Source organism: Peromyscus maniculatus, chromosome 7 (assembly GCF_049852395.1).
Source record: "Peromyscus maniculatus bairdii isolate BWxNUB_F1_BW_parent chromosome 7, HU_Pman_BW_mat_3.1, whole genome shotgun sequence".
Lineage (NCBI taxonomy): Eukaryota > Metazoa > Chordata > Mammalia > Rodentia > Cricetidae > Peromyscus > Peromyscus maniculatus.
This window is the reverse complement of record NC_134858.1, coordinates 37,633,901-37,922,258: the sequence shown is the minus strand read 5'-3', so window position 1 is coordinate 37,922,258 and position 288,358 is coordinate 37,633,901. Positions and strand designations below refer to the sequence as shown.

At 46.9% G+C, this 288,358-nt stretch overlaps 2 protein-coding genes, 3 long non-coding RNA genes and 2 pseudogenes across 6 annotated transcripts; 3 read left to right on the top strand and 4 right to left on the bottom strand.

The window, feature by feature from the left end:
• The first annotated feature begins 11,900 nt into the window (after nt 1-11,900).
• LOC102918791 (prefoldin subunit 2 pseudogene) lies at nt 11,901-12,505 on the top strand (annotated as a pseudogene).
• Nucleotides 12,506-28,968: 16,463 nt separating this feature from the next.
• LOC143274395 (TGF-beta receptor type-1 pseudogene) lies at nt 28,969-30,092 on the bottom strand (annotated as a pseudogene).
• A 13,024-nt stretch (nt 30,093-43,116) lies between these two features.
• LOC143274125 (uncharacterized) lies at nt 43,117-44,511 on the bottom strand. Its single transcript, XR_013052550.1, has 2 exons — nt 44,275-44,511; nt 43,117-43,305 (listed from the first exon to the last, which is right to left on the bottom strand). It is a non-coding gene; the product is annotated as an uncharacterized LOC143274125 (long non-coding RNA).
• Nucleotides 44,512-89,725: 45,214 nt separating this feature from the next.
• Ubash3b (ubiquitin associated and SH3 domain containing B) lies at nt 89,726-239,901 on the top strand. 2 transcript variants are annotated; one of them, XM_006981234.4, is made up of 14 exons: nt 89,726-90,212; nt 198,962-199,015; nt 199,773-199,959; nt 203,098-203,296; nt 206,166-206,335; nt 213,037-213,245; nt 219,568-219,700; nt 221,147-221,267; nt 222,814-222,936; nt 224,838-224,930; nt 227,613-227,757; nt 232,275-232,381; nt 233,786-233,895; nt 235,608-239,901. In XM_006981234.4, the coding sequence occupies exons 1-14, from the start codon at nt 90,085-90,087 to the stop codon at nt 235,743-235,745; spliced, it is 1,917 nt and encodes a 638-aa protein (XP_006981296.1). In that variant the 5' UTR covers nt 89,726-90,084; the 3' UTR covers nt 235,746-239,901. The 2 variants fall into 2 exon arrangements, with proteins under 2 accessions (XP_006981296.1, XP_042136651.1); XM_042280717.2 differs by lacking the exon at nt 89,726-90,212 and adding an exon at nt 185,201-185,607.
• LOC143274233 (uncharacterized) lies at nt 168,501-169,393 on the bottom strand. Its single transcript, XR_013052707.1, has 2 exons — nt 169,045-169,393; nt 168,501-168,682 (listed from the first exon to the last, which is right to left on the bottom strand). It is a non-coding gene; the product is annotated as an uncharacterized LOC143274233 (long non-coding RNA).
• Nucleotides 239,902-250,381: 10,480 nt separating the features above from the next.
• Nucleotides 250,382-280,334, top strand: Crtam (cytotoxic and regulatory T cell molecule). The gene is made up of 10 exons (XM_015999718.3): nt 250,382-250,459; nt 259,148-259,288; nt 261,238-261,393; nt 263,555-263,698; nt 265,112-265,273; nt 267,982-268,062; nt 271,363-271,446; nt 274,954-275,100; nt 277,376-277,462; nt 279,478-280,334. Exons 1-10 carry the CDS (start codon nt 250,414-250,416, stop codon nt 279,606-279,608), a joined length of 1,179 nt encoding a protein of 392 aa, XP_015855204.3. The 5' UTR covers nt 250,382-250,413; the 3' UTR covers nt 279,609-280,334.
• On the bottom strand, nt 274,992-283,819 carry LOC121830799 (uncharacterized). Its single transcript, XR_013052708.1, has 3 exons — nt 283,581-283,819; nt 278,510-278,715; nt 274,992-275,089 (listed from the first exon to the last, which is right to left on the bottom strand). It is a non-coding gene; the product is annotated as an uncharacterized LOC121830799 (long non-coding RNA).
• Nucleotides 283,820-288,358: the final 4,539 nt, after the last annotated feature.

Below are 288,358 nucleotides of genomic sequence, written 5' to 3'. Positions count from 1 at the left end.
TTGGGCTGGGGTGATCAACCCAACATGTAAAGAAGTAGTTACAAATGTGTTAACTACAACCTGTAAACTAGCACCCCCTGAAACCAAACACACGGAAGGTGTTTTCCACGAGCCCGGCACAGCCAGTGTGCTCCTCTCTTCTAGTCACTGCAAATCTTCCCTTTGTATCTTCTTCCCGGTTCACTTTGCTTTTTATCACTATGAGCCCAAATCTCATGTGCTAACCAGTACTGAGACTATCGTCTCCATTTTGATTGTCACAGAGGCAGAGACGGCAGCAAGTCATCGGTAGAGGTGTCCCAACTTCGTGAGACAGATCTGTCACTAGCTGCCGATCTAGTCTCCCTTCCGATGAAGGTGATAGAAAGTGATACATAAGATTTCTGGGCCATAGTTTTCTTGAACACTAGTCCCTTCTTTACTCCATCTACAACAGTGAGGCCAATGCTGACCCACTAGGTAGAAGAAAACTTGGACCTGAATCTTCACACAAGTCAATGAACACCTCACTAGATACGAGAGTCAGAAATAAAACCCAATTATGCCATGCTACTGAAATATAGAGTTCTACATTTTTATACCAAGCTATACACTGATTTCCCTCATTCTCCAATTATGCATTTTTATCAAACTACAGAACTTTATTTTATGCTTACTACATTTTATCTGTAGATGTTTATGATCATTGTAATATTTTCTATATCTGTTTGGAATTTAGTTTTGTCATTCAATGTAGTATCTATTTCTTTCAATTCTCTGGCATCTACAAATTTGAACAAGGGTTCTGTCCTTGAATGATTATTACATGTAAGCTAAAGGTTGGGCTTCGACTACCATTACCAGACATCATTCCCGATTGCACTCTGTATAAGCTCTCTATGGAGCTGTCCCAGCCATCATAATAAATACTTCTACTAATTGAAGCATGCTTACACGACTAGATTCAACTTCAGCTTTGAGTTCTGTAGGATGCAAGGATGCAAAGAGGCAAGAATAAAGGTGGAATGTGAACAAAGAAGACATGCCTTCCCACCTTCCTTCCCTCAGCCCAAACTTTCCCCCAGAATGTACTAATATGCTAACTGCCATCAATGCCTCTAGTCTGTCCCCTTGACCTGCCATACTGTCCTCAGACATCTTTCTCTTCAAATCCTATTGGCTGCTAAAGATTTCCAGTGACTTTTCATTAAATCCAAATTCCTTCACCTGCCATACAGAGACCACTTTCAGATGGACTCTAGCTGGCTACTTACCCTGTGGCATTTCCTCCACCAGCAGCATAGGCTTCTGCCCTTCACCAATGTGTCACAGGCCCCTGCTGGGCAAACATTGTTTCTTCTGCCTGATCTAGCATCCCTCATCTCCTCCAGGCAGAATGGATCGCTTTCTTGTCCGTGCTTTTACACTTACACTGCTGCCGCTTCCCTGTTTATGTGTGTACCTCTCCCGGACTCCAGCTGCGAACACGCTTGAGGACAGGGCTGTGGCTTTCACCTTTGCACATGTGTGACTGTATAGAACAGAGGTCAGTCACCTGTTGTTGTTCCTCAGGTGACATCCACCTTGTTTGAGAGGACAAGGTTCCTTCATTGGCCTGGAGGCCAAGTCGGCTGGGCTTACTGGCCCAGAGAGCCCAGGAACCTACCTGTCTCCTTCTCCCCAGTGCTGGGATTATAAATGCACACCACCACACTGGGCTCTTTTTTAACATTTTAGTCTTTAATTCATTGAATAATTGTCTGTCTGTCTGTCTGTCTGTCTGTGTATGTGCATGTATGTCTGTGGACATGCACCATACCACATCACACATGGAGAGGTCAGAGGACAATTAGTGGGAGTCAGTTCTCCCTCCGCCAGATAGGTTCTGGGGATCAAACCCATGGCAAGCCTGGCAGCAAACACCATTGCCAACTGAGACATGTGGTTGACTCCAGACTCTTTCTACACAGTTTCTAGGGATCAAACTCAGTTCCTCACATTTGCATGGCAAATACTGTTACTTGTATTTACTGACAGTGCTATCTGTCCAGTTGTCTGTGTGACAGTCTCTACACAGTGGCAAGGAATACAGAAACTCCTTATTTTCCTCTTTATTGAAGTGTGTATATTCTTTTCAAGATTTTTTTTATTTTTAGACAAGATCTCATTTACCCCAGCCTTGCCTCAAACTTACTATGTAGCTGAGGACAATACTGAACTTCCAATCCTCCTACCTTCATCTCAGACTTGCTGGGATTCCAGGTATTCACTATCACATCTGATTTGTGCTATGCTGAAGAGCAGAGCCAGGGTCTTGTTCATGCTAAGCAACAGACTACCATCTGAAATAGAACACCAGCCCTATTGAAGTATGTTTGACAGATGGAAATTGTATGCATTTAATATGTATACTATGAAGTTTGAGGTATGTATACATTGTGAAATTCTTTCCAAAATAGATTTAATTAGTGTGTTTATTGCTTCAGTTAACTCTTTATATATCCAATGAAAATTCCTGTGGCTAATTCTCTTAACAAATTCCAAGTGTGCATTATATTACTATTAATGTTGTCACCATGCTGTGTATTAGATTTACAGACTGATTAATCTTGCATAACTGTTCTTCGACCAACATCTTCCCCTTTCTTCCAATCCCAGCCCCTGGAAGCCATTGTTATACTCTGTACTTCTCTGCAAGTTCAAGATTTCTCAACTCTGTGTGTAAATGGGATCATGCAGGATTTGACTTTCTGTCTGACATTTCACATAAAGTTCTCCAGGCTCATTCATGGTGTGACATCTCATGGTGACAGGAATCCCCCATTCTTTGAAAGCTGAATAATAGTCCATCTTTATATGAATATGTGTATGCACATATGTACGCATCACATTTTATTTGTTTATTCACCTTTTGATTCTCTATTGGATCTTCTATGAATGCTGCTACCACAAACACTGGGGTGCAAACACCTCTTTAAAATACTCATTTCATTTCCTTTGGCTGATTAGTCAGATGAGGGATTGTTGGAGCACATAAAAGTTCTATTTTTTAGGAACCTACATGCTATTTTTCATAATAACATTGGTGATGGACATTCGCATTAGCCATGCACAGAGTCTGCTCCCCACATCCTCACCAACACTTCTATGATACATGCTTAGTTATACCCATCCTAACAGGTACTAGGTGATGTTCATTAATGTGTATACATGTATTACCTGCTTTTTCGGTGTTTGGCTTTAAGACTTCAAGACCCAACCATTCAAGCTGGATGTAGTAAGTCAGACCTGCAATCATAGCACTTAGGAAGCCGAGGCAGATGGATCACTGCAAAATCAAGACTAGTCAAGGCTATATAGTGAGTCCCAGGCTAGCCTAAGGTACAAAGTAAGTAAGACCTTGTCTCAAAAGAGCCATGGGTCTTGTTTTTCCAGAATACACTTATCTTTCTTTATGAGACCTGAGTCTACTTTGATGTATGCTAGATTAAGAAACCCTCTCTATATGCAATAATGGATTCTATTTCAGAAATGTGACAATTCCTTGATATGCAAATTCTGAATGCTAGTTCTAAAATTAGCATGTGTACACCTAGTCAGGAAAATTAACATTATTTGTGGTTGCTGTTTGTATTAGAGAAGTAATAAAGAATGGCATTTTTTTAGTCCAAATACCTGGAAATAGATTGAGTAGGAAGAATAAATCCAGTAATTAGTTTGGGAGTAGAAAGCAGGATTGACTTCATTACATAATGGCTTCCAAAGGGAATGAGCTGCCTTCCTTTTGAAGTTTGATTAAAGGTGTGCCTAGGAAGGAGATTCCACTCGGCCCTCCTCCGGGATTCCTTCCATGGTGCAGTTTCCCTGGGGCAGTTGCTCCAGTGAACTGTTCTGCTTTCTTTCACAATCGTCTTGCAGCCCCTTTGGGTTTTCAAACTGCTTTGCCATTGTTTTGTTCCTTAGGACACACTTAAAAAACGATTCCATTAGGGGGTGCCGGGCAGGAAGCACAGATCCGCGGGTTGCTGGCAACAATAAAGAATATGAAAATTCCCTGTACACTGGGAGGATGTTTCCAAATTGTCCTTTTAAAAAAAAATATATATTGCCATGTCCAAAATTCAAGTGTGCTCAAAAGCATCAAACCTAGATTTCTCTTTTTGGATGTAGAATACAGTTGACAGATAAAACACAGAGTGGTCAGTTAAATTTGCATTTCAGATAAATAGTTGACTTTTTTTTTAAGTATCAATGTCTCAATAAATCCTAAGAAATCTAATTCTAGGAGTTCTGGGTTCTTATCTGCTAAATCTGGCCACTCTGCTATAGGAAGATGATGGACTCCCCAGAGCTGTATGAACTTCAGCAAAAATAAATAAATTAAATTGTAATCTTTGTCTCTTTGAAAATTCTTTAAAAAGTTCATTTATGAATCCAGTTACACGGCTCAAGAGGTAAAGGTGTCTGCTGCCAAGTCTGATGACCTGGGACCCACGGGGTCGAAGGAGAGAACAGCCTCTTGCAAGCTGTCCTGTCCCTCTGACCTCCACATCCCATCTGTGACATGTGAGCACTCATACACATATACGCACAATAAATGTGTGTGTGTGTGTGTGTGTGTGTGTGTGTGTGTGTGTGTGTGTGTAGTGGGTGGGTGGGTGTGGGTACGTGTGTGTGTGTGTGTGTGTGTGTGTGTGTGTGTAGTGGGTCGGTGGGTGGGTGGGTGTGGGTATGTGTGTGTGTGTCGTGGGTGGGTGGGTGGGTGGGTGTGGGTACGTGTGTGTGTGTGCGTGCACATGCATGTGCGCACTCATGTGGAAGTCGGAGGACAACTTTCCGCGAGGCAGGGTCTCCAGTGTAATCCTGGGTGGAAGGCTCGTCTCCAGAGGTAAAATGCTACACTACCAAAACAGTAAGTACAGTTTATTGCCAACTACTTCATGCTTTAGCATTACTCCATCATCCAAGGTTTACCCAGAGACTAACTGGTGTCGAGCAATGGGTGCTGTATTTAGAGCAAGATCTGAGGTTGAATTTCATCATTGACTGCACCACCTTAGGCAAATTAATTCCCCGGCATCTCAGATTCTTTGTCTACAGCTATGGGGATAAGACAGTTATTGTAAGAGCCAAATTAGCTAATGTGTGCAGAAGCACTTTGCTTTTATGAATGGCTATAAACAGATTATGACTTATTAGAAAGCCACTCTGATCTAGGAGTAGCCCAACCCTGAGATCCCAGCACTTGCGGGATGGGGGGGGGGGGGGGATTGAGTGTTTGAGGTCAGCCTGAGTTACGCAGTGAAACCCCGGGGAAGAGATGTGGAGAAAGAGAAGGAAAAGAAGAGGGGGGGGGGGAGTTATTCTGCTCTTCCAGAAGCTGCTCCCATCTCAGCCAGCTTTGGAATGACTTGTGAGGCTGCACAGTAAGGGGCTGGCTCTTTCCCCCAAGCTTTCAAGAGCAGAAGTCTTAGCCAGTAACCACAAGTGGTCATTTTTACCATCATTCTCTTTATATTTCAAGAGACTTGGGTTCGAATGTCAGTTCCAAGGCTCGGTTTCTTCGCAAAACAAATGAACCAAATGATATTCACTCCACATTTATGTGATCAGGAAGAGTGAGTGACAAAAACGGGCAGCGTTTCCTCTTTGGGGGTGTATGAGCTCTTTTCGGTGCTCCTCCTGGAGCCTCTGCCGGAACACCCCAGGAGTAGGTGTGCTTAAGGAGCAGGCCTCAGTTTCCCTTGTCTTTCTCTGCCTAGCAGCTCTATGGTCAAAGCCCAGCAGGGGAGGCGTGGGAGAGGCCTCTTCCAGTCTCCACACATCCCTCTAAAATGGGGTCTGAAACGTTCAAAGCAGCGTTGCCCTGGATCTCTGTGGACTTCCAAAACAATAACCTTCTCTAATCACTACCAGATTCGCGCCAAAAAGCAGCGGGGGAGCCGTTGCCTTGACCCACCGGGGCCTCCAGCCCCTCCCCGCCAGACGCAGGCTAATGCGATACAGACGTCTCCCTTCCCGCTCCGCTCTCCCACCCGCGGCCCCTCTCCAGACGGACATCGCTCTTCCGAAGTCACTTTTTTGCAGGTCACCAGGCCACTAAGGAGAGGCCTGCGTCTCGGGACTTCCTAGCTACCCAGGGGGCATTGTATTCTCCACTGGCAGAAGCCAACTTCAAAAGGGCATCAGGCGGGGCTTTGCGCTCATATCGATGGTACAACAGTGACCTCCAGTGGCTGAGCCAGAAGACAAAAAAAAAAATCTGCAACGTCTCAGAACAATCCAGTCCTCCTATGAAGACAAGTCTACCGGTGTGACAGGATTTCTGAGAAATCCTGTATACAGCATCTAAAGAATCAACGACGACAAAGATGGTGGACCCCAGAGTTGCTGAATCTTAACAACCCAGCGGATGTGGCCAGTGGAAAGTCTCCAGTCCACAGTGCACATGGGGCTCTAAGGAACTGAGCACCGCTGCCTATCCTTTGGTACAACTTCCTCACCTCTTAATCTGCTCCAGATTCCCTCTAGTCCCCAAGTGGCTTGTATTAATTCCTCTGTTAGAAATGACCTCTTCATTTCTCTGCCTGATAAAATCCTTGTGAGGATGTCAGATGAGCGCGTGCCATTGGGGAACACGTTCAAAATCATCCCTCTTCGCCGAATTAATTTTGCCTTCAAAACATATAGTATCAAGGGCGTCAGTATTGCTGCACGTGTTTGGCTTTAGAAGCAACACCATGTGGCACCGTTATAGGGACCTACTGCGCTCTGAGTTCTAGGTAAAGGATGAAAGAGGTGCGGAATGTTGGTCACATTTCCAGCACTGTGACAAAATGCCTGAGGGAAACAACCTAAGAAAGGAAGGATTTTTTTTTTTAAGATCTATTCAAATCTAAGACCACAGATTTAGATCTTTCAGTCCACTGTCATTGGTATCTGTTGTTTCTGAGCTGATGTATGGTGAGGCAGAATATTGGAGCAAAGAGCAAAGGGACCTCCTCATGGCAGACCCCAATAGGTACAAGACACATCCTCCTAATGCATGTCCTCAGTGACCTCCTTCCTCCAGAAAGGCACTACTTCTTAATTTCTACCAACTCCAAATAATATCATCAAATTATGAGTTCATGGACGGACTGACCTACAAATTAGGTCGGAGCCCTCACAGGCCAATCGTTTCCCCAAAGCTCGACTGTTGCTTGTTGTGTTGAGGACAGAGTCCTTTATACATAATCCTTGATGAGGGGTGCACTTCACATGCAAATGACACCAATTACTGAGCTCAGAATGCTGCAGACTAGTGGGGTGTGCACAGGGAACCAAGTGCCACCACGTGTAGTGAGGAATTCTATATTTGTCTCCAGTGGGAGTCATCACTCTGGTCTTCAAAAAAACTTGATCAGAGAGACTCTGTCTGAATAAATGGAGGGGCTTTGTTTGGGGCTTTGGGGGTTGAGCAGGAGTTTATGAGGTAGGTAGAATGATTTAAGATGGGAAAGAAGAAATGATGCACATTTGGGGTGTGAAATAACTACCTAGAAGTGAGTGTGTTGAGACAAGGAACCATCCACACTGGCCAGATTATTTATTGTTGGATGATAGAGATATAAGGCCGGAACACAACTGAGACCAGGAGAGGGAATCTTCCAAACTCTTGCCTATGGAAATCAGAGTCTTCAATGATTGCTGAACTGAAGCCATATTTAGGGAGAATAAGCTCACGCATAAACTAGAGCGGTATACAGCACAAGCTAAAAAAATCAAAATCAGGTTTCTGCCCATTAGTGGTCCTCCTCAGATGCACAGGGGTATGGGTTAGTTAAATCTCACCCATGGGGGCGGGGGGGTAAAGCTATGTTGTTGAGCCAGTGAATAAGCAGGTCAGGTACAGAGCCTCAAAGTAGAAGACAAAAACATAGGAGGGCAGTCCCCATTGTGAATAGAGACCAATGTCAGCATTACAGGAAATGAGATAGCCTGACAGCAGAGAGATGTCAGGCCGCAGCTTTGTGAACTGCATCTTACTGAGTCATGACTGAATTTTTAATGTCCTCGCTGTTGAGAGGAGATCCAGTGAAGATGTTCAGGTGATCCAGCTCTGAGATCCAGGAAGCCTCAGAGCAGCCAGTGAGGCCCCACTCTCCACTCAAACACGTGTTCTGGGCAGCTGGGAGATGACAACCTGTTTGTTCTTCAGCCTCAGATAATAAGTACTGACTGGGTTTGCTGGAATCTGGCCCTCTGGATAACTTATCATGAATGAAGAGATGTTTGCCCCTTGAGGGGACTCACTGATGGCTGAGATGGACAGTAGCTTAAGCCATGAGGTTCTGCATCAATACATGTTTTTCCTGCCTCCCAGGAATGCAGGGGATTCCTCTACAACAGGTCATGCATAGTGTGTGGAAAGCAGGCAACCTGCTGTAGAGGGTACAAGGATCTCCATCCAGGCCCCCAGCGAGAGTTGCTGGTCTGCACTGTGATAGTTAAACACAGCACGGGGGACCTGTCCGCTTACTGATACAGTCACCCCATTAGAAAGTGATCTCTCTGAGGAGCCTCACCCAGCACCATGCCTGGACTCAGCACTCAAATAGCCCTGGCTAAATCAGAGAACAGTAAGCTCCTCCGGGACGAGGAACTAGGAAGCCCCTGGAGGTGCTGAAGGTTGGATAGGAGTACCAGAACATTCCATGTTTCTCAGACATACCTTTTTATCTTTGTATTAATATTGTTAACATGGGTATTAGAAAGAATGTGGATTTGGAAAATGGATAAAAATGATTTTGAATTCTGGCTTTGCTGCTACATTAGCTTGAGCAATTTACTAGAGTTGTCTAAGGTGTTCCTTAGCTCTAGAAGGTGTCCAGAAGCTCTGTGTCTAAAGGGGTCCCTTGCTGATTACTATAGTATAGTGAGCCTCTATGTTAGTTTGCTCTCTGCTACTGTGATAAATACCATGACTAAATGCAACTTGAACAGAAAAGGATTTATTTAGCTTATATTGCCTGATCACAGTCCTTCTTGTAGAGAAGCCAAAACAGAAACTCAAGGCAGGAACCTAGAAGCAGTAACTGAAGCAGAGGCCATAGGGGAACGTTGCTTGCTGGTTTTCTCCCCAGGACTTGCTCAACTTGTTTTTTTTTTATACAACCTGGGACCACCTGCCTTAGGGTGGTGCCACCCACAGTGGGCTGGACCCTCCTACATCAATCATTAATCAAGAAAATGCCCTCATAGACTTGCATACAGATCAATTTGATCAGTTGCATTTTCTCAGTTGAGGTTATCTCTTTCCAGATGACTCTACCCTGTGTCAAGTTAACAAAAACAAAAACAAAAACAGCCTCTGCCAAGCATCAGCTGTTGCAATGACAGCCACAAGCACATACCTTCTTTCGGCGAGCAGGCTTTGAACTACCTCTCACCCCAACAGTTGCCGCTGATGATCTTTACCCATGGAGCTGCTCACCAGTGCCATAGATGGTCATATCCAACAAATGCAAGAATCAGAACTGGGCGACCTGTGGCCTGGCTGGAGAGCTTGTATGCTGTGGTGAGACAGATGAAGGCTTAGACCTGGTTCAGCAGTACAGGGCCTTTCTGGGTATGAAATGGCATCCATGGAGAGGAATGGGCTGTCCCCATTCAACAATGTGCTGTTGCTGGAGTCAGGGACAAAGAAACCCATGTGGGGACTACCACCTATTCCGGAAGCTCCAGGGGTGTAGGTGGGGCAAATCTGTTTCCATGCTTTTTCCTAAAGGAAACTCACATCCCTTGGCTCATGGTCTCCTCCTTCACCTCCAAAGCCATCAATATAATACCTGTCATTTATTCCACAGTGTAAGTATTGCAGATGTTCTGATGCCACATCTTTGTTTGGCTATAGCCAGGCGAGGTTCTCAAAGGATTATGTCCTACTCAGAACTTGCATAGTTAGATTGGTCCACCTGAATAATCAGAGACAATCTCTCTGATCTTTGATTCACCTTGTTCACAACAGCAAAATCTCTTTTGTCCCTAAGATAGCATCTATTCAGATGTTCTGAAGAGTAGGGTGTGGCTACACTTGGGCAGGCCAGGAATCTGACTCCCACAGCACACATTATCTCCTCATTCATGCCAGACTTCTGGGAGATGGTTACTGCTGTTCGCTCCATTTTGTAGATGAGGATACTATTAGCAACCGGCTTTAGATGCCTAGGGGATCACACTCTGAGAAGTGGCCAGGGACACTCAGCTCAGGGTCTACTGTCTTATTCTTTTGTATTTCTGCCTCTGCCTGACGCCTCTAAAATCTATGCTCCCACCTCTTGGTTTCAGTCCCCCTTGTGATTGACTTCAATTATTGAAATATCCTAGCTGGCCTCACTCCCTCATTCTCCACTGTGCAGCCCGAGTTATCTACAAAGCCCACATCTGACAGGTCACAAGCCTATGGCATTCCACCACTGTTGGGGGAAAGCCCAGACATGTGGAGTTGGTATACAGGACCGTTAAGACCCAGCGTCTGCTCGACCCTCCCCCTTCACTCTTCTCCCGACTCTCTCCCATGCCCCCACATTAAGTCCAGCCCTCTCTGGTTTCCAAATGCTTTCATGCCTTAATAATTTTTCACAGATTTGTTGTGTACATTAAGATGCAAAATCATAGTATCGTACTTTGAGTGTGTGTTTAATAAAAAATGGTCTAAAGAGAAGGGCAGCATGAACAGCTGTGAATAGCATGCTCGAGACCTCACCACCATCGATCTGAAAGAAACAGGAAGCTTCACAGAAATTTGTCAGATCTGCTTCCTTTTATTCTAATTTGTTTTTCATGCCCTGTTCTAAAGACTGACTTAAGGAAAGGTGGGAAGAACAAAAGCATGCTTCAGAAACAAGTCAGCCAAGAACGACTCGATAGCTCATCTTCTCTGTTCTGTTATCTAAAACGGCGAGCACGAAAACAGAACAAAAGCAATAGAAATCAAAGACTAGAGGAGGTCTCTCCTGTTATAAACCATAAGCACGGAGAACGGGGAGAATCGTGAGAAGGCTGCTTTGCCGGCGCAGCCCTCTGTCACAGGAAACAGACAAAGGTCTAGGTGGTTTGAAGTACTGGATGAGTGATTTTATATTTGCAATTCTATGTCAAGTGAAATGTTTATAGTGTGATTTAAAGAAAGTATTCAAGACTGGGTCATATGTCATCCCAGACCGGCATATGGAGTAAGCTACACTATTAATTCATTTGACAAAGGCAGCCTGCACATCTCCCTGCCTTGGGCATGACACAGACATTAGAAGCCCATTGGCTGGTTTGTAAGGAGCTCGGGCCAAGCAAATCACTGTGGACCTACAGAGAGTCCCAAGCTCAGGGAGCTGGAGGAGTTGGCTGGGGTGGGGGATAGAGGGCTGATCAAGAAATCTTTATTTTAAAAGATAAAGCTTGAGCTGAGTCTTGAGGAATGTTCAAGAACAAGCCTGGAACAGAAAACTAGGAAGAAACCACATGTACACAGAGACAGAAAGAACATAGCAAGGATGGAGACCCAGCCTAGAGAGGTTGGGCAAGGGCAGGACCTCCAGGCATCTTGATTAGAAGCTGTCCGCACTGCTGAGAGGTGATTGGGCGGGGACCACGACAGCACTAACTACCACGCCTTCCTCCACTGCTGGGCTCCGGGGAGGAGGTGTGAACCGTGAAGGTGAAGCCTGATTAGAGGGTGGGAGTTGCTGGGGTGTGTCTTCTCTGTCTTTCTCTGATCCCCAGCTCTCCCACTGCATGCTTCCTGCCATCTCAGGGCCACAACAACAACAACCAGCTGGTGTGAACTTAAATTTCTGAATTGTCTTTCTTCCTGTAAGTTGTTTACCTCATGAAAAGTGACTAGAATGGGATGTCAAGAGTTTGAACTTCGGCAGGTGGCGAAGATGGCGGACAGCGGCGGTGGTGTGAGCAAGAGCAGCAGCCGGAGCAGCACGGGGAAGGGGGCGGTGTTGGCCGAACAGGTAACTGCTGGCTTTAACCGCCTTTGGCAGGAACAGAGAGGCTTGGCATCCAAAGTAGCTGGGCGGGAGATGGAATTGAATGAGCACAGCCTAGTGATTGATACACTGAAGGAAGTGGATGAAACCCGCAAGGGCTACCGCATGGTTGGAGGTGTGCTGGTAGAGCGGACCGTCAAAGAAGTGCCGCCTGCCTTGGAGGGTGACAAAGAGCAGATACAGAAGATCATCGAGACACTGTCACAGCAGCTTCAGGCAAAGGGGAAAGAACTCAATGAATTTCTGGAAGAGCACAACACTTGTCTTATGGGGGAAGATGAGAAGCCAGCAGCCAAGGAAAGCTCAGAAGGAGCTGGGGCTAAGTCCAGCTCAGCAGGAGTGCTGATCTCTTAGGAACTAAGGCCTCTGCACTTTCTTTTTCACCCTGACTCCCACTTCTAATTTCTTTTTATTGTTGTTGTTATTATTATTATTTTCTCTGCTATTGTAATTTTTTTGTTAATTAAATGTTTTGGTCAGGGAAAAAAAAAGAGTTTGAACTTCACTTGAACCTAATAGGTGTTCATGAATGATCCTCAACATCCATCAACCCAGGCAAATTTGAATGTTTGCACTACTGTTTGAATGGCCATGTACAGGAGGCTTCACAAAAGCACCAGGAGATGATCAGAGACCTCTGTGCTAACCCGGGTGAGGGTTCCATAGGCTCTAAACACGATCAGCAATCATAGTGTAGATGAGGGGACAGAATGAGGAAGGAGCACAGTACGTTAATGACTAACTCGATCGGGGAGATGCCACACTGTGACATCAGGGATTTAAGATGAAGACCAATTGTAAGAAAAGGAGGAAGGTGGGTTTGGAGGAGTCTTGAGACTTCACAGACCTTCACTTGGCTACATACTACCCTTTTTCTAACTCTCTCTCTCTCTCTCTCTCTCTCTCTCTCTCTGCCTCCTTCCTTCCCTCCATATCTTCTTCCTTTCCTCCCTTAGTGATTAATCTGTGTTAAAAAACCTTTTCTTTACTTGGGGCTGGAGAAATGGTTCAGCAGCTTAGAATACTTACTGATTTTCCACAGGACCCAAGTTCCCTTCCCTACCCCACATCAGGCAGCTCATAAACACCTATAACTCCAGCTCTAAGAGACTGAGGCCTCTGCAGGCCCCTGTACACGTGGAGCATTCACTAACACAGACACATGCCTACAGAGCCATAAATTTTAAAAACACTTTTTTTTCCTCCTCAGAAGTTTTATTCAGAAATTGGTAGTTCAGGATTTTTTTTCCATAGCTGTTTGGGTTCTTTTTTAGAATCTCGTATATGTTTACAGTGAAATATGACCATATTTATTTCTCTTTCCCAACTTTGAACTCCCCACTCCCTCCTAATATGCCCCCCTCCCAACTTCATGTCTTTTTTTTTCTTTTTTACTCTTTTTTTGTTTTTAATGAGTCATTAAGTCCAGTTATTAAAGTCACAGATGCATAGGTGTGGGACCATCCACTGGAAGATGGGAAACCTTCCATGATGGCCCCTCCTTGCCCAGAAAACACCTCAGTGCAGAAGTTCTTCAGTAAGAGGGGCCTGAAGACCACCTGCTCCATCTAGGCTGGGGTTTGGCTGGCTTGATCATGCAAAGGTCTTGTGCGGGTAACCACAGCTGCTGTGGGTTCCTGGGTGTGGTAACCATGTCACATCCTGAAGTCAGCATTTCCCAGAACCCCTCCTCATCCTCCAATTCTTCTAGTCTTTTCCCCTCCCTTTCTGCCATGTTCCCTCTGCCTCGGTTGGGGGGCGGGGGTAATACAAGTGTCCCATGTAAGCCTGAGCACTCACTCACTCATTCTCAGGACTCTGACCAGTCAAGAATCTCAGCACTGATGGTTGCCCACCAAAAAGAAAAAGAAAGAAAAAAGAAAAGAAATGTTTCTGACCAAGGTTGGGAACAGCCAGGCCTATGGATAGAAACATAAATATTCATAAGGCAATTTGATGGCATAACCATTAAAACCTTTGTTTTTTTGTTTTTGTTAGTTATTTGTTGAGATAGGGCCTCCATGTAGACCTGGCTGTCCCGGACTTACTAAGTTAACCAGGCTAGACTGGAACTCACAAAGACTCCCCGTTGCCTCTGCCTGCCAAGTACTGCGATTAAAGGCATGCACCACTACACTCGACCTAAAAATCTTTTCTTAACAAAATACCACTCTGTTTCACACTGATTCATTCTTTTCTGCTTCTAAGTTAAGAGCCCTGGCTTCACTTGAGCAGAAATCCCTATGAAGAACTCCTTGGGATGCTACGGGCAACTTGGAGCTGTGTCTCCCACTTACGAATTCACTGATATCTTCTTTGGGGGCTCCTCAGGGAATATTCTAAAGTGCTGTTAACTCCAAAGGAAGGGAGGGAGGAAGAGATTGAAGAAGGTGGGAGAGAGTGTCAGAGGGAAGGGCCACAGTCTACTCCACCGGCCCTTTGAGCTCTGTGCTCTGTTTTCATGAATTCTCCCCACTGTGTTCTCTCACTCTCTCGACATCACCTGGACTATTTCCTTTACCATGAAATACTACATGAAGCCCTCTTAAACCCCCTTCCAAACAGTCTATGTTCCCGGCTTCTATTCCATCCCAGTCCACTGTCTCCCTTCCTTTGACACCACCATGTTTGAGAACGCCCAGTATAGACTTACTACATAGCAAGCTTTCAATGTGCACCGATCTATTACTAAGTGATTAAGGGGAGAGTTAGAAGACAGGCATTAGGTGGAAAAGCCAAGGTCTGAAATAACAGCTGAAAGGACAAAAGGGAGTTGTTGACCAGAGTCACACAGAAAGGTTATAAGCAGCACTGTAGACCCACAGAAATTAGAGGTACTCATTCACTATGGCACTCCTCCCAGTGTTCTTTGTTTTCCCCCCAAACTATACACTGAAGACCGGAAGTGAGTTCTTAGACAGCAGATGCTCGCGCTAAATCAGCATTGTGAGATTTTTCAGGGCTGATATCAAACAAAACCAATGGAGCAGAGGTGGTGGAGTAACCAAACAAGTGACCAAAGAGATGCCCAGGAGGCCTCGGTGAGGGTCTAGGGGAAACATTGGGCCAGGATGGCACTGGATGTGGCATGCAATGGGTAAAGGAGGAAATGATTCTTGGCAGAAGACAAAGGTGTTAAGAGGGGATGGCACAGAGAAGAGATGCTAGAAGGCACAATTCAGTGATGGCTGGGTGCAGAGATGTGAGTGATCAGGATGGGGGGGGTTGATTCTGTACAGTCACAATGGGACCAAGCTTGCGTGTAGCCATGTAGTGTGTTTGTGGACTATGGATCAGTGAGGTCTCTTGTCAATCACTGAAGAAAGACCTAGTCTACCTGTTTGTCACCGTCATTAGAACAGTGCAGAAGTACAGTGAATCTGTGTGCAATGAATGCATAAGTAGATGAACTGACATCTGGTTCAGGCAAGCAGAAAAGGGTATTGGATGAAATCACAAGGGAAGGCCTCTTTCAAACATTACTGGGTCAAAGGTCAAATAAAGTAACCAGGACTATCCAGATCTGGATTCCTCCTTACATCGTTTTGACCTAAGTTCTGGGCTTGCCTTGGTACAAGATCTAGTTAAGAGTCATTTTCCAAAATATCCCTATGAAACTTTCATAGGCCTTTTTGGCTAACCTGTATATTCCTAAACCTGTCACTGTGGCCAAGACAGTGATGGTATTATTTGGCTTAGCCTGGATAACATGGACCCTGAAGGCTAGAACTTTGTCTGCGTCTCAGAGTCAAAGACTAAGAGGGAATGAAAACGCAGTTTGACAACAAGTTGAATAAGTGAATACTGTGTGGAAAAAGCAACAGAGGGTTGTGACAAAGAGCATAGTCCACATTCTCTCAAATAGCGGGGAGCTGCTAAAAGATTTATTGGGAGCAGTATAGATTCATTTGCATTTCAGAAAGATCACCCTGGAGCAGTATGGAAGACAAGTTAAAGTAGGCTGAGTCTTAGGGGAGGAAAATCTACAAGATGAGTCGATTCAAATTTAAACTCACCAACCCCCCCTCTGCCTTCTCTGGAAACACAGTAATGAGCAAGCCACTATCCCATCCATGTGAAAGATAGACAAGTAACAGGTACTTACATTGCATAATAAGGCTTCCTAACATAGCTCAAGATATAGTCTACGTTTAAGGTTTGAAAGATGAGTCTGTATTGGATGTATCTGCCCTCAGCTGCAAGTAGAAACAATACACAAGAAAAAATGAACTCCAAAAAGCCAGAGCATAGTAGCTAGAGCTGGGATCATATTATTGCAAAGCCCAAGGCTGAAGTTGGAAGTTAGATATTATCCCTCAGCTTTTCAGAGCCATGAATGTCTTAAGATTTAAGAGTGTCAATGACCACTCTAAAAGTCCCCTCCCCCTTGAAAGATCAATCTGGCCATGAATTAGAAAACTCACAAACAGGATTTGGGGATGGTATAGCTTAGTAGACATTTGGCATGGGCTCCTTTCCCATCAACCCCCTCCAAAATAATAATTACAAAACGGTGTGCAAGATCGCCACAAAAAAAAAAGTGGTTTTTGAAATAATTCAGAAAAGTTACTAGTCCCCTCTATTAAGACAGTAATAACAATGGGGGTAGAGGGAAGCAGGTTTTGATGGAGTTTCTACATTGGAGAATAAGAATAACAGAAAGCGTAGGGAAGTCAACGAGAATCCGAAGTGAATACCCGGGCTTGGATCTCTGGCTTAGAAGCTGGGCTTTTCCACTGCTATGACAGGACACCTGATAGATACTTTTTTATTGGAGGAATGGTTTGCTGTAGCTCACAGTTGTCTCAGAGGTTTCAGTCAATGGTCAAATGTCTCTGATTCTGGGACTGCAAGGAGGCTGGGCATCATGGCAGACAGGAGCCAAGGAAGAAAAGAGCTTGCTCACAGCAGCCAGGAAACAGAGAGCACAAGCCTGTTCTGGCTTCTTTCTCTTTTGTTCCACCTAGTCCCCAAGTCAGAGTGGGTCTTCCCTCTCAGTGAGTCCTCCCTCTGAGTGAGTCCTCTCTAGAGGCATCCTCACAGCCACAGACCTGGTGCACATCAGTAATCTCCTAGGTGTCTACCCATCCAATCATGCCATGTCAGTACGTGTAAAATGCAAGTGTGGTATCCAGGACAAGAACTGTGAACAGCTGGGACTCAAGGTGGAATTTGTGTGGTCTTGACAGGGAAGTGATCAAGGTTGGACATGATATCAGAGAAGATGAGAGGCCACGGAGGAGCCGTTAGTTGAGATCGGAGCCCCGGGAATAGGAACCCGGGTAAAGAAAAAGGCAGAGGCAGAGCTATCAGCAAGGAGTCTGCAGAAACCTGCCAGAGTGAGCTTGTCCTGCAGCGGACTAGTGGGATACTGTCCTTGTTTCAATGTTGACTTTTCTCCATCTGAATACTGGCCCTTGTGTGATTTTCAGCCATCAATTTTTTCAACTCTTGATGGCCTTAACAGATGAAACGACTCGATTCTAAGCCCATCTATCTCAATGCTTGTCAAAGAACCGAGAAGTTCCAAGCCCCATGCTTTGCCTCTGAATTAAGGACTTTCATGGGTTAAAAGAAGTAAACCACTTGCCCCAGCAACTGCTTGAATTTACTCCCATGCTTGGAAGTACTTCAATCATTAGGGTTCAGCAGAAGCTCGAAGCATCCTACAAAGGCTGTTCCTCACCGGCTGTTGTGAATGGCTCAGCAAGTGGGCCCATCATTTTCTTGCTAATTAATTTAGGTCTAATTGGTTTCTGCCCACACAACAGTGCAGGTTGCGAAAGAGGGCAATAGCAGTCGGATTCTACTAAAAGTACCTGCCTGCATCAAAGCCTCCACCATTAAGCAATTCACTGCGCAGGGAAGAGCTCTTAAGAACTCAACAAAGTGAATTAATACCCCACCCCCTTCCCAATTAGCTTCAGAAAAATCTCCAAGTGACGAGAACTCTGTCAGCGTCCCAGGAAACATTTCATCTTACTATCACTATTCTAGCATGACACATCCTTGCAAGAAGTTACCAAACATTGACCAGCCCACATGCTGTGCATTATTTAGAAGGATTTCAAGTTCTCCAAAGGACTGTTACCTACACAGATGCCACAGCCAGGAAGTTTTACTTATTATTTTATCCCTCGTGGATAATAGCATGCATATAGATGGTGTTCAATTATTCCTTGCTACGTGAATGAGTAAATGAGGAGAGAGGGAAGGAGAGAGGCAGAAAGGAAGGAGGAAGGGAAGGATGAACTGACTTGTGAATTTGTTCTCATTCAAAAAGCCCCAATAGAAAAGTACTATCTTGGGGCTTGGAGACGTCTCGGTTAGTTGGTAAAGTGCTTGTGGCTCAAGCATGAAGATCTAAGTTCAAATCCCTAGCATGCATGTAAAAATTCAGGCTTGGTGGTGAGCATCTGTAACCCTAACACTGGATAGGCGTAGAGGGATGAAGGGAGTTAGGAGGAGTCTCGAAAGTCATTGGCCAGCCAGCCTAGCCAAATTAATGAGCTCCAGGTTCAGTGAAAAAAAGCCATGTCCTCAAAAAATTAAATGGAAAATACTTAAGGAAAAAACTCAGTGTTGACCTCTGGCTTCTGCATGCACTTGTGTACATGTTCATTTGACCTGGGATATGTACATAAAAAGATGCACATACACATGTACATGTAGCACACATGTGCACACACATGCACACACATACATACATGTACACATGAAGTACTGTCTTGGAAGTCAACCCTGTGACCTATAAGATCATAAACAAGTAATTTAATCTCTCTAAATCATGTGTTCTTCCATTTAATGTCTGCTCTCTGCATAACATATTTCAAACTACTGTAAGGATGACAGGGGTGGTGATTCACGCCTTTAATCCAGGACAGGCAGGGCTCTATAAAGAGACTCTATCTAAAAAGCAAACACCTACAAAATTATTATAAGGAAGCAGGAGGTGGTGGTTTGGCTCAGAAGAAGAGCATTTGCCCAGCATGTGCAGGTCCCTGTATTCAGTCTCCAGATCTCCAGCCCTGACAGGGGATGGGTGATAATGATAATGAAGCAAAATATTGAATTGATATATTAGAAGACAAAAAGTTTAACTTTCTAAAAAGTTAAGAGCTAGTTACTATCGTATTCATTATTGTAGTTAGACCAAGTTAGTGTCTTTTAATGACATTTTACTCTAAGCATTCATGAAACTCTTGTGACTTCTTGTCCCTACTGCACAAAGCTAAATGTAACTCAGTTGCTGCCCTTAAGGGCTCAGGACTCAGTGAGGGAAGCAGACTAAAACCGGAAATTGTCACCCTGGAAGCGGCCGCGTCAGAAAGTAGCCAGAAGTCGTTGAGAGGAGCCATTACTCTGTTCAGCCAGTCAGGGACTGGGGTGGGGAGGGATGTAATTGAATGGGCTACAATGTGTAATAGACACCTGTGAGATGGAGACAAAATGGGCTGTGGGTGTTTTAAGTTAGGTGAGTCATATCTCACCATACTTATTTTTCAGCTTTCTTTTCATACTGATTATATTTCCTAGACTAACCAGACTGATATAGAGTCGTGAGAATAGGGTCACAAGTTATAGGATCACAAGTATCTAGCTCTTCCCAGGATTGCAAATATTCCATGACTTAAATTAGTTGTTAAGCTATAGAGAGTCTTTTTCTATACCCCCAGCTCACAAGAAAACAACACGGAGACTTATTATTAACTATAAAAGCTAGGCCTATAGCTTAGGCTTTAACCCATTTATATTAATCTACATTTTACCTGTTGGCTTTTTAACCTGTCTTCCATCTCGCATCTCCTGTTTTCTCTTCATGTCCCCTAGCATCTCTCCAGTGTCTAGAGTCATATCCTCTTCCTCTCTCTCTGCCCGGAAGTCCTGCCTAACCTCCTCCTGAGTAGCTATTGGCCATTCAGCTCTGTATTAAACCAATCAGAGGGCATCTTGCAAAGACACATCTTTACAGTGTACAAAAAGACTATTCCACAACATTAAGCCCGTCATGGTATAGCATGTTTGCAATCCCAGCACTAAAGGTAGGGGGCAGGAGGATCAGGAGTTCAAAGTCAGTCTCTACTACTTTGCCAGTTCAAGGCTAGCCTGGGCTACATGAGAACCTGTCTCAAGAAAAGGGGAAGAGGGTTGGGGCTGGGGAGATGGTTGATAAGGTAAAAGTGCTTCCTGCACAACCATGGGGACCTGAGTTCAAATCCCTAGAACAAAGCATGGTCCCATATGTACCAGTAACCACAGCACTTCAAGTGCCAGAGACAGAAGGATGTCTGGGGCTTGCTGGCTGTCAGACTAGCTGTGGATTGAGTGTAAGACACTGTCTCAAGAGAACTCAGTGGAGGGTGATAGAGCTGGACACCCAGTGTCTTCCTCTGGCCTCTAAGAACCACACTTGTCCCAGGCGCGCACACACACACACACACACACACACACACACACACACATACCGTGCACACTCATCACACAAACACAAGATAGATAGATAGATAGATAGATAGATAGATAGATAGATAGATAGATAGATAGATAGATAGATAGATACTCCTTTTTTAAGGAAGTGAAGGGTGCCTGACTGGGACAAAGCATCCAAGGTGGCTGAGAGGTAGACCTTGGTAGATAAGGGCCAGCTTCGGAATGAAAGGTGTTACATGCTGCAATGAGTAGAGTAGTCTGTATTTTCTTATTTCATCAGAGGAACGCACAGTTGATGCTCAGTTCCAGGGCTCAGAAAGCTATTGTTGGATGAGGGCAGAAAATGAAGCGTTGCACCAGCCAAGTGAGACTTGACTCTGCTCTCACCTTCGGCCCCCTGTTTCTGTGAGCAATGCTTTCTGGATTCAGGGAAGGGGTGATGATCGTTAGGGTCTGGGAGCCTTCAGACATCCTTGTGGAACTGAAACTCGTACTTTGAAATCCCGTATACACAGCCCAGGCCACACATCAGTGAGGCCTCTGCTTCCACCGGGCCGAGGGGAGCAGGGAGCCAAGCCAGACGGCAACATTTTTCTTGTTGCTATTTCCCTCTTGCTCTCCGCAGACACCCCCTGCACCACCCTGTACCCGACATGAGGTCCCAGCTCAGTCCCAGGATTGAAGGCCGATTGTGCCGTGCTGTGACAGGAACTCTTTAAAAGGAAAATAAAGACCCGACAAGCGGCGACACGCTATCATTAAGTAATCATAATTTCCTCCCCATATTACGACAATAGATGTCACTCTCTCATCTGGAAGGCAGGCCACGTACAGAAACACCATGTCAAAAACCCTTTCAGACAAAGACGGGGTGCCAGGGAGTGAGCCGGCTGGGTGCTCTGCGGAATATTTTGATGGGCTGCATCCATCCCACTTGCCAACCCCCAACTCCTCCGTTCTCTAATAAAAGTCAGATCTATAAAGAACTTCAAAGGCTCCCCAGTCTGACAAACAGTAATAAAACAAGAATCTTTTTTTTTTTTTTTTAACCTGCCAACACGCATGGAGGAAGCAGAGCTGACAAGAGCTGCCTTGGTTCTGTTTTAGTCATCAACAGGCTAACGGCAGGGCACTTCCTCCTAGCGGGAAGCTGGGTCTGGGCTGTCAACTGTGAAGGAATACAGAAGGGTCAGGCAGCACAGGGCCCCTTTCTATTCTTTTTTTTTTTTCTTCTAGTCTCCATCCCACCCCAGGTCACAGGCCACTCCAGCCCAGATACAGTCTCAACTGCTCTCTATAAAAAAAAAGACACAAGAAGCAAAATAGGTCTGGTCTCACCTCCCCTTCCTCCTCCTCCGTTGAACGGAGGACTGGGGGTTGGGAGAGCGAGAACAAATATGTAAGGAAATAATTCTGGGATCCAGAACATCTGGCTTCTATTCAGACCCAGTCACCAACCTTGGGAGCATATTGAAAGCATTTGGCTGTCTCGAAAGTCTAAAAGGAGCTCTTTATCTGAGACTCAACAGCCAGCCGCAACACATGCTTCTATTTGGACACAATTGGAGCTAAGACCGGCCGCTTTTTTTAAAAAAGGAAAAAGGTGGAGGATTTAGACCGGCTCTCCAACCATGGATCTGCCACTTGTCTGAGACAACTGTGTGACTTCGTTTGACTTCCTCAGTATCTCTGCAACTTGAGTTTCTCAACTGGAAAGCCTTGATTGAACCGCCCTCGTGTGGGGTTATCGGGAGTATTAATAGCACGGTACCTCCTAAGGACCTGGTGCAGAGCCTGGTATACAGTCTCTGCTTCCCTCAGACAAACCGCTGAGCCACATTTTAGCCAATGGGCATAAAAGGGCCTGTCTTGCCAGATCTAGTGCTACATGCCCATAATCTGAATATTCAGAAAGCTGAAGCAGGATTGTGAGTTCTAGGCTAAACTGGTGTGTGTAGTAAAAGCTTGTCTCTAAAAAACTAAGTGCTACCTTGCCTGTCTCACCCATACCTTCGTGATTACAGTAGAGCTGATGTTGAGTGCTTTGCAGGTAAGAGCGACTGTGGTTGAGAACATTATTACAGAAATAATATAAAGTAGCATGCCAGAGGCAATTGTTTGTAGTATTCCTAAAACCAACTGGGTTTGGGGAGGCTGGACATGAGAAATTTCTAGATCACTGCTGGACATGTATTTTACTGCATTGGTGATGAAAAGTTCCTTAGCTGCCCACTGCAGCCACATCTTGCTCTGCTCCTGGACCTTTCTGAGACACTGAATTCCACACAATCCCTGGATCCTCAGATTTTCTGAACAGCTAGAAGCCAGGCGGCTGGCATGTCAAGAAACCGCCCTGCGGAAGCACAAAGGATATGGGGGGGGGGGGGCGGGGGGGTGCTCCAGAGCACAGTGAGGATTGTCTCTGCTTCTGTGTGGCTCTGTTTTAGTCCAGTCCCTAAAAGATTAGATAAAGTGAGCCTGAAGCTGCTTGGCCTTAGGTAGTTAGTGAGCCAGAGTGCACCCCCAGAATATTACTGGGTCATCAGGTCTCACTCCTCTGATGCCCAAGATTGAAGACTAGAAAGCATGCGCTTTCTACACAGTCACAAGACACTTGTACCTGTGTGAGTTCACACTGACTATGTCTAATGCTCCAGACGAGAAAACTGGGTCCCAACCAAAGGGTTAAAAGGGCCCAGGCTTCCCTAGTTCAAAGCCTCCACATCATACCACGGCTACCAACTGAGTTGATGCTCTGGGAATCACAGGAATCCTCACTAGGCCTCAGAATTCCTGGGGCAGCTCTGGGAAATCCAGGAAACATCACTAGACCCTAAGAATCTCTGGGGCAGCTCTGGGAAATCCAGGAAACATCACTAGACCCTCAGAATCTCTGGGGCAGCGCTGGGAAACAGATCTACGCAGGATCAGAGCAAATTCTCAGGTCTGGCTTGGTGAAACTTCTCCTCATTTCAGTCTCTACTTAAATTTCTCCTTAAAACAAGAAAAGGGCTGTGGAGGACGAAGCCGACTTGCAGGAGAAGTGTTCGGTATGCAGGGTTGGGCCACCACACCCTCCTTTCCCCACACTTCTCCACAGCTCTGGCCATGCCTTCCAGCTCAATCCTCCATTTCCCACGACATTACATAGAGCTTCTGTCTGACTTCCGGACACCGAGCCTGGCTGGGCTGTGCTAGACACCTCCCAGGTCTCTGCCAACCTCCCAACTAAGTCTTCCGACAGGACGAAAGAGCACCAAGGTGCCCTTGGAGTACATTGCGACTTTTAGCTGAGTAGACTTGACTTAAGAGTGTGCTGACTCCTCCAGGAAGCCTTTCATTCCCCCCTCTCCCACCTGTTCTATCCATTCAGAAAAAAAGCCACCCCTGTGTACCTTGATGGGATCACACTCTTTCATCCGTGACAGCATCCATTCCACTGTGTTATAAAGGTGTATGGATTTGTCACTATCTCATGAAATACATACTCTGTCTTTTGCTACTGAGCCACAGTTCCTGGTACCATGTCTCTGACATGATTGACATTCAGGAGTACATGAAAGCAGTTTTTGAAGAGCCTTTGCACAGACAAGAACTTCAACAGATTTTGTTTTTTAATAAAGCCAAAGAAGCTTATATCTCTGAGTTCCTCACTGGCCAATGACTCTTTCCAAAGCCTTGGTTTAAAAAACTATGTAGTTTTATTTTCTTTTCCTTAGAGTACTTCTCAAGTGATGCAAATGCCAGGCTGCTTGAAACCTAACTGTATTCCTTGTGAATCAAAGTTCAGATGCCAAGCCTGATGATCTGAATTTGATTCCCAGAATACGCAAGTGGAAGGAGAAAACTGACTCCTACAAGTTGTTATCTAATCTCTACACATGCACACACACACACACACACACACACACACACACACACACACACACACACACTAGGTAGGTAGGTAGGTAGATAGATAGATAGATAGATAGATAGATAGATAGATAGATAGATAGATAGATAGATAGATAAGCAGACAGACAGATATTAAAGAGCAAAACAATTAAAAACTACAACAGGATTACAAACACCAGTGTTCACAATCCTAAGTAAAGTGTTTTCAAACAACACCTACTGAGTATAACAGAACTCATAAGTTTCCTTCCTAGGGTGGTGAAGTGGCTGGGCAGGTAAAGGTGATGGCTGCTATGCCTGATTACCTGAGTTCTGTCCAAAACTTCGTGACTAACAGGAGTCCTTCTCAATTTATGTCACACATGACTCTCCAGAAAACTCAACATTTTATTTCTCTGTTGCTGCATAACAAACCATTAAGAAGCAGTGACTTTAAAACAATAATAATTATTCACTTTGCCTCCAACCTAGAACGTACCTGAGCCTCAGTAGATAGGCCTCCGTCAGTCAGCAGTGGCTGGGACTGGGGGCATTTGCCAAGACTTTTTCATCACAGTGTATAGCTACCAATATTGTGGCTATTGAAACACCTGTGACTGCACCAACTGGGACCCCCAGGCATCTCTTCCGATGTGAAGTCTCCATGGAAAGACCTCAGAATCCTGTTCTCTAAAGCCAGACAAAGGCATCTAAAGTGAGTGTCCCAGCAGAGAGTAACAGATATGCCATTTCCTAAGCTGGCTAAGAACAACAAGAGAATTTACTTTCTCACAGTATCTTTCTTGAGGTGGCCATTAAAGGTCTATTGAAATACAAAAGGATGCTGCATAGACTGTACCTCTTACAGGGACAGTGTCACTTTGCAAATATGGTTTTTGGGGTTTTTGTTGTTGTTGTTGTTGTTGTTGTTGTTGTTGTTGTTTTTGTTTTTTTTTTGTTTGTTTTTTTTGTTTGTTTGTTTTTTTGGTTTTTTTTTTTTTTTTTTTTGGTTTTTTGAGACAGTGTTTCTCTGTGTAGTTTTGGTGCCTATCCTGGATCTCACTCTGTAGACCAGGCTGGCCTCAAACTCACAAAGATCCACCTGCCTCTGCCTCCCAAGTGCTAGGATCAAAGGCGTGTGCTACCACCACCCGGCCAAATATGTCTTAAATAACCCCATGACATCATATACTTAGTGAGCAGGAACCCACAGTAATATGAATATACATTAAAGTCAGAAACAAAGCAAGGATGGTCACTGTTAGTTATGATTTTATTCTTGCATACAAAATGTATGTGATCTTATTTTGGCACAGAAAATGGAATATTGGACAACGTCCTAATATAGTTAAGGCTTTATAAGCTTCGATGCCTCTGTATTGCACAATCACAAATAATCCCAAACCACACATGGCTGTGGTTTTGATCTCCTGGCACTCCATAAATATAGATGGTAAGCTAGGTGTACCTCATGTGCTTCAGTTTGTTTACCTCTAATTCAGAGTGTCTGGTTAATACTAATTAGGATAGAGAAAATAAGAAATAGAAATATGGGGAAGGAGGTGATGACTTTGCTTTCTGCAGATAATATGATATGCATCTATAGAGGTCAAAAGAATCATCTAAGAAGTGTAACAAACATACCTTAGAAAGATGTGTGATATCTTTTGGAATACAGAACTTAACAACACACACACACACACACACACACACACACACACACACACACTTATGTGCTAGCATTCAGGGGCTATAGCTTAGTGATGGGGCGTTTGCCTGGCATGTCCAAGGCATTGGACGTATTCCTCAGTATTGAAAAAACAATGAATATAATGAAAGATGAGGATAGAAAAAATATACTTCAGAGCATAATTTTAACACTCAAAGAGCAAATTCTGTACAATCTCTGCAGAAAACTTCAAAATACTCCTGAAGACCATCACTTATTCCTTATGTGTGACCATGCACAATGACAAAAACTACGAAGCTGTGTTTGAGGTAGCAAAATGTTGCACACAACAAGTCTAGCAAAAATACTGGTTTAATTAATGCATATGTAGCTAATGTAACATGCAGCATCCATCATTGAAGAACAAAGAAGCCCGATCCATGTGAGTATGGAATGGGGCTCCAGACAAGTTATTAATCAAACACTCATGCAAGAAAGGTTCTACTCTTACACTATTTGTCTGAAAAATCTTGGAGGAAGGAGCATATCAAAACCTCCAGGCAGGCACTTCATACGGTGTCTACAGAGCAATAAGAGATTGGCATAGTGACAATGGTATTTGCTTCCAAACACAGGAGCTAGGGAACAGAAGTGGAGAAAGACTTTGCACCAAATGTTCATTACTTTGTTTTGATTCTTGACATGAATGGCTGCATTAATTATATAAAATTTAAATAATGGGGCTAAAAGGAACCTCCTAGTTAGAGTAACGGGCAGTGCCTCCATCTCCTAACTTCTGGGGCTGAGGTTTAGCCCAGTGTCAGATTGTGTATTCACCATGTGTAAGTCTGGGTTCAATCCCCATCAGCAAAAGGAAAAAAAAAAAAAAAAAAGAGGAGGAGGAAGAAAAATCAAATACCACTCTTAAAAAAGAAAAAAAAAAATGCTTTGAAATATTTAAACTTGTATTAGCAAGTATTAATTGTACTTATTAGTTGGGTGTTGTTTAACAGTTCCATCAAACCTTTTAAAACATGTTTGTGGTTGTTCATACGTTTTTCACATGTCACAGGTCATGGAGGCACAGAGTTCTGAACAAGCTCACAGCGTAGAGGCTGGAAATACACCCATATGACTTTGGACCCCGGTACATGGTGGTAATAACCTCTGTGGTCTTGATCTAGTTAATTCACCTCCCTGTGCCCCCCCCCAAAAAAACCTACCTGAAACAGGGTGGGTTAGCTCTTTCAAAGACAAATGAGATTCTCACTGTTTGTGGTTTTATCTGGTTCCTCGGTGGGGTAACTACATAGTAAAGACACTGTAGGGGAAGACAGAGGTTGCAGGATGATTCGGAAGCATGAGCATGTTTCTGAGGAAACTGACAAGGCTTAGACTTGAAACCAACCTTAACTTGAGACACACTCCTCCTCCAGTTGCCTTCTCTCATACCCTCGCAGTGCAGGACAAGACACCTGTCTGACTTGGCCTAAACCTACTTGTCATAACCCAAGTGTCCCCAAGCTTGTCAGACAGGGCTGCCTTCCATCCACAGAGAACGTAGTACTACCACTCGGGGAAGGTTCACTTAGAGCAGAAAGTCCAAAACTTGAATTTTAAAAAGAATCATGCTAGCGTTTTTCTTTTGCCTTTTTTTTTTTTTCTTATTGCTTTTGTTTGGAGGGTGTGTATTTTTAAGATTCAATGCAGGGCCTCATACATGCTCAGCACTTAAGTCTAACACACACACACACACACACACACACACACACACACACACACACACACACACACACACAGTACTAGAGCTATTCTTTTTAGTTCATTTTATTTTTAAGACAGTCTCATAGGAAGGCCAAGCCACCTGAAACTTGCTGTGTAGCCCAGGCTGGCTGCATGACTCCTCCAGAACATCATAATCCAAAGATGCTGAAATGAGCAAAGTCCCAGAGAAAAAACTCAAAATACCACTTGCCAAAATGACCTCAGAGAAGACACAAGCAAGGAGATGAGCAGTGTAAGAGACTGAGAACTCCTGCGTGAAAACTTTAAAATACTGCAGAAGATGCTAACAGTCCTTACACACTCATAGATGGGCAAAACTAACATGGTGAAATGGTTAAATTACTGAAACTGGTTTACAGAGTCAATGCAATGTCCATCAAAATGCAGAGGTAGTATGCAATGAACCCTTCCCCATCCACAGTTGGATGTTTACGTGCCCTATCTTACACAGGCTCAGTACCTGCAACCAAAGCTACTGTAAGACAAATCATGCTTGCTATGGCTGCATCATGCCTTAAAGACAGCATTTCTTTTTTTTTTTTTTTTAAGATTTATTTATTCATTATGTATACAGTGATCTGTCTGCATGTATACATGCAGACCAGAAGAGGGCGCCAGATCTCATTACAGATGGTTGTGAGCTACCATGTGGTTGCTGGGAATTGAACTCAGGACCTCTGGAAGAACAGGCAGTGCTCTTAACCTCTGAGCCATCTCTCCAGCCCCAAGACAGCATTTCTAAGTCCTTCTTCCTGTCTCTGAATCTTAAATTCTTTCCACTCTGTCTTGATTAATGTCCAATTAGTACCTTAGTGAAGGCTGTATAAACATCCTGTTTAGGGCTGAATACTTAACCATCACATACTCTCAGTACTTGGACCAGCCATGAGTCTCTGCATTTGCCATAGATTTTTAGTTTAACAATGCGCACAGAAATAGCCATTGACTTGTCCAAGATCATGTAGTTAGCAAATGGTTGGGATGGGCTTCAAAGAAAGAAATTTTATCAAATCATTCTGTAATCCAAAGCCAATCTTTGGGTGATATTAATCAGCTTAATGGCTTTATCATAGTCCATGTGGAATTGTCATTGTGGGATCCTGTCATTTTTTTGAAGATTTCAAAGTCGCTGTTAGGCGTGGTCATGGTTCCCTGCAGATATTTATTTATTTATTTATTTATTTATTTATTTATTTATTTATTTATTTTTGTGCCTCCTCTGTGGTTTGGAGCAATCTTAACTGTAACTGTGGCAGAATCTTTTTTTTTTTTTTAGGGAAACATTTTATAATTTATATATAAAATTTCAGTAAGAAACAATGTAAAATGACAAGAATATCCACCTTACATTAAGAGTCAAAACAATAAAATAAAACCCAAATTAAAAAAAAAAGAAAAAAAACCCAAAACAATGAAAAACCCACACAACAATGAATGTAAATTTTAATTATAAAACAAGACTATGAACAGAGCCTTTAAAATGATCTCAATCATTTGGCAACTCATCATATCATTGCAAGAAACAGATCTGATCTTAAGAAAACGTTATTTTATGAAAAACTTAAGTTGGACATTTTGTTCATTATGGGAGTTAAAACATGTTTAAAAAAGAACCTGGTGATAAAACCAGTTTCTATCCTGAAATAACTGTATAAAACAACATGACATCTTGAAGCTGAGTAGACTAGAGCAATCTCATCTTCACAGACAGGATGGAGACTGTTCCAGAATCTTGTCTCACAGCCAGTCCCAAGTCTGCAATGCAACAGGTTCCATTCATCTTCACCAAGGTATTCTTTGATTTCAAATCTCTGTGAGATTTGGGTGCCAATCTTTCCTTGGGTACCAATAATCTCCATGTGAAGATGGGCAAGACTGTTTGCTGTGGACAGTGAGTGTGATCATCCTTCCACTGTAACAGCGTATCTATTCAAGTAATCAGAAAGGCATCCATGATTATGATAATCTGACCCCAGCCACAGCTGAGTCCATGTGCCATTGTCTTTGTTGTCTGCTGCTATAAATCCTAGGATGTTTTCATGCCATAACATCACAGTCTGATAAATCTCTGCCTCTCGGAACCACGAACGTTCTTCCCTAGAAGAGAATATCTTTACAGCAACTTCTCCTCCCTGCCACTTGCCTGGTCAAACTTCTCCAAACTGACCTTTGCCAATGCTTTCTTGTAACACGATGGTCCTGGCGATTGTTCTCTGAACAAGCAGCAGTAAACCCTTCGTCCCTGGTAGCAGTGTCGCCATTGCCACCAACATAATGAGAAGCAGCTGGCAACATGGAGCAGCAGCTGCCACCTCCATGGTCCTGCTGACACCATTTGTGGCCTGGCCCAGCCCTGGCTACAGCTTCTCCTCAGCATGCCGCCCAGGCTGGCCTGGAACTTGTGATCCTCCTGCCTCTGCCTCCTTCAGCAAATCCTACCAGCATGCGCCACCACAACTGACTGCATGCAGCTTGGGCCTGATCCAGGATCTGCAAGGCCACAGGCAAGTGGCTTTTTCAAGAACTCATGTTTGTAGTTGGACTACAAACGTAAGCCGCTGTGTGTTTATTTGGGTCCGAGCGGCTTCAGGACCAGCAGGTGAGAGAGATTTGTCCTGATCGCCAACCAGGCAGGACACAGGAAAACTTTCAATTACAGGAAGTTAAGACAAAACAGTCATAAACTCAAGACTATCCTCAGCTGCATATCATAACCATGCCTCAAAAATATGTAACCAAATTGGGTGTGGTGGTGCACACCTGTAATCCCAACACTCAGAAGGCAGAGGCAGGTGGGTCTCTATGTGGTCAAGGCCAGTTTGGCTGCAAACATGTAACAGGCACTCAAGCTGGGTTTGAACAATCAACATCTAGAGATAACTTCCAAAAAAAGCACCCCAGGAAAATGCTGTGACTATGCCCATATGAGACAATTCATTCCTAAATGGAGTAAAAGGGAACAAAAGGAACAAGCCCATAGGAGCCCTCAAGACTCAGAAAGAAATGGAACTATGAGCCGGGCGGTGGTGGCGCACGCCTTTAATCCCAGCACTCGGGAGGCAGAGCCAGGTGGATCTCTGTGAGTTCGAGGCCAGCCTGGGCTACCAAGTGAGTTCCAGGAAAGGCGCAAAGCTACACAGAGAAACCCTGTCTCGAAAAACAAAAAAAAAAAAAAAAGAAATGGAACTATGACAATTTTTAAGAATGTATTTGGGGCCTGGAGAGATGGCTCAACAGTTAAGAGCAGTGGCTGCTCTTCCAGAGGACCTATGTTTGATTCCTAGCACACACATAGTAGCTCACAACTAACTATAATTCCAGTCCCAAAGGTTTTAATCTTGCCTTCTGGCCTCAGTGGGCATCATGCCCATACATGGAGCACAAACATACAAGCTGGCAAAACACTCATACACATAAAAATGACAAACGAATAAATAAAACATATTTGGTCGGAAGTGGATATGAAAAACAACTTTGAATGATATTTTAGATCCCAGACTCCATGATGAACCATTTAAAAGTCCCCAGATATGTATGAAATATGAAGAGTTTTAGACCAATGTATCTCAAATATCAATCCCAAGGGCCATAATCAAACCTTGGCAAATTGTTTACCCCTTTGTAGCAAAACTATAAAAATAAGAAAAAATTTAGTGATTCCTCCACAAAGCTCAATACTCCATTTTAAATGGCCATCCATCTTTTTTTTTTCATGAGGAAACATTTTCTCATTAAGAGTTACTATCCAGCCGGGCGGTGGTGGCGCACGCCTTTAATCCCAGCACTTGGGAGGCAGAGGCAGGCGGATCTCTGTGAGTTCGAGTCCAGCCTGGTCTACAGAGTGAGTTCCAGGAAAGGCGCAAAACTACACAGAGAAACCCTGTCTCGAAAAAACCAAAAAAATAAAAAAAAAAAAAAAAGAGTTACTATCCTCCTCATCCCCAGCCCTATAGCAGACTACCTGAAAGGAACTGTCTTCCCTCTCTGCCTCTGTTCCCTGGACACTCTGCAGACCCAGCCTTCCTCCTTTACCCCATCTCTTTGTGTCAGCCACCAAGACCTGGAGGCACTCTTTACCTGAGAACCTAGGTGCACAGAGATACTTATTCAGCCACGTTCACTGCTGCTCTATTCATAATAGCCTGAAGTTGCAAACAGCCTAGCTGTTCAGCCACATATGAATGGATAGTGAAGTGTGGTGCATTCACACAACGGAATATTACGCAGCTCTTGAAAAAATGATGGAGTGTGCTGCTAAGTGGATGGAGCTAGAGAAAAAAATAATCCTGAGTGGGGTAACCCGGACCCCAAAGGACAAATATTGTATGCTTTCTCTTACATGTGGATGTCAGCTTTTAAGCACTTGGTAGGCATGTTACAGTCCTTATAACCACAAAGGTTAGGTATAGAGTAAGGGACTGGGGGTGGGGACCTTCCAAGGAAGGGGAACTAGAATATATAGTTAAGGAGAGACAGTGGGGAGGGGAGCTGGAGCTGGAGGATTATACAAAGAGGAGGATGGAAGAGAGGAAAGAGCCGTTAAAGGGTCATATGGAAACCTACCACCGTATAAGCTTCTTAAAATATATACACGGAGTCACCAATCTAAAGTCTAAATAGAATTACCAAACAATGGGAGAGACAATGCCCCAAGTAGATATCTTTTGCCCCCAAGTGAAACCTCCACTACCAAGCAAGAATGGGTTATATCTAGATTAGCCAAAGGAGGCCCATGGAAACCCCCAAACCTTTCAGGCTAGCGGTTGCTCTCCACGGGGCCTGCACAGGTTCAGATCCTGTGGGGTCCTGCAGATGGGGTCCCAGCCCTGAGACAGGGAAGTGGACACAGACTCCCATCCCTAACCAAGAAACTATCTCCAATTGACATCTGCTTGCAAAGGAAAAATTAGTTCTCTCCAATGGAATCTCACTGGGTGTATTAACCACACTTAAGGACAAGCCCCTACCCAGCAGTAGATGGCCAAGACAATGCAAACTCAAAAGTATTTTTGTGAACATTTTTTTCTCATATTGCTTTGTCTGGTGTTTTTTGTGGTTTTTTTGTTTGTTTGGTTGGTTGGTTTTGGTTTTTTGTTTTGTTTTGTTTTGTTTTGTTTGTCTTACTGGCCTTTTGATGGTATGTTATGGTTTCTGATGTGTTTTTTATGGATTTGGGGGTAGCTGTGTGTTTCTTGTATTCTGCTTTTTAATTATTGTTTTTGTTGTTGTTATTATTATCAGTTTGTTTTTAAGAGAGAGAAAGAAAGTTCATATGGGTTGTGTAGGTGGGAAGATGTCAGGATCTGAGAACATCGGGAGGGGAAACCGTGATCAGAATATATAGCTCGAAAAAATCGCAACAAAAAATGAAGTTGGCGGCCACACATTGACTTCCTGTATTTATTTGGGATAGTTGTGGAGTTTTCTTGTTTGTCTGCTTGCTTATCTATCCTCTTATTTTCTAACTCATAACATAGAAAGCTGTTTTAAACTGCAGGTACCACTTTGCCCACCAGATGGCAGAGCAGCGCTACCGTAACTTCTACCTTTACTGTCTCTGCATTTGCCTTACGTAATTCTCTCAGGTCTTTCAAAAAAAAAAAATCTTCTTTGATTCTCCCCAAGAATATTTTGAGCCAAAGTATTTTACATTTCATCTTAAAAATGACTTTCTACAGTAGCTGTTCGGATGGCTTTTTAAATGATTATCATATATATCTTAATAGCCCAAAGCCCAGCTATTTAGAGGGACAGAAAGAAGAAAGAAGACATCTTGCCCTCTTTGTAAGTCGTCACCACCGCCAGACCGAGACACAGGCATGCGCACACATGGCTCAGACAGTGTGGAGAGACTCACAGGAGTGACGAGACTTAAGACATACAACTATAGGCTCCGCACTGCCACCCAGTGGCGCCTGCTCTTCATCTCTGGTGTGTGAAACTGCCCAGTCCCTGTGTGCCACCAGCACTGACACTGAGTGTCCTTTGTGCCACAGGAGTCCATTCCCCCAACCCCCAGATGCAGGCATCCTCTCCTCCCTGACAATGAAGCTTTCCTGAAGCAATCCGGGGCAGCCTCGGGTGTTCTCACTAGAGCGCTTACCAGTCACTGGTCCTCCAGCAGGAGAGTTCAAGTCGGAAAGTTTGAAGACGAAAGCTCCCATGGTCCCGCTAGGCAAGGGCGGCACAGGTTTCTAGAGGAGGGCGCAGTCGCAGTCAAGCAGACTGGATGCTTAAAACTGGGTTTATGTGACAATAAAAGGATAAATTGTCCCTAGCGTAGGAATCCCATCTGGCAGACCAGCAGAAAGGGTTCCCCTCTCTTAGCTATGTACAAAGAATGGGCTTCCAGTACAGAAATACCCCCTAGGAGATCCCTGCAATGTGGCAGCTATTTTCGCCTCTTCCCACCCTCAGCAAAATGTCCAAGAGTGCTGATCTCATTCTAACGCTCTGCTGTCTTCTAGGGCATCCCAACTTCTGCTCAGAAGGGGAAGTATTCCCTAGCAAAATACACCTTTAGAGTTCTCCCCGCCTCTGTTCCCCCTTCCCATATCCTGCTCACGCCCTCCTGCGTTGTACATTGCCGACTACCAGCCATGTTCTCCCTTCTGCTTTCTCCAATGTGTAGCTTGCATAGCTTTCTCACTCTTTATCCTCAATAATTAAACAGAAGCAAAAGGAAAGGCCAGCAACCACCACTCTACTACGCCTTTTTCTACATGGGTTTTTCTCCCATTTCAGTGACTCACGAATCTGCTCTGTATTGAAATCACCAGGATGCCTTGGGAGGCTGGGACTGGAAGATCAAGTGTGAGGGCAGCGTGGGCTAAAACTGAGATTCACCATCTCAGAAAAGAGAGAACAGCAGAGCTAAAGGGTCTAAAATAAAAACAAACAAACAAACCAAAAAGGATGAGGTCAAAGCTGGAACACAGCTCCTCTGCCCAGCTCGCCCAGCAGTTTATCCAAATCATTTTCCCACAGGACTCTTGGGATAGCCCCACCTCTAGAGACAGGCATTAGCCAAAGGTCCATCATCCTGTCAGCTTCTTCCATCTATGCATAAAATGATTTTTTAACCTCTAACCTAAGCTCACTTTCGATCAAAACACTGTCCAAGCTCTTCAAACACTGGCCTCATGTAGAAACATGGTTTCTCCTCTGAAAGCCCAGGCCAGTGTTCTGCTCTGTTTTCTACTGCTGTGGCAAACACCAAGACCACAAACAACTTGGGGAGGAAAGGGTTTATTTTTAACTTCCGGGTTACTGTCCATCATCAAGCAAAGCCAGGGCAGAAGCTGCAGGTAGAATGGAAGCAGAAACCAGGGAAGGAACGCTGTCCTGGCTGGACTCCAGGCTCAGCTTCAACTCTCTTTCCTACACAGTCCATTCTTCTCACCCAGCCTCCTAAAAGCACCCAGTGACGGCACAGAGTTAGTGCAAGAGGTTTATTGGGGGAGCGAGAGGGGCCATCTCGGAGCAGGGACATGAGAGAGGCAGACAGACAGATGGAGAGACAGACAAGGAAGCAAGAAGAGCAGAAGAGAAGAAAGGCAAGACAGAGAAGTGCGCCTGGCTGACACTATTAAGGGGTGCACGTGGCGACAGGTGATGATGTAACTGCTGCTTCCCCGGGTGGGAACTAACACTCACAATCTCAAAAACAATCAGCCCCTGCAGAAGACCACTGGCTCTGCTTACCCTTAACTCTTAACTGGTCTGGCGGCACTTACCCAGCCACACTGTTCAAACGGACTCAATTCACAATCTCCACCCATTGCCATTCCCATTGGGACCCTTGTCTAGCTGGAATTAGGATCACTTCCAACACTCTCATGGCCAAATATAAACATGACTTTCTCTTATTCACATCTCCTTGGCATCCTCTTAGGCCACTGGCCACTGAGAAAAGGCTACTACTGTGGGCACCCTTTCATCATACGATTTCAGCCACCTGTTAGATAAAAATGCTGTCTCAAAAGACACCAATTCCAAGGCAACATATGAGCTCCACCAGAGGTGCTCTTAGAATGTCTGATGAACATCTAAATAAAAATTCAATTCAATAAACCAGACTTTACAAGTCCTGACTTGTCTCCTTGATGAAACTGTACCTCTTCTTGGAAATTCCTTCAAATCCCCCCTCTATAATGGCGACAGAGGATCCTAACAACACCTAAATGCTCTGCCTGGACTAGGAAAATAAAAGTCCCTCTCCACTCCAAATCGAGTTCTCCAGCTTCACCCTTTCCTTTGAATAGTCTTTGCTTTTTTTTTTTTTTAAAAACGGATTCACTTTTTTTTTTTTTAAAGATTTATTTATTATGTACACAGAAGAAGGCGCCAGATCTCATTACAGATGGTTGTGAGCCACCGTGTGGTTGCTGGGAATTGAACTCAGGACCTCTGGAAGAGCAGTCGGTGCTCTTAACCTCTGAGCCATCTCTCCAGCCCATCTCCCCAGAAGTCTTTGCTTCTTATTAACATCCCAATAACATCTTTCTCTAATATGACCAACTACCAAGACTGGAAAGATGGATCAGTGGTTAAGAGCATTGGCTGTCTTTCCAGAGGACTTGGGTTCAATTCCCAACATTCACATGGCAGCTCACAACCATCTTCTGGCCTCTATGGGCACCAGGCATGCATGTAGTACACAGACATTAAAGCAAAACACCATGCACATAAAATAAAATTGAAAATAATTCAATAACTACCTGCTTTTCTGCTTAGATATCACCACATGCCATAAGTCCTCAGGGCCCCTCCTTCTGTGTGGGGCTAAAGCAGTGTTTCTCAACTTGTGGGTCACAACCCCTTTGGGGGTTGAAGGACCCTTTCACAGGAGTCATATATCAGATATCCTGAATGTCAGATATTTACATTACGATTCATAACAGTAGCAAAATTGCCGTTAGGAAGTAGCAATGAAATAATTTTATGGCTGGGGGTCACTGTGAGGAGCTGTATGAAGGGGCGAAGCATAAGGAAGGTTGAGAACCACTGCACTAAAGGTCTCCGTGTCTTCCAAAAAACTGGGCTGACACCTGCACCATTGCCTTCGTTACTGCCCGTATCCAAACTGTCCCTAACAGCCAACTGCACTCAGTAGCCCTTTGGGGCTATTTCTACCTAAGAGAGCCTTTTGGCTGATACTCCTGCTAATGGGACAAGAAATCACAGCAGGGGTGGGTACCAGAGTAAAACTGACTTCTTTTGCTTACAACTTGTCAGCCAAACTAGCTGAGACGAGGTAACAGCTCAGTGGCCCTCAAGGTCCTACAAGACCAGTTGATTCTCTTGCTTCAGTAATACTCCCAAACTACTGTGCCCACATCGTGCTTGCGACCAACCCAAGGGGTACCTGCCTGCCCCTGGAAGAAGAATGCTGTATCCATGCAAAGATACTGTGAGATACATCTGAAAGACTAAGAAAGCCGCATACCTGGTTAACTACCTCGGAGGGGTAGCTTAGGCATGTGGCCTGGTTTTCCTGGTTACTAATGCTCCTGAGTCCACTCACCAGCATAATTCTTCTCCCTTTTATTCCTTACTTAACCTTCTGGCATAACTGGCATCTTCCAGATTGCAGACCACTTAATTCCAAGTGGCACTGTCTCAGGCTACCGACAAATGCCATCAGCATCAGCACCAGCACCAAAGACCTCTTGACCTCTGTAGTTGTTTGAATGAGAAATGTTTCTGCAAGTTCACGTGTTTGAACACTTGGTCCCCAGATGGCGGTGCTGTTTGGGAAGACTATGGAGGCAGAGCCTTGTTTGGGGGAGTATGTCACTAAGGGCAGGCTTTGAGGGTTAATAGCTTTATCCCACTTCCTGCTCTCTCTCTCTCTCTCTCTCTCTCTCTCTCTCTCTCTCTCTCTCTCTCTCTCTCTCTCTCTCTCCTTCCTATTGTGGATGAAATGTGATCATTGCTTTCTGGCAGGCTGGCCTCAAGCTCCTGCTGCTACACCATCCACCCCACTCTATCCCTCTGGAACTATAAGCTAAAATAAACTTTCCCGTAAATGTTTTTTGTCACAGTATTTTATCACAGCAACAGAAAAGTAGCCACCCTGTTATGATAACCACTCAATCCAGTGCTATCCACATTGCTTTTTGAGTCATGACCACAGATCTACCTAGAACCCACCAGTTGAGTTAGATTTGCTGACCAGTGAGTTCTAGGGATCCACTGTCTCCATCTCTCCAGTCCTGGGATTAAAAGTACCATCATGCCTGGCTTTTTGACTTGGGCTCTCAGAACTGAACTCAGGTATTTCTGTTCACAAGGCAAACACTTTACCCACGGAGCTATCTCCCCAGCCCTATACCTAATTCCTAGTAATCCACAGGCTTTATTCAAATGGCCAGACTTTATAAAGGCCACCAGTACTAGGCAGTGGTGACATAGACCTTTAATTCCAGCACTCACTCTGGAGGCAGAGGCAGGCAGAGTGAGGCCAGCCTGATCTACAGAGTGAGTTCCAGGCCAGCCAAGGTGTCTTAGCTAGGGTTTCTATTGCTGTGACACCATGACCAAGGCAACTCTTATAAAGGAAAACATTTCATTGGGGCTGGCTTACATTTTCAGAGGTTTAGTCCATTTTTGTCTTGGTGGGAAACATGGCGGCATGCAGGCAGACATAGTACTGGAGAAGGAGCTGAGACTTTCTACATCTTAATCTACAGAAAGCAGAAGCAACTATGTCACTGGGCATAGCTTGAGCATAGAAGACCTCAAAGCCCACCCCCACAGTGATACACTTCCTCTAACAAGACCACATCTATTCCAACAAGGCCACACCTCCTAATAGTGCCACTCCCTTTAGGGGCCATTTTCTTTCAAATTACTGCGTTCCACTCCCTGGCCCCCATAGACTTGCAGCCATATCATAATGCAAAAATGCACTCAGTCCAACTTTAAAAGGCCCCATAGTCTCTAACAGTCTCAAATTTATTTAAAAGTCTAAAGTTCAAAGTCTCTTCTGAGATTCATGCAATCTCTTCACTGTAATCCCTAATAAAATCAAAATCAAAAAGCAGATCACGTACTTCCAACATAAAATGGAGTAAAGGGAGAATAGTGAGGAAATACTGAACCAAAGCAAAACCAAAACCAGCTGGGCAAACTCCAAACTCTGCATCTCCATGTCTGATGTCAAAACACTCTTCAGATCTCCAACTCTTCTCAGCTTTGTTGACTGCAGCACACTTCTTTCTCTTGGGCTGGTTCTACTCCCTGTTAGCAGCTCTCCTCGTCAGGTATCCCATGGCTCTGGCATCTCCAACATCTTGGGTTCTCCAAGGCAACCCAGGCCTCACCTGCACAGCTTCATACAATGGTCTCTCTAGGCCTCCATTCAAGGACACTCTTGACACATTCATGGCCTCAGCAGCTTTCCTTAGTCTCAGAGGAAGATTCCATAGCCCATTTCTTCTATCCCTAAAGCTAGAACCACGTGGCTGAAGCTGCCAAGTTCTGCTGCTTGCTGAGACTAGAACGGGGCCCCCTTGTTCAATTGCATCTTCACTAGTGTTCTGTTTTCCATGGTTTCCTTTACTGCCTAAGCTTGGCTCTCCTGAAACTGAATCTGTAGACCAGGCTGACCTCAGACTAAGAGATCTGCTTCCCTCTGCCTCTGGAGTGCTAGCATTAAAGGCGTGTAACAACCACACACCTGACTCGAAGCTTTTCTTTAACTCCTTTTCACAATTTGGAAACTTAGCTGGATGGGATCTTACCCTGGGGTCACCACATCCTTTATTCCATTTCTTAATATGTTTATCTCCTTGAACACAGAACTTAGCTCCATTCCACTTCCTGTTGCTCCTTTTCTCCTCAAATTGTACACTTTGTATTTTACCTTACTCAGCATGCTCCTTTTCATTATAAATCTTCTTTAGAGTTAACACTAATAGCCACATGACAGAATCTATACTAGACTGTTTTGAAATTTTCTCTGCCAATGGAATTAATCCAAATCTCTTCACTTTAGCCTCAGGCAGTTTCTTCAGACAAGGGCAAAATGCAGCCACATTCTTCACCAAAATATCACAAGAATGATCTCTAGACCACATATTAAAATTCTTCTCTAAAATCTCTTGAGCCAGGCCCCCACCATTCAAATCACTCTCAGCACCATTGTCTTCCATGCTCCTACTAGTATGGCCCATTATGCAGCACTTAAAGCATTCAGCTGCTTTTCTAATCCATAGTTCCAAGGTCCACAGTCCTCTAAAAAGAAAAATGGTCAGGCCTATCACAACAATATCCCAGTCCCTGGTACAGGGCTACATAGAGAAACCCTGTCTGGGGAGGGGGGAGGAAGACCACTGATACTACAAAATTTCTATTTAACAAGATGGGGGGATGCCTGTCTATCTATCTAGATATGAACCACACATAAAGGGTTCATGAGACAAGATCAAGTAACTTCTTTTGACTGTTATAAAAGAGCTACCATTTCTGGAAGTTGGGGAGTCCTCTAAGAATTCACCTACCACGTTTTTGTCTTTGTTGCATACTTTCTTTAGTCAAATTTTTATAGCAGTCCTGATCTGCTAAATGCTTCACACACACACACACACACACACACACACACACACACACACACAGATACACACACCTTAAGCTTGCTAAGTCATTCCTGGCAGGGAGCTAACATAATTATTACTACTCCGTGAATACTAATTTTTTCCAGCAGTACTTTTAACAATGATTTATGTTGCTGCCCACAAACAACAACAACAAAAAATAGTGCTGAATTGTGGATCCCCACTCCTCTGCTTCACTGTCCTTATCTCTACTACCCTCCTGGAGTATGTGACTGGATTTCCTGATGATGATACCTCCAGCTTTTTTCTGGGAAGTAGTGCAGTAGCTTGATGACTAGGTGGTCCTAAGAATGGCCACTGAAGTCATAATCTTTGTTTTCAAGCACCAGTCAACTGCCTAGAAGGAAGAATCCTCCCCAGGAGTTGCCCCTACGTTCCAAAAGCCTGATGTAAAGGAAGATGCTGGATCATAGGCCAGAGGTGGGACACCCAGCCCTGGCTCTCCACTGACAGGCAGTGTGGTCTTGGCTAGCCACACCAGCATCTCATCTATTAAAAAGAGAGAGATCTCGGACTGGAACATCTCAGAGGACCCTTCTGGCTTTCAGATTCATGGATATCATGGTCTGACTCAGAGAACAGCTGTGTAGCTAGCTCCAGAGCCAGGCCAACTCAGAAATGTACAACTCCCTGGAGTTCCATAACCTTAAGCCAATCAGCAGAGAGGTAGCGCAATTACAGAAAAAACAAATGTTCCAATTTTCCAAGACACTTCCATTTTCAACCATCCAGTTTCATCGACTTCAGAAATACTTGTCAACTGTAAACTCTGATAATCAGACAAGAAAAAGCAGACTACCACCAAACCTCTTCAAAGCTGTCTGGGCCTCCCCGACTCCCCAACTCATCTTGGACTTCTGTGGAGCAAGGTGCACACGTCTCCTTTGGTTGGATTCTGCTGGAGTGAAAGTTCATGCCTCTAGTCTCAAAATACTATAGCTTCGTAGAGCCCTGTCACATACGTTATCTTCATGTCTAGACTGGGGTGGGGAGTGTTTTCTTACTCCTTCAAAAGAGACAGTATGGACAAATGGTAAAATTGAGGCTCATCCAGGTTAAATATTTTATTAATAAATATTTAATACATAAGTAAATAAATCATCCCCTGACTGATTCAATTCTAGTCTTCCAGCTTAATTTCTTGTTCATTTTTAGTTCAGAACAAGGTCAGGTTCTGTCCTGAGAAAAATAAGTTGCCATTTGGTTTCTGATCTCTGAGTGATGGGGCAAGTATGAAATAGGCTCACTAGGATGAGATAATGATCAAATACTGGCTCATAGCTGGCATCAGTACTTGCAGGTGACAGCGAAAAGTTCAGAGTCTCACTTGGATGCAGGGAGCAGGCTCAGGGCACCAGTGAGCCCTGGGTCCATGGACAGCTCTAACACTTTATTACTCAACATTAGCTATGGGTAAGAAAAGTCTGGCAGCATGTGAGAAGCAGTCGTCCTTCAGACTGACTCAAAGTAGAAATGGTTTGCATGCGTGTGTGTGTCTGTCTGTCTGTGTCTGTGTGTGTGTGTGTGTGTGTCTGTCTGTCTGTCTGTCTGTGTCTGTGTGTCTGTGTCTGTATGTCTGTGTGTTTGCTGGTGACCGCATGTGGCTGTGGTTGCTAGAGGCTGACACTGAGTGTCTTTCTCAATCAGTCTTCATTTTTTTCCCCAGTATGACTAGACTGGCTGGCCAGGAAGCCCTGGGATCCTTCTGTTTCCCTCCTCCTCTTTGGCACGGAGACTGCACCCCCATACCTCTCCACACCTGCCTTTTTTACACGTGTTCCTGGGGACCAAACTGAGTTCTCCATGTTTGTGGGGCAAGCACTTGGCCATCTGAGCCGTCTCCCGAGCCCAGCCATATTCTGTCTATAACTGTGTGGTCCAGCAGCACAGATCATGTGGGAGCTGGTTCAAATGCAAGGTCTCCTCCAGATGTACTGAGCATCACGTCTTAACCTCGTGGTTGGTGTCCACGCAAAGCCAAGCTTGAGAAGCACTTCTCTAAATTCCCCTTCACTCTCGAGGGTTCAACTGCCTGTTCATACTCGTGGATGAGAAGTTCATGCAAGTGGGGGAGGTAGCACAAGCCCATTCTCAGCTTCCTAGACACCCAATGTACACATCAGCAAAATCTACAGTAACGGCCACGGTGCATCCTGGGAGCTGCATGAAACCACTTAGAAAGTCACCTGTTCTCACTCTGCAGGCAGGATCCTGCGGTCCCCAGGCTTCCTCACTTTCCTGAACCTAAATATTAAGGTGAGAAGCACCTTCTCTCTCACCTCCCTGTGTTTCTCTTCCTTCTCAATTTGTTCTTTGGTCCCTATCTGTTTGTCTCTGCCTCTCTGTCTCTGTCTCTCCTCTCTCACTCAACAAAATTGTTTTCAAAGTTAAAAGAAAGGCAAAAGAGGATCCTCTTCAGACCCAGGCCCAGGAGAGAGGCTTCTGGCAAAGTTTAGATTCGCATTAATTACCACTCTAATCCCCCATCCCAGGGAAAGCTCAGCAAACCTGAAAGACTTCCTGCAAGCAAACACCTGCGCGGCCTGGCAGTGGCCTGGGGGCCCTGAGTTAGGGAGGCAGCGGGAGAGCTTGGAAAGGAGCCCACTCAAGGCTTCCGTGCAGGTGTCTGGGATGGCGGGGAGTTAATTGGGTAACAGGTGGGAGCTCAAAGGGTGCAGGGAACAGAGAGCCAACAGGGCAGAAGCTGCTTGTCCAAACCCAATTTTAAGCAGAGTGGAATTTTCCTTTTTATTACTCCATTGGGCTCAGGAAGTTCGGTCACATTCGAACGGAATGGAATATCATCATTTGAAGCAGCAACTTTTCCAGCTTCTCAATGCCCGGCCCTGGGCCGGAGTACATCCATCTTCATCTTCAGAATGGCTCTGGAGGGTTCTCAGGAGTGTGTTGGCTGTAAGAAGGCAGAAGCCAAGCTCACCTTACCCCGAGCCACCGCTAAAGGACACACAGATGGTACTCGGCTAAGCCAGGATTCTCTGGCATCAAACCGTCTGTGTATTAACCCACTCCGTTTGTTGTGCTACCGTCTATATCTGGCTGCCGCTTCTGTGAGCAAGGGGCCTGTTTCCCAGCATGTTGGTCACCCACATCTGCAGGGTCATCCTCCAGCCCAAGCCAAATGAGGAAAATCTAGAACCGTGTAGGGGCGGGAACCGGCTAAGTTAGGGATCAATAAACAATCGCCTTTTAAAACCCAAGCCTATCCCTGTTCATAAATAAAGGTCCACAGGCTCACAGCTACCTGTGTACACGTCAGCTATCGCTCCTTTGTGCTAAAATAGTAGAATGGAGTATGGTGGAGCCCCCCCCCCACTGCCCCCACCACGTTATTGGTAAGGCATTTGTTTCAAGACCTCAGCTGAGGCCTAACCCTGAGAATACTATATATGCTATGGTTTGCTTTTTCTTTCAATATACACCTATAATGCATAACTCATTTATACATTAGTCACCTTAAGAAGTCAAAATTCGTTACTAATAATAAAATAGAATAACAGTAACAATATATATCTATACAAGGAAAACAGTCGTAACTGTAATAAGGGTTATGAAGATATGGGCTTCCTTGTGAAGAAGCTGAGTAAACATTAACAAGTTTGGACCACAGTTAACTGTAGGTGATTAACTGAAGGAAGTGGGAACAGGCAGAGCAACTACTGTAGCCACAGCCGAGAGTGCCCACCATGCACGGGATCAAGCACTGATGGTCTGGCCCTGTGCTAAAGACATTTGCTGAATACTGGCCAGATAAATAACTGCACGGTGTTCTCTGGATCACCGTTGCATGCTGCTCAAGAAACTGGGGTGTGTGGGGGGCAGTATTCTGCATGGAACAGAAAATGCAAGAGCATGACCTCACCTCAAAAGGGGGAGTTGTTTTCATGCTACTGGGTGGAAATTTGGGGGAGTTGATTTTTGGCCTGGGAGTAGTAAGCTTTCCGTCCTTCAGATAGCCAGGTGACTCCCCATCAATCCAGTGGCAGGGGTTCCTGTGTGGTATCTGTGTTTGCTTACAACTCCTGTGATTATGACTTGGTGACTCATTATGACTCATGAGATACAGGAACTTCACCTTTCTCAAGTCCTGTATCCTAAGCTACTAGGTTAAGTTTGAGTTCCTCCCCTGCCCTCCCCATTCCACCCCACCCTGCCGTAAGTTCAGTGACGGGTACGTCATCAGGAAAGGTTTGGGGGAAATGGCGCTCGGCGGCTGACAAGTACCTGCCACTCTTTCAAAGGACAAGAGTTTGGTAGTCCAGCACCTCTGTCAGGTGACATGGCCACCTGTAACCCCAGCTCCAGGGAATCCGATGACCTTTCCTGACCTCTGCAGGTACCCATGTACACATGCATGTACACAGACACACATGCTCATGAATAAAAATAAAATAAGTCTTTTTTTTTTTATTTTTGGTTTTTCGAGACAGGGTTTCTCTGTGTAGCCCTGGCTGTCCTGGATCTCACTCTGTAGCCCAGGCTGGCCTTCAACTCACAGAGATCCACCTGCCTCTGCCTCCCAAGTGTTGAGATTAAAAGCATGCACCACCACTGCCCAGCTGTAAGTCTTTTTTAAAGTCAGTAAAGAAGAAACGATCACATTTAGGCAAAGTCCCAGGACACTGAGGTCCAGCCTTTCGTAAAGAGACATTCATACTCTTTGTTTTCCAAATTCAGAAATAAAAATGTACTGGGCAGCTGAGCAGTGATGGCACACACCTCCTCTTATCCCAACACTCAGAGGCAGAGGCAGGCGGATCTCTGAGTTCCAGGCCAGCCTGATCTATAAGAGAGAGCTCCCTAGATACATAGTAAGTTTGAGGCTAGCCTGAGCTACATGAGACTCTTTCTCAAAAAAACTAACTAAAAAGAAGAATTATTATTTTTAAAGCCAAAAGGATGTAGCTACTATCAAAAATAAGATTAATTTATTTGTTCAACATATATTCATTGAGCATCATTCTGTACAGGACCAGAAGAATAGGGCCTGAAGCCACGGACTTCTGACTCCAGGTCTAGAAAGAGAGACGTGGCAGGAATCCCAGGCGTGTGGGGTAATGAGGGGTTAAGAGCACCTGCTACTCTTACAAAGGACAGGAGTAAGGTTCTCAGCACCAATATCAGTCAACAGGACCGCCTTTTCTGGCCTCTGCAGGCACCCACAAATGTGTGCACATACACAGATACACATGCATGCACCAAAGTCAGGCCCAGCAGGCCAAGGGGGGCAGAAAAGCTGGAAATGCCACCTGGGGCTACAGCTAACAGAATGCACCTGAAGAAAAGTTAGAGAGGCAAAAAGAGAGGCTAAGGGGCTGGAGAGATGACTCAGAGGTTAAGAGCATTGACTGCTCTTCCAGAGGTCCTGAGTTCAATTCCCAGCAACCACATGGTGGCTCACAACCATCTGTAATGAGATCTGGTGCCCTCTTCTGGCCTGCAGGGGCACATGCAGGCAGAATACTGTATACATAATAAATAAATAAATCTTAGAGAGAGAGAGAGAGAGAGAGAGAGAGAGAGAGAGAGAGAGAGAGAGAGAGAGAGAGAGGCTAAGAGAGATACACCACATGTAGAGAGAGGGCCAACACATTGCCGGTTCTGAGCGAATTCGCCATTCTCAGCGGCATAAGACCTGCCATCTAGGCTGGGGTCCAGGGAAGCTTCCGGTCACAGAAGGAGGAGCACCAGCGGAGGAGGAGAGAGTCCTATCTGGATACCTGCCCCGTCAAGCCATGGTGTGAGCCTCCTTCAGTCACACTGTGAAGTCAGTCTCCAAACGCTGGGTTTTGTTGACTAATTTCCAAAGAATGTGAGGAAACTCAATGCCTAGGAATGAGGAGCCAAGAAAGTCAATTCCAATAAAATGTAAAAGATGGAACAATCCCAGTGTAATTGGGGGTTGGGGGTGGGGGTCAGGAACTGAATTTAGGGTCTTAGGCGTGCTAGGCAAACACTCTACCACTGAGCTGTACCCCCAGATCAACACTATTTATAGAATACTTGTGGGAGCCTGTTTTCGGGTTCCTTGTGACTTTACCCAGCAGGTCCACATAGAAGATGATTAGGACCACGGGCCTGAGTGCAGGTGTCTGAGATGGTCTGCACTTGGCTGTGCTGGGGGAGGAGGTCTTTTGCTCCACCCCTTGGCATCAGAAGCAGAGAGGAGAAAGGTCACTTCAAATACGGAACCAGGGAAGTCTCACAGAGATGGTGGCACTAGAAGAGAGGTGGTGACCCAGAAAGGCAAGCTTGAGCATGGAACGGTGTGGGGCACCTCCACGCCGAGGACCTGAGGCCTCCAGCATCTGCTGTACAAAAGGCTGTCAGGGACACAGAGCATGCCACTGACCTTGGCTTCACAAGATCCCCAAAGTGACCTCCAGGCCTCTGCAATTACTCTCCACGCCATGTGTCTAAGTTAGAGCTTCTGTTGCTGTGAAGAGACACCATGGCTGTGGCAACTCTTATACAGGAAACATTTAATTGAGGATAGCTTACAGTTTCAGAGGTTTGGTCCATTATCATCACAGTGGGAAGTACAGTGGCATGCAGGCAGACATGGTGCTGGAGAGGTAGCTGAGGGTTCTACCTCTTGATCCACAGGCAACAGGAAGTGAACTACATGCCACACTGAGGTTATCTTGAGCAAAGCCTGCCCTCACCGTGACACGCTTCCTCCAACAAAGCCACACCTCCTAATAGTGCCCCTCCCTTTGGGGGCCACTTTCTTCCAAACCACCACACCATGGAACTCTCAGGCAGCCTTTAAGGGAACCTTTAAGGTGAGAGACGCGTCATCTGAACTGAGGGCCCAGCTGTGGACACAGTAGAGGAGCAAGAACAGGACAAGGACTACTGTACAGACAGGTAAGGAGGTCATGGGCAATGCTGGAGCCCTCCCCTGGTCTCTTTTGTTAGAGTGAAGGAGTGCAAGGGTGTGGTACTTGGAGCCACAGCATCTTGCCAAGGCAGGGGCTGCCCAAGGCCTGCTTGGCTGTGTTGGACCATCACAGACCGGAAGGGAATTGAGTCTACTCCATTCCACCCCACTCTTTTAGATTCGGGTGGTCACCTCCACATATATACAGCGTTTACCATAGGGCCTGGCTCTGTGACTACGCACATATGTGGCAGTTCATTCCTAAGTGGAGAAAGAGGGAACGAAACTGCAAACCCACAGGATTCCTCCAGGCTCAGAGAGAAATAAAATGAGGACAGTTTTTTAAGAACATTTTTGGGGCCGGGTGGCAGTGGCGCACGTCTTTAATCCCAGCACTCAGGAGGCAGAGCCAGGCAGATCTCTGTGAGTTCGAGGCCAGCCTGGGCTGCAGAGTAAGTCCTAGGACAGGCTCCAAAGCTACACAGAGAAACCCTGTCTCAAACAAACAAACAAACGAACAAAAAAGAACATTTTGGGGGGCTGGAGAGATGGCTCAGCAGTCAAGAGAACTGACTGCTCTTCCAGAGGACCCAGGTCCAATGCCCAGCAGCTATATGGCTGTGCTCAGTCATCTATAACTCTAGTCCCAAGGGAAATGACACCCTCTTTCGGCATGGCACGTAAAATTTAGACTTACCTCTCTATACACTCATCTTTATATATGAAAAAAATTCTGAAAGTGTCTCAGACATTCTGTTGTATCCATGGCAGTGTTTAGTATAGGTTCCCCAGAAAACGAAACCAAGAATTCCATTTGTGAAGGGCAAATGTAAGGCATGAAAAAGAAAGAAAAGTGAAGATGTGATGAGGAGAGATTGGACAGACTACTCCGGCTGTTGTTAATAGCCAAACAGAAGACAAGGGGCTTTTGCTAATATGTTTATTCTCTATGTGCAGGGAAAATGATGGGGGGGGGGATTTACTTTCCTGGTTCCATGCCACCTCCTGGTAGAAGTTCCATCAATGAGCAGCTCATGGTCTCTGAAAGAGAAGAACTACATCCAGCTTTACTCACTCTCTCCCAATTCTTCTTCTTCTTCTTTTTTTTTAAAGATTTATTTATTTATTTATTTATTTATTATGTATACAGCATGTATGACTGCAAGCCAGAAGAGGGCACCAGATCTCATTATAGATGGTTGTGAGCCACCATGTGGTTGCTGGGAATTGAATTCAGGACCTCTGGAAGAGCAGCCAGTGCTGTTAACCTCTGAGCCATCTCTCCAGATCCCCAACTCTTCTTAAACTCTGCATCCGATGTGGCACCCTAAAATCCCAGCACTTATGAGGCTAAGGGAGGGGTATCACATGATCCTCTGAGGGCCTCCAAGTTTCCCATCCCCATATCCTGAGGGTGAGTGTTTCTTCCAAGTCTGGAAACATAGACAAGAGCAGGACATTGGAAGTGAGCAGAGGGAACATCCCAAGAGAGCATCTGTAGTCATGCCCACCTGTGGGAGCCGGACAGCCCCTCCCTGGACTCAGATGGGGCTAAAGGAATCAGAAAGGAAAAATGTGTGTGATAGTTTCTTGAGTCTTGTTGGTCTCAGAGGTCAGAGGTCAGAACTGTCTCTGATGGGATAAAATCAAGACATTTGCAGAAACTAGCAGAAGGCTAGTTTCCTGTTTCCTAGCATCTTTCAGAACTCCTCTGCATTCCTTGGCTCGTGACCACGCCCTCTTCAGCTCCAGAAATCTCATGGGATTCCCCTCATCACATTTCCCACTGGATGCTCCAACTCCTCCTCTCTACGGAGCCACCTGAAACTTCCCCTGCCTCAGCTTCCCAGCTTTGCACTTGCAATATCTCTATTGCCAGACAGGGCACACCACGAGTTCTGGAGTTTAGGGTGTAGACATGGGAGGGGCCCTGTTCTGTTTCCCCCAATGGAGTGTTTCCAGGAGCAGGAGAAGGGACCCTGAGATGATGCTATTTGAATAGACTTTATGCAGAAGAACAACTCCAATTCGAACATTTCCCGTCTTGTGCATTCTTCTAGCCTTGGGCTATGCCTATGAATGCTCATTCACAGCCCTATTCATGTGAAGAAATGAGCCCCCACTTGGCAGATTTGGGTAAAGAAAAACACAAATTAGGCAGTGCTCATTCCTATAATGAAGCCGCGTAAAACTGTACGTTAGGAAATTGGAGGCCGAAGAGAGAGCATTCACTGTTCTTACAAGCCCGGTTCAGTACCCAGAACCTATGTCACGTGGCTCATAGCTGCTTATAAGTCCAGTTCCAGGGAGATCTAGTGCCATCTTCTGGTCTCTGAGGACCCTGCACTCATGTGATGTATACACATATGCATGTACACACATACCCACACACTGCATGCACAGACATATAAGTGTATATGAAGAAGAAATTAATCTATAAAAAGAAAAAAATCAGCAGGGCAGAGTGCCAGACACCTTTAATCCCAGCACTTGGGAGGCAGAGGCAGGCAAATCTCTAAGTTCAAGACCAGCCTGGTCTACAGAATAAATCCCAGGACAGCTAGTGCTACACAGAGAAACACTGTCCTGAAATAAATAGACAGACAGACAGACAGACAGACAGACAGACAGACAGATAGATAGATAGATAGATAGATAGATAGATAGATAGATAAGTGTCAATAAATAAATAAATGAGAAAGAAGGAACCAGGTGCTACAGAGCTGGCTAGGCCTCCGATCAGAAAAGCCTGTTGCTAGACTCTGCACCTTGCCTGTTGTCTTAAGATTTCTACTGCTGTGGTGAATACCATAAACAAAATCAACTTGGGGATGAGAGGGTTTATTTTGCTTACACTTTCATATCACAATCCATCATCCAGAGAAGTTAGGGCAGGAACTCAAGGCAGGAACCTGGAAGCAGGAACTAAGGCAGAGACCATGGAGGAGTGCTGCTTACTAGCTTGTTCCTATGGCTTGCACAGCCTGTTGTCTTACATCACCCAGGACCACCAGCCCAGGGATGTGGCCCCACCCATAATGGGCTGAGCCCACCCTCATCAATCACTAAGAAAATCCCTTACAGCCTTACCTACAGCTCAACCTCGGGGGGGGGGGGGGTTATTTTCTCAATTGAGGTTCCTTCCTTTCCGATGACTCTAGCTTGTGTCAAGCTGACATAAAGTAGCCCGCACAGCTGGAAACTGCCCTAAGTCCATTTGCTTTTGTTTCCGCCATTCTCTTCCAATGTGCAGTTCTGAGAAAAGTCCTGACACTGTCTCTTTGCCACCTTTCCTGTCCCTGGGCTCAAACTGCAGCTGGTGTCCCTCATCCTGTGCCAGCTGAGCCTTCTCTTCCGCCAGCTCTGCCAACAACAGTGAACAGGGCTTCTCGGATCCCACTGAGCTCTGTGCAGGGGTGGGTCCTGGTGAAAAACACTAGTGGGTGCTTGCTCCGTTGGGTGGGACCTGGATAGAGAAAATCCCAGGTCTCTCCCATCGTCTGCTCTTGCTGGGAGTGCATGAGCTTTAGCTGCTGCCGTGGGTGGAACAGTTGAACTTCCTAATTTTTAAAATTGTGTTTAGGCAGAGATTTGACAATGAAGCTTTGATTTTAAAATGGCCGATGCACTAATTTCATTGTGCTAATGTATTCTTCCTTTTCTTGCTTAGCATTTACAATAAAATGATTTTAAAAAGAGAAAAATGTGTGTCATATATGTTTACATGATATCTCAAAGTTCAATGGATCAGGGTTCTTCCAGCTATCCAGGAAAATGACCATTTTTTTTCCCCAATGTACCATACGCGAATGTTTTTGTACCATCAAATAAAAAATGAATTACTTGAAAAATAAAAATGTTTTTAAACTTAACAGAATACACTCTGGCTAGTATTGCCACAGAACATATGAGTCACTGTGGGTGGGAGTGGAGGGGTGTCCATGGCTCTGTGAAACTGAAAAACATGATGCATAGCTGTCTGTTCCTTCCCCGAGAGTCTCTCTGTGCACATCCTGGGCTCTGGGCTAGGCTTCAGGAAAAACACCTGGGCCTCTCTGCGAGCCGGCTGATGGAAATTGGAGATGTGGCTCAGTTGGCAGAGCGCTTGCCTAGTCCTCGTGAAGCCCCGGGTTCAATCGCCAGCACTGAATAAACCAGGTGTGGTGTCACCCACCCCAGCGCTTTGGGGAGGTGAAGGAAGGCAGGGATCAAGAGTTCAGGTCACCCTTGACTACCAAGACGGGTGGAGGCCAGACTGGGTTCCGAGAGAACCTGTCCCCAAAAAAAAATCAATGATAGACACTATTAAAAATTCTCCCCATGTTTCTGACACCCTGAGGTCCATAGGGACAGGATTTTTCATCTGCTGCTCAAGCGAACGTCAGATCTTAGATCAGCAAACTATGTCTGCAGGTTTAAACTTCCCTTTTCCAAAAGAAAACGCCTTTAACTGTGGTTGGAGCAGGCACAGCGGCTGGTGTTGGAAGGGAGAAGGGAGGGGATGCCAGGGAAGCTGTGAGGAGCTTTGTGAGCTGGCAGATGCCAGGATTTTCCTCTCTGTGCAGCGTGTTGAGCTATATGTTTTGCACAGACACATTCCTCTGGCAAACAGACTGTTCTTTTTGGTATAGCCCTCCAACACACTGGTGACGTCATGCACAGGGTGTGCTCCAAGAACCCAAGGCTGAGCTCCTCAAGATGCAGTGCCTACAGCTAGCCACAAGGAGGCGCTCGAAGCACAGGTGTGATCCAATTTAAGACAAACTACACCCTTGTTCCTGGCTAGAAGGCGGCTGGAGATTGTTCCTGCAGGTGTTAAGATGAGAAGCTGTTTACTGTAAACCGATCGGGTAGGTTTAGACATCTTACAGCAGCTACTGGGGAAGTCTGAGGAAGATTGGTTGTGGGGTGGAGACAGAGCTGCCTTCCAGTTAGCCACCCTGCTGTGACTTTGCTACCAGATGGAAAGTGCCTGGAATCTCTCTCTCTCTCTGTCTCTGTCTCTCTCTCTCTCTCTCTCTCTCTCTCTCTCTGTCTCTCTCTCTCTCTCTCTGTCTCTCTCTCTCTCTCTGTCTCTCTCTGTGTGTGTGTCTCTCTCTCTCACACACACACACATACACACTCTCTCTCTCACACACACACACACTCACACACACACTCTCTCTCTCACACACACACACACATACACTCTCTCACACACACACACTCTCACACACACACTCTCTCTCTCTCACACACACACACATACACATACACACACACAGCATTAAACAAGCTGATAATGGTGGCTTACATCTGTAATCCCAGTGTTTAGGAGGCTGAGGCCACACTACCACAAGGCCAAGGACCAACCTAGGCTACATAGCGACAAAATAGCCTGAGGCTGGCATAGAGTAAGACCCTATCTCAAAATACATACATACTTACATACATATGTACACAGATACATGTACATGTACACATATACATATATACATACATACACACATATACATACTCACACATACATATATACATGCATACACATATATACATGCATACATATATGCATACATGCATATACACATATACATACTCATGCACACACATATATATACATATATATATACACATACATACATATTAATAACTAGTCATCATAAACAAACCGGCAGAGAACAGACCTGTTTGGTTTTGGCTTATTTTTGTGCCTGAATTCAATTCTACAAGGAGACACACACAACATTCCAAAGATGGGCTCTGTCACACTGAGAGTTAATACTGCGTAACCAGGCGCTGTCCTCAAGTGACACAGAAGTGTCGTCCCTTACATCCCCTTCCCAAAGAAGCAGGTTCCGGAGCTCAGGAATTGATCAGACTCTGCTCAAAGCTCATGTCCGACTCCCTTTGTGGCCGGCCGATTAACTCTTTCAAGAAAGAAACCTCACCCTATCCTTTTCCCTGCTGCAGGACCCAGAACAGAGGCCACAGCCATGCCCTGCTAACCCACAAAGGCACAGAGTGTGTTCTCATTCCCTTTCATCTGCGCTGGTCGTGTGACCTGCTGTGCCCAGTAGAAAGTATCCCAATGACACCACTACCACACTTGGCCCCAGACCTCCCCAAGACAGACGGTCTCCACTTTCATCTTCTTGGATGACCGCCACCCTGGTGCAGGAGACTAAACAAAGAGGCTATGTGCGGAGAGCAGCGTCCTGGAGGATGAAAGGGGAGAGGAGGCCCGGAAGGCTCCTGCATCTTTTAGCAGGACCAGCTGAGGCCCCAGTCATGTGAGGGGGGCTGCCTTGGACCCTGGAGTCTCAGGTGAGCTGCGGCAGCAGATAGCATAGGAACAAATGACCCACCCCCACCAAAGCACAGTGCAAACTCCAGAATCCTGAACAAATAGTTGTTTCCACCCACTGGTTTTTGTTGGTTTGGTTTGGATTGGTTTTTTTTGTTTTGTTTTTTTTTGTTTTTTTTTGTTTTGTTTTGTTTTGTTTTGTTTTTGAGATAGAATCTTGTGTTGTTCACCTGGCCAGCCTCAAACCTGCTGTGTAGCCAAGTATGGCCTTGAACTCTTGACCTCCTCCTTCCTCTATCTGCAAGCTCTGGGGTTACAGGCCATTGCTATCATGCCCAGCTTTGAGTGGTGCCAGAGTTCAAACCCAGGGCTTCGTGTATACGAAGCCATCACTCTATCAACCAAGCTACACCTCCAATCTACCTGCTGCATTTTGAAGAGTTTATTGGTTAGCAATTAAGAACTGGACACAGAGCCGGGCGGTAGTGGCGCACCCCTTTAATGCCAGCACTCGGGAGGCAGAGGCAGGCGGATCTCTGTGAGTTTGAGGCCAGCCTGGTCTACAGATCGAGATCCAGGACAGGCACCAAAACTACAGAGAAACCCTGTCTCAAAAAGAACTGGACACAGCCCTTCCTAGCTGCCCCAGCATGATGATCTGGCTCATACAAGGTAACTGCAGAGTGAACTGAGCTCAGATAGTACCTCTGAGAGGCCCCCTCGGCATCCGCAGACCTCAGTGCCCTTCTTCACAATATGCTAAGAGCCTGTGTTCTCTCTTTCATGATTCCTACGTTGTCCTATACTAGATGTGATCTGTGTGTGTTTGTGTCTCCCCTCCTCCGTCAGACTGGGGACAGGAAGCAGGTTACATTCATCACTGTATGCAGCAGGCCTGAAATGTTTACTCAGGGAATCATTTGATAAAGAAATGGAAAGTGAGATGTAGGTCAGAGATGTGAGTCACACATCCCTCAGATGGGACTTTCACACAAAGCTTCTTAGGAACCAACAACAAGCACTATCGGAAGCAGAAAGAAATGTAGCATGAATCTTAACAGGCCTTATTAATAAAAACAAACCTGGAGCCAGGTATTGGGGTCAACACTGGAAGATCAGAGAAGCAGAACAAGCCACAGCTTCATCACCTCACCAATTCCTCAGCTGATCCTGTTTCCTCAGACTGGAAGCCTCTGTCCTTATCCAAATGGATCTCAGCTGAACTGCTGCTTCTCAAAAGCCTAAAAGCTTAACCAGCCCCTAGTTTCTGGTCTTCATGCCTTATATAACTTTCTGCTTCCTGCCATCACTTCCTGGGATTAAAAGGCATGTGTCTTTCCCAAGCAAAGACATCAGATCTCAAGTGCTGGGATTAAAGGTGTGTGTCAACACACCTGACTCTGTTCCTGCTGTGGCCTTGAAGATTCTTTTGGTGATTAACATGGGGTGGGGACACTTACTAAGAAAAAAAAAAGCAGAGAGGGGCAATGAGATGACTCAGCAGGTAAAGTCACCAGCTACCAAGTCTGAAGACCTGAGTTCGATCCCTGGACTGACATGGTGAAAAGAGAGAGACTCCTGCAAAGCATTCTTGGGTTTCCACACACACCTCCTGGCACATGAGTGCATAAACACACAAATAAAATTTAAAAAAAAAAGAGAAACAGAAACTTGTTACCAACTAATGCAAGCCCAGCATGATAGCACATGCCTACAATTCCAGCAATCAAGTGTTGGAGACTTAGTTGCTCAGCAAGGTAGAGATGTAATTACTTACCGAATTCAAGGGCGGCTCGGAGACCCTGTCTCAAACAGTAATAAGAAGCTCCGACTGGCTTGGAACTTACTATATAGTCCAGGCTGGCCTCGAACTCACAGAGGTCCACCTGCTCTGCCTTCTCAGTGCTGGACTTAAATATATGTCCCACCACATCTGGCTCTGTGATTTATATATTGGAGTTGAGGCAACTGGTCTGAGCTGAGGACCGAACCCAGGGCCTTGCGCTTGCTAGGCAAGCGCTCTACCACTGAGCTAAATCCCCAACCCCTGTGTTATATTTTTGAGAAAGGACATTGTTAGTTATTTAGCTGCGTTGTGTTCTTACCCTGCAAGGAAGTGTCACGAAACACGACAGAATCCGCTTATAAGAGTTTATTAGAGATACAGGGATAGAGAGTGCAGGCCTGTGGGAGAGACATGTGCGTGGAGAAGAGGAAGAGGAGAAGAGAGAGGGCCGGGAATATGGCGCTCCGCTTTAAAAACCGGCTGGGGGCGTGGCCAGGTCACGTCACTACTCCACGCATGTGCGTAGATCACATGGTCACGTTGCACGCTTACGTAGCCATGTAATGTCACGGATTCTGGTCACGCGAGATGCCTTGGCCGGAACTTGCTAGGCGGAGATGTCCGGGTCCGCCGGGTATCCTGGCTACAAGAGACGCTTTGACCCGGAAATGGCTAGGCGGAAGTGTCCGCCTGGTAAATGGGACCGTGGGGGGCGTGTTGTAAACCCTTCAGACATCATATAACTCAAGATAGCCTCAAACTGGCTGGAGAGCCAAAGATAACCTTGAATTCCTGATCTTCCAGCCTCTGCCTCAAATTCTGGGATTACAGATATAAGCTTCCACTCCCAGACTGGAACACATCTAGATTACTCTTTCCAAGCCTTCATGATAGACCTGATCTGTAGTTCATTGTTATGTTGAGACAGCCTTGGATGGCCTTCCAATCTACCGTGTAGACTAATCCAGCCTAAAACGTGAGGCACTTGTGTCCCTGCCTGTAAGTGCTGGGGTTAGAATGTAAGTCACCTCACTTGACTTCATTGTACACGCTTCCTCCTCCAGTCTCTTTGAATACTATCTCCACAGCGGGATCCTCTTCCGCTGAAAGTTGTCTTCATCGGTCTCCTTCCCGCTTCCCCAAGACGGGGCATTCTCCCCCCTTACTAACCTTCCTTAAGTCACATAATAATGTCATTTTCTCTCATTAGAAAAGGAGCGTGGTGAGGGCATGTCTTGATTATTACACATTTCTGATGCCCACTCCTTAATAGAGCCCCTGGGAAAGGAGGGGAGAACCCTGATAGAGTGACAGCTAAGGAACTGTCAGAGGTAAGAAGGTGTCTGCAAAGCTGTGGGCTGGGAGCTCCGCGGCTCAACCTCAAGGACCAAGCTGCAGTGACCAAAGACTGGGAAAAATTAAGTTGTGGTCAAAGAGGTAAAAAACCAAAGCAAACCAAAGTGATGCCAGAGCCATAGAGGCAATGCCAACGTCAATAGCCACCGGGTTGGTGACATGTGAGGGTGAAATCCACATTCAGGAAGGCTGAAACTGTCAGCATGGGGTGTGTGGCAGGTCAGAGGGAGAGGCTTGGGAGATGGACTGTGAACAAGAAAGGCAACCATTCTCAGGGTAGGGGAGGCTCAGATCTTGTTATCTAAAGGCACAGGGTAAGTCAAGCCAAAGATGGGAGCGGGCGTTTTCTTCTTATTTATTTTTTTATGATGTGGGATATTGAAGCTAGAGCCTCACACTTGCTGGGCAACTGGTCTACCACTGAGCTATATCCCCTGCCCTCATTTTTATTTTTATCCCAAATTTCTGTCCCTCCAGAGCTAGTCTGAGATGCTCACACACATAATTAATGTTCTCAATACAACCGCCTCAGCTGGCAGAGCAGTGCGCCCCTGGGCCGGTATGTGGGCTGACATCACACTCCTCCAGGAGATGGACGCCGCAGAGTTTGCCACTGGGCTGCAGCTTCACCCATGCTGGGGCCCAGGAGGCATCTCCTTTTTTCTGGCTTTCATTCTAGTGATGTCTTTAACTAAATCTAGTGGCCAAGGAGGCAAAGACAGGAAATAGAGCCCAGGGCCTTAAACATGCCAGGCAAAGCCTCCATGACTAAGGCACACCAAGAGCTCCGGATGTCAGATTTAATGGAGAATTTCAGGTGAGGAGGGGGGAGGGACAGGGAGGGAGGGAGGGAGGGAGGGAGGGAGGGAGGGAGAGAGAGAGAGAGAGAGAGAGAGAGAGAGAGAGAGAGAGAGAGAGAGAGAGAGATTTTTAAGTGCCAAGGTGAAGCGGCATACATTTGTAATCCCAGTACTTTGGAGGCAGAGTCAGGAGGATCAGAAGTTCAAGGTTACATGAGACACCCTGTCTCAAAAACCTAAACCAGACCCAAATAAAAAGCCCCCCAAAGTTTCAAACAAGTGTCACATTCTGAAATATTAGTAAAATATATGTAACACAACAGTTCCCATTTGAACCATTTCTTTCATGTGTGCATGTGTGTACTGTATCCGTGTGTTTTGGTGTGTGTGTGTGTGTGTGTGTGTGTGTGTGTGTAGGTATTCCTGCCCATGTGCACTTGTGAGGAAGACAGAGGAGATTGCTGGCTGTCCTGCTCTCTCAGTCTCTATTCTCTTGGGAGGACTTCCCCCTGGACCTGGAGCTCCCCGCATTTTCATCCAGCCCAGGGATGCTCCTCATCCAGCCCAGGGATGCTCCTCATCCAGGCCAGGGATACTCCTCATCCAGCCCAGGGATGCTCCTCATCCAGCCCAGGGATGCTCCTGTCTCCATACTCTCCAGCGCTTGGGTTATAGCAGCATGTGGCCATATCCCGCCTTTTAAAGAAACATGTGCTGCGTGGTGGTAGCACACATCTTTTATCCCAGCACTCAGGAGGCAGAAGGAAGTGGATATCTGTGAGTTCAAGGCCAGCCTGGTCTACAGAGAATTCCAGGTCAGCCAGGACTACACAGAGAGACTTTCTATAACACCCTGGCCCCGGAAAAAAAAGAAAAATGTAATATTCTAATGATAATTTCATAGATGCATTCTTTATATTTTAATCATATTCATTCCACCCACTCCTCACCCCCTCCCAAATTTATGACCCTTTTGAAAATAACCAACTAGGTCCAATCTGTGTTGTCTTGTCTTTAACCTCCAACGGTGGGCCATCTAGTGGAGTGTGGTCCACGTGCCCGGAGCCACACCCTTAGAGAGAACTGACCCTTCGGCAGAGATCATCAACCACAATAGCTCTCGGCTAGGGGTGGGGACTCCGGAGCCCCTCCCCCACCATGCTGGACTGTTCACTTGCTTGCTCTTGTGCAGACAACCACAGCTGCTGAGGTCATGAATGTGGCTGTCCTGTCATGTCCAGGAGACATTGCTTCTCTCCAGTCCTTGACCTCTGGCTCTTCCAACCTTTCTGCACCCTTTTTCTGGATGCCCATGGGCTGTGTGTGCAAGCGGTGTGATGGATGTCTGTGGCCAAGCACTCCACCGACGCTTACTCTCTGCACTTGGATCACTCATGAGACCGCTCAGAGGTTAAGAGAGTGTGCCAATCTTGCAGGGGACCCACGTTCTGTTCCCAGCACCCACACTTAGTGTCCTGCAGCCACCTCTAACTTCAGCTCCAGGGGATCCAACACCTCTGATCTCTGTGGACACTTGCACTCACATGTACATCCATACACAAACACACACATAGTTAAAAGAAAATAAATCTGAGCCAGGTGTGGTGACACATGCTTTTATTCTCAGTACTTAGAAGATGGAGGCTGGTAGATCTCTATGAGTTGGAGGCCAGCCTGGTCTACATAAGAGGATCTGTCTCAAAAAAAGAAGGAAAGAAAAACTAAAATCTTAAGAAAGCATTTTTTTTTCTCCTTCTTTCTTCCCTCCTTTTCTCTTTTTCTCTCTTTTGAGACAGGGTCTTCCTATGTATCCTAGACTGGCCTCAAATTATGTAGCCCACAGGCTGGCCTCGAACTTCTGACCTCTGTGCCTCTGTCTCATAAGTGTAGAAACCAAATGTGCCACTGGCCTGTCTTTAGTTCTTACTTTATTTTTTGTACCACTGTAGGTCAAACCTGGGCTTTGTATGTTGTAGGCAAGTGCAGAACACTAGATCTGAATCTCCAGCCTCTATTTTCTCTGTAATTTTTTCTTAAATCTAACTTACATTGTACCTAAGCTCAGAGCTAGGTACTACAGGCGACAACCTTTGGGAGGATCTGTGGAACGATGGGACAGTTAAGAAGCAAGGAAGTCATATCCGTTTCTTCCTGTTCTTGCCTCAGTTTCCTTAAGGTGTTGTTTTTCAGCCTACACAGGGCACAGTGAGGATAATTTCCTGACAAAATTTTGAAACTGGCTTTTTCTTCCCATGGAAATATTATGCTCTGTGGTCGCTGTAAGCAGATGAAAACTGGCTAAAACAGTTTTCAACAAGTTTCACTGGAAGGTTTAATTCAAGAGAATAAAATGATAGTAGCAAACAGAATTTTTCTATTGCTTCTAGGAGAGTATTTCTGAGAACACAGTTTATTTTCCTTGTTGCCAAGGTAACGGCACAGCAGCCCAACCAACTGTAGGTTCACACTGCATGGATGTGAATTTATCATTGTGTATGGACTCGCTTTCTAACTGGTAGATCTTGTGGCAAGGGCAGTAGCCCAAAATGTGTCTGGAGGCAACTGACCATGGAGACATGGCACCATGCCATCCTAAAAACAGAAATTTTTTTTAAAGCTAAAGAACACAGTGAGTAGCCAGGCAGCGGTGGCACACGCCTTTAATCCCAGCACTTGGGAGGAAGAGCCGGGCGGATCTCTGTGAGTTCGAGGTCAGCCTGGTCTACAGAGCAAGATCCAGGACAGGCACCAAAACTACACAGAGAAACCCTGTCTCAAAAAAAAAAAAAAAAAAAACAACCACAGTGAGGCTGGAGGTGGACCTCAGTTGGTAGAGCATTTGCCTAGCCTTCACAAGGCTCTGGGTTCGATTACCCTAACTGCAAAAAAAGGGGGGAGGGGTGCATAGTGCTGCACATATGTGGTCCCAGATGCACACATGTGGTCCCAGATGCACACATGTAATCGCAGAAATGGAAAAGATCAGGGTTATCCTTGGAACATAGCAAGTTAGGGGCCAGCCTTAGCTACAGAAAACCCTGACACAGAAAAAAACGCAGAGGAATTGGAAACCAGATATGATGGCACAGCTTGTCATCTCTGTAATATTCGAGGCAGAGGCAGGAGGACCTCAAGTCAAGCCCAGCCGGGTGTACGCAGAGTTTGGGGCCAGCCAGGGCCACAGAGTGAGACCACTATGTCAGACAAAATGGGAGAGAATGGTCTTGCACCAGAAGAACAAAGAATCTCTACAAAATTAGTCAGTGTGAGATAGGAAATGTTATTGGAGGTGATGGGCAAGTGTCCAGCCCAGACAGTAAACACACTCAGGGGACGGACTGATCCCGTGTAGCTGGGGGAGGAGGCATGCCATAGAGGATGTAAACACAACCCGGGACACTGGACAGTCCTGGATTCCAGTCCCAGTGCCGCTGTTTACTGCTCAGACCAATTATCGATCCTTGCTTGGCTGGCCTGTGGCAATGACACCCGCCTCATAAGTTTTGGGGAATGAAGAGACAACACATGAAAGTCACTCTTCCCAGCACCCAGCACACAGCCTTTTCCTAAGCAGTGGGAATCATGTTAAGGTCCAAGTAAGGAACCTGTGTTAGAGAGACCAGGAACACGAGATGCTAGTCATGTCACGGTGAAATAAATTTCATTACAGACAAAAGGTACCTGAGAGCGCTCTTCAAATATGACAAGCTGCCAAGCAGAAAGTGTGTTTCAAAGTTTTAGCTGGCTATGATGGGGTATGCATGTAATTCCAGCTCTCTGAAGGCTGAAATAAAAATAAAAAATAAAAGAACCACAAAATCCAGGCTAGCCTGCGGGCTATACAGCAAAACTTTATCTTAAAAAAAAAAAAAAAAAAGTTTTGTATTTCAAATCTATTTTAAATCTATCTCCAATGGATAGATTTTTTTACAAAAAGCATTTCTTCATTATATTTTTATCTATTTATTGGAGGGGACAGTGTGTACAACTGTGACAGGGTGGAGGTCAGAGGACAAATTGCTGGAACAGAGCCGGGCGGTGGCGGCGCACGCCTTTAATCTCAACACTTGGGAGGCAGAGCCAGGCAGATTTCTGTGAGTTTGAGGCCAGCCTGGGATACAGAGTGAGTTCCAGGAAAGAAGCAAAGCTACACTGAGAAACCCTGTCTCGAAAAGCGCCCCCCCCCAAAAAAAAAATTGCTGGAACAGATTCTCTCCTTCTGCTACGTGGGTCCTGCAGACCGAACTCGGACTATCTGGCTTGGTGCTCTTTCGCCAGCCCTGCGTAGATTTGTTTTGTTTTGTGTTTTGTAACAGATGAAGGCTTACAGGGACACAGTCAGAATGCTAAGGACTTCCTGTCCAAATGTCTGCCTTGGTAAACAATGTTTTCCAGGGTGGGAACTGCTCACCCTGGTGGGGGAGGCTTGACCACCTTTGGCAGGGCTGTCGTTAGGAAATTTGGACGCAGCCTGGGTACTTGCAGAGGTCTCTTGTGGCACTGAAAGCCTCGCCTGCTTTATTCATCGGCTTGCTGTGAGTATTACATACCCTGGACCATCTTCTGAACACAGTAGTGGGGTCAAGAACAGGCTGGGTACAAAGACACACAGAACAGTATTCTCTCTGAAACATCTCCAGTATCCTCAAGAAAAACAAGGCACACATTGAACTTGCTCCGTAGCTATTTATTAGAGCTCACTTTGTGATAAATCCTCTGCACGTCTGTAGGAATTCTGAGACAAATCGGGCCAACTCCAAGAACCCTGTGGTGCATGTATTATAGCAGGAAGATAAAGCATAAAGTGGTACAGTCCAATGCCAAATGAAGTGTCCTGTACACAGAATGCACATTTTTATGTGAATTCAGAGAAAGAGATCTTTTCTTTTGGGTCAGGATAATTGTGTATCATTCAGAATGCTTTGGGCTCACCTCTCCTGAAGAACATCAATCACGTGTTTGCCTTCCGACTTGAAGATTTGCTGCAGTCAGGCTTCAGGAGCTGAGGAAGCCGGTTCCTCCTAGGTTTCAGCATGCAGGGAAGGACTAGGGGCTTGGGCTTCAGAAGATGAGGAAATGGGCAGGTAGCTAAATAGAGTGTTGCACTTAGAGAATCTGAAGTCCAGATCAGTGGGGCTACTCAACAAGACACTGCCACAAAATGAGGATGCACAAAGACAACAACCAAAATAAAAGAGAGGCAAGCATGATTTCGCTCGGGACACAATTCCAAGCTAAAACATATTATTGACATGTGTTTCATTTTGTAGTTGGTTGCTTCATTACATGCACAGCCTGCAGACTGCTCAACCCTTACATCCATTCCCGGCACATCCAATTTGCCTGAATTGCATCTTCTTCACTCTGTAGAAATCTCTGAAGAAGAAATGAAGCTGTGAAGAATAGCTTTGAGTTGGGGGTAGTGGTGCACACCTTTGACTTTGGCAGTCAAGGGACAGGATGATCACAGAAAGGTCCATGCCATTGGGATCCACATTGTGTGTTCCAAGCCAGTTGAGGCTCCATAGAAACATCCTGCCTCAAAAAATTTTTTCAGTTAATCAGCAAGCAATATATATAAAAGCTGGCATACAACTGGGAGGTGGGGGTGGCGCACACCTTTAATCCCAGCATTCAGGAGGCAGAGGCAGGCGGATCTCTGTGAATTCGTGGCCAGCCTGGTCTACAGAGTGAGTTCCAGGAGAGGTACCAAAACTACACAGAGAAACCCTGTCTAGGGAAAAAAAATAAAAACAAAACAAAACCCTGGCATACAAAGGAGTAAGTTGTCTGAGGAATGCAGTGATGAAACCAAAGTCACATCTGTCTGGACAAATGGTTTGTTTTTGAAACAGGGTCTCCAGCTAAGTAGGTAGCTCAGGCTGACATGAACTTCTGACCTCCCTGCCTCCACACCAGTGTCCATGCTTGGGAGACTGAGCCAGGGCCTGGGGCATGCTAGGCAGGCACTCTTCACCTGAGCTAGCCCGGCACATGGTTAAAATATGGTTTTCCATTCTGACTCTCTACAGTCACCTTAGATGCTCACACTATCCAGATGGCAAGATTATAGTGGTGGTGGTGGACATGGTGATGATGGTGGTAGTGGAGGAGATGGTGATGGTGGTGGTGGAGGAGATGGTGATGATGGTGGTGATGGAGATGGTGACGATGGTGGTGATGGAGATGTCAATGATGGTGGTAGTGGTGGAGATGGTGACGATGGTGGTGATGGAGATGGCAATGATGGTGGTAGTGGTAGAGATGGTGATGATGGTGGTGGAGGAGATGGTGGTGGTAGAGGAGAAGGTGATAGTGATGGTAGTGGTAGAGAAGGTGGTGGTGGTGGTGTTAGTGGTGGAGGACATGGTGATGATGGTGGGGATGGTGGAGATGGTGACGATGGTATGAAGGAAAAGCAGAACACTGGCTGCAATGCTGATGAATTCACAGAATTGGTTTTCATGCTTCCAGGAGCAGAAGCAAGACAATCTTTATAACCAACACAAGAGGGACCTGTAACACAAAGGAAAACGGAGCTGGTTTCTAGAGGCCGCTCCCTACTCACAGGAAAGAAGCTGGTGGCCCCACTCAGCCTCCAAGGTGCCTGCTTAGTGCCACAGCTCCCCCTCAGCTGACCTGGAAGCCAGCTGTTACCTTCTGTTCTGCAAAGGACTGTTGAAACATGAGGATCCAGATGTCTATCTATTGCCTCCCACTAAAATCAGACACAGTCTGATGCACTCTTTTACTTATATTTACTTGGCTGGGGGGATTAAATACAGAAACTTAAATTTCATGAAAAACTTTTAAGTCAGATACCTGTACTGCACCGAAACAAGGAATTTCCCATGTAATCCCCACAACACACATCATTCTCACTTGGACAAAGGTAGGCAAATACGGTCACTTTGTTTCCAGCTGGCGGATGTTCTTAAGGTGGGAGGAAAGAAAGCAGATGAGGAATCCAGTCTTCGGAGACCTGGGATAAAATGAGAAACAGATGGGCTCGGATTCCAAACCGGAAACAGTGTTTTTCTTTGGGAAGCTGGTTGATCACTGATTGTAATCTGAACCAAAACCAGAAGACACAGATAACTAACTGGAAGTAACAACTGGCAAAGCACAGCTGGAAGTCAAGCCGGCAACAGCCTCTGGTCTGGAGCAGGGGGTGGAGCCCCTCAACTACCTCACTGCCCAGCGGTGGAGGACTTGGTTCCAGGCTGATTTGGAAAGTCTCTGGTCCCCAGTGACTCCAACTTGATTGGAACTCCATGTGTGACTGTCACACTCAACCCTGTCTGCAGAGTGACAAGCACACAGAGCCACAGGTCCTGCGTCGAGTAAGAAGATGGTCAGGTTGTGAGGGCAGAGTTTCACTGTGTAGCTTTGTGCCTGTCCTGGAACTCACTCTGTAGCCCAGGCTGGCCTCGAACTCACAGAGATCCACCTGCCTCTTCCCCTCAAGTACTGGGATTAAAAGCTCGGGCCACCACTGCCTGGCTTAAAATAAATCTTTAAGAAAAGAAGAGAAAGGAAAAGAAGAAGAAAGCCAGGCATAGTGGTCCATAATTTTAATCAGGAAGCAGAGGCAGGAGGATATTTGTGAGCTCAGAGTCAGCCAGAGATACGTAGGAAACTTTCCTGAAAAATTACGTATACATTAGTAGTTTTATTTAATAAATGAGTGAAAACAATTTAAAGAGGAAAAGAATCTTCTGGGCTGGCAGGGTTGATAGACTTGACTTCCACTATGATTGTAATATATGTGAACAATATTGTTACAAATGTTTTAAATGTTTCATGTTAATAAAAAACATGAAAAAGGATATTAAATAGTAATATTAACTGAGGATTATGCTTGTAATCCAAGCCCTTGGGGAGCTAAAACAGATGAGTGATTCAAATTTAAGTCCAGCCTGGGATGAGTGTCAGGCTAGCCAAGGCTATACAGCAAGATCCTATCTCAAAAACAAACAAACAAAAGCCACACATACATACATACATACTCAAACACACACACACACACACACACACACACACACACACACACACACACACACACACGAAACCAGTAATAAATTATGCTAAAGTTCCATTTTGAGCAGGCATGGCAGGACATGCCTATAATCCCTGCTCTCACAAGGCAAGAGTTCTTGGCAAAGTTCAAATAAGGTCAACCTGGGCTAGATAATGAGACCTTGTCTCAAAAACTCAAAACAAAACAAGAAAGATGGTAAAATGATAGGTTTTCTGTTATATATGCTTTCCCACTTTAAAAGCTTTGAAAGAAAAAGTGTAATTTAGCCAGGTGGTGATGGCCCATGCCTTTAATCTTAGCGCTTGGGAGGCAGAGGTAGGTGGATCTCAGTGAGTTTGAGGCCAGCCTGGTCTATACAGTGAGTTCCGGGACAGCCAGAACTGTTACTCAGAGAAAGCCTGTCTTGGGGAAAAAAAAAGTGTAATTTACAAATTAGCAAAGCCAAGAGTCATGACTCAACCTATATTCCCAGAACTTGAGAGGAAGAGGAAGTAAAATCAGGAGTTCAAGGTCATTCTTGGCTACACGCTGAGGCAGGAGGATTGCCTCAAGTCTGAGGTCTTGTTTCCAAAAACAATAGTAGACTAGGGAAATGACTTAATGCAGTGGTTCTCAACCTTCCTAACGCTGCGACCCTGTAATACAGTTCCTCACGCTGTGGTGACCCCCTAACCGTAACCCCAGAACCATGTGCTGGGCAGTGGTGGCTCATGCCTTTAATCCCAGCACCCGGGAGACAGAGGCAGGTGGATTTCTGTGAGTTCAAGGCTAGGCTGGTCTACAGAACAAGTTCCAGGACAGGCTCCAAACCTACACAGAGAAACCCTGTCTCAGAGAAAAAAAAACAAAAAAACAAAAAAACAAAAAATATTTTTGTTGCTACTTCATAACTATAACTTTCCAAGTTATGAATCATAATGTAAATATCTGATATGCAAACATTACCATGGTATTTTCAGATCACCAAGAATGTTTATAAACCCCAGTTTAAGTAATGTTGAGATACACACACACACATACACACACACACATACACACACACACACACACACACACACACACACACACACACACACACACACACGCATGCTCCATGACCAAGTTAATCTTCCATTCTTTTTGTTGTTGTTGTTGAGACGGGCTCATAGTAGAGACAGGATCTTGATAGGTAGCCCAGGCTGACCTTGAACATGCAAAGACCCTCCCACCTGCCCCTGGAGCACTGAGGCTGCAGGGTGTGCCACTATCCCCAACGATGGTCAAGGTCGCATCATGCCCACCATTATTTGCTCAATTAAATCTGAATTCCTTAATTAACCTCTGGGGCTTGCTGTAGTCCCTATACATGGCTGCTCTAATGTTGTACCAAAACTTGAGCTTTTTGTTGGTTTTGGGGTGTGTGTGTGTGTGTGTGTGTGTGTGTGTGTGTGTGTGTGTGTCTGTGTGTTGGGGTGTGTGTGGTTGTTCGGGTTTCTTCTGAAATGAGGTTTCACTGGGAAGCCCAGGCTACCCTTGCAGGGTCTCTGCACTGCCATACCTGGCCAACCTGGACGTTTCCAAAGAACAAAATGTTTATCTTATAGCAATGGAAGCCTTGAACTCGTGATCCTCCTGTCTCAGACTCCTGGGAAGCTGATGATATTCCAGGCTTGAGCAACCAGGCCCAGCACAGGTCTGATTTATAAAATGTCTTTTATCAAGGCCAGTGAGACTGCTTAGTAGGTAAAGGCACTTGCAGACAAACTTCCATATGCATGCTCTGGCGTGTCTGCACAGGCACACAAAGTAAATTAAGTAAAAGAATAAAAAAAAGTTTTTTTTAATGTGTTCTACCTGCAGAGGATGAACAAGGAAGGCCAAGACTAGCTTGCTCTCTGGCCCCCTAGTTACGGTCTTCACTGGTCTCTTAGGGTCACTACACAGTCTCGATCTCGTCTGATCCTTGACCTATTGCCAAACAGGACAGCTTTGGGTCCTTGGGTCCTTGTGGTAATGGTTACACAACTGATGTGCTCAAGGCCCACAGACTGTAAATTAGTTCTTCCAAGAAAGGAAGGAGAAGCAAAGGTCATGGTCTGGGACCAGGACCCCAGACTTAGTTTTCATTTCAGTTACAGACAGCCACTCCAGCTTGGCAGGTGTGGACCTCCACGCGGGGCTCCGTGCAGCACTAAAGAAAGGACCCTGGGGCTCAGAGAAGAGTTTTCTCAGCGAGGAGATGGGGGACATTAGATGAGTATCCAAAGGTTCTCTCTGTCTCTCTGTCTCTCTCTCCTCCCTCTCCCTCTCTCTCTCTCCTTTTCTGTCTTCCTCTCTCTCACATTCCCTCTCCCTCCTTCTTTCTCCCTAGCTTCCTCTCCCTCACTCTTCTTTTCTGTCTTTCTCCCTTTCCCTTTTGGTCTCCCTCTCTCACTATGTAGCTCACCTAGGCTGGCCTCACAATTCTGCCTCAGCCTCCTGGATGTTGAGATCTCAGACATGTGCCGCTGTGCATGCCTTCAAGGTTTCCTCCTTAGACAAGAGAAAATAAGAGTTATCTCTATGCCAAGCTTAGAGGTCTGGGTGAGCCCACTTGGATCTGAGGGCCCTTGTCTTGTGGATCAAGATGTCATCACCTGTGGTGGTTTGAAAGAAAATTGTCTCCCAAGGGATTGGCACTATTGGGAGGTGTGGCTTTGTTGGAGTGGGTGTGGCCTTGTTGAAGGAAGTGTGTCACTATTAAGGCAGACTTTGAGATCTCATATATGCTCAAGCCATGCCCAGTGTCTCAGACCACTTTCTGTTGCCTGTGAGTCAAGATGTAAGAACTCTCAGCTCCTTCTCCAGCACCATGTCTGCCTGCATGCTGTCTTGCTTCCTGCCGTGACCATAATGGACTAAACCTCTGAACTGTAAGCCAGCCACCTTAACAGCCTTTTAACACTAATGCCATGGGCCCTAGACTCTTAAAATGAAAATGGTTCTCATAGGCCCACAGGAAGTGGCACTATTAGGAGTTATGGCCTTGTTGGAATAGGTGTGGCCTTGTTAGAGGAAGTGCGTCACCGATCAGTGGGGTTTGAGGTTTCAGAAGCTCAAGCCAGTAGCTCATTCTCTCTTCCCGCTGCCTGCCAATCCAGATGTAGAACTCTCAGCTCCTTTTCCAGCACCATGTCTGCCTGCACACTGCCATGCTTCCTGCCATGACAATAATGGACTAAATCTCTGAACTGTAAGCCAGCCTTGGTTAAATGTTTTCCTTTTATAAGAGTTGCCATGGTCATGGTGCCTCTTCACAGAAATAGAAACCCTAACTAAGACAGTCTGATTACCTTTAGGACAGAAGCAATAAAACAGTTTTAAAAATGGACTGCCCTGGGGCTGGAGAGATGGATCAGCAGTTAAGAGCACTGGCTGTTTTACCAGAGGTCCTGAGTTCAATTCCCAGCAACCACATTGTGGCTGACATCTGTTCTCTTGAGTTCAAGTCACATGGTGACATTTCTCAATTCTGTCCTCACATCTGCAAGAAGGGAAGCCACTATAATAGCAGAGACCTAAGTCCCTTTACACACTTGCATTTAACTGCATGAGTGATTGTCTAAGTGTCAACTTCCGTTCCCCAAGCACTGAGGGAAGCTGATTTTTTTTTCCATCAGGGTGATTGTCAATTCCCTTGAGAAACAAAAGGCAATGGCTGGGTTGGGTTGGGTTGGAGTTGATAGAAAGAATCAATTTTCTTTCCATAGAAACTCTCACTATTTCATAGATGGTTCTTTCTCTAGTTCTGTTAAAGTACAGATTTTCTCAGAGAACTATTTGCATTGGTCCTGAATGACCTCACCATGTCTACTCTGAAGCAGACACAGAAGAAGAGAGCAAGAGCACCCAAGCTTTGGACCCCAATTTTAATGGGGTTGCTCCCCGCCACCCCGTGTGTGTGTGTGTGTGTGTGTGTGTGTGTGTGTGTGTGTGTGTGTGTGTAGACCACAATGCACAGCCATTCCTACCTACAAGATGGAATGCCCGTAGTAGGAACTCTTCTGGAAGGATCATTATGGCCATGAGACAAATCTGTGATCAGCAATACAGCACCCAAAGGCTTAGGAAGTTATTGTTTCTTCCTGTTCTCTTCTCTGTGTTTGCACAGCTCATGTATACCAGAGCTGAGTGGAAAGGGGCTGACGTCAATAAGAAGATTCTGAGCCTCTCAGGACTGGAGAATATAACGAGGAAGGCGCTAAGCTGAGTAGCTGATCCCAGCACCCTGGAGGCTAAGACAGGAAGATAGGAAGCTCCAGGGTGACCTGAATTGCATAGTGATATCCTGTCTCAACACAAAAGAGCTGGGAGTGTCGCTCAGTGGCAGAGTGCTTGTCTACCATGGGAAAAAGCCTGGGTTTGCACCCATCACCTGAAAGCAGAGTAGAGGCTGACTCCCAGGTGAGGAGACACCAGCCCTTCTGTTCCGGATAGCGCCACCTCTATTTCACAAGTGATGAAGCTGAGGACCACTTGGTAAGAGACTTGCCCAGGGTCACACTATATGGGAGCAATAAACCTGAACCAGACACATAACGCAGTGGCTATTGCCAAACACCAAACCATGAGCGCTGATAGGGCTTGGGATTCAGAAAAGCGGCCCGATGGGAAGGGAAGGTGGTCTACCTTCTTCGTCTTCCCACCCCCTCAGCTCCTTCACTGCCTCCTCCCAACCCCTGCAGTCTCTCTCCAGAGTATCCCTGGACCCACACCATCACGCCACGCCCCCATCAGCTGCAGTCCACATGACCACAGCACACTTCCCGCTTCACATCCTGTCCTTGACCTATAAGCTCAAACCCACTGCAGCAAAGGGAAACTGTTGGAGGAGCCCAGGCCTCTGGCCCTCCCTGCCTCTCCTCTCTTTCCTGTCACTCTCTTCCTCCCTGGTCCCTCCTCCATCCCTGCCTCTTCAGGATAGCAAGGCTTTCCAACCCCTCCAAGGTGAAGCAAAGGACAAACGGCTCCCAGTGGGGTCTGGACTAGCCTGTGTCCTTTCTCACGGGGCCCAGGAGATTGGAAGTTTCCAGGCGTGTCACGACCTCTTCTCATTACCCTCCTTACGGATCACGCCTGCACAAGCAGTTTGAGCTCTCTTTCTGCAGTTGTTACCCACAGGCAAGAGCCATCTTCTCCAGTGGTCAATGCCTGTGCACAGACAGGAGAACTCACGAGTTCGAATTTGCAGGGAGGGCGACCTTAGCTCTGTTGAACCTGTCCCTGAACCATTTTCCCCTTCAGCACTCTCTCTCTCTCTCTCTCTCTCTCTCTCTCTCTCTCTCTCTCTCTCTCTCTCTCTCTCTCTCTCGTCTACCCCCCAGTGTTACTGGTGGTCAGCAACCTTACACCCCTGGTTCTAACTTGCTTCTCTGCAGCTGTGATGATACTGTGACCAAAAACAACCTGGGGGAAAGAAGCAGTTTGTTGTCTTACAGGTCACAGTTGATTACGGAGGGAAGTAAGGGTGGGCTCTCTAGGTGGGAACGTAAAGTGGGGGGGGGACTGAAGCAGAAGCCGTGACAAATTGCTGCTCGCTGGCTGGCTCCCTCTGGCTTGCTCAGCTACCTGCCTTATATAACTCAGGACCGCCTGTCCAGGGATGGTACTACATACAGCCGGCTGGGCCCGCCTGCATCAATTAGCCCTTAAGACATGCCCACAGGCTGATCTGATGGAGGCAATTCCTCAACTGAGGGTCCCTCTTCCCAGGTGTGCCAACTTGACAACTGAAGTCAATCCCTTAGAGGCAGGATGACTTTAAATACTGTATTTGACACTCAGGTCATATAGTTGATGTTAGGTTCAAAAGACACCGCCACTGTCTCCAAGGGCCTTGCAAGGCCTGATTCACAGCAGATGTTCCTTGGGGGGAAGAAAGCCAGTCAGAGGCTGTTTCCTCTGAGTCTTTATCCCAGCAGCACCTAATATGAGTGTGCAGGAGTTTTAGAGAGGGTGAGATACCTAGATGAACAACTGTAGTCTCAACCCTTACGAATGACATCCTCGCTCTGACAGGTGGATCCCGAAAATCATCTAGAATATAGACAAAGCCATTTGAGGCACGCCACTAAAGGTGATTCCTAATGTCCTCCTCCTCCGTGGGAGAGTGCCAGCCCCGCTGACTTTCCAGCACTATTGTGAGACACAAATTTGACCCATGGAAAACCCTGTGTGAATGAGGGCTACTCCTAAACCAGGAACCAGGCTCTCTGGAAGACTGCATCAACCCTGATGGATGAACAAAGAGACAGAAGAATGCACGAATGCGTGAGTGTGGGAATGGATGGAATAGCTCTCTTTAACCTCCGTGGGGTTACATGCTAACTTCTTGTAGTGCTGTAAAGCCTCCATTTTAATTTATTTCCCCCTTCATTTTAGCCTTCATATCCCTTACACAGTGTGCTTTGTAAAAGGTTTTTGTAGAGCAGATCCAGAACTGCCTAATATGCACTAGGTCAGAAGTAACAGTTAAGTCTCAAACCTGAGAACGTGAACTCAGGCCTTCAGCTATGCCTGGCAGCATCGTCCTTTCTATCCAGCTTACCTGCTTCCTAGAGAGAGTTCAAGTCTCAGTTTGAACATCATCTCCTCTCTGCCAGCTTCCCTGCCCTGTCCTGCCCTACCACACCATGCCCTTCTCTTCTCCTACACTCTTTCCCATTCATGGGTTTGACTTTCTGCATCTCATTTAGCATTACTATGGTTTGACATGCCTTTATTTGACATTGCTGTGTTTGCGCCTGTAAACTATTCTGTATGCTGAGCTCTGTACTGAGTTTGACCCCCATCATTTATTAACACAGTACAGTTTTAGCTTTATTTAACCTATGCAAAAGCTGAAGTTTATGGAGTTTCAATTACGTTCCTTGTTTAAACATCAGTAGCAGTTAGCCCAGAGTAGAAGGGTTCAGGTCTATTTGTGCAAGAGAAGCTTAGAAACTGGCTTTGTTTTGTTTTTTTTTAAGCACTAACTCCTCACATGGACCCATGAGGACAAAGACAACCTGCAGTCGTCTTGGATTCCAGAAACAGCAAAAGCCTCACAGTGCAGACTGCCTTCCCACCCGATGATGAGGGCAATTATCTACGAGCGTGCCCAGAGCAGAAGTGATCGATCCCCTCCAGCATGGCAATTGTGTCGATAACAACTTCTCCAGGCCACCTGGCAAACAGGAACTGCGACAGTGATCAACTAGACCAGTGTGTTGACCACAACTGCTTGGTTACTCAGACCTCTTGCCCTGTACCAATTCTCTCCCTTCTACAACCTAAAGCTCCCACCAGTAACCTGAGGGCTGGTTTTGGAGTCATTGAACCCATGTTCTTTCCCATGTGGCCACACCGATTAACTCTCCACTTCCTGTTCTTCACTATTGTAAGTCTCTTTAATTGGCACATTTAATTGTGCTGTGTGACAAAATTTTTCCTGGAAAGACGCAACACACACATCTACTCACTCCAGATAGGTATCTCATGACAGACCAAAGCACAAATACTACCAAAGTCCAACATGGTGAAACAATGAGTTTTATTGGGGTTACTTACAAGAATATGGGTGAGGGGTTATTGACAGCATCAGAAAGAACTCAAATAAATGACTCAAAACCTACCTTAGCATGGGTGACCACTCACAGAGCTGGGAACCTGGAGCACACCGCACAGCCTGGGGGCCCCTCAACAGGGCAGAGAGTGCCCTTTCCAGGTGCCTCGGTTGGTCCAAACCTCCTCCAGGCAGTTCTACTGGTTTCTGCTTCTGCCAGGCAGCTGGTCTGGTCTCAGTCTTCTTTGCAGCTCAACTTTTATTGCTTACTCTGGCAGGGAGGGCCTAGTGAATCTGGTCAGTTGCAGAGACTTCCTGAACCCATTTTGAGTTGTTTACCTTCCTTCTTACGAAGTGTTCCTGCTAGATAGACTATTTCGATCTCAGAGGAAACTGTTCCACACAAGATGGGTGGCTAAACCTAGCCTGTCTGGCACTGTTTTGAACTGGGACAAAAACACAGGCTGTTGTCCTAAAAACCCAGTTATGTTTATGTTATGTTAAACACAGTACATAATCTAGAGGTTACTACAAGTTTAAGGCCAGCTTGGTCACAGAGCGAGCTCCAGGACAGCCAAGGCCAGAGAAACCCTGTCTGGGAAAAAAAAAAAAAAACCTAAACTGAACAAAATAAAACTAGAGGTTAAATATATACTAATTTGCAGGGCAGTGGTGGCACACGCCTTTAATCCCAGCACTCAGGAGGCAGAGCCAGGAGGATCTCTGTGAGTTGAGGCCAGCCTGGGCTACAGAGTGAGTTCCAGGAAAGGCGCAAAGCTACACAGAGAAACCTTGTCTCAAAAAACCATATATATACTAATACTAATATATATACTAATTTTAACTATTATTTTTCAAAATTAACTTGTAACTGCTACAATATCTCCTAAGGAAATCAGGGTAATATCCTAGGACCTACCAGTATCAAAAGGACTGGGAATTGCTGGTGTGTGTGATATAATGGATAGTTGCAATACAATGAGCAATGATCCACTGCTTTTCAGGCTAATGGAGATGAAGGGCACTTGGTCCTCATTAATGTCTGTCTTGAAAATCCATGTTCTCATTCTTCTCGAGAGTGCTTAGTGGAGCTCATCTCAGCAGTGGGAGGAGATGTGGATTGGGAATGAAGGGCAATGAGCAGCCTGAAGCCAATGGCTAGCACTCAATGACAGGGGGACCAGGGAGTTCTTGGAGCTAAGCCATGGTGGGAGGAGCTTCGGTTGCAGTGGAAGTGGGGTAAGTTCCAGCTCACTGGATTTTGCTCCCCACATCTATGAAATGAGGTGGGGAAACCTTACTTACAGGAGAGTCCTAAGGATTCAAGGAATCTCTGTGTAAAGCACCTGATGCTAGAACTAAGGAGCCAGCTCAACAGTCCAGAGTGCTTCCTGCTCTTAGAGAAGACTCAAGTTCACCGACATCAGGCAGCTCACAACTGTAGCATGAATCTTAAAAGTTCTTACTAATAAAATCAAACCCGAGGCCAGTTATTGGGGTGAATGCTGGAAGATCAGAGAGACAGAACAAGCCACAGCTATCTCACCTCGCCAGTCCCTCAGCTAATCCTGTTTCCTCAGACTGGAGGCCTCTAACTCCTCATCCAGAATGAATCTCAGCTGAACTGCTGCTCCAAAGCCTGAAAGCTTAACCAGTCAAATGCTTCTAGTTTCTGGTCCTCACGCCTTATATGCCTTTCTGCTTTCTACCACCACTCCCTGGGATTAAAGGCTCACTTTCTGGGATTAAAGGCGTGATGAGTCACCATGCCTGTCTGTATCCTTGAACACATGGATTTCTGCCTCTGGAATGCTAGGATTAAAGGCATGTGCTACCACTGCCTATCCTTTATGTTTAATGTTGTGGCTGTTCTGTCTCTGACCCCAGATAAGTTTATTAGCATGCACAATATTTGGGGGAACACAATACCACACACAACTGCCTATAACTCCAACTCAGGGAATCTGACACCCTCTTCTGGCTTCCTCAGGCACCCGAATCCATAACCACACACAGACAGACACACATACACATAACTAAAAATAAAATTAACCTAAGAAAAGTCAAGGCACAAATAGATTTAGCTCAGTGGTAGAGCACTTGCCTAGCAAGCACAAGGCCCTGGGTTCGAGCCTCAGCTCAAAAAAAAAAATGGAGAAAAGTCAACAAGCTGGGCAGTGGCCTTTAATCCCAGCACTTGGGAGGCAGAGGCAGGCAGATCTCTGAGTTCAAGGCCAGCCTGGTCTACAGAGTGAGTTCCGGGACAGCCAGGGCTACACAGAGAAACTCTGTCTTGAAAAATACTGAGAGAGAGGAGAGAGGGAGAAGGGGTGGGGGTATATTTGGTGGTAAATGGCCTTTAATCTTCTTCCTCGTTAAGAATTATGTACTAGCCCACATAGAAGATGTGATTGCAAAATAAAGGAGATCAATATCAGGAGTTACTGCATCGGAATGTAAACTACGAGATGAATGCTGCTGGGCACAGCAGTCTGTCTTAGGGAACTGCCCACTTTGCCCAGCGGTGCTGTTTGCCTGAACATTTTTGAAATGCCTCTCTCTGCCCGTCAGACCCCTGTGCAGAAACCACGAGCAGGAAATGAAATCAACGATCTGCTATCTGTCCATCACCACCAACTGTTACTCATCCTGAATAAGTGAATGAGTGACTCTTTTCAAAACAGAGCGACGGGCGGATAAGAGCCAGCCCCAACACTAGCATCCCTGCACAGAGTGGCCATTCAGCTCTGGATCAAGTGTCACTCAGCTGCCCAGAACTTTTTCCAGATAAGCTCAGAGCGCTTGTGGCCAACTTCACCACCAGCCGCTTTGTAAATGGAGAAGTGTATTGGCTCCCGGGAATAGTTTGCATTCATCTCAGGAGGCTAGGGATAGTGATATTCCTAAGAACAGGGGGCCAGAAATAGAATTACACATATCTAGGGCATTCTTTCTTCTAGAGACAGGTTGAAATACTAGCTGTTGGGGGATGAGGTGGTTGTAATAAGGTAAACATGGCAGGGAGGCAAGCCCATTTCAGGGAGACACGCTGCCCTGGAGAGGGCATCAAGAGGCCTCACATAAGAAGCTTGCTTTACTGTGAGCAGCAGCCTGAGAGAGCCATTTCGCCTCAGCCTTGAAAGTCAACCATAGCCGGGGCGGTGGTGGCGCACACCTTTAATCCCTGCACTCTGGAGCAGAGACAGGCGGATCTCTGTGAGTTCGAGGCCAGCCTGGTCTACAGAGCAAGATCCAGGACAAAACTATGCAGAGAAACCCTGTCTCAAAAAAACAAAACCAAAAAGAAAAAAGTCAACATGTTGATCCCCCTCCTAGTGACTGCTGGCTGGGTCATACTTATCTGTGTGGTGACAGAGAAGAGGGAAATAGCCAGGAAGCAGAGGCCAAGCTGCCGGATGGCTCTGGGTACCGGGTACTTGCTCTCTGTACTAGGTACTCTCCTAGGGAGAAAACGACCTGCATCCTCATTCCAACCCTAGCTTTGCTAACTCTGCGAGGAGGCCCGGACCTCCCCAGCTCCTACTACTTCGTATCTTTGCTACAAACGCATCGCAACTCTTGCAGAAAAACCAGCCATCTTTTGAAAGACAGCTGTACTTCTGCAATTCACCTTCCTCCTATCCCCCTCCCCACCCCCACTCCCATCCCCTCCTCTCTCTTCCTTGGACACAGGGTCTCAGCGCCACCCAGGCTGGCATCAAACTAGCCGAGTATGACTGGGAACTTCTGATCCTCCATCTTCTCCCTCTCTGGAGTTTTGGAGTTACAAGGATGAGCCACCGGGTCCATTCATGTGGTACTGTAAACCAAACCCAGAAGCCTTCTGCACGCGAGATAAACACTGGACCAACTGCTCCACACCACCAGCCCCTTAACTACAATTTGTTGATTTTTTAAAAAGTTTTTTGAACATTTTCAAAACCAGGGGAAAAAATGGAAAGAACAGTACAGTGAATGTCCATGTGTCCATTCAGGCAGACACAGCAACAGGCAAGTGCTCACCACGCATGCATACACGCACGCACGCACGCACACACGCGTGCACGCGGCCTTCCTTTGCTCTCTTTAGATTGGCCCTGGTACTTCTCTTCAGCTAAACCATCTGGAGATTAGCCTGTCACATTGTGCCACCTCACTCTTAGAAATGTCAGTCTGCATCTCCAGAGGACAAGCACGTTCTCTGACAAAATCACCACCACAAAAACCAACATCAGGACAGCAGCAGCTGACATCCAGTCCACATTCAAATCCCCCAGTCTCCCCAAAATGTCCCTTATGGATAGTGTTCATTAATTAGTTCTTTTGGATCCAGTTCCCAAGCACCCACATGGCAGGCAGTTCACCACCATCCATAACTCCAACTCTAGGGGATCAGATGCCTTTTTCTGACCTCCATGGCATGGGCACCAGGTGTATACACACACACACACACACACACACACACACACACACACACACACACACACACACGCAGGCAAACATTCCTATGTAAAATAAATTAGCCAGGCAGTGGTGGTACATACCTTTAATCCCAGCACTCAGGAGGTAGAGGCAGGAAGACCTCTCTGAGTTCAAGGCCAGTCTGGTCTGCAGAGTGAGTTCCAGGACAGCCAGGGCTTTATAAACAACTGAAAAGTTTATAAACAACTTTAAAAATTAAGTGCAAGTTCTTAGTAGCTGAGCGTCTTGGAAGATTTCCTGGGAATTGTAGGATGTTAGCTGGGATTAAAGAATGGACAGCATTTTGTGAAGTGACTAATTTTTCCCTAGGATCCAAATGGTTCAAGTTGAGTAGGCCTGGAGTGCTCAGTAGGGTGGCCATGCTGGCCAGACACCAGCTGCAGAGCTATTACCCAACAAGAAGCCTGGCACTACAGTAGCCCAAATTCTGTAGCCTCTTGTATGCAGCATCTGAACCAACTGCTTCCCTATTCCCACTCCTCAGGTTTCTGCTATTCAGGGCTTCATATGTCCTCTATTTGGAATAATATGTGGACTTTTGTTACATTTGGGTTTTTTTTTCTTTACATTTTTTTGACACAAGATCATAATACTATGTAGCCCTGGCTGGCTTGGAACTTTCTATATAGACTAGTCTGGCCTCAACCTTGTCGCAATCCTCCTGCCTCTGCCTCCTGAGTGCTAGATTCCAGGCACGTACCACTATGCCCAGTGAACATGCTTTCTCCCCTTCCCTATTCCCTCTGTCTTGCCCTCCTCTGCTACCCTGTTCCTCATCCAATGACCTTCCATTCATCATCAGGCAGAGTCCTCCTTTTCCCTAGAGACACTTTCCCCCGTCACCCTCCCACACAGCCGCTAGATCTATCTTGACAGACCACTGTGTCTCTTACGCATCCTGTGCTGTCGTGTCCTGGTCTCTTTTGTCTCCTGTTAGACATTGTATTCCTTGAAGTCACGCAGAGCTGTGAGCCTGCATCCAGAGATAGTAGTTATCCAGTCATTGTGGACAGGGAGTAGGCGGGGGGGGGGGGCATGTTTGTCATTAATGAGTTTAATAACATTTACTTCTATGTCCTGTTTTCTAAAGCCCCTTTTAAAAATTTATTTATTTATTTGGATGAGCATTGATTGGGTGTTTTGCCTGCATGTATGTCTGTGTGAGGGTGATGAATTCCCTGGAACTGGAGTTACTGACAGTTAGAAGCTGCCATGTGGTTGCTGGGAATTAAACCTGCATCCTCCAGAAGAGCAGCCAATGTTCTTAACCACTGAGCCATCTCTCCACCCCTCCCTGCCAAAACCTTTTATATGTGTCTGTCTTCTGAAGTATTGATTGACCCTTGAGCTCGAACAGCTCTGCAGTTCATGTCACGGAACAGCTACAGGATAATCTACTGAAACAATTTGTCTACGACAATATTTCAAATCAATCCTAATCGTTAAAGGTTCACTGTAGTGTTATGCCCTCAACCTGAGTTCAGACATCATAGTCTCTAATGTTTGTTCTGCCCTTTAGGAAGCATGTGACTTTGGGCAAGCTGTGGCACTTCTCTGAGGCAGAGAGTTTTGCGGTTGATGGCTTATAAGGGTATCTGTTTGGCAGTGTGGGTGAGGATATGAAATAATAATTGGGAGCCCTAACATGCAGCAGACACACATTTATCAGCGTTAGTTCCTTTTGTCTGAGGCCGGTGAGGAAGAGAACATGAGGTAAAGGGAGAAAGCTCGGGAAGGAGCAAACACTTGTTTATTTTGTTTTGCTCAAGTTGTATTCACATGTTTGTTTATTTGAGACAGCTATCAGGCCTAAGCTGGCCTTAAACTCGACATCTTCCTGTCTGGCTCAGTTTCTTTCACAACACATCTTTCATTACATGGCAATTTGGGGACAGGGACCCTGAGGCAGCATGCCTATCCTTATAGGGAGCAACAGGGAGATATACATAGTCTTCAGTGAAGATTCAGAATAGAAACCCAAAGACAGGCAAAAAAAAATCACAACAAAACAAGCAAATAATGAAAACAGTTACCTCTTCCCTCTTCCTAGTGTAGTCGAGGGAACTATCTTAAGTTATTTTCTTAAACAAAAGAGAAAAAAAATGTTAAGTTTTCTGAGATTGGAGACATGGCTTAGTGGTTGAGTGTTTGCTGAACAATCACGAAACCAGAGTTCGGGTCCCAGCTTCCACATAATGAGCCTGATGTCTCACAGAGGCCTGTAACCCCAGCTCCAAGGAAGGTGAGACAGGAGGATTACTGGGGTGCTAGCTTGCAATCTAACTGAGAAATTGTGAGCCCTGGGTCTGGAGAGAGACTTGGTCTCAGAGGAATAGGTGGAGAACGAGCAAGGAGGAGACTTGATGCCCTCTTCTGGCCACAAACACACTCACCTGCACCATCATTCACATGGACAGACACATATACCCACAAAAACAAATAAACAAATCTTTGTAAGACAGCAATACAGGCTTTCTGTTGGTTTTGGACCAATGGTCCACACTTCTTCTACCCTTGGCCTTGCCTGCTGTACAACCTGACTTCACATGTTAAACGACAATCTGGAATCACATACACGCTGTGGCAGGTTGTTTTATGTACTGTGTTGCATATTAGAAACAGCTTTAAGATGATGCAGTAGCCAGCCATCTGTAGGTTCTTAGATCTGGCCTAGTTGTACTACCGATTCTTGGTTTGTTTGTTTATTTGTTTGTGAGACAGAGTCTCTCTATATGGCCCTGGCTGGCATGGAACTTGCTATGTAGACCAATCTGGCCTCAAACCCAAAGCAATCCTCCTGCCCCTAGCCTCCCAAGTGCTGAGATTGCAGACATGCTCTGCCATACTCAAACCCTACTCCCCTTCTTTGTTTTTTTTTTTTTTTTTGAGACAGGGTCTCACATAGTCCAGGCTGGCCTACACCTCACTATGTAGCTCAGGCTAGCCTTGAATGACACTCCTCTTGCCTCCACCTCTAGGCTGCTGGGATTACAGGTACGTGCCACTGCTTCTGGTTCCACTCCGATTCGTGACCAAGAATAAAAGAAACTTGATCTTGGTATTTCATTCTACAATTCTATTTTTTTATTATTATTATTTGTTTTGTTTTTGAGAAGGATTTCTCTGTATGGCCTTAGCTTTCCGGAACAGGCTGACCTCAAACTTACAGCAGTTCCTCTGCCTCTGCCTCGAGAGTGCTGGAATTAAAGGCGTGCACCATCACTTCCTGGCTTGGAGTCAAGAATTCTTGATACAACTGCTGGTGGCCACATCAGAGGATCAGCAGGTGGCAATTGACTTCGGGTTGCCAGCCCACCAGGAGGCAAATCCCTCGTGGGTGAATCTCAGATAGACAAGACCCCGAGACCACAGACCCCAGAGTGTCATTTGTCTCTGCCATGCCTTTCCATGTTTGCCGGTGTCATCTTCCCCTGGTACCTGGCGTGGTGTGAATGGTGTGGGGAGATCCCCACTGCCTGTAATGTAGTGTGTTTATCTCATGGAAATAGCCCATACTATGGGGCATTTTGAAGATGATTTCTTCCTAATCTGTGTTGTCTAATTGACGATAATAATAATGTTAGTTTAAATAGAGTTTTGATGATAAAAAAAAAATAAAACAAGGAAGTGTCACACAACTAGAACACATAAGTTTCAATTGAGGAGCTGTATAGACTGTGTCTTAGGTTAATGATTAAGAAAAACAAGTGAGTCCCAGTAGCCCAGGTAGTTTAAATTCTTCTAATCTCAATGTTAGGAGGTATGTTCACAGGTTTTGGAGTGCATCAAAGCTGAAACAAAGCTTTGAAAACAACTTAAGTTTAGAGTAGATGTTTTTGCCAAATAGCTTTGAGGTTAAAAAGCCAAGAAGATAATCTAAAGTTTTAGAAAGGCACATAGTTGAGTGAGGAACTTGTTATGGTCAGGGAACAAATACAAAGCAGCCCAATTATCTTTGGCTGACGTGCCTTTCTTGCTAGGATTGGTTGATGACCAAAGGTGATGATTAATTCCTTGTACCCATTTTTAGCCTCAGTCTCCTGATATGAAAAACTATTGATGAGTGGGTATGCACCCTAAAGATTTAATGTAGTGGGTAGCTGTTCCAGCTTTGATCTGGAAGTACTACTGCCAGTGAGACTTCCGGTAACTGTCACACCTACCTATGACCTGCCCATGAGGCAGGGCCAAGACAGGAGCCCTGAAGACCCAAGATCTGGATGTGCCAGCACTCTTGGTTCCTATTATCCTGAATGCTGTATGGTAGATCGAGCAGAATTCTCCAGAGAACACCGCTGGACTGCACCTCACCTCTTCTGAATCCTTAACCAACCCCTTTACTTGCTATAAGTTACCCCAAAATAAACCTCCTTTTTAACTATGCAGCATTGCCTTAATAGACCCCCCCAATAATTTAAAGTAGAGCTGACTGATTGTTTTTCATGTAAAAAAGTTTAGGTTTGTCATTCCTTTAAGATTCCTTATAAGATTATCTTTCAAGATAAGTAATAAAGTAATTGGTCCTTTGTTTATAACTGCAAAACACAGCCTGCCAGTAAAAGAATACCTTGCTTGCCCTCACTGTTAATCTATAACAAGTTGCTTGGGTATGAATGTACATGGGTTCTTGGGATAATTTGCTTTTCACCTGTAATACATAAAATGTTTAATCATGTTAAGGGATATGGAAAACATGCTGTTTTTTACTTGTATTCATTGTAATCATTCACTTGAAAATCAGAATGTAACTACATTGTAATTCTTATATTGCCTGAAAGATTTTTCTGGGGTATATAAGCTGTAAGGGAAAGAATAGAGTTAAACAGATTAGATGCAAAATTGTAAAACATCTGTAGCGAACTTCTGCCCTCCAGGGGTCTCCCATTGTGCTATAAGCCTGTATTCAAGACCTCCTCCCTCCTTCAATAAACAGCATTCGACATAGAAGAAGAAGAAGAAGAAGAAGAAGAAGAAGAAGAAGAAGAAGAAGAAGAAGAAGAAGAAGAAGAAGAAGAAGAAACTATTCCATCAAAATTAAAATTTTATAAATTCATCAAAGTCATAAAAAAAGATAGAATTAAAATGAGTTAGAAGGAAAACATCAAGAATAAAGATAGAATTAGAAGGAAAATATCAAGAATGAGAGGAGGAAATCACCAAGAAAATGATGAATAGAGAATATGAAAGAAGAATAAAGAACAGGTCTGAAAGAAAACAACAAGAGAGTGTCTTTTCCTTTGACCCCCTCAGATTAAAAAACAAAAACAAAACCGTGCTGACTCTGTGAATTCCTTCCCAGCCCTGCACTGTTGGAGGCTAGTCCCCCGATGCTGTGATAAATAACTAAACTGGATCTAGAGACACATGCTCAGGATCCCAGCATTTAGGAGACTGAGGCAAGAGAGCCGTTGTGAGTCCAAGGCCAGCCTGTGCTACAGATTGAGTTCCAAGTCTACTTCAGCTATGTAGTGAGACATTTAAAAAAACAAAACCAAAAAGTGAGCCGGCGGCTGCTCCCAAGCCCGTTGACGTTAAACTGCATGGTTGAGGAGACAACTGGCTACTTCAAGCTGTCCTCTGACCTCCACAAGAATGTTGTGCAGGAGTGCACCCTTGCTAACCACCAATAACTAGAAAACATGTTTTTAAAAACCCAAACAGAGCCGGGCGGTGGTGGCACACACCTTTAATCCCAGCACTCAGGAGGCAGAGGCAGGCGGATCTCTGTGAATTCAAGGCCAGTATATGTGTGTGTATATGTATACATATACATATATATATATACATATATATGTATATATATATGTGTATGTATGTATGTATACACAGATCCAGGACAGGCACCAAAACTACACAGAGAAACCCTGTCTCAAAAACCAAAAAAAAAAAAAAAAAAGCAACAACAACAAGAAACAGAAGAAAGGGAAGGAGGGAGGAACAGGAGGGAGAGACTCACAAATCAACTTGTTGTTTATCTAGAGTCAGGAGATTATATAAATGGGGGAGGGGGTAAGGATAGGCTACTAAAGGAGAAGAATGGTCTTCTATGAATGAGCAGAGATTTTCCAGGAATTTGGGCACCATCCTTTCAATTTTTTCCGTTTATGGTTCTTCCCCATGTCAACATGGCAGTCTTGACCTGGCCTGGAAGAGGGTGCTAGTCAGCAACCAGACGCTATCATGATGATGTCAGAGGTTGACAATCAGCCACTGTGGCAGCCTTTATAGATCCAACCGGTTCAGACCAGCCCACCTGAAGAGTAGCTTCTGGCCTCCAAGCAACTGGACGAAAACAATAAAAGAGCTTATTGGGAGGAGGAGATTCAGGCAGGTCACTTAGGCAATAGGAAAAAGGGTAGGCTAGCCTCTGTGGGGGGACAGGGTTGGACTGAGCCGACCTTGCAGCCACCCATTTCTCTCATCCCTCATCCTGGCTGGTCCCTTTCTTCTTTACCCTTCGTCCGTAGCCCACTTCTCACTTGTCTCTCCATCTCTTCCTCGTAAAACCAATCCTACCCCGTCTTCCATGCTTTCCTTACATTCGACAGACTACCAAAACTAACCCTGGTGTTAAAAATCGTCTAGTTCTGTAGCTGAGCGGCACACAGCTATAATCCTGGGTTTGGAATGTAGAGAAACAAAGATAGGGAGTTTAGGTGCGGCCTCCAGTACATAGCAATTTTGAGGGCACCCTGGGTATCCTAGTTAGGGGTTTTATTGCTGTGATAAAGCACCATGACCAAAGGCAAGCTGGGGAGGACAGGGTTTATTCCACTTCCATGTCACAGTCCATCACTGAAGGAAGTCTAGACAGGAACTCAAACATGCCTGGAACCTGGAGGCAGGAGCTGATGTAGAGGCCATGGAAGGGTGCTGCTTACTGGCTTGTTCCTCCATGGTTTGTTCAACCTGATTTCTTTTTTTTTTTTTTTTTTTATAAATCTTTAATAAAGTACAGGTTTTATTTATTTTTTTTAGATGTATTTATTATGTATACAGCATGTTTGCCTGCAGGCCAGAAGAGGGCGCCAGATCTCATTACAGATGGTTGTGAGCCACCATGTGGTTGCTGGGAATTGAACTCAGGACCTCTGGAAGAGCAGTCAGTGCTCTTAACCGCTGAGCCATCTCTCCAGCCCCCTAAGTTTTTGCTTTTTTTTTTTTTTTTTTTTTTTGGTTTTTCGAGACAGGGTTTCTCTGTGTAGCTTTTGCGCCTTTCCTGGGACTCACTTGGTAGTCCAGGCTGGCCTCGAACTCACAGAGATCCACCTGCCTCTGCCTCCCGAGTGCTGGGATTAAAGGCGTGCGCCACCACCGCCCGGCTCTGATTTCTTATAGAACCCAGGACCATCAGTCCAGGGGTGGAGCACCATCCACAAAGGGCTGGGCCCTTTCCCATTAATCACCAAGAAAGCGCTCTACAAGCTTGCCTACAGCCCTGTCTTGGGGAGTCATTTTCTCCATTGAGGTTCCCTCTTCTCCAATGACTCTAGCTTGTGTTAGGTTGAAATAAAACTATCTAGTACACCATACTTGAGACACCATAAAACAAACAAACAAACAGGACTAGAGTTTGAATCCCAGTATGCTCGTAAGAGCTGGGTGGCATGACCTCCTTCCCCACAGCTATAAGATACACTGTCAGATGAACACTCATTGTAATTCCAGATTCAGAAGGTAAAAGGGTAGAGACAGGCCATCCCCAGAGCTAGCTGGCTAGCCAGACTTGCCTTATCTGCAAGCTCTGGGTTCACCTGAGAGACTTTGCCTCAAAAACAAGGTGAAGAGTGATTGAGAAGGACTCCCAATGTCAACCTAGGACTTCCACATACACCTGGGCTCATGCACCTTCTCACACACATGTACACACACACACACACACACACACACACACACACACACACACACACACCTCAAACCACGAACCAAACCCAAACTTTCGTTCTGTGCTTTCAAAAGTATTAAAAATGTTTCCAAACTCTTTCTCACAGAAGACTTCCCAAGATGTAAAGCTGATGGGGCTTCTTCGCACCGAAAGAGGAAGCCAGTGCGTCATGCTTCATCCACCCAGCTTCCAGCTGGGTAATCCTACCCCACCCTCATAGAGCTCCTGAGTTCCAGTGTCCTGGGATGACAGCCTTGGGGGAAAGCCTCAAATTTGATAGGTGAGGAAAGCGAGCCTAGAGATGGCAGCACATGACTTGATATACGTGAAAACCCCTCTTGAAGTCCCGGAAGCTAAAGTCATTCCCATAGGCTCAAAAACTGCTTTCATTGACCAAGACTACGCTCAGCCCTCAGAACCGGAAGTCGTCTTCGGACTTTCCCTCCTGTTCTGATGCAACTGCTGACCTTTTCTCCTGACCCAAGAGAAGGCGAGGGAAAAGGAAGAACAGGCTTCTGAAAGGACAAGTGCAGGCCGGTATGCTGCCTCTAACGCTAGCGCTTGGAAGGTAGAGGCAGGAGGATCAGCTCTAAGCCTGGTGACACGGTGGGACACTGTTTCAGAAGGAGGGACGAGGAGGGATAGGAAAGGGAGAAGGAAGAAGTAGGAAAGAGGAGGAGGAGGGGGAGGAGGAGGAAGAGAAAGTAGAGGAGGAGGAAGGAGAGGAGGAGGAAGGGAAGTCAACTGGTCCCACCCTGGGCATCTCTATGGCCACCGTGGAAGGGCTCCTATACCAAGAGAGTGGCTGGGGCCAGTGACATGAAGTGAAGTGGTGTCCACACAAACAAAAGAGCTTTGTGGGCTGCGTGGATTCTGACAGGACCGGGCACAGGGATGTGACAACTTGCTTTCCTTGCCGTGGATTCTGACAGGACCGGGCACAGGGACATGACAACTTGCTTTTCCTCGGAGGGAACGGCAGCTTGACGCTGATGTGTCAGCTCCACATTGTGCAAGTCCTCCTCCTCCTCCTCCGCCTCCTCCTTCCCCACAGCTATAAGATACACTGTCAGATGAACGCTCACTCTTCTTCCTCCTTTGTAAGAGAACGATATGGATGTATATAAAGCTTCTCCTCGCCTTTCAAAGTCAACACAATTAAAGCCCATCTCAATGGCCAGCCCCTAGCCCTGTGGAGAGCAAATGGCAGCCATCCCAATTAAAATCACCAGGCACGGATCTGAAAAAGGGTAGGAGCCAGGCTGAGACCTTTGCAAAAATGGCCCCAGACATAAGAGAAAACAATTTGCATTGAAGGTGCCTGGTTTTCCATAGTGCCCTTTGCAGGCTCTTCACAACAGTTTTTACAACGAGCATCCCCCTGTCCCACAGGTTTCCAGAGGCAGGGGAAAGAGAACTTAATTATCTTTCCAGAGAAACAGAGCTCCAACACACCATGTCAAGACGCACGAAAGGCCATCACACAGAGCATGGTTAGCTTAGGTCTGTAATCCAGCACTTGGAAGGAGGCTGAGGCAGGAGGATGTTGAGTTTGAGGTTAACCTGGGCTACATAGGAAGACTGCCACAAACAAACAAACAAAAAAGACAGAATCAACTGTCTTAAAGTTTGACATTCTTTTTGTCATAATAGTAAGTGATTATTGACTTAATATAAAAAGTTTATTTTTATCAGATATGTTCATTTTATTTTTTGTGTGTTTTGCCCAAGTAGATGTCTGTGTACCACATGCATGTTTGGTACATGCATGGAGGACAGAGGAGGGCATCAGAGCCCCCCTAGAACTGGAGTGACAGATGGTTGTGAACTACCATGTAGGTGTTGGAAATTGAACCTGGATCCTCTGCAGTAGCAACAAATGCTCTCATAACCAATGAGCATGTCTTCAGTGCCCCCCCCCTTAAAGTTGGGATTTCTTAAGAAAATACTTTAACCTAGTGTGATGGATCAATGGGCAGAGGCACTGATGGCCTGAGTTCAGTCCCTGGGATCCACACAATAAAGGGGAGGAAATGACTCCTACAAGTTGTCTTCTGACTTCCACACCCACACTGTTGTGCTTGAGTAAATATACACGCTCACACTCACACAGAAACAAATGAATAAATAAAGTAAAAATGTAAAAGAGAAAATATCGTAACATAGCTCTAAGTTCTTGCATTGAGAGAGACAAGTACTTAGCAAAAGAACAGTACATACCCAAGATGTGGGTGCCGGTTTCTCAAGAGGGGCTCACCTTATAGTCTGGTCAGAGAACTGAGTGAGCCCCTAGGTAAGACAGGAAGGACAGCCCCAGCATCCAGTAAGGGCTCATTAAATCAGCGCTGCTGTTCCTGCAGGACTCTGGGTGCACAGGGTGCTGCCGCAGACAGTATTTTCTCTTGACTGAAATCCAGATCATCTGGCTCAAGCCCAGATATTTGAAAAAGATTTAGAATGCTGGGTACTGTCCAGTAGACTTTACTGAACACATCCCAAGGAGGCAAGTCTATGGATTATGGTTTTCCCAGCTCCCTCCAACCCCCACCTCGGCCAAGCATTCCCTCTGCTGGGAAGAAGAAAGAAGAAACTCGCCCACTTGGGAAGTGTGAACTGTCTGTCCCTGGTCTCTTTTATAACACCAGGCAGAAATATGCAAATTGTTATCCATGCTTCCCCCCCCCCCCCCCCCCGTGCCATCTCCTCACTTCCAAATGCCACTGGTACTTTGAATTTAAAAAAAAAAAAAAAAAAAAAAAAAAAAAAAAAGTGGAGGATGGGAGAGGTCAGGGAATTAAGCTATAATTTCCCCTGGTGTCCTATAAAGCAACATTTAAAGCTACATTGAAGCCGGGCGGTGGTGGCGCACGCCTTTAATCCCAGCACTCGGGAGGCAGAGGCAGGCGGATCTCTGTGAGTTCGAGGCCAGCCTGGGCTACCAAGTGAGTTCCAGGAAAGGTGCAAAGCTACACAGAGAGACCCTGTCTCGAAAAACCAAAAAAAAAAAAAAAAAAAAAAAAAAAAAAAGCTACATTGAGAGTGCTGGTCCCCATCCCTCCCCTACACCCTAAAAAGGCAAGCTGGGGAGCCTGGATAACCTGGTGTGTGTGTGTGTGTGTAGAGAGAGAGAGAGAGAGAGAGAGAGAGAGAGAGAGAGAGAGAGAGAGAGAGAGAGAGATTAGGTGATTACTACTTTATTGGTGGGACTACAATACAAGGCTGTTGGGGACAGAAGTAACTTGTTCAGGGCACCATGGTGAGTCAAAGCTCCATCTCTTCACTTCTGAGCTCACTTTCCTCTGCCCCCTCTGAGCTGAGTTTTCTCATCTATAAAACCAGGCTATACAGGTAGGCGCCCTCCAGGGCCTTGTAAAAGGCCCATGAGTTAACTCAGCCAGTATGCTTAACACAATCGTTGGCACACAAATGGGTCCTATAAATGTTAGGTATTATTATTATCCCCAAGGAAGATCTATGCCTCTTCTATGACATCCAATGGGGCTCTGTTCCCGATTAAGGACAATAGCTTTGTCTCCAGGTGACCAAGCTTTAATTTCTCAGCGAAGTTCATGGTGTGAGACACAGGGCCTTAGTAGTAATGACTTCTGTTCTCTGAGGAAGTTGTTTGGTCCAGCTGTGGTGGGGTTCACTGTGGCTCCCTCCTGTGCTGAATCCGTTTGTTGACAGGGTGCTGTCATTAGTGTCCTTTCTCGGTCTCTTCTCCTTCTACCTCCTAGCCCATTCGGTTCTCTGCTCCTCCTCCCTTTTTCCTTTCCTTTCTCTTCTCCCTTCCTCCCTGGCCTCTGCCCTCTGAGGTCCTACCACTTCCAAGAGCTAGAGGCTCTTTTCCAGAAGTTGCTCTCCAGTCACTGCGGGCTGTGGAGACCTGGCCTACAAAGATGTAACAACTTTGTAACTTTTGCAGGATCTATTTATTTGAAATGACACCTTTCCCCCCGGGCCTGATTATGGCTTAGCCTTCTGGTTCTCTCATCCATTCGTGCAGTAGGTTTCCATTACTGACCTCGCCAATGATCAAATGAAACGTGAAATGGGCTATTCCGAAGCGTCCAGGCCCAGATGGGTCGATTTGCAAGCCAAGGGCAGAGCTGGGGCTCTGAATCCGAGCACACTGGCCTAGTTAGTTGCTGGGGGACCTTCTGTCTAGAAGCAATCCTTACTATGGTTGGAATCCAGCCAGCAGGGCTTGGGCCCGCGCGGCCGCTTTAAGAGAGGGGCGGGGCCCGGCACAGGCGAGGCAGGGCCTGCCCACAAGGCTGCTTTTCCTTTTTGATCCATTCAAAAATTACTCATTGCAAATTCCCGGACAGCTCGGGGAGGAGAAGCCGGGGGGCGGAGGACAGAGAAGGCTGCAGCGGCGCAGTGTTGGGACTCCGGGGCACAGCGGGCTTAGGTCGGTCCCGCAGAAGCCGCCAGCCCGTGCGGAGCTCCCGGGGCCTCTCCAGGAAGCGCCAGTCTCCGCCCGGGGAGCTGGGAGCACCGCCCCCGCCGATCTCCCGGGACCCCCAGCTCCGGCGCGCGGGCGATGGGCGGCCGCTGAGCGGGCACTCGGCACCGCGACCCCAGCCCTCGGCATGGCCGCGCGTGAGGAGCTGTACAGCAAAGTCACCCCGCGCAGGGACCGCCTGCAGCGTCCGGGCACCGTCAAGCATGGGTCGGCGCTAGACGTACTCCTGTCCATGGGCTTCCCCCGCGCCCGTGCGTAAGTAACCCGCCCGGGCCCCGCGACCCTCGGCTTCGCTCCGGCTCGCCATCCTGGCGCTGCCCGAGAGAGACCTCCTTGGGGAGGGGACGCGGTGGGAGCGCTGACGGCAGCAGTGCTGGACTAAGGACGTGCTTGGGGATGCTGGCAGCTAGGGCAGCTGGTTCGAATCCCGGGCTCCGCGGGTGGCCCTGGGCGGTTTGCGCGCGCGCTCCCCGAAGGTCCCTTTTGGTAAGCCCGGGCGAGGCAAGGAGAGGCAGGTCCCTTGGAGGACTTAGATCCCCTATCCATCTAGAGTGCCGAGCCAGCTTGGGGTGGCAGGGGTGGGTGGGTGACTTTGGTGGCTGGGGAAAGGCTAGGAGCAGCGGGGCAGGGTAGCCGGCACCCCCGCTGCAGCGGCTTCCAGCTCCGGATGTCGCTCTTGAGCTCCGGCTCCCTCCGGAGTGGGAGGAGCGGGAGCGTGGGTGTCGCTGCGTGTTCATTGATAGAGAGGATGGAATGGGAAGAAGAAGCGATTCCTCCAGGGGATCAGGGTTCTCGTCAGTGGTGACGGCAGTGCAGAAAGCTGTGGGTGCTGGAAAGTAGGATGGGGGTGCTGCCCTCCTGCCTCCTCCTTCCTTTCCAAGGGTGGGCTGAGGAAGGGCACAGAGCGCAGGTGGCTGTCGCTGCAGCCTTCAGGAAAGAGCGGGGTTGCCAGCGTCGGGCAGCAGCAGCAGGAGTCCCCTGGAGCCGGTGCACTCCAGTGCAAGGGGCTGGAACCTCGCCTGACAGAAAGTCGGCGCCGATTGGCCGGGAGGAGGGGGGGGTCGCTTCTCTGGTTAATTCCTGGCTTGCCGGTTTCCTTGGTGGGGACACAAAGTCCGGGATGGTGGCAGGTGCTGCTCTCTCACTCTTTCAATTACGTCACCTGAACTGGAGTTGGGCGAACTTTATCAGTAAGTTCGTTCTTCCCAATGCTTTCATTCAGGCGATAACTCTAGGTGTCTTTCCTGGGGGCCTGGGATCTTTACTAACTTGGCTGCAGTCATCATAAAGCGGGCTCCTGAATGTATCATCCCACCCAGCCGGCTAGGACAGGCTGGAGTGCTGTTTGGCCCAGTCCGTGAAAGGTCACAAAGTGGACCGAGATTTCTGCTTCCTGCTGACTTCGACAGAAGATGTGAAGGGTTCTCGAGGGGGTCCCTAGGTGACGATCCTCCACAGAAAACCCCGTGGATGGATGGCATCCTGTAGAGCCTCGTGAGAACCAGAGCAGAGGCCAAATGTGCTGCAGAACTTGCATAGTTCCAGACAGCTGCCATTTCTGAAGTGAGACCAGCGTCAAGGACCCACATTGCTTAATGTAAAGGAGAGGTGCTTCACTGGACTCTTTAGATTTTCATATCTGATATCCAGTGGGCTTTAAGGGAACAATCTATTTCCTGCAGTGGGCCTCCAAGGCCTTGTTCAGGTCACAGCAGACTAGGAGTATGGCCTGATTTGGTTTTGCTTGATTCCTGAGGTCCCACAATAGCTAGAGTATTGACTATTATTGATAGTCAGAAACATTTTATTTTCGTTACCCAATTACCCTCTTAGCAACTTAATGAAGACATGCTCCGTGCCTGTTTTGTGGCCAGGGAAACCAGGGCTTAAACAGGTTATACAACATACATAGGGTCCCAGTAGTTGGGGGTGAGGGGTGGGGAGCAGCGATTCAAACCCAGGCCTTGTGTCTGCACTGTGAGACCTCACAGGAAGAGCCATAGGATTCTGTGTGGATGAGATGCTCATCAGTTCCCTGCACATGAAGTGGTTGTTTCTTTTGGCTGCTGGAACAAGTGGCTGCAGGCTGGGTGGCTTAAGTCAACAGAAATGTATTCTCTACCATATTCTAGGGGACAGATGTTCCAAGTTGGTATCCTTGGGGTAAAACTGTTTGCCAGGTTGTGCTCCCCCTGGAGGCTCTAGGAGAGAACCCATCCCATTCATCCAGCTTCTGCTGGCTGGTGGGCATTGTTTGGTTGTGGCCATTTCGTTCCATTCAGTGTGTACCTTTGTCTTCTCTTTGCGCCAGATTTCCCTCTGGGTGTGTCTTATGATACATGTAGGAAATATGCGTGCGTGCGTGCGTGTATGTATGTGTGATGCCCCCGTGCATTCCTGTGTGGAGGAAAGAGGTTGACCTTGAGTGTCTTCCCCTATTGCTCGCTTTCCACCTTATATTTTGAACAGGGTCTCAGTGATATTGAGCCTGTTGTTTTGGTTAGACTACCTGACCAGTCCATCTGTCTACACCCCCCACCCACCCAGCGCTGAGGTCACCGGTGCTTGTCAGTGCACGCAGCTTTTCCTTGGGTGCCGAGGCTCCAGACTCAGACTCAGGTGCTTGTGCGGTGAGCACTTTAGACAGTGAACCATCTCCCCAGCCCCTGGTAAATCATGGTTAACAGTTACATAAAACTGCCTCCATGGAGTCCCATACATGTTCACACTGTGTAATGTTGAAATTGGGCTGAACATTTCCTTGAATACCTAATATTCCCTCCCTCCTTTCTTTCCTTCCTTCCTACTTTCCTTCCTTCTTTATTTTTTTCTGGTGAGACGGGGTCTTTCTTTGTAGTCTAAGCTGGCATCAAATTTCTCAGCCTCCTGCCTCACCATCCCAAATGTGTGTGTTACCAGCCTTATCTTTTTTTAATGATATAAACTTTCAAACTTTTTCTTACTTAAAAAAAAAACCTAAAACCTTTTAAATACAGGATTGGAGCGATGGCTCAGTGGTTAAGAACATTTGTTCATGCAGAGGACCCAGGTTCAATACCCAGCACCCACACAGCAGCTCAGAACTGCTTGTAATTCCAGTTACTGCCCTCTTCTGACTGCCTTAGGCACCAGGTCGTACACAGTCATATCTGCAGGTAAAACACTAACATGCATAAAATCAACAAATGTAAAAAAATTAATTGCACTTATTTATTTGTGTGTGCCCACCCACATGTGCATGTGGAGGTCACAGGACAACTTCTAAGAGTCTAGCTATCTCCTTCTACCACATGAGTCTCGAGGATCAAACTTGGGACATCAAGCTTGATGGCGAGCACTTGGTATAATCATCTCCAGCTCCACCCCTGTCCTTAGTAAATGGCAGGGTTTTGTTCTTTTTTATGGCCTAGTAGTATTCCATGAATGCATAGGACTGCCCTATGGTCTTGAGTAATCCAGAGTAATTACCCATGTCAAAGTCATGCCCAAACGTCATCGCATCATTCTTGTAGTGATTACAGATTTTAGGGATGAAGACATAGATCTCAGCCTGTCGTTGGTGGTGTGTGCTTTTAATCCCAGCCCTTGGGAGGCAGAGGACTGAGGATCTCTGAGTCTGAGGTCAGCTTGGTCTCCAGAGCGACTTCCTGTACAGCCAGGGCTACACAGAAAAACCCTGTCTCAGAAAACCAAAAGGAAAAAAAAAAAAAGACGTGGATATCTTTTGGAGATATCTTACCACAAGTATTGTAGTGTTTCTGGTATTGCCTCTTTTTACCAAAGAGAAAAAAATGTAAGGTCTGAGGGAGGGAACTTGGGTTTATTGCTCTTAGCTAAATTTTCCATAAAAGAGAGTGGTGTTCTTGGAGTTACCTGATCAGATTCAATGCCCTGAGCAGGCTTTTTTGTTTGTTTGTTTGTTTTGTTTTCATCTTCGAAGGGTCTCTTATAGCCCAGACTGGTCTTGAACTCACTGTATAGCTGGCCTTGAATTCTTGATCCTCCTGCTTCTACCTCCAAAGTGCTGAAATAATGGGCATGTGCCACACACAGGGCCCCAAAGGAGGCTTGAATTGTGGTCCCCATTGAACCCTAAAAGTATCTGGAGTTCTCCTTAGTTGGTTCACTTGCGTCAGTAAGGGAGAGCTATTTCAGATTTCAGAGGGCAGGCTTTTAACTTCCTGTGGAGAACTGAGGAAGAAGACTGCAGACTTACCTGAACATTGGAGGAAGGAATAAGCAGTGTCACCCCTGGGGTCCCAGAAGAGCCTTGGTGTAGTGTATGAAAAGAGACCCAGCCATCCTTCTGGAGAGAATAGCTGAAGCCGGGCTACTAGCAGACTCCCCTGGGGTATAACTGGGTCTGTTGTCTTGGGACAGGGACTGGAGTCCCTCCCGATGGCTACAGAGATGACAGGTCATCAGGTCCAGGTCCTGTTCTGATCTGTGCTGTGCCATACTGTGGTCCTGAAGCTGACTTAACCCCCCAGGGCCTTTTGGAAGCCTTCTCGGGGGACTGCTCTTAATGAGCACAGGGCTTGTAAGTGCTTGTCAGAGCTGAAAGTGGCACACTATCAGGCCAGGCCACCCAGGGTGACCTGGGAGGTGGGGTATGTTGTCTCTGGCTCATGACTACTCTCAGGGGCTTTGTTACCCCACATAAGCGTCAGTTTAACCCAAACACTGCTGTAGAGGGACCTGTTTATGTTCCCCTTGGTGGTTATGTTGGGGAATGGGACAAAGAGGGAGCGAATGAGGTGGGGACGTGTTAGGGGCTCTGGAAGGAAACTTCCAGTGGCTGGCTGTGTAGCTCATCCCTTCCTTTTTCTTTTTAGGCTCATTAGCTCTGCGCTGGCCCAAACATTCTAAAAATAGAAACCTAGCTTCCTCCAGGCTGTCGAGGTTGGTCTGAAGGAAAAGGAAGAGTGTTCGCTGGGCAGAGCCCTGAGGCCAATGAGTGGAGGACCTGAGTGGGCCTGAGTGGACCCGGGGAGAGTGGAAGTGGCCTCTGGCTGAGCACAGCTGACTTCAGTCAAGGGTATCGCTGTCTGCATGTCGCCCCCTCCGGCTTCGACAGATAGATGCTCTCAGCTTGTCTCTAGGGGTCAACTGTGTTATGTGCCTTGGAGCAAGTCAATGTGTGACTGAATCTAAGGACTCTGCTCATACAACCCTGCCTTTTTATTTTCATTTCATTTATTTATTTCAGTTTTGAGATGCGTAGCCCAGGCTGGCCTCAAACTGACTGTGTAGCTAAGGTTGGCCATGAACTCTTAGTTCAGCTTCCCCTACTTCCTGAGTGCTGGGATCACAAGTAGATATCACCACAGTTGCCTTATTTTAATTTTTTTAGAATTCGCCTGTGGCTAGAACATTCTTTGCTTACCAAAAAGATAGTGGCTTGTATATATTTATATTTCCTAGTGATTGGGAAGAAAAAGAGATCATCAGACTGGTGGTGTGGCTCATTGGTAGAGCACTAACCTAGCCTTCGGAGACCCTGGGTTCATTCTCCAATACTACAAAACAACAAACAAACAAATAATAAAACAGGATAGTCTTGAAGGGACCTGGCAGGAGTGTGACGTCCCTGATTCTAGTCCAGCGTCTCCCTGACACTTGAACCATCCACATTGCCGTTGAGTCTCTTCTCCCCAACGTGGTGATCAGCTCTCGTGCACAGCAGTGCCTGCCCTGATAACATGGGCCAGTGGAGTAACGGAAAGGACTTGGAAAAACACAGAGCCTGGGCATTCATTACTAGTTTGGTAAAACTGCGTCAGATTGGAAGGAGACAGAGGTGGGGGATGTCGGTGGAACTACAGGTGAGGATGGCTAACTAGAGTGGCCTTGTTTCTCTCGGCCGAGAATATTTGAGCTATGTCTGGTTAAAGAGCGAGATTGTGGCAGAGGGCTGGAGTGAGCTGCTGGGACTTGGCTTCAGGCGGCAAACTACAGCGTTAGCTACACCTCACTGCTCCGAGATAAAGGCGGCCCAAAGTGGCTCCAGGAGCAGTGGAGGGGCAGCCGGCAGGGCCATGCATTAAAGTGTCTGGTTTCTCGGGCTCTCTCTTGTTTACCTGTTGGTTGACACTGGATCCCCAGAAAGCACTTGGCTGACCAAGCATCTCTGACATGCAGCCAACTCTGACCTGGGGGTGGGAGCTGCTTCCCAGTGCATCTTGGATAGAAAAATACTGTCATGGTCCACTTGCCGATGAAGGGCTCTTACAGGTGAGCAGGGCAAGGAAGTCTCTACCTATTGTAACTATGGACATCCTCTTATACTTGTGTGTTATGGTGCAGTTTAAAAAAAGTTCTCATGTACATTAAATACCAACTGTGAGGCTAAAGGCAGTGATACAGGCCTTGTTTTGCAGATGAGGAAACCGGAGGCCTCGGGGATTTGCCTATGATCTCACAGCTTTGTTGTTGTTGTTGTTGTTGTTGTTGTTTTGGGGGGCGGGGGTCCCTATTACTGTATGGACGGACCTCAGGCTAAAGCTTCAAGTCCAGTGAGCTTTCTGTGTACATAGAGATTGCAATGTAAAAGGACGTTGGCAGGCCATGTTTTTAGTCTCCTGAGGAGTGGTAGGCTGTGAAAGATGGATGCACTTGGCAGATGAGTGCAGTAAGACAGCCTATCAAGTGTCTTCTTCAAGTTTTCTTGGGCTGGGTCAGCAGGACGGAGCCGTAGGTAAGGGTGCTTGCCGCCAAGCCTGACCACCTGAGTTCAGTCCTGGGACCCACTGGGTAGGAGGAGAGAACAACTCCAGAAAGTTTCCTTTTTGATGGGTGTAGAAGTTTCCATGTGTCCTTTTGCAGTCATCAATCTTGAGTTCATCCCCCAAGTTCTGTGCAGCTTGTGATGATCATCAGCTTGTTGACTTAGTTGGCATTTTCTAGACTTACGTGGAAGTGATATCGTACAGTGCATACTGTTCTGCTCTGCTTCTTTTATTGAGTTGGGGGGGGGGCGAGGGAGGGAAGAAGACAGATAGACAGAGAGCTTAAGGTTTTCTGAGACAGGGCCTCAAATGTGTGTAGCCAAGGCTGGTTTTGAACTTTGGCTCTTCATGCATCCACCTTGCAAGTGTGGTGACTATGGGTGTGTACCACCCCGCTCGGCTTGATCATGGTGTTTTTTTTTGTTCAGCATCCCATGTTGTGTATCAGTAGTTAGTTTCCTCTGATTGACCTTGAGGCGTGTGAATAGGCCGCTGGCCTAATTATAACCCCTGAACACAGCTTCTGTGAAAATTCCCCGTTGCGCCCTCATTTCTAATTACACGTTAGGCTTTTAGACCACATTGGCGATGACACAGCAGATTCTCCGACGTAACCGCTTTTAAGTCTCAGAAATTGAAAATTTGATGAAGAAATAGGCCTAGAAGTCTAAGTGCTGTGGAAACGGACAAGCACCCGGCCTTACTGTTGTGTGGCATGCTTGTGTCCTCGCCTGGCCAGCTGGCCAGCCATTCTTGGAGCTAAAGGTGTTGCTTAGTCTCCTACCACGGTCACTCCGGCTAAGGACAGTGACAGTGAGTTTGTGAGAGCCTCTGCCATCCCAGCAGGCATTGTGTGTGTGTGTGTGTGTGTGTGTGTGTGTGTGTGTGTGTGTGTGTGTGTAGGGGGCTTTCCCTCTATATGGATATCTGGCAGCTGTCTTTATCTATCTCCCCCCAGCAGGCATTGAACATGGGGTCTTTTCCCTCTGTGCTAGCGTCTGGGAACTGGAGAAGACCCTGTTTTTTTGTTTTTGTTTTTGTTTGTTTGTTTGTTTGTTTGTTTGTTTTTTCGAGACAGGGTTTCTCTGTGTAGCTTTGGTGCCTGTCCTGTATCTCACTCTGTAGACCAGGCTGGCCTCGAACTCACAGAGACCCACCTGGCTCTGCCTCCCAAATGCTAGGGTTAAAGGCGGGCACCACCACCGCCCAGCCGAGATCCTGTTTTTAATTGCCTCCTTTCTCCTGCCTTGGTGTGTAGTATAAAATCTTGCCTGGGTTTGAGTCCTAGGCCTGCCCCTTACCAGCTGGTGAATTTGGAGTGAGTTTCTGAACACACCAAGCCTCAGTTTCCCTGTCTGTACTACCCCCTCACCCACCCACCCCCGCCCCCACCCCCCACATGCACTGCCATCTAAAACTCTTCCTCTCCGGCCATCTTCCTGACTAAGCCTTCTGAGTAGCTTGGACTATAGGGGTGTGCCACCAAGCCCAGCTCTGCTGGTAAAATTGTGACAGTAATGAAGGACAGTTGTGCCTGTGAGACGTGCCAATCCGTTCTAACAGTGGGAGAATGCCCGGCATCCTCTCTGCCGTATTCTTCATGGGGCTAGTGCTGCCTGGATGCCTGGCTACCCTGTGCCTTATACCCCTGTCTGAGCTGATGGACAGTAGTAGATGGGCAAAGGCCAACGGTGTTTCTCGGGACTGCAGTCTGCTCCCTCGTGCCTGGCTCCCTCCAGAGGGTCTGAACGGTGCCAGGCAGGCCAAGCAGCAGCAGAGGCAGAGCAGAGCCAGTGCCGCCCAAGCTGCTGGCTGTGATTGATGATTGCTGCCCAGGCTCAGGGATCCAGTGGGGTACCATATGGCTGTCTACTGATTACTCTCAAATGGAATCAGACTTGAGGTCTGGAGAGAGAGAGAGAGAGAGAGAGAGAGAGAGAGACAGAGAGAGAGAGAGAGAGAGAGAGAGAGAGAGAGAGAGAGAGAGAGAGAGAGAGAGAGAAAGAGAGACTGAGACTAAAGAACAGATCTCCTGTGCCTTTCTGCACTGTGACGGGCACAGCCCCAAGCAGGACACAGAGTCGGTGCCAGGAGAAGGGTGCTGGCAGTGCCCATGGGGACTAAAAGCCCTTGTCTTCTTTAAGGCGGAGTCTCTTGGGGACCACTGGGAATTTGCCCAAACATTTCTGGGAGAATCTTTCTGCTTCTTGTGTTTTCTTGGAGGGTGGGTGGGTGGATGTGACGCTGGCTAGAATCCTCTGGATCATCTCCCAAGGGCACGTAAGCGTGACCCTCTCTTCCCCTCCTCCCCCTTTATTTATTTATTTAGAGTCCCGGCTGGCACTGAACTCTTCATCCTCCTGCCTCAGTCTGCCCAGTGTCCCATTTTTCTAACACCCTCTTCCCTGGTGACTTGAGTGATCTATCCTCTTTGTCTCCTACTACTTATGAGGGGAAGGTGTCCTGGATGAGCACCTCCACCTCTTGTGCCCACCGCATCCCACCAGGTTCTGTGGGGCGGAGGAAACGGCAAATGTCAGTTTCACTACTGAGCACTGCAAGACGCTGCTTGATCTGGCTGGCTGCCAGAAACCGGCTTGCTTGGCTTTTTAGACTTGTGTCCTTTCCTTCCTGGGCCTCAGTGGTTCCAACTGTAAAGGACATTGAACTCAGCCCTTTCTTAGGTCGTTTGCAATCGCCTGGCCCCAAGGTGACTTGGACAAGTGCGTTTGAGCATCACAGGGACGTTTTTTGTGCCGCCTCTTCTATTCCGGGGCACTTGGATTTCGTGCCTTCGCTTTTTCTTCCCTTTCCTGCGACACTTTATTGTCAAAGAACGTTCTTCAGGGGCGTCTCGGAATGGCTCGGTTGATCAGGTGTCTGCTTTGCAAGCCTGAGAACCTGAGTTCCACCCTGAGCACCCACATACAAAGCCTTCTGACAGTCCTGGGAGGCAGAGACAAGTGGCTCCAATAGAGCTTGCTGGCCAGCCTAGCCCTGTCATGGAGTGCCAAGTTCCAGCTCCCAGGGAGACCCTTGTCAAAACACAAGGTGTGTGGCTGCTGAGGGATGACACCTGAGGTTGTCTTCTGGCTTCCGCAAGCACACACATGTGAACCCCGCACACAAACACATACTAACACACACACACACACACACACACACACACACACACACACACACACAGCTCTTTAGGACTGTTGATATTCTAGAGAGTAAATAAATGGAAAGAAAGAAAGATAGGAGGCGATTACAGCCATGGGGAGTCACTTAATGAGTATGCATTAGTGTAATTTTCCAATTGGTACAAAATGTGCTTGCTTTCCCGCAAATACAGCCAGAGGGCTGGTTAAATCAGAGAGGAGGGCCTGCCTGCAGCCTGGCACCTGGGGTGAACAAATGATTCAGGGATACCTTTTCAGTTACAGGGACATCTTCCTTTCAGCTGAGTTGCTATGTGTTTACATAATGCTTTCCAGGGTGTTTCCGGGCTCCTGTGGAAGTATAAATATCCTTGTATATAAAGCGACCTTGGCAGCGAACCCTTTCAGGACTAGAGCTGTTTCTGTGCAGGGCGAGAAGCTGGAAGAAACAAGCAGCCTGAGGTTCACAGCTGTCTGCAGAATGCCCGGGGGAGGCCAAGGGCACCGGTGATGGGCAGTGGCGGCTGCGTGCCTTCAGGGGTAGCTGGGCGGCTGGAGGGAGTCAGGTAGCTGGGTTGTTTAGAATGCTGCCTCCTTGGAGACTGTGCCCCATTCAGAAATATTTACCGAGAGCATTCTCTCTCCGAATGTTTATTCTTTTGTCCCAGGAAGGAAGCACTTGGAGAGCAGGAAGGAAGTGTGCTTGCTTCCATAACGGCTCTTGTGTACAGTGCGTTCAGCCACAGCGACATGTGCAGAGCCCTGCAGGGTCCCCTGGAGTCCCCAGCCCACGTCGTCTGCAGACTCACTTCTCACTCCGCCTCTCCTGGAAGTGCCTGCCTGCCCATCCCCTCTCCTTTTCGTCTGGTTAGATTTTGTTCATGTCTGACCGCGTAGCTGTGGCACACTTGACTGTTCTTCCCGTCTCCCGCAAGCCTTGTTAAACATGACCCGTGACCCAAACTGGGCGAAGGGGGTCCCTACATCACCTTCCGAGGACATAGAGTAAGCTGCCCAGGGTCCTCTAGTAGCTTTTTAACAGGAAGTTTCCTGTGTGATGTGATTTTTCAGAGAAACAAAAAGTATAGACACTGCATTGCATATTTGCAGGCAGCTGTGAAAGCTTGTTATAATGGGAGCTGGGAGTACAGATATAATTAGATAGCATCTCTCTTTCCCTGGGACACTGGTCCTCTAGTGTGAAGGGAAGAAACTTACGGCTGTGTGGCACATGCATTGCGAGGGAGAGAAGACACATCTGTGGGCTGAGGATGGAGGTCAGTTAGCTTGGCTGGTTAGCATATACATGGCCCTGGGCTTAACCCCCAGAACCATGTCAGTGAGGAGTGTTGATGAATACCTGTAATTCCAGCACTTGGGAGACGGAGGCAGACGGATCAGAAGTTTTAAGATCATCCTCAGATACATAGCAACTTCAAGGCTAGCCTGGGCTACGTTGGACAGGAGAAGAGTGATATACACCGATGACCAAAGAGGGAAACGTGGATTGAAATGCAGACACAACAGGATCAATGAATGGTCTTCTTTGGGAGTGGGGGAGGGGGCAGGGGTTCAAAAGATTTTATGTTACAAATGGAGCATCTCTGGCCCAAGAACCCAACTTTGAAATGCTCTAAAATGTGCGACTCTGAGTATAAACATGATGCTGCACGTGGCAGATTTCACACCTGACCTCAGTACACAGAGGCACCCAAATTCGTGAAATGACCTGCAGGGTGGTATGCATGTGAGGTATGGAACGTACATGAAAGTCATGTTTAGATTTGAGTCCCCTCCCCAAGAAATCTCACCTGATGTACATGCGGTTATTCCCAATCGAAAGTGTCTGAAATGTGAGGGTCTCCTGGTCCCAGCATTTTTGAACTGGCCATACTGCGAGGTGCTGCTGCTTGTGGGAAATTCCTCCAGAGGGAGAAGCTCAGAAGCGTGTGGCTGGGGTAGCTAGCAGTCTAACTGGCCCAAAGCCTCAGCTAAAACTGAAGAGAGACGAGAGCAGCAAGTGACGTGAGGCTTTCACTAACAGGCCGCCTGTGACAGAAGCAAAGCTTAAGGCTTACTGACCACCTGTCTAGACCACAAGGTCTGTCTTCGACTTCATGATAACCTGCCCAAGCTCAGGCTTCTAAGAAGCAAGGGTGCGTGGCTGTGTTTCAAAGTTTGCCTCTGTTCCGAGAGGCACGCATGATCTGGAGCATTCTCTGGATTAGCCTTTCCATGTGATTTCTCTCCTTTTCCTCTTCAGTCTCCCTGCCTTTTTATTGTTTACTTTGAGACAAGGTCTCACTCTACAGCCCAGGCTAGTCCCACCGTCTTTCTGCCCCAGCCTCCTCAGTGGAGGCCTATTAGAGACATGGCACCTCTCTGCTCAGCCTTCCCTGTCTTGTCTCTGCTTCCCTGCTACTGCTGGGCACTTGTTTGCATCACACTCTGGAGGAGACAGTTGTCATTTGCTTAGGCCTGTCAGAATGGCAGCCCCTAGGGAGGAGGGCGGGCTGGAGGGGGGGAGTGCTGCCCACAGTGGAGAGCTAGGAGAGGCAGGGATGTGTCAGCCAGGCACCCATGAAGGTGAGAACAAGGTATAGTCTCCTCAGGGGATGAAAATAGGCTTTTAAGATGAATGACCAAGTTCAAGTCCTGGCTCTGATGCTTTCTGAGGATGTGGTTTTACTGTGCGGCACCTTTTCTGGGGAGACGTAACACAGGTCTCCTCAGCCTAGATAGGGAATCCATGACAGACCAAGGTACAGATACCACCAAAGTCTAATGTGGTGACCCAGTGACTTTTGTTGGTGTTGCTTATGGGAGTATGGGTGAGGGGTCTTGTGATGTACAGGATCAGAAAAGACTCCAAGAAAGCTGTGTCTCCAAAGCCCACCCCAGCATGGGTGACCACTCAGGAAGCTGGAGCCTGGAGCGCACGGCACAGCCTGGGGGCCGCTCAACAGGTCGGAGAGCACCCTTTCCAGGTGCCTCAGTTGGTCTAAACCTCCTCCAGATAGCTCCGCTGGTTTCTGCTTCTCCCAGGCAGCTGGTTTGGTCTCAGTCTTCTTTGCCACTGTGCAGAGAATATTTGCAGCCAAGTTTTTACATTGCTTTCCCTGGCGGGGAGGGCCCTAGTGAATCTGGTCAGCTTTGGAGACTTCCTGAAGCTCTTTTGAGTTGTTTATCTTCCTGCTTAAGGAGCTTCCCTGCTGGATGGAATGTTTCCATCTCAGAGAAAACCGTTAAACGAGAGATTTTGGAACAAATTATTTCTATAGGTTGGTTGAGTCAAACTGAGGCAATAGATACACAAGTGAAACCCACAAAAAGTCGCATGCATAAAGCCATGATATACAAAATGCTACTTATTACTTATCACCCTTAGTTGGGCGGGCCCCGGTGCTCTGGGCTCTGATAGGGTGCCCGTGGCCCTCACCAAGCTCCCTTGTTTCAAAGGATAATGGCTCATGGTGCGGACAGCTGGAGGCATGGAGTGCTTCAGCCCAAATGAGTACTTCTTTCTGGAGACTTCCATTTTCACGTCATCTCTTTTGGGAAGTGGGGATGTGAGTCATAAGGAGTCAGCAAGTGGCTTCTGTGAAACACGTTTTTAAGACACAGCACATACGGCGAAAGGTATGTGCGGTTGCTTCTGTTGGCCGCTGTCAAAAATTACTACGCACTGAACAGCTTTGAACACCCAGGCTTAATCTCCTGCTTAAGTCAGGAGTTTGGGGGGGTCAGGAGTCCAAAATGAGTTAAGGAGTTGTTTTCTTGTTCTGGTTTTGTTTTTCACTACAGGGTCTGGCTACGTAGCTGGGCTAGCCTGGAACTCTCGGTATAGATCAGGCTAGCCTCACACTTGGAGTAGTTTGCCCTTGCCTCCTGATGTTGGAATTACAGGCGTGTGCCAGCACACCTGGCTCCAAAGTGTGCCTCGCACACTTGCATCAAAGTGCAGACAAACGAGTGCTCTGTCTAAAGGATCTAGGAGAGACTCGGTGCTTGCCTTTTCCAGCCCTTCTGAGAGTCTGCCTGCATTCTGCAGCTAGTGGCGCCACCCCCAAGCCCATTGGTTCGACATCTCCCCAATGCCCCGTCATTATTTCTCTTCCCCTGCCTGGGACGCTCCAGCCTCACTTTTCCTTCTGAGTACTCTGGTGATCGCACCTCCCCCATTAAGACACTTAGCTTAACCACCTCTGTAAAGTCTCCTTCCTGCGTAGTGGAGGCGGCATCCCAGGTTCCGGGATTAGGGTTCCAGGATTAGGGCACAAGCAGCTTCCGAGGCTCTTACTCTGTCAGCTGCAGTCCAGGCTCTGCTGCTCCCTGGTCTGTGACACTTGCCCCACTTCTCCTTCCTGTCACTAGCCCTCACCTGCTGTTTTATTACTCTTTTTTTTTGTTTTTTGTTTTTTTTTTTCTGTTTTGGTTTTTCCAGACAGGGTCTCTCTGTGTAGCCCTGGCTGTCCTGGAACTTACTCTGTAGACCAGGCTGGCCTCGAACTCGCAGAGATCCACCTGCCTCTGCCTCCTGAGTGCTCAGACTAAAGTCCTGTGTCATCATATCCAGCATATTATTCTTAGCCTTAATTCCCAACCCTGATATTTGCAGCCACCCTTTGCTGAGTGTCTGCTGTGTGTGTGTGTGTGTGTGTGTGTGTGTGTGTGTGTGTGTGTAGGGCATCTTTTAAACACGTCACAGCATCTTATTTTGTGCCTCACTACAAGCCCATGAGACAGGAATAGCCATGCACATTTTATAGGTGAGAACCCAGCCAGCAAGTGGTGAAACCAGGATACAGGAGCCAGGCAGCTGACTGACTGTGCCTTGTTTGTTTGTTTGTTTGTTTGTTTGTTTGTTTGTTTGTTTTGTAGTTCTGGTGGATTGAACCTCACACGTCCCAGGTAAACATTTAACCACTGAGCTATGCCCTAACCCTTCTTTTTTAAAAAAGGTTCTTAAATTTTTTTAATTTATTTTTTAACATTTGTATATTTATTTGTTTGCATGTGAGCTGTCTCACCAACCCTAAATTTAAAAAAAAAAATTATTTTTTGAGATTATAATATAGTTATACTATTTCCCCTTCTGTTTCCACCCTCAAAATTCTCCCACGTGCCTCTCCTGGCTCTCTTTCAAATTCATCGCTTCCTTGTTCTTTCATTGTTACATACATACATACATACATACATACATACATACATACATACACACACACACAAGTATACTCCTAAATACATAGGTACAACATGCTCAATCTGCATAATATTATTTATTTGTATATTTTTATGTACAAAGAGCTAGCATGATCCCCTCCACTGGGTAAATGGTCTTGAATAATCCATTCTTAGAAGGCCATTTAGTTCCACTTAATGAAGCCTGCATCCTTCATCCTGGGGAAACAAGAGAGTTCAGCCTCTGTTTTCAGATCAGCCTTGGCTGGCGTAGGCACAGCAGATGTGCACCCTGTCTCATTTTTTTTGCCGGTGTCTCCAGGGGAGCTGCTGTTGACGGTCTCCCTTTCAGAAGCCCAAGGAGGGGAATGACTGAACGGGACTTCAGCACCCAGAGTGCTGGCCTCTGGCTGGTGTTCTGTGAGGTTTGATGAGTAACAGAAGGCAGGAAACTCGAGTTCCAAATAAATGAGGTGACATCCCTAGATTACGCAGGACTGAGGTCATGAGGGCAGTCTGGTTTACCCATTGGTTTGGTTTGTTTTTGGGCCCCACCAACTGCCCTGTGTTTGGCTGTCTGGTGGTGTAGACTGGATTGATAGTGATGCTTGCATGCTATCCCCCTTATGGAAGAGAGAGAGAGAGAGAGAGAGAGAGAGAGAGAGAGAGAGAGAGAGAGAGAGAGAGAGGATTAGGGGAGGACAGGCACTGGGTAGTTCTTGGAGTCACAGATCACCCAGTGCCTGCCACCCATGCAGCTTCCGCCTGTTGCTGACACAGAATGATGGAAATAGAAAGAGCAAGCACACTCTTATTCCTGTGGCATCATCGGAGGACTCCCGGGACTGAACGCGTGGTTTGTCTGGTACGGAATTTGTGGTCAGACTGATGCAGATTCAAATCCCTAGTCAGTTTGGGCAAGTTAACAACATCCTTGTGAGCCTCAGTGTGTGATCATCTCTTAAATGCAGGTGATGGCATCTACCCTCCAAAACTGCTATAGTGATGAGAGGTGTGCATATAGGTGGGTCAGCGTGAAGCTGATGGCCCGTGCACAGTGAGTGGCAGTCAGGGAGGGTGGGAAGGGGCCTGTCTTTAGAACCACAGCATTGAGAGAAGTGCAGAGGGAATTCTGGGGACAGATGGGATTTTTCTGTTTGTTTTGGGTTGCTCCTTTGAGCCTGAATCTCATGTAACCCAGGCTGGACTCCAGCTCTCTATGTAGCTGAGGAAGACCTTTGATTTCTTCCCTCCTCAGAGTGCTGGGGTTACAGGCAAGCACATTTTGGTTTCTTTTTGCTGCCTACCCTGTCCCCAGAGTTCAAGATTCTTGGCCTCAGCCTCCTGGACATTGTTGGAGCTATGGGCTAGAGTCACCACACCTGGCCAAGTGGAGATAAGACACTCCCTCCCTTCCTTCCTTCCTTCCTTCCTTCCTTCCTTCCTTCCTTCCTTCCTTCCTCCCTTTTTTTTGTTTCTTTCTTTCTTTTTTTTCCCTTTGGTTTTTCAAGACAGGGTTTCTCTGTGTAACAGTCCTGGCTGTCCTAGAACTTGCTTTGTAGACCAGGTTGGCCTTGAACTCACTGAGATCTGCCTGCCTCTGCCTTGCCAATCTTTCTTAAGAGACTGTACGTCCCCCCTCTCTTTCCAAACCCCTTGAAGATGGAGGCCTACAGCTAATTCGAATAGCCCTCTGTGAAACATTTGACTGACTGGGCTTCTGGGGAGGAACTGGAGGGTGACGCTTAGGAATGTGGGAAGGCTCTCTTCCAAAGACCATGGGAGACACACCACCACTCCAGCTAGGCTTCCCATGTGCACATAGCTAGTGGTCTCCCTTACCAAGAAGGATCTGTGGCCAGGAGTGATGGCACAGGCCTGTAATCCCAGCACTTTGGAGACCTCGAGAATTAGAAGTTCAAGGTCATCCTTGACTACATAGTGAATTCAAGGCCAGCCTAGAATACATGAGACCATGTCTAAGAACAAAACAACAACAACATAGATAAAAGAAAAAAAGCCCATAAAGCTGAGCCTACTGACACAGACCTGTAATCCCAGCATGAGGGACACTATGGCAGGAGAATGGTGAGTTCAAGGCGAGCCTGTGCTACACCGTGAGAACCTGTCTCAACTAAACAAACAAGCAAGGTCTGGGAGTGTAACTTGGTGATAGAGCACTTGCCCAGCATGCACGAGGTCCTGAGTTTGATCTCCAGTTTAGCAAAAACAAGTGAGCTGCAAGAATAAAACCAGAACCCTGGACACGTTGGCTGGGTTGTAATAGCCAGTTGTGGGAGCCAGCTTATAGGTAGGACTCGAAAATCATCTGGGCCCCAAACATCAGCCTCCCAGAGATCTCAGGCCTGAAGTGCCCTTCATGCCTCAGGAAGTTCATATTCCAGTGGAAGATCACAACCTTCCCTGTGGAAGGCTGAGTGACAGCTGTGCTTCCTTGCCTTTGAGGCATGGCCAAGTTCCCAGTCTCGTTTCATCTGTCAGTCACGGCAGGAGGCGGTAAGTGTAGGAGCAGGGAGGTGGTCCAGGTAGGACTCGGGTCTCTACTGATATGAAGGGTCGCAGTGCTTTGAGCCTCAAGAGACCTGGAGTCACAGAGAAATTTGCACTGTGGCAGGCAGCAGGCCCTGAGGAGGCCGAGGTTGCATCTTAGACCATGAAGTTGTAATGTTTCTTAATTCTTTCCCTGTCCATCTTCTGTATGTAGCCAGGGAAACTGTCCCTTGTTTTTTCCGAGTGGTCTGGAAGTCGTAATGTGGGGCTGCAGATATTTAGTTTGCAGAATGCTTGACAAGATGCGGAAGAGGCAAGATGGAAGGTTCAACGACGATTCACTAAGCCGTCATCCTGACAGGTACCCAAGAGTTTGCTGTGCTGGGAGCATTAATACAGAGAGGATTAAGACCTGGCCTCTGACGGCAAGAAGCATATGACTTTGATATGTGATAAGATCGAGGGAGGGGAGCCTATCTCCCCCATAATCTGTGGGCTGCCATGTGAACATAGGAGGCTTATCAGGGGACTTCCTTAGGGAGATTATCATTGCTAGGGGCAGAATCGGGTCTTAGTTCACAAGGACAAACAAGCTTGAGAAAGAAACCAGTGGGCCGGGTGATGCATGATCCCTCCAGGCCCCATGCTCACACGCTCTGGTTTCTACTGAACATGGCTGACTTTCTGACTGATAGCCTTAGGAAGCCTCAAGAGTTCCACTTGGACTTAGAAACAAGTCGTGGGGACCAGGCGGGGCTACCCTGGGTTGTAAGGCCTGTAGAGCCGAGAGTCTCCTTAGGGGTCAGCCCGGGTGGCTGCTTCCTCATGCATGCTTCCCAGGGATGTTTAGGAAGATTGACTGCACAAGGCTAAACTTTAGCGTGTATGTACAGCGATGAGCTGATGGAGGCCAGCCAGGGCCTCAGCAGAGGTAGTAGGCTTTGAGCATCTGCGTTGGGGGGGGGGGTGCTGCTTTGGTTGTGACTGCTTCCTACACACGTAATGGGGAGTGGGGACCGGCGTTTGGAGGTTGTGGGATGGGTGACTTCTCAGAGGCAGCAGTGGAAACAGTGGCAAGTCTAGTGCAGCCCTAAGGAGGAAGAAAGGAGCCGTCAAGCTGACGAGAATGGGCACGCGAGCCCTTAGGGCTCCCAAGGATGGCTAGGAACTCCTAATAGAACTGGGGTGTGTGTGAGAGAGAGAGAGATTGAACCGGTAAGAAGAGTCGTAGATCAGCCCTGAACGCCTTACGAGAGAAAATTCTAGAAGGGCCGAAGTTGTTACTACACTTTCTGAGGAAGGGGTCGACCTGTATGACAGCATTTATTTTTAGTAACATGTCCAAGACTCTTTCCCTGTTGGAGCCTTTTGGCTCTGGAGTTTTGTTTTGTTTTGTTTTATAGAGGGGGTTTCTTCCTCAGACAAGGAAAGATCAGGATGAAGGTGCAAAAGTCTCCATCAGGGTTCTACAGTCATCTCAGCTTTTCTCTGGGACCCATGCCACAGCTCAGAGCATCATTTTATGTCCTTTCTGAGACAGGGTCTCATGTAGCCCAAGCTGGCCTTGAACTCATGGAGTCCAAGGATGACCTTGGACTTCGGATCTGCCCACCTCCACCTCCCAAGAATGCTCGGACGATAGGAGTGTGACGCCGTTCCCAGTTTATGCAGTGCTGGGAATCAGACCCAGTGCATTGTGCACACTAGGCAAGACCCCCAGCAGCTGAGCCTGGCGCACCGGTCAGAGCTACTTGATGTCAAATGCCCAGAATGCTCTCCTCCTTCTCTCTGCTCATTTCCTGCTATAGTTTCTCTTGGGTGTTGTTTTTGTTTGTTTGTTTGTTTGTTTGTTTTAACATACATCTATTGGGCATACACAGTACTAGGATCTAAAAGGAACAAATACAAGCAAAAAGTGACCTCTGCCTTCTTAAGTGCTCCCAATCAGGCAGGGACAAGAAAAGATTTAAAACATAAGAGAGAGGGATGAAAAAATAATTAGATGGCAGTCTGCTAAGTGCTTGCAAACAGAGATGTCTGTAGAGCTGTGAGGTCATTCAGGAGCTAGGAAGTGGGTGGTGGTGGTGCCGTCTTTGTGTCTCCCAAAGAGCTAGAAGCAGATTTCTGCTGGTTTCTGGAAGGTGTTGGAGGTGTGCATGCTCCTCTGTGTATGTGTGTGTGTGTGCATGCTAAGCAAGCCCCTCACTTCACAGCTTTATCCCCCATGTCCCCAGCTTTTATGTGCCCATTCCCAGCATCGCACCCTTTGAACCCAGTCCTAACTGCAAAAACCCATCAGCGTTAATGACCCCATTTGCAAATGAGGAAGTGGAACTCAAAAGGGGCTATTGGGCATGCGCTGTGGATTTAGGGGCATCCCTGGTCTCTGACCTGAGTGTTCTTGGCCCTGAACGTTTCCTTACACCTATGGTTACAGGGCTTTGGCTTTGGCTTGCCTGGTTTATTTTTGTTCCTGGATCACAGCTTAAAGCTCACACAGCGAGCTCCCACACGCTCACTGGCAAACAAACCTTCCTGGCAACACAGCCAGCTGCTGTTTCCTGTGTTTAGAGACCACATCGCAGGGAAGTGTTTTAAGAGTTGTTTTGAGTGTTGTGTCTGCTCCTCCATGCAGAAGTGTGGCTGCTGCTTCTGAGAAAGGAGAAGGTGACGTGGATGCTCTCGGTGTCCTGTGGCAGCTCTCAGGTGTTGGGAGATTTGTGTATGGGGACAAAGCTCAGAGCCTTTGTTCTGTGTGGGGTGAAACCATGGAGTTTATGAAGACCGTGGGCTGTCAGGTCAGAGTTCTTGAGCCTCCTCTGACTCCGGGTAAGACAGTTTATGTCTGCCCTGCCCGTCGGCGTGACAAGTTCTCCAGAGCTGCAGATGCAGGCACCTCTGGAACGTTTAGTGCAGCTCAGATCCATTAGCCCTTCTCAGAGATAAATAGGGTACTGCCGCCTCATAGATCCCAGAGACGGGGTGTTGTGAAACAAGGGGGTGCGAGATGAAAGGGGGACCTTCTCTGGTTTTCATCTTGGAACAACAAAGAATCCACAGCTTACTAAATAAAGACAGGTGATGGCTTTTGTTTGTTGTATGCCTACTATGTGCTACTTTATGCTTCTTTCAATCCTGACCCAAGTAATAACTAGCATCCCTGATCTGCAAATGAAAAAAGCTAGACAGACACCTGCAAAGGTATCCAGCTAGGAAGCGTACTCTTCAGAGCCCTTCATTATTTGATATTGTTTGTTATCCCATACTCTGCCTCACCCTGCCCTCACAGCTCATTGGAGCTTTGGCATGCCAACATTCCTTGCTATTGAATTGTCTTCCTTTCTTCCCCTGAGGCTCCCTTCTTTGTTTCTGAGTTGACTGTCAATCAGGAGGTAATCACAGTCTGGCCACCGCTTGCCTTTCCAGCTTCTTCTCACCCACCTTTCCAGTCACTCATCACACAGCAGCTGCCTTTGACTCCTCCAGGGCTCGCCCTTTTAGCACCTCAGGAACCTGCACAAATTTATTGGTAAAATAACTATCTTCTTTCTAGGTGCGTTTTTCTCTCTCGGTTGAGACTACCTGTTCATTTGTTTTGCTTATTGAGCTATGTAACAGACCGACCTTGAACTCACTATGTAGACCAGGCTAGCCTGGAGTTTATGACCCTTTGGCCTCCGACTCCCCATTGCCAGGATTACAGACATGTGACACCACACTCTGGTTAGGTAGGTCCGATCTGATCCATGCCTTTCAAATGCTTTGTCCTCTGAGAAAAATTCGGAGATTGTACCACTCCTTTCACGTTTCTCCACCCACCTCTCCACTCCCCTTCCTAGGTAGAATGTGTGTGTGTGTGTCTGTGCATGCTCACGTGTGTGCGTGTGTGCGTGGGTGCACACACACACCACATGAATACCCTGCCTCAGCTCATATCATGCAAACCATACCACACCACTTTTCAGAATACTGGCAGGCAGGTGGCTTATGTCAGTTTCCAAGACTGGACTGTAATCCGGAGAGTAATAGCTCAGAGTTTTCTGCTTCTCTCACTACATGGGCCCAAGCATCTAGTAACTGCTAGCTCATTCATCCCAAGCACTATTACAGTTGATTATTAACACTTGCTATTCAGATGCCCTGTGCTGGGGACACAGTGATATGCAATACAGGATTCCTAAGTCTCCAGGAGCTTAATCTTTTGCTGGAGGAAGTGGAAACCCAGCCTCTAACCTGTAAAGGAAAAATACTGTCCTGGTCAGCTTAGGTGCTTACAGCAAACCACAGACTGGGGGTTAAGCAGCAGACAGAGCAGCAGGCCGGAAGTCCAGCACCAAAGTCCGGAAGGTTCTGGTTCTGCTGAGGGCTCTTTTCCTGACTTGCTCATGGAGGCCTCTGTGTCCTGAGATGGAAAAGAGGGAGAACACCCATGAGATCAGGTCTCTGAGCTGTCTCTTGTGTCTGTGGGTTCTTTTTGTTGTGTTTTGTTGGTTTTTCGAGATAGGGTTTTTCTGTGTAGCCTTGGCTGTCCTGGAGATCGCTCTGCAGACCAGGCTGGCCTCTGGAACTCAGAGATCCGCCTGCCTCTGCAGGGATGACAGGCATGTACCACCCTGCCTGGTTATATATGATGCTAGAGATTGAACCCCAGGCTTCAGAAGTGGTAGGCAAGCACCCCACCAACCGAGCCAATCCCTCTCTCTCTTTGTTTTTCTTTTAAGAGATCGGACATGTAACCCAGGCTGACATCCAACCCCCAACCCTTTTACCTCTGCCTTCCAAGTGCTGTGACTGTAAGAAACCTTATTGGTCTCTTCTTATCAGGCCACTCTGCTAATTCTATTATAAGGACTCAAAAGTGCCAATTCCACATTCCATTGTATTGTAGGTTAGAGGTCTTGGTCTGTGAATTTGTTATTTAGTTTTTAAAAAGATTTCTTTCTTTGTGTGTGTGTGTGTGTGTGTGTGTGTGTGTGTGTGTGTGTGTGTGTACATGAGCAGCACCTATGTGCCTGTGTGCCCGTGTGCCCGTGTGAGTTTATGTGCACCACGTTCTGGACTGGTGCTCACAGAGGCCAGAGGGCTTCAGCTCTCCTGGAACTGGAGTTGATAGGTGGTTATGAGTTGCCTGGTGTGGGTACTGGGAACCGAACCCAGGGCTTTTGGAAGAACAGTAAACACTCTTGACCACAGAATCATCTTTCTAGCCCCCCTTAGTTTTTCTTGAGCCAAGAGCTCAAGAAACCCGGGCTGGTTTTGGATTCCTGATCTTCCTGGCACTACCTCTCAGTCTCTGGGTTTTAAGGGAACAGTTTTTGTTTTTCTGGCTGACTATAACAGCTAAGTGACCTCCTAAAGAGTACTTATATGAATTTAACGATAGCCGTTTGAGTACAGAGAGGAAAAGTCTGGGAAGGATGCTGTAGTGAAGGTGTGGGAGCAGATATGGCCTCCTCAATACCCGCCCTTACTGCCTTGTCCCTTTCCCTGGCCGGGGGCCGGTGTCCGGCCACACTTTCTGTCTGTCTTTCCATTGTGGCTGCACTCAGCCGACACCTGTCGGGCTGGACCACATTCCCCTGGGCCCAGGTGCCCAATAAGGAAAGAGAAACCACTGCAGAAGTGAGAGGGGGATTTCTGCAGCCTGGTGGTAAGGACTGAGTGGGTTCCCAGTCCTTCTCACCAACTGCTTGCCAACTCTGGCCACGCTTATTCTAGTGTGCCTCACTGCTAGGCCCCAGGGCTCATGACTCTTTGGTGACAGATCCATGCTGCTGTCACAGAATGGGAGCAGACAGAGACAGTATGCACACGTATGACCTTTGCCAGGCTCCGGCAGGTAAGCTTATTGAGTCTGCTTTCATGTAAGTTTTATGTAGTGCAAAGTTTTATTCTTAAAAACTAAAAATATAAAAACTGTTCTTAGGGACTGGGGAGAGAGCTGAAAAGCTGGTGGTGAGTTGGATTTGGCCAAGGGCTACTGTTTGCTGACCCCTATCTAGAAGATTCCAGACCCTCTGTTTTCACATAACCCCTCCTGGCCTAGATACTTCAGAGAGACTGTGAAAATCCAGTGAGTTTGGAAGGGCACCCGCACCAAGCCTGTATTTTTCAGGTAAGGAAGTGGAGGCCCAGAGCCGGAGCGGGGCTCACCCCTCCTGGGCATGCAGCCCCTCCTCAGCCAGGACTCCAGCAGGCAGCCGAATTCCAAGCAGGTGCCCTGCCTTATTGCAGGCAGAGCTGATTTGAAAGGAGAGCAGAGCTTAAAAGGCAAAATTAACTTCCTTTCTGACATGTTACAAATGGCTACTTAAGGACTTTTCGGCCTCAGAGTTGCTCTGTCAATGGCAAATGCAGTTGGCAGCCAGTCTTGGGAAAATACACTGTGTAGGGCAAGGAATTTTCCCACCTGAAATAACACATTGAGGCTCAAATATATGTATCTGAGGCAGGGTCTTGCTGTATAGCCAACCCTGACTGGTCTGGCTTTTCCTATGTAGCTCAGGCTGTCTTTGAACTTGCAGCTACCTCCTATGTCCGCCTCTCTAGAGCTGGGGTAAGAAACCCTAACCACCACGCCCTGCTAAAGCTCCTTTTTTATTTAGCAAAATGAAGGCTAGGTTAAATGTTATCCCCATCACCGAGTCTGGCTATAAATTATTTCATTTAAACATCTATTTTTATTGAAATCTTGCTCTTCAGAGTATTAAGTGATGATTTATTGTGAAGGTTGTTTAAAAAGCATACTGGTATGAATTGTTCTGTATGTCTTTCTGTATGTCTTCTCACCCAAAAGTGCAGCTTACCGGGGTGGCCTTTTTGTTTCTGTTTTCTGAGTCAGGGTCTGCCCATGTAGCCCAGGCTGGCCTGGAACTCACTATGTAGCCCAGAGTGAACTTAAACTCACAATTTTTCTGCCTCAGGCTCCTAGTAACCCATTTTATAGCAACACCTAAGACTGGCTAAAACAAAAGAAGTTGACCAAAAAGTCCACATCTTTCCCGAGTACAGATTGTCAGCTTCATCTCTTTTTTCTGTGTTCCAGCCCAAGTCCCCAGTCAGACAGAAACAGTTGCTCACAGAGGAAATGGAGTTTTGCCCTCGTCCACTTCCGCTTCTTTGCTTCTGGACACAAAAAGATAATGCTGAGATTGAGAGCGTAGGTCCTGGACAAGTCAGAGCTGATGACACCTTCTGAAATCAGACCCGAGGATGTCTCTGTGGGTGTGTACCAGTCCCCTCGAATGAAGCACCAGGTCCCGGCACACAGGAGCTTCTTCATCCATTGTTTGGGTGTCCTACCCAGCTAGTACTCTGCCCTGTGAGGCAACAGGTGCAGACTTTCATGTACTCTTCCGTTGTACACACATATATACCCCTGGGGCTTGCTGGACAGCTGGGTAGGCAACCTGCATCGGGAAGCTCCAGGTAGAAGGGAGTCAAGGGAGGGGGGAGCGAAGGGCCCTGTCTCAGAAATTAAGATGGAGAACAATTGAGGACCTCTGGCCTCCAAGTGTACATGTTCCTGTATGTACATGTAAACACACACACACACACACACACACACACACACGCACGCACGCACGCACGCACGCACACTCGCTCGAATCTACTCAGAGACTGAGAGAAGCCTGTCGTGCCCTTGGGGAGGAGATGCAGAGCCATTGACTGTTATCACAGGCAGACTCCATCATCCTGGGTGTCTGTGATCCCAGATGCCCTGCCTAGGCTCTGGGGCCTTGTGCTGAGCATCGCAGCAGTGAGCTGACTCATCTCTGCCATCCAGGGTGGCCCAGCTGTCAGGACCAGATTGGCCTGTGCCTCCCCCCTTATCCCTCCCCCACCCCGTTTGCCCTGCTTGGCCGTGGCTTGTGAATCATCTGCCCTCACAGAGCCACTCCGAAAGCTCAATGGGTTTGGAGGGGTGGGGGTGGGGTGGCGTATTGTCCTCCTAAGTAGAACCCTGCTGAGTCACTTTGAGGCCTGGAACAAATGGCTTTTTCCTAAATAATTAATCACAGCAGTTTTCATTTATTTAGTAGCCGACCGACCGTGTGGATGGCCCAGCAGAGCCACGGGTACTGGGTACTGTCAGACCCCAGTGTCCATCTCCAGCTCCGTGCCGCCTGTCGCCGTCACTTGAGAGGTGGCACCCCATCTTCACAGTTCTGTGGGGCAGACAGTAGTAATGTCCCTGAGTTATCAACAAAACGGGGAGAGACAGGGGAGTCCACTTGTCGCAGGTGAGGAGCAAGGACTGAACCCTAGCTTTTAAAAATCCTTTTTTCCCTTCCAGTCTGCCTTTTCTGAGCCCCACGGCACCACTTCTTTTCCTGGCGCTGGAGACGGAACTCAGGATTGGCCTCAGGTGTGCCTCCCTTCTGCCACAGAGCTGCACAGCAGCCCTTGGGTTGCCCAGGTGCAGGCAGAGGAACTTGCTTCTAAGCCTGACTACTGAGTGCTTCCCTGGACCCACACAGTGGAAGGAAGAACCAAGTCCTCTGACTGCCATATGCAGGCTGGGATCCATGCTTACACACACACACACACACACACACACACACACACACACACACACACACACACACACACACGGAAATTAATATAGTTTGAAAAATAGCTCTTGGGTTTTTTTTTTTTTGGTTTTTTGTTGTTTTTGTTTTTGAGGTGGGGTCTTGCTCTTCAGCCCAGGCCAGGCTTGACCTCAAAAATCTCCTAATTCTGCCTCTCAAAAGTTCTGGGGTTAGAGGCATGTATCACCACGCCCAACTGAGCTTTTATTATTTCCTATGAAAAGTTGAGAAATATGCTGGGGTTGGTTGTTTTTCTTTTCTTTCTTTTTTTTTTTTTTCTTTTGGTGATTCAGTAATAGAGCACTTGGTAGCAGAAGCAGGAGGATTGCTGTGTGTTTGAGGCCAGCGTGGACTAGGTCCTTGTTAGTTTTTATTGTCGACTTGATACAACCAAGAGTCACCTGGGAAAGATGGAGTGTCAGCTGATGGATGGTCCAGATCACAGTGTGTCTGTGTACCCCAGGAACAGTCTTGTTCAGCGATTCAGGAGGGCCTGGTGCACTACGGGCTGTACCACTCCTGGCAGGTGGGGCTGAGCTGTGAAAATAAGCTCAGCCAGCGGAAGCCAGTGAGCAGCACTTCTCCATGGATGCTGCTCTAAGTGCTGCTTGAACCCTTGCCCTGACTTCAGTGATGGACTATGACCTGGAAGTATAAGCTGAAATAAACACTTTCTTCCCCAAGTAGCCCTTAGTTAATGGTGTTTATCACAGCAACAGAAAGCTAAACAGAGCAGTCTACATAGTGAATCCTACCATCCTGGGCTACAGTGAGACCCTGTCTCAAAAAACAGACAAAAGAAAATGCTTTCAAAACCTTCTTTTTTTTTTTTCTACTTCCTGTAGTTCTCGGAGCCTCAGGTAGCTTACTTTTGGTTTTTTGAGACAGGGTTTCCCTGTGTAGCCCTGGCTGTCCTAGAACTTGCTCTGTAGACTAGGCTGGCCCTGAACTCAGAGATCTGCCTGCCTGTGCCTTCCAAGTGCTGGGATTAAAGGCACACCACCACTTCCTGGCACAGAGACCTGTTTCTGATTGACAGCCAAGACACCAGGAGCAGGCTGTCTCCTGGAAGACTTAAAATAGCCCAGATCTGAGATGCTGCTGTTCCTTACCCCACTGAGAGGCCTCTGCACTAAGGCCTGTGGGCCAAACTGCTCTATGGAATTCACCAGTTATTATGGACTGACTGGGATGTTAATAAACACTTGTTTTTAAAAATGTAGCATAAAATTTCAAACTTATGCATAGGTAGTCAGTCTTGTAGTTAGTGAGAGTAAGTTATTTTAAGAGCAGGCTCCATACCTAAATCGCTATGTAACTTCTTCCTGTATGGTAATTTGATCTTTCATTCCCACGCAGTCCCACCATGGAACCCTTTACCTCAGGGTTGTCCAGCTAAAGTGACACTTAGATGACATACCGTTTTCATTTTCATTCTCTGCAAATTGAACTAAATAAACCTCTCTTCTTTATTAGTAGCCTGCCTTGGGTATTTTGTCACAGTAACACAAAACTGACATGGCCAGTTTATAGGTAGAGATGAACGTCTGTGTTACCGTCTGTGTTACCATAGCAATACCTTTTGTTTCCATAGCGCATTGCAGGTGGCAAAGCATCTCTGTTTCCGTAGTCTTACTTGACCTTCACAACAGCTCTTAGGGTGAAACATGAATAGAGCCTGTTTGCTATTGATTGATGAGAAAAGCGAGGCACCAAGGAGCTAAGTGATTCTCACTGGGGTCCACAGTGTGAGATGCACTGTTAACCAGACTCTGCCCAGCGCAATGCTGTGTCCTCTTCTCTCTGCTCATGGAGAATGAAGTGGGGTCGATCTCCTCACAGCTTACATGGGAAGCCCTCTGAGGGATCCTGCTCTAGTTGGGGGTCTGAAATGATGTGGAAGCACAGGCTTGGAGGCTGCTTCATGACCCAGCAGAGACCCCCAGATGAAGGCCAAGTGAACCCCAGACAAGCAGCCTTCTCCAGTGAGATGGAAGAGACAGATGTCAGTGAAAGAGAAGGGCGGAGTGAGCTGAGGGATGCGTGGCCAGATCAGCAGACTCGGGTCCAGGTCTCTGTGGGAAATTGTGGCTGTGCACTGGGAAGGGGTAGTAGCCATCTCCCCTACCAGCAGAGAGCATGCTGTTGGCTGTGGAAGGGTGGCTTTATGGGAAAAGGTTGATGCAGAGATGGTCTGAAATGTTAAGAAAACAACTGTAAATGTTTGGGGACTGAATCTGGGCAGAGTGAGTAAGACTCTTGGCTGTTGTTTTTAAGGAAAGAACAAGACCCTAAAAAAAAAGGCCCCTGAGAGGAGCTGGCGTGGTGGGAGGAGGGCGGAGGGGACTAGACTACCAATGTATTAAACAGCATTTCTAACCTTGCTTTCTCCTCTCCCTGATCTCCATCGCCCACATCTACTCCCACGTGCAACTGCTCCCAGACAAATCGATGTCTGTGATTCCCGTTTGTCTCTAAGTAAAATGAGGTCATTGCTATTATCTTCACACTTCCAGTGAAGTGAGATGCAACATGTATAAAAAGTTGAAGGTTTATCACAACTGCACAGATGTAGACAGAACAGAGATGGTTATTATGGCCACCTATAATTCCAGCGTGCTGGAGGGAGGGATCTTGCAGGAGGATTATGAACTCCTGGCCAGTCTGACCCATGTAACAAGTTCAAGGCCAGATCCAGCTGCATGGCCTTGTCCCAAAAAACAAAAACAAAAGGTAAACTTTTTTTTTTTAAATTCCATCAGCTTAAATACTTCAGAAGTAGCATCTAAGACATGCAAAAGGTGTTTGGAGTCTAATATGATCTGAATCTAGCAATGATGATGGATCAAATGTTTAGGCACGATGCGAACTCTCTACTTGAGATGTTTGCTGAAAATTCTGGCCTTCAAATGGGAAGTGTTATGCTGCCTTGCCTGAAAAATGGAATGTTTTAGCCCTTATGTTGGACTGATATGTTGGTTTGGGAAGAACATTATAGTTCTTTAATAGCCCTCGAAGGTTCATGTATAATAACTTGGTCTCCAGCCTGTGGTTGGTCTTATTGGGAGTGTTGTAGGAATTGTTCTGGAATAAACACTCTGACACCTGTAGCTGAAAGTTTTCCTGTGTCCCACCCCATCTGCAGCAGCTCAGACCCAAGTAAACACACAGAGGCTTATAGTAATTAAAACTGCTCAGCCATTAGCTCAGGCTTACTACTGACTAGCTCTTACACCTACACTCAGCCCATTTCTGTTCATCTATATGTTGCCATGTGTTCTGTGGCTTTTACCTGTGTGCTATTACATGCCGCTCCCTGAACAATCCTGCCTATACTTCCTGCCTGGCTACTGGCCAATCCGCGTTTTATTAAACCAGTGTCCAAAAGCATGAGTCCACAGCAGACACCAGTGAGCGTGGAAGAGAGGAGATGTCACCAGTGGACTGAAGCCAGGATAGCTCCTGAGAGGCTTCAGTGCCGGGTCCAGTTTGTATTCTCATTTTATACTCTAAAACCACATGGTGGGGTGGGCAAGCAAAATTTTACAGAAGCTAATGCAGCAGCCAGCAGCAGATTGTTAAGGGCAACGGCCCATTGTTTTAGCTATTTCTCCGCATCCTTCTGTTTTAGGGAGCAAGTGAAGTCACGCATGGCAGAATAGGCAGTACAAGCAGTGCTGTAAGTGAGTCACTGAATAAATCAATAGCTAATAATTATTCTTTTCTACCTTAGTCTACTGAAGGAGGGGTGGGACTTTTAGCCATTGAGGCCTTTTCTTGCTTTGTTTTCTGGTTATTGGGATCAGATACTCTGACCAAGCAACTTAGTGGGAGAAAAGGTTTATTTCAGTTCACAGTTCCAGGTTATTGTCCATGATGGAGGTAAAGTCAAGGAATGTGAAACAGCTGGTCACATTTACATCTGGAGTCGGAAGAGAGTAGTGAATGCATTCTGGTGCTCAGCTCACATCCTCCACACTGACAGCCGTGGATCCCCTGCCTAGGGGATGATGCCACCCACCATGAGCAGGTCCTCTCATCTCATTAATGTGATCAAGATAATCCCCTCCAGACGTGCTCAGAGGCCGACCTCCCAGATCATTCTAAATTTTGTCAAGTTGATGATAACAGTGACCTTCACAGACCTGTTGGAAGGAAGTTAGGTTATTAGGAACATGCCTTTGAAGGGATATAGGACTGTAGCGTAGATTATAAGGGGATTAAGACTCTAATGCCTTTGCTTTGCTCTGTACTTTGGTTTCCCTGTACTCTTGCTGGCAGGATATACTATGCAGTCACAGGCCCAATGCAATGGGGCCACATGACCATGAACCAAAGCCTCTGAAATTATAAACCAAAAATTAGTTTCCGTTTTTTTTTTTAAGTTTAATTTAATTTATTGAAGTAGGGTCTCCTATAGCCCAGGCTATCGTCAAATTCAATATATAGCAGAGGCTGGCCTTGAACTCTTGAACCTCCTGCCTCTACCATCAAGGGTTGGGATTTTAGGTGCCTGCCACCACACCTTTTTTTTTTTTTCTTTTTTTTTTCTGTGACCTGCATAGGATTGACTTGGTTTGGGTGATTGGGAATGAAGAAATGACAGAGAGACACAAAACCCCACAGAAAAGCTAGGATTGGATAGGTGGGTGTGTTCTGATGGAGAGGCACCAGAAGCCCAGAAACTCAGCTGTTTATTGTATGCAGCCAAAGCAGGTGGGCTAGCTGATAGCGGTGGGGGTCTTTGTAGAGGAGCATCGACGGTGCAGGGAGGGGGAGGCTGTGGTTGAGACTTTCTGCATGCATGGTTAACATATATGCTAGGACCAGGGCAAGTCTTTGTCATCCCATAGGTCTGAGGCGTTAGGGTCCTTGACATTGGCCATGCTCATGTTACAAATGCTCCTTCATACAAGGGTACACTTCATCCGCACACTTTTTTCTCCTTGGAGTTGATTTCTTTCAAGTACTTCGTCACAATTACTGAAGTTGGGAGTGGATTTGGGGGCAACCAGTGCCTACTCCATGAACCTGTGTGCTTTGTGCTTTAGAAGATCACCCCTAGCACTTTCAACAGTCTTTTGAGGGCTGGGGAGTGACCCAATGGTAGAGCACTTACTTGCCTAGCATGTGTGAAATCCTAGTTTTGATCCTTACCCCTGGGAAAGGGAATGAGGGGGAATGACTTCTAATACCTATTTCATAGATCAGAAAGTTAATTTTCACAATATTTGTCAGTAGAGAAGATTGACATTCTAACCCAGATGTACCGGAAACCCAGCTCACACCTCCACCGACCCACAGCATCTTCCACATTTCCAGACTAGTTCCTCCCCAAGCTCTCCAGTGTCTCCAGGTGGAAGAGCATGCCAAGTCTTGAAGCCAGCTTAAATACCTAAAGCAATGATGAGAACAGTATTGTACGGCAGGGACAGAACATTCAGGAATGGTGGTTTTTTGTTTTTATTTTTTTTTAATAAAGTAGCATGTAAGTTACCTTTCTGTCATTACCAAATGCCTGAGTCTGTCAGCTTCTAAGGGAGAAAATTTTATTCAGTTCATGATTCCTTAGGTTTCAGTTCATGGTCAGTTAGCCCTGCTCCTTTGGGCCTGCAGCCCAAGACAGTTGTGAGAGTGTGAGGAAATCTATTTACCTCACAGTGGTCAGAAGGCAGAGGGAGAGAGGAAGGGTTGGAGTCCCATTGCCCGCTTCAAAGATACTCCCTCCAGCAACCAAACTTCTTCTCAGTAGGACCCACATCCTAAAGGTTCCCCCACTTGCCAGGAGTGACACAGGCTGAGAGATATTTTGGATACCTGTATCTGCAGGTGGTTTCATCTTGGGGGTCCCTGCTTTACTATTTTGGGGTATAAATGTCTGGGACAGTTAGCAAGACGTGTGCCCAGTCCTTAGCCAGGTGTTGATTTGCCTCTGCCTTCCTGGCCACTCACATTATCACATATAATTACATGCAAATTAAACAGTTACAGTTATTACCGAGCAACTCGTGAGCACTTTTCTATATCAGATGTTCTTCTCGTTTGATTTCTGCCATTGTATGAATATACCATTTGATCAGCTCCTTAGTTTTTGGAAATATGGGTCATTTTGTTGAGACCAACACACTTATATGTGCCATCTTGTGCCCTGAATAGCCAGGTAAAGGCTTTAAAATAGTGGAGACAAAATGCCCACTTCAAAGCCTTGTCTGGAGGATTACAGAGGATAGTTCACAGACCCACAGAAGCACACTGCCTTGAGCAGAATCAGCTCTGCATGAACTGTCGCTATGGTGGCCAGCCTGCTTTAGGTCTGATTATTTTCTTACGTGAGATACTAAGAAGTAGAGTTATACTCTCTTGGGATTTGAAAGGTGTGTGGTTGGGCTGTGCCGGCTTCTGTAAGGGTTGGGCGAAATAGGAAGCTGGTGAATGGTTCAGCCCGGCCACTGCTTAAACCAACTAGGTAAGGTGGCTGGACACTAAGAGGGCAGGCATACAGCTGCCATCCCAGCATCCCACCCAAGACCTTTGGGTCCACATCCTCTGGACTGCATGCCTAACAGCAGCTAAAGTTAGCTACAGACCCATGAGATCCAGCAAGCAAGGTGTGACCTAGACCTAGTCCTCCTGCCACAGCTCAACCTTCTTCTATTTCACATCATATACCCTTGTTGGTAGGAACCGTGGGTGGGAGATGCTGGCCTCGGCTAATCATCTTTGTTCCCGAGACAGAATTTGCCTGAGGTAGCGGCACCTGGGGGAGTGGGTCAAGATCCCCATCTTCCCTCTGCATGTGTTATTACTATCACAGGGTTTCAGAGCAGAGAGGAAACTTAGTGATCTCTGGGCATTGGGCCCAATCCCTCCCTTCTGTGAAAAGCGGAAGCTCTGAACATTTAAAGGATTTGTCCAAAGCCGTGAAATATGTGGCAATTCAAGGACAAAATCCCAGGTCTTCCGGTCCAGCACCTCCCACCCCCACCCCCACCCCCCCACCCGGGGGAATTTTTCCCCTGGACCGTGTTCATCTGAAGCAAATAAAAGGTCATAGTTAAAATGTTGTCTGGATATGTTTGCCTCTCTCTCTCTCCAAAACGGGTGTTGCTCCAGAGACATTCATCACTGGAAAAGCGAAACCACATGGCCACAGGGCCTGCCCTGGGCCTTGGCTAGGCCTTCCCTGTAAATCATTCTGGAAACATCACCAAGAAGCAGGAAATAGGGACTGAGGAGGTAGCTCAGTGGTAAAGAGGGCTTGTCTAGCATGCACAAGATAGCGTTCATTCCTCAGCCAGCTAAGTGCATAATCTTTCCCTTTCTGAATTCACACAAATATTGGAGCTGGTTTTTGAAGAAGAAAATTGCTCCTTTATGGACAAAAACTTCTGCCATCAAGCAAGTAGTGTTTTCCTCACTACTTTTCTCGGGTACAGATGAAAGGAAAGTGGCCTTTCTTGCTTCAGCTGGTTTTGACACTGGTCTGCAAAGGAAGAAAGAGTACCTTTGACCCCTGTCCCAGGGCAGAGAGAGCCTTATAGACCATGCCCTCCCTTCTGCTGGACTCTCCCGTAGCCCTTCAGTTTACAGACTACAACCTTCATGGAGAAAGTGTTTTTAGTCAGCTTTCAAGGACAGTGGTTTTGCCTGTAACCACCCGCGACTTGGAGGAAAATCTCCAGGTGTCAAATTGGGATATTTTAAAATGAAAAGGAGATACCTTGGGAATTAATGAAGTGCGTGCTTTGACTTGCCTTCTGCTGGTGACTGTGGGGGCCCATGGTCTTGCCAAGTCAGCCTGACTTAAGTAAGGCGCCATAGTAGCCCTTTGCGGCAGGGTCCTGGACTTGGCGGCGAGGCTGACTTTGTGACTTAATGGTGTCATTCCGAGGAGGTGTAGTGAGCAGCACCCACGGGGCATCTGCCTAGGACTTTGTTTCTGATGATGAAAGAGGGTGGCAGGTTTGATAGAAAAGTCGTATGCCGGGCCAGAGGGTAGTGAAGCTCAGTGGAGGTTTTCAGACCTGGGTCTGTGTCCTGTGACATCACCTGTGTGATATTGGCTGCATGAATCTTCCTAAGCCAGATCTCTTCACCTGCGCATGGCAGCTTTCAAAGTCGGGACAACTGAGAGAGAGATCTTCACAAAGCGCCTGACAGGTAGCAGGCCCTCTCTGAAGGCCCAAATCCACTTCATGTTCTTATGTTTTTTCTGACTTTCCAGAAGGGGGCTGGGGGACTCTTGAGATAGGAGACTAGGAAATGGGTTTTGCTATGAATTTCTTTCCTCCTTTGGATAATGTGTATTTGATTGCCAGGCTCTGGCTAGACCTCTGGAACACAAGAAGGAGGTGCTCAGTCTCTGTCTCAGACACACAGTCTTCTCAGAAGGACTGTACAAGGGGGTTTGAATACTCTCAAGGGCATTCCCACAAAGACACAGTATTCAAAAACACTCAGGAAAAGGAAGGACAGAGTGTAGGGATGTGACTGGAGGCTCTTTCCTTTAACAGACACTTAGGAATAGCAGCTAGTGCCAGACACGATTGAAAGAGACAGGGAAATAATTTTGTTTTTCCTTCAAGGAATGTTGAAACTGGTAGCGAAGGAAAAGCCAAGCTAATTGCTGCTTATAATCTGAGCACTATAATCGAGGAACTCACGTAGTAGGTGCCCAAGCTGGGTGAATGGTGCAGGCCTGTGATCTGCTGGGGAGGTGGAAACAGGAGGAGCAGGGGTTCAAGGTCAGTCTTGGTTTCATAGATGAGGCCAGCCTGGGTCCCATGAGGCCCTGTCCCCCCCCCCCCCCCCAGTCATGTAGTACAGTGAAATAACGACAGAAAAGTCCTGCTGTTAACCTGGAGACAGAGAGACACTGTTAGGAGGAGAATGACACAAAGATTGAGGATGTTAGCATTAGCTCATGAGGACGGTGGCAGGCAGAGGGGAGGGGAAAATCCCCCTGAGTGTGCAAATGGAGGGAGGGGTGAGTGAGCACAGAGCCTGTGAGGCGAAAGTAAGTTCCAGATGTGGCCAGCGTGAGAATGGTGAGGCCAGCCGGGCACAGCGGCTCACACCTGCAACCTCAGAACTTAGGAAGCTAAGGCAGGAGGGTCACAGGTTCGAGACCATCCTGGGCCAGAGGAGACTAAACCAAACAGAAAAGAATGATGAGGCCAAACTCCGCATTCCTGCTTTCAGTGAATTTGTGCAAAGACTCTATAGTTTTCCTGTGTGGTGTCCTAGAATCTGAGGTGCTGCGGTGGATTAGGGAGCACACCCAGTACTGGACCGTGGGACTTGATTTGGGGGTAGGCAATATGACATTAGGAAAGCAGTAATGACAAAGCAGAGAGGAGATGAGAGCCACTTGCTCTGTGGTACCCCATCTCCTCCGCCCCATCCTGCCATCGCCTCCCCCCCCCCCCCCAGCCATCTCACCGGCCCAATTTTGGTTTTGGTTTTGCTTTGGTTTTTGTTGCCAGGTTTCACTACGTAGCCCTGGCTGGCCTCAGACTCTTAGTCCTCCTGCCTCAGCATTTCGATTGCTGGGGTTCCAGGTGTGTTCCAATATACATGGCTTTGCTTGGTTGTTAGGACACATCAGTTTCCCATTGTGTAGTGCCCATGTAAACTTTCTTTTCAAAATCTGTTTAAGATAAATGGGTTATTTTAATGAAAACATTAAAATAGACTATAGAACCAGATATAGTAGACTTATCAGTCAACTTCTAGGATGTGGGGTGGTGAGGGAGAAAGCCGCAGAGAATGGGTGTCATGTCCAGGGAGCAAGAGGCAGCTAAGGAAAGCTGCTTGGACTGTGGCTTCCCTGAGTGTCAAAGTTCCTGGGTCGTCTTGATTTCTGACGTCCCTTGTGTCCATGGCAGAGCCGGCCACTCAACATGTGCTTAATGTGGGCTGTGTGTGTTATTTACAGCTCATCTACTTGCTTGGTTTTGGAAACATGGTCTCACCATGCAGCCCTCGCTGGCCTAGAACTCACAGGGTTGTTCTGCCTGACTCAGCTTCCAAGGTTCTGGAATGGCAGATCTGTTTCTGCCACACCTGGTTTTATGAGATGCTTCAGATCACACCTAGCATTTTGTGCATGTTAGGCAAGCACCCTGGCCGACTGAGCCACACACCCAGCCCAACCACTGATCTGCTTTAAAGTCTGGAACCTTGGCCAGGTTTGATGGTGTATACACTTAATCTTAGCACTCGGAAGGCAGAGACAGGAGGATCTCTGTGAGTTCAAGGCCAGCCTATGCTACAAGAGTGAGTTCCAGGACAGGCTCCAAAGTTACACAGAGAAACCCAGTCTTGAAATAAGAAGAGGAAGAGGAGGAGGAGGAGGAGGAGGAGGAGGAGGAGGAGGAGGAGGAGGAGGAAGAGGAAGAAGAAGAAGAAGAAGAAGAAGAAGAAGAAGAAGAAGAAGAAGAAGAAGAAGAAGAAGAAGAAGAAGAAGAAGAAGAAAAGAAAATGTGGCTTTGAGGGATGTAACTGGTTATACTTTCTAGTACTGGGGACAGCAGACTGGTGGTCATGGATATACCTGCACCTTTTCTGTAACCATGCCAAGTTCTCTCCACTTGGACATATTTTTGTGTGAGACAGGGTCCCATGTAGCCCAGGAAATTCTAAGAATCTTACATAGTTGAGGTTGGCCTCAAACTTTTGAGGCTCCTCCTGCACCTCCTAAGAGTGCTGGGATTATAAACATACCCCCACCAAGCCTGATTTATGTGCTACTGGGAACTGAACCCTGGGCTTCATGCATGCTAGGCAAGTGCCCTATCAACTGAATTACATCCCCAGCCCCGACGGTGGGTTTTAATAATGCTTCAACCTGCACTGAGACTGTCTCCCTGGGTCTTGTGGTAGTGACCCCATTAGTCTCTGACAGATGAGAGAGATGATGAGTATTCATACTCATCTGATACTGTTGCATTTTATTAGCTCTTAAGACGATGGGTGGAGTTTTCACTCTTAATTTTCAATTTGATTTCTATTAATTGTATAACTTATTATGCGAAATACTGGATTCCGTTATGGTATTTTCATGCATATATGTGACTATTCTTGCTCTTCCCCTTCCCCCATGCCTTCTGCTTCGTTTTCCTTTGTTACATTTTATTCATTATCCACAAACATTTCTGCACGCCATGTTTTATGCGTAGTGATTCTCTTAGTGCTCAGGGTGTGTTGTCTGGATGCTCATTTGCACGGTGCCTCGTTCCCTAGCGGATTGACGGCGCTCAGGACAGACAGGGAAAGATGCTTGCAGGATTTTTGCACTGGCTCACTGCTTCCTGCATCTCAGCCCTGCCAAAAAGAATTTCAAGTAGAGCGTGCATCTCATTTCCAGCTGCTTGTGTAGAAAGCTGCTGGGAAGTTCCTAGATACAGCCAGCCTCAGTGGGTTTCAGACTGAAGAAGGCAGACTGGTTTCTGCAAGGCACCAAGTCACTGCACACACACACACACACACACACACACACACACACACACACACACACACCTTAAAAGGCTTCAGCTAACTTCTAGAATGAGGAACTTGCCTATGTGTCCATCCACGCTGCTGGCCAGCCTTCTGTGGGCCATGCTTGGTGCCTCTGTCTCTTTAGAGAAGCATCCCAGGTGGCCGCCTGGCCTCTAGCTTCTGTCTACGCAGAACACACACAGTTGCCCTGCCCTAGGGGAGGTCTGCGTGTTGACAGGCATTTCTCCTTATCTTGTTTTCACATCGGTAGCTGCACGATTGCTGTTCTTAGCGAGCGTGGGTGGGGGTTCCTCTGCCCTGCCCTGTACTAGCTGTTAAAATAAGAGGAGTGGTTTATTGTGTTATTGTTTTTCATGTAAAGATCAGGCCAGTAGCAGTTGGCAATTCTGCCCCTCCCACTCCCAAAGTTGCTTGGAATAATTTGTTCGTATCAAAGCAAAACCAGACATAGCTTTTTTTTTTGGAGTGTGTGAACAAGATGAGGGTCGTGGACAATTCCGGAAGGTGGGGAGCAGTAGGAGGCAGAAAGCAATGGGTGGTAGAAACTGTGACTAAAAGTTGGCACAATTATAGGGATGCAGGTGGGCAGAAAGGAGGCCACGGACAACTTTTCCACCGACAGGGCCGGGTGGAATCCTGCCTGTGAGGCGAGGTCTGCCAGGCACACTGGAGTTACCCTGCTGAGACCTAGCCTTGCCCTTGACCTGCTGTGGGACGGAGTGGCCATGCGCCATTCTCCTTCACTCCTCAGCAGAATGTGGGGGTTGGACTGGGCTGCTTTATAATCTTAGAGACCTAGATTCCAATTCAGGCTCCACCACTCACTGAACAAGCAGGTCTAGACCAGTTCCCTGCTACCTCCAAGTTCCAGTTCTCATCAGTCCAGTGAGGATAAACAAATGTGTCTCCAGAGGGGATTTGAAGCTTTAATGAGGAGACATAAATATCTACACCCTTGCGTAACCGGGTCCTTGAAGATCCCAGCCAGGTATTAGCTATTTGCTCAGTAAACACTCATCTCTGTCCTTTATGACGCTGTGTCGTACCTGTGCGTCACTGGGTAACACAATGACACAAGTCTCTATTACTGTATATATATGGCTACACTGGTCTTCCTAAGTGTCGAGCAGCAAGACACTGAAGTGCCATATCCTAAAGCAGGAAGTTCAGCTTTACCTTGTGAAAGCTGTTGACAAGTCGCTTCATTTGGACCAATTTAGTTAGTATGTTTTCTTTTGATAGGTAGAAGGGAACAGCTTATGGGACTAAAGGATTATGGGAAAACAGGATTGTTGCCTACAGCCCAAGGAGAGAAAGAAGCGAGATGCAATCATTTAGTAAAAACCATACTTACGGTATGGGTCAGTGTGGAGTATGCTAGGGAGGTGCCAGCTGCGAGGGAACTGGACATCAGGCCACAGAACACTGGGTACCATTTGGGGGCTCACTATCCTGCTACAGCAGCTGGAATGTATAGCTGCCCCCTAAACCCACCACGTTCCCCCAAACTTCACCCCTTCCCATCCTTCTCACATTCAGACTCTCCTCTACCCCTTCGGAGATGTTTGCTTTAAGGCCGTCATTGCTGTCTTTTTCCCTCTTTCCTTATCTTTTTCTTCTTCCTCTTCACCTCTCTTTCCTCTTCCTCTCTTTCCCCTTTTTCCACTAACTCCTCTTCCCTTCTCCCTGTATAGCCCAGGCTAGCCTTGAAATCATAATCCTGCTGCCTTGGTCTCAAGTGCTGAGGCTACAGATCCTATATCACCATGCCCAGCTGCTGCTGTTCATTTTTACCTGAAGTCCAGTGTGCAAGGGTGTAGTAAATGCAAACCATATGTGGGGGTTGAGTCTCCATCTTGATGGTCTCTGACCAAGGGGCATGCTGGGTAAAATGGTGACAAGGCTCTAGCAGGTGCCTGCTACCCAGAAATCATTCATTTAACCCTTCCAGGGCACTGTGATCTAGGTGTTAGCAAAGATGTCGGGTCAAAGTGAACAAGTCATGTGCTGAGGGTGGCCCGGCAGGCCAGGGTCAAAATATGGCTTTCTCCCCACAGCTCCACTGCACCAGGTACCATGTGTATCAAAGCACCCCCCTTTTGGTATCTTAACAGCAGTAGAAATCATAGGACTGCTGAATTCAAAGAACTCCCAACTCAGAAGAGCATGGTGCAGAGCCACACAGAACCAAGCTCACATCCTCTCCGGCAGCTGCCAGCATGTTTTCAGCATGCCCTCCAGCCCCTCTCTTCTCTGAAATGCCTATAAACAGCAGCAGCATTTGCTTTCCACATTTACTAACAAACCTCAGAGTACTTTGTTACCTGTGGAGCTCTAAGGACACATTATGATTGAACTTTGGAAATTAATTGAGGAATCGATAATGATGACCACAGGCCAGCAGCACCCACAGGCCAGCAGCACCCACAGGCCAGCAGCACCCACAGGCCAGCAGCACCCTCAGGCCAGCAGCACCCACAGGCCAGCAGCACCCACAGGCCAGCAGCACCCACAGCCCAGAGGTAGAGCTGTCAGTAGATCCCCGCCGGCAGGCAGCCTTATGCACCTGGGCTCACAGGTGTGCGCTGTGAGCAGTCAGGTGGTGGATGGGAAGAGCCAGCATGCTGTGTGTGTGTGTGTGTGTGTGTGTGTGTGTGTGTGTGTGTGTGTGTGTGTGCATCTGTGGGAACAGGAGATGCCAAGGCAGCTGTCACCCCACCTTGGAGCAGCCCTGCTGTTAGAGTGAGGAAGAGATGAGGTGGAGAAGTTACTCTTCCTACTCTCCCTTCAAGCTCCAGTTTCTGGAGGCTTTAAACTCACGGGAGTCCCCAGTGGAGTGGCTTCACACTGAGAGCTTCATCTCTCTGGCTTTGAGCTCTGATCCAAGTTGCTGACAGTGAGGGCATTTTTAAATAGAAATCACCTCCTCGGAGCTAAGTGTGGTGCATGCTGATGACCCCAGCATCTGAAAGCGGACGCAGGAGGCTCATAGGACCAAGGGTAGCCAGGGCTACATTCTGAGACCTTGTCTCCGAACAAACAAAAATAAATAAAAGAAAGGTGCATAGCGCCCGGTTGCCTTCCCAGTCCCACGAACAGCAAACCCTTCCAAACTTACGATTCTTTTTAAGCCTTACAGTTGAATAGACATGCCTAAGTGTTAACAGTTTTTTTCTTCTCAGCCTTTCAACTTCAAGTTTAATCTGTCCATTTTGCTCATACCATAATTTACTTCAGATCCTAATGCTAATAGTTTGGGATATGATAGGCAGAAGTAATTGCTGACAGGTGAGGGGATGCTTCATCTGGTAAGTAATAAACTGCCCAATATGATTCAAGACAGTAATCTGAGATACGGGAGAACCCTGGAAGTCTGCATTTGCTAGAATTCCAGCGGTTGGGTCCACGTTTAACCAGAATCATCTTGTTTATCACAAAAAGAAGATCAACACGGTGGGGTGTGGTTTCTGGTTTTTGTTAAAGATTCTCAGGCCCCAACCCTGTAACATGGGGGAGCCCATGGGCTTCTCTGGTTTGCATGTGTATGGGATTCTCCTTTGAATTTCTTAGTTTCTCTGTCCAAGAGTGTTAGTAAACCTGAGTGTTTCTTGGGAGGGTCCAAGAATCTTATTAATTTTGGATTACAAAGAAAAAGTTGGTGGGAAATGTCTTTTGATTGTGCACCGTGGCCTGATGTCCCCGGGGTACTGACATGAAGTGCAAAGAGTTGAATGTTCCAGAAAAAAAGTCAGTGGGGAAATTACATGGTGTGGAAATAATAATAAAGTGAACCATTGGTAGTGAGAGCGAGACGCTCACAGCGATGGGTTCTGCTGGTCAGCCTTTCCAAACCTCTTTTTTGGTGCAATACTCACACTTTCCAACTTCTTTGGGCTTTCCAAAATGTGCCATTCTTCCACGAACCTTAGGCATGATGCAGAAGTCTGCTCAAGGTCAAGATGGAATCACCCACTAGTTGGTCCTCAGGAAATGAAGGGCGTTTGGAGTAGGTAGGGATGGTGGGTTGAGACTCGGGCCAACCCAACCTTTTGACTCTCCTAGACCTGAAGATGCTCCTGACTCATTTGCACCCCTGGCCTGACAGCTTTCTCCAGGTGCATGCTGGCTCCTCCCGTCCGAGGCCCTTATGCTGCTGTGTTTAAACCTTGATCCCCATCAGAAACTCCCACTTCTCATTGGGTTGGAATCTCTACTTCATGTGTCTCTCTTAGTCCTAACAGTCCTAAGAGGAGTGTATGCTCCACAAGAGGGGTGCTCACCCAGGTGCTCATCCCAGGCAGGGAAGTACCATCTGTGCCTTGGAGAATAAAGATCCTTTGAGAGGACCGAAGTTATGTCTTATGAGGAACTCAGGACACTTAGACCCTTCCCCGAGGACAGAGATCCCTTTCTTCGGTCACTCAAATTCACAAAGAGTTCAGAGGTTTTATCAGAAGTTAGGTTTGGGGGAACAGACAAATTAAGCAGGAAGCAAAATCACCAGATTTTAAGTTAAGAAAAATACATGTTCTTAATCTGTGCCTCATGCTAGCATAATTAAATGAAGGACAGGAATTGTAAAAATTGACCGCTAAATCTGAGTTTGTATTTGTTCATTTATTCATTTTTATAGTTATTTTCCTTCCTTTCTTCTCCCTCCCCCCCCATCCCTTCCTCCCTCTCTCTCTGTCTCTCTCTTTTTAATTTCTTCCAGCTTTCACTAGTAGTCCTGGGTGTCCTGGAACTCACTGTGTGGACCAGGCTGGCCTCTAACAGCATTGCCTGCCTCTGCCTCTCAAGTGCCAGAGGCATGGGCCACTGTGCTTAACTTCATTCTTTTGAGCCCTTTGCTTGTGTAGACAATCACCCAGCCTTTTCATGACAGAGGAAATGATGTCTGGGTTTCTAAAACATGGTGACCTGGTTTTAGTTTCGTAGTAGGCAGAAAAGCATATTTTTTTTTCCTTTTTTTTTTGGGGGGGGGGGTGTTATGTTTTCATGCGAGTGCTGCCTTGCAAGAAGAGGTCAGAGGACAGCGTCGAGTGTCATCCTCACCCCTCCCCCTGTCTGAGACAGGGTCTCTCTTTTTGTTGTTTATATCAGCGTATACTGTGCTAGCCTGGCCTTCAAGCTTTGAATTCTCATGTGTCCAACTTCCACGTTTCCATCTTTCCATAGGAAATAGGGTTATAGATGTGCACTGTCACGCCTGGCTGTCTGTGCTTCTTGGGAGCCAAACTCAGCTCCTTAAACTTGTATGGAAAGCACTTTTTTTTTTCTGGGGTTGGAAGGATGACATGAGAAATACACTCTAGGGACCTGGTAGCCTCACCCCACAGGCTCTCTAGTGGCTGTCCCTCCATATCCTGGTAGATAAGAGGATCTCCCCACTTGCAAGCCACTCACCATACTCTCTAAGCCAAGAGTAATGGCTTCAAACTTGGCTCTACCCAACTCAGAAACCAGCTGACATGCCCCCAGGTGCCCATGGCAACAGATCTCGTAAAGGCCAAAGCCAAGTTTTGCCAACAGCCGCAAGCACGCCGCAGACTGCAAAACCTTTGAGAAACCACAGCTGTTGACGATTTGCTTATGGCTGAGTCCTTGGCTTGAAGGCTGCCAGTGGGTGATGGAAATGGGGTCCTGTGGAATGTCTGAATCACAGGTACCCGACACCTACCTCTCAGACGGTATTGGGAGCTCACATTTCTCGACTTTGAAAACACCTTCCATTCTTCACTTTGATGTAGATGGCCTTTTAAAAGGTCATATAGGCCAGCAAAGGAGACCTGAACACAGGGCTTCAGTTTCAGAAATAATGACAGTCTAAGGGGTACAGCATCAAGACCATGTCCCCATGAGAGGTTCTGAATGGCCGACTCTGGAAACCATTACTTTTATTAAGTAAGGAACAAGGAATGTTATTCCTGGATTTAGTTCCTTCTCTTTTATTTTATTTTATTTGACACAGGACTTCACTGTGTAACCCTAGCTGTCCTGTAACTAGTTATGTAGACCAGCCTAGTCTCGAACTCATGGGGAATCTCCTGCCTGTTGTTGGTTGGTTGTTTCCACTCTTTACTCTTTGGGCTTCTTGCTCTCTGGGGGCCCACCACTCGGCTCCCAAATAAATCACACAGGAGGGTTTTTTTCTCGACCTTAGCTTGGCTTGTTTCTTGCCAGCTTTTCTTAACTTAAATTATCCCATCTACTTTTTGCCTGTGGGCTTTTACCTTTCTTTATTTCTGTATGACTTTCTTCTTACTCCGAGGCTTACTGTGTAGCTGAGTGGCTGACCCCTGATATCCTCCTCTCCTTTTTCTCTTTTTTGTTCCTTCAATCCTCTCTTCCTAGATTTCCCCTTCCATTTATTCTTTCTGCCTGTGAACCCACGCCTGTCCTTTCTCCTCCCTGGCAATTGGCCATTCAGCTCTCTATTAGACCAGTCAGGTGTTTTAGACAAGCAAAGTAATACAGCTTCATAGTCATGCAACATAGAAGAATGCAACACATGTTTGCATCATTAAAACAAATATTCCACAGCATAAACAAATGTAATACACCTTAAAACAATATTCTCCAATGCCTGCCACTGTCTCCTGAGTGTTAAAATTATACACTTCAACCACCATCCTAGAATTCTTAATAGTCCAAAATTTCTAGGCATGTCAATGGTGAGAAATAGTCAATTGTCTTACATTTTCTTAAATTTGGTGAGTTAGAAGAGAAAACAAGGCCACATGCATGAAAACCTGGGGTTAAAAGATCTGGTTTAGGGCTCCAAACCCAGTAACTTCAATTGTAGAAGGGTGCAAGTGTCAGCTAGTCAAAATTATGTCTGGGTCAGATCTCAGCCTGTCCCTACACATAAACGACTTCCTACTTGCCGCCCATACCCATGAATCCCAAGGAGAGGTGAGTGGCCATCACCTCAGAGTCCACTGTCACCAGCCTGTGGGCCCTTGCTTTCCTTTGCCCTAGTGAGGAATCATCCCATGGTCATGGTTCTCGGGCTTCTTCATCAGGGCCCTGGAGGCTCACCATCACCACAGAGCATCCCCTACCATTGTGAAGCACCCATGTAAGGAGGTTGGGAAGTCTTGTGGGCAGGTAAGCAGGAGGAAGGCCATTGACTGCAAATGAATTCTTTGGCCTTCCATCTCTGCCATCAAATGTTATCAGAGCATCTTCTTTCACCTTGCTCTGCCTGACCGAATCCTTAGAGGTTGAGTTTGTTTTCTGCAAAGAATATAGTCAATTGCCCTTGATTCCTGTGGTTCCCAGGTGTTGTATCAATTTCTGCAGCTCCTACTGAGGCACTGAGACACCTATATGGTGGCTGCCTATAATCTCAGACAGCTGACACCCTGGTATCCATCTCTAAGGGCTCAAATTATCCAGCATGAAGAGAGATTTTTTTATTTTCTTTAAATCCCTGGTATGTGTTCTCAAGGGATAGGAGCAGGAGGATGCCGAGTTTGAGGCCAGCCTGGGCAATGTCATGAGATGCTCTTTAAATAAATAAGTAAGTAAATAATCCTTTATTTGATAAAACTTAGTTCCTTGTTTTATAGGTTTGTTTGTTTGTTTGTTTGAGAGAGGGTCTTGATACATGGCCCAGATAAGGCCAAAGCTTTAGTTCTTAATGACACCCCTGGATTCAGATCTATGGTGTAGGACCTTAAAAAGTATACACTGGGCTTGTGAGATGATTGAGTGGGTAAAAGGCTTTGGCCACCAAGTTTGAAGATCCGAATTTGATCCCTGGGACCCACATTGTGGAGAGAGAGAATCACGCTTGCAAGTTGTCCTCTGACCTCCACATGTGCGCCATAGCATTTGATGCCCAGATATATTTACACACACACACACACACACACACACACACACACACACACACACACACACACGTAAACATTGCTTAACAGTGTACACTGCTTGTAAGAAATCACCTCCTTTTAGAATAAACTCAACAGTTCTCTCCTCACCCTGTCCTTATAAGGGCTTGGGTTATCAGCCACTGAGAAGGGGGTCAGAGGTCTTATTTGCACATCTGCTGGCTGTGGGAACTTCCTCCCACAAAGGTCTGAGGAAGGGGCTCTGTTGCTAACGGATCGTGCTCTTAGGCTGTACCATGTACATTCTGCACTTTGCTCTGGTACCCTGGATACAGGACTTCTCTAGTAGTTACTGATTCCAGGGACTGTGTCACGGGGTAGTTGAGGCTTATCTATCACCTAATTCTGAAATATAAAGAAAGAATAGAAGACCTTGGAAGAAACTGAAATTCTTGATTATAATTTTACATATGTGCACACAAGAAATGGTAACTTGAAGCTTGGGTGTGTTAAAAGATGCGAGAGAGAATTTCAGGTGTGGGCATCTGTAGAGCATCACATACACGCCGTGATAGATTGCAGTGTTTCCAGGCCAAGGACAGTGCTCAGCTCTGTCTGTGTCTTTGTGCACTGATGGGTTTTGTTCTTCAGCCATGACTTTGGTCCCAAATCCTGCCAACACTGTCTTTAGTCTGTATAGATATGAATTATAAAGGAGCACCCACAAGCGGTTTCTGGATGACTGTCTTACCGTTTGATATTTAAACGCCCCTTTTCCGTGGACTGAGGGTGATGAGTGAGGGTGACTGGAGACTGGGTTTTTGTTGATGAGCAAATAAAGAGTTAGCAAATCTGTATCACCTGGGAGCACACAACTGACTCATTTTCAAAGTGCGGTAGTTCATAAAATCCAAGTTCATAGGGCTGCTGCCTGGGCATCGGCCCAGCCCTCTGTGAACCAGCAGGCACCTGCTACTCTCCCGCATGCCTTCTGAGAAGACAGCCCCTACAGCCCTGCTCTATCAGGAATGGTTAGCCTGTTTTGTAGCCTTCTCCTCCTCTGCCTGATGGCTCCTGTCACCTTAGCTCTTCCCGGTGACTTCGTCCGGATACCCTTTGCAGAGAAGCTGATTTGCCAGTCACCCAGCTGGCCTGCCCAAGCCCTCTGTCTATATTTGGTTAGAGAACCACAGTAAGAGAAAATTACTTGAGTCTGCCTCTTTCTCACTGAGTGAGGAGGTCCCTAACAACTTTTATTGCAGTCATTTTGTTACCACAAAGCATAGAGCCAGCTAAATACACATTTGCTAAATGAAAAAATATCCAAGTCTCAGGTTGCCATGAACGCCTTCTGCTCCCTTTGTCTCTCTCTGTAGCAATAAGCCAGGGATCTCATGGAGTGTCTTCTGGTGTGTGAGGGCCGTGGTAGACTTCCTTTTTGACCATGGCTTCCCTGACATAACCATCCTAGCCGAGAAGCACAGGGCTAAGACTGCAAACCTGGGCTCTTCCTGACGCTACCCCGAGCAGGTACTCTTTCTGAGTACCTTGTCTGAAGAGGAATAGGATTGAGAGAGAGCATCTTCATGTCCCGTGCGAGGGAGGGACCTCAAAGGTGAGGTGCTGACTCTTCTCTGGGGAGTGACACTAACTCATCTCAAACTGTAGTTTTGCATTTGAGGAAAGAATTCCGGTTTCCTCGTAGAGCTGAAGTCTCATGTTTACATTTAGGCCCATTAACTGATCTTCTTAGACCTTCATTTTTCCATCTCTAAAATGAGAGGAGTGCCAGAAGTGATGATACACTCTTGTAAACCCAGCACTTTGGAAGGTGGAAGCAGGAGGATTACCAGTTCAAGATCAGCCTGGATTACATGAGACTGAGATCTTTATGTATGTATATGTATTTGTGTGTGTGTGTGTGTGTGTGTGTGTGTGTGTGTGTGTGTGTGTGTGTAAAATGATTATATGTATATTCATTCTGCCATTGACGCCTCCTTGGTGACACACCCTGTCACAGAAATACTGTGAGGACAAGAGTTTTGATTCCAAAGCTAGGAAAAATGCCAGGGTTCATGTTATCCACCTCTGTATCTCCAGCTGCGATTTCTACGCAATACCCATCCCAGACAAAAGACCACCTAGAAAGGGGAACCCACAGCTTCCCCTTGGTTGGGAGCCAAGTTGGAAGTAGTCATGCCAGATTTCTCCCGGCTTTGCTGTTCACTGTCAAATAATTTAGGGCATGGCGGGGGGTGTGGAAATGAGGGAGTGATTTTCAGCATCTGCTCCTTCCTTTCTAGTTGAATCTGTTCTTCTCAGATACCAGCAGCAAGTGCCAAAGTCAGCAATGGAATTCAGCTGTGTGCGTTTGGAAGGCGCTGGGAGATAAATTTATGTTCACTATTCGGATGTGGATTGTACAGAGAAACCAGATGGCCCAGTTGTCCTCCAAGTGCCCCAGAGGGTGGTGGCTGATGAGAAGTTTCAGGGGGAGAGCTGGGAGGTCACTTCACTCCCACTCCTAAAGAGCTTACTGGATAGATATACACCCAGGATATATTTGGATAGTCCCTCAGAGGAGAAGGAAGGTCACATTAGAGGGATCCCAAGGCTCTCATACTCCCTTCCATCCTGGCCCTGAGGATGGACACTTTCACACCATGAGGGTCCTCTTGGCCATTGCCTTTTTCCTCTTACCTTCTGCATCCTTGTTGAGCACTGGAAGGATCCCAAGGGAGGTGAAGGAATTTCCCACCTTAGAAAGTGCCCTAAACAGAAGAACCTGAGCGCTGGAGCCAGGGGAAGGCTTCCCACATACCTTCCTGGCCCAGACTCCAACCCCTTACTACAAATGGGGCTTTTTAGAAGCAGTTAAGTTTCCAGAAGTGGGTTTCACTCCAGGGTGAAGGGACAATGGTGGTACAGGGTCCTGCACTTCTGAGCTGAGACCCAGGAAGCTGGTTGAGCACTCACCTTCCTCCCGTGAACCATCCTGAGCCTTGCTAACTAAGACCTGGAGCTAAATCGCCTTAGTCAAGCCTTAGGACTGGACAGAAAACTCCTTAACTTCCTGTCCTGCCTTTGCTTTAAAAGGAGTCAATTGACAGTTGAACCCTTCACTCCAGAAACTTCGTCCAGAGATCCTGAGATGACATGGAGGCAGCACAAGATCAACCCCATCGCCGGCTCTGATTGCTGGCTCTACTGCCATCGGACTGTGTGGCTTTGGACCAAGGACTCGATAACCTGTGGCCCCCAGTTTCCTCAGTAGTAAACTTGGAGATTGTGGCGTTGGTGGGAACTAAGCTGAAACAGTGTAAATGTGCGTCCTCCTTCCATCCTCGCTCCCAGTGAAGCCGTGACGACTGACATGGGGAGGCGGGGCAGGATGGTGGCTAAGGACAGGTTTCGGTAAAGCTGGGTTTGCTGTGCTGAGGCCCACATACTGTCTGTGTTAGGATCCTGTACATGCACAGCTCCGGGTCTTGCGTCTTACGTCGTCATCAGGTGCTGGCAACTACATGGTCACGAAATCTGCACCTTAAAAAAGCCGGACACAGACCTCCATCCTTTTTCTCTGTTTCCTCGCTGCTCCCTGCTCTGCTCCTGCCATCTCCCTTTCTCTCCAGGCCTGGCTCTCCTCCCTCCTCTCCCCTCCCATCCCCTCCTTCTTTCTAGTAAAGCTCTTTGTAACTCTGGTAGTCGTGGCCGTGGCCCGTGCAGCGCCGTTTATCATAACCATCAGTCTGTACCACCTTGTGGAGGGTGTTTAGCTTCTCCTTTGTTCATGTGTGACACCTAGGACAATACTAATTAATGCCTTTGTCACAGTTGCTTGAAAATTAAGTTAGATAGTTAAATTCTTACATGGCGGTTGACATGTAACACCCAAGAAGATGTTATTTCTTACTATTCTTGATAGGCAGTTTTATAGGTAGGACTCTATGGTCAGAATGGTCCTTGCATGGCCACCATTGACGGGAGGTGGCTGCCTTCTTCAGATGTACTGTAGCCTTGCTGGCACTGTCCATTGAGAATGAGGTCTTGCACTCACTATGGTAAGAGTGTCTGAAGACACCACCAGTAAGCTGTTGAGTCAGCAGACCCGCTCCGACGACTGTGGCTTTAGTGAGGCTCTCATCTCTTAGGTGAATTACTGATGTTGCGTGGCAGACATTGCTGAAGAGCCGCTGATGAGGAAGTCCACAGGGATGACGACCGGTCCCCTCCTCTCTGCTCACCTCAGCCCCTCCGCTTCTCCGTGCACTCCAAAGTCATCATATTGGTGTGCACAGCTCTTGCCTCTCTCAGCAAGGGATAATTACAGAACTCAAAATCTAAACAGGCAGCAGGAGTTTATGTTTAATTAGCACACGGCTTCCCAGTGAAGCTCTCAATCTGCAGGGTGAATTCTTCAGCCTCTACCAAGGACCTCTGGCCATAGGGCCATTCACCCTGAGATTAGGGGGCTGAGAACCTCAGCCCCTTGAGTTTTAGCCAAAAATTGCATCTTCCTGTCTTGAGAATGTTCCAGACACAGGAGAGTCGAGTGCGTCCCTCCTGCTCACCATCCTGACAGCCTCTTTCAGTGACAGAACCTGTGGGGAAGGGACTTAGTCAGGAGCTCTCCGACTGTGTCTCCTTGTCCTCTCTAGAGTAGAAAGCTGCAGCATGGAGGCATCGGGTGGAAACTGTTGAGAACCAGGATGAAGGGGAATCTTGGGGCACAGGCCATGTAGAGGGTATCTCCATCCCCTCTGTGGCTTGGCACATTGGATGTCCTTTGATCTTCTGAGGCTAGGTTGCCTCTAGGAAACTGCTTAGAGCTTTTAGTCTGGTCTGCCCTGAAAGAAAGTGTGGGTCACAGACATGAGCTCCTTCCACCCACAGGAGGACGACAACCTCAATATTGTCCACTTGGAGACTCAGATCAGGCTGCAGGGCAGAACCCTGGGAACTTGCTGGAAGGGAGAGAAAAAGGATGTCCCTGCTTTCCTCCTAGTAGAAGATTTGGACATGGCTGTCTCAGCCTCACAGTTATACCTCATAGAGTGACTCGACTGTTGTCTCTGGTCTCCTTTTCTTTTCTGCCATGGATTGACATAGACTCAGAACCTGAGTTTCCTCCAGCACAGCCAATGCCTCGGCACAGTAAGCTGAACAAGACTTGGCAAGCTCAGGCTCCAGGCCACTCTCATGGGGCTTCCTCGGGGTTCCCTCAGAGCTGCCTCCCTCCCTGTATCAGAGGCCCTGTCTTCCAGGTCTCAATATTTTCCTCAGGTTATCTTCAGATTCCCTGGTGTCTTTAAGTAAGGACAAAGAATGATTCTGTCCTCCTTGTCCATCTTTGGCCTCTTTCTGGATCTTGATTGCTCATCCCGGGAACTGCCCAGGACCCCCTGTTACTGAAATAACAGAGACTATGGTGAGAGGACTTGGAGGGGAACCTTCTGACCATGTTGCATGGTCCCTCTTGTGAGTAGAAAATTCTAGACAGATTGATGTAGGTCCCCCTCTTCCCCACAGAGAAGTGGTCTTACTCTACGGCCTCCCAAGACAATCACTTCAGGGCATAAAGAACCTGTAGTCCCAGGAGAGATTTCCTGGCAGTGGCCAGGTGCATGGGGAGGAGGGTGTCCTGGCCACACCCAGGCAGTCTGGAGCCTGTGGTCTCCACTGCACACTTTAGGCGTGGTTGAATCACTGCAAATGGCCCGAGGTGCTTGGAGCTCTCTGCTGCTGTCAGTGGGGGTGGGGAGGCCTTGCCTATAATTAGCTACTTAAGAACCCTGTGTTCAGCCGAGGGGAAAACGGCCCCTTGAAGTGTGTCTATTTTCCACGGTTACACCCCATGGTGTCACCACAGGTGCCCAGAGCATCTTGTTCTCCAGGAACTGTTGTGGGTGTTGGTGGCAGTTCCGCAGCTTTTGAGAAGTCACACAGGGCCTGGTCAAGCATTCGGCAAATGATTTCCGGTTCCCTTCTCCCCTCCCCCTCCGCCCCCACTGACATTAGGCCACCTTTGTATGCTGAGAAGCTCAGCTTTAAGGATATTTCTCATCCAGGATTTAAAGCCACCCAGGAAAGGAGGTGCATCTACACCCAGCCTACTTCAGATGTCACTTCCCTGGTTCCAAACAGCCTATTATAAAGGCCCTGATTTATCTACAGCAGAGCTGTAGAGGCCTGCCTGGTCTCCGTGGCAGGTCATAGTGTATGCATTTGGTGCCGAGAGGAGTTAGGGAGAGCCGCCGTGTCTGTCTACACACTTAGGTTTGACTCTTGCTCTGCCATGTCTGGCCATTTGGCCTTGGGCAACTCCTTCAACTTTCAAGGACCAGCCTCCTGATCCTTAAAATGGGGTAGTTAAGCCAGGCGGTGGTGGCACATGCTTTTAATCCCAGCACATGGAAGGCAGAGCCAGGCGCATCTCTGTGAGTTCGAGGCCAACCTGGTCTACAAAGCGAGATCCAGGACAGGCACCAAAACTGCACAGACAAACCTTGTCTCAAAAAAACAAAAAAAAAAAGGGGGGGGGGCATAGTTAATTTGCCTCACAGGATTGCAAGGATTTATTATCATGACCAAAGTACAAACAAATCAATATTGCAACACTTGGGTTTTGAATTCAGGACCCATGCTGTTACCTAGTGCTTTCTCAGTAAACAACACTCCCAGCCTATGATCATATATATATATATATATATATATATATATATATATATATATATATATATATATATTGGTTGTTGTTATTGTTGGGAAAATAGTTTGAATGGGATCAGTAAAAAGATAATAGAAAGCTAGAAATAAAGCTGGGTGGTGGTGGCTCATGCCTTTAATCCCAGCATTCGGGAGGCAGAGGCAGGTGGATCTCTGTGAGTTCGAGGCTAGCCTGGTCTGCAGAGTGAGTTCCAGGACAGCCAGGGCTACACAGAGAAACCCTGTCTTGAAAAAAAAAAAAAAAAACCCCTAGAAAGAACTATAAGGCTAGTTCTCTCTTGGAGCCTCTGTTTTGAGACGTAGAGAAGGTAGAATGTGCCTCTTAGGGCCTTCTGACCGAAATCTTCTGAGTGGCTTGGGGCAATAGAAACACAAAACAAAAATAACACTGACTTCATGTCAAATCCTGTTCTAAGACTATTACAAATGACTAAGGCTGTGGGGAGCATCACAGCCGCCCAGTTAACAGAGATGTGTTCGTTCACCAACGGAATCGAAAGTCACAGCAGTTTGTTCAAGACCACAGCTAATAAGTGAGAAGTCCAGGAAGTCGGTTCCCAGTCTGAACTTCAGAGTCTTCATCAGAGCATCCGCTAGTGCCCACCAATCCTGCTTAATTGACCTGGGAAACTACTGGGGGCATGTGAGAATTGTGGCATTCGCGTTTGTGACGGTTGTGACAGAACAGAAATTAAGCTGACCCAGCACTCTGAACTCGTCGTCTTGTGCTTCTATTTCACTGCTATTTTCTTCTGTCTTTCCTCTTTACTGAAATAAGTCCCCAAGAGTGGGAAGCCTGGTGTGTGCCCCATGACAGCATCAGCACTGGCTTCTCTTGTCAGTCGAGAGGTTTCCAAAGGTGTGTGTGTCGGGGGGCGCAGCTGGCCTTGGAATGAGAGTTCATGCCCACTGTTTCCCTTTCTGACCAAACCTAATGTGTCAAGACACAGTCTTTAACAATACAGCTTCTCAGAAAGTTGCCTACACTCTCTACCATTTCGATTTTCATCTTGTTAAGGGTCCGGGTGGCCACGGTGTTGCCCTGTCCACGGTCAGCTGCATCCTCCATCTCCAGCATGAGATAAAGATGATTGACTCCTTCTTTGTTCACATTTTCAATAGGCACACTTAGCTTCCAAGGGTCTCCTCTCTCTGACCACCTACTCCTTTGAATCCTTCTGCACAGGTTTCTTTGTGAGTTACTCATCTCGGAATCTAAACATGGGAGGAGCCCAGCCTAAAAACCAAGGCCTTCAAACTTGCTTTGTAGATGAGAGTGTCCTTCAGCTTCTCATCCTCCTGCCTCCACCTTCCAAGTGCGGGGATTACAGTCATGGACCATCACACCCGGTTGATGTGGTGCTGTGAATCCAACTGAGGGCATTGTGTGAGCTAGGCAAGGACTCTGCAAACTGACCTACAATTGACCTACAGTTTTCTCCAGATTCCTGGCTTTACTTTCCATATACCGATAATTCCCGTGCTAGCCTTCCAACTCAGCCTGGTCCTTTCTCCTCTTTCCTAGGATCAGCATCTTAGGAATGCCAGACTGGCATCTCAAATGTAGCTCTTCCCTTGGTTCTGTCATCTTCAAGTAGGATAGTGCCTCTCTCACAGATGGTCAAGTCTAACACCTTGGGCCCCTCCAGGAGTTACTTGTACTGGCGTCAGTCCATCAGTAAATCTGCCAGCCACACTGCTTGCACACTGCCCATGTCACAAGTGTTGGCTTGTGCTGGTGTTTGGATTCTGGTGAGCTCCAACCCAGTAGTGGTAATTCTGACCTTTTTTTTTTTTTCTATTCCTTTTAAAACACAGATATTGGGTGAAGTATTCAGCTCATTTGGTAAAACATTTGCCTAACATGAACAAAGCCCTGGGCTTGATGCCCAGCGTGGCACAAAACTAGGTTGGCTGGAGCATGCCTCTAAACCAAGCATTTGACACGTGGAAGAGGGAAGATCAGGAGCTGAAGGTCAAAGTCAGCTGCATAGCGAGTTCAAAGCCAGCCTGGGGATGATGCATGAGACTTTGTCCTCCCCAAACTAGAAAATAAAATAAACCCTTGAGTCTCTTCTAGGGTGGTCCTTTCTTTGCCTTTTCTTTCTTTTCTTTTTCTTTTTCTGGTTTTTGAGACAGGGTTTCTCTGTGTAGTTTTGGTGCCTGTCCTGGAACTCATTCTGTAGCCCAGGCTGGCCTTGAACTCACAGAGATCCGCCTGGCTCTGCCCCCCCCCCCCCAGTGCTGGGATTAAAGGTGTGTGCCACCACCGCCTGGCTAGAGTGTTCCTTTCTAACTCTGTGAATCCCATCTTACGTCTTCCTTTTCCTTGCTCATTCAGCACTGAAGCAGCTGATCTATGCATCCTCTCTGTCTTTTTTTTTAATTTAAATTTATTCATGTGCATCATTTTATAACGACTCTACACATGCTGCTGCTCCAGCCAGGCCTTTGATGTCTTCTGGTCCCCAGCGGAGAGTGCTCCCGATAGGGAATCCGCATGGCTCCTGAGTCATTTACTAGCTTACCTGACCTTCCTCTGTCGACTAGACATCTCTTCCCTTCCTCCCTGCTTTATTCTTTGCCAAAATACTTACTGTAAGATGCATACATTATTTATTGTGTGCTCTCTCTGCCCCCTGATGTGAAGGCAAAGAGATTTTCAAGTCATGCTCACTCCTATAACCCCAAGACTAGAATAGTGTTTGGCACAAGGTAGGTGTTTAGCTAGTGTTTGATAAGAGGAGAGATGAGTCCAGATCAGCTGGTTTTTGTTTGTTTGTTTCTGGGGATTTCTTTTGCTTTGTCTCATGTAGCCCAGGCTGGCCTTGAATTTCCTAGGCAGCTGAGGGTCATTGACCCTGAACTTGTGATTCTACTGCTTCTGTGTCTTAAGTGCTGAGATAACAAGCCTGAGCCACCACACCCAGTTTGTGTGATGCTGGGGGTCAAACCAGGGCTTTGTGCATGCTAGGCCAGCACTCTGCTCACAGAAATACATCTCTCGCCTCCCAGGCCAGTCTCAATAACAGGTTGCAAATAACCAGGCAAGCTCTTAACTGCATTTAGTTCACTTACAGTCAATGAATCTTCCACACTCTTTTAAAAGCAGAAATGGGGGTGTGGGGTGGCTGGGCAGACCTAGGCCTTCTTGTGTGTCCTAAATTACTTTCCCAGGTGATAATATTTGCCATGGCAGGATTTTGCTCTAGCTCAAAGCTTCCTAAGGATGTTTGGCAGAGTGTACAGGCCTGAGAGTTCAGTGGTTCCCAAGATGATTTCCCTGAGAGGGTCCTTGTTGGAACACCATCCCTTTAAAAGACCCAGATCCAGACCTCCTGTTCGGCAGACATTCTCATGTGTGTTACTTGAAGTTATTTCCAGTGGTGCGTGGGTGGGAGGCAGGAGCTCTGTTTCTACCGAGTGGTTCGGAAAGGCCTTCCACAGTGTCTTCCCTTCCTACCCCCGTCAGTTTGTTCCTTTAAAGCCTACTCCAAATTACGCAGCATAACCTCTTAGACTCGGTGGCACTTGAGCAAATCTCAAAGCATACTTTATCTATTCTGGGTGACATTTGGAAGCATGCTTCTCCCCTCTTTAGGCGGTCTTAGGAGACGGTGATTTTTTTTCCCCCTGAGGAGTCACAGAGTGACATTATTACAGTGGTTCTGTGTGGACAGACAAGTGGCTGACTTTTAAATCTTTAGAAAAGGTTTTTGTTTGTTTTGTTTTTTGGTTTATTTGTTTTGTTTTGTTTTCTGGGTTATGGTTCATCGCTCATCACACTTTGCATTTGCATTTTGTTAGTGGGACAGGGTGTCTTGTAGCCCTGGCTGGCCTGGAGCTCTCTATGAAGCCAAGGATGACCTTGAACTTTTGATCTTCCTGCCCACATGTAGCCATACACATTCAGCACAAATATAAAGGACACCACACACACACACACACACACACACACACACACACACACACACACACACACACACACGTACGTGCATTTTGTGTGCATGGCCTTTGCCAGTGTCCTCCAACCCTTCATGTCTGTTATTTCCTTTGCTCTGGAAGCTTCCTGTGCCCGTGGTAGACAAGTTTCAGCAACATTTTCCAGATGAAGTCAGAGGGCCAGGGAAAGCAGGGACTAGCTGAAGCCTGCTGTCGGCTGTCAGCTCCTTGGGATCTATCGCTCAGGACACTTGCTCTCACCCCTCGGCCTTGTGGGTCTCCCTTGACTGTTGGTATGTGTTCCTCCTGCACTCCGAGAGCATAAGGGCCGCGCTCAAAGGCTTGGTGGTTGTCTTTGGCTCTGGACGCCATTTCTAAATGGATGTCTTGCTTCTGGCTCTCCTGCATCTGCTGGGTTCGGGGTGTGTGTGTGTAGGGGGGTGAGGGTGGGAGACTAGCGTGTGTTCTTTGTCTAGGAGAATGCACAGAGGCAATAGGAGTGCCTATATGGTTCTTTACCTATGCTCCAAGGCTATGGGGCTCCTTTTCGGCACGCCCACAAGAAAGTTGCCTCCTTCAGAGATGCTCTCTTTGTAAGTCAGGCAGCCCTAGGTGCTGCCCTTCAAGCATGATACTCAGACCTAGGAAGTCATCACAGAATTATACCAGTGCCAACTCTGTATAGTGTTTTAGAACTGTGACAGTTTCTCAAGAGCACCCAAGAAGTTTCTGAAATATGAGTTCCTGGAGCCCTTCTCCAGAGATTTTAATTGAGCAAGCTCTTAAGACGGATCCAGCAACCTATAATTAAATTAAAGAAACAAACCCTTTGGCAGTTCTGACAATGAACCAGGCTGGAAACACTGTTTAGATTACTAAACCCTTTTGTACATAATATTTCATTTGTTCCTCTCGACACATGAGGAAACTGTTAAGCTCATCTGCAGATGGGACTCAAATACGGTAAATAACTTGTTCTGCACCACCAAGTCAGTAAATGGCACCCAGGCCTTTGTTCCTCAGCCCAAGTCTGCTTCCACAGCAGTCTCCCTGGAGACTCATTCTCCTTCTCAGTTACCCTGAGGTGGAGATTAGTTCCCCTAATTCTGCATCCCAGTCAAAGGCCAGAGTCAATTGCTCTTCCCTGAGAACAACTGTGAGCAGGTTTGGGAAAGGAGTGGAAAGATAGGCTCCAGGGAGGTATTGCACACCGCCCTAGTGTGTCCTGGTATCTGGGCCCATCAGCCGGCAGTGGCAATCAGACCCAGTTTCACCCAGAGCAGGCAAGGCCTTCCTACCTTCAGAAGCATGGAGACTACAGGCCAGCCTTCATGGCTGGGTGGCTGTTTCCACCCAGTTCCAGGAAATTCTGACCTGGAGCTGCAGCCACAGACCACAGGCAGGGCAAGCTGGGGATAAATCTTCCCTCTTTTATATGGGTTGTAGTTTAGAGTTAGAGCCAGGACAGACCTCAAGGTCTCCCGTTTCATTGTCATAGGAAGAGTGAGTGATGCTGGGTGGCCCTGGGAGAGGCTCTGGGAAACTGGATTTCTTATGGCTTCAGGATGAGCTGGTTGGTGTCAGTCTGGTTCTTTTGTTCCAGTGGGTCCTGTGCCATGAGAGCTCTGGGGATGGATACATTCATGTCAGTTTCTTAGAGCAGCCCCCCTCAGTTCATATTCCCAGGGCAGTCATTGGTTGGAAATTTTAGAAATGGCAACCGTGAAGACCTTTACCTTAGCAATATGAGCCTGTTCTTGATTGTTTATTCATTTATTTATCTATAGCCATTATTACTCACTTTTTAAAAAGCCTGGGCTCTGCAGGCAGCTCCCCGGCTTCTGTGTCCCATGTCTGTCTCTGTCTTTGCACCTTCTGAGCCTCAGTGTACTTAGCTGTATGAAATAACGTGAACACCTACTTCCTGAAGTTTGGTAAAGGTTAAATGAATTGCGTGTGGAGTGCCTAGAACAGTGCCGGAGAAGACTGCATGGTGTGGAGGCAGCCACAAGAGGCTCTGCCTTGAGGAGTTCAGAGGTAACAAGGAGGCAGACGTGGAAAGCCCAATCATTGATTGTTGTTGATATAAAGCTGCAGGGTATCATGGGAAGGACTGTGATAGAGGAGTATCCAGAATGCCTTGGGAGTGCAGGCAGCCGGCTGGCCATGCTCTGCAGAGCCAAGACTTGAAGAGGTAGTGAGTGACATTTGATCCTAAAGTGTCAGCAGGAATTTACCAGATGGAAAAGGAGAAAGGCATTCCTCAGAGAGGTGACAGCGCACCCAAGGGCCCCAGTCATAAAAATGCTGCTCAGGAGGTGAACCAAGGTGGAGAATATGGTGCATGGACAGAAGCTGAGAGGTCAGGAGAAAACCCCAGCCAGCATCATGGGAAGAATTGTTGGAGTGATGGATTGGACTTAAGCTGAGTGAGGGCAGGCCCTCGCTCGGGCTTTTGCTCTGAGGAACAGGAAAGTGAAGGAGGAAGAAAATGGGACTGTAACTTGTCTGACATCTTCATTAAATCTGAACTCAGGCCCTCCATCGCTTTGGAGAGAATCCAGTAGAAACTGTGGCCAGGAGCCAAGTGTTCGAAGCCAGTGCCGACCCTCACATTCACGGTGACCTTGAGAGAGGCCCCTTCAGGCCCCTTCAGGTATCCAGACTTGCAGTTGTTTGAGGTCTAGTCGGGGCTCAGGCTGTCTCCAGATCGAACCCTTAGGTCATGGCCCTGAAACACAGCAGGCTGAGGACCGAGACCAGGGCTCAGAAGAACAGCTTTGCATCAGCTTTCCTTGTTGCGCGGTTACATTTTCATGGCTCACAACGGACAAATTCAAGTTGTATGTTCATTCAGCCCCTATTGCTACTCCACCACCGTGCTGGCCCTCGAGCCTTCCACAAGAGATTGCTCTTACTGGTTTCTTGCCTGTCTTTTCAACCATTCCTTGTACAAACAGGAGCAAATACAGACAGGGTGGACACTTTTGGAGTAAGTATCCATATTAACTCGGTCTTTTTTTTTTGTTGTTTTGTTTTTTTTTTTTTTTTGGTTTTTCGAGACAGGGTTTCTCTGTGTAGATTTGCGCCTTTCCTGGAACTCACTTGGTAGCCCAGGCTGGCCTCGAACTCACAAAGATCCGCCTGCCTCTGCCTCCCGAGTGCTGGGATTAAAGGCGTGCGCCACCACTGCCCGGCAGTGATTAACTCGGTCTTTAAAAGATGAAAAATATGTTCATAGCAGTTTCTAACTTCTTGAGTTACCCTTCGTGGTAGAAGGGATTCTCAGAACTGTGCCTCTTCGATGGTTTCTCAGCCAGGGACTTCCCTTGTGTTCACTGGTCCTAGGACTTTTTTTTTTTTTTTTTTAAGTTTTTAGACTGCTAATTATTAACAACTTGTTGGTTGTTGTTGCTCTCCACGCCCACCCCCGTCCCCTCCAGCTCTTCCTGTCAAGTCTTCTGAGCCTTAATTGGCTGCTCTGGTCTCCACCAGGGCCATGTGTGTCTGATTTGAGCCTTGAGTTCTGCCGGAGACTCCTGCTGCATGCATGGACCTGTCAGTGCCTCTCCGGAATCGGCTGCAGACTTTTTATTTTTTGGTTTCCACCACATGTGCAGAGCCACACGGAAGCTTTAAGACTCCAAATCTCAGCAGTGAGCCAGGACTGGCTGCAATTAGCTTGAGCTGCCTGCACACCCTGATCATAAAGACCCCGTATCTTTGCTTATGGTCGAGAATTTCCGGCATTCTCCGAGGGTCACTAGAGGGGCCCAGAGGAAGGAAATTTTGGGGATGGTGAGGTGGGGGAGGACCAGGCTAGATGATCTCCAGGATGCCTTCAGCTCTAAAATTATACACTGGTGCCATCTTTGGGGGACTGCCTAGCCTATGCTGTTAGCTTGAGGTGCACTGTAGGAGAGAAAGGATCTTGGTGTTACTTGGCTATTTAGACTGAGATTTGGGTTTTGTTTTCCTGGGAAACTTCCTGGAAGTGTTTTGTTGTTGTTGTTGTTGTTGTTGTTGTTGTTGTTGTTGTTTTGTTTTGTTTTGTAAGCTGTATGTTTATGTTGGCCCTTAGGTAGTGCACAAAACCATTTTCTCTCAGATGTGGGCTTGGCAGTGAATCACTGAGTTCTGGGCTATGATTCAAAAACCTTTCCAGTTTGGTGAAGTCAAGAAATCCTTGTCCTTCCCAAGGACTCAAAGAGACCTTGGTCACAGTACAGTCAGAGGACATACAACAACCTCAAGTGGTGTGTCCCATCCTGAAGGCTTCCAGCTCTTGCCTGGAGTAAATACAGCGGGAAGGGAAGGAGGAAGGGCCCGTCTTTCATGGACAGGTTGAACTGTGCAGCTGTGCTGGTTGGCTCTGCAGCTGTCTGCAGCAAACACTAATCACTGAATCCATAAGGAACAGGTAGCAGTCGTTATGCCTCCTGTGAACTTCCCTTGGGGAGCCCTGACCCTCAGAAGAGCTCCAGGGGCTGTTTGGGACATGCTTTCCTTGGTGGCTTGGCACAGGCATAAGTCTGCCTGAAGCACTTTTCAGCCTGGCTGTTGGGCCAGTTGTGGGGACTGGCAATTAGGCTTAACTGATGTCCGGGTTCAATTAGAGAAGCAGGAAAACCATGGATTGCAGCTCCCAGCCCTATGTCTTTATCTCGCATCTGAACCGTTAGGACCCCTAACCACTTCTCTTATATTAGAGAACTTCCCTCTGCACTCGGCAGCTTTGTTTAAAATGTAGCCTGTCCAGGGAGAGACTGGAGGCCCCTGGATTGGCATTGTGCCTGGATCGTTGCAGGATGGATGCTTTGGCATGGGGGATCACATCGGAGAGTCACCTGGCAGTGTTTATTAGGTGCTGATCATGTGATCCCCACCATGTTAGAATCTGGTGATTGTAAAAGACAATGATCCAAGCAGCCTGGCAGAACGTAGTGGCTACTAGCAGCTTTTGAACTGGGAGCCATAAGTTGTCATCGCTGGGGTGGAGGACTCCTAAGGATATCTGAGTTTCCCCTCTTTGGAAATGGGTAAGAGACTTGCCTCAAGCCACCCAGCTAGGCGGAGACAGACAAACATACAGACAGACAGACAGACAGACAGCATGCACTCTGCAGCCACTACCCTCTGCTCTTTCACCACACGTAGCTTGTGTTAGGCCTTATAAACCGAAAAAGATCAAATCAGGAAGGGTGGAGGCAGCGCCAGAAAGGAGGGGGCTACTTTCATCACAGGTCTCCAGTGGCTTAGTGACCCAAATCCAAGGAGTGCTGGACAGTTCAGGACTGTGGCTTGCAGACTTCCATGTAGCAGGGACCTGGCTGCCCACAGCTCTCCCCGGGACTTCATTCACCAAAGGCCAGACTCCCAGCAGTCCAAGCCACATCACTCTGACCTTGTGGCTCTGACTGTTTAGCCTGAGGCGAGTGAGAGCTCCTGACACTGGAACCACACATGAGGATCTGTCCTTGCTTCCCATCCTGCCAGAAGCAGGTCAGAGCCTCGCTGACCTTGACTCCAAGTAACTGAGTGTTAGGAGAGAAGTTTTGGATGACTGGGGGGGCGGGGAGGGGGGATGCACGTGGATTTAATACTCGATGATGCAAAGGAATGGTGTCAGATGTGATAATGGAAGGGAATGTCAGAAATAGGCTTTAGCAGCCAGATGGGCTGATGCTTATGTGGATTTTAAAAGACTCTAGATGGAGGCCACAAAGATGGATCAATTGGTACAGGTGCCTGCTGCTACCTGGTTCAGTTCCCCAGATCCCACATGGTAGGAGAGAAGACTCCAGCAGGCTGTTGTAAGATCTCTACATTCCAGACACACACACACACACACACACACACACACACACACACACACACACACACACACACACACACACACACTGCAGTTTCAAAAAAGCAAAAAGAAAAAAAAAAGCCCATTATTTGTTTTGGAGTAAGAGAGTATGCTGGCTAGGATTCTCTTCCAACGTTACAGGAAAAACAAGTTGACTACATGAATAATTCAGCAATCTCTTCTGTAATGATTGAAGCAAGGTGATGAGCGCAGCAAAGTTTACTATCAGATACACTCCATTTTTGTATGGGTTTGAAAAAAAACATCTGAAAAGGCTTAAAAATAGGGCAAGGAACTCAGAAACCCGTCGGGACAGGGTGGAGATGTGAACTCCAGCGGCAGACCTGAGAGGGAGGGGGAGACTGTACGAGAGGTCCGCATGCTGCATGCGAGTGTGCTCCTTCAAAGTCCGTGCTGCTGCGTCACCCACTTCCCCCTTGTTTTGTCTCCGAGGAGTCCTTGGAAGCCACATGAACCCCACGTGCCGTTCTCCGTATTTTCCGTCTGTAGCGGTGGTTCAGCTAGGCTTTAGGTCAGCCTCCCCAGATTCCCCCAGAGAGACCCCATCCCAAGTCAACCCACTTGCGTAGCTGTTACACAACGTATTGCCACAGCTCACATCTCTGGGCAGTACAGAATAGCTCTGCAGCCCACCATGACACAAAGACCAGCCTCGCCATGTCTGTGTTCCTCTCTGTGTCTATCCCCCTTTGTCTTCTCCCAGAAACTATCCCTCGGTCTATCCTCTCGGGATTCAGTAGAAGATTCTGCAGTCACCCATGTCCTCTACAATGGAGTGAGGGAAGCCTTCGGGGTTAGTTCACGTCACCTTTGTATTCTGTTATGTTCACGCAGGATTTTTGTACATGTCCCTTCCCTCAGACTAGAGCATCAGTGCTGGTCCTTCTGTGGGCCTGCCCTTTAGTACAGAGTGAAGAGCCCTTAGGCCCAGGGGACCGATTTCCTTAGAGCCTCTGTTTCTCCGTACTTCTCACTCCAGGTGCCACAGAGGTACATGTTCTGGGTATTAGATACCAACTTCTTGCACCTGCCCACCTCCAGCCTCCTGAACATAGATGGTTCTATCTGCTAGGATGGCCAAAGAGCAATTTTGGTGGAAGTGTGGACAGAACTTGGCCTCCTTCTGGTGTGTCCAAACACTTGAATGCAAAGAGCATCCAGGGAAGATCACAGGTGCATCAGGAATTGAAATTTCTGTTTTTCATAAGCTGTCATGTTCTGGCATAGAATGCCACAGTGTTTAAGTGTTTTGACTCTACAGTGGACAAGGCAAGAAAGTGGGATGTGTTTAACTCGCCAGTCAGTCAGCTTGAGTTACGAATGTTAAACATTTAGGTATGAAGAATGTGGGCTTCTGGGCCGGAAAGATGACTCACTCAGTAGTTAGGAGCACATAGTGTGCTTGTAGAGGAACCAAGTTCAGTTCCCAGTACTCACATGGAGCAGCTCATAACAACCTGTAACTGCAGCACCAAGTGATTGGATACCGTCTTCTGGCCACATCATGCAATTGTAGACACATACACAGTCACACAGACACATAATGCATACTCATTACTCTAGACGTTCCTGGTGTTCTGTTTCCTATCAAGACCCAGGACTTCGCTCTTACCTATGCCTCCTGTCACCTGATGAAAGGCTCATGTGTCCCTGTGGCATTTCATGCAACTCGTCAAGCATAACTTCTAAAGCCCAGCTGCAGTCCCTGTGAACTGAGGTGAAGTCACGCTCTGTTATTCCATCGTCTCGTCCCTATGACCTCTTTTTTTTTAAAGATTTATTTATTTATTATGTATACAGCATATATGACTACAGGCCAGAAGAGGGCACCAGATCTCATTACAGATGGTTTGTGGGCCACCATGTGGGTGCTGGGAATTGAACTCAGGACCTCTGGAAGAGCAGTCAGTGCTCTTAACCTCTGAGCCCTCTCTCCAGCCCCCTATGACCTCTTATTACCAAACTAACCACTTCCTTTGCACCAGTCTGGAGTGAGGGATAATCGTGCATGCCAGCACTTTTCTCTAACTCCTTCCCCTGAAATTCCCATGCTCATTCCAGCACACTGGCTGTGTTCTAGACTCTCCTCAGCAGATACCCGCTATAAGACCCAAAATATTGAGTTATCTTTTAAACTATAATTATGCAGTATGACCCTTCCTGTCCACACAGTGGCATGGTCCCACCTTCCCTCCCACTTTTCAGTGAAATGCTCTGGTCTTTCTCAGAATGTTTTATTAAATGAGTTGTTTTAAAATTCCTAGTTCAATATGGTGCATGCTTATCACTACTCAAGCACAATTAAGAGGGCTTGTTGGGATATCAGAGCAGGGTTGATTATGTAATTAGTGACCCCCCCATGTGTGTGTCATATGTCTTGTGTGCATTTGTTTGTACTGGGGGTTCTACCATAAGCACATGCTTGGAGGCCAGAGGTCGATGTCCAGTGTCTTGCTCAATGCTCTCCACCACCTACTCCTCCTTCTCTTCTTTTCTGAGACAGGGTTTTTCTCTGTATCCCTGGTGGGTCTCAAACTCTCTATGTAGATCAGGCTGGCCTCGAACTCAGAGATCTACCTGCCTCTGCCTACCAAGTGCTAGGATTAAAGGCATGCGCCACTATGCTTAGCTCTCCACATTATTTTTCAAGACAGGGTCTTTCACTGAACCTAGAAATGAGTAACTAGGTAGATTGTTTTTTTTTTTTTTTCCCAGTGTTCCTTGGACCTGTCTCCAGCCCCTCAGCCCTGAGGTTGCTGCATGACTTTTTACATGGAACCCTGGGATCTGAACTCAGTGCCTCATGCTTGCAGAGCAGGAACTTTTCCCACTGAGCCATCTTCCCAGCCCTGGTTCTCCTTAAAGACACAAAGCCCCTGTGCTACATAGGAAATGCAAGAGGAGTCTGGATACAGTGAGTGAGTGTAAATATGGGTAAATAAGTAAGCGACTTCATACACAACAGAATCCGTGTTTCTCCTTTGTTGTAGAAGACTAACCTTAGTAGCTTCCCACACATTCCATCTCAGACTCCAATTCAATTTTAATCCAAGCCATCACAAATGCAAAATGCTTTCTTCACCTCCATTAATTCTGCAGCTCCCTGGTGGCTAGTTTAATACATGCTTTAAGGGAAGATGTCTGGCAATGACTGGATGGGGGTATTGACTTTGGCAGTCTTAATATCAACAAGTACGCCAGTGATAAGCTACGAGAAACAAAACCCAGCCATCCTGCTTGCCCGTTTATGTGGGTTGGGTGGTCCTCACCCAGGTTCAGCCCAAATCCAAGTATCATATCAGCAAGTCCTGCCATTCAGTGTGTCTGGCTTTTGTCTCTTAATGGATGTCCATAGACAAATTTTACATCCCACAATCCTCCTGCACCCACCCCATAAAAATATGGAGTAACTCTGGAGTCCTTGCTTTATAGGTACATGTGGGTATATTAACAAATGATTATAGAAATAAGAAGAAAACTGTATGATAATGAACATTAGAAGCACTGTTTGGACCCAGAATAAGTGGCGTTTGGTTGCCTTGGAGAGTTTAATAAAGGGACTTAAAGGAGGGACAGTTGAGGGGGGTCTTGGAGAAGGGACAGCTGAATTGAGTGGTTGAAATGTTTTATCTCTGTCTTAGGAGTTGCACTTCAAGGGTTTGGTTTTCATGGGTACAGAAAGAAGGCCATGCCAACAAGCTGCAAGGAAAAGAGAAGAAACCGGACAGGGCTTGGCATGGTAGAGTCGGGAAAGCCCTCTGTCTGAGCTGGGGGTGGGGTGTGGGGGTGTGGGGGTGGTGGTGACCAAGGCCAAGGGTCCAGAGCATCTCACGGTGCTCTGACCCCACCTTTCAGCCTGGATAGCATTCCTAGGTTTGCTAGTTGCCTACAGGCTCCATTGTGCCTCTGGGGTGGGACCCAGCTGTCCAGAACGGCCGGTGGGGACAGTTGTTAGCCTGCTGTTCATCCGCCTCAGCTGAACAGGCTGAAGAGGGAGGCGTGCTTTGCACGCTAACCCTGCCACAACTGCGGCCTTGGTTCACATCTTGAAATAACTTCCCATCACTGGGTTGAGTATTTTAAGATGTTGTTTTCATCAAGGAGGCCCCATTAAAGCAATTGCAGTGGAGGGAATAATCATGCCCCTGCCCAATCAGGCAAGCTTGTCCTACAGAATCACAATGAGTTCGGCTCTAACTTTTTTTAAACATTGGCTTAAAAACAAAAATTTAAAAAAAAAAAAAAAAAACCTCTCGTCAGTGATGGCCGTACATTTGTATCAAAAGTTTCCCTTTAAGTTTTCAGATCCATCTTCTCTGGGTCAGCATTTCTCTTTATGGCCTTCCTTATCACAGTTTTTTTTTTTTTTTTTTTTCTAACTTCCTGTTTCCTTAGCAAGCTTTATATAAACTCGCCTTTCCTTTTCTTAAGCCGTTCGGGAATGAAGTTTTCCCCTGTGGAGGCCCGTGCTCTTTTTCTACATCTTCTTCACTGTGCTCTTCAAGGTTAGAGTGGTTTCAAATGTTTGGACAGCCCGCAATTATTTGCACTTAAAGGGTTGAGCAGAGAAGAGCCATGGCATCCATTAGGAGCAGACCGTCATTAGAACAATCACCTGGGCACGGCCCAATGGCATGCGTTCCTCCTTTGTTTACCTGCCCTTGGCATGCACTTAGGTCCTATTTTTAGCATGCTCAGCTGTGTCATTCGAAATTATTATGCATATGATAAACGGGCAACAAAACTTACAGAGGAAAACTCACCAACATGTGACAGAAAAGAGGTGCAATTTGACTTCTCCCTCCCTCCCTCCCTCCCTTCCTTCCTTCCTTCCTTCCAAGTGCCTCCTGTACTCAAGCTAGGCTACAATCCCCCGTGGTAGCTGAGGTGACCTTGATCATCTGCTCCTTCTACTGGCAGCTCTAGCGTGCTGGGATCTCAGCCCCCAGTCTCCTTACCCAGTGTGTTGTTGTTTTTAACAATGCTGTGATGGAACCCGGGGCTTCATGCGTGCTAGACGAATACTGTAGCAACCAAGCTCCGTCCCCAGACCTATAATTCAACTCTTTCACAAGAGCAGCTTCCAGAGACGGGTTAGTGGAGCAGTCTTCTAGTTAAGGAAAGAAACAAAGGTCGGACCTGCTCCACTCACTCAACTGACCTCAGCTTCACGCATTCCTTAGGTGGCACCTGAGAAGCAGCAGGTGTCAGAGTCAGAGGAGCAAACCAAAGTACCTGTTCTTCCTCCCTGGGATTCAGTAAAAGAAAACAAGACTGGCCTGGCAAGTGTCTATGCAGATCCGAGAGCCCCCGTAGCAACAGTTAAGCCTGCAATATTCAATGGAGAAGTATTTGCTTTAGAACATAGGAAAGTATACGGAAGGCATTCTTGTGTGGAAATGGGAAAGCCATGTTCCAGGTCAAAGGCCAAGCATATGCAAAGACAGGGAAAGAAGCAGTGTATCCAGGGAGGGACAGGTCAGGTTTGGGGAGAGCTGGAGGAGGTGTGGAAGGGAAATAGCAGGGTTGAGCCTTGAAGGATGGATTCGGGCACCATCACGAAACACTCTGAATGACGTGTAGAAACGATTTTATCTGCAGGTGGTAGGGTGTTCCTGAGGGGGTAATCCCAAGTGATGCGGTTAAATCTGAGTTCTAGAACAATCACTGACAACAGTGTGGACAGTGAGTCTAAAAGGAGAGAAGGTAAGGCACCGAGCAGACTTGGTTGAGGAAAACGAAGGTACATAGAGCAAAGGTACTTATGGAGCAAAGGCAGTGTGGCCCAGCTTCGTTTCCACTGCTTTGGTACCTGTCTTGGTCAGGGTCTCTATTGCTACAATGAAAACCAAAAACAAGTTAGGGAGGAAAGGGTTTATTTGGCTTACACTTCCACATTGCTGTTCATCGTTGAAGTTGTCAGGACAGGAGTTCAAGCAGGGAAGGAACATGGAGGCAGGAGCTGATGCAGGAGGCTTTCAAAGGAGGCTGTTTACTGGCCTGCTCCTTTTCATTATAGATTTGCATGAGATTGACCTGTAGTAACCACATGACACAGGCAACACTGGGCTGTTTTGAAATCTCCTCTAAGCTGGGCAGTGGTGGCACACGCCTTTAATCCTAGCACTCGGGAGGCAGAGGCAGGCAGATCTCTGTGAGTTCAAAGCCAGCCTGGGCTACAGAGTGAGTTCCAGGACAGGCTCCAAAGCTACACAGAGAAACCTCATCTCAAGAAAAAAAAAAAAAAAAAAGAAAGAAAGAAAGAAAGAAAGAAAAAGAAAGAAAAGAAAACCTCTGCAAACACAATTAATCCAAAATTCTTTAATTTAGCCTCAGGCAGACTTTTTCAGACAAGGGCAAAAAGCAGCCAAATACTTCACCAAAATATCACACAACTGGTCTTTAGGCCACAAACTAACATTCCTCTCCTCTGAAAACTCTTGAGTCAGGCCCCCAAAGTGCAAATCATCCTCAGCAGCCCTGTCTTCCATGCTCCTACTAGGATGGCCCATTAAAGCCACACTTAAAGTGTCCAGTTGCTTTTCTAGTCCCAAGTCCCAAAGTGTTCCATATTCCTCCAGACAAAAACATGGTCCAGCCTGTGTAGCTAGAGAGTTTTCTCTCCAGGCCCCGCCAAACCCCGGCAGTCCGACAGCCCACTTATAAAATAAACACACAGATGCTTATATTATTTACAAACTGTATGGCCATGGCAGGCTTCTTGCTAACTGTTCTTATATCTTAAATTAACTCATTTCTATTGATCTATAAGTTGCCACATGGCTCGTGGCTCACCGGTATCTTACATCTCGCTTGTCATGGCGGCAGCTGGCAGTGTCTCCCTCTGCCTTCCTGTTCTCTCAGTTCTCCTCTCTGTTACCCCACTCCTGGTACTAATTTCTGTCTTAGTGTTTGTCATGAAGAGACATCATAACCATAGCAACTCTTGTAAAGTAAACCAGTTAATTGGGGCTGGCTTACAGTTCAGAGGTTTAGTCCATTATCATCATGGCAGGAACCATAGCAGCATGCAGGCAGACATGGTGCTGGAGAGTTTGCTGAGAGTTCTTCATACAGATTGGCAGACAGCAGGAAGAGAAAGTGACACTGGGCCTGGCCTGAGCATTTGAAACCTCAAAGCCCACCCCCAGTGACACACTTCCTCCAACAAGGCCATACCTATTCCAACATGTACACACCTCTTAATAGTGACAGTTCCTATGCGCCTATGGGGGTCATTTTCAAACTACCACAGTGTCTGATAGAAAAACAATGCTCTTAGGAAGATAGGGGCATTGATAATAGTGGCTGCCTGATTTCCACTCACATCAGCATTATGGGCTATTTTCAAAACACCTACATTAAAAAAAAAATCCACTGCTACAACATAGTTCCTGCTTCTTTCACATGTTCCATCCTCTCCCATCAGAAATGGGTTACTTATCTTTGGAGGTTTTTTTGTAGGGGAAAGAGCCTCATTCTACAACCTAATATTTTGAGGTCTAAGAACTTGTCCTTTGTCTGTCTTCTACTCCTCCTATTTTAATCAAGGAAACATCTCTGGCAGTGCTCAGGAAGATAAGGCATACAGAATGAGGACTCAGCTTTTTCCTCCATGAAGCAGACAGACTTATGGAGAAGGAAGATTGAAATACACACATGGACCAAAGCACAGGGAAAGCAAAGGGTGGGGCCGTCAAGATGGCTCAGTGGGTAAAGATACTTGCTGCCAAACCTGAGGACCTGAGTTCGGTCCCCAGGACCTCCATGGTGGTGGGAAAGAACCAGCTCCCCTGACTTTTCCTCTGACACACAGAAAGAAAGAAAGAAAGAAAGAAAGAAAGAAAGAAAGAAAGAAAGAAAGAAAGAAAGAAAGAAAGAAAGAAAGAAAGAAAGAAAGAAAGAAAGAAAGAAGAGAAAGAAAGGAAGAAAGAAGAGAAAAGAAAAAAGCAAAGGAAGTACAAGGGCTAAGGTCCATAGCTGATTCAAGAGAGTGTGAAGCTGTTATTTCAGTTGAGCACCCATGGCATGCCATGCTCTACCCTTGGCATTGTGAATATGGCAGGGCGTATGGCTAAGTGGGAAAGCACTTGCCTAGAACACATGATACTCTTAGTTCAGCTTCTAGCATTGTGACACAGACACCAGTCTCATGTAGATTCCCAAGAAGACAAACACTAAATTGTTAATCAAACCCAAACAGAAGCAGGGTGGCATGGGAACTGCAGGTGAGTGCAGAGACTGAGACGAAGAGATGCAGATTCACAGTGGGATGGGAAATGTGGGCAGAGACACTGGCATGGGCCGGTGCTCCTGAAGAAAGACTACAAGTTTACTAGCACAGAGTGAGGAAGTGTAGAATGTTGAAAACCCAAGAAACACTCTTATGTGACTGGCACATACAAAGGAGGAGAAACGGCTAAAGGAAGACGATGCCTTGGCCTTGTCCGCCATGTCTCAGTTGCGGAAATGTATCCTAAGGGAACCGGGCAGCTCTTGAGATATAGAATCCTGTCAATTATGGTGTAACTGGTTGGTAAGGGCAAAACTCAAGGCAGTGAGTCTGTTAAGCACTGGAATAGTCAGAGAATAAGACATGAGAGATAGGGAGAAGCCAAGGATGGACCTGAGGTTTCTCACTTGGAGGTAGACGACTTGGTATTAACCAGAACAAGCAGGAGAGAGGCAGCTTTGGCGGGGAAAATAATGAGTCCTATTTTGAGCCCTGACATTGGATGTAAGCAAAGTATTTAAGGGGAGATTTCCAATAAGGAGCTCCCCCTGGAAGCCCAAAGTGTGAGAGAAAAGAACTGGTGGGACTTGAAGATTAGGATGTCTGGAGGGAGCGGCTCAGATCTCTTCCAGAGTGTGTGACTTGTAAAGGGGAAGATGGGCAGCCCCTCAAGGAATATCAGTACCTAAAGCGACTTTGGAGAGGTGAGCAAGCTGAGGGGAGCAGCAAGAGAAAGCAGAAGAAACAGCAAAGGAGGCCAGAGTCTGGGAGGCCAGGCGACCTTCACAGAGCCTGTCAAATGGAGCGCAGTGAGTCCTCCTCTCATGGCTACTCACTCAGGGACCTTGGGCAGCCTGTTAATTTTACAGTGAGCTCTTCTATAAATTGGGATGCTTGTGTACAATTTAGACAGCAACCGAATATTCAGTAGTAGTAGCCGTTATTATTCAGAGGTATGGAAGACTTTTTAGGAATTTTGGAGAAAGAAGATAGTGTTAGGAACGTGCCATATTAGAATGACTTCATTTATCTATCTATCTGTCTGTCTGTCTGTCTGTCTGTCCATCCATCCATCCATCCATCCATCCATCCATCCATCCATCCATCCATCCATCCATCTATCTATCTATCTATCTATCTATCTATCTATCTATCTATCTATCTATCTAGATTTATTATCAAGACATGGTCTCATTTTGTAGTGCAGGCTGGCCTAGAATTCACAGAGATCCTCCTGCCTCTGCCTCATGAGTGCTAGGACTAAATATGTGTGCCACCATGCCCATCCTGTTTTTGTTGTGTGTGGTGGTGTAGGAGTCCCTGTGTTCTTGTATAGAGGCCAGGGGTGGAGGTGGGTGAGTTCCTCCATTGCTTTCCACCTTACATACCTTGCGTCTGCTCACCCCAGCCTCCTGGGTGGGGTGCTGGGATCAGAACTCGTCTCCATGTTGCTACAGCAAACACCTTTCACACTGAGCCATCTCTCCAGCCCTAGAGTTTACTCTTCAGCTAGAGGGGAAAGTGAGGTTGAGGTTTGGGAGAGGCTGTCTAAGAACAAAGGAGAAGTCCTTGGGAGGAAGAGACTAGGCAGAAACTAAGGAAACTGGAATTAAACAGAATGACAAGAGCCATTGTTATGTGATGGCTCAAGAGAGAGACGAGAAGAGCTGTGGTGGGGTCACCTTTAGGGGCAGTGGGAGTTTGAGGTCACCCTAGACTACATGAGACCCTGTCTCAAAAAACAACAGCAAAAAAAACAAAACAACAAAATGCACCAATGAGTGTGAAACGAGGGGTATAGCTCAGTGGTAGACCGCTTGCCTAACTAACATAAGTGAACATGTGACTTAGTCCTCTGAGAATGCAGGAGAGACATTGCCAGTTTTACAGGAGTAGAGTGGTTACCTCGACTTATTTTAAGAAAATTAGTCATAGCAGTAGAAAGAAGAACTGATCCTAGAGAGGAGCAAGTTATGTGGTTGCTGATAGAAGAATTTTAATATTGAACAAAAACAATACACATAGCCGGGTGGTGGTGACACACGCCTTTAATCCCAGCACTCAGGAGGCAGAGCCAGGGGGATCTCTGTGAGTTCAAGGCCAGCCTAGTCTACAGAGTGAGTTCCAGGAAAGGCACCAAAACTGCACAGAGAAACCCTGTCTTGAAAAACAAAACAAATAAATAAATAAGTAACATGTAGCCTTTTAACCTTGGTTAGGTAACATTCTTCATTGACTCAGTTTCCTCATTAACAAAATGGGAATAATAATGATTATCTCTGAGGTTCTTTTGAGTTATATTTTATTTTAAAAATATTTTAGGCATTTGAAAACAAGTACCTATGGTGGTGCTGGGCACACAGGAAGCATTTTAATCTTTACCTTTCCACCCTGTCTTGCTTCCCTCTGTTTCCAAGACATGTACACTGAAGGCGGAGGAGAGCAAAGTTCTTATTCCACAAGTGTGCAGGCTGGAGTGCAGACTGCTAGCACCCGTGTAAATGCCAGGTGACTGTGGCAGCGTGCCCAAAGACATCGAACAGTAACACTGGCCTCAACATACATGCACACGCATGCCCTCACACATGAGAACATGAATACACCCACACACACACATGCAAACACATGGCAATTGATTTCCCAAGCTTGCTATACTAGAGGAAAACAACAGTCTTGTCATTATAAAAAAAAAAAAAAAGAAAAGAAATCTAAGAAAGGTTAAGTATACAGGGTAAGGCTGCAAATGCCTGTAATCCCAGCTTGTGACAGGCTGAGGAGTGAGGCTTCCTGACTTTGGGGCCAGCCTAGACTCCAGAGTGAATTCCAGGCCATCCTAGGCTCCAGACGGAGACCCCATCTCAAGACAAAGCAAAACAAACAACCAGGATAGGTAGGAACTGCGCCTCTGCCTGCCCCCTGCTTGGCAAACTGAGACGATCATTTTCTGTGCACCACATTATCTCAGCGCTAGACCTTCTGTGTTTGGGACTGGGTCCTGGAAAGAAAGGATCAGCTGACCATGAATTTTTTAGGCCTTGACCCACAAGGAATGGGAAATCACTTCTCCAACATTCTTTCACCCTGTGTTCCATGATAGCTGATTTGGTTAAATTCTTTCTCCCCCTCTGGAAAAGCAATAACCTGGGAGTGTTTCTGTAGAGTCGGAAGCTGTCTGCGTCTGGCATTTGCAAGCACGCCATTTGATTCCATTTTGTTCGATTCATTCAGTAAATATTTATTGGGTGTCTGTTTAGTGCATGGCATCCGTGGTGCAGAGAAGGGCAATACCCAGCTTCACACTCAAAATGCTCCCATATTTTACGGCAAAGCGCTTATTTTGCTGGAGCCCTGGAGACATAATTTTAGTAGATTGTGGCCAGGTGTTCCAGGAACTACCAGCTGGCTTTAAAGTAGGTTGCATGGCCACAGGAAAAAGGAATAACTGTGAATCTGGCATTTGAACAGAGTCTCGGAATAGGAGTTGGGTTTTCCCAAGTGAAGGAAGAGAGATGGGGTTTCCTCCTGGAGTCCAATGAGGCAGCATGCACATGAAAAAGCCTGGCTGGGCTGGTAAGATGGCTCACTGGTTAAAAGGTGCTTGCTGCCAAGCCTGAGGATCCGAGTTCGATTCCCGGTACCCACATGGTGGAAGGAGCGAACCAGCTCCCACAAATTGTCCTCTGTCCCCCACAAGAAAGCTGTGGTATACACACACATCTGCACTTGCAAGTGCACACACACACACACACACACACACACACACACACACACACACACACACACCAAAAGTAACAATAAATTAACAAACCAGGGTGAGCCATTCATAGCTGTATTAGGACAGGACACCAGCCACTGCTTACTAGGAGCAATGGAGTCTCCCCTGAGTATCCACCAGGGATGGGATCCACGATGCCAAACAGGTACCAAAGTCCAAGGATGCTCATGTCCCTCCTGTACAATTTAGTGTTTCCTTGGGACCTGCACTCACCCTCCGCTGTACCTCAGACCATCTCTTGGTGTAACCATGGTTGTGTTAATTGTATTCATTTGTAGCCGCGTTCCTTCCCCCATGCCAATCCTGGGCATTAAACTCAGCTGGTCAAGCCTGGCACCAGGTGCCTTTACCTGCTGAGCCGTCTCTCCTAGCCGCAAAGTTCCCTTTTCTATCACATGCACTAAAGTATTGCAGATTGGCATCACCCTGCAGCTGATTTGGAGGCTGATGTGGTCACTTGATTCGGATTTTATAGGAACTCACCAGGGTAAAAGTCTCGTTTCTCTGGCTTTTGTGTTCTGTGTTTTCTCTAACATCGAATTGTAAAATGGTCTGTTTGACCCTCGTACCAGCATCTGGAGGAAATATTTCAACCAGCAGAAACAAACCCACACAAAGATACAGTCCTACCACCAAGGCTTGACAGTGTTGTTTACTAATAAATGAACTTTGGCATGGTGAGTATGACGGACCGTCTGCTTCAGTTCAAGCCCTTCTACTAGAGTCCGTTCCTGGAGTGGTTCTCCATCCTAAAGGATCCCCAGACCATACTAAATAGCTCAAGTGCAGCATCCTCTCATAGGCAGGCTGGTTTCTTAGGGTTAGGAAGCCCCAGAGGCTCTGTTTGGAACAGCACAGGCCCATAATCATGGAGTGGGCCACTCCTCTTCCCTCTCTTAAGGCCTCACAGACATGAACTCCCTGAACTTGGGTGGCCTGGCAGCTTCACAGTCAGCAGCCCCATCCAACAACTCCTCCCCTCTTCCTCCCGTGGGTTCTGCTTCCTGAACCCTTTTGCTGACCATGGAAACCAGCCTTGAGCAAGTCCTCGGTGCTTCATCCAACCTCAGCAGGTCAGCTCCCCAGGGACAGCTCTCCCACACTCAGCAGGAACCTGGCACAAGCCAGGGTCCAGCCTGACGAGCCCAATGACGCAGTCCAACCCAGATGACCCTGCCCCCACCTCCCTGTGCACACAGTACAACAAGCAGCAACACAAGCTGGATGGCCTCCAAGGTCATCCCGGACATCTAGTTCCCCTGGTAGATTCTTCCTCACACGTCAGACACCATGACGTCATCAGCCCCGGTCTGGCCTCTGGGAATGGTCAAGCCTGGGAGGCTCAGGAGAGATTGGGCAGAAAAGGGTGGGACTTGGAGAAAGAAGGAGAGATTTGGACAGTGTTCCAGACAGGGCGAGCAAGGCGAGCCCAGGAGAGGAGCAAGAGTCTCCCAGTGCAGTCTCTCTGTGCTCCATCGTGAAGGTCTCCAGGAAAGGAAATTCCAGGGCTTCCCCTGAGTGTAGCCCATCCTCTTTCCTGTGACCTCTGCTGTTCCCTCTCTGCAGGGCCCAGCTGTTCAGAGTGTGAGATCTGAAACGGAGAGGGTTGTGAAAGACATCACGTACGACAATGCTGTCTTGGAGGACTCTGGTCTGGTCTTTTTCTTGGTTCCATTTTATGTTCTAGCCACATGCATGGTATCACTGGATTTGGTCTCCTAGGCTGGTCTGGAGGCCACCTGAGACATCCCGCTGCACCCTCCAGCACCCTTTGTATAGACAGCAAAGGGCCCCTGCCCCTGAAGCATGGAGGCCCATGTCCACTACAGGGATGCTGCTAGGGAAAAATGGTTTTCATCATTTTTTTCGGGCAGAGAAGGGGAGGGCTGGGGGTGCTGGTAGTGTGGTTGCCTAGTACACACAAAACCATGGGCTCCGTCCCTAGCTCCCCCTAACCCAGGAGTGGTGGAGCCAGCCTATGATCCCAGCACTCAGAAAGACAGGGGGATCAAAAGTTCAAGGTCTTCCTTGGCTATACAAGGAGTTTGTGGCCAGCCTGGGCTACATTTATTCTGTATGAGGGGAAAGAGAGAGAAAGATCCACAAAGGTCATTCACCTATATAAATGCTACTTTCCCATGGCTTCTCATGCTTGTGTGAGTGTGTAAATGTGTGTGTGAGAGAATATATGTGTGAGTGTTGTATGAGACAGTATGTATGAGAGTGTTGTATGAAAGGGAGTGTGTGTGTGTGTGTGTGTGTGTGTGTGTGTGTGTGTGTGTGTGTGCAGTACAGTAAGAAAGTAGTCCTTGTGAGCCACGAGGTGAGGTGGTGCCTGAAGCAGTTTCCTTTTCTTTCCCATGCCTGGCCATTGAAGCCCTGCTCTTGTGTTCAGAACCCAGATGGGAGACTTGGATTGTGACAGTCCTGACAGTGAAGAGTTGGGTGACCAGTCTGTTTTGGGACCTTGGAACAAGGGACTTAACCTCTGCTCTCAGTTCCTCATCTGTAAAATGGGCACATGCTAACCTCTCAGATGATCTGGTCTCAGACTCGAGCTGCTGGCCAAGGAGCCAACACCGTGTGACTTGGGTGGCCCCAGGGGGAGCTGCTGAGAGCCTTTCCCGCCAGGACTGATCCTGTGTGGGACCTGGGCCAAGTCCGGACTTTATCCAGCTCAGCTTTCCTGCTTGTGGAGGAGATAAGATTCAGTGTCCTTCAAAGTCTAGCCCTGCACCTGGACCCTTCTCGACAACTCTCTCATCACCAACACCTCCTGCCCCAGACAGGTTTCCTGTTTTGAAGCAGACGGAACATGTGGGTGCTGCCACTTTAACAGCTGAGGCTGGGTGTGTGAGCGTGTGAGCGTGTGAGCTTGTGCTCTGTGCACTCATGAATGTTCATGTAGGAATGTGGGTTTGAGTGTAGGTAGGTTTTGTGTGTATGTGTGTGTGTGTAGGTGTGCATGTGGGTGAATGCATACTGGTGTGTGTGTGTGTGTGTGTGTGTGTGTGTAGGTGTGCATGTGGGTGAATGCATACCTGTGTGTATGTGTGTGTGTGTGTGTGTTTAGGTGTGCATGTGGGTGAATGCATACCTGTGTGTATGTGTGTGTGTGTAGGTGTGCATGTGGGTGAATGCATACTGGTGTGTGTGTGTGTGTGTGTGTGTGTGTGTGTGTAGGTGTGCATGTGGGTGAATGCATACCTGTGTGTATGTGTGTGTGTGTGTGTTTAGGTGTGCATGTGGGTGAATGCATACCTGTGTGTATGTGTGTGTGTGTGTAGGTGTGCATGTGGGTGAATGCATGCCAGTGTGTGCTGGGTGAGTACATGGACATTGCTGTGTGCAGTTAAGTACGTGCTACCTGCTTGTGTTGTGTATCGTTGTGTTTATTTGAACATGCATGACTAGCTGTGTGCAGGGAGTTACATGATAAAGTATGCCTGACTGTGTATTGTATGTGATTGCTTTGTTTGTTTGGGTGTTTGCTTGCTTGTTTGTTTTTGAGACAGGGTCTCTTGTAGACCAGGCTAGCCTTGAACTCCTTATGTAGTTGAAGATGCCCTTGAACTCCTGATCTTCCTGCTTCTGCCTCCTAAGTGCCGAGATTACAGGTGTGCCCCACACTTGTCTTTGAGGCTCTTGTTCGTTGTCATACTGGTTTGATTGTACTGGGAATGGACTCAGGGCCTGGCAGCAGGCACTCCACCAACTGAGCTATATCCCTGTGTGTGGGTGTGTTTGTAGCTATGTATTGTGTGAGTGCAATCACACGTGCCTGTGTGTGTGTGTCCTGTGATCCTGTGCATGACAGTGGGTGTGCCTAGGTGTGTCACCATTCTGCTCAACCTGGAGAGCCAGCTGAGGCCCCTATAAGAGAAGCTAGATGAGCTGGAGGGGGTGGGGGTGGCCAGCAGCTTTGCCTTCCCAGGGGCATTCCTGCCCAGCGGTCTAAAAAGCTCGCTTCTCAGCCTGTCCAAGGTCTTTGTTTTCCAAACTTTGAAACAGACAAATTTCTACTACTACTTCAAAAATGGCTTTGTTAGGAACAAGATCACAGTACAGAATCAATTCCAAGGTTACTAGCTTGAAGGACTAGGCATTTCTTCATCCCTGGTCTGTAACAGTTCCTGGCAGGCAGCAGGTCCAGCCAGTTCATTCAGCAAATGTCTGCATGCCAATCCTTATGTACCCCAGGCTAATCAAGGCCCTTGCAATTCAAGGCAAATCATAGCAAAATCTTTGACTTGAGATAGTTTACAGTGTTGGTGGAAGACAACCCCAATCCTATGCATGCATACATAAATACATGCATATATACATACGTACGTACGCACGTACGTATGTACACACATAACTGAAATTGTATCAGATATGGTTATTGCTGGATGACAATAGGGTCATTTAGAGCTCTTTCCAGAACCATTTATATGAGTCTAGGCCTTTTCTGGTTATCAGTAGAGAGAAGGTCATAACTTTTCTTCATTTCAAAAAGTAAAAGTGTTCCACAGGCTTTAAAAAACTTACTTTTATTTATTTACTTGGGTTGGGCATGTGCGTGTGTGGAGGCCAGAGGACAGCTGTCCCGAGTTGACGGTCACATCCTACCACGTGGGTCCTGAAGATGCAGCTCAGATCTTGAGGTTTGTTGGCAGGTGCCTTTACTCACTGGGCCGTCTCGCCAACCCTCACAGGCTTTTGAGAACAAAGAATTTCCCTTATTGAGAAAATGCCCCCTCACCCCTTGTTGGTGGCCTGTGGCTTCTGGCACTGTAGGTCCCACCTCTCCTCACACCAGCTGTCCCTTGCTCTCTTTTTGCCTGGATGACGACATTCTACAGATCCTTCCAGGCTCAGCTCACATCATTTCCTGTCTGTGGGTCAAGTTAATCTTTCCTCTTTGCCGTGTTTTAAGTGGCGGAGGACCGGGTGTGTGTAAGGGTTGGCATTGGTTTTTGCTCTCAGCTGAGCTCCTGGCGGGCAGAGACTCTGGTCTCTTGCTGAATCCGCCAGTGTCAAGTGCAAAGCCGTGTCCTTCTCAGACACTTAGTACTCACGGGAAGGCTGAGTGGATGGAGGGTGTCAGCTCCAGAGCTCTTTCTTAAGTAAGGTCCCATGCCTAGCATTGCCCCAAGGAAGATGCACGTGGAAGAGAAGCAGAGGGCGGCTCCCGATCCTGTGAAGTCCACACAGTTTGTTGCGGCAGAAGTCACCTGAGGGGGAAGTTGGCAGAGGAGTCCCGCCATGACAGGGCTGTGTGCCCGGGGGTTATACCTCCTCCCTGGGAAGATCTCAGAGTGTCAGGAGAGGAATGTTCCCAGTGCAATGGGAAAGTGGATGTGGAAGGGAATGGTGGAGATGGGGCTGAAAAGGCCACAGACAGCAGAAGAGGGGTCATTCACTGCATTCTCGTGAACATGTTTTTAGGATTTTAATTCTGTGGTGTGTGGGGGCCTGTGCATATGCCTGTGCGTGTGGAAATCAGAGCCAAACTTGTGGGACTTGCTTCTCTCCTTGCACCGTGTGGTTTCCAGGGACTGGGGTCACATCAGGCAGAGGCCGCAAGCACATTTACCCTCTGAGGAACAGTGCTCTCTCACCAGCTCCCTCGTCCTTCCTTTAGGCATTTTTCAGGGAATCCGCTGTGTGCTCCCTGAGAGGACAAAGCTAAGACAAGACACAGAGCCTTATCCCAAAGGACTGCCCAGTCCTCTGGGAGACTCTAGAGAAGGAATGGGTGACAGTTGCCAGGAGAGATCTGCAATTCAGAAAGGAAGTTCTGGAATGTTTCCTGACGATTAGGTTAAGTTGGGTCTTTGTCCTTTAGTTCCGGGAGGTAGGAAAGGAGGATGTGAACAGCCCCAGTAAGAGGGTGGGAACAACCCCTGTTGGTGAGCAAAGTGGGCAGGGGCTCCACGGAGAATGGCAGGACACGAGTGGGCAGCAGGAGGCTTCCAAGGCTGCGTGTTAGCAGCGGGCGAGAGAAGCAGGCACGGATGTAGGAACTCGGAGGATTTTAAGCAGGACCGTGGTGTGGTCCAGAGAGGACTGGACTTGGGGGAATGCAAGGGAGGGAGAACCAGCAGCTGAGAGACTTCTGCAGCCTCTCCAGCCAGTGCACACAGGTGGGGAGAAAATGAACAGATGAATAAGTGCGTGGACTCAGAATGAGCAGAGTGGAGCTGATCTGATGGCGGCGGCAGCCGGTACCTGAGGAGTGAGTATCCTCTTTGCTGGGAGAACCAAGCTGAGACAGCTCAGACAGGTAGGGAAGCCAGGCATGGGGGCGGGTGTCATCCCAGCACTTCAGAAAGCTGGGGCTGGTGGATGGAGAGTTTAAAGCCAGCCTGGGCTATCTAGCAAGACCTTGTCTCAGAGAGCCAAAAATAAATAAACATGGGAAGGGAGAAAAATACACACCGGAAGAGAGAAAAGAGCCAATGTCGTGGGTCTGGAGGTTAGGCGGTGCCTCTGTGACTTTGAACAGTTATCTACTCTGCTGAAGTGATCTCCCCCCTCCCAGCCTGCCCCATGGGGGCTGTTGAGAAAATAAAACAAGATAACCTGTGTTTTAGTTTCTTTGAAAACAATAGGGTCAGCACCTGCAGGGCAATATTGGTTGGTTTAGGCTGCTGCAGTTAAAAGATAAAAACCAATCTGGGGAGGGCGAGCCAGGGGTCCTGAGGTCATCATGATGTTGGAAAGAAAACTGGTAGGAGCTATTCAGCCTGGATAGAACAAAAGAATAGTGCTACAGCTGAGGATTGACAGCCCAGAAGTGGAACGTACTTCCTACAGTCAGACTCCCTGGGTTCAGATCCCGTGTCTGCAAAACATTCTGCCTTGTCTAACCCTCCATTCCCTTGTTCATGCAGTGGGGATGGTTATAACAAGCTAGTGCTGTGTGCAGACGGGCATGATCATGATGAGTTAGTGCCGTGTGCACATGGGCTGGCCTAATAGTGGCCTAACTGTCGAAAGGATTGGGAGACACGGGCAGGTAAAGAGCACAGAACAGTGCATGACATGGGAGAAACGCACAGCCTCAGCTTTGAAATCAGGACGGGATCTTACTCCCCATCCCGTAAAACTGAGAGCAGGGAGACCAGCTGCAGGCTTTAAGAGACACAAAAATGGAGCCACCTCACCCAGCGGCTCAGAACCGGCAAGCAGCTTACTTCTTCCTTGTTTCGCCCTGTGAAGATGGAGAGAAGCCTGTTAATTTTCATCAAACCTTAGCCTACTTTCTTCTCTTGGGCTAAGTCTCGTTTCTGTGGGACTTATTGTGGAGCACTACACAACACGTTTATCTTCTGCTCGGCTCTTCTCTGAATACCTCTATTTCCCTCCCACAGTAGATTTTGAACCCACAACAAGAAATAAGAACTTTGTCCAAGGTCAGCCTAAGGATCGGAGAGATGTGAGGCCAAAGGCTCACTCTCCACCCGTCTCTAAGCTCTCAGCGGCTCTGAACTGTGCACCAATCCCTGGTCCTGTTGAATATATCCATGTTTAATGCTGACTCGCTCCTTAAGTTCCTTGGGGCAAGTGTCAGGGAGAGAGGTGTGTGGTGGTGTGGAATGTAGGAGAGTCCTCAGCGTTGGCTGTGTTGACATGGAGATCATCTCCATGGCTGACAGCTGGGACGAGAGCGTGTTCTCTTTGTCCCAGAGCGGTCCCTGCACGGTGCACGCCCTAGACTGCACATGACAGTGTGGTTATTGTCACCGTGAGAGGAAGAGGCGTCTGCTGACACGTCATAAGTTCTCAGGTTGGATCCCTTGTGGCTTTTGCTGCCAACAGACCCCTCCCCAGGGAAGCAGCTGACTCATGTGCTGCCTGTCTCCAGTCGGTCTCTAATTTGTGAGGCTGGCAGCCTGGAATGTAGTCATTGCAAATGATACTAATCTCCCAGCTGAACCCCACAGTGGAGCGGCCTCTGTGAATGCCGTAATTGTGTGCCGCTGATAATTATTGCTATATGAAGGCACTTGGTGTATTGGCAGCACTTGCCTAGAAAGATAATCACAGTTATTTGCATTGTGCTTTGCATGGAGCCTCTAGAATATTAACGGAGGACGTTCACTGGGTGCCCATGCACACCAGGTGCTGTGTGAGTAAAACCCCGAATGACACTCTGTGTACTATTACATCCTGTGTGATCAGTGAGGAACCAGGGGGTGGCTGCATTGTGCAAAGTGCTCAAAGGCTGCCTGACACTGAGCAGTGGATATTATTCAAACCCAGCTCTCCAAGTTACACTACTTCACCCCACTAGTGAGAGTTAGTGAGGTCATAATTATTATTCCACACACTGGGGGTGGGCGCTTGGGAATAGGACAGGGTCTCACTACTCAGGTACCCCAGACCATATCTTTCTACTTTCATTGGTGAGATCTCAGTGTCCACAAACGTTTCCCTAAATCTCTGGTAAATATCAGAGGCTTAGCTTGAAGATTTGTGTTTTTTATTCAGTGTGCTTATTAATAAGTACAGTGGCTCAGAGACGAAGTCTGTCTGGCCTAAAGAAGAAGAATTGCCAGTGCAAGTCCTGCGATAGGCTGAGCCCCGATGGGAGATGGCAACCTTTCCTCTCTCCGTCTGGTCTACCCATGAGGCATGTTGGACATTCTACTCACACGTAAGACGCATCCTCATTTATGCCCCCAGAATTGTGCACTTTTTAATCTAAACTCACAGGGCTGCAAAGACCTCCACTCAGCCAGTACTGTGTGTGCTAAGGATACTTCTATTCGGTGATAGCGTCATCTGTGAGGCAAGGGGCTAAATATCCTTCTGCATCACAGCCAGTGAGAAACCGTTCTTCTCCCAGGCATCTTGTGAACTGACTCTGGAGAAACTTGAGAGCCTGGACTCTGCCGAATTCTCCTGGCGCTTGCCAGCTCAATTCTGCAGTGTAGAATGTCCACTCTCGGCAGAACCTTGAGACTCAACTAGGGGGCTTCAAGGGGATAGGATTCTTTGCTTGAGTTTTCAGATCCCAACCCAAACTCTTCCGCTGCCATCTTAGTGAGCACCCCCCACCCCCCACCCCCACTGAACATAGACACCCTAGATCCATCAGTAAGATGAACATGCTCAGCTGGGCATGGTGATGCACTCAGGAGGCAGGCAGATCTCCAAGTTTGAGGCCAGCCTGGTCCGCAGAGTGAGTTCCAGGACAGCCAGGGCTACACAGAGAAATCCTGTCTCAAAAAGCAAACATGCAAACAAACAAACAAGCAAACAAAACCCTCACATGCTTACCCCTTCTGTACCCTCTTAGGAAGGTGGAAGAAGCAGCTTGGAGATCTTAGGGGCGGTAGTTGTATTTGTGCTGCTGTGGTGGAGTACTCCAATAAAGCATCTCTAAAAGAGAAAGGGTTTGTTCAGCTTTCTGTTCCAGATTGCAGTCATTCATAACGAGGAAGGCAAGGCAAGAACTTAAAACAGCTAGTCCCGTCATATCTACAGCCAGGAACAGGGAGGAAGGAATGCATGCATGCATGCATGCTTGGCGCTCAGCTAGCTTCCTCTACACTTGCACAATCCAGGGCTGAAAACCAGGGAATGGTTCTGCTCACTTTCAGCCTAGGTGTTCCCATATCAATTAAGGCCCCCACAACAGTGCCCTCTACAACCCCCTCACCCCAGGCATGTCCATAGGCCAACCTGATCCAGCCAATCCCTCACCGAGATTCACTTCTCAGATGATTCTTGGTTGTGTCAAGCTGGAAATTGGTTTAACATGAATGTCGCTGTGGAAGATACCCGAGCACGGAGCGCAGGTGTGATGATTGCATAGACTAGAAGGAGCATCGGTATTTGAGTCCCTGGGGAAAAAAAAACCACCTGAAAACAGCTCTGTATGGGAAGCCTGGGTTTGCAGTTGCCTTGCCCACCATGTTTCCCTGCCTTTCCCTGTTTGTTGCTTAGCTAAGAGCAAAGGATTTTGACATCATGTGTGACAGCAGTCATCCTGTACAGTCACGTAAATTAGATGATGCAGTGTCCCTCCGTAGACGAGGCAGCTGGGTCCCCAATAGCAAACCCCAAACACAGAGGAGTATCCTCCTTCCATAGTCTTCCTGGAAGCAGCCTGGAATTGCTTCTGCGGCCCTAGGAGTAGCAAGGAGGCGTATTGAGATCTCTCTGCCCGTCTAAGCCTTTAGAATGCACCCATATGAGGCTGGCTCAGGGCTGGGATCAGCTGTGGCTGGCTTTGTAGATGCTTTCAGCCTAACTGTGTTCAGCTTCAGGGCCACCAACAAGGCCCACCTCCTGGCTCCAGTCTGCCCCGTAATTAGGTGTTTTGATTGGGTGATTTGTTTAGACTCTGCCAGAGCTGTTGTGCTGGCTGGGGCCTCACAAAGGCAGTGCCGCCTGGCTGCAGCCTCACTCTGCTGGAAGATGGTGTTCATTATGAAGAGGAAGGCGTGGAGACCACACACATGGTCCTGCTGCGGCAGCCGACTGTCCTCCAGGTGGTCAGGACTGGTAATGATGCTCCCAGTCTCTGCGGAATGCCGTTGTTAAGTCACTGACCTCCACCCTAGACCCGTCACCGCTGCACCTTATCTTAGACCCATCACCTTCTCCAGTGAGAACAGCCTTTGGAGCAGCGGTTCTCAACCTGTGGGGCTGTGACCCCTTTAGGGGTCCGATGACCCTTTCACAGGGGTCACCTAAGACCATCGGAAATTGCAGATATTTACATTATGATTTATAACAGTAGCAAAATTACGGTTATGAAGTGACAATGAAAATAATGGTATGGTTGGGGATCACCACAACATGAGGAACTGTATTAAAGGGGTGCAGCATTAGGAAGGTTGAGAATCACTGCTTTGGAGAAACAGTTATGGAGGGCTTTTAATCCCCTCTATGGTGCTGGGAATAGAACCCAGGACTTCACACGTTAGACAGGTACTCTACCACTGAGCATACCCCCCCACCCTGGCCATAGAGGTCTGACCCAGGTTGAGAACTGACCGCCACAATCAAATATAGTTAGGTATCTTTATTAAAGCCTCCAGTAATTAAAACTCTGCATTCCTTTGTCTCGGCTGGAATTATATCGACTTATAATTGGTTATTACAGTTTAACACACAAATATGTGAAAAATTTATCCTAAAACAACAGAATCAACTGAAGCAAACGTGTAGTTCACCTGAACAAGCTACGTTTCCAAACCCGGTTTTCTTTCTGATGTACCTTACACTACTACCACACAGGTCATTTTTCTGGTCAACCTACAAGACCAATCAGCCTCTTCCATCCCTAAAGACTCTACTTGGTGAGAAGCTGAAGAGCGTGGTCCCAGTGTTTGCTCAATGCCTGATGAGGGCCTTCCTGGTGCATTACTACATGATAGGGGACATTATATCATAGAGCCAGTGTGTCAACCAACTCAAGTCTCTTCCTCTTCATAGAAAGCCAAAGTTACCATCATAGCCCAGCCCCCAGCATCAGCTAATCCCAATTACTTCTCCAAATACAAACGCGGGCCTTAGATCTCACACGGAAGGACTCCTCCAGGACACATTCAAACCATAGCACATACCAATTCTTCTCTTGAGAGGTGGTCACCACTGTTAAGGAAATGAGACACACAAAACAACTAGGGAACAAACCCAGAGAAGAGGGTATGTAGTAAAGTGCAGACAAGGTGGCCTAAGAACGCCAGGGTGAGAGCTGGAGAGATGGGGCTGGAGAGATGGCTTCGCAGTTAAGAGCACTGGATGCTCTTCCAGAGGACCTGGGTTCAATCCCCGGCACCCACATGGCAGCTCAACCTTCTGTGGCCCCAGTTCCAGGGATCCAACAGTCTGGCCTCCCTGGGCACTTCATGCACATGGTGCATAGACGTGCATGCAGGCAAAACACTCATGCACATAAAAACAAAAGGGTGCCAGGGTGATTGGGTCTGCAGTGACAGGCTGGGTGAACTCAAGGGAAGAGATTTGGTTTGGAGGGGTTGCGGGGAGCAGGCCGGATCAAGTAGGAGTATGTGTGTGACAAACAGAATCAAGTTTCATACTTCTGTCAAGTCCTGTCTGATCATCTGAAATAGGGGCTTCCTAGTCAAATGAGGCACAGGATAGACTTCTTTGTTTCATGTGTATGAGTATGAGTATTTTGCCTGCATGTATATATATGTGCCATGTATGTACCTGACACCTGGGGAGGTCAGAAGAAGACATTGGATCCCTTGGAACTTTCTAGTTGTGATGGTTGGGAGCTGCCACAGGGGTGCTGGGAAGTGAACCCGGGTCTTCTGCAAGAGCAACAAGTGCTCTAAACTGTTGACCTGTCACTCCAGACCCCAAACTTCTTAAGAACCTGGCCCCTCATTTTTTCTAAAGAATTGCTCTGTTTGAGTCTTTTCTATGGTCTTTACTACGGAACACAAAACAGTACACTTAGCCCTCTTTGTCCTTGTATATTATTGAATCAGTCACAGATCAGAGATATTAAAAAATGTGTGTCAGAACTGAATATGCAAATTTTTTCTTTAGCATTCTCTACATAATAAAAGTATAGTAATTATACATTGAATTTGGCCTCACCAGAATTAGAGGTTATTTAAAGCATTGGGGGAGCCAGGATTATATAGAGAGACCCTGTCTCAAAACAAAAACAAAAAATATAAAAATAAAGCATTGGGGAGGATGTTTATGTGTCCTCGTGCCATTTTCTATAAGAGACCTCTGCATCTATTGTAGTATCAGTTAGTGGGTGTGGAGGGTGGGGTCCCAGAACCAATCCTCTGAGGATACCAACGGAAAGCCATTTCTGGGGGAACCCAATCTGGGTTGCATCTCAGAAAGCATCTGGGAGGGTCAGACCATGTCATGTGGCTTGGAGAGAGACTTTATGGTTCCTTCTACAGTGAAGGAGCAGAGAAAGACCTCTGACTGCCACCCATGGAGAAGGGGCCAGAGTTTGAGGCAGCCTGTAAGCCTGACTCTTGCTTTGGTATCTGACACCAGTTTCCAGTGAGGAGTCTTCCCACCCCTCCCTCCCCTGCAGCCAGACCTCTGTTCTAGCTACTCATTTCAGCTCAAGGTTAAGGAAACCACAGTCCCACTTCCTCTCCTTGTCGGTAAAAGAGACTCCCCAGCACAGAGAAACACATAAGCCATTAGAACTGGAGACGGCCTGCGATCTCCATGAACCCCTTCTGTTTTCTATAAGCTCCAGAAGGCTGGAAGACGCACCAAAGGTCGCATAAGGGTATCGCTGGGACTAGACCCTCCCTGCGTCTCCAGCATCCCCCTTCTGTCCACCTGTACAGGAGGAGTTCATCAGAAGGATGGAGGAAAGGACACAGGGTGCAGCTAACGCAGATCTGCAAGTCTTAGGTCATTGACTTCACTTGACCTTGAAGATGTGTCCGTACCCCCCCCCACACACACACACATATACCCAATTCCCAGCTCTGTGCAATGGGAAAGATACATTATGTGAACCAATCGCTTCCACATCTATGTAGACATCACAGAAGCCACAGCTCCCAGCGACATTAACGAAAGTTAGTATCTGCTGTCAGCCCCAAGCTGCACACTGCTGGAGGACGGTAACTGCCCTTCTTCTGTCCCCTCTCAGCGTCACCATGTCCCGCCTGATCTAAGGAACAAGACTCCCATAACCCAGAGAGCAGTTAGGCTTTTGACTTCCCCTGTTGTGGGAAGGACCAGGAAGCTTTTTGTAAAGGAAAGTGAAGATCAGGTTTTTGACTGGCGAGGGAAGGGAGCAGTGAAGGAGGAGATGCGGGCGGCAAGGAAGAAACACACAAGCACACCCTCCTCTGTTCTACATGGCACCGAAGAGGTCCAGCCCCGATCTGGTTATCTCTCCCTCCCACTCCACCGGGGATGCTTTATCAGTGAAAGAGGAAGTAGAGCAGGGGAAGTGACTCATTAGGATCCTCCTCCAAGCCGGGACAGAAGTGTATTTTGTCAACTCAGAGTCAAATACAGGTCCTATCTCTGTATGTCTGGCTCAGTTATATTCAGGGGGAGAGAGAGACAGAGAGAGACAGAGACAGAGAGAGACAGAGACAGAGACAGAGAGACAGAGAGACAGACAGAGACACAGAGAGAGAACACCAAAATAGCTCTTCTAAAAATGTCCTGGCTAAAGACAGCTGGTAGAGCCACAGACCAGGGGTTAGCTTCCACCTCCCTTCTGGTTCTCACAGAATCTAATTGTTTCCTGGGACTTGGAGTTCATTGTGGAGTCCTGTATACAAACACCACAGTGCTCCTGTTGGGTCTCTCACAGAGGACACTGGACCTAGACTTTCTGGAGCAGTTGGTGAACTAGTTAAGGTGAAAGACTGGTTAGTTAGGACAGAAGGAACTAGGCCCCATGTAGGCATAAGCAATACCACATGTTGGCCTAGCAGGAATCAAGGCTGACCACATTTGGGGGCAGCATTTGAATGTAGCAATCAGAATAAACCACGGGGAAACTTCTTGAGAGCATCTGACCTTGAAATGCATGCAGAGGCACCCAGAGCTAAGCCAGACCCCTTTCCTCCTCCAGAAACAGGAGACCATGTCCTGGTAGCCGGTGAGCCGGTGGCTGACTGGAACCTCCACGTGTCAACTGCCTCTCTCCTGCTCTCTAGATCCCTGTTTTCTTGTCTTTCAGTTTTCTTCCCTTTAGCTAGGCATGGTGGTGCATGCTTGCAGTCCCAGCACTTGAGGCAGGAGAATTGCTAGATTGAGACCAGCCTGGACCACATAGTACGACTCTGTCTTTAAAAGCAAAACAAAACAAAACAAAACAATAAATATTTTTTCACAGTGGTCAAATGATCCCCTAATTTTAAATTTTATTTTTATTTATTTTTTCGTTAATTATTTAGCATATGTGTACATGCATTGGGTTATGTGCTCACACATGCGCTCCTGCACACACAGGTCACATGTACATGTGGAGGTCAGAGGACAATTTCCAGGAAGTGGTTCTCTTTTCCCACCATATGGGTTGGAGGGATCATAACTCAGGTTGTCGGACTTCAAGGCAAGGGCCTTTACCCACTGAGCCATCTCCCAGCCCTAATTACTTCTTACTTATTTAACGCCCCACCAAGAGAATTAGTATTGTGAGGTGAGCCGAGGTGCCTAGCGCAGTGTAGACCGCCACCCTGCCCTCCTAGCGCTCATCTCTGAGCCTTCTGGGCATCATGAAAGAGGAAAGGACACCAAGCTCTGAAGGTCTGTGCTGCGGTTCTCTTTTCCCGCCCACCAAAGGAGGAAGTTGGGCTGTTTCCCCAACCTCCGCCTCTCACCGTGGTTCACCGCCCCTCCATCACTCCCCCCACCCCCACCCACCACCCCGTTATCTCCGGTGCTGTGATCCCAAGTCCCAGAGAAAAGCTTGTTTTGAGCTGCTTGAAGACTTCCGTTTCTTGTGTCTCTCATCTTGAATGGCCCCCCGGCTGCTGTCAAAGACTGTGGTGGCGCCCTGTGGAGAGCTGAGTCAGGGCCTGGAGAGCTGGAAGAAATCCAAGGAGGAGACTGGGCCCTAGGGAGGGCTCGACTTCAGAAGGAGGAACAGTCCCTCAGCCTGCATGGCCCACTCACGGACCAAAGGCAAGCGGAGAGCCTGCTTCCTCTGCCCCTCTGCCAAGGTTGGCGGCACAGAACCTTCCAGTAAGGTTCTCCCACTTGCCCAGGAGCTCAAAGGGTTGACAAGACAGTGGAAAGCAAGCGGCACCTTCTAGGTGGGAAAGAGTCCCAGTGTCAATGTGCAGAGAGTGGGTGGGAGTTGAGAGACCTGGCTGCCTCACTCACTCACCAGACTGCTTACCTCGGCGGGTCTCTTCCCCATTTGAAACACAGGAGGACTTAGCCTCTGAGGCTTGACATTTTGAGGGCACTGTTTCCTAAATATCATACCTTTTCTTTTCTTTCTTTTTTTCTCCCTCCTCTTTCCTTCCTACTTCTTTTTGTGACAGGGTTACTCACAAATGTAACCCAAACTGGCCTGGTATTTGATATATAGTCCAAATTGGCCTCAAATCTGTGATTCTTCTCTTCAGCACTGGTCTTACAGGCGCGTGCCACCATGCCTGACCAAAATACTTCCCTTTGGGAAGTGATTGGGATATAGAGGCAGAGCCCTCATGAATGGGACAAGTGATTTAGGAAAGAGACTCCAGGGTTAGGGGTGTAGAGTACTTGACTATTGTGTAGGGGTTCATGGATTTGATTCCTACACTGTCATGGATGAATGCCTACATACTCCCTCACTCCCCTTCCACCAACCTGGAACCAACCACGTCAGACCCCAGTCAGGCTGGCCCTGGTCTCAGACTTCTAGACGCTATTCCTGAGAAGCATAGCTTTCCGTTCACCAGCCACCTCAGTCGGCAGTACACAGTTAACACAGCCTGAACTAGGACAGTGTATATCTATTAGATCTAGATAATCGAAGATGTGCTATTAGACAAATGTGCTGGACGGTCTCTGTCCACAATATAACACTCATTAGTGCCTTCTGGTCCCGGTGCCTTGCTCTACTGAGGCATCCAGAGAGTCAGGCTTGTACAGTAGAAGGGCTCTAAGCAGTGAGAAGCCCAATAGGAAAGTAAGATTTTATTAGGAAATAGAACCTCTATTTTGTGCAAGACTTCCTTGAGGGACCCCAATCACCAGGAAGCATTGGTATGTTTACTGTACCCCAGAGTCTGAGGTTCCTCAGTCCCTGAGCTCTGGGAGCTGAGGCCCAAAGGAGGGAAGACTTGATGGGGGAGGGGGCATGTAGTTAGGCCAAGCAGACAAATGGCTGCCTAGAGAGTTTGGGGACCTTCTCACTTCCTGGTGGGTCTGGTGAGTCCGGACTTCTTCTCCCAGAGAGGAGGAAACAGGAAATCATTTCAGGAAGCTGTGCCTGGCCTCCCTTAGCTACACAGCACTTAGAACAGGCCAGCTGGAATTTCCTAGGATTTGGGCTGCAGAGTGGGCCTTGCAAACCCCTGCAGAGAACTCAATTGCCAAAGGATTCAGTCCAAGAGAATCCCAAAGTGGGCATAACCCTAATCAGGGGCAACCGATGAAGACATAGTGGTGGGGGCTGGCGGTCTGGGAGACAACACAGACTCCATGCTGGCCCTGAGCGTGCGCCTCTTGCCTGCATTCCACACAAAGAGATGTTACAGGCTTTAGTTTGCACAAGCAGGGATCGAGCCTCCAGAGGGTGGAGGTCTGCCTGATTATGAAGCCCGAGTCGTCAGGGCTCAGTTTCCTCCTCTTGAGGCACCAACCTGCCAACTCTTGGTCCAGAAGGACCCACATTGAGTTTTAACTGGTGCTAGGTGTGGGATGAGACATGGTCTTGATGGGAGGTATCGGAGCAGCAGTTTCCATTAGTTCTAGGATCCAGGCCCCCTATCTCCTGCATAAAAGCCTTCAGTCTTATGTTCCTGCCAGCCAAACATCAATCAGTGTTCTTTTCATGCTTGTTTCCCCCTGTATGAAAGGCTGGATGTTGTCGTTTTCTGTCACTGAGCCTCAAAACGCAGCAGCTTCAAATACACCCCCTTGTTCTTTTCACAGTGTCTGTAGGCCGGTGGTGGTGGTGGTGGTGGTGGTGGTGGTGGTGGTGGTGGTGGTGGTGGTGGTGGTGGTGGTGAGTCCAGCACTGTTTGGCTAGGATCTCTGCTTAGCTTAGTTTCATTTCACAGGGTCTCAGTCACCAGACACCAGCCGGACTGTGTTCTCACCTGGAAGCCTGAGCAGGAGCCTTCTCCAAGCTGCTTCTGCTTGTTGGCAAAAATTCACTTCCCTGTGCCTGTGGGACTGAGGAAGGAGCCCCAGCCTTTTGGCGGATGTTGGCTGTGAGCCACTTGCCAGTCCGGGAGGCCACCTAGAGTCTGCCATGTGCTTCTCTCTCTAGGCAGTTCCTACTCTGGGGCCAGCAGCAGATGAGCTGCTTGGAGTCTTTTGTGTGGATGCTAGTGGATCGCAGAAGCGGCAGCCCCTTTGTGTTGCCTCTGTCACGTTCTGTTGGGTAAGAGTGAGTCATGCCCTCACCTAGACTCAAGCGGATGGGATTACACAAAGGGATGAACACCAAAAGACAGGCGTACAAAGGTGCCATTTTAGGGTGTTTGCCACACTGGTGAAGAATTCCTTTAACATCCTGGCAGAGGCTGCATTTCAACATTATCACCTCCGGTATGTCACGTACCATGCCAGCTGTTGAAGCTATAAAGAAAATAAGAAATGGCCTCTGCTTCAGATAGTTCACAGTAATGGGGGAGGGTGATTTTTATGTAACTGGGAAGGTGGGTACTAGGGATATGGGTACCCAGAGAAGTCAAGATGCTTCCTGGAGATGATGAGCCACAGGTGGAGTAGTCACGCATGAGTAGGGACCAGCCAAGGAAGCAAAGGTGGATCTCAGCCAATAGGAGAGGCCGGAGCTGGGGTCATCAGAAGAGGCGGCGGTTGGGGAAGAGGGAGGTCCTGGTTTGGGCTCTATGTGCTGGGGTAAGGAGGTCAACCATGATGCTGGAGATGGTCTGTAGCATAAGAGGATGGATTGCATCACATCCTGGGTGGTAGCAGGGGTCTTATCCTATAATACTTCTGGTTTTGCCCCCCTCAAATCCCATATGCAGTACTGGTCATAAGTTGCCGTACCCCAAGGTTGTTTTGCTCTTTGACTAGCTGGGCTGCGTTCTCTATGGATGCCTCTTGAAATAAGTGACCAGCAGAGTGATATTTAATTGCACCGTGGCACTTTTCTCTGGTAGAACTAGACTGGTAGTTTGTGGTGAAAAAGTTCCACATCTTCCCCAGAGTGTCACCTGGCAGCACCGAGATGGCAGAAGTTTCCTTCCCTGCAGAGAGGTCTTCAAGGTCATGATAGAACCCCATCTTCCCAGAAAGCCTTAGAGAAATGCTCCAAACCCAGACTCACTTTTTCACGTACTCATGAGGGTGATGACAAGTTGCTTGGGTTGATCCTAGATCCTTCACTAACTATGTTCTTATTGAAAAGCAAAACATGTATATATGTGTGCATGTTCCTGTGTGTGCACATGTATGTATGAGTGCACATGCACATGTGGGAAGGCTAGAGACAACCTCAGGAGTCATCCTCAGAAAGAATGTTCGTCTCCTTTGAGACAGAGTCTTTCATTGGCCTGAAGCTCACCAATTAGGTTAGATTGGATCTGCCTGTCTCCACCTCCCCATCTCTGGGATTGCAGACACATGCACCACACCTGGCACTTTTATGTGGATTCTGGAGACGGAAGTCACATCCGTGCTTGGAAGGCGAGCACTGTACCAACAAAGCACTGGACAATGAAGCCCTTCTATATCTTCTTTATCTACGGTTTTTAGCATGTGTAAGTGTAGGGAGCGATGTCCACCCCATCAAAAATGGACTATGAATTAAATGAACTGATGGAAGAGAGGCTGATGAGGTTCCATTCCTAGCTGAGGCGCTATTGGCAATTGATAGCTGCTGGAGGAAGGTAGTCATTTTTCTTCAGGGTCATGGCTGCTGACAGGTTGCCCATACTCCAATGGATGGTTCTACATGCACGCCCATACAGGCAGCAATAACTGGATTTAGTGGGTTATTTTTATAAGGAGATGATAGAAAGAGGAAGAAGAAGACAAAAGAAGGGGGCAGTGGGGGGAGGGATTTGAGGTGAATATGATCAAGATATATTATATGAATGCATGATATTGTCAAAGAATAAATATATCCTTTAAAAAGAAAGGAAAGAGAAGAAAGCCTAAGAATTACATTAAGCAATGTCTGTACATTGTATAACAGATACTCCCTTAGTGCTAGCCCCTCCCCTTTCTTATACCCATTTGTTAAAGTGGCTTAGGATGGTCTCCCTAAGCACAGAAGCCATGTTTCCCAGTCTGTGTATTCATAGTTAAGGCACAACATTTGGTGACAGAATTTGGCTGAACACTTGTCTGTCAGGGCACGTTTGAGTGGATGAATGAGCAGACAAGCAATGGAATGATAAAGTAATACCATTGTGTCTTGTAGAAAGTCCGTTTTAGATCATCATTTACTTTACATTGTCATACCCAGAACCAGAGCAGTCACTGTTGGTCCCAACCCCCATCACCTGCCCTGATTCCTGGAGGGCTCTGCAGTGAGACCTCCCCCTCTTTCCATCTATATGACCCAGCCAAGTTATACCATCTCCTCAAGCCTCACTTTTTCTGCCGGAGGATGGGGGAGGGGTTTAATGAGACTGTTTCCATGTGAAATGATCTGTATAGCACCTGGCCCCTCATGAGCTCCCTAGCTTAGCTGTAGGTGACTAATCCATAGGCGTCCTCGGAAGACAAGGACTCTGTCTAGTCTGCGCTCCTCTGACCCAGCGCAGCTCTGAGTCACACAGCCTCTTCTGCAGCTCTGGGATGAAACCATTGCAGGAGGACTAACCCCATCCTTGCTGAAGTATTTTTAGCTGATTCTAGTGGTTAGAGAATGAGGAGGTGGGGATGGGAGGAGAAGAAAAATTAGTGTCTGTTGTCATCTGCAACCTGAAATGACTCCTTTTCATCTGTTTCTCCAGGGTCTGTCGTTCCCTCCTTTGGTGGGTGGGATGGGGCGGGGACATCTCCTCTCTGCTTGCAATCCCAGCTGCCATAACCCTCTCGCACTTCACCCTGAGCGCCAGTCATACCTCAGACCCCATACAAGAAGGAGGGGGCTCTGAGCTTGCCCTTTCATTGAGCTAATGAGTGTGGTTCTGAGCATTGTCTGCCACCTCTGTTGCCTTCCTTTGTATGTCTACGAAATTATGATGGGCAGCTGCTCTAGAACTGTGGGGCTTTTAAAAGGACCCCAAAAGTGATTATGGAAATGTCTCTAGCACAGCTTTGACCCCACCTCAATGCTGGGGAGACATGTTCCCTGGTTCCATCCTTTTTCTGCCTGGGGGGTCTCTGCATCTTCCCTTAGAGCCACCCCAGGACTGCCAGCCTGAGTTACTACTTCTGGGGACTCTGTGACTCTGCATTCACCCCCACTCTTCGCAGCACCCTGTAGGAACACAGTCTTTATTATTCAATGGACATTTCCCCTCCCAAATCATGTTGGCTGTCCTCTGTAGGGTTGGCATGACTCAGAACAGACACTGTTCCTCCGGGACAGCCTGGTCTCCATGACATTCTAGAGAACCTGAAATAGAACCTCAGGAGGTTCTATTTGCCTGAGGAGACTTCAAAGATGGACACCTTAAGTGTGACCTTGAGCCCAGGGGCTAGGTAAAGAACTAACCTACATCTTAAGCTCAGAAACCTCTCCACAGAGACGCAAGAGAAAGCTTGCAGAAATAGTCAGTTCCTATAGCGAACAGAGTCATAAAGTGGGAACTGTGGCCTTATTTATTGAGCACCAGCTGTGGTCAGGGGACTGGGCTGAATGTTGATATCTGTCATCTCATTCCTGGGTCATGGTACCTCTGGCTTCCTTGGCACAAGACAACGGTAGCTTCTGAGCCTCAGATTCCCAGGGGATAATACTAGTTAGCTTGTGCAATGGACTGAACTTTAGAAAGCCTCATCCTCTTTCTAAGAAGATATTCCAGTGAGCAGTGTGACACCATTCTGCAGTGGTAAGTAAGGACCCCAGAAGGAGGGCTCTAATGACTTGAGATCTGAGGGGTGTGTGTGTGTGTGTGTGTGTGTGTGTGTGTGTGTGTGTGTGTGTGTGTGTTTGCACGTGCGTGCGCATGCTTGCTTGCATGGCTGCACATGTGGAAGCCACCGGTCAATGTCCAGCATCTTCCTCTGTCAAATCTACCCTTATTTTTTGATATATGGTCTCTTGTTGAACCTGAAGTTCGTGGATCAGCTAAAGTAGCTGGCCAGTGAGCCCACGTAGTCAACTCGTCTCAGCCTCCCTGTGCTGCGAAGAGAGACATTTGTCACGCTGCCTGCCTTTTCTGTGGGTGCTGGGGATTCAAACTCTGATCCTCGTGCAATCACTTTACCCACTGAACACCCCCCCCCTAGTCCCATCCGTGCCTCTCTTTAGAACTGTCCTTGGGCACACCCCCACCTGCAGGGCTGGCCTGGATGATTGAGGTGATGGGCCATGTTGCTGTTCCCCGTTTACAGCCTCTAGGGACCCATCACTTTCCTCCTGGTTGAATCTAAATGCCAGTCTTGGCCATAGCCTGGGTCATCCCTCCTCCTCTTCATACACTTTCCGTCCCATCCCCCAGCACCAGCTGCTTTCCACTGCGGCCCCTTTCCTTGTGCTATCTAGAAAGCTCTTCTCTCTTGCCAAAGCTGAAACACTCTCAAGACCTTCCCAGAAGTCATAGATGGTTTCAGCAGAGAAGGAATCTGGGTCAACGAGCACCCGACCTTGAAATGCTTCTATTAGCACGGAACTTCCGTTTATCCTTGGAAAACCGTGAAGATTGATGGGCTAATAGGCACAGGCGTGTGTGCGTGCCGAGGTTATTTTTGTTCAGTGTCTAATGTATGCGAGACACCACGCTGAGCTCTTCAAATGCATTACCTGATCTTAACCGGGAGCCTTCCCGAAGAAGTGGGCATGGTTACCTTGACTGAAGAGATTCAGAAATCCAGTCTTGGGGAGAAATAACTTGCCCACTGTCGTCTTCCAGCTAGAGAGAATTTGGTTCCCAGTAATGAGCTTTTTTACACAGCAGACCAGGCATACCTGTGCCTCTGTGCATCCCTCATCCCCATCACGTGGGAAGAAGGGCATTGCTGGAGCCGCCTAAAAGCGTGGGCAAGTGTGTTTGTGATGGCGCCCCCCATGGGCTAATGGCTGGTTTCCCGATTACAAACCGCTGCCTCCCTGAAGCAGAGGCCACACAGCTCCTGGCTCTTTTTTAGCTAGCTCAGAACAAGGCCTCCCTTCTGGGCTGCTGGGCTCTGCCGCACAAACACACTGGAAACCCAAAACAGCATTTCCCCTGCTAACCGCTCCCTGAGAAGGCTGCTTGATGGAGGTGCTTCTGGACAGAGAGGCTTCACCTCATTGGCGTTCTCAGGGGAGAGCCTGTACACCTAATTCCCCAGACAGCTCATCTTTTTTTTTCCTTTCTCGGAGTTTTATGAAAAAGTTCAGTGCACTTTCCTCCCCGTTGGCTGGCCCTGGAGGCAACAGCAAAAGGCTTGCCGTTGCATTGATTATTAGATACAGCCAGGCCATTAACCCGGGCAGGCTGAAAGGGCTCTCCGCTGGGAGCCTGACTCTGACACAGGCCGTCAGGATCAATACATCTTTCTCCATTAGGTGCATTTCCTCTGACGGAAATGGGTCTGCCCATTACAGTTGATGCTTATTGACAGGCCTCTCTCCTGCCCTCTCAACCCCCCTGGGGGAAGACCCACAGGGGTGTTCGCAGAGATTCTGGGGATGAGCTTGCTTGTTTAGTAGAGCTACCTCTCTTCTTAGTAAGTAGCTGGACTCCCTTGTGTGAATGTGATTTTAAAAAAATGAACGTTTTCATTGTGTAGGAAAGAGAGACCAGGTACAGAGGGGCAGGGTCAGTTTGAGAATGGTGAGCTCACAAGGTTGGACTCATGGACAAACTTTCTGAGCACAGACGCCATCAGGCAGCCAGGAAATATCCTCATAATGTCTGGAAGAATGATTCTCTCAAAAGTCAAGGAAAGGGCAGAGTGATGGCAAGAACCCTGTAGTCAAGGGGTCACCATCACTTAGGGTGGCTGGGGGCGGGGACCTCAAAATACCTTGAAGACATCATTCCTTTCTCTGTCAATCTTCCTGTGGGCATGTTCATCACACACATACACACACACACACACACACACACACACACACACACACACACACACACACACATACACACACCATTTGAAAACATTAAAACGAAAACACCAAACTGGGAAATGTCTCTTTGGGGAAAGTACACTAGAAAAGCAGTTCTAGTTGCTGATGCTTTCCTTCGCAAAAGAAATAATGCGGCCGGTCCCTGAGCTTACCCTGGTGGCCTTACTAACCCCCACTGCTGCCCATTCTTGGTGTGCCCAGCTCTTAGCTGATCATCAAATCCTTTGACCTCTGACCCACACCTGAAGAAAACGCTGAATCTTTATCGTTCTTCCTGTAGCTGGTAGGAGAACAGATGTCTCAGTTGATGGGCCATGATGATGAGAGACCCTGAGCCTGTGAGGTCAGGGGCTATGAGGTCAGGGCTTGCATGAAAGGTGGTTGTCCTGGGAGCGTCCTGGGTCTGGCTGCTGACCTTCCTGCAGTCATCTTGGCTGTGTGTTTCTTGTCTGTCTTCCCATCCCCACTTCCATGTGCTCTGCCCACCCTGGGGACCATCCCGAGACACTAGAAGAGAGGGAAGTACATGCTGACTGTGGTTTGGGGTGGGGGGATTAAGCCTTCATTAAGAGTAAGATCCAAAAGACATGACTATGAAGCAAAAGCAGTCAATTCTCATGAGGGGGATGGGGCAGAGAGGAAGGAGGAAGAGACAGAGGGGGACAGAAGGGGAGGGAGAGACACAGAGAAAGACACACAGAGAAACAGACAGACAGCAAATGAATAGTTTTAGAGTACTTCTCTCTTTTAAAAATAAGCCAGTTTTTCTTTTGCTTTATGTTTGGGGTCAGAAAAGCCTTTTTAAAAAAGATTTATTTATTTAATTTTTTTATGCGTATGGATGTTTTTACCTTTGTTATATATGTGCACCATGCGTGTGCCTGATCCCCATGGAGGCCAGAAGAAGGCATTGAATCCCCAGGAACTGGAATTGCAGATGGTTATGAGCCACCTTGTGGGTTCCGAGACCTCTGGTCCCAGGTCCTCTGCAAGAGCAACAAAGCGCTCTAAACTGCTGGGCCATCTCTCCAGCCCCGGAATGTCTTTGTGGTGCCCCTTGTTCCTTCAGAGGGGGATTGGCTGTGCTCACAGTTCTGACAGGGAGGATGGAAAGCCTCAGCTGATGGGGTAAGGTAAATGCTCGGCTTCGGCCCAGAGAAACTGACTCTGAAGTTCCCTGTGTCTCCACCCTCTCTGTGGCCGAGCTCCATGGAACCTGGAATCCCCAGCTGGAGTCTGGAGAAGGTCGAAACAGGCTTTGGCTGCACACGTTCTTCATCACTTCTCCCTGGGTCTACATAGAAAACAGAACTAGTGACCCACCAGCCAGGACCCTTCCCCAGGCTGGGCCTCGGGTCACCCAAACCAATGAGTGGGGGGCTCCTGCTTTGACCTGAAGGTGCCAGCTCAGCCAAGTCCTTTGGGTGGTGACAGAAAAGGAAAGGTTGCCAGGCAACTTGTGTAGACTCTGCAATCCCAGACCTCAGCTCAGCAGGTGTCGATCACGTACCTTAATCTGCAAAGCCAAAAACTTAAGACACCCTAAAATTCCAACTTTCTTAAGCTTTGACATGATACTCAAAATCTGGGAGTTTCAGGACATTTTGGATTTCAAATGTTTTGATTAGGTGTGCTCCATCTGTTATGGGACCTTTAATCCCAGCACTCGGGAGGAAGAGTCGGGCAGATCTTAGAGTTCCAGGACAGCCAGGGCTCCATCGTGAGACTCTATTTCAAAGGAAGCGGGGTGGGGGTGGGGGTGGGGTGGGGTATTTGGTAATCCAGTAGACCAGAAAAGATGATAGGAGAGAGTCCAGAAAGGCCATATTAGCTCCGCACAACCTTTTACCTCCTTTTATCTTCATGAGGAAATGACAGATGACAAGTGATAACTGGCCATCTACTGATCTGCACCCAGAAAAAGCCAGAGATGAGGGAAGTTTCCCAACTCAGGGCTGCTAGTTTCAATGATTAACAATGGGGATGCATGCTCGGCTGGGCAGTGGCCATTCCTAGCAAGCAGAGCCCTGAACACAGAAGTCACCCAGCCATGTCGGTACAAATAACCATCCCCAAACCCCCCAAAAAAACACCTCTGAAATCAGGCAGTCTGCAGCAAGCGATGCTTCACCCTGTGTTTTTTGGAAGAGTGGCGATTTTGTTCTTGTGATGAGCTGTACCTCACAAGAGGAAGTTTAACAGACCTAAGAGTGGCTGTTGATTAACTGATCACTTTGGCAACCCCTGCCTGATCGAGATCATTCCTTTGCAGTCAGCTGAACAGCTACAGTTTCCACCATAGACCTCACCTCTAAGGTCCAGATCACACGTGACCCTCCCCACTGGGAGTTCCACATCTCTAAGTCCTGGCTCTGTCTACCAGGCTGCCCTTGGGTAATGATCCTGTTGTTAATACACTGATCTGGACATCTCTTGGCGTGTGTGTGTGTGTGTGTGTGTGTGTGTGTGTGTGTGTGTGTGTGTACATACATATAGGTGTGTGTTTGTAGGTATACAGAATATGTGTACATACACATGAAGAGGAGAGGTCAGCCTCATGTATCATTCCTAAGAAGCCATCCACCTTGTTTTTTTGAGTCGGTGCCTCTGATTGGCCTGGAACTCAACTGAGTAGGCTAGGCTGGCTGGCCAGGGAATCCCAAGGATTCAGCTGTCTGTGTTCCATAGTTCTGCGATGATAAAAAGCAGCGCCCTGGCTGGCCTTTTGGGGGTTGTTTGTTTTGGTGGTTTTGTTTGTTTGTTTGTTTGTTTGTTTGTTTGTTTGTTTGTTTGTTTTTTGGGGTTTTTTGTTGTTGTTGTTTGGTTTTTCGAGACAGGGTTTCTCTGTGTAGCTTTGCACCTTTCCTGGATCTCACTCTGTAGACCAGGATGGCCTCAAACTCACAGAGATCCGCCTGGCTCTGCCTCCCGAGTGCCGGGATTAAAGGCATGCGCCGCCGCCGCCACCGCCACCACCACCACCACCACCACCCGGCCTATTTGTTTGTTTTTAAACATGAATTCTGGGACTCTACTTTGGGCCTCCACAGTCACACTGCAAGTACCAGCTACACTATCGCCCAAGCTCCTCACTTAACCACTTACAGTGCGGCCCAGCTCAGCTGTCATCGTTTGTCACCACCTCAGACATCATCTGCTCAGCACATACAGCAGCTGAGACTCCGTCTGATGTACGAAGGTTCCTGTCTTGTACCTCCAGTGTGGCTGGTGAGCTTTGGGATAGCGATGGCCATTTCACTGAGCTGGAGAAGCTTTCTGTCTTCTACAGCTGGAGGGACAGACAGCCTGTAGTTTGTCGGGAAGTTGTAACATCGACTCAGTGCCCAATATTCAAAGTCTTTCCCACTTCCCCATCTTACTTTTCTACCAGAGAGAGAAATAGATGGAAGGTCACCTCTTGTCCTCTGCTCTCAAGGTGGCTGCCAACCTCAGGCACAATGCTGAGCTGGCCTGGGTCATGCACAGCCCACAGCTCCTGAAAGCCTCTGACATGTCTACCTAAAAGCCACCTACAAAAGAAAAAGGTCCCATTGGGCTGGAAATGTGGCTGTGAGTGTTTTCTTGCACTCACAGAGCCCTGGATTCCAGACCCAGTACCACACAAATGTATTCCCAGCACCGTGTGGTAGCTCACAGCCATCTATAACTACAGTTCCTGGGCATCCAATTCCCTCTTTTGGCCTCCGTGGTCACCAGGCACATACATGGTGCACCTATATGCATGCAGGCAAAAAAAATTATACACACATATACATAAAACCTGCATGATGGTACATCCTCAGATCTCACCATCAGGAAGGATAGGCCAAGAGGATCAGAAGTTCAGAGTCATCCTTGGCTACACAGTTGATTTTAGGCCAGCCTGGGCTAAGTGAGATCTGGTCTCCAAAATAGCCATTGTTTTGCGCAGATAATGCTCTGAGAGTATCTCTCCATTGTCCATTACAGCACCAGTGACTTCATTGTATGTCTGGACTCTCCCACTGAGAAACAGAACTGACTCCACATGGACTATGTCTGCCCAGAATCAGACTGTTAAACTGATTTTGAGCTAAGAGTCATCTGGTTAATTGGGTCATGTTTTAATTCAGTTAAATGTGTTAGGTGTGGAAAAAAATTAACAATTGCTATCCTGCAGGTTGAGGTTTTTTTTTTTTTACATCTTAGAATTCATATTAAATATTTCTAAAGTGCAAGGTTGTCTTGACGACATGGAGAAGAGATATATTAATTTAATTCTGGTTACATAGGGCGTTTTATCCACCCGGGGGATTCTGTTCTTGGTCTTGTGTCTTCTCTTCCCTTCATAAACAGGTCTTTTGAACACAGACAACTGGAGCACAAAGAATGGGGCGGGGGTGGGGCGGGGGCCGAGGCTGTGTTTCTGTCTGCCAGCTCCTCAGAGTGGACTGCAGTCCAGTGGGGGGAAAGCATCTCTAAGCCCCAGATCTGAAATGCAAAAGGCTCCAAAATCTACACCTCCCTGAGTACCCATGATGCTTTGTGTTTTCAACCATTTTGCATTTCAGGTCTTCAGATTTATGATGCTCAGCTGTTAGTCCATGCAAACACCGTCAAAGCCAAAATGCTACAAAATCGGAAACCCTTCTGGCCCACTGGCATTTTGGATAAGGGTGACTCAGTCTGCAGTTGGGAAGTTCAGAGGATCTGTTTTATATCTACAGAATCAAGGTTTTACTCTTTTGAGGAAATATACTCCATGTATTTCCTATTGGTTTTTACTACAGGTGTCGGGTAGCTGAGTCATAAAGCCAGACCTCTGAAGGGCTAAGAAGGATAGCTTACCACAGCGGACCTCAGTTCCGGGCTAACCTGTCCCCTGTGTTAGGGATGTGTTCAGTGTTTATTAACCTTGATTGTCACTCAGTTAATAGCAGAAGTTCAGATCTCAGTTGTAACTCAGAAGGTATGTCTAGGTCATAGACAGACAGACGGAAGCCACAGTCAAGCTCAAAAGCAAAGTTTCAGGTACTAGATATCTAACAACAAGACACACAGCCTCTCTGTTCATGACCCCTGGTCTGGCTGTCAGCCTAGAATAAGCCCTGAACTCCTGGCACATCATCCCTGCTGTCACAGATCTGTGCTGTGTTCTCCCTCAGGGCTGTCTCCCCTGGAGCCTCAGCACTCAGTGTCCTGCCATGGCAAGATAGCTTTGCTCAGCATCCCCAACACCCTTTCCAGAGCCCACACCTTTGGACATCCTGCTGCTCTGTTTTCAAGGCCTCTACAGACTGCCGTTGGGGCATTGATGGAAATGGCATCCGTTAAGCACTGCACGATGCTCTGGCCTCTGCTGCTGTCATTTCCTGGTTGTTCTTCGTTTGGTCCTCGCTCTTTCTTAGAGCAATTGGGAGAACTCCAGCTTCACGAAGATGAAGAGTGGAGGGATGTGGTACAGCTGATGCTCAGAGTGTGACTGCCTTGAGCTTTAGCTTGTGTGGTGTTCAGTGAATGGAGACCATTGCTGTTTCCTTAAAGCACGTTAAAACCACACCTGGCATCTCTGAGTTTAATTCAATATCCTAGGATAGCGTGCCTGCGTGTGGTGGATCCATGGTGTAATGCCACCTACCTTTGCTTTCCTAGGAGTGGAGAGAATCGCCTTCCAGAGGCCTTTCCAGTTTATTTCCAGTGCCCTATGGCTGATAGCTTGACCCAGACAGTATCACTGGAATCAAACAAGGGGAAACTTGTGGTGGACTCAGAGATAGCCTGGGTCTCTCAGGTACTTTAATGAATAGAGTGTATGGAGATACGGAGGGCTTGTACTGAATTGAGAAAGGAGTGGCTAGAGTTCCTCCAACTGCTGGTCTCTGAGCCTGGGAAACAGTTGGGGAAGTCTTCGAAACATAATCTCATGGGGGGGGTATAAATCCCTCCACAAATGGGGGCGGTAGTGGGCTGAAACAAAGCAAAGGAAGGAGGCCCATCCATCCTTGGCTGGACTCCTGAGGACCCTAAGCCCAGGACTCCCCACTGTGGAGGTAGACACACACACACCCTTTTTTGTTTGTTTGTTTTTGTTTTTGTTTTTCGAGACAGGGTTTCTCTGTGTAGTTTTGGTGCTTGTCCTGGCTCTTGCTCTGTTGACCAGGCTGGCCTCGAACTCACAGAGAGCTTCCTGGCTCTGCCTCCCTAGGCACAGTGCCCACCTCAGCCACAGCCCTTCATGCTCCCCTCTGAGAAACCATTTGGGGGTCGCCTTCTTTTGTTTGTTTGTTTATTTATTTATTTATTTATTTATTTATTTATTTATTTGCATGTCTCTTGTTGTGTGGACCCTCTCCCAGCAAGGCCATGGCTTTCTTCCTCTGTACATCAGTAACTGTTCAGAACCTGAACAAGCAGAAGGGTCTGAGCCCACAACGAGACTTCACAGAACCAGGGTAGCAACTCAGGGGGCCCCCACAAAGGGCAAGAAAATAGAGATTCCAGTCAAGTTCCAGTGATGATGCCGCTTGAGCTTGTAGCATACATAGCACTCAAGAGTTGGAGAAGATTGCTGCTTCGCTCAAAACATTGAAAGTCTCTCGTGGTTTCTTTTTAAGATTAGCATGGTGCCTTCGCAGAGGTTCCCAACCTGTGGGTCGAATATCAGATATCCTGTATCGTAAATATTTGCATCACAATTCATAACGGTAGCAGAATTACAGTTATGAAGTAGCACAAAATAATTTGGGGGGGGGGTCACCACAACATGAGGAACTGTCTTAAAGAGTCACCGCGTTAGGAAGGATGAGAACCACGGTCCTAGAGCAACGTGGAGTGTCGTCTGAGAGGGAATTGAGAGCAGAGTAATCTCGTGGTATGTGGAAATGACAGCAGCCTGGATCAGCCCAGGAAACCAGAGGTCATGCATGGTCCCTGAAAGATGCCCACCAATCAGAAAGCAGCACCGTGGACCTGTGGCTTGGCTTTTCCTTTTCATTTGATTCCCTGCAGTGGTCCAGGCAGGGGGTGGGGATGGGGGGGGCAGACAGCAGAAAGCAGGAAAGAGGGAAGGGAGTGGGAGAAAGAGAAGGGCTGAGGTGAGGAAGGAAGGGGGAAGAAGAAGGGAGAGACGCTGTGGCAAGCAAACCAGTGAGAAAGGTACTTTGTGAACCTCCTTCTAGAGCATGACCTTGGGGCATGACCTCCACATCCAGAGATCGGAAGATCCTGGGAGCAGCGGGAGGACTTCCCGCAGAGCAGACCATAGGTAGTTGAGGGTGGCGCTGCTGGCTCCTCCCAGTGGCCTGTTTGGCTTGCCCCTTGCTTTTTCTGTCACCTGTGCTGGTCTCCTTCCTTAGTAGTCAGGAGACGTCGTGGTGCTCTTTTTCGTAGTCAACTACAAATGAATGCTAGCTGTCCCTTAGGACCCGGATGTTTCATGGGACAGAATGGCAGGAGCTCACAGTTTGTCCCACTTACTGGTCTCCCGGTGAGGCCATCCTGCCGAGGACTGCTGCAGTGCCCCGCTGAGGGAGGGAGGGAGGGAGGGACTGGACTCCCACACTCCAGGCTGAAGGGGCGGCTCTCTGTCTGCTGAGATCTCTGGCAGACTCAGAAGTCAGCCCTCTGCCAGCCTCTGAGTTGCTCCGAGGGGAGCAGATGCCTGGCTGTACTCGGCACACTCCCACTTGCCCTTGGCGCTGGCCCCAGGGGGTGGGCCGTGGGGGTGGCACTCTATGGCAACTCGCTCTTCAGCTGAGCAGAGCTGCAAGTCTTCTGCCGCTGTTCCGTGCCTGTCTGTTCTGTGGGTAGAGAGTTCTGGGAACAGGCTCAATCCGAATTGTAAGCAGCTTGCTTTGGGCCACCAGGCTCCGTTAGGAATGGGGTTTTCCCTTCCTAGGGAATTTCACTCCTCGCTTGCAGACGTATAAATACTTTCTAGAAACCTTTAGAAATACATTTAAGGACCAGGACGTAAAGGTGTTCAGCACAAAGCCTGACAACTTGAGTTTAATCCCTTATGGAAGAGAAGAACCATCTCCTGCAAGTTTTCTTCTGACCCTCACCACCATCCCCCAAAAAAGCCAAGGGGAGGAGGAGCTGGAGAGATGGCTCAGCGGTTAAAAGCACTTGCTGCCCTTCCCAAGGACCAGTTTGTTTCCCAGCACCCACATGCTGGCTCACAACCATCCATAACTCCAGTTCTATGGGATCCAGTGCCATCTTCCGACCTCCGCAGGTACCAGGCGTGAACATAGTACATATACATGCATGCAGACAAAACATACACATAAAAGAAAATACCCCCCCCCAAAAAAAAATGTTAAAAGAGTGTTTAAGATGTATTTCTTCTTGTTCAAGATAGTTCTTTCTCGAGGCCCAAGGGCCCTTTGTGCTGTAGCCGACCCAGCTCACCCTCACTAGAGAAGGTGTGTTCCGTGTGATGCCTTTCCACAAAATGAAAACCTTCCGTCTCGTCTCTCCAGAAAGAACTGTTTGGGTTTCCTTAACCTTTATCGCAGACTTATCACACTCAAGCCTTTCATTATCGCTCTCCATTCTTTCCCTTTGAACCTTCTCCAAAACATGTCTTTTAAGTTAGGGAGACCATAACTTAATTAGATCTCTCATTTCCAGAGGATTCTCGTGGCTCCTCCAAAGAAATAAATTAAATTTCAGTCAGATATATTTCACTGGGGGAAGGGTGCAAGAAAAAGAAATTGGATGCTTTGTATAAATAGCGCATTGTCTGGGCTGAAAATGGGTTTTCCTTATTCCAATTGTTTTGGGAACAATGGGTCCTTTTGGGGACATTTAATCCTTTTGAGTTTCTAGTCTCCAGCTCCCCACAACTGGTGGGCTTTTGTGTATATGTGGATTCTCTACCTAAAAAAACGGGAAGCAGGGGTCTCTGCCTGGGGAGTCCCTTTCAGAGGTGTGTGTGGTAGTGAGGGTGAGCGTGTTCCATGCTTCCAGCCTTTTGACCAGCTCCTTTCCAGGGTCTGCCTCTTTTCTCTGGGACTTCATCTTAGTGAGGAGGCTCATTTTTTCACAGTGCTGGTCCAGGTAGCTGACCACAGGGGAGCGAGCATGCTGGGAGCAAAGCCAGACCTGACTTAGCTCTCAGCTGGTAACAGAACCCCGGGTCCCGGCTCGGCAGTGCCTCAGCCAGGCTGCTTTGAAAAGTGGATTTCTCCACTTCTCTCACTGGAGCCTTCCTTGGGAGACTGAAGAAACGGGGTTCACAAAGGATGTCTGAGGTCCCTCCCGGCCTGAGCCGGAGACTCTCACAGTACTCACTGTTTGCTGAGTGGTCCATGCTGGGGTCACGAGAGAAAGGAAGACTAGGTGCCGCCGGCAGGCAGGAAGAGGATACTTGGAAAGAGTGACAGGCAATTTGGACTCCTCCCCTCCCCTTCTCCCGAGGACCCCAAGTCAGTGGAATGGAAGGGAGACAAACATGAACACTTTCGGGTGACCTGTTTTGAAAATGATCACTTACCGGCCCCCTGTGACGGGTCAGCACTGCCCAAGGCTCCATGTGCTGTCCGTCTTTCCATTCCATGACAGAGTAGAGGCACTCGGTGTCTCCTACCACCACAGCTACCACTCCCTTCCCCAGGGGTCAGCATCCTCCGGTTCACATGACCCTCTTTGGTGAGACATTAGACTGTGTCTTGGCAAGGTTCTCAGGTTTTCCTTCATTACTACTACTACAACTATTACTACTACTACTACTACTACTACTATTATTATTATTATTATTGAGAGAAGGTCTTACCGTGTAGCTCTGGCTGGCCTGGAATTCCCTATGAAGACCAAGCTGACCTCTGTTCTCTCAATGCCGGGTCAAAGGTGTGCACCACCATACCCAGCTCCCCATTGCTCCTGCCCCCAGTGCAATCAGATAGTTAGCTTACAGTTCCTCCCTCCCTCCCTCCCTCCCTCCTTCCCTCCCTCCCTCCCTCCCTTCCTCCCTCCCTCCTCCTTCCCTCCCTCCTTCCTTCCTCCCTCCCCCCTCCTTCCTTCCTTCCTCCCTCCCTCCCCCTCCCTCCCTTTCCTTCCTTCCTTCCCTCTCTCTTTCCCTCCCTTCCTCCCTCCCTCCCTTCTTCCTTCCTTCCATGTGGACAGGGACCATGCGAATCTTGTTCCCAGCACCCAGAATGTGCTGATGAAGCAGTTGGCAGTGAGCAGCACCTTGTCCGCATGTGTGCGTGAATACATGGATGCATGGGTCAGCAGCAAAGCTGGATACGAACCCAGATCTCTGTGGCTCTGTCAGCCCTGGCCCTGCAGTGCTCCTCGAAAGCTTGTGTGCAGGGCCTCACCGCTATGAGTCTCCTGTAGACACTGGTCCACCATCAGGAGGGCTGTGAGCAGTCTCTCCAGGAGCAACTGATGGTACACCCTGTCTCTATCTTATCCAGTAATATCGGTCCCCAAAGATGTCTGTAAAATAATGGGAGATGCTGGATCCACCTGGGTGGTTGGGGCCTGGAAAAGGAGGAAGTGAGTTTATCCAAATGCCCTTGTAGACATTTAGCTCCGCATCTTCGTATCCATCGGCTCCGCCTCCCCAACCGTTCCATCAAGGGTTGTAAGAAGCTGCTCTGGGCCGGGCGGTGGTGGCGCACGCCTTTAATCCCAGCACTCGGGAGGCAGAGCCAGGCGGATCTCTGTGAGTTCGAGGCCAGCCTGGGCTACCAAGTGAGTTCCAGGAAAGGCGCAAAGCTACACAGAGAAACCCTGTCTCGAAAAAACCAAAAAAAAAAAAAAAAAAAGAAGCTGCTCTGTAGGGGGATCTAGGTCATTGGAAACGAGTGGGTGAAATTCAGGGAGGAGAAGTACAGACATGACAACTTTTAGGGAAGTGAAAATAAAACCCCAGTGTGGAAACAAACTGAAAATAGACTATATGGGATGTCAGGCTGCATGCAAATCCAGTGCTAATTACATGGAAATTAATGATGAGTCCCCCAGTTCCATCTGCCTTCCTGTGACCCTCGGGGAGCCCCTGCTGCAGGCCTTTCCTGTGCCATATAGCAGTGCAGGGAACGCAAACTCTGATGTCGACCCCCCGCCCACTCCAGCCCGGTGAGAGAAGCTGAGAGGAAGGCTAAAAATACTAACAATAGATATTTGATTTCTTTTTGCAGACAAAAAGCTCTGGCATCCACAGGAGGAAGAAGCGTTCAAGCAGCATGTGACTGGTTGGTATGAAATAAATAAATTGAGAAAATAGCATGTAATTAACTCTGGGTGTCTGTGAGGAGTGCGGGTGTGCAGTAGTCTTTCTAATGGACCCTTCCAGGAGGGGTGGAGGCAAATGTGACAGGCCCATTTATCAAGTCCACTGCCTCCTCTGCCCGGGCCCCAGGGTATGTGTATCTCCTTGGATCTATTTAAAGGCTTTCAAAATCTTCCCAGATAGAGGCTCACATTATCTGAGCCCTGCCAGTCAAGCCACTTCAAGATTGGCTGTGCGTGTGTGGATGCCAGACTGGCCAATTTAGGAAACCGTCCCACTTACTCATTTACCAGGATGTCATTCCCAAGAGAAGGCCACAGGCCACCTTCCTGGGGCTTCCTTTCGCTTTGGAGGTACAGGAGCTCCAGCGTAGACGCAGCTGAAGGACTGGGCGTGTGCAAGGAGACTTACGCCACCTTGGGGAAAGGATTTGGAGTTAACCCAAGGATGCTTCCTGGAGAGCAGCTTTGGGGTTTTTTTTAGGGAGTTGTGGGATGAGGAGGCAATACCACTCTCTGGAGAACAGAAGTTTCTCTCCATCTGAGAGTTGGTTGCGAGTGTGAGCTTTCAAAGGGTGGGTTTTGCAGCACAAATGGAAGCCCTTCTCCGTGTGGTCCTGGGGTGGGAAGCATGGAGACAGACGGATGGGCCTGCCTCTTCTCTTCCTCCTTGTCCACTGTTCTCCAGTGAGCCTTTCTTGGTTCTCTTCTCTCGCACAGGTTGTTCTCCCATGTCGGTGACCCCTTCCTGGATGACCCCCTGCCTCGGGAGTATGTCCTCTACCTCCGCCCAACCGGCCCGTTGGCCCAGAAGCTGTCTGACTTCTGGCAGCAGTCCAAGCAGATCTGTGGAAAGAACAAGGCCCACAACATCTTCCCCCACATCACCCTCTGCCAGTTCTTCATGGTGAGCAACACGGCAGTCCCTGTCTCCCCAGCCCCTCCACTGTCCGAACAGTCCCCGGGATCCTGAAATGAAGATAGGAAAAGACTAAGGAAGTGTTCGGGCGCTCCCAGCACTGGGGGACCTCCCAGGAGTCAGTGTGGTTGTGGTCCATAGCAAGTGCCTCTCCCCAGTTCCACACTCCTGACATCTGCCGAGGCCTGGAGCATCTGGGTTTAGTGCATCAGGGCAACCATGCACTTCTACAACCTGAAGGACAAGCCTGACCCTTTGTGGGTGGCACTCTGGCCTGGCACCTGAACAGCCACTGACGTAGCTTCATACATGCTCACTGTCTGCTCTCTCCACTCTCAGGATAGGAGTCACAGTGCATGCGTGTGTGCGTGTGCATGTGCGTGTGCATGTGCGTGTGCGTGTGCGTGTGCGTGTGCGTGTGTGTGTGTGTGTGTTCCAGAGATCTACCTCAGGTGTCGTTTCTCAGAAGCCATCCATCCACCTTATAGTTAGTCTGGAACTCACGAAGGAGCCCAGGCTGGCTGGCTAGTAAGTTCTAGAGATTCTCCCGTCTCTGCCTCTGTGGTGCTGGGATTACAAACAAGCTCATGCTACCACACCTAGCTTTTCTTTGTGGTTCTGGCAATTGAATTCTGCTCCCTCATGCTTACATGGCATGTACTCCAAAGGAGCTATTTTCCTTTATTTTTATTATTTTTTGAGACAATCTCATGTAGCTCAGCTTCAAGCTTGCTTACATCACCAAGCATGACCCGAAACTCCTGATCTTTGAACTCCTGATCCTCCTGCCTCAGCCTCCCAAGTACTGTGACATCATGCCTGGGCCGCTCTCAGGGCCGGGAGGGGAAGAAACAGAGAGCGTGGGGAACAAGATTATTGGGTTCCAGACAAGAAAAGCCACTCCACCTACATGGACAGCACCATGAGGTCTTACTAGAGTTTTCTAGAGACTGAAACCCCCCACCAGGCACAGTTCCTCATCCACACTCCAGCTGTCTAAGGGAAAGCTGGTGTAAGGCCTAAGTCAATCCTCCATACTTGAAAGTTTGAAGTACCTGTCATCTACCTCCGCTCTCACGGGGATGGAGTTGACCTGCCCACATGTGTTCTGCACGAAACAGGATGGTAGCCTTTTTCAAACAATTTTCAAAACATAGTTTGCTTTGTTCCCCCGCCCCCAACACAGCCTCTCTTCGCGTGTGTCTCAGGTAGTGTTCCTAACACCTTGTCTCTAGCAACTCACTCTGCAAATTAAATCAATTTTCACTTCCTCTTAGTCATGCCGGGATCTTGCAGAAAAGCATTCAGAGGTTTAGAGACTCTCATTCTTCCTCCCAACCCTCCAAAGAGGGTAGGTGGATGACGTCACCGCTCCCCGGACCTAATCCTCCCTCCTCCCCAGATCAGGGGAGAGGAGGTGGAGACATAAGTTGTCTAAGGAGCAGCTCAAAGAGCGCTGGAGGCAGCGTTTCTGTTTCTTTGTTTACTGCTCCCCACCCCCCCAACACACACACACACACACACACACACACACACACACACACACACGCACTCCTCCTCTTCCTCTGAATCTCTGGCATCTTTCTCATCTACCTCTGCCTTTTTCCCTTGAAAAAGAGTCTCTTGCTGAACCGGAACCTCGCTCTTTAGGGGTAGGCGGGCTGGCTAATGAGCTACCAGACTCCAGCCATCTCAGCCTTCTTGTGCCTGACTTTTTATGTGGGTCCTGGGGATTCAAACTCGGGACCCTGGGCTTGCAGGGCAGGCACTCTTTCACACTGAGTTGTCTCCCTAGCCTGCCTATTTTTCAGGGTCAGGGGTCAGGGTCTCAGGTCTCCTAGGCTAACCTAGAACTAACTCAGTATAGCTGAGGATGACCCTAAACTCTTAATCTTCCCGCCTTCACTTCCTCGGTGCTGGGTTTTCAGATGTGACCTCCACACACCCAGCTTGTTCGCACCCCCCCCCCCCCCCCCCCGTCCAATTCTGTGTGGTGTTGGAGATGGAATGCCGGGGTTCCCCAATGCCAGGCAAGCATTCTACCGACTAAGCTGCGCCCTCTGCTCCAACCCCTGGGTTTTCCTATTTTACATTGTATTTTGTGTTTATAGGTGTTTGGCCTCCATGTATGTCTGTGCACTGCTTTCATGCCTGGTGCCCACAGAGGCCAGAGTAGGGTGTTGGGTCCCCGGGAACTGGAGTTACGGACAGTTGTGTGGGTGCTGGAAACTGAACGTAGGTCCTCTGCGAGAGCAACAAGTACTCTTAACCTGTGGGCCATCTCTCCAGGCCCAAGAACTTTTGGTTTAATTGGCAGATTATGGTATATAGCGTGAGTGTTTGCTATATGTTTACGTTATAGAATGTGGATTAAGCTAATCCTGTATACACGGCCTGTGTCATTGTTTGTTTGTGGCGAGAGCTTGACCAGCTACTGCCTTCCTCTTCTTGTTTTTCTTCGGGTCGGTGGATTGAGCTCAGGGCCTCTTGCATACTAAGCAAAGAACTTGTAACACTGCACCCCATTCCCAACCCTAAAGTCTACCTGCCAGCAGTTTTCAAGTACACATCGCATTGTTTCTAGGTATTGTTGCCATGCCTCTATTTACTCCTTTAAAAATGTGCTTCTTTTAACCAACATCTCAACCCCACCCCGGCTTTCACTTTCTGCTTAACCAATCAGAGGACATTCTGGCAAGGTTCCCAGGAGCCACAACAGAGCAAGGGGAGTGGGGGTGGGAAGAGATGTCAGGATGCATCCCCTGGTTTCATTTGCCCACTGGAGAATCAGTGTCTGGATAATTGAGAGCCTGCAGCTCTTTCCTCCCTCGTGGACAGGAGGGCTGGTTAAGTAATTGCGTGATCAGCCTCAGCTCTCTGGGGACAGACAGACAGAGTGCTCAGTGCTGAGGGGCGGCAGGCTTCTCTCTCTCTCTCTCTGTCTCTCTCTCACTCTCTCTTCTCTTCTTCTCTCTTCTCTCTTCTCTCTTCTCTCTTCTCTCTTCTCTCTTCTCTCTTCTCTCTCTCTCTCTCTCTCTCTCTCTCTCTCTCTCTCTCTCTCTCTCTCTCTCTCTCTCTCTCTCTCCTGGGCTGTAACGAAGCCTGCTTGTTTTCTTCCATCCCCAGTGCGAGGACAGCAAGGTGGATGCCCTGGGGGAAGCCCTGCAGACTACCGTCAGTCGCTGGAAATGTAAGTTCTCGGCCCCTCTGCCCCTGGAGCTCTACACCTCCTCCAACTTCATCGGGCTCTTCGTCAAGGAAGACAGCGCAGAGGTCCTCAAGAAGTTCGCCGCTGACTTTGCGGCAGAGGCTGCGTCCAAAACAGGTGAAGGTGGACCCACGGCTGTCTGCGCAGTCCTGGATCCCAAGATCAGAGGTCAAAAGGGCAGGGGTGGGAATGGTGAGGTAACGATCAACCTACAAAGAGGAAAGGACTTATTTTGGCTCACAATCTCACAGTTTTCAGCCAGTGGTGGTTGGCGCCATTGCATAGGCCTGTGGTGAGGCAGAACATCATGGCGTGAGGGCACAGAAGAACAAACCTGTTCCCCCTCAAGGAGGCCAGGAAGCAGGCGAGAGTGAGCACAAGGGATTGGGGTCCCAATGTCCCTTTTAAGGCACATCCCAAATGACCTAAATTCTTCCCATAGGCTCCACCTCTTAAAGTTTCCACATCCTCCCTATAGTAAGTACCCCAGGGTGGTGGCCAAGCCTTCACCTATGACATATTTAAGATCAAATGGTAACTTCTGTGGAGGAGAGGGCTGGACACAGGAGGTGGAGGATCATGTGGAAATGGACCCCTGTGGCCGAGGACACCCCACGTCCCTTGTGAAATGTTGCACCTCTTTCTGTCCTGCTGACCAACTGAAGAGCTTGCCCATGACTTGTTCCATGAGTCCCAGGCACTTCACTGTACCCACTGAACTATAAATGTAGCCCTTTGTAGTGGCTCCACCTCCTCCAGTCTGGTTCTAAGAGAGCATCCTTTCATCCTGTAAGCTCCCCATCCATGCATGCTTTTATCTGGGTCTGACTGTTCATTCCATAGTGCAGGCCGGAGCGGAGTGGAACCACTTTGTAGTAATTCATGAAAATATTCATCAAGTTGAACAGTGTTGGTTCAGTGGGTTGTTTTGTTGTACAGTTTATTTTGAGATAGGGTCTCCTGGGGCCCGGGCTGTCCTCAAACTTGATATATAGCTAAGGCTGGGCCATGCGTATCTAATCCTCCTGTGTCTGGCTCCTGAGTGCTGGAAGTCTAGCTGTGTACCTCCACATCTGGTTTGACCTGGTCCTGGGGGTAGAATCCAGGGTCTCATGCACACTCCCTCAATTGAGGTGAGCTACATCCCTAGCCCCTGAATCCAAGTGCTAGTGAAAAGCTGGGGGACACCCACAGCTCCCCAGCCACACATGGAGATGGAAAGACCTGATCCAAGCCACAGCACTTACTCCTTTGTCTCCTGACCTTCATCGGTACCTTAGTGGCTGTCGGTCCTCGCCGCTGTTTACATTGCTTGTGTGGCGTTTCATCTGAGAAGCCCCCACATAGAGCTAGGAAGAGTATAATCAGAAGCAACCACGGAGCAGCAGGGTCACAGTGCATGTGACCCTGTAAGTCCTTAAGACACTCCCTGTGGTTTGGGATCCCCTTCTGAGAACCCCTTTCTCCCAGGGACCAGCCATGGGTTTATGAGATTCAACAGAGAGATGAAACATTTCAAAGAGATAGAATAACAAAGAGAAAATCACCCCTCTTCTGATCCATTGTCCTTAAGGACTTTTTTTTTTTAATCCCTCTGGCTATTGTCAGTCCACCAAATCACTACAGGAACTAACAAAAGCCCCATATCCTTTACAAATCAGAAGAGCAGGACTGTGGCCGATTCTTAAGGCACTTATGGAATAAGAGACAGTCAAAGGACTTGTTTTCTATGTGGGAATGAGAGACTGGTAGCCCCTCTCCAAGAATCTACTGTCAAGAACTTGGTTTCACGGCTCTGACCCCATGGCGCCCCCTGGTGGTAATCTGAAGAACTGCATGGCCCTGACAGCTGGTCTAGCTTTGTGGAAAGTAGGTCATTATGTCTTTGCCCTAGAACTCATGCCGGTGTAGTCGAGAATTACTGGTTCACCCAGATTCTTCCAGCAAGTACATTTAGTGTCATTCTTCATTCTGGGTGGCTCAAGAAGACTCACCCATGTGCATGTATTTCATCAGCGAGTACCGAAGACCCAGAGTGTGGAGTGGAAACATACAAACACCTGCCTCGTGGACTCACTCCACAGAAACACCCTTCAGTGTAATGGGGAAAGGGCCCAAACCCAAAAGAACAGCTTCCTCTTCTATAGCCCCTTAATTTCTTCTTACTCCTTATTTTTTTCTTGTTGCGTTTTCTTCATTGTTCTCACTTGGGAACTAGACACATCTCCCTCGTGTGCCATGCAAAGAGGGGATAAAACTCGTCCCTCACATTGGTAGATCTGTTCTGCTTTATTTTTAGCATTTTAGAATAATGGTATGCGTACTTCAGACGACCCCAGCCCAGAGCAGTGTCACCCAAGGGGACATTTACCAATGTGGGGAGTGCTTTTGGGTTGCTGTGACATTGAGGATGCTCCTGGCATCCGGTGGGTAGAAGCTGGGGATGCTGCAACACTCTGTAATGAAAGAACAGCTCCCTACAAATAACTGTTTGCATCAGTGTTGTTGGGGCAGCCTGCTGTATACTTTGTGTGTGTCTCCTCCGCCCCGTCATTCTCCACCACACTCCCAGAATCTAGGAAACTCGGACCCAAATGAAGACAGTTTAGCTCCAGCAGTAACACCGTCAGAAACCCGCTGTGAGTTTCCACAGCAGTCATGTCGGCCCTTTAGGTCTCCTGTTTTTCTTCATCTGAGTGGTGGGGCTGGTGATGAGCCCTGGACCTATCAGGAGGAGCCAGCCAAAAAAATTACCCGGAGTCCCTCCACAGCTCCTGAAGAAACGCCATCTGTCGGGTGTCTTTTTATCTCTGGAACAGCAGGTTGATTCCGGAGCTGGGGTCCACCCCTTTAGTTCGCTGCCGCCCCTCCCAGAGACTCCCTTCTTTGTTATTTGGGGAACAGAACATTTCAGGGCACATTTCTGTCTCCTCCATTATTGTGATTTCTTCATCCTAACCCCCGAACACTGCCTTCCTTTTTCCAGAAGTGCACGTGGAACCTCATAAGAAACAGCTGCATGTGACCCTGGCGTACCATTTCCAGGCCAGCCACCTACCCACTCTAGAGAAACTCGCCCAGAATATCGATGTCAAGCTAGGGTGCGACTGGGTGGCCACCATATTCTCTCGGGATATTCGATTTGCTAACCACGAGGTAATGTTTCCCTGGAGCCCTGCATATTCCCAGGCACAGGGATGCCATCAGAACAAGGAGCACTTGCTGCTGGCGACACAGGGCGATGGGGACCAAAGGGACATGACAGTGGACACAGGGCAATGGGGACCCAAGGGGATTATCAAGCAGCACAGAAAAATGGGGACCCAAGGGGAGCAAGTGAGCACTTCACCAAGAGTCAGTGGGCTCCAGATTTTATTGAGGTTCTGGGGACTCCCTGAGAGAGGCTTAGCATGTATGACATGGTTCGTCTAGATAACATCCCCATGTTCTGTCTGCCCTGTCAGCCTTATCGGACGGACATAGGAATACAGTGGAGGGTAGACAGAAAATAAATTGGTGAAAAGTTAGTATTATATTTATGTAAACGTTTGATGTTGAAAAAGACGTTATCCTGACCTTAGGTGAGTTGAACAGATAAATACAAAAATAAACCAAAATCTTAAACCTACAAAGGCAAAATCCATAGGTATTTAAGGATATGGTGATGTCTGGAGCATGCGAGGTACTGTTGGGCATGCAGAATTTTTAAAAATTTCAGGGCCAGTGAGATGTTTCAGCCAGTGAGGACACTTGCTAGCAAGCCTGACACCCTGAGTTTGATTCCTGAAACCAACATAGTAGGAGGAGAGGAAGAGAGTCTTTCCGGCTCCTCTTTGACCTACACACACACACACACACACACACACACACACACACACACACTGACTACGTTTATAAGAAGAGTTTCAAGTCCAGCAAGGGAGAGGGGACAGACAAATGTAAAAAGGAAGCTCACCTGGTCCCTTGTGAGAGGTTGCTGACACCACAGTGGAAGGTGTGAGTGAGAATGACTGAATCCTACTATAGACAAATAAGTCTAGCATCCTTCTTTGGATGTAATCAACGTGGCTTTCCAGTCAATCACGTGCCTCTCAGAAGGGGAATGTTCATCTTTTTTTTTTTTCATCTTTAAGGAGACTCAGAGGTCTGCCCTGAAGCAGTAGTACAGCTGAGGACCAGAGAGGGAACAGAGCCTAGGTCTTCTGATCAACAAAGGGGGTGTGTGTGTTGGGGGGGGGGGTGATCCATCTAAAGGAAGGCCACGCACAGCAGTCCTAAGTGTCTGGTCCCTGTTCTGTTATGGTTCCAACTATCAGAAGCTATTATTTCATGAGTTGGGCTCGGGAGATGGCCCAGTGGGTAGGAGCACTCACTGTGTAGACATGGAGCCCTGAGTTCTGATCCCCACATTCATGCAAAGGCTGGACCTGACCCATGTGCCTGTGAGCTCAGCATTGAGAGGCAGACAGAGGAATCCTGGGAGCCAGCATAGGTGAAATGGTGAGCTTCAGGATAAGTGAGAAACCCTGCCTCAAGGGAATAAGAGGGGAGCAATAGAAGAAGACACCCAGCTTCTTTCTCTGGACTCCACATGTGTACACACAGAAGTATGAGCACACAGGGGTGTACACACCTGTGCACACACACTTGTACATATACTACATACACAATGTAAACACACAACAATCTTTATATGACTTCTATTACAGTGTATTAGTAGAACTTCTCTATTTTATTATTGATTATTCAATCTATGTCTTCAATCTATAAGTTAAATTTGACCATAGCTATAAATAGAATACATACGAATATATATATATATATATATATATATATATAGAGAGAGAGAGAGAGAGAGAGAGAGAGAGAGAGAGAATATGCTTACACGACACAGAGAGAATGTGTTTGGTGCTATCTGCAATTTTAGGCCCACCACCTGGGTTTTGGGATGAACCCCATGGTTAATGAAGAACTGCTGTAGTTAGATGAAAATTTTTCTTAATTGCATTTATTAAGCAATAGTTGCATGTTTCCCAATTTTCAACAACAAAGTCTTTGTTGTTGTTTTTTTTAGCATACATTACCTTTTGGCAGTTCTTTCATACTTTCTTAACATGAAAAAATACAGAACAGAAACAAACAGGACCTCTTGCTGCACCCAGGAACCTGATTGTTTGGGAAGCATTAAGAGCCAGCCTATGAACCGTAGCTTTGGGGTGAGGTGTGGTGCTTTGGGAGTGTCGAGGGCAGGCTTGGCTTCCTGATGAGAACATCCTTCAGGCCTTGGAGGTTGCTTTCTCCTGAGACAGACTATGAAGACTAAATCTGATATTAAGAACTTGAGCATCTCCTGGAATCACCTAGAATGAGCCCTAAAGGATACTAGAGGGAGGTGTGGCTGGTCGGACTTCTTTTTCCAGAACAGAAGGTCAGGGGGTGATTGTGCACGGCCTTGGGGAAGTCACCTTTGTCGGAGGAGAAGGTGGCTGTGGAATTTTACAGGCAGGGCTTGTCTCCTAATGAACACTGCCCTCCAGTTAACTCCAAGGGTGACTCCTTTTTTCATGACCCACATTCTGCTCAGTCTGTGCAGCAGGAAAGAGGCTGCAAATGCCCACATGAATTATTTTCTAAAAATAACTTAGCCCCCTTTATCTCTTATTTGTGAAAGCTCAAATATTTCGCTTTCTTCTGATAAGGCACCCACTTTCCCTCTATGTTCCCTCCGGGGTCTTCTGGTCTTCCGGAGCCCTTTGGGGTGTGTGACCCCTCCCACCCTCCTCCTCCTTCATCCTGTCCCCAGGAGGGAGACTTGGTAGAGTGTTCTAGCCAGGGACTTGATGACCAGAGAAGGAGACTGGCTTGGGCAGGGACACCCAGCACGGCCCAGTGATGCTTAGGAAAACGGGAAGGTGTTATCATCCCTCCACTGCTTCAGAGTCTCAGGTACAAACTCACGGATGCCTGTTTGTAGCTCACACGTCACCGCCCGTGTTTGCGATGGCAGCGAGCTGCAGCACCTAGAGTGACCGGCCACAGAAATGCAGGACAGAGTTCTACAGGAGGTAGACATTTCGGAGCCTCCAGCTCCTGCCTCTTTCCTGGCTTCCTCATTTCAGCAAGCGTTAGATCCACAGTCGACAGTTTCCGTAATGCTCAGGCTAGAAACGTAGCTCGGTCTGTAGTGTGCTTGCCCGGAACGCTTGAATCCCCGGGATTCAGTTCCCATAGCTGCATAAAACTGGGCGTGGTGGTACAACACCTGTAATCATAGAGGTCATCCTCAGCTCAGAGGTGAGTTCAGGGACAGCCTGGGCTACTTCAGTCCTTGACTAAAACAAAACAAACAACAACAAAAAGCCCAACCAACCAACTGAAAAGCAAAGCAAACAAACAAAAACAGGCCAGGGTGTAGTGGGTAGCCATTCCAGCTTGGTTCTGGAAGTTCCAACCCCCATTGAGACTCTGGCAACTGTCACGCCTACGAGGCGGGGCGGGGGGGGGGGGGGGGGGGGACGACCCGAGAGCTGGATGGGTCAGCGCGCTCTCTGGGCGCTCTCTCGGTGCCGGGATGCTGACCAGTGCAGATTGACTGTGCAGAGCTCCGGAGAACACCGCTGGACTGCGTTACACCTTCCCCAGACCCTGCGACCTACCCATTACTTAATTTGTGAGTTACACCATTAAATAAATATCCTTTTAACTACGTGGAGTGGCCAAAATAATTTCTCCAATACCAGGGTGGTGACTCTGAAGGGCAGAATTCGGTAACCCCGCAGTCACATAAGGAAAACAAAAGACAATCTGAGGCGTGTATACCTGTAATCTTAGTGCTGGAGAGGCGGAGGCAGGAGGATCACTGGGAGTTTGCTGTGTAGCTCATCTAGTCAGGAAGGTTCAATGAGAGACCTTGTCTCAAAAATAAGTTGGAATGGGGATAGAGAGATAGCTCAGCAACTGTGAGTACTAGTGTTCCAGAGGACCCAAATTCAGTTCCCAACACCCATGTGGGGGGGGGGCGGGCTCACAACTGCCTCCCCAGGTCCCCTTCTGGGCCCCCTAACAGCTAGCACAGGGCGGGTACTACAAAGAAATCACACTCTTGCAGCCTCTGTTCTCGGTCAGCTACCTTTGTGTTTGGTCTCTGCGGTCTAATGAGGGGAGAAAATAACTAAGCTTGGCACAAGAATCTTTATTTTAGCATTTATTGTTTTTATCTTACGCGTATGGGTGTTTTGCCTGCCTGTACCCTGCCTGTCTTTGTACCCTGTGTGTGTAGTGCCCAGAGAGGCCAGAAGAGGGTGTCAGATCCCCCGGAATAGGAGTTACAGATGGTGGAGAGCAGCCACCCTGTGAGTTCTGGAAACTGAACCCGGGTCCTCCGGAAGAGCAGCCCATACTGTTCACTGCTGAGCCATCTCTCAAGAATTCTTAGAAACAGACACAAAATATAAAACAAAGAAACAACACAATGCAGGGCAAGTTAGGCCCGGCTCTCCCATCTCTCGGACTCGGGCTGAGTTTTTCTATCTACGTGTCGGGTGGAGAGCCGCAGAGAGTGCTTGGGTCTGCGTTACTGTTTGTTTGTTGATTGGACTCTACCGCAAACCTGGAGCACCTGAGCATGCACCCCACTACTAAGTTACACCCCTGGCCTCCAATTATGATGTTAGCGGTTTGATGGGCTCCCTGGATTTTTAATTATAAATTCAATCATCAACATTATTTACTATCCCTCCAACATATGCCTGGGACACACTGTCTCCAGTCCTCCTTACGCCTTGATATTCCCAGGGAAGCCTGCGGTGGGGTGCTCGGCATTGAGGAGTACTTCTCTGAGCTCTGCAAAGGGGAGGCTTACTACCAGGCCAGAGGTCTTTTGAGCCCAAACTAAGCTGTGCTCAGGTAGGGGCAGGGTGGGGCAGGGGGGCAGGGAGTTGACTGTGTCCCGTCTAGGAATAGCAACGCTAAGGTCCCCTGCATCATCACGTGACCACCCAGAATTGAGCATAGAGGAGATTTCTAGTATTAATTTTTTTGTCCTTTAAAACAGTTTTTTGTTTTTGTTTTTTTTTTGTTTGTTTTTTTTTTTAGCCAATTCAGCAGAGCCCTTGGCTTGCATGATGATCAGAGAGGAACAGGGAGGGAGAAAGGAGGTGATGAGGGACAGACAGAGCGGCCAGCAACTGAAAGAACATGGGAGAATCAGAGACAGAAGCCTACCCGCTAATTAGAAAAGCCAGGGAGACCACGTCTATGTATTATCAACTTCATTCTCGGAGAGAAACCACATTTTCCTGGCTCTTTTCTTTGGAGGGTTCCAGAAGAAAATGGTTTATTTGTCCTGGTTTGGTGTTTTATTTTGTTTTCTTCTGTGATAAGAATTCACTCTGTAGCCCAGGCTTGCCTGGTCTCACGATATAGACCAGGCTAACCTCAAACTCGAGGTGATCCCCCATCTCAGCCTCCGCAGCGCTGAGATAACAGCCGTTCCCCACCACACACAGCAGAACTTTTTCTTTCTAACATGGTTTGGTGGCTCGCCTTGACATCAGCCGCTGGCTGGTTCACAGGCCCACCCAGTGCCGGCCTCAGGCCCCAGGGTCATGACTGGCTGCAAAGAGTGCCATCAGTGAGGGACCAGGAACCCTGGGCCACTAGAAGTACCCATGCCCCTGTCCTCCAGCATTTTCTTAGGGCTCCACGTTTAACTTGTAGTTTAGGGACTGGTGGAGACCAAAGCCGAAAACTCAGAAGATGGGAACCAGCAGTCTGTCACTGTTGTCTCTGGGGCCTTAGGGAAGACTGTGAAAGACTCCTCTGCCTTTCTGGCTGTCTGGAAATAAATGAAATAGGATATAATTTTCTTTCCTATTGAGGTCTCTTGCTGGTAATAAAAAATATACAAAACAAATGTGTAAAGTTAAAAAAATGTCTAGGGTTATGATGCTTATATACACCAAGAAAGGAAGTACCTCTTCCACGCAGGATAAATCAGCCACATGGCCTAGCCTCATGTCTGCCCTGGGGGCCTTTTCTGAGCTCAGAGAAAGGACATGTGGCTTCCATCTGCTCTGTGGTGGAAGCTGGTTACCCTCCGGCACTCACCCTGGTGTCTAGGAGAAAGAGCTTCCTTTCAAGGTCTTTGTTACAATTGTAGGCATAAAGAAAGAGCCTGGAAGGCCTGGAGGAGGTTTTGCTCTTTCGGATGAGTCACACAGTAAGGGCCATCCTTCCTGAGCGGCTAAAAGCCCTTACCACTCTGGGGAAGTCCTGAGTGGTTCCCAGCACCCACATGGCAGCTCACAACACAATGACTCCAGTTCCAGGGGATCTGAAGCCCTCTTCTGGCCTTCAAGTGCTCCTGCATGCATGGACATGGTATACACACACACACACACACACACACACACACACACACACACACACACACACACATCTGTGAGCCTGTATAGAAGACAAGTTTCTTTATACAATTCCCATCTGCCTAGTGCTCGCCACAGCAGATAAAGCAGGGACATGAATGTCTGTATGTCCAGCAATTGCCCAGAAGAATCTTCCCACTTTCTGATGAGTTCCTGAGACCCACTTCTGAGTCCTGACAGGAAGTGAAAGCATGACTAGGGTTTCTGGAAGGTTGTGGAGCACCAGGCACCTACCCATAAGATCCTAGCAAGAGAGGAAGTGCTTTCTGATCAGAAGTCAGGTCTGCCAAGAGCCTGTAACCCCCCGGGGCACACACACTTGCCGCTCACGCTCACTTGACTATTGCATGTATTGAGTATGGGCTATGAGCTAGTGCCTGAGGTGCTCAGAAGGATGGTAGATGGGTCTCATGTGTCCTCTCCTTTTTGCAGACGTTGCAGGTGATCTACCCCTATTCCCCGCAGAATGATGATGAGCTGGAGTTGGTCCCTGGGGACTTCATCTTCATGTCTCCCATGGAACAGACCAGCACCAGTGAGGGCTGGATTTATGGCACCTCGCTGACCACCGGCTGCTCTGGGCTGCTTCCTGAGAACTACATCACCAAGGCTGATGAGTGTAGCACCTGGATCTTCCATGGGTAGGTAGACCCTCTCTCCTACCCCAGTCAGTGCCGCTGACTGTCTGGCTTCCTAGTATGCAGCCAACCTGAGGCTGCTGTCCATCTCTGGCTGGAGGGTAGCAACATCTCGTGCGAGCATAAACTGTTTCAGGGCTTCTGTCCACATCATCCTGCGCCATTATTCTGGGGACAGAGGGCTTCTCAAAGCAGCTAGACAGATTCCTGTTGGTGGTTGTTTTTGGTTTTGGGGGGGGCCTACCACCCAGCTCCCAAATAAATTGCACACAGAGGCTTATTCTTAATTATAAATGCTTGACCTTAGCTTGGCTTATTGCTAGCCAGTTTTTCTTAAATTATCCCATCTAGCTTTTGCCTCTAGGCTTTTCCTGTTCTCTTACTTATGTAAATCTTACTCTTATTCCGTGGCTTGTTGTATAGCTGGGTGGCTGGCCTCTGGAGTCCTCATCCTCCTTTCTCTGGCTGCTACTTCTTCTTTTCCCAGATTCTTTTCTCCTTCTATATATTCTCTCTGCCTGCCAACCCTGCCTATCCTTTCTCCTGCCTTGCTATTGGCCATTCAGTTCTTCATTAGACAGTCAGGTGTTTCAGACAGGCACTGTAATGCAGCTTCACAGAATTGAATAAATGCAACATAAACAAAAGTAACACACCTTAAAATAATATTCTACAACAGATTCCTTCTATGTTGGCCAGACCAATGACAGAAAGAGATTGTAAAGTCAGGAGCCTTAAATGCAATCCTTCATTTGCTAGGTGACCCTGAGCAAGTCCTCAGACCTGGTATGGAGGTGCCTAGGCAACAGAGACTGTGTCCAAGGTGACGATAACTGTTGGAACTTAACAGGAACATGAGGCCTCCCATTCTTTATTAAGGTGACAGCCACCTGCCCCTCCTTACACTGCTGTCCTCAGATCACACTGGGGTCCAATGTCCAGAAGGAACCATGTTGTATGACCAGCTTTGTCCTGGATATAAATAGGACACAGAGCTCCTTTCTCCTTCCCAATCCAGGGAGCCCAAATCCAGTCACCAGGCTTCTTGTGCCTGTTCGGTTTTTCCTCCCTTTTGTTTCTTCTGTGTGGCAATGTTGTTGAGAGGCAGAGCCCTGAAAATCTGCCACATCCTAACCTCCTATTGTTCTTCCTGTCAGAAGGGACCAGAGCGGGGTGGCTTCTGCCTGCTGTTTTGCCTGGAGAAAAAGAACAAAGAAGGTCCCCTGTGCTGTGAGCCACAGAAAAGCCACACACTCAAGATGGGAAAGAACACACTCTTCTTCCTTTGCCTGTGTGACACCCCTCCCCAACCCACAGGCATCCAGATGCCTCATGCCCTCAAACATCTGGGTTGTTTTTTTTTTGTTGTTTTTTTTTTTTTTTTTTTTGGTTTTTCGAGACAGGGTTTCTCTGTGTAGCTTTGCGCCTTTCCTGGAACTCGCTTTGGAGACCAGGCTGGCCTCGAACTCACAGAGATCCGCCTGGCTCTGCCTCCCGAGTGCTGGGATTAAAGGCGTGCGCCACCACCGCCCGGCTTGGGTTGTTTTTTTTTTAATGTTTCTAAAGCTGGAAATATAGAAGTTGAGACTCTGCAGACACCATTTTATCCCATAAAAATAAATAAGGGCTGGGAGAGACCACATTGGCAAAGTCACGCTTATGATCCCAGTGCTGAGAAAGAGATGGGGGTCCAGGGTGGTGGAGAATGTTCAGCCAGCCTAACCTACTTGGTGAGTCACAGGCAGTGAGAAACACTTCCAAAAGAGGAAGGAGGTGGTGAGAGGCTAGCCACATGGCTGAATGCCACAGAGCCCAATGTCCCAAGTTCAAACCTCAGGGCACACATGGTAGAAGGAGTTGTCCTATGACCTATACACATAGATAGATAGATAGATAGATAGATAGATAGATAGATAGATAGATAGATAGATAGATAGATAGATAGATACTAAAATGTTTTGGAGATGTGTTAATGGGGGCTGGGGAGATGGCCCAGCAGTTAAATGTAGACGAATTTCTAAACAGTCTTATTAAGTAAGAAACACAGAGCCAAATACAGAGGTAATAGCTGAAGAAATCAGAGTGAGTAGCCATGACTAGCCTTAGCTTACCACCAGCAGTAGCTTCCACAAAGAGAGTTTCTTCCTGTCTCACCTGTGTTTTTATTGCCTTCCTGTTCTGCCTTCTCATTGGCTCTAAGCCCAGCCACATGACTTCCTCGTCACTGTCTATCTGTACAGACCTCCAGGTCTCTATGGTTGGTGCTGGGATTAAAGGCTCGTGTCACCACGCTTGGCTGTGTCCTTGACCACACAGAGACTCTGCATTGCCATGTGATGGGATTAAGGGTATGTGCTACCACTGCCTGACTTCTGTTCCTGGCTCGCTGTGTGACCTCTGATCTTCAGGCAAACTTTATTTATTAACATGCAAATAAAATATCACATTTCAGCACAAATAAAGTATCACAACAGTTAAGAGCATTTGATGCTCAATCATAAGGACCAGTGTTCAGATCCTAGCTCCTACAGGGCCCCTCACAAGCACCTATAACTCCAACTCCAAGGGATCTGGTGCCTTCTTCTGGCTACTGAGGGCCCACACACATATACTCACACTGATGTATGTGCACACACACAAGCAAAAATAAAATAAATACATTTTTAAAAAGATGGACAGTGCCTAAGGAGTTCAGGGTTGTCCTCTCTCCTCCCCCGCCCCAACACACACACACACACACACACACACACACACACACACACACACACACACAAAATCCAGTCATGTATCACACTTGTAATAGCATTTGGGTCCAGGATGGACCTTGTACACAGTGATGGTCCCTTAATTGCGTCATGCAGCATGCTAGCAGCTTAGTTTAAGCTCCCTCTGATGCCATTCAGACAAATCGCCCAGTGACACACTTCCCAGAACATCTCTCCAATAAGTGGCTTGAGCATATACTGAAAACTAAAGAGAATTTGCTTGACGAAGCACAGCTCGTGGGTCTCCTTTTTAAACAATGGTACTACATGTAGGGGAAGAGCACACATGTGAAGTCCTGCTAACCCATGTAAGACCTAACATGTAGACCTCCTTCCTGGCCTAGAATTCAGCCTCCACCATGGGGAAAACTGACTGGACTCACTCAGAGTACCATGGAAGGTCTGTGTGTCATCTTTTATTTTGAAGATAATTGTTGAGGCTATTTCCTGGGAACTTTGAAATTAAACTATCAGGTCCACAGTTGACTCTACTAAGAGTGTCAAAATACGAGGGTTAGGCATTGAGACTCTGTGATTAAGAATTTGAGTTTTAGTCGTGTTATAGCCAAATCCTGACTCCTTCACATACCAGCTGTGTAACCTTGCCCAAGCTGACTTGCTTCTCTGGGCCACCAAAGAAGAGATCATCACTGCTCCTACAGTAGAAGTTGTGGTGACTACAGTAAAGGTCAGCTTCACAAGATCTATGGGGACTATACAGCGGTTCTGGCTGCAGATTACCCGCTAGGGTTTTGATTCTTTTTTGTCTGTTTACCAGACCTCATTACCAGACCTCATCAGTGAGCTGCATGTTATTGCTTACCCCCAGAGATAGAATTGACTCACAGAGGCATAGCATAGCTCAGTTCCACTGTAAGGTGGGCCTTCTCACGTGAGCCTAACCAAAGATGGACAGTCGTGGGGAGACACATGAGCCACCTGGCTTGACCCTGACTGGCTCCGTGAAAAGCTGTAGAGAGGGTTCATGCAGTGTACAGGGACTTGGGATGTCGGTGGCATTCATACCTCTCCCCACCCAGTGCTCCTCAGCCTTCTGGATAGCTAAGGAAATGTTTTCTTGCTGCCCTTTTTGGTGGTCATCTGTTCCTGAGTGTCCCTAAGTACCTTCTGGGTAATGCCGGCTCATTGTCCTCTACAGTGGGGTGAGCTGATGGCCCTCGAACAGACCTAGCATGTTCTAGGCAGGAGCTGGAATCTTCCTGCTCCCGGAGAAGGGGCTCTGGGTGTCAGACCTGCTTCCTGTCCACCCTGGTCTCGCACTGTCCCCGAGCTGTCTCAGAGGGAGCCAGGTCCTTTGATTGTAGCAACACAGACGATAGGAAGGGGATGCCATTCTCCTCACCAAGGGAACAGGAGGGAGAGAAAAGGCCCTGCCATTTTCTTTCCAGCTGTGATCAAGTAAAAACATTACAGACATGGGCAAGGGAGGTATCAGCATGATTCCAGACAGCTAGACATTGGAGGCCTGAAGCTTTGATGAACCAGACAGGAAAACTGAAGTTTCTTCAGTTGTGTGCCGTTGGGGAGGCTCTCTGCTTAAAATAAAGGGGAACAGCTGGTCTATTAGAGTGTGTGAATGCCTCAGATTTCCTTGAGCTATAGTTACTTAAATTTGCCCATAACAGGTTTAATTTGACTACACATCATGCTAAACAGACACAGCTGTATTGAGCTACAGGCCCCTGGTTCTGCCTGTCAGGCTCTGTACAATGGTCTGTGAGGAGCAGGATGAAGCCCAGAGCATCGCCATGCCTCTGCTTGCACAGGGCTGCAACTCTCTCAGGTTCTGACACCTTTTCCTGAATGTACAGTCAGGCTAAGGACATAGCTCAGTTGGTACAGTGCTTGCCTAGCACGCCTGAAGCCCTGGGTTTGTTACCACCACGCCCAACATCAAAGTTCTTGATGTACATGCATGACAACGTCCTTATGAAACTCATACTCTGTAGCACGAATCTTCAAAGGTCATATCAATAAAAACAAATTCGGAGCCAGGTAGTGGAGTGAATGCTGGAAGATCAGAGAAGCAGAACAAGCCACAGCTTCCTCACCTCGCCATTTTCTCAGCTGATCCTGTTTCCTCAGACTGGATGCCTGCTGAACTGTGCTGCTCAAAAGCCTGAAAGCTTAACCAGGCTCTAGTTCCTCGTTCTCACATCTTCAATACCTTTCTGCTTCCTGCCATCACTTCCTGGGATTAAAGGCTCTTGTTACCATGCCTGGCTGTTTCCAGTGTGGCCTTGAACTCACAGAGATCCGGGTGGATCTCTGCCTCTGGAATGCTAGGATTAAAGGCGTGTGCGCAACCATTTTCTGGCCTCTATATCCAGTGGCTGTTCTGTTCTCTGACCCCAGATAAGTTTATTAGGGTGTACAATATATTGGGAAACACAATATCACCACAATACTCTGTACAATGAATATATGTAAAAAAAAAAAATACAGGTAGGCGATTTTTAAAAACCCAAAAACCAGTTAGCTTACTGATTTTAGAAAATGTGAAGAAAAATAAAAAATAAAATCCTATGATGGGTACTATGTTAAAGACAAAAACCGCAGAGTGGGTGCTTGCAAACCTGCACAGATCATAGTGTCCACAGGCACAAACCCAGACTTGATTGAGCAAACTAGGCCTTCCCAAGAGCAAGAAATTAAAAATTCAAATACTTCCTTTTGAAACTGCCCAGTGGCCCAGGAGATGGTGGTTGGATCTGCCCAGTGGCCCAGAAGGTGTTGGTTGGATCTGCCCAGTGGCCATATTTAAATATCAGCCCTCATTATATAAAGCTTTGGAAAGCTGTACTGTGTGTAGTAATTTCGGTGTGGCGTGTTTGGACAGTTTTGCTTTCGGCCAGATCACCTCTGGGCTTCCATAGTTACAGTGGCAGGGCCAGAAATAAGAGTTCTTGGCTCACAGCTCCAAACATCTGGCAGGAGTCGGAGCCTCTGAAATAGCCCCGTTTTTAATCATCTTCTTGGAGTTGCTATGGAGGCGTGCACAGTGCTGGAGCCTAGAGAAGGCAGAGTGAGGGAGGAAAAGGGGTAAGACTCTGTTCCTGAGAGTCTGAGAGCCACGGGCAAGTGGTGCTGGGAAGACATCTCCGCTCACATTCCTCAGATGGAAATTACCATGGAAAAGATTAAAGGCAGCCGGAACTGTTTGTTTCGCTGCAGAGACAGAAAGGGCTGGAACACTGGTACATAATTGATACCTCATTATTCTTTAACATGTCTTTGCTGCCAACCCTGCCTGTAGCATCCTAATAAGCCTAGGATCACTGGACCCCATCCCTGCCCAAAGGGATGCGCGCATCTGTTCTCAGCTCTGAGAACTGTCCGCCCTTGTTTATTAACTGTGAGACTTAAGTAAAAAACAAGATGTTCTTGCCTGGGGATGGGGCGCTCCCTGCTCAGGTTCCCAAACACCGTATTACTAGACAGTCCTTTGTGCTCATTCCCATACTCCTGTTGAGCCACAGCATGAACAGCTGATGACTCCTGGCCAAAGCAGTTAACCCTTCCCTCTCCTTCCTCTTCAGTTCATACTCCATCTTAAATACGGTGTCATCCAGCTCGCTCACATTTGGTGATGGAGTATTGGAGAGGCGGCAGTATGAGGACCAAGGACTTGGGGAGACGGCGCCTCTCACTATCATCTGTCAGCCCATGCAGGTAAGGCTGATCATGAGGGTCATATCATGTCCTCGAATAGGATGCTTTAAGGACCATCCTCAGGATTGACCTTGCTCCTTTCAAAGGGTCCCTATCCTTATCGGGAGACAGTACACAAGATTGTAAAAGACACACAGCAATCCAAAAGTAGGAAGAGATGGGTGAGTGGTGCTGACTATGGATATCACCATGTGGATTTGAGCTTGGAAGCAAGACCATCCCAAGGAAGGAAGAGGAGGCTTTCTCTTCAAAATAGGAAGAATGCCCATATTTGTACCAGTAGAATGAGTTTCTTAGCATAGTCCTTGGACTTGAGAATTCAGTGTACTGTTAACGCTTTGGGGACAGGCTGGAGAAAGGAGGAGGAGTTATCAAGCAGAACAGAGGCAAGTTGAAAGTTCAACATGTTAAGGATGAGAAAGGAGAAGACGCACTTTTGTCTGGAGCCAGGGGTTTGAATGAAGCAACATCTGGAAAGCAGGCGGCAAAGTCCATGGCACCAATGCACACATTAGCCCTGGTAGTGCAAAAAGAAGCCAGTGGAAGAGTGGTGGCCAGCAAGGACCTAGCAGCCCAAGGCAACTGGGAACCTCTTGTGCATCAGGAGGAAGGCTGTGGAAACATCTGTGCAGCTCCACTAGCAGCTGTGGAAACCAGTAGTTGACTCAGTATGCCTATGTTCCCATTGAGAAGTTGCAGCTTTCTCCTCCCCCCCCCAAGCTCATTCTAGAAATACCAACATATGCAGTCAGATAACAGAGCGCACATGATGATTAGAATGTGCAGAAAGTGGCTGGAGCCATAACTCAGCAGTTAAGACTGCTCTTCCAAAGAACCCAGGTTCAACTCCCAGCACCCACATGACAGCTTTTAACTGTCTGTAATTCCAATCTTCGTGTGTTCTTCTGGCCTCTGTGGATACTGCACACACGTGGTACACATATGAAGGCAAATTTCCCATACACATAAATAATAAAATTTTAGAAAAAAAGGCAAAGCAGGGCACTGGATATGCGGTAGGCACGAGGCAGACATGTGTGACAATAGAATTTCTCCGTCCTTGAAGGAACTGACGACATGTCTTTGGAGTAGATAGCTGCCCTTCTCGATGAGATCATCTCTACATGATGGCAGGTTTGACCTGTGAACTGTACCTTGAGTTACCCTCCTGTTACAGTAGAGGGCAGCAAAGAGCAGAGCACTTTCACAATCCTTCATTCTTCAAAGCACCTGCAGGTAGCTCATGGGCACCTGAGAGTAATTTGTGAGGTCTGTAGAAGTTTATTATCCTCACTTTACAAGCAGGCCGAACTTAATCCAAAGCAGTCAGGGAGATTGTCCAAGTCATACATTGGCAGAATTTGTCCTAGAGCTCTGCTCACTTGGCGTCAGGGTAGGTCTGTGGTGCTGTGTCTATGCTTACTCTTGGCGTTTCTTCCTCTGCAGCCCCTGAGAGTCAACAGCCAGCCTGGGCCCCAGAAGCGATGCCTCTTTGTATGTCGGCACGGGGAGAGGATGGATGTTGTATTCGGGAAGTACTGGCTCTCCCAGTGCTTTGATGCCAAAGGTGAGTGTCTGTAGTTTCTCCATCTAGCCAGTTGGAATCTCTGTGCTTTCGGTTACCCACAGTTAACCACAGTCTAAAACTAGTAAGTGGAAAAGTCTCAAACAAGCTGTCTTAGGGTTTCTATTGCTGTGATGAAACATCATGACCAAAAAGCAAGTTGGGGAGGAAAGGGTTTATTTGGCTTACACTTCCACACTGTAGTCCACCATCTGAAGGAAGCCAGGACAGGAACCCGGAGGCAAGAACTGATGCAGAGGCCACGGAGGAGTGCTGCTTACTGGCTTGCTCCCCACGGCTTGCTCAGTCTGCTTTCTTATAGAACCCAGAACCACCAGCCCAGGGGTGGCACCACCCACAATGATCTGGGCCCTCCGCCATCAATCACTAATTAAGAAAATGCTCTACAGGCTTGCCTACAGCTCAATCATAGGGAGGCACTTTCTCAGTTGGGGTTTCCTCCTCTCAGATGACTCAAGGTGATGTAAGATTAGCCAGCGCACAAGCAATTCATACATACATTTTATGTTATGGTCCCCCCATTCTGAGTAATGTGACAGAATCCATCTGTGTCCCATCTAGGTCATCCTCCCTTGGTTCAGTGTGTCCACAGTACATAGCACCCACCTATTTCTTGCCTAATATCATCTTGGTTATCAAATCTATTGTCAGAGTATCATTTGCCTCTCTTCACTTGATGACATAGACACAGTATCCTTTCATATGAAGTCCACATACACCACAGTAAGATATTTTGTGTGAAACATCTCTGTAAGTTGCATTACAGTGTATCATTTTATTTTTCCCCTTTACTGTGGCTGACTTATAAGTTAAATGTTAACGTAGGTGTGCTTTTGTGGGGAAAAAAAAAACAAAACAAAACCATAGTCTGTTCAGAATGTCTGTGGTTTTAGGCATCAAGTGGGGCTCTTGGAATGCATCACCTGTCTCTAAGGGGTGGTGGTTGATGGTCTGCCCAGCACTGCATACTCATAACGGCCTCTAGGGGGCACAGTCAAGCTACTTTTATATGCAGGTAGTCACCATATACATGCAGTTACAAAATTCTTGGCATCTCTAAGTCCTTCTGGCTTGTTCCAGCTCGTTGGGGAGAGATAAGCATTCTTGTCCCCATTCTATAGACTGGGGTATCAGGGGGCAAAGAGTGGCTATGTCTTGCCCGTGTTCAGACAACAAAATCAGTTTAGAGACATGCTGATTCTGGGACCAGAGTTCCTGCCATGACATCATGGTGGGCCATCTGTTTCCATTCTTATTTGAGTGGCATCTTAAGAATGGGAGCCTTGCCTGTCTCTTGTTATATTCACTGAGAAATCACCTCATCGCTGTCATTGGCAGAAGGGAGAGTGGATTCTAAGTCAATCTGCTGAAGAAAAAGTGTCAGATTTGATGTTTTCCCATTGGCTTCAGGTGGTTCAATTCAGTGTCTTTGACCAAGAAGGAGGAGGGAGGGGTCAGGATCATTGAGGAAAATCTCAAGTAAACAAGAAGTCTATGCAGCTTTTATTTGCTCTTCGTCTCCCACCAGGCCGTTACATACGCACCAACCTGAACATGCCTCATAGCTTACCTCAGCGGAGCGGCGGGTTCCGAGACTACGAGAAGGATGCTCCCATCACTGTGTTTGGGTGTATGCAGGCCAGGCTAGTGGGTAAGCGACTGCACAGATTCTCCCGGCTCCGTCAACAGACCCATACCGTGGGTGTGCAAACACACTTCTTGAGGTTTTCCTTATTTTTTTTTTTTTTTATTTTTTTAGTTGGATTTTTTGAGACAAGGTCTTACCAACCAGGGTGGGCTAGAACCTCCTATTTTCCTGCCTCAGCCTTCTTTGGGCTGGGACTACAGTTAGGCCTCTGCTGATTACGGATGTGGTCGCTACGGAGGAATGAGAGAAGGCAAGATGGGTGTGGTATACTTACGCCACTGGTCTAGTAGATTCGTCAGCGGATAGCTCAAGACAGCAGCCTCTGCCAGCTTGGTGTAAGAAGAGGTGGGGGTGAGGAAGAGGTGCAGGGGCGTTGCTGAATTGGCACAGGCCCAGTGATCTTTTGAAGCTGTTCAGTTCTTTGAAAGTGTTTTCTCTACTGGCTGTGCAGAAACTATGCTCTGTGCTACTCAGTCATTTAATATATGTTTATTGATCATTTACTTTGGGCAAGTTCCTGGACTAGGTCACTGGGACCCGGGTGTGAATGGAAACACATGTATGTGTTGTAGATGACTATCAAACTATACAGCTAATTGAATAACAAACTGCACAGAGTATGAGGAGAATATAAAAAAGAAAGAAAAAGGATGGAAGGAAGCAATGAAGGAGGGAGGAGGGAAGGAGAGAGAAGAAAGGATGATTAAGAAGCAAGGTGAGCTGGGGCTCACATGGGAGTCATCTGTAAAGGAGGAACAGAAGGTAGAGAGAGGTGTTCTTGGTGGTAGAGAAGACAATATAAACAAAATCACAGAAGTTAGACATAGCATCAAGAGATCCCCACAAGCGAGCGGTTCGGTGAATAAGGGCACTTACAACCAAAGCCTGGTGACCCGAGTTCAATCCCCAGAACCTACATAAAGGTGGGAGGAGGGAGCTAATTCCATAAAGTTGATTTCTGAACCCCCCTCTCTCTTTCTTTCTCTCTCTCTCTCTCTCTCTCTCTCTCTCTCTCTCTCTCTCTCTCTCTCTCACACACACACACACACACACACACACACACACACACACACACACACACCACCACCACCACCACTAATAATAAATACTTAAAAAATATAAGTAGCATTAAGAGTACAGGGTACAGGAGAAACTGGGTGGTTGGTGGTGCATGCCTTTAATCCCAGCACCTGGGAGGCAGAGGCAGGTGGATCTGTGAGTTTGAGGCCAGCCTGGGCTACAGAGTGAGTTCCAGGACAGCTAGGGCTGTTACACAGCGAAACCCTGTCTTGAAAAAATACATATAATAATAAGGAGTACATATAAATAATTATGTATATAATAATAAAGAGTACAGGGGTGCTGCGAGCCCTTCTCATTTCTAAAGCACAAGCTGAGTCAGGTCAAGAGAAGGGTCTGGCAAGGGAACCGAGTCCATGGAAGATATTGGCACCACATGGAGACATTTAGAGTTCACCTCACAGAGAAAAGAAGGGACCCACATGAGGAAGCATTAAAGCGTTAGATGGGTTTCTGGTGTTCCAGAGTCTGCCCAGCTGAGATTCGGGTTAGCACACTGGAATTAGAACCAAGTCTGACCACCCTCTCCCTGTTATCACAGAGTGGGTTTGGGCTTCTTCCTAGTAGAGGTCAGAGCGTTACCCTGTTTGTAGGCCTCCCCAAGAGGGCATTTTGTTGCATGCTGGTACCAGAGAGAAAGAAAGAGGCATGAAGAGACCTCTTTCCTGGAAGCAGTGATGAGGGATCCGGCTGACACCCTGGCTCTCTGTGAGCTCCTGCTGGGAATGGGAGGTGTATGGGTCCACTTGGCACGGTTCCATCGAGGGTCAGGATGACGCCCAGGAGACGCTATCATGCTGACTCTCTGTTGATTTGCTCGGCAGGTGAAGCCTTGTTAGAAAGTAACACCGTCATTGATCACGTTTATTGCTCTCCATCCCTACGCTGCGTTCAGACTGCACATAATATACTGAAAGGTAAGACTCGGCTTGGCAGAGGTCATGGCGTTCATCCCGCTGTTTCCTGGCACTTGCTGAAGAGTTAAGGAGCTTCAGAAACTGGAAGTTCATTTTGGGTTTTTGGGGGGCCTTTTGTTTTGTTTGTTTGTTTTTTTGTTTGTTTTTGAGACAAGGTTTCAAGGTGACATGTAGCCCAGGTTACCCTCGAACCCACAGCAGTCCTCCTGCTTCAGCCTCCTAAGTGCTGGGATGATGGGCTTGAGCCTCCATGGCTTCCACAAATCTGGAAATTTTATTGAGGATTCTTTCACAACGTAACCAACCTTGCACAAAAGTCAGGCCCCTAGTAATTTAATCCAGAGCGTGGGGGCGGGGTGATACTAATAATTTCCTCTAAGAATTTTAAGCTGTCTTGGATGGATTGTGGCTGTATAAATTATTCACACCCTTTACAGACATGATTCTTTCTCTTCACATTTAAGCAGTTGGATCTGATCTGTTGTGTATCTTTTGTGTACAGCGGCAGCTGAGCTGGTAGGGGTTCCACATCATTGACATCTTGCTTTCTTCAGTTAATCGGGAAAACTTATTTATTCACTTACTTTGTGAGACATGGTCTCCCTGGGTAGCCTAGGCTGGCCTGGAACTTTGTTGGCCAGATTGGCCTCAAACTCACAGAGATCCACCTGTCTCTACCTCCCTAGTGCTGGGACTAAGGCTGCCAACCTCTGTGCCCCACAGACTGGGAAGGCTTTAAAGGCTCCATCGCTGTGGAAGCATTGAACTCTCACCCTAAAATCCATGGCACTTTGCGTTAGCACTCTCCATTCTCACTCCATTGGAAGGAAGGGGGGGTGGTGCTGGGGAGCGGGGAGTTGGATTGAACTTGAGCCAGACAAACAAATGAGCCAGAAATAAAGAAGCCAGCGAAGAATTTGACACAACACTTGAGTCCTCTGTTCTTTAACCTTCAGTAAACCTCCCTCAGCACAGAGGCATCTCTGTATTTGCTGTGCTCAGAGAAACTGGACCAAAGGCGGTGTAAAGAGAGCTAAGTGAATCAAAAGGGAAATTTTTCTTCTCCGAGAGAATCACACTGTGATAAAAACAGAACTTGTGCACTGTCACATGTAAATATTCAACACCGGGTTCCCTACAGACAAAGCGAGGAATTTATGTGATGTTCAAGTACAGGGTTAGCTGCCGTACAGTAGTGGATGCCATGAGACTAGCTGAAGGTTTTGAGTTTGAGTTTTGTTTTATAAGACATCATGGAATTTAGAAAATGAGTGTGTGTCGGGGGAGGGGGGGTGCGCACCTCTAATTCCAGCACCCCAGAGGAAGCCCAAACAGAAGGATTGAGAATTTGAAGTCAGACTAGGGTACATAGTGAGACTTTGTCTCTGACAGTAGAAAGAGAGTCACAAGCTTGGGCAAATTGAGTCGTGACTTGTGGAGAGGAGAGTTTCTCTTAAATGAGGTAATGGCCAGCCAGAGTAATAAATGCACATGTTGGTAAACAAAAAAATTATTTTATTTTTTAAACACATGCTTTGTGTATAGCTGTACAATTTACATACTAAATAAATTTACAATTTACACTATCTAACACAAATTTTATAAACCTTGTCCAAACCTGTGTGCTTACAACTTAAGTGATATATTGAGTCTAGTAGGAATCACTGACTTATAATTAAAAAGATTTTTTTGAGATTATAGTATAATTACATCACTTCCCCCTTCCTTTCCTCCTTCCAGACCCTCCCACTCATACCACCCCGCTTTCTCTCATGACCTCTTTCTTCATTAGTTGTTACACACATATGCATGTGTGTTTGTAAATATGTAAGTACGACCTGCTCAGTTTGTACAGGGTTACTTGTACATGTTTTCAGGCCAACCATTTAGTATGGGACAGCCATTCCATATGCTCTTCCCGGGAGAAAACCACCTCTCAGCATTTCCCAGCTGCCCACAGTTCCTTATGTAGGGTTGAGGCCCCATGGGCTTCCCCCCCCCCCCCGCCCCCGCCCCGTCATGTCTGTTGGTGTCATCTTTGTTCAGCTCATGTTTAGGCGGCTGGTCATGTCTGTGAGGTTTTATGGGTATATCTTCTGATATTCCTAGGAGACACACCCTTGTAGCAAACTCTTGTTTCTTCCCATCTTTCTGCTCCCTCTTTCTCAATGTCCACCTGAACCTTAGGTGTCCAAGTATTTTGTAGATGTATCTTGTGGGACTGGGCTCCACGGTTCTGGACTTGATTGGCTGTGGTCTTCCGTACGTGTTTCATTTGTTGCAAAGAGAAGTTTCCTGGATGAAGGGTGAGGACTATGCTTGTCTGGGGGTATAGGAGGAATATTTTGGAATGTAGCTGGGAGTTGTTCTGATTTAGTAAACCAGTGGTTTCAGGTTTCCCCAAGACCCATGACTTCACCAACAGGTCTTAAGTCCAATTAGAGTGTTCCTGGCTACTGTGCTACTGCTGCTACACCGTTAGGGTTGTCTTGCCATGCTTATCATTGTGGTTGTAGACAATAGAACTGGGTAGAACTTTTGGTGGCTTCCCGGGAGCCTTTGGAAGCTTACATGGTACATCCTGCTCTGACTGGTAATTTTTGTAACAGCGTGCCCTGTGGTTCATTTTTCCACCGACAATTTAGTGAGCCTTCTTCATCTTCATTTTACTTCATCCCCAAGGTTTACAACAAGACAATCACTTGAAGATCCGGGTCGAGCCGGGCTTATTTGAATGGACCAAGTGGGTTGCTGGGAGCACATTACCGGCATGGATACCTCCGTCAGAGTTAGCTGCGGCCAACCTGAGTGTTGATACAACCTACAGGTAACCTCTAACTTGCTGTCTCCCTAGGACCCTGTGTCCTGCACTCTTACCACGCCATGTTCATCTAGCAAATGGGGAACCTCACCAGGTCTCCAGGAAAGTTGTTCATAGTGGTAGAAATGAAGCTATGATTTTAGAAAACAAAACTGAGCGAAAACCCCGTGTTTCCCTGTGTTGAATGCCAGCATAAATTATGCTCTTACCTCACCCACTCTTACGTTCACTTTCCTAACTTTATTCTATCTACTTCAGTGTAGTAGTGAAGCCATTTCATATTTTAGGGACACACACAAATAAGATGGTCATAAAACAGTGCAGTGGATGTGGGAAGTAACAGTGTGTCACCTTCCATTTTTACTTTAAATTTTCCGAATCACTTGCTCTCTTATCCGTTTAAGACAGGGTCTCATTATGTAGCCCAGTCTGACCTGGAACTCATGATTCTCCTGTCTGTCTCCCAACGGCTGTGATTACAGGCATGGGCCACCATGTCTGGCTTCCACTGGATTTTTGATTCTTCTTTCTGTGTTCATTTATTATTTCTGTGTTCTTAGAAAGTAAAAGTAAATAAACCCACCCAAACAAACACTTGGAGGAAAGACCAGAAATCACCACCATTCCAGTAGGAAATGAAACTCCTCTCTCTTAGAGCAGAATTGGGCAAAGTGACCAGTCTCCATAGAATTTCCTTCCTTGTGCTCTCTGTTGGCCTCTCCTGTCAAATACCTGAAGTGTGAATAATGCACTGGGTTCCTGGACAAGATGGGAGAGAGTAAATATCCTTCTCCGCATCCCCTCTTCTGCTCTGTGGGTAGGAACTGAGATAACCCAGTGACTCAGCTCTGGGCGACTCCCTATCTTAAGGGGATTAGCTTTCCTTAAACCTAACATTAAATCGGACTCGTCGCTAGCACACCTCACATGTTCTGTCCTCTCTCTGGCCACTGTTTTTCTCTTCCTTGGGGGAAACAGCAATAGAATATCATCCCCATGTCAATGCCATCTCCTTTCTGGTTAGGAAAGAGGTCAGGTTACAGCCGACATTGGTAAAATAATTCTCCCTATCTCCATCCAGCCCCATCCAAGTCATCTTGGGGTGGCTGGGTTTTAGTTTCCTCTGTGCATGTGTTCTACACTATTTGCCAAGATGACCTACAAAGTTCTGCAAAGACATTCCCGCTGAGCTTTTCACTGCACGCCAGATGTGTCCCCAGGCCATACACCCACGTGTTGTGCAGGCAGGATGAATGCTGGGAATTGCAGGATCAAACATGATCCTTATTCTAGGGTTTCTTTTCCATTTTAAAATTCAGTGTAACATTTTCTGTCAGTTTTGAGTGGGACTAGGAAGCCTCTAATTCCATGAATAAGTTGAGAAAGCCAAAAGCAAAGCATATGAGACGCAATATGGTAGAATTAACCACTATGTCATAAATGGCACCAAATAAATAGGCCAGTAGTTCTCAACTTGTGGGTCAAGACCCCGCAAGGGTCTCCTAAGACCATCAGAGAACACAGACATTTACATTACAATTCATAACAGTAGCAAAATGACAGTTATGAAGTAGCAATGAAAATAATGTTATGGTTGGGGGTCACCACAACATGAGGAACTGTATTAAAGTGGTGCAGCATTAAGAAGGTTGAGAACTGCTAGAATAAACCTTTGGAGTAAGTAAATGAAGCTCAAATGGGGACACGAAAAACAGTCCCAAGAGTCAATATAATCAGAGTCAAGCATGCTCTGCTTAAAGAGCCTCTGGGACTCAGTAGTTAAGGGCTCCTGCGCCTGCTGCTCTTGCAGAAGACCTGTGCTTGGTTTCCAGCACCCACGTGACTGTCTGTAACTCCGTTTCCGAGTGATCGGATACCTCTTTGGACCACCTCATGCTCCTGCTCACACGTGGTATGCTTCGATACACTCGGCCGCATACACATAAAAAATGAATGAATGAATGAATGAATTTTAAACAAAAAAGTGTCTTGACTCCTTGCAACAGGGCCATGCAGAACAGGAGGGAAGGACTGGAAGCTGTGCCAGGCTAGTAACTCATAGCTGGGCATCATCCACAGGCAGCAAGAGCAGCCTGCGGGCTGTGTGTAGAAAGCAGGCTAGGGAGCTGGGCCAAGAACACAAGAGAGAAAAACAAAAACAAAATAGTCTGCCAACTGGGAAGCACTTCAGAGCAGGGCACAGGGCCTGACACTTGGCTGTAGTGGGAGGGCTGGGGAGAACAGGGGACTGAAGGAGGTCATAGATGTGGGGTGCAAGTGGGGTGAGCTTTGAATGCAGCTCAAGGCAAGGCCTGCACTACAGATTGGACCAGGGCAGGTGGGAGAAGAGGGTGGCCATGGGAGAACCATCAGGGAATGCTTAAGTTCCAGATACAGTAAGTAGCTGAAAGCTGACCTGACTCTAAAAACAATACAGGGCTTTGTAGGCATAGTTAGCTGTGTGATAGGTCCTGCTTATAGGAGAAACCTAGACTCTGCCTCCTGGCCATCGGGACATCCTTCAAGATACTGGGAGAAGCCAAAGGCAGGAACAGATAAAGAGCTAGGTTCTAGGATCCCATTTTTCATTTACACAAGTCTCAAATATGACAATGTGGTCTCACCCATGAAGTGACTCCCTGACCATACAACGTGGCCTTTTGTTCCAGAATAGGGGAGAGAGAGGAGCCCCTGGGAGACAGGATAACAGCAGTGATGGTGGAATTCCATCAGAGGTAGGGGTGGACAGAGAAGGCCAGGAAGAGGAATTCATCCCAGAACAAAGATGTCCATCCTTAAGTGCTGGTGACTCTGGCCTCTCCGTGTCCTCCAGGGAAGAGTTGGGGGGTGAGCATCAGTAAGTTTCCTGGGATAAGTGAGCCTGTTGAGTAAAGATTAGGAAAAGCAAGTTTCCTCCAAGCACAGAAGTATTGGCTTCCCTGATGGTAAAATAGAGCACCGAATGGGCAGGCTTTTGGTTTTGTGTTTGTTTGATTGGTTGCTTGACTGATTATTTGTGTGATTGATTGACTGGTTGTTTGTTTGGTCTCTTACTTGAGAGAGCATTTTGCTATGTAACCCAGGCTGGCCTTCAACAGTCACTGACAGCTCTCCTGCCTTAGCCCCGTGAGTGCTGAAATTTCAGATCTGTGCCGGCGCACCCAGCTATGATGGGTGATCTTGAAGAGAACACTGTCAGAAATTGTCCTGTGTAAGAAGTTCATAGGTTCCATAGGGCACATCCAAGACCCAGATTCACATCTCAGCTCTTAAGAGTAGCTAAGGACGGGCTGGAGAGATGGCTCAGTGGTTAAGAGCACCGGCTGCTCTTCCAGAGGTCCTGAGTTCAATTCCCAGCAACCACATGGTGGCTCACAACCATCTGTAATCAGATCTGGCGCCCTCTTCTGGCCTGCAGGGATTCATGGAGGCAGAACACTGTATACATAATAAATAAATCTTTAAAAAAAAAAAAAAAAAAAAGAGTAGCTAAGGACTCAAGTCAGCTGTTGCCTCGGAGCTGGTCTGGTTGCCTAGAGACTTAGGATATGTGCAAATGTTGCTGGAAAAAATGAAAGAATGCAGGCCATGTACTTTCAGAGAGCTCTTAACACATGGGGGCCTCCCAGTAAATATTTTTCATACTAATTTTAACAGTAGTGATTTTAAAATTATAATCAAGATGCCATGTGAATTTTGAGAGCTCAACACGTCTTGCACCAGGCACCACACACTCAACAATGAAGGACACAAGAAAATGGAAAAGGCACGGGACATAAGATAAGACAAATATTTCATGGACCAGAAACTCCATAAAATAAAGGAGGAGAAGCAGGCCAAGGTGGGCCCCATGGGCACTGGTGACTGGTCACCATGATGACTACTTTGATTCCTCTATCAAATGCCTTTGTAGATTGTATCACAGTTATGGTTTCCATCTATAGCCTCCCTACCTGGTCCACTCAGAGAGCTTCTCAAGTGGAGAAATGAATTCATCTTTATGTCCCTCGGGCTTTTCCTGGTGCTGGGTGCATGGACACAAAAGAAGTGGCCGATGGAAATTTCATAGGCCGGCCAATAGATGGACGGCACACCTGCTTTTCAAAGCTCTCTTTTCAGCTCGTTGTGAATAAAGCTGCCAAGGAAAGCTTGGGCACTCCGGGGGTTCTATGCAGAGGGAGCTCATCTCCACCTCGCTTCCTGTTAGCCAGGTGGTTAGGACCCTCAATGACCAGTATTGTCAAGAAAAAGTATGCAGTCTGCTTAAGTGTGTCCCTGTGGTTAAGACATTCCCTGGATGCCTCATTTTTCCAGTGGGTCACTGTGAGTGACCCTTTGGCTTTTAAACCTCAGCATCTGCCTGATGGCAATTCTCTTCCCTGCACCTCCTTCCTTTCCAGAGAAATGGATAAACAGAAATATGAGATCTTCCAAGAGGTCTGGAAATAATGTCGAGTGACATCATTTCTTTATCTCAGGATCAAAACATCAAGATGTTTCCTTTGTTCCCTTTTCCGTTGCAGACCTCACATTCCAGTCGGCAAATTGGTGATTTCCGAATCCTATGACACCTACATCAGTAGAAGTTTCCAAGTGACGAAAGAGATAATAAGTGAATGTAAAAGCAAAGGTAGGTAGGTGGCATGGTTTGGGACTCCATCTTTAAATATGTGAGCATCTCTCCCTTGTGATTTATGAACTGTTCGGGATGTTTGAATTTGCCTTTTCAAGTTTAATAGGAAAGACAAATGCTTCCAGGTTCTCTGGTGGAGCCTTTCACATTCAATCTGTGATGTTCTATGAGGATCTAACATGATAGGCATTGCACGGGAACCCAGTAGATGCTATCGCACTGTTAAGTACACACAGGAACCCAGTAGATGCCATCGTGCCGTTACGTAACCTGGGCCCTGCACTGTAGCTAGTCATTCTGTATCCTGGGGAGGGGATGCCCAGTTATAATTTCCAGAAGTCCTATAGAATGATACCACTTACCTGCAGTGATCCAGGATGGGAACATCTACACACAAACTCACCCACAGAAATGCATACACTGCCCCCCGCTGTCACTAGCCCAGAACAGTGTTGGGTAACGCTCAAGTCTGTTTGCACCTTGGAGACTGGTCTCAGTTGACGACATGGAGGACCAACTGCCCACCATGAGTTTTAGGTTAACCTGTTTATACCCAGGGAGTAAAAATTGTAACTATGTACATGCAGATGGTAACAGTGGGTAGTCCTGGGCAACTGAGGGTGGCTTTCCCACATTTCAGTTATTACTGATAAGCTGCTCGCTACCATGGAGATACGTGAAGCGTGCTCTCAACTGTGAGGTCTCAAATGCTCACCGTTCTGCAGTGGTGACATTTAAAACTGTATTCGAGGGGCTGGGTCAGGGGCTGGGCCTGCGGATGTAGAGTGGTAAGCTTGTGGTGTCTCGATTTCGGTGATAGTTACACGGATATACATGTGAAGGCATCACCAAAAACCATGTGCTCACACACAAAGCGGTGCTGATGAGCCTGGTGAGATCAGAATCGTGAATGGTACCCACATCTATTTCCATGGTTTTGATGGAAAACCACTGCATGAAACATGGAATTGTTGGGGAGGCTGGGTGAAGGGACATGAGACCTCCTTACCTCAGGAGGGCATGGGAATATAACTTCCTTTAAGTTCCGTAATTATTTCTACTTTTTATTTTTGAGAATAATTTTTAGTTCTTTTTAAATCATCATACAAGATATTAGATATTATTATGACATGCAAGGTATTTGATATTATTATGAACATTTTCAAGAGAAGTGTGTTTTAGTGGATTCTCCTCCCCCAAATTTACCTATTGATTTGCCGTGTCCAGGACATGATGCGTGATAGAAATATTCTACCACTGAACTCTATCCCTAGATTTCTTTAAAATTTTTAATTAGCATATAATAATCATGCATATTTATAGAGTGCAATGTGATTTCAGTCTATGTATATGTGATGCATAGTGAGCCAGTCGGGGTAATGAGCCTCTCTCGTTTCCTAGGAAATAACATTCTGATTGTGGCCCATGCGTCTTCCCTCGAAGCCTGTACCTGCCAACTCCAAGGCCTGTCCCCTCAGAATTCCAAGGACTTCGTACAAATGGTCCGGAAGGTAATTCACTCTTGCATTTATGGGGCCAGCGGTACTTTGTGTTTTCATAACCTCTCGGTGACTGGCTGATAGCTAATTTCCCTGAAGCAGAATTTTCTGCTGAGCTGAGAAGACTCGTTTATACCGATTCACTCAGCTAAGATGTGTTCAGGGGAACTCTGTAGGGTATTTGATTAGGATAGCATAAGAGGAAAGGGTTTTATGGAGGAAGCTAAGAACTGTAAGTAATGAGGGAATAAGCCGAGGTAAGTACGAATACAGCCGAGATCTTAGCCTGAAGAGAGGGCCCCGCAGGCAGGCCAGGAGAAGCAGCATGTGAGAACAACTAGGCTGAGAGATAAGCTCAGGACCAAGGCAGGACAGAGGCCCCAGGAGACTGACCTTACCCTCCTGTCTGGATTCTTCCATCAGCTACATCCTCCACACACCTCTTTAGGTGAGGAGGCGGCTGTCTCCTTTCCCTTCTAACAGAGACTCTGGTTCAAACTCAATCACAATTTTCTTATTTAAAAAAAAGGTTCACTTAGACATGCATCCATCCCCTTAGGCTGTAAGCTACCAGGGGCAGGTTGGCTGTCTTGTTCATGGCTGTGCCTCTGGACACAGAGCACAAAACTAAGCTCTGAATTGCCATGACAGCCTAGGGTGTCTTCTCTGAATGTCACAATTGCACATGCTGTGCTCCCCACAGAAGAGAAAACAAGGTTGACACATTTTTGTCTTAACTTGTTTGTTTGTTTGTTTGTTTTTTGAGACAGGGTTTTTTTTTGTTTGTTTGTTTGTTTTTTGTTTTTTTTTTGTATAGCCCTGACTGTCCTGGAACATAGACCGGTAGTTCTCTGACCTCAAACCCACAGAGATCTGCCTGCCTCTCTTGAGTGCCGAGATTAAAGGAGACACATTTTTTTTTTAATTGAATAGTCAGCTACGTGTGGTGGCACAAGTCTATAATCCCAGTCCTTGGAAAATAGATCCTGGATGATCAAGACTTCAGGATCATCCCTAGCTGCATAATGAGTTCAAGGCCAGTCTGGACTACATGAGACCCTAACTCAAAAAACTTGGATAATATTCTTTCCCATTATGCCCAAATACAATGTAAGAAGTCCTTGCCTTTTAAACTTGATATGCGATCTGGAGTTTAATCCTAGGTACAACTGCATTACTCTAGTCTCTCTCCAATACCGAGAGCAACTGTGGTCTGAAAATACAGTATTATACAGTCAGATACTGGCAGGGTGGGAGGTGAGCACATTCACATAACTTCTATTATAGTATATTGTTAAAACTGTTCTATTTATTGTTGATGTTTGTCTTACTGTGTCTAGTTTCTAAATTAAACCTTATCATAGGTGTGTAAATATAGGGGGAGAAAACATAAACAGGGTTTGTTACTGTCCGGGTTTCAGACATCAACTCTGAACCCAGAGTGCATCCCCATGGTTAAGGCACTGTGCATGCTTCTACTCTCGTCCCCCATGCTGTTGCCAGCAACCTTAGTCACCTAGTGGGGTGCTCACCATTGACCAGATCCTGCTGATCAGACCTAACATGGTTGCCTTAGATTTACCAGTCCCATCCATTTAGGAACGTTTGTTGACTTGGAAGGTTTTCCATGTCTGCCTGTGTGCTCTGGAAACACTGTGTTTGTGTCAACACCAAGGTTAAGGCATTAACTCTTGGTCCTGTGTTCTTTGCTGCTGTGACTCCAGATCCCATACCTAGGCTTTTGTTCCTGCGAAGAACTGGGAGAGACTGGAATATGGCAGCTGACAGACCCGCCCATCCTTCCCCTCACCCATGGACCCACAGGGGGCTTCAACTGGAGAGAGACCTTGCTGCAAGAATAAGCCGCCTGAGAGCTGGGAAGAACTGGCCTATTGCAGATGAGTTCTCAGGATGTTCAGTAGCAGGGGAAGAGCCCACCCTGCATTCCACGTGGACAGCTCAGAATCATTTAGCATATTTCTTTTCACGCTTAGGGGTCTTACAGTGAGACTGTGTCAATGAGACAATGGCATGATTCAGAAGGAGAAAAAAAAATCCGTCTTCTCTGGACTTGCCTAGCTCACATGGCTTTGGAGAATTGTCTTCCTAAGCTGGGGCACCTGCTGTCGCAGAGACTACCATCCTTCTTCAGGCTATGCATGGCTAAAGAGCCTCACTCTTCTCCCAGAGAGCTGCCCCCACCCTCCGGAGACATGCAAGGGGAAGGACTGTGTGTCGAATCCAACTGGGGATGGGATAGTCTTTTGTACCCCGTTGGCAAGTTAGGCAAAGCCACACTGAGGAGCACTTTGGTGGTTATTAGAAACCATAAGACTAGTCCTCGGCTCCTACAGCAGATTCCATCCCCAGCAGACGCCATTCACTAGCGTGCAAGGCTTGAGGACTCCAGCATTCACCCTGGGACCACCACTTGACCTCCAGAGCAGCCTGGCCCTTCATGCTCTGTCTGTGAAACAGGGAGAGAAGGACTTTTGCTCTCCCAAGCACTTTGAGATACTCAGGGGGAAATAAAGAAAAATGGGTGACGGATTGAATGGGAGGTATGGCGACTTGGAGAATTATTTGTCAAGTTGAAATTACCCCTGTGATAGCCCGATGAGCTGTGAAAGCCCTAAGCCAGTCTGAATCAAGATCTGCCCTTCCACCCAGGCTCTCTGACTGTGTTAAGCAGTTAAGGAGATTGACATCTGGAAGGATGTATGTTCGATTCATTCTTTGGATCAGCAAAAAAAAAAAAAACCCTTCTGTGCAATATGGATATTTTAGAAGCTATCCGAGGGTAGAGATGTGCACACGCAGTCTGTGTCTGCTGTGGCAGGAAGTCCCTAGGTAAACCCGTTCTAGGTTCCTTAAGGAGGTCAGGAGGCCGACTGGGACGACGGCAGTTACACAGCGCAGCTCCTTTTGCTGTCCTCGTTATTTGCTTTTCTGTAATAATTTAAAGTAGACGGAAGGTAGGGCTGCTTGAAGGGAGTTGGCAGTCACAGCCTGTCTGTGGACCCTCGTCACAGCTGCTTCCTGTAGTTAGAGAGAGTGTGTGTATTTAAAAAAAGAATAAATGACAATCAAAGCAAAACGTCACTTATCACTGTCTATTTAATTGTGTGAATAGCCATTAGGGCCCCAGTCGTAGCCTGGTATCAGATAGGTCACTGTGTAGCGTGTAAGACACTTAGAGAAATATTTCGCCAGTGTTCCATTTGGGTAAATAAGCTGTGATTTTTGCTAGTACAGAAAGAACATGGGCCCAGCTTCCGGTGTGGATGGAACACAGTGGTGACGTGTTTTAACCTTAAAATATCTTGGAGGAAAGACTCTGAGTAAAAGTCTCAAAGGGAGAGTCACGGTGCGGCCACTGTGATGTCCCTGTCACTCATTTCTCTGGCATCTGTAGTGAAGCGAACCACTGTTCACTCGGATCCAGAATGATTCACCACTACCGCTCCGGATTTGGCGTTCCCAGTAAATATCAGAGTTCCTTGATTCTGTCAAGAAGCCATGGATAGTGTCTGTGACTGGAAAAAAAATCCTCCTAGGTTTTCCCCTCAGCCTCTTTCAGTTTTCTTAGCCTTAAGTGTCCAGGTAGATGAATCACTTTGATTGGGCCACATTCCATTGTCCTTAATTCAATATGGACAGAGTCCTGGGCAATTTTGACAGAGCCAAAGAGGACAGGATCTGAAGTAAGTTTCTGAATAACTTAAGTGGAAAACTCTTGAGTACAGAAACATTTAATTACCTAAATTGCTTATCAAAATGGCTGGGTGAGCTGTATTCAATTAGCATCTTATTGCATGCTGGCCTACTTAAAAAAAAATTAAACATTGGGTCCAGCTGAGCAATCCTTTGAATCACATTGAATCTGTGTGTAAAGAGACATCCGTATCATCAGATTTCATAACCATACAAAAGTTCTCTGCTGGCAGTAGACCCTAAGTTGTAGTGAGTTCTTTTTTATCTGTGGCTCATGTTTATTAGCTCAAATGATATTTGGGAGAAGGAATGAGTTGAAGACAGGGCAGAGAAAATAAAAGAAAATTTTCATGCCCCCCCCCTTTTTTTCAAGTGTTGGAAAGCTCTCTGATATCTGAGATACACCAAGGGAGGTGAAATCAGTGAAAGGGTTTATTATGGTATTACACGTCTCAGCAGCGTCCGTCTTTAACAAGCGTGCGCATGCTCCAGTATTCTTCCTGGGTAGGACTTTGTCCCCGTGGTGGTTTCTTCTGTGGACCGGCTGGAATCATTGGCAAATGTTAATGCACACACTGGGACTGTTCTTTTCCCAGGCTCTCCTCACCATCGCTGCCTGGCTATGAGGAGCCCTTTGCTTCACCCCAGAGTGACAATAGCATTTAGATAAAGGTGTCTTTCCCTTTGCATTAAGATTCATGCGAGCTGAATGGCTGATTAAGTGGCCAGCTGATGGCTGAGAAAAGAGCTTATTTTTTACCCTCCAGTGAAAGGCCTGGGAGACTTTCTATACTTCTTATTTTAATTATACTTTAACCAAAGAATTATTTTAAAGTAAGCTTATATTTGAAAGATGATTTTGCAATAAATAAATAAATTATTAATTACAAGCGTGCCTTCTGGAGCTATGTGGGTTTGGTACACTGCTGTTGATCATTTTTTTTGCCAGTTTTGTTTGGAATACATGTAGATGGTCTTCCTGCTGTGTGTAACTCTGCCCTAGGTGTATTTTTTCCCCCTCTACGAGCTGTAGTCCTGTGAAAAGGAAGTCTTTTATGTCAACTATCTAATGTCACGGGGAGCTCAGTGAATGGCGACAGGGAGAGAAGTTCCTGTCTTACTGCCTTTGTAGAAAAGTTTGCTTCCGTGCCCCAAGCCTGGCATTCCTCTGTAACCCAGGCGCTGGGTCTCACTTCACAGCGGTGATGAATTGCTCTTTTGAATCTCCTCTCAGTATATCCATGTGTTAGAATACAGATGAGCTTCCCACTGAGCTTCGCAGGGTCGGCACAGTCAACTGTACCAAATCTGCACAGAGCTGGATAATGAGACTCCCGGAGATTTGCATTTAAATTGTCATCCGGCACATGCCAAGTGAGGGGGAGAGGAGAGGGGTCTAGTATGATGAGCCTGTGCTGCTTCAGGGGACAGACTGGCAAGGAGGGCAGGGGACAGCCTGACTTGAACATCTGTTCAGGTGACTGTCCATGTTACAAAGGCATTGGGGGGAGGGGGGTTGTTAGGCGAGTGCTTTTCACCATCAGACACACACCTGAAATCGGATTTGCTTCTGTAACACTTCACCACTGATTTCTGGGAAAGTGACCATAGGCATTGTCTCTCAATGCCAAGAACTGGACTGTTACATACACTGTTACGTCTAGTGTTTGGTTTGCTGTGTGTAGGTTGAAAATTAGGGTCATTCGTAGTCAAACAATATACAGTCAATTCTCAAAGACGTTTTTCCTGGTACTCCTTAGCCGCCATAACTTGCACAGAAATGTTGCTGCTGTTCAACTGTTGGAGGACTCTGTACGGGACAGATGTGTATAATGGAAACAATGTATACTGGAATAGATATGTATAATGGAAACAATGTATACTGTTTCCTGGCTCGCCACCAAGATGAGAGCAGCATCCCAAAACTTTTGAGGTATGTGTACACCATTCTGAACCTGCTGTGTTGGAAAGGCTTGTCGGTTTCTTTCTCACTTGTGGGACTTTTGTATCACTTCTTTTCTATGTGATCCCGATGTATTTATTTGGGGAAAAGTTTGTAACTACAAAAGTAGAGAGAAAACCACCCCCAGCCGTACTGCCGAATTCCTTGTACACCTCCTGGGGCGTTTGCGCTTGCTGGCTGAGAAGCTGATCTTCCTGGTAGAGCTGTGACAGCATTGTGAGCAGTTCACCGAATTCTAGGACCATATCCGCTGAAATGGTTCACAGGTGATGTAATAAAAAGAAACTGTCCTCGGTCAATCCAGAGCAACTGCAGATTAAATCCTGAGTGTGGTCTCTTCCTGTCATGTCTTCGGATGGTCCTGTGGTCACTGTGACTGTGCAGGTGACCGTTAAGAGTGTGACTCTTCCAACGGAGGGTCAGGGGGATGCTAGCTGCTAATGGAAAGGGGAGGGTCCTTTGGCAGCTCTGTGGATCTCCGGTCCTTTCTGGTGAGGCATCCAGATGGAGCGGTGAGAACCCAGTAGTCACTGTAAGAGTATGCTCCATCTTTCCTCCAGTTTATCCTAGGCAAACTGTAGGGGACACAGGATACCTGTCCACCAACTGATCAGGGCCAAGGCTTCTATGACAAATAAAAATTAACAAGAGAAAAATAGACAAGTTTAACTTTTATATAGCATGGGAAGCTTCATAAAGAAACGAAGACCCAAGACTCAGAACACAATGAAGCCCAACCATATACATGTACATAACTGGTTTGGGTTATGTTTCTGACACAGAGACTCACATAGCCCAAGCTAGGCTTGAACTAGTTTTATGGCTTTAAATTCCTGGTCCCCTGTTTCCACTCCCCAAGGCTGAGGATTACAGACTCACACCACCACACAGGGCTAAAGCCTAAATGTTTTAATGCTAAGTTTGAGGGAAAATGGACGGTTGCGGAGAAACACAGTAGAGCAAATAACAGGATCTAATTAATGGTAACAAGTTGCCCACGGCTGTGCTCTGCTTGGGCTCTCCTCGGTTCCCCCCTGTCATCAGAGACGAGGAAGCCCCCTTGTCTCCGTTGTTGAAATAGTCCCTCTCACGAGAGGGTTCTGGGACCTGCTGGGTGCGGGCAGGGCTCGGAACATCCTTTGTAGGTTTTATGACCTGCTTTGGGGAATAATGGCCTGGGTGTTAGGAGTGACCTTCTTGCTGTCATTTTCAAACTCCATCTTACAATCCTCAGTTATACCAAATTGACATATTTGAGGGGGGCAGTTCTGAACCCCATTGGTATCATTCCCCATCAATGACCACTTCAAGAAGGTGTGATGTGCCAAGCATCATCCACGAAACAAAAACATGAAAGACCCGGGGGGGGGGGGGGGGGGGGGGGGACACGGGACGGGACACAAATCTAGCTCAGGCTACAGTCTATACTCATAGCCTTCATTTCTAAATTGTATGTTAAGCTAATAAGATTTTAAAATAAGCCGTGAAAGCAAATTTGTGCCCAGGACATGAATACAGATTTTCATCTACAAAGCCATCCATAACCCCGCAGGTCCGCTTCCTGAGGAAACATAACAGCTAATGTTGGGGTCTACATAAAAGACCAGGTTATGTTTAGCCTTCTGGCTCATTCTCAGCTCTTCTCCGCTTGAAAGATTCCCAAACTCATTTTGCCCTTTTGCGATGTGTGCAAAAGCTGGCTGCACATCCAGAAAAAAAAAAAAAAATCACTCAGCATGCTTCGCATCTGCTTAGGCTGACATCAGCAAAACGCGGTGCTTCTGTTGTGTGTGGGGGTCTGGCTCATTGTGAGTGGGGTTTGTTAGAGTCTTTGTGGAGAAGACTGCATTCTCCAGAAACACACATGTGAACCCCAGATTGCTTGCTTCTGGCCAGGAAAAGACGTCCTGGCCTGTTCAGCTTCTGGCTGCCCTTGTGTTCTTGGGGCTGCCCCCAAGGCCTCCCTATTGCTGGAGAAGGCCAGGCTACTGCAGGTGATGTTTCCAGAACCAAAGCTGGGCATGCCCCTGGCTCAGGTTGGCTGTGGCGTGCCTCCCTCTCACCTCACCTGTAACTGACCACAGTAATGACTTCCTTTCTCCCTGTGTCCCTCCCTCTTTTCTTCCTTCCATCTTCCTTCCTTATGTCCCTCCCTTTTTCCTTCCTTCCTTCTTCCTTACTTCTTTTGCCAGTGTGCTTTGAGGAATCAAATGGGAGGATATAAAATAATTGATACCAAATGTCAATGATAACAAAATGCTACATGCTGATACATAGATGACTGCTTTTCTAAGGCCAAGATAAAACTCTTGGACTGTCCCCCTTACCTGGGAATATGAGGGGTGAGGGATGAAAGCCTCATTCATACAGACACTGTCTCTTTCTTTTCCCTGTAAGTGAGCTGCTGAGGAAGAGAATGGTGAACGTTGATGTGTTGGTTAGTGTCTGTGGGGATCTTGTGATTATTGTTGTGGTGATTGGGGAGTTTGTCTGAGGCACACTTGAGGTGAGTGGAAACTTTGACAGGACCCACCAGCCACTATGATGGAGCGTGGCTTTGGAAGAGATATGGGGCAGGAGATGCTCTCTTGGGTGAGATGCTCAGGAATAGAGACCCTAAGAGGGTGACCATTGAACGAACTAACTGGTCATAGCAAAGGACGGTACAGGAATATTTGGAGGAGGTTCCCAATGCAGCATTGAGTAGTAGGACTGTCTGGGGGTTTGCTCTGTGGCCTTTATGGGAAGAGTAAATGCTAAGGCACACCGTGGTGAAGCGTGGGGATGTCATCTGAAGCTCATGGAGTCTGGGACAAAAACTAGTTTCTCTGATAGTAGATTCGGAGATGGGGCTGCCCCAGGACTAGCCAAGTGACAGGTAGCATTCACTGAACATTTGTATTTATCATGCTCTGACTCGTGCAACATTTATTTGTTTTGTTTATTTGTTCACTAATTTACTTGTGTGTGTGTGTGTGTGTGTGTGTATACATGTCCATGTGTGTCCAGGTATGTGCACATGTGTGTGGAGGCCAGAGAGCAATGTTGGTGTTTTCCTCAATATCTTATTTTTTTTTAAATGATAAATCTTATTTTTACTTTTATTTGAGTGTGTATATACATCTGTCTGTGTGTATGGGTGCCCACAGAGGCCACAAGAGGGGAATGGATTCCCTGGAGTTGGAGATAAAGATGATTGTGAGCTGCCTGATGTGGATGTTGGGAATTGAACTCAGGTCCTCTGCTAGAGCAGCCAGTGCTCTTAAACCTCTGAGCCATCTCTCCAGCCACTCCACATTTTTGTTTTTGACCCAGAGTCCCACTACATAGCCCTAGCTGGCCTGGAACTCTGTATGTGGAGACTAGACTGCCTCTCAAGGGCTGGAATTAAAGGAATGCAGTCTCTCCCTGAACCTAGAGCCCTCTGACTTGACTAGCCTGGCTGGTCAGCAAGCCCCGGGCATCTTCTTGTCTCTCTCTCCTCAGTGCAGGGTCCATGTCTGGCTGTTAAGTGCCTTCAGGGATCAAACTCAGTCCTCGACTTTGTGGTATCAGCCACTTTGCCAAGTGAACCATCTCCTCAACACCTATGCACCTTCAATACTCTTAACAACCCTACCATTCTGATGCAGGAGAGAGGAAGCTCACTCTTAGAGATATTTAATAGCTTGTCCACAATCACATGACACAGTCACATGATGAAGAAGCCCTAAAGCTGAGAATCAATAACCAATGTGCTTCCTGGGGCCCAGACTAATAGCCTAAATCTTTTTATTTCATTTTGTTTGTTTGTTTCTTGATGGTTTGGGTTTTGAAATAGTGTCTTGCATGTATCCCAGACTGGTACAGAACTCCATATGTAGCCCAGGCTAGCCTCAAATCCTGATTCTCCTGCCTCTCTTTCTTGAATACAGGGATTAGACATGCACCCACCATGCCCATCTAAAACTGTTCAAGAAACTTCACAAAAATGTTGCAGAAGTCAGGACACCAGTGGGACATAGTTAGAAATTCCTGACTTCCCTCTAAAATCTCCTCATTTACAGGTTAAGACATGGGGGCAGTCACCTGTCTGTGAGCTGGGACCTGAAAGTGGCCTTGGCTGTTCTGCTGTCAATCATTGAAGCTACAATCTACCCCCTCCTCTTCCTTCTCCTTTTCTTCCCTGTCTTCTTTTCTTTTTCTTTTTTTCTTTTCTTTGCTCAGGTCCTAGGGATAGTCAGGGCCTTGGGCATGCAAAGCAGGACAATTTTCTTCTGAAATCAACTCGTATTTGGTCTGTTTCCAGAATCATCTATTTGATTAAATTAAACCTCCCACCTCCCTAAAAGCTTAGGGCTGGATTTCCAAGTAGAAGTTTTAAAGGCGGAAGCCTAGTTGTAAGTTTTGTTCTAGTTTCACCCCCAATACTGAGACAAACACCACAACCAAAGCAACTTAGAGGAAGAAGGGATTTATTTGGCTGACAGTTCCAGGTCATCGTCCACACTGAGGGAAGTCAGGATAGAAACTTGAAGCAGAAAACACGGAGGTACACTGCATGCCAGCTTGCTCAGACTCATGGCTAGCTAGCTAGCTTCCTCACACATTCTAGGACTACGAGCATATGGAATGGTGCTGCCCACAGTGGGTTTGGCGCTCCTCCGTCAATTAACCAACAATAACTCCTCATCATTGGCCCATAGGCCAGTCTGGTTTGGGCACTCTCTCCACAGAGGTTCCCTTTTCAGGTGACTCTAGCTGTGTCACGTTGACAGTGACAGATAACTAGGGCAGTGCCCTTTTCCAAGCTGACCCATCCTGCCATGGTTGTTGAGATGCAACCCAGCCACCTAGATCTGAAGATCTCTATACCCAAAGGTGCTCAGGGTACTGTGTTTAATTCGGATCTCCCAGTCCCTGTGGGCCATGGTTATTCTTTTCATCTTACAGATGGGGAAATTGATTCCAAGAGACAATAAATATGCTAAGGTGATGTGGCTGCTATTGACCAAAGTGTGGGTGAGGAGGCAGGCTCCATCTCTCTCATATCTACTGTCATCTCAGGATCTTTGCTGCTCCTGAGAAACATTTTCTGGACCCATGATTTTGAAAGCTGGTGGTCTAGCTTAGAAACCCTACAGAAAATTTTACAGCAGTACTGTTTGGGTGGGAGCTCCACCTCATCCCTGGCACCCTGGCATCCCTATACCCAAAAAGTCTGGGATGTTCTGGTGGAAGATCCACCTCAACTCCCCTCCCCCATCTCTTTCCCTAAACCTGCCCCTTCAAAGCCTGCCAAACACAGCTCCTCCCCCAGAGAGGCTCACGACCACTCCCACAGGGTACATAAGCTGCATCCCAGAAAACAGAAATGTGGTTCTTCCAGTCTCTCATCCCAGTCTCCTCTCTGAGGGGCCAGGGAATCATCTGGCACCATATTACCTATTAAACCTGGGCTTTTCCTGATTCGGTCTGATTTGGTTTAATTTGGATTGCTGCATCAGCAGAGAGGCTTTCAGGGTGCAAAGACTTATCAAGTGCTTGGAGAATCCTGCCCCCAGTGTGAGTTAGCAGCAGCAGCTGCTGGGAAACAGGTGAGCCCACCACTGTGTGTGGCTAGGAAAGGCCAGGGTTCTTCATGACAGCGTGAAAGGTCAAAAAGAAAGTGAAGGCCCCCTTATAACTGCTACAAAAATCCCAGTAGCATCTTCCTGTGGGGAAATCCTGTTTGGTCTAACCCTTAAGATGTCCATCTGTGGCCTATTTAATAGTTCTTTCCTCCTTAGCTTTCACCTCTGCCAACAGTTAAACCGGAATAATGATGGGCATTGGAGAGGATGCTTGCTTATCTAAAATCTGACCCTCTTCATCTTCCCATCTAATGTTAGTCCTTGGGAGTCACGAAGCAAAACACAAAGATCTCGTGAAATGGAAACCACAGTCACAAATCGGTGGACACTGTCTCTTGACCTTTTGTGGTTCTTGTGGAGAACTATGGCCTTTCCCAGAAAATGTCCCTTCCAAACGTGCCTCTTTGGTGTAAGGATGGTTTTGAGCTGAGGCACCTAAGAAGAAGATAAAAATAATCATCAAGATAATAAGTAGTCTCTGTCCTCCTCCTTCTTTGCTAAAAAGCAGGGCATCTGTGTACGAAGGTGTCCTCCTCCTCGGGCTCTGAAGACACGGGTCATTTGCTGGGGACAAGTTTGGGCCCTTCCCAGCCTCCAGAGGGCACCAGAGGAACTTGGTAAAAAGCTTTATTAACCAGCCTTTCTTACCTGTTCATTCCCCACACATTGCCCAGACTCACTACCCTTTTATAATATGTTGCAACTTCTCTAAAACTCCATTGTTCCCTCCTAAAAACGCTGTTTTAGAGTTCTAAGCCACCCCCTTGAGACTTGTTCCCTCGCTGATGTCTCCCATGCACATGCATGTTTCAAGTACACACGAAGACCAGTGATTTTCCTCTTCTTACTCTATCTTTTGTTGTTAGGTTCCAGCTACGTACGTAGAAAAGGAATGGGGAAACTATTTCTCACTAATGAGGCCTCCCACCTACCCTTAGGGTGGTCACCACATACACTTCCATTAGAAAAGAGTTGAAAGGTGCTCCTTGACCACTGGGGCCCTCCTTCATCATTTCTCTCCACCCACTGAACAGTCACAGTCTGTAATTTTTCCCCATTGACCACTTGTGAGCTGTGGGCTGAAGTGGAGTTGAATGAGCAAGTGGGAAGGCCTTCACAGACCACAAGGACACGTCATACACCAGCTTGCTTTGCAGCATTTCCTTTGAGGACTGTTCTCAACTTCTGGGGCTAATGGACTCTTGTGACATTAAAAAGTTTTGTTGTTGTTTAAAGATTTTTTTTAAATGTTAAATTATGTGTATACATGTGCTCTCTTCCCCCCCCCTCTCTGTGTATGCATGCGTGTGTGCATGTGTGAGTGCTTGTGCCCTTGGAATCTAGAAGGACATCAGACTCATGGCTTCAGACACACAGTCCATCATGGCTAGATTAGAGTGGCATGGTAACCAGAGGGTTACTACCCATAGCAGCAGCAGTATTTGCTGTTTATTCATATCGTGGCTGGCAGGAAAACAAAAAGCTAGACCAGAATGAGAGATGACTGTGACCTCCGATGTTTTATTCCCAATAGCCTATGTAGACCAGCTAAGCACCAAGAACCAAAGTCTGCACAGCCAACACAGACCATGTAGACCAGCTAAGCACCATGACCCAAAGTCTGCACAGCCAACACAGGCCGTGTAGACCAGCTAAGCATCATGACCCAAAGTCTGCACAGCCAACACAGACCATGGAGACCAGCTAAGCACCATGACCCAAAGTCTGCACAGCCAACACAGACCATGGAGACCAGCTAAGCACCATGACCAAAGGCTGCACAGCCAACACAGACCATGGAGACCAGCTAAGCACCATGACCAAGGGCTGCACAGCCAACACAGACCATGGAGACCAGCTAAGCATCATGAACCAAAGGCTGCACAGCCAACACAGACCATGGAGACCAGCTAAGCATCATGAACCAAAGGCTGCACAGCACACACAAAACAGCTGGAGAGTGAAGTTTAAACAAAACATCCAGTCAGGGACATTCCATATTTAAACCGTAACAGCAAGCTCTTCTATGCTCTAGAAAAATTATGTCAAACATCCTTTTAGATGTCAGAATAAAAGGGGTAGTGTTGGGGCTGGAGAGATGGCTGAGTGGCTAAGAGCACTGACTGCTCTTCCAGAGAACCCGGGTTCTATTCCCAGATAGCAACTGCCTGTAATCCAGGGATCTGATGCCTTCTTCTGGCCTTTGTGGGCACCAAGATCGCACAAAGTACACAGACATACTTTCAGGCACAACACTTATATACATAAAAATGCATTTTTAAAAGAATAGTGTTTACATCTCAAACAGAGCATCCATTCAGCCTTATATTCACTTATTCATAGCAACCTATTGCAAATGAAATAGTCTATCTCAATTAATAAGAGAAGTGAACTGAAATTGTTTATTTGTATATTTTAAATCTCTCACCAGAGCATATTTTTCTTAAAAACAAAAAAAAAATCAAGAAAGTTTTGTCCCATGTCTGGTCATCTTAGAGAGGCATATAAGAGGTGGTTGAAAGTGGTGCTGGCATAACCGGATGTGGACATATAAAAGAATGCTAATAGATCCATATCTATCACCCTGAATACAACCCAAGTCCAAATGAATAAAAGACTTCAACATAAATCCAGCTACACTGAACCTGATAGAAGAGAAAGTGGGAAATAGCCCTGAATGTGTTGGCACAGGAGACAACTTCCTGAACAGAACACCAATAGCACAGACACTAAGTTCAACAATTAATAAATGGGACCTCATGAAACTGAAAAGTTTCTGTAAGGCAAAGGACACCATCAATAGGACAAAACAGCAGCCTACAGAATGGGAAAAGATCTTCATCAACCATCACATCTGACAGAGGGCTGATTTCCAAAATATATAAAGAACTCAAGAATTAGACATCAAAAACCCAAATAATCCTATTAAAAATGGGATACAGATCTAAACAGAGAATTCTCAACAGAAGAATCTCAAAGAGCTGAGAAACACTTAAAGAATTGTTCAACATCCTTAGCCATCAGGGAAATGCAAATTAAAATGACTGAGATTCCATCTTTTACCTGTCAGCATGGTTAAGATCAGAAACACAAGTGACAATTCATGCTGGAGAGGATGTGGAGCAAGGGGAACACTCCTCCATTGCTGGTAGGAGTGCGAACTTGTACAGCCACTTTGGAAACCAATATGGAGGTTTCTCAGAAAATTGGGAATCAATGTACCTCAGGACCCAGCTATGCCACTCTCGGGCATAGACCCAAAGGATGCTCAATCATACCACAAGAACACTTGCTCAACTATGTTCATAGAAGCTTTATTCATAATAGCCAGAACGTGGAATCAACCTAGATGTCCCTCAACCAAAGAATGGATAATGAAAATGTCCATTTACACAATGAAGTATTACTCAGTTGTTGAAATCAATGACATCAGGAAATTTGCAGGCAAATGAATGGAACTAGAAAAAAAATCCTGAATAAGGTAATCCAGATCCAGAAAGACAGGCATGGTATGTACTCACTCATAAGTGGATATTAATTATAAAGTAAAGGATAATCATGCTACAATCCACAACCCCAGAGAAGCTAGGCAGCAGCGGGGACACTCGAATCTCCCTGGGAAGGAAAAATGAAGAGATTTTGTGGGTGGACTGAGGGGCAGGGGGGATGGAAATATGAGAGATCAGGTAGGGATGGGTATGGGGGACAGTACTGGAAGAGACAACTGGAAAGGGAGCGTTTTCATGTTAGGTAGAAACCTTGTAGAAGGGAAACTCTGATGCCTAACAACAGCAGATATCTAACCTGAACTGGCCATCTCCTGTGACCAGGCAAGACTTCCAGTGGCGGGAGTGGGACCCCAACCCAGCCACAGAACCTTCGACCTACAGTCTGTCCAGCCTATGGGATGTGCCACGATAGGAGGTGGCACCGAGATTGTGGGAGTGGCCAACAGTGGCTGGTCCAGCCTGAGACCCATGCCACAAGAGTGAACCTACTTCTGGCACTGCCTGGAGTGCCAGGACCCAGAAGCCGGATGGTCCAGAGACCTAGGATAGAACCAAACGCAACTGGAGAAAAAAAGTCAATGTAACGATGCCTAATGATATTCTGCTATATTTATAGATTGGTGACGACCCCAGTTGTCATCACAGAGGTCTCACCCAGAAACTAGTGGGAACAGATGCAGAGACCCACTGCCACACATTGGACCAAGCTCAGGGAATCCTACTGAAGAGAGGGAGGAAGGATTGTAGAAGCCAGAGGGGTCAAGGACACCACAGATCAACTAACCTGGGCTCACAGGGGCTCACAGAGACTGAACGGACAACCAGGGAGCCTGCATGGGACTGACGTAGGCACTCAGAACATATGTGACAGCTGTGTAGATTGGTCTTCTTGTGGGACTCCTAACAGTGGGAACAGGGGCTGTCTCTGACTCTTTTGCTGGCTTTTGGGACTCAATTCCACATACTGGTTGCCTTAATATATGGGAGGTGCTTCGTCTTACTACAACTTGATATGTCATGTTTTGTCACTATCCATGGGAGGCCTGCCCTTTTCTGAAGAGAAAAGGAGAAGTGGATGGGAGAGGAGGAGAGGGGAGGGGAGGGGCTGGGAGGAGAGGAGGGAAACTGTGATGTAAAATAAATAAACAAATATTAAAAGAAAGAGTTGGTTGAATGTGGGGAGAGATGGAAGGAAGGATGAATGGATGGGTAGATTAGTAAGTAGATGGAAGGACAGATAAACAGATGAATGTGCAGATTTCAAAAGCCAATGAATGAATTGATATATCCCCTAACAACCACTAGAAACTGTTGTCCAAGTTGTAAATACAAAATATCCAAGGTCAGGCAAAAGTGACCTAGCTATAATTTGCCTAATAAACTAGAAAAGAAAAATAGAGATGACCTCACTAGACAGGGACATGTTCGCCTTCGCTACCCTCTGTCTTCCCCCAAGCCTCAGTCAGCTGACTTAGCATCACTACTCACTTGTGGTGGAGCAGGGTTTGCCATCAGGTCCTCACTCACACCTCTCCACAATGGAGCTGACACCTGTGGTCCCCGAGATGTTCCCCCAGGGGGTGTTTGAGGGGCAGCTAACTAAGAGGGCGCTCAGAGTGGGTGGAGGAATTGGCCCATGTAAGGTCACAGAGCTACAGCCTCCTCCCTTCAAAAGCCTGCCTGTGCTTTAGAAGCTACAGGAAACTGTCAAAGAAGGTTCAGCGCAGCCAACATGTGGTGGGGCGTCCTCAGCTTGCTGTCCTGGGTCCCGTTGCAAGGTAAGGACTTAGAGTGAAGGGGTGTTTTGGTTTGTGTTTTTCTTCTTTTGCTCAGCTGACTTAACATTTTCGCCAAGCCTACCTGTCAGTCAACTGTGTTCATGGAGACTACTATGGCAGACAACCCAGGTCATTTTGCTAATACTGCTCTAGCTGTATCAACATACACACCTAGTTACTGTGCCCATTCTGTCTCCTGTTAACTGCTCTTCAGGGTACAGGGACAGTATGGCATGCATCTGTGGATCTGTTATGGTGAAATGTAATCAGCTGCCTAGTCAAAACTTCCTTGTGTATAAGTCTTTGTCAAATATTTTAATTTCTCTAAAATTCAGTTTTTTTGCCTCTTTAGATGAAGATGTTAATAAAAGTTTGAACTGTCAAACTCCACATTATAAGAAAATCCTGAATGCAAAAACTTTTGGGAAGTGGCAAGGCTTAATTCTACTCAATTCTAATGTCCTTCAGAGATAATACTATCCTAGTGAAAACTGGTTCGTTTTAAACATATATTTGTTTTTAATTCTATGTGGATGAGAGCTGTGCCTGCCTGAGTCTGTGTAACATGTGCATGCAGTGTCCAGGGGCCCAGAAGGGCAAGGTGGATCTCCTGGAACTGGAGTTACAGATGGTCTTGAGCTGCCATGCGAGAGCTGACAGTGAACCCGAGTCCTCTGCCGGAGCAGCAGGTGCTCTGAACCGCTGAACCACCTCTCCAGCTCCGAAAGCCACTTACTTTATAGAAATCGGTTACATTTTACTATCATTTGGTTTTTGAAGCCTAATTCTACCATAGCATTATGAACATTAGAGAAAGATGCCATGACATTTTTAGCTTAGGTCAAACTAGTCCTACCCCAGAGTCGGGGAAAGGGTGAGGGATCGTTTACTGGTATCACAGGTCTCTGACGGCCCTTGCATCAGATGTATGGGGAGGGACCACGTACAGAGAGCCACTGCTCAGCTTCATTGTTTTGGTTGCTTCCCAATAGTGACTCTCCTGCTCTGTTCCAGGAAACATGCCTATCCCTCTCATTTGCATTCATTTCAGAACGGTAACTGAAGGATGCTATTTTGCAGGGGGCCGGGGCGGGGGCGGAGGGGGGGCAACATTTTTTTTTTTTACATAGTTTTTCAGTTCCCTGATCTGTGTATTTCAATTAGTGCCTTCCTTTCCATTCCCTGTACCCTGAGGCACTTAACAAGGGTTCTGTTTTGGTAATGAACGACATTAGTTTCTTCGGTAAGTGGCTTAAAGAACAGCTAATGCATTCTGAAAGGGTACATTTAGACAGCCAAATTTAGTATGATTTCAATTATTCCAAGGTCTAAAGCCTTCAGCTGACCTTAACTTTTCCAGGCTTCAAACTTTTCCCACATTAAAAAAAAAATACATCATAGAAATATTTTTTAAACAAACAGCAAAAACAGGAGTCATAACTTAAACCTAATCTGAACTTGGCAGCAGATGCATATCTGTAATATCAGCATTTGAGCCAGGAGGATCACCATGAGTTTAAGATCAATCTAGGCTATGTAGTGGATATCAGTAATTGCAGTGCAACATGGCAAGACCCTGTCTCAAAAAAATAAGAAAACAAAAAGATAAGCTTAAGATAAGTCTGCCAGGCCATGCAACCTGTATGTGCACATGTAGCCTACTGAGGTCAGAGGCATCGGATTTCCCAGGAGCTGGAGTTACAGATGTTTGCAAACCACCCAATGTGTGTGCTGGGAATCGAGCTAGGGTCCTCTGCAAGAGCAGTATTCTCTTAACTGCCTAGCCATCTCTCCAGCCCTGATGTGGATGAAGAACTCAGGGCTTATTCTGACTTAGACATTCTGAAAGATTCAATACTGAAAGAACCCAAACTCAAAATCCCCCCACCCAGACGACACAGACCCTCAGGGGCATTTGAACCACCACTGGTCACTCTAACCTAAACCTGCTCAGGCTCCTCAGAGTCCCGTGTGAGCAGGAGCTGGCCATGCCGCTTCTTGTGAGCATCAGCTTTGACACAGCTGCAAATTGTCAGCTGATTTTAGCAAATTAGGCAGCAGGAAAATCACTGTGGTGGCTTCTAAGGCTGCCAGAGATTTGCAGACAAAAGAATTTCAAGATCTTGGAGCCTGCCCCTCCTTTCCAGGCTCCTGGAATGAATAACCTCTAGGGTGGATAAAACTTAAGGAGAATGAGTCGTGTTTTGTTTGTTTGTTTGTTTGTTTTTTGTTTTTCCAAATTCGTTCCTCTCACTTACATTGTGGCCGAGGAAAAGGTCAAACCCAGCCAAGTTTCCACCCTTTTTTCTAGCTGTGGGAAGGGCTTCTGCAAACTGAAGAATTCCTTTGTTCCCTTGAGTCAAGCCAGCCTCTTTATGAGGGTCTGGAAGATGATTTGATTTTGACAAGTCTAATTGATTTTCACAGCTGCAGTTTCTCTGCCTTGTCTATCTAAAAATAATACAAATCTCTCTTTGTAATGATTTTCACTGAAGCACATTTCTGCCTAACTTGCCATAAGAGCCAGAGAAACAGGACTCCAATCTGAGAACTCACTCACTATGTTTTTAGCTTTCATTCAGTTCAAGTCTCTATCATTTGACGTCACAGTTGCGGAGAAAAATTAGAGTTCTGTTAACATATTTGTCTCTGAAGATTTACATTTGTCCCTTTCGCCCATTAATTCAACTAATATCTAAAAACCTAACTTTGTTCTGGTCCCTGGGAGTGTATAGTGAATGGATGGCACACTGCCTCCACTTCTAGCCATTTGTTATCCATTATCCGAGATAGACCTGTGACCACACAGTGTAAAGGAATGCACTAAGTGTAAAACCACTCAAAGCCTTTGAGTATGTAGAAGAGAGATCCAGTCAGTTGGAAGGAAGGAGGTAAAGGCCTGTTTTCAAGTTTGTTTTTCTTTTTATATGTATTGGGTGGTACGTATGTGTGTGAACATGTGTGTGCACATGTGTGGAAACCCAAGTTTGATATTGAAAGTCTTCCTTGATAACTCTTCACTTATTCATTTTGAGGCAGGGTCTCCCACTTTCTCATTTTGAGGCAAGGTCTCTCCATCAAACCTAGAGCTTGCCAATATGGCTGCTCTCACTAGCCAACTTGGTCCAGAGATCCTGTCTCTGTCTCCTGAGTGTGGGAATGGCGAAGGAGCCACCAGCCCCTCCAAGTATTCATGTTCTAGGGATCAAACTCCCATCTTCTTGCTTGCTCAACACAAGCTTTTAGCACTGAGCAGTTACCAAAGCCTTCTACTTGGAAGTTTTGACAAAAGTTGGGACTTATGAGTTGAGTCTCCCTAAGGAGGGTCTTGGAGGAGATAAGCAAGGCTCTGCGTAGGCCGTGAGAACATCTGGGCAAAAGTGGCTTTTCAGCCTGGATCTTCCAGGACCCAACAAGTGTCCCTTCACCTGGAATATCTGGGAGGAGCATCATCAAGTGAGACATGAGGAGGAGAACCTGAGGAAAACCATCAGGAATTTTAGCCTGATGCCGACATACAAAGGCAGCCATAGGAAACACTTTTAAGTATTCCTTATTTCGCTTTAAAAATTATATGTATGTGGGATGTGGGGGTGGGTGGGTGGAGTATCAGTGAAGGACAGAAGCATCAGATTCTCCTGGAGCTGGAGTTATAGACAGCTGTGAATTGCTGGATGTGGGTACTAGGAACTGAACTCAAGTTCTCTGCAAGAGTAGTTCATGCTCTTTCTTAATTATTTTATTTTAAGAATATGAGTGTTTTGTCTGCATATATGCCTGTGCCCCCATATGCATGCCTCATGCCCTCAGAAGCCAAAGAGGACATTGGATCCCTTGGAACTAGAGTTACAGACAGTTGGGAGCCACCCGTGAGTGCTGGGAATTAAACTCTCCTCCGGAAGAGCAGCAAGTGCTCCTAACTGCTGAGCCATCTCTCGAGCCCCAGGAACTATTTTAAGTGAAGGAAAAGCATACTGTCTTCTAAACGTCAGTCTGAAAGCTAATGGGTGGTGAATTAGAGGCAAGGACAGCTAGAAGACAATTGTCGGAATGGTCCAGCAAGAAGCAATGGGAGCCCCAGCCAAGGCCACAGCCACAGTGGGAAAAGGAAGGCTGGGTTGATTCAATCAGTGCTTGGAAGAAATGAGAGGCTAGTGTGCTTGTCGAATGTCTGGGTGCCGTGGCTGGTGACCACGTTAACTAAGTAAGGAGGCACTGGGGTGGAGCCTATGGCATGTCTGTATTAGTTATGAGAGCACCAGAGACTCAGGGAACGGGACAGGTCGCAGATTTCAATTGCGCATGCTGAGTTTGGGACCCCGCAACAGACTTGCTCTGCTTTGACTTTGAATTTATTACATACAACAATTGGGTATAAGTCAATGTCTTAAAAAGAATATTTTATTGTTTTTTTTTCAGTCCCTCTGATGACCTATAGAAAGACCCTCCACAGAAACTCTCCCCTGAACTTGGGAAGGGCCAAGGGCTCTTAGGAAGGCACTGGCTTCCCCTGTGTGTGCTTCTGGGCGTGACTACCACTCACCCTTTGCTTGAAAGTTAGTCACATGTGTTTTGATGAGATACCATCCACCGACAGTAACATTAGTTTATTTTTGTGGGTGGTGTGTGTGTGTGTGTGTGTGTGTGTGTGAGAGAGAGAGAGAGAGAGAGAGAGAGAGAGAGAGAGAGAGAGAGAGAGTGTATGCGAGCATGTGTGCACGTGTGTGTGCATGTGTGTGTGTATACACTTGTGTATGCTGGTGCACCCATACAAAGGTCAGCAGAGCACACTGGATACCCTCCTCTAATGTTCTCCCCCTCATTCCCTTGAGACAGTGTCTCCATTAAGCCTAAGCCCACTGTTTCGGCCAGCCTGGCCTTAGCTACCACCAGGGATCTGCCTGTCTCTGAGCCCCCAACACTTGGCTTATAAGCACACACAAACCACACAGGCATGCCTGGCTTTTCTTTTTATGTGGGTGCTGGGGACTTGAACTCAGGTCTGCATGCTTGCAGAGCATATGTTCTTACCCACTGAGGCATCGTCTTCCAAGTCCAGGACCGTTAGTTTACCTGTGAGAGGGAAGAGAAGATGAAGAGTCCAAGCCCATTTCTATACAGTCATGCGTGGTGGAGCACTGGCAAGCTTCTGTCCATCATGTCTCTACAGCAGACCGCATACACTGTGGCCCCACAAGATCACCACGTGGTCTGAGTGTGCAGCGAGCCACACTCTCCAAGTCTGTGTAAACACTAAGTACACTTGATGAAGGGGGAAAGGGGGGCCTGTGAGGCGGCTCAGCGGGTTAGGGGACATGGTGCCAAGACGTCTGACCTGGTTTGCATCCAAGAGGTCCACATGGTGAAAGGATAGAAGCAGTCCCTACAAGGTGTTTCCTGACCTCCGCATGTGCGCTACGATGCACTCACTCACGTCCTTACATAAACACACCGAGAGGGAAATGAATAAGTATGTATGTAGTTAGACAGACAGACAGACGGATAGATAGATAGGTGATAGATAGATAGATAGATAGATAGATAGATAGATAGATAGATAGATAGATAGATAGATAGATAGATAGATAGGTGATAGATGATAGATAGATGACAGATGGATGGATGGATGGATAGATAGATAGATAGATAGATAGATAGATAGATAGATAGATAGATAGATAGATAGATAGATAGATAGATAGATAGATAGATACATGTAATAATTTTTTTAGAGGACAAGAAAAGAAGAAAAAAGTCAGCACCATGGGATCAACCATCAACACTGTAAAAATAAGTATACTTCACGGTATTTGCACAGTGATGAAATCTCCTAACCACACAGTCCATAAGAAAAGGCTCAAAGTGTGGCCTTGTAACACATGGCCATTAGTGGCTGCATGCATCCGGTCACTGAGATAACCAAGCCCAGAAGACAGTCCGTCCCTCAGTCAACACAGCCTAGGGCTGAAGGAGGTGATAAGACATTACAGCCATCCATCGCTGGGCTCCCCCTAGGACTGATCTACAGATGAGAATGTTGCAGGCTGGACGGGGAGAAGTAGGAAGCTGGCACAGGACATGGAGGGTATGAGAAAAGTTAAGAGTGAGTGAGAATGCTGTCAGTGTGTCGTTAGCACTGACGGGGAGGAAGTGGTAAGCAAAAAACAAGAACCCACACCTCGTTGCTCTGACGACAGGTGAAAGTTGGACTGCAAACTTAGGTGAAAGAAAGTGACAAGACGGCTGAACTTCCCATTCAGGATCCACCGGCAGGAAGAGGACCGTGGATGTCTTCTCCTCCGAAGGCCGCTCCCTCTGGACGGCATCCTCCTCTCGCGCCCTTGGACAGAGCTTAGGCACCCCGAGTCATCGTTTGAGTATTCTTTTAAGCAAAGCTGGGTGGGCCTGTGGCTTCACAGGGGACTAGCCTTCCTTTCTACACCAACTTCCTGCTGCAGGATCCAACGCGGGGCCAAAATAAGAGCAGCAAAGCAAAGCAAGGACTGGTGTCTCGGCCGAGCTCGGCACCTCAATCGTAGACCTTCCGGTCTGCATCTCAGGTCTCAATAAACGTGACGGGTTTGACCGGCAGCCCCACACGTTAAGTTTTCAGCCGCAAGAGCAGCTGCTGCTGATCTCAGGGTGAATAATACCTTCGCCTGTGCTAAAAAGCCACGGTACAGTGTATCACAATCTGACAACATTGAAAGAGTCTACCGACTCTGTTCAATTCATGAGCAGGAGATTATGTCCCCTGTTCTGGCTACAGGCCTCATTGCTTAGTTCTGAAAACGACGATGTCTGGATTGGTTACTTAGTTACTTAGTAACCAAAGCTGAGGCCTGTGGCATGCTACGCACATACTCTACCACTGGAGCTGTGTCCCCAGCTCCACAAATCTGTGTGTGTTTGTGTGTACATATTTAAATAGGTGTGTACACATATGTGTGGGCATGTGTGTACACGGGTGTGGAAGCCAGAGGTAAACACTGAGTGTATTCAACATCATTTTCTACTTTTTTCTTTTTCTTTTCTCTCTCTCTCTCTCTCTCTCTCTCTCTCTCTCTCTTTTTTTTTTTTTTTTTTGAGAGAGAGACAGAGGGTGTCTCTTTGAACCTGGAGCTCATCTATCCCACTAGGCTAGCTGGCTAGCAAGTCCCAGGGGTCCACCTGTCCCCACCTCCACTGGGATATTGCAGATGAATATTCTGTGCTTGTTATATATATTTTAGTGGATGCTGGGGTCCAAGCTCAGATCCCCGGGACTGCATGGCAAGCGCTTTACATCTAAGCCATCCCTCAGCCTCGCAAGGACGCATCGTTCTTTCTCCACATTGGCTGACGGTATGGGTGTTGGTCAATTAGGGCTAGAACCAACTGTTTTCCCATGAAAATAAGTGTGAACACAAGACGAAAATGCTGGGTTATTATTGCTATAGCCTACGTGGAAATTAAGGACTGGAGATGGAATGCACACAAAATAGCTGCAATCCTGAGTACCCAGAACAATCCAAAGCATTTTTCCAGATATTTAAAATTCTTTCGAGGATGTTGGGTATGGTGGCTGGTGTCTGTAATCCCAGCACTCGGGAGTCTGGGACAGGAGGATCAGGAGCTCGGTGCCAGTTTGGGCTACAGAGTGAGTTCAGAGGCAGTCGGTGTTGCCCCCTTGGGTTATGTAGTGAGTTCAAGGTCGGTCTGGGCTACATGAGACATTGTTTCAAAGAAGATTCTTTTTTACAATGTGTGTATCACTAGGAAATAAACTATCCCACCTTTTTTTTTTTTCATTTTTAGATTGCAGATAGGGCTGTAAAGCATTTGCTGTTGATAATTTATAAGCACGGTGTTCTTTCGGTTGGATAGTTTTGAATCCCTCCTGGGTAAGAATTATATTATACCAAGGAAAAACAGTTTAGCTTTAAAACTTGAAGCAATAATGCATCATGATGAATGTGCCGACTGAGTAAAAACCAGTTTACTCTTCCTTTATTTTCTTTCTGGAACAATACATTTGTCACTGCTTAGAGTCAGTTCATTATTTTCCGTGATTCAGGGAAATTAGACTCTTACATTTGCTAGAGAAAGTCCCTCTGTGGTGGAAGCTATCTGGGGTGGATCTATATATTCCCAGTGACCAACAGCTCTAACAAGTCACTGGAGCATCCCAGAGCGTGTGTGTGTGTGTGTGTGTGTGTGTGTGTGTGTGTGTGTGTGTGTGTGTGTACGATCCAGGGCATGTGTGTATGATGGGGATTCAACCCGGGGCTTCTCCATTGCTAAGAAGCACTGAGCAGCACCAGGGATCATAGACAGCTGACGTAATACTTAAACTTGCAGATGACCCATTTTATAAACTGAGGCTATCAATGCTGTTTTCTGGGGGTTCATCACTCTGACAGGCCTATGTAGTTACAGACGTCCGCACCCTCAGATTCCAGTCCTGTGACCTCTGTGTCCTTGAGCCTGATGGATTTACTCATCTGTAAAGTGAGCAACAGATCTTTCCTTTGGGGCTGGAGCAAGGGCTTTTGCGGCCAGGGCACTTGCTACCGGGTTTGACAACCTTAGTTCCATCGTGGGACTCGCTGGGCAGAGGCGCGAGCTGAGAGATTGGGGCTGTCCTCTGGCCGCCACACCTGTGCACACATGCATGCTGCCTGACCTTCCCCATCTCCCCTTCCTCAGCAGCCTCGCTGACCATGGAAACCATCACAGTGGAGGAAGGCCAGACACTCACCCTGAAATGTGCAACTTCTCTGAGACAGGATGCCTCTCTCCAGTGGCTGGCCCCTTCCGGCTTTACCATTTTTTTTAATCAGCATCCTGGTAAGTGGGGTGAAGGGAGGGAAAAAAATGATAAACCTCAACCTAAGGGATTTCCAGCTGGGGCAGATCAGTGGCACAAAGGCCCACATGAGTCACCCAAAGGGTGGGCTCAGCCCACCCACTGCAACACGTGACTCACACCCCTGAAGCCTGTTCTTTGACACAGAGCGGCTTTTGGGGGGACAGGAAGTTTGAAGTGGAAACCCCATCAGAAAGGTTGTTAAGGGGGCTCAAACTTACAAAGCACCTTTCCACGGCTGTATCTCTCACCCCCACATCACTTTTTGACTCTCAATGGCCGGGAAACACCCACAGCAAAGCCATAGGTAGGCAGCGGGTTGCCTTGGTGGACCTTCCTGTGAAGCTGACGCACGACCTCGTGTCTGGAGTCAGCAGCGAAGTCACATTACCAAGCACAAGTCTGCCCCTGTCGGACTTAACACCAAGATCTCCAGGCACTGGAAACTGATGGAATGCCCTTTAGTCAGGACAGTCACGCCTTTCTCATGTCACACATGAGGTGTGTGCTGCCTGCTTGAGAGAGAAAGGGGACAAACTTCATGAGTCGCTGGGACCTTAGACAGGAATGTACCAAAGACTCTTTATAAGGAGACCATTTGATATCTCTAATACCCCTAGCTGTCAAGTACTCGAGAAAATCAGAGTCAGCAAAGTTCCATTTATGTTCATAAATAGAGCCACTAAAAAATAGATATGCTGTGTCAATACTGCTTAATTGATACATTAAATATAAAGTAGCCAAATAGATTGCTTTACCAGCTGTTAACAGTGGAGTCCAATAATAGACTCAGTAGATACAAGTTGAGAAAAGTGGTGGAGAAATGAACTGAGTAGGAATAGTTCTGTTAAATGAAGTTTTTTTTGGTTTTTTTTCCTGTTTGTTTTTCTTTGGAAGAAGGGGCAGTGAGACATTCTGGAGCGCTCTGCAGTAAAACCCCTTAATCTAAACCAAGATTCTCCAGGCGGAGTCATCTTGCCCTCTGGTTGGCATTTGGCAGTGACCGAGAACTTGATGGGGTTGTTACAAGTAGGAGTGGGGGTCCTGGGCTCTGGAATCTGGAAGGTAGAGGCCAGGCATGCACTAACCACCCACCCTTCACCATGCAGCCCACCACAACAAAGAACTCTTGACTCCAAGGTCAACAGAGATGAGACCGAAAACCCAGAGAGCTAGCTCGGGAGGCATGAGGTCCCAAGAGGCCCAGCCATCCTTCCGGATGACAAGTGTTCCCTTGGGCGGTGATCCAAGGTTGACTCTGTTTATACTGTGCGCTTAGTTAAGCACTGTTAACAGATTAAAGAGTAAATCAACAAAATCATTCTTTTCAGAGCCTCTGCTTTGCCCAGGGAGCTTTGACCTTACATGAAATTCCCAGGTCGGTATGTAAAATCAAATCAAGAGGAACCCTCCATGTTATTAGAACTTTGCAAGCTTGCTCTTTTTGTACTATCGGCCAATCCTTGGAAGGACTAAGGATGGAAATCCGCAGGAATCTTCAAATTGTAACGAACATTTTTTTAATTAAAATTTGAAGGCACTCAGCTGGCGTATTTATCTTCCATGGCTGACATTTGTTGTGACGTGGCAAACCACACAAACATCGGGTTCAAGAAGCAAACTATGGCCGGGCACCGTTCATTAAAAAAGCCGGGCGGTGGTGGTGCATGTGCATGCCTTTAATCCCAGTACTCGGGAGGCAGAGCCAGGCGGATCTCTGTGAGTTCGAGGCCAGCCTGGGCTACCAAGTGAGTCCCAGGAAAGGCGCAAAGCTACACAGAGAAACCCTGTCTCGAAAAACCAAAAAAAAAAAAAAAAATGGAAGTCGGGCGCAGTGGCACAGCCCTTTAATCCCAGCCCCAGGGAGGCAGAGGCAGGCGCTCCTGTGAGTGAGCTTTCCTCCTAACAATGTCTTTTCCCTCTTTCACAGCTTTAAAAAGTTCCAAATACCAGCTTCTCCACCACTCGGCCACAGAGCTCTCCATCCGGGTGCCCAATGTAACGCTGCAGGATGAAGGGGTGTATAAGTGCTTACATTACGAAAGTTCCGTGAGGACGAAGAAGCAAGTGAGGGTGATTGTGTTAGGTATGTTCCCAGCAGGGAAACTCTCCCTGGGCGTGACATAGTGATGAGCAAAATGCACCATTTTATTTATTCATTTTTTAATCTCAAAAATTCATCTGAGGCTGGGCGGTGGCAGTGCACTTCTTTAATCCCAGCAATCAGGAAGCAGAGGCAGGAGGATCTCTGTGAGTTCGAGGCCAGCCTGGTCTATAGAGTGAGTTCCAGGACAGCCAGGTCTACACCAAGAAACCCTGTCTTGGAAAACAAACAAACAGATAAACAAAACTTATCTGAGGAGGGGCATGTGCCACGGGCTCACACAGAGGGCAGAGGACCTTCCGAAGGATCGGCCTTTCCTTCCAGCACACAGATCTTGGGGACTGAACTCAGGTTGTTGGGCTTGCTGGCGTGTACCTCCACGTGCCGAGTCACCTCCCCCAGCCCACTCTACAATGAATCTCTTATAAGATTTATTTTATTTTTAATTATGTGTCTGTGTGGGGATAAAGTGTGGTTGCCCAAACAGGCCAGAAGATAGTGTCGGGTTCCCCTGGAGCTGTCAGGTGATTGGGAGTCACCCAACATGGGTGCTAGGAACCAAACACAGGTCCTGGGCAAGAACAATACTCCTTCTTATGCACTGAGCCATCCCTCCAGCTCCACAACGTACCATTTTTAAACTTGATATTTTAGTTTTAAAATTTTTTTCCTGTAATAAGGAATTACCACTGTACTCACCTTCTAAAAGCAGAGGACCTGAGTCCGCAGTCAGACTGTTAGTTCCTTGAAGGGTCTCTCATTCCCCTCTTCGTGGTGCCAACAAGTAATACACCTCAAATCCCCCCAGAGTCATTCCGTTCCTTCCCAAAGTCTGGATGAATTCAACATATATGTACAAGTGTGGTTCCCCATGAAATAAAAAAGCAAAAGTAGAACTGGAAAAAGGAAGAAGTCTGTAGCTAGAGTTTTCCTGCCTTGCCCACAGTCAGGACAAATCTTTGTCACCCGCCAGTCCCACAGCCGCTCAGACCCAACCAAGTAAACACAGAGACTTATTTTGCTTACAAACTGTATGGCCGTGGCAGGCTTCTTGCTAACTGTTCTTATATCTTAAATTAACCCATCTCCATAAATCTATACCTTGCCACGTGGCTCATGGCTTACCAGCATCTTTACATGCTGTTTGTCCTGGCGGCGGCTGGCAGTGACTCCTTCTGCCTTCCTGTTCTTTCTTTTCTCCTCTCTGTTAGTCCCACCTATACTTCCTGCCTAGCCACTGGCCAATCAGTATTTTATTTATTGGCCAATCAGAGCAACACATTTGCCATACAGAACATCCCACAGCAGAAGTCAGTTCAGCTGAAAATGATTTCCAGGACAGAAGTACAAAGAGAAAAGACCAGTGGGTTCTTGATAATGGAAATGTTCTTTTGATGTGAGGAAGGGGCATGAGGAATTTACCTTGCCCCTTATTTGCATAAACTTACAAACATTTAGAGCTAAAAGGCCAACTCCTCTGCATCACAGCTGACATACCAAGAAGCTGTAGGACTTGTCTGTTTCTACAGCCAGCTGGTGACACAAGTTGGATCTCTCCCCAGTGTGCTAGCAACCAAGCTTGTTGTAGCATCCCATCACATTCAGACTGCTGTTTGAATGATATCTTTTTGAGAATCCTAGGAACTAGTCACATGCTCAGAAACAAACATTCTGACCTCAGCCGGCTTGGTTCTTTGAAAGCGTAACACGATAGGATTCTGGGAAAAGTTCAACAAGAAATGTGGCCAGTAATTAGATAACTATACCTATAGCAGCCCCTAAGATTCATAGGTGATGTGCTTTGACAACATATGCAGACCAGGTGGATGGAAATCCTGTCATTCAGGAGAGTGCTTGTCATGTAAGCCTGACAAACTGGTTTAGGATGCCCACTACCCACATAAAAGCTGGGCACAGGCCACCTTTAACTCCAGCACCGATGAAGGGACGGGTACATCCCTGCAGCCCATTCGCCAGCCAGTCTAGCTGCATCCATGAGCTCCAGACCCAGTGGCAGACAGTGATTGAAGAATACTCCTGACATCTACCTCTGGCCTCTACAAACCTGTACATACTTCTACATAACTGTGCCCACATGCATGCCTACAACTAGTTCAGCACAGAAAAATTAATTTTCTTCCAGTGACTCCTTTCAAGCCGACTGTGGAAGCTTTGGTTCTCAGAAGGCAGAACGGTGAAAAACATGTTGTACTGAAATGCTCCACAGAGAGGAGCAAGCCCCCTCCGCAAATCACCTGGCTGCTGGGGCGTGATATGGAGATCTATGGTAAGTAGAGGAGAGAAAGGTTTCTTTGTTTTCTTTCTTGCTTAAATTTCCAAGAGCTTTTTAAATGTTATGGCGCCCTCTGGTGGCCAGAGGTGCCCAAAGACACCAGTCAATACATCAGTTTGGCTCCAGAGAAATTAGCCTTATAACAATCCATATTTTGTCTAGTGTTAGGGCTAACCTCAAATCACGAGCTTTTTCAAATCAGAGTAGAGAGATAAAGTGAGTTATCTATAATACTTCTTAAAAACTGACAAAATTCCCTAAATTGAGTGGCATAACATAGAGCATAAGCTTTCTTCACAGTCGTAAAATTGGAAACCTGTCGTTATGCGTACACATGATATTCAGCTTACCAAGTGGCTGTGTCCCAAGAAACCCCACTGCACGTTAAAAATCTCTTCATGAAAATCTTAATGCTTCAATTCACCAAACATCAAACAACCTCATCAACCTCAGACATACTTTGAGCACTCACATTATCCTACCACTCAGCAAAATCATGTATTACAAAGCACATTTCATAAAGAAATTTCCGAGCTGTGCATGTATTTTATTCAATTCTGTGCTGAAGGCAGTTAAAACACAGAACAACTGCCTGTATCTACGAGTGTGCCTGTGTGTGCTTTTGTACGTTTTAAGCTTGAGAAATCCTAAGCTGAGGCATCCTAAGTCAGGGAGTGTCTGTGATTAAACACACAAAGCCTTCCTTATATGTGGATACTGCATTGCACATACAGAGACCGATGAAAAGATAACAAGAGGCCGGTGTTATGGTTCATATAGGCAACCCCAGCACATGGAAGGCGGGGGGCAAGAGATGAGGCAAGCCTGAGCTACAGAGTGAGTCTTTAATACTGGAAGACTGTCTTTAATACTGTAAGAACGAAGAACCTACCTTTGTTTTAAGCAGGACAACTGTGATCTTGGGGGAACACATAGTGATGGCCCACATTTTAGTAGATGCTGCCTTTGCTGACTGTCCAATCATCTGCCCCCAAGAGCTGCAAGGGACTGTGCATTCTCGAGAAAGCTGAGGGCTAAGCGGGGTTCTAGGTAGAAAAGGCTTGAGACTCAGCTCTGTCTTCCAGGCCAGCACAATCCACTTCATCATAAAACTCCTTCATCAATGTCACCTTCGTGCTCTTGGGCTTTGTGCTTTCTGACAGTGAGTTGCCTTTCTTGTGTAACCCCGTAAGCTTTGCTCTTTCCTCCCCGGTACAAAGGGGAGGAACTTGCCCACTCTCCTTTACCCACGGCAGGCTGCGTGTCTTGCTGCTTGTCTTCCTGCCCACGCCCAATCCACCACAGGGCAGCTGTCTGAGGGTTAGACTGAGGTTCCGCTTGCCGTGCGAACCATCCAGTAGAGTTCCGCAGCCGCAACCTTTCCCGTCTCTTCACCTTGTTGCGTAGGCGGGCTCCACCATGAGTTTGAAACTGATGGGAAAACCTGTAACACCACCAGCACGCTCATAGTCCACTCGTACGGAAATAACTCAACAGTGCACTGCATTATCCGACACAGGGGCCTGCAAGGAAGCAAGCTGGTTGCCCCCTTCCGGTTTGAAGACTTGGGTAAGAAGAATGGTTCTGTTTAGATGTCTTTAATCTAGCTTAACATGGCTCTGGTGTCCTAGTGTGCTTCCATGTTGCTATGCTAAAACATTGACCCAAAACAATTTAAAGGAGGAAAGGATTTATTTAACCTTACAGCTCTCAGGTCACAGTCTATCATCGAGAGAACTCAGGGCAGGCATGCAAGGCAGGAACCAGGAGGCAGGAACTGAAGCAGAGGCCATGGAGGGGTGCTGCTTACTGATTTGCTCCTTAATCAGCCTGCTTTCTTATAGAACCCAGGACCACCTGCCAAGGAGTGGTGCTCCTCATCCTTTAGTAAACCTTCCCACATCAACTATCTATCAAGACAATGCCCCACAGACAGGCCTGCAGGCCAATCTGATAGAAGAAATTCTTCAATTAATGTTCCCTCTTCCCAAGTGTATCAAGTTGACAACCAATATTAGCCACCATAGCCACCTATTGTTGATCTAGAACCATTCCAGATCTCCAGAAAATGTTCAAAGTGGGTCATTAGTGTCAGCAACTAGTGGCTTCTGTTTGCTTATTATCTTTTTCCTTTGATGAGCCACAGAGATAGTACAAACATTTTGTTCACCCAATCGATTAAAAAAAAAAACAACTTACTAGCTGAGAATGCTTTAAAGAGCATTTACAAGTAAGCATTCTGAGACCTTTCATCTACACTATCTTCTGGGTGGGGTGCAGGGAACATAAGAATTGTCCTAGGAATGTGTCACATCGAGGAATACGCAATGTTTCTAGAGAACGGAGTAAGAAGAAGGATTAAATTCTCTGGAGACTGATTTGCTTCATCTGACAGCAAAGGAGGAACGTTTGGTTCCCATCACTAGTGTAGGAGTGGAGTTTTACAGAATTGAGCCCCAGCTCCTAAACATCTTTAATGTAATCACCTTCCACACTTGTGTGTGTGTGTGTGTGTGTGTGTGTGTGTGTGTTTTCACACACCCACGTGTGGGAGTGGGAGTGTGTGAATGGTCTGCTGGTGCAGGTGTGGATGAATGTCTGTGTAGCCAGAGGCTGACATGTCTTCCTCAGTCACTGTCTACCCTAACTTTTTGAGACAGTCGCTCACTGAACCTGGGGGTCACTGGTGTGAGAATGCCTGTCCAGTGAGCCACATGGATCTACCTGTCTCTGTCTCAGTGTGCAGGGAGCACCGGCTGGTGCTATTCTGGCTGGTACCTGGGTGCTGGGGATGCTAACTCAGGTCCCCACACTGTGCAGCAGGCAGGTGACCAGCCGAGTCATTTCCCAGTCCACCTTTCACACTCCTGAGAATAGCTGAGGATCACAAAGAGCTTCTATATATTCGAATTGTCTCTGTTAATATTTACCTATTAGTAGTTAAAACTGAGAAATTTAAAATACATGGTGAAATCATTTTAAAATATTAAGTCTACTATATGTTAACAAACAGTTCCATAACAAGGCATAGTTTTATGAAAAAAATAACCATGTTACAAACACATGTGAGAAAATGACTACTTCTTTATTTTTTTAAATATCCCCAATGTCTGGCTTAATAGAAAACAATATGGTCCTCAACAGTTTCTGCATTCAGTTATTTCTACCAAGTCTTCTTGCTTGAAATAAGTATATAATAATTCAGCAAGAGAATCAACAGACATGTAAGGCCAGTCTTGTCTACATGGCAAATTCCAAGCCAACTAAAGCTGTTATAAAGCAAGACTGTCTCAAAAAACAAACAAAACTGCATCACCATGGGTAAAGGGAACTTCTGGAATATAGTTTCTCTAATGATTTTTCTGTAATTCTTCTTGCCTTCCTCAAAGGTTCTACCCACAACTCATGTTTTTTACACCTGTTTAAAAATTACATATGCTTAATTATGAAAATAAAATATTTAAACCACAGAAAATTCTTTGATTCAGTGAACACTGAGAAGCAGCCATAAATTTCAGGAGACAATACCCATCTGTCACATATCTTAGTTGATAGGCACAGTTACATAATGATACACTTACATTCTTCCTGGATGCCAGCCTTTCTATTGACTGATGAAAATGATCTAAGCTGACTCTCTGGAAATATCCACCACCATTTATGTTATGCAACAGCATTTAGTGAGCATCTCACTTAGTAAACAGACATTGTACTAAACACCATATGTGAATGGAGTTATTACTGCACACACACATGCATGCACACACACACAGGAGGTAAAAGCTAGCAACTGTATTTCACACATATGGGACAATATTCAGTGCTGGCTAAATTAAGCGTCTTGCCCATGTCACTGAGGAATATGCTGATAATAGCATTGAGATTCAGCTCATTCTGCACCTGGAGAAATGGGTCAATGATATGGAAGTATATTTCCTATGGAAACAGGAAAATATCCATATGCAAATAGACAGACAGAGGAACAGATAGACATGTGTGTGCAGAAGGACACAGCAAATGCCCTTTGCCTGCTACTGCCAAATGTCCTTGCACACAGGGGTCCCAGCATGCTGGACTGTCAGCCAGGTCACCTAGCAGATGGGCAAGCAGCGTGGTGCGGATTCAAAACACAAAGTCGGGGCTCTGGGTTTCGGCACAACCCCCAGAAGTGGGTAGCAGCCTGGCGCTGCTCTGCTCTCCTGGCTCTGTGGCCCTGAGCAAAATGTGGCTAAAGTTCATCTCCATGGTTTCAGAATTTTGCTTTTCCCCCTTTTTAGTTGCAGATCAAGAAACAGCTTCAGATGCTCCGGAGCACAGCTCTTTCTCGTCTCAAGCCCCCCAGGAGCCCACGAGTGAGGGTGAGTCTCAAAATCCACTGAAACCTTAGAAAAAACGCCTGGTGGGAGATGCACGTTTTTAATTCCACATTTAAAGGATGGTTTTAAATGTTGTGTATGTGTGTGGAGTGTATATGTGTGCACACGTGGGTGCATTCACTCACACATACGTGTGTGGAAACCAGAAGTGGATGTAAGAATTTCTTTCTTTGATGACTCCTCCTGCCTGTTTCTGAATGATTGGTTGATTTTTGAAACAATTTCAGTTAGACTGGCTGGTCAGTAAGCCCGTCGGAATCCTCCTGTCTTTACCTCCCCGGGCTGGGGTTACAGGCTTGTGCCGCTGTGCCTGGTTTCTGTGAGTTATGGGAAACAGAACTCGAACTCCCGTGCCTGCACGGTGAACACTTTACCCACTAAACCACCTTCCTAGCCCTTTATTTTGATTTTTCAGAAGACTACATAGACCCCTTCCAACCGGCTGCAGTCTTGTGGTCCTGGGATAAAGTCAGGTCAAGAATTCCTATTTCATGAGCTTTTTGTCACAGGGCCTTATGAGCTCAGGGATATTGGGCCCAAGGCACCTAAGTATACACACACACACACACTCACGCACCCACAAACACACATACACACACTCACGCACATACGACTGTGACATGTGAATTTCCTCCTCGATAAAGACAGAGCTGAAGTCACTTAGGAGACTTGCTCTTGGTTTTCTGTGTCCAGCATCACAAACATGAAGATTTCCCACCCGCAGAGAGATAAGGAGTAGGAGGTGGGGACAGGAGAACTGTGACCAACAGTGAGCCCGCTCACCTCTGAAGCACATCTGTCCATTACTTGGTTATCAAGAACACGGGTCATTTTTGACAGGATGGAGCTGTAAGAAGAATTTAGGAAGTCTTGTATTTTAGATAATGAATTAACTAGTTAACTTGGGGGGAAATATCATGTATTTCATTTAACTTTATGTAGCACTGTATCTGCCAATAGTGGGTACTCGGAAAATGCATAATAAGTGGACATGTGAATGAATGAATGAATGAATGAATGAATGAATGAATGAATGAACAAACGAACTAGTGAGTGAGTTTATTGGTGTCTTGAGCAAGATGCTTGGCCTCTCTCAGGAAGGTGAGCATTCCTGCATGTTCTCTATAATAATTCCATCTGTAAGGTAACTGTCTTCGGATCATTACCATGTTCATAGTTTTCAGTATCGGATTACATTTTTTTTTTGAAGCGCTGTGTCCTGAATAATATTGAAAAGTAAATGTTTGGGGATTTTAAACACTGAAAAATACAATATGTACTGTACAGATTTTTTTTTTGAAGAGTGGTGGAAATTGAAAACGTTATGAAGTGGGACAACCACATCCTTGCTTTAATAATCCAATATTTTTAAACGTGTTTAGAATCTGGTTGTTTTTAAATTGCCTGGCACCACTACTGAGCAACTCAATTTTCTGCTCTGCATTTTCATATACAACCTAGGATTTAAGAGACATGGTCTCTAAAATTCTTCTCAGCTTTCAATTTCTGCGGTTTTATTACTGTTAATAATACCTGTTTGGAGAGCCGGAGGCTCCATTCCCCTCGGGGCCACAGAGTGGCGCTGTGCAATGGGCTGATGAAAAGACTGCAGCCGGGGAAGGGGGAATTGAAGCATTAACAACAAAACTCCAGAGAAGCTCTTACTGTCCCAGTTCTTCTATGAAAGCCTCACGCTTCAACCTGTTTCTAGAAGAGGGGCGTCTAGACTTCAGACTGACAGCTGAGACTCGAAGCGTACAAAAAGCTTTGGGCTGTGCATTTCTACCCACGTTTCTCTCCAGACAGCCCGGAGGCTCTGCCAGGCCCTCTTTGTTCAATGGTTGTCTTGAAGCCTCCTAAGGGCCTCCTCCCTAATCGTTCTCTCTCAGGAAGGAAGCACGAAATAATGACCTTGGTTTAGGTTCCCCAGTCAGAAACCAAACTGGGAATTTCCTGGTTGACTCCCCTACTCAACGGCTTCAGAACTAGGCCCTTCACTAACGGCTAAAGCCTGTTCTCTGAGAGCTGAGGAGAGGTACCACACCCCACACGCACTATAGCCTGGTACCTATAAGTGTTCAATAAAGGGTTGCCTTTACAAGTAAGGCAAAGGGAGGCTGGCATTTTGTGACTGTTTTTGCGAGAAACTGGTACTTTTAAAGCAAAATAAGACAGACTCAGAAAGACAAAGGCTGTGTGTTCTTTTTCATATGTGAGAGCTAAAAATGTTGACCTAAAAGTAAAAGCAAATGGAACTGTGATTATGATTAATTGGAACTCAGAAGGGGAGGGATGGGGGGAGGGAAGAGGGGGAGGAGGTTGGATGAGTGCCAGTAGGCGGTTGGAGACAGGGAGTCAGTTCCGGTGTTCTGCGGCATGGTTGGGTGACTGTAGTTCAGAACAGCCTGTCACAGGGGCTAGCGGAATGACCCAGTGGGTAAAGCGCTTTCTGCCCACGCGTGAGGACCCGAGTTCAGATCCCTAGTAGCCATAGAAAGCCCTGCAGCCTACATTAATTTCAGCACTGGAGAGGCAGAGATGGGCATTTCCTCAGGGCTCACTGACCAGCTAGTCTAGTAGGTTCAGTGAGAGAGAACATGTGGCACATGCCTTTAAATCCAGTACTCAGGAGGCAGAAGCAGAAAGGTCTCTGTGAGTTCAAGGCCAGCCTGGTCTCCCAGCCAGGGCTATGTAAAGAGACTCTGGAGAGAGGGGGGGGAGGGAGAGAGGGAAGAGGGAGAGAGGGGAAGATGACCCAAATCAAGGTCTGTTTATCAAGGAGCCACAGCAAGGACCTGCCTGGTATAGCAAAGAGAGAGCAAGAAGGGCCAAGCCACTTCCTTAAAATGAACTCTGTCTGCACTGGAGACATGACTCAGTGGTTAAAAGCACTGGCTGCTGTTCTGGAGGAACCAGGTTCGATTCCCAGAACTCACATAGTTACTCACAACCATATGTAAATCCAGGGGGATCTGATGCCCTCTCCTGGCCTTCTTGGGTCCTTGGCATCACTGTGGTGCACAGACATACAGACAGACAAAATACCCATTCATATAAAATAAGTACATTTTTAAAAGAACTTGTTCTCCATAATAGCATCAGTCCTTTCCTGTGGGTAGAACCTTCTAGACCTAAACTCCTCTTACAGGCCCACATGCCCATACCATCACATGGCAAATAAATGTCTGCATGAGGTTTAGAGGGACAGTGGAGCCAGAGCAGTTATAGGGTGAGTCACATATATGTGATCTGTGTATATATCGTGTCTTATTTCCACCTTAGTCTCAATGATGGGCAATTCCAGTATACAAGAGATTGACGAGGAAGAGGAAGAACATGTCACTCAAGATCCTGACTTGGCCACTGGTGAGTGTCACCCACTGCACTTAGAACTGATGTTTGGTCCTCTGCCCTCCTGGCTGTGTGTCCAGTGGTCTTCTCCATTCCTTGTTTCCTGTGACATGTCTACCCTTATGACATGTCAATCACTTCCTTGCCCCGTCCTTAGTTGTCTCTTGACTTCCTCGTCCTCCTGGTGCTGGCATTTTTGCTAACCATTGCATCTCTATATCAGCTAACTAACTCTACTTCTTCTGAGTTCTTTTTCTTTTTAAAGGATTTCTTTGAATGGGCACGAGTGTCTGTCTGCATGGTTGTATGTGTATGACATGTATGCCTGGTGCCCACAGAGGCTAGAGGAGGACACTGGAGCCCCCAAAACTGAAGTTACCGATAGTTGCAGGTCATCATGTGGGTACTGGGAGTCAAACCCAGGTCCTCCAGAAGAGCAGCCGGTGTTGTTAACGGCTAAGCCAGTCTCCGGTCCCTTTTCTTGAATTCCTAAATGTGGATGCTCTTGATTTAATTGCTCCACCTTGTCTCTGTTTAAATTTTGGTATTTGGGGGTTAAACCCAAGATTTCACACATGCTAGGCAAGTTTTGACCACTGGGATAAAGTCCCTGGCCAGCTTTCCTTAGTCCATAGAAAGTTCACTCATTCCTGAGCTGTTTCCTGCTACCTAAACGTGGAAGGATTCCATATTTCTACTTGCAGAATATTCTTCATCAGTTTCAATTCCATTCCATGTTCCTTTTTTCTTTAAAGTTTATTACACAGTTATTGTTTGTTTACTTAGGTGTTTACTTAGTCTGTTTATTAATTGTTTGTGGTGGGAGGGGGGAATGCCACCCATGTGGAGGTCAGAGGACAACTTTTTTGTTTTAAGATTTATTTATTTACTATGTATACAGTATTCTGCCTGCATGTGTCCCTGCAGGCCAGAAGAGGGCACCAGATCTCATTACAAGTGGTTGTGAGCCACCATGTGGTTGCTGGGAATTGAACTCAGGACCTCTGGAAAAGCCATCTCTCCAGCCCCAGCGGACAACTTTACGGAGTTGGTTCTTCCCTTCCGCTGTGTAGGTCCCAGGACTCAAACTCGAGTCATCAGGCTTGGCAGCAAGCACCCTTACCTGCTGAGCCATCCCACCAGCTCGTTCGTTCTATATTTTCCTAGTCTTTAGTCAAATGTCTTCTCTCCTAAGCTCAACATTGCTAACCGTCCAAGTAGCATCCTTCTTCACAAAACAGCTTGTTGTTCAAAGCATTGTGCATCCCAATTCGTTTCTCTATAGATACAGAAGTAGATGCATGCACACGTGAACACACATGTCGCCACAGATGACTCATGAGTTCTCTTCCAGGTGTTTTGTCTGTGATCATATTACTCCCTTGATATAGGCCCTCTTCATCTTGTGGCTTCAGCTCTTCCTCCTCTAGTCCAGGCTTAGCATCATGGAAACACACCCTTGTACCCTGCACACCTGTGTATTGAACCTTTCTGGCTTCCCGTAGTCTACAACATACCAAACAAGCTCTCCATCTGCATAAGGTGCACTCTGCTACCTCTTTCTGCAGCCCTGCCTCTAGAAAGCCCCTGAGAGATGCATGATGCTCTGAAGGCATCATCCTGCCTCAACACCCCTGCCCTGTCTATCCTTATTACCCCACATTAGAAGAGGCTTCATCTTAGTGGTCTTACTTCTCTCCCAAGACTGATGTCTACAGAAAGTTTCCCTGAGGCAAGGAACCTCGGTGTCCCCACTCGTCTCTGAATTCCTAGACACATTATTCTATAAATACACGTGTCTCTGGAAGTTAGCATATCTTACTTTTGTTTGCCTTTTTAATGTATTTATTTATATTTAAATGATCCCCTAAAGCATAAGGATTATGTCCTAGGCAGATTCAAGTACTGTAGTCTCCACATAGCCACCAATCCTTAATTCTGGACTTGCTGGCTGAGGAGAAGGACATTTGGTTAATGTCCCACTAGTTAGAGGGACTTTTAAAAGCTCATCAAGTGTATCTCCTTATGCCTTCACAAGGGACACATTTAGTCTAGCCCAGGACCATGGCATCTCGCTTTATTTGGATAGTTTTTTCCAAACCCCTTAATTCTCCTGTGTTCCTGGGCTACAATGTGCAGAGCGAGCATTCCTCACAGCCACTTAAAATTCCCATACTAGAATTTAGTCAATATTCTTGTGTGCTTTCTCTAGAAACGAAAAAAGAATGAGATATCTATGTCATCACACACACACACACACACACACACACACACACACACACACCTTTTCAAGTGATCCATGATTGGTCTGGATTGGTCTGGATTGATTGATGTGTCTCTTTTGCTCGTATACTTGTTTTCAGAGGACTGAAAAGTATGCAATGCTTGACTTCTGGGGTAAATCTGGCCCATCTCCTGCCCTGAGCTGTCTTGTGGTCCAAACTGCACTGAAGAAGTGCAGTATATATTCCTTGTCCTGGATGCATTCCCCTTTGCTGTGATAAAACATTCTCACAAAAGCAGCTTAAGGGAGAAGGGATTTATTTAGCTTACAGCTCCAGGTTACAGTCTGTAATTGTGGGGAAGTCAAGGCAGGCACCTGAACCAGCTTGTCTCACTCATAATTAGGAGCACAGTGAGAAAGAATGAACGCTTTCCTATTCCTCAGCTTACTTTCTTTACTTTTATACAGTCCAGAACCCAACCCAGGGAAGGGTGCCATCCACAATGTGCTGGGTCATCCTAGTCAATTGATGTAATCAAGACTATTTCCCGGGCTGGAGAGATGGCTCAGAGGTTAAGAGCACTGCTTGTTCTTCCAGAGGTCCTGAGTTCAATTCCCAGCAACCACATGGTGGCTCACAACCATCTGTAATGAGATCTGGTGCCCTCTTCTGGTTTGTGGGTGTACATGCACACAGAACACTGTATACATAATAAAGAAATAAATCTTAAAAAAAAAAAAAGGCTATCTCCCACAGACCAACATGATCCAGACACTCCCTCATTGAGATGCTCTGTTTGCAGGTGATTCTATATTGTGCCAAGCTGACAATTAAAATTAAGCATCACAGTGCCAGGTGGTAGTGGCACACACCTTTAATCTCAGCACTCAGGAGGCAGAAGCAGGTAGATCTCTGTGAGTTCAAGGCCAGCCTGGTCTACAGAGCTAGTTCTAGGACAGCCAGGGCTACACAAAGAAACCTTGTCTCAAAAAAAAAAAAAAACCCATAAAATAAAATAATTAGGCATCACAGCCAGGTGTGGTGTTACATGCCTTTAAACCCAGCAGGTAGAGGTAGAGACAGGTGGGTCCCTGTGGGTTTGAGGCCAGCCTGGATTACATAGCAAGTTCCAGGCTGGCCAGGGCTACATAATGAGACTTCATCTCAAAAAAAGAAAAAAGTAGAGAAAGAAAGACAGATGAAGACTAACCATCACATTCCACAATAACTGAAACCAGAAAGAAAGCCACAAAACCAAATTACCAAATTGCCTAATACCCTGCCATTGTCCTCACAGAAGCCAGTGTTCAGTACATAGGCCTGGAGAAGAGAAAGAGTGGTATCCTGCTGCTCATCCTGGTGTCCTTCCTCATCTTCATCCTCTTCATCATTGTTCAGCTCTTCATCATGAAGCTCCGTAAAGCACACATGATCTGGAAGAAGGGTGAGTGGGCAGAGAACCCGGTGAGGTCCCTAAGAGCCAGACGGCTAACTGGAGAAAAGGGAGAGCCTGTCAATCAATGCTCCTCTCTTAGCTGCTGTGCAAGCTGACCAATAAGGGTGTCACTCAAACAATAAGGGTTTGCTTTCTAGCAAACGTAGGCTATGGATCTCCAGGGAGCATGCTCAAAGAGAAAGAGGCTAAAGTAGCTTTGGGAGTTGGGGCTGAACTGTAGATGCTCTTGTCGATAAAACACTGAGCCGATTCATCTGTTCACTCAGCGAGCCTTCACTGAGTGCCCACTGCAGGCCAGGGGACCGTTCCCTGTGCTGGGGCCATGTGAGTCTACAGGATGGGAGATCCCTGGTCTCCTTATCTTCTAGTTACGGATAAAGGTCATGCTCTAGTTATGGGTAAATGTCTGATGCCTTTCATATTTTGCAAGAATGTGCTGGGTTCCACTCATCAATAAGACATCAGCCGTTTTCCCCAAGTATTCTAATGAAAGAGTTACCATTACACCGAAACAATAACAATCATAATAATACTGTAGAAATAAATCAAAATAAAAGTATCTAGTATAGAAGAGCCCTATTAAAATGCATATACTCAACACGTAACAGAGCTTGATGGGGCCTTAGAAGTTATTCAGAATAATTCCATAAACGTATGTAGGATTAAAGGCCCTCTTCATGAGGGTGTGAAGACTGTAAAAGCTGACGAATGGAGAGGAGCACCATGAAATGCTGTCTTTCTGCATGTGCCATGGCTATTGGCATCATGAACACACAGCACCTGTATAGGAGCTGCAAACACACAAAAAGACATGATGATGGGGGACTAGCTGGGGGAAATGTGACGGTCAGCAGGACTAGGAAGAAGCATGAGAACGGGTAAAGGGGTAAATACCATCACAATACATTATACACAAACCAGAACCTTAAAAACTAACTTCAAAGAAACCCTCTCTTCAGTGTCAACTCATTGTCTAGCCCTGCGCCATCCATTGCAGCAGCCACAAGATGACCGTCTAGCCCCTGACATGTCCTGAGTCTCTACCAAGATGGGCTATAAAGATAAACTACCCAATTTTGAAAAATCAATCCACACACTCAGACTCGAACATAATATGGTATTTGGGGTATATCAGCTAACTAAAATGTATTGTGAAATCCCACCCCCTTTTTTTGACCCTATCTGCTAGAGTATTTTAAGTAACTTGGGTTATCGTGCTGCTGAACAAAGCTGATCTAGTCACATATGGCCCAAGGCCTCTGGTGACAGAAAATTCTTTATACCAACTCAAGATGCTGCATCTTTGAATATCTCTGCCTTAAAAGCAGCACTCTTGACAGCTTAGTATGAGCTTATCTAGACAGATGATGTAATAACTCATTATGGATAGACCCAAAGGGGTGACTAAGAGAGGGCAATGAGGGGAAGATGAATAGCATGTGCTTTCTTCCATATGCAGAAAATATATCTGACATGAACGCAGAAGGAGGAGTGTAGAGAGGAACAGTGGAAGGGAAAGAGATCTGAGAGGCGTGATAGAGTGATGGTGGGAGGTAAACATGAGAAGACTACAACGATATATATATATCTTAGTTACTTTTCTATTGCTCTGAAGAGCTACCATGACCAAGGCAACGTATAGAAGGAAGCATTTAACTGGGGACTTGCTTACAGGATCAAAGTGTGAGTCCATTATCATAGTGGGGCGTGTGGCATGCAGGCCAGCATGGTGCTGGAGAAGTAACTGAGAGTTCTACATCCTGATTTGCAGGTAGAGATAGAGAGACTAAGCCTGGTGTGAGCTTTTGATGCCTCAAAGCCCACACCCAGTAACACCTCCCCCAACAAGGACATCCTAATGCTTCTCAAATAGGTCCACGCCCTGATGACTAAGCATTCGAGTATATGCACTATGCAGGTCATTCTTATTCAAACACCACAATAATGCATGAAAGTGTCATAATGAAAGCCCAACATTTTGTATGGTAACTAAATCAAGGAAAAGATAATTTGACATATATATATATACATGTATATATATATATACATATATATATATATGTATATATATATACATACATCTCCTGCGGTGCCCCTGGGAACCCTGAAAACGCTCTAAGAGGGCATACTGAGCTAACGAATGCACAAGGCACGGGAAATCATGACAGTTCAACAGTGGCCAGGCTGTCGCCTTCTTCAAGCATCCATTTCTTACGATGTCTGCAATGTCAGAAATTAGTAATGCAATTCTCTTTTCTTACAGAAAGTGAAATTTCAGAGCAAACTCTAGAAAGTTACAGGTCAAGATCCAACAATGAGGAAACATCTTCCCAAGAGAATAAGAGCCAGAGTAAGTCAACGTGCGGCCTGACACTGGAACAGCGAGGTTCATCCGGGAGTCGCCTAGGGAAAGTGGGGAGGGGACAGAATCGAAGTTTGATTTGACATGACAGATTTTCATTTGATTTATAGTACTTAAGGAAGTTCATCTTTCAAAATTAAATGGTAGTTAAATTCATGTATAGAAAGTCCTCTACTTTAGGAAGGCCGGCTCTGACGTCGTTGTCGCCCTCAGGGGCCCTGTGTGGCCTGAGCTGCTGCACAGCATCCTACACAAACCCTCGGTCAGTGTGAAGCCCTTTCCACCCCCACCCTACGCTTATTCTGTTAGTCAGTACACAACCAAGTTCATTCTGCATCCTGGAAGTCTGTCACGGAGCCTGGCTCACATGGAGTGTCTGGGAAATTTTCATTGACCGAATGAACTCAAGGCTTAATGAATCCAAAGAGAAATATTTGGGGTCTTTTGGATGACTTCATTGCAATACTTTAAGCAAAATAATGGTGGAAAAGACCCTTAAAGGGGAAGGAGAATGTCTGGGTGTGGGTGGGTGGATGGGAGTATGGGTCTGCACATGCACACATGTGTATTCCTGATTTTAAAAAAAAAAAATCTAGTAGGCAGAAGCCAGGCAGATCAATAGCACAGCAGGGATTTTATACCTGCTCCCTGCCGTATGTCCTCCATGTAAATTTATTTATTCTACCTGCCAAGGGTTTAGAGAAATGTACTGAGCCTTGCTGCTTGGTCCTGTCTGTTTGATCCAGAGTTTTTGTGAGAGCTGGTCTCTTAAAACACCTGTGCCTTTTTGTTTCGGTTTGACCCTCCAAGGTGTGACATTGAGAGAATAGTCTTTTGTAGGGAAAGAGACACAGTGGCCAGATGATGGGGAAGTGTGAGCAAACAACCCAGCGGCTAGTGGGCTGTGAAACACAGGTGACTGGCATTGGAATTGGTATGATTTGTGTAGATGCTTGTGGTGTTTTTCCTGGGCTATGGGAAGGTAAAACAGCTGAGGAGAATTGTGAGCTTTAGCAGAGAAAGGAAAGCACTCACCCTAGGTGCTGAACGAGCAAGCGTCCTCACGGTTCGGTTTTAAAGAAACGGAGTGGACGGCTGTACTCAGGACTCCCTGTGCAGATGGCAACACCCGGAGCGCTCCATCTTCATAGACCAGAAGGGTTTCCTCCTGGGCCCAGATCTCCATTTTCTTCCTGTGTTAGTCAAGTGTGGTTTGCTTTTTTCACTGCTGTGGCAAATACCTGACAGACCAAGGGAAGAGGAGTCTATTTTAGCTCGTATGTTCAAAGGTCTCAGCCCACCGTGGTGGGGAGAGTGTGGTGGAGCGGGGTGGTTCACATCATGGCAGCCAAGAAGCGGGCAGAGAGAGAGAACCCATTCCCTCTCTAGCTTCCTCATTCTCTCGTCCTTTGATTCCATCCAGGGCAGGCCCTGGTCTGTCAGTTGGTGCTTCCCACACTCAGGGCGGGTGCTTTCCCCCTACTTCACCCTCCCTAGAAACAAGAGATACCCCCACCCCAACCATGCTTTACTGGTCTTCTAGAGGTCCGTCAGTCCAATCAGGTTGACATTCAAATCCGTAGCACTGTTCTCCATGCCTCCATGCCTCAAACCCAATGCTGCAGCTCTATTGTTTTATGCTTTCCAAAAGATCAGTCTGGGACCAGCTCCGGCCCTAGGCTTGGAGAGTTCTGCCCCAACCTAATTTTTCCCCACAAGCCTTGTTATTTTCTAGTGTGTGATTTTGCTGAAGGCAATGTATCACTTTCTGCAGTTGATAGGTAGCAAAATGTCTATGCAATTTATTTCAGGTTGATTAGCATATTGTTTACGTAGTGTAAGTTTTTTTTTTAATTAAGGCACAACTATTTATTTAGAACATTTACATATGCCAATACAATGATTGTAGGTTGGGTTTTATAACTAAAACATGGCCTCCCAAGAGCTCCAAATGAGTGAGTGCAATGCTGTTCAAAATCATCTTTAATGTGTTTTTCTTTCAGCTTCACAGTCCAAGCGTTGTATGAACTACATCACTCGGTTATACTCAGGAGCCAAAACAAAGAGGAAGGAGAATGTGCAGCATTGGAAACTAGGAGGCAAGAACAGTCGTGTCCCAGAGAGTATTGTTTAAGTGTTCCCTGCCACAGAAGACAGGATTTCAGGGCAGCTGGATAAGTCCCTGGAAAGGAGCATAAGTACTGTGGCATGAAAAAAATGTCCATTGAGTACAATTCAAGACAGTGTCCACTGAGCCAGGGCAGCCACATGAGGACCAAGCAATGGACAGAAAGCTCCTCATTGAAAGAAAAACATCGAAAGAACCTATTATGACTGACACTACTTCAGAGCTGGAAAACTCTACTAAGTCTTTTGGATCGGGGTCAGTATGACCAGCACACATCTGACCTCGAAGGGAGCAGTAGGCAGCAGTTTTTAGACATGGGGCTGGTATCAGAACTGTTTGAATTGGTTTAAAATCTTTCCTTCCGGTCAAGAAGAACTTAAGGATGCAAAGCACCCAAAGAAGACCTGAGATACCAGAAGCCCGCTTTCAAGACAGGCTTTCAGAAGGTGCCACATGGGCAACGAGGTGGGGGGATGGGATGTCACAGCATGTGATGGACATGAAGACCCAGACATCTACACACAACTCTCAACACAAGGACTGAACTCAACTGCCAGTTTCTTAGGTTGACTTGCTATCCATGTGCACCAGTCTGGCAGACAATTTTTTTTAAACTGATTACATCATAACAAAAGCATGTACAGAAAAAAATCATGAGTTTAATTGACAGATTGTTAAACTCATAGTGGTTTTGGAACTTCTTTAATAAAGACCAGAGTGTGTCTTTCTGGAGGTTGTTGTGCTTCTTGATTCCCTGTAAAAAATATTAACAACTCTCTTTTTTTAAAAAAAAAAAAGAAAAATCAGTTTAGAGGACATAGCAAACTCTGATGCTCTATGAGGCATTTCTCTTTATTTGCATATGAGAAAACCAATTTGAAAGTATCACATGCACACATCCATGCACACAAACATGTGTACACACACCTATATCATGAGTGCATTATCACAAGGAGCAACTCCTCCTGGTTCTATGCCTCCTGTAATCATGTTTTCACTTAACATTTAGAATATTCTAGCAAAGTGTAAAGGCAGCACAGAGGACCTTCCTCGCCTCTCTAAGAGTGAATGGACCTGATGCTCATCAACCCTTACACCCTCTGTGAACCCCAACAAAGACATGTATCATCACAAGGCAATCACCTAAGTCAGGAAAGCAGCATGGCTGTCTTTCCACTCGTGGTCCTTGGATGCTGTGATGGTTTGAATGAAAACAGCCTCCATAGACTCACATGTTTTAATGCTAGGTCCCCAGTTAGTAGAAATGTTTGGGAAGGATTAGGAGGTATGGCCTTGTTGGTGATGTGTCACTGGGAATGGCTTTGAGGTTTCAAAACCCCACATGAGGCCCAGTCTCACTCTGTCTATGGCCTGCAGATCCTGCAGATCAAGATGTAAAGCTCTTAACTACTGCTCCAAAATCATGCCTATCTGCTTCCCACCATGATGATAATGGACAAACCCTCAAAAACTGTAAGCCAGCCCTCAGTTAAAGGCTTTCTTTTTCTAAGAGTGGCCTTGGCCATGATGTCTCTTCACAGCAACAGAACGGTGACTAAGGCAGACACCATTCAAGCCTTCCCAATTGCCCTAACTGTCCTGAGGGCCCCAGTTAGATTTTCACTCCGTCTTCTGTTTATTTGGAATTATTTATCTGTCTGGTTTTTCTTTTCATAGCCTGGGTGTTTGCAGCACAGGTAGTTATTTTATAAAGCGGTCCTCAGCTGGGTGTTGTTCAAGGTTTTTTTGATATCGGGTTCAAGTTACACTTTTATTGGACTCTCAAGGGAGCCATTGAGTTTTATTTTCCTGTGTATTATCTATCCCACTTGATTTCTGCTGCTTGATTCCACTTGATTGATTCACATGGTACTTCTGGAGTTCTTCAATGCAAACCTACTCTCTTCTTTAAGTATTTTATGGGGAACTGCTTCAAAACTATGCTAATGTTGTCTTCCTCATTAGACTTTAAAGCTGTTCACTTATTTTCTTAGATCTGCCCTTTCTTAGATCTGGTCTCCCGTGTTATTCAGTGGGTTGTTATCTGTGACTACCAAACTGACCCACTGCTAATTTCACAGTCAAACCGTGGACAGCGGCTTCTGCATCCTCCCGGCAGACAGGCATCCATCTTCAGGCACACAGTTCGCTTTCTGATACTAGACATTCAAACTCTCCCTGTGCCATCCCTGAGATCAGCAATTCTCTAAGAATTCCTAGTCCTGTTTAGTGGATAGGAAATAGCACAGGGAACAGGAAGAAAGGAAGCTGAGACCAGCTGCCCCTCAGAAATGAGCTTTCTTAGGAGAGCGAGCCTTGCAAACAATTGGGGCCAGGTTTGGGCCTTGGGGTAGGGGAACATTCAAAAGAATAGCTTAAAGAGAAGATGTCGGGGGAGGGGGGGAAGGCTGAAAGAAGGAGGGAGTGTGCCTTTGGATAAATCACTTGAACAAACAGGATACCTACTTTTTAATGCTTTGAAGGGACTGGTGTCAAGTTATTATATATATATATATATATATATATATATATGCATATATGAATATATATTTAGTCTGACACAGTCTACATGACAAGGATTTAGGTATTGGATAGCACCACACATTTATCTTGCAGCTTTGAGGGGGATGGGCTGCAAGGCCACAGTGTAGAACAACCTTTTAACTCTGCCCCAGAGAGGCATGGCCTGATTTTGGGGAGATAGAGGTTTCAAAGAGAGTCTACAATCTAACAATGGGGTTGGCATTTAGAAGCCAGGATTTGTGATAGCTGTCATCATTGCGTTTGAGGTAATCATCACTGTCAGGTCCTCTCAATGGACAGAACTTTGGACCATTTAAACAGGTGTGGTGTGTGTGTGTGTGTGTGTGTGTGTGTGTGTGTGTGTGTGTGTGTGTATGTGTGTGTGTGTGTGTGTGTGTGTATGTGTGTGTGTGTGTGTGTTGGTGTATATTTATATTTGTCTATTGAAACCATGAATTTATTCTAGAATCTCCCTTTCTGTATTCATAATTCCCTCCGCTGAGAGATGAATTTTTTGTAACCCTAATGCATTTGCCAATTTGATCAATTTCCTGTGTGGCGGTCATCTCCCAGTTCTGCCACTGCCCACTGTCCTTAGGATGTCCTTCTCCTGCAAAGGCTCCAACTCTAATTTCTGCACTTCTGCCCTCACTTCCTCCATGTGGAGTCTCTGCTCACTAACTGTAGTAGGACAGACCCATAGGGTTGAGGAAATTGGCTCAGACCAGTTGCCAAGGCATGCACATAATGTACTTCCTTATGAGCCAATCAGGAACCTGCCTGAGGGCCTAGCAACAGGCGCTATCAGAGTTCCTGATCCTGCCCAGCCAATGAGGGACAATCACGCAATGCCACCAGATTGTGACACAGACTGGGTGCTGGGAGGAGGGTATAGAAGGCCTTCCCCATTATTAAATAAACGAGTTTGTTGTTTGCCTTCAACTGACTCCTGGTGTCTGTGCCATTGATGCTGTACCTTCTTACCCCCTCCCCCAAGGGAGCCGTTAGGATCCAGCAACAACTAAGTTTGGGCTCTAACACCTCACACCTTGTGGCCCCTCTATGTGAAACTATTTGGCATGCACAGGTACACACATACACATTGCTATGTGGTGTCCTTTTCACCCATTCAAGTTGACATTGTGGGCAAGAGAGTAGCTCTCTCTGGGGCACTGCCTCCTTCCTAGGATGGCCTCCCAAACCCTCTCTGGACCTCCACATATTCCTATTCACACTCCCATGATGCCTGCTTTGTCTTCAGGGTGGAACTGTTTGGGAAGAGCATGGGGATAGGAGGTTGATGGGAGTGAGTCAGGAGTCCTGCTTTCCAAGGGAGTTTCAATGTGCAGAGACTTCTAGATCCGGCATATCGTTCATAGTTTTGTAGCATCTCTGTGTCAGTCATCCACCAAGACACCAGTGGTTTGAAAACAATGCAGAAGGAAGCACTCTTACCCCAGAGGGGGTTCCTGTCATGGTCAATTAAAGGTACGTGGCCGTCTTTGAGTCCATGTTTGCAGCTAATCTTCCTCTGTGACGGCTTCACGTCTCCAGATCCATTATCAGGAACCAAGTGTATGCGCCAACGATTCAGCAACCTGCAGAGTGGAGGAGGAAAGCACTTAGCCAACTGTCAGAATCCCCTGAGTGGATATCCTAAGATGGAGACCCCCAGTTCATTCCCAGTGACCGGTGTCAGGAGACTTGGGGTAGGGTTTTGGAATCGGTATTTTTGTGAAGACTCCACTGCAACCTGGCAGGGGAACTGTGGAGGAGCACAAAGGAGACATTTTCAAAGCAGAGATGAACTGTCAGCACCATGGCTGAGGTGATCACAGCATCCTAATCATCACTTTAAAGCATTCATGCCAAGACTGCGTAAACTAAGGGTAGCACCTAGATGCCAGTCCAAGCCTATCTGGCCTCAGGACCATGCCCTCTTTATTGCTGTAGTAAGATGACTTTGGGGGGACATTTAAAATGGAATGAGATGTTGGGAGCTGTGTTCAGTAGCTTTCATTTGCCCTAGGAGGCTGATGATTTGGGCTCCATCATTGGTAACCCTTTCCATCTCTCTGGAGATAATGTGAAGTACCAACAGGTAAGCAGAGAGCACCAGGTGTCCAGGGTTGGTGGGACTGAGCACATTGTTCAACTAGAAGTTGCCTCTCTGCTCGGGTGTTTTGTTTCTCTGGAGCTGGAATCTACCTGCTTTTTCCTTCACATTAACGTGGGCACTGGAGGATCCTGTGCAGCCTTGATTTCCCCTAAAGCTTTGAGTTTAGTTCATTAAATCCTTATATAATCCAATTTGAGTGTGTCACCCACGTGTTACAGAGAAACTTACCAATAAAATAGTTATATTTATAGATTTCTCACATCCCAGTAATTCCTGGTCTAGTTTTACAGATAGAGTATTCAAATTAGGAAGGAATTTATATCAAGCATTAAAATGTATGTTGAGGAAAACTAATGTCCTAGAACTATTAGTAGAAGTTTTGTGGGGGAAAGAAAATGTTCCTGGGGTGGTGAGATGGTTCGGCAGGTAAATGCTGCAAGTCCTGAAGATCTGATTTCAATGTCTGGGACCCACATGGTGGAAGGAGAGAACAGATCCTTGAAAGTTGTCTTCTGACCTCCACAAGTGTGCCATGGCACACTCATCCATGTGCATACACATGGAAAAATGAATAAATAAATGGAATTATTTTTTAAAAAGAAGTTTCCTGGGTTCATATAAGTTTGAGAACTATCAAACATTATAACTTCAACATACAGGATCCAAAAGTTGTCACAGAGGATTCTGTGTAGCTTGATTTGACTACAGTTTTGTTCAGATGTACCTTACCCACAAACAGTGACCCTTGGTGTCTATGGGGGACAGTTTCAGGACCTCCCTGCTACCATCTCCCCAAACACCAAAATCTGAATATTTTTAGGTCCCTTGTATAAAACAGTGTGATATTCATTTATACACTACATACATCCTTCTGAAAATGAAAATCACTTCCAGATTGGGAATGATACTTAGTGCAATGTAAATGATACATGGATAGCAATTGCAGTCTATTGTTTTGGAAATAATGACAAGAACTGTACTTGCCCAGTGCAGAACAACCTGTTTTGATACCTAAGATTTGTTGCATCCATGGATGTAGATATTACAATATTATTATTGTAATAATAAATATTACAATAAATGTAATAACTTAGAACAGCACTAGCCATTGAGACATGAGTGAGTTCTTGATAGGTTTCTAGAAAAGGGTTTTGTTTGTTTATTTACATATTTTGAGACAGGATCTTGCCATGTGGCCCAAGATGTCCTCAAATGTACAAACCTCCTGTCCCGTGCCTGGTATAGAAAAGACTTTTCTTAGTGATAAAAGGAGACCTTCATAACCAAAGCATCCTTCTCTGAAAATGTAACTACAAATGAAGTCTGGAGCCACCATTAATCCTTCATGGGGCAGGCTCTTGTGCCAAGGAGAGGGAAAATGTGTGTCCTTACTGGTCTTGAGTTGCTGTGTCAGAACTATTGTGGACTGGAAAGCCAACGGTTATTCAAGCCGGACAAGCTGGAGCTACGGTTACCTTCACCTCCCAAAAGGGGCAGTTTGACATCCTAGAGCAGGCTGTTTTGTGCCCAGTCATTATCCTGGAAAACACGGATCCAGTGTTGTTTACTGATGGAAGTACAGTGACCCAGACACAGTCAAGCAGCTACCAAAGATGCCACTAGTGGGTAAAACAGCTGAGATCAGGGCCTTAACCTCTGGGCTGCTGAAGGGCCCAAGGCAAGACCCTGCCTTTTTCCCCACACAAGAAGCGGTTTCATGCTCTTGTCCTCTCGCTCATAGCGAGATGGAGCCAGAGAAGAATGGGCAGAGCCTGCTCCATGCTGCCTTCTAGGAAGTAAATCAAAAGAATGCTTATCATGCCAGCCCCACTACAATAAATAAATAAATAAATAAATAAATAAATAAATAAATAAATAAATAAATAAATAAATAAATGCCCTGGCTCCAGGCATCACCCACACTACCTGTCATTAGGTGGAAATAGAGAAAATGACAACCACCCAACAGTCTGAACACCCTGAAGTCACAAGGCTCCCTGCAGATGAAGAAGGTGGTTTGAACTGCTGACCGTTAATGAGCCCACTAATTTAGCCCAACAACATAATCTGCCATCACTCCCTCCTGGCTGAAGTCATGGTAATTTGCTATATTCATAAGGGGGTTTGATCTAGATGAAACGCGGTTGTATTTTTTTTTTAAGCCATCCTGAACCTTCTGAGGGAGAAGAGGCCCTCTGCCTTCCTGTAATGCACTCATGAGCAGGTCTGTCATCACGGTTGAAATATGTTAATTCCCCCACACACACACACCTTGTCTCCTCTGCTCCTTGTTTTCAGATACAAGTAAACCTAGACCCAGGAAGCAAAAATGTCTTGTAGTCTCCCCAAATGTATCACACAATTTATGGTTTTGGTTTTGGTTTTTAAAGCCATCCTACTTAATTTCAAAAAAAAAAAAAAAAAAAAGCCTAAATTTGAGGAAGCAACTGTATTAATATTTAAAGAGAGAAAATACTTTTGCTGGAATGTTTTGGGCTCCATGAAACAATAGGTCTTTTTTTTTTTTTTTTTTCATTAGCATAGGAAAGCTTAGGTCTGGAGAGATGGCTCAGCAGTTAAGGACACATGTTGCTCCCACAGAGGACTGGATTTCAGTTGCCAGCACCTACATCCAAGAACTCACAACCACCTGTAACTCCCATTCCAGGGGGATGTGCTGTCTCTTTCCTCCTCAGGTACCTGCAGTCACAGTCACACACACACACACACACACACACACACACACACACACACACACACGATGACCAGGCAGACACAACTCTTGCAAACCATATTTCTCCTTTCTCAACAGGCTTCTTGCTGGCTCCCCTGGTGATGTGAAGGAGAGAGGTGGCCAGGCCGAAGGAGGAAAAGGAACTGACATTCCTTCACTTTCTTCCTGTTTCCTCCAAGTCCCCCAGAGCTCAGTGGGCTTCAGTAGCAGCATCCGAGTCCCCAGAGCCAGCTCTGTTAGTCTTTCCTCATGCCCGTCAGAGGTCTGGATCCTGGCCCCAAGTGGCCCTGCTCTGGATAATGAGTTCAGGTTCATCCCTGGGCTTCTCTAGCCATAAAGGTCAGAGCTGCTTTCTGGGATCACAATACCCATGAGAAGTGTGTCCCCTTCCAACTCTTTATAACATAATTTCATATCAAATTATCTCCATTAAAACAGCTGACATGCTCTGTCGTGTGTGCCTGTTATTCCAACCTGTAATTACACCAGCGCATACGCAAGACAGCTGCTGTAGAGGAGGGAGGAGGACCAGACTCCGGGAGTTCTATGCTGAGAAGGTGGCGTGTCTCTGCCAGGAGCCGTTGGATCACAACACTTGTGAATCACACAAGGTCCCTGGGTTGCAGAAAGCCAGAAGAAACATTCTCCAGAGGATGGAGAAAGCAGTTGAAGGGCCTCAGCAATGATTCATACTGACTAGTGGCTGAGAAACCAGGAGGCTGTGAATGGTCCTCTCTTGATTCCTCAGAACACCACACCCAGAGAGCTGCTACAAAGAAGGAATGCTTTTGTGTGGGTTTCCTCTGCACATTTGAAGTTGCTGTCCTGATAATTCACGCAATAAACGGGATAGAATAACACAAATGTTTCAGGTAATTCATTTTTATTTGGTCAGCGAACACTGGGGTCTTACTGTGCATGTATAGGAAAGGTTCCTGTTGTCAAAAGAAAGTGAAAACATAATCAGCTACAATAAGACTCAGATTGAAACGTGGTAAAACTAGTAGTAAGGTTATTTCCGAATCCCTGTTTCCTATTATTAGTCACACAACTGGTCTGTCAACATTCTTGCCTCTTGAAGGCACTTATTCAGACTCACTTGTGTCTTTAATGTGAATATAATTTCTAGCATTTCCTTTCTTCATCTTTGAAAAAATTTTGACAGTAAGCACTCTACACACACCATAAATCTCTCTCTCTCTCTCTCTCTCTCTCTCTCTCTCTCTCTCTCTCTCTCTCTCTCCTTCCTCCTTCCCCCTCCCTCCCTTCTTCCCTCCCTCCCTCTCTCCTCAGAGACAGGGTTTCCCTGTGTAGCCCTGACTGTCCTGGGACTCACTCTGGTAAACCAGGTTGGCCTCCAACTCAGAGATTCACCTGCCT

Bases quoted from the DNA above. Each gene is read 5' to 3' on its own strand.
- Crtam (XM_015999718.3), top strand. From the start codon at position 250,414: ATGTGGTGGGGCGTCCTCAGCTTGCTGTCCTGGGTCCCGTTGCAAG. The intron at 261,394-263,554 runs GTATGTTCCCAG...ATTTTCTTCCAG, and splicing joins AGTGAGGGTGATTGTGTTAG to TGACTCCTTTCAAGCCGACT. The intron at 265,274-267,981 runs GTAAGAAGAATG...CCCCCTTTTTAG, and splicing joins CTTCCGGTTTGAAGACTTGG to TTGCAGATCAAGAAACAGCT.
- Ubash3b (XM_006981234.4), top strand. From the start codon at position 90,085: ATGGCCGCGCGTGAGGAGCTGTACAGCAAAGTCACCCCGCGCAGGGAC. The intron at 206,336-213,036 runs GTAATGTTTCCC...TCCTTTTTGCAG, and splicing joins TTCGATTTGCTAACCACGAG to ACGTTGCAGGTGATCTACCC. The intron at 221,268-222,813 runs GTGAGTGTCTGT...GTCTCCCACCAG, and splicing joins CCAGTGCTTTGATGCCAAAG to GCCGTTACATACGCACCAAC.